This window comes from Schistocerca cancellata, chromosome 2 (genome assembly GCF_023864275.1).
Source record: "Schistocerca cancellata isolate TAMUIC-IGC-003103 chromosome 2, iqSchCanc2.1, whole genome shotgun sequence".
Taxonomy (NCBI): domain Eukaryota; kingdom Metazoa; phylum Arthropoda; class Insecta; order Orthoptera; family Acrididae; genus Schistocerca; species Schistocerca cancellata.
Window position 1 is genome coordinate 659,741,730 of NC_064627.1, and position 288,358 is coordinate 660,030,087.

Here is a 288,358-nt window from a genome sequence, read left to right on the forward strand (position 1 = left end):
TTTTAAACCTAATATACTTCCTACACCGTGAAGCCTGATTTGATGGATTAGAAATTTAATCGATGCAGTATTTAATTGTCACCAGTAACAGAAAAAAGCTGTTGTGTGTAGTGTTTTAATAAGTTCAAAAAAGTTAAAAATATCCCAAGAATTGGAGGTTTCTGTGATAATCTGGTCTAGGCAGATGTGTAAAGTTGTTACAAATGCCAAGATGTTCTACTTAGGTGTGAATAAACCGATAAAATAATTTACAGCTCTCCATTAATTAGTTTCAACCATAGTCTCTATTTCCCTGGTGTAACAAAGGTAGGGCGGGTAGTCGGCTGTAAAACATTTGGCATTCGCTTTAAGTAATTAGAAGCTACGTAGAAAACATCATCTCGATACCCAGCCAGTTATTAAAAGACTGCGTTTCGTACACTCCGGCGATATGGATACAAGTTTTGTTCCAGAATATTATTCAAAGAGCCCGTGACACAAAACGAAACCTTCCCACACGCACAGCGTAGTGAGATGGGTCGGCATGGAAGCGCGGCAGAACGGCAGAGCGGTGGTATCGTGTTTGCAATCGCCCATGAGCACGTCGTGAATGAAGTTGCCCGATTTGTTGGTGGATCAGTGAGGCCTGTTCACAATCTCTTCGCAGTCATACAACGTAGCATAAAAAGACCCTAACCAGCAGAGACGGGAGACGAGTGTCAAGCCTTGTCGATGACAGTTTCAGAGTCGACAAAAATTATTGCTACTGTCAGTGAATGCAGGTTCGTCACAAGTCGAACAACGTGAAGGTAACCTGTTTGCAAGGGCCATTTGGAGTCGAGTACCTCGCGAAAGGCCTTTGCTCACAGCAGCACGTATACCGGGTAATTATAATTAAAGTTACGGTATCCAGTGTGGGCTGCACCTGTCGTATGGCAGCTAAAGTTGGTAGAAACGCAAATGCGTTAACGCGGAAACGATTTACACTGAAAAAATTAGTTCCAACGTTGGCCACTAGGAGCAAATCTGGCGCTGTACACTCTTTTTGTGGCGGTAATACATCCACTCTGCCATTTGACAAGCAATAGTGTGCATAAATAGTATGGCTTCCTAGAAAGGAGACCGTGCGCTGTTAGTGACACTGTTTTGTGTGAATGGCAGCAATTACACTGCTGCATTGAGAGAGACTGCGACTGAAACGTCTGGGGACAGAATGGTTTGAAGGAGATGATAATGCAATTCGGAAACAAAGGTGAGCTTGGTCTTGCATCTGGAACAGTTAGGCGCCCGGGTACTGCCAGTGCTCGCGCAGTGTCACAAGAATTGTCCATCCCATGGTCGACAGTACCGAAAGCTTTGCAGTCTATATTAGTACTGGTATTCGTACAGCATCCAGACGGTGCAGCAGCTGAAACCTCATGATCCGCAGCACCATTCTGAATTTTCTCTTCGGTTTCTGGCAAGTTGGTGAAATGTGGCAATACGCTATATAATGGCGAGGCACAGTTTACACTACAGGGTGCTGTGAATATACAGAACTGCCGACTTCGGGGCACTGTTAAACCGCGTGTAGTTCACAAAGATCCATTCCACTCGACCCAAGCACGTTTATCCTCTGTGAAGAGAATACACACAGAAGGCCTGTCTGGTGCACCGTACGTTATCAAGACCTCTTTGAACAGTAGGTGACTTCCACTTTGGAAGAGCACGACTGTGCGGAAACCACTGTGTTCGTGGAGGACGGGCAGCACCTCATGTCGCTCGCCCGGTGAAAGATCTGGTTTTAATGCGACCATCCATGAACGCGTTATCTCCAGAAGTTTTCCAGACGCATGGCCTGCATGAACACCTGATCTGAATCTATGTGACTTTTGGCTCTGGGGATATCTACGAGTATAAGAACGCGTTTACCAGAGACAAGTTCGGTCTCTACCTGGTCTGAAGGCCAGTATTCAGGAACTCGCTCAGATTCAACCGGAACTGCTGAGCGCAACTATTGATCACGTCGTTTTACAGATGCAGCATCTCGTTGACGTCTTTGTTTCTTACAGAAAACAAATTGTGAAAGCGCCAGTTAATAATAAAATAAACGTTATGCACTTCTCGCTTGTTTGCCCTTTCATGCCCACGTCCTTTTCCTAATTCGTTACATATGGAAACATTTCTAAACGTCTTTCTCCCGTTCACAGGCCCAGATTTGCAGCTGGTGGTCAAAATTGGGTCTAATTATTTTTTTTTCAGCGTAAGTGGATTCTGCATTAACGCATTAGAATATCTATCAAGTTTCTCTACCATACGATAATTACAGCCCACAGTCAATGCTCTGAGTAGCTGCACTTTAATTATAACCACTTGGTAGGTGCTGAGTTTAGCAGTTCGCCAGCGAGAGCGCTGCAGCCGGGTAGCGTAATCAGTCTGTCACCATGACGTTGAGGCTTCCGCGCTATACCCACAGTGCGCTATGCACTCTAAGACAATTAAAAAATTTACATCGAAGTAATTATCCGAATAGGACGGAAATCGGTAGTGCGACGTTCATGTACAGGCAAAAACGATTAATTTTTAGAAAAAGTGAATGATTTATTCAAAAGCAAGAGCTTCACAAACTGAGCAAGTCAATAACATGTTGATCCATCTCTGGCCCTTGTGCAAGCAGTTTCTCTGCTTGGCATTAATTGATTGAGTTGTTGGGTGTCCTCTTGAGGGATGTAGTGCCAAAACTGGCACGTTAGACTGTCAAAACGTCGAGTTGGTAGGAAAGCCTTTGCCATAACGCTCCAAACGTTCTCAACTGTGGAGAAATCTGGCAACCTCAGTGGCTAAAGTATGATTTGGCAGGTACGAAGACAAGCAGTAGTAACTGTCGCTGTGTGCCCAAATGTAAGCCCAGAGTGACTTGCCATGAACGGCAGGGAAATGAAGCACAGAATATCGTCGACGTACCGCTGTGTTGTTAGAGTGTCACGAATGACAACCAAAGGAGTCCTGCTATGAAATGAAGTGGCACTCCTGATTATGGGGCCGAGTGGGGGGGGGGGGGGGGGGGCACTGTCATGTTGGTATCCTACCACTGTCCAGGGCGGCTTCAAACACGTCTTTGCTGGTCATCGGGGCTCAAATCGAAGCTGGACATCACTGAAGACAGTTCCACTCCAGTCAGTGATATTCAAGGACCGGACAACCAGTCAATATGTGCCTGGAGATGCTGCGGACAGTAGCGGAATACCATCCTGACCGTCGCCCACCATATGGCCCGACAACCAGGAGAGAGGGTCTGGGGTGTCATTAAATTCGTGATGAATGGGTGTTGTGTGATGTCCTTAGGTTAGTTAGGTTTAAGTAGTTCTAAGTTCTAGGGGACTGATGACAATAGATGTTAAGTCCCATAGTGCTCAGAGCCATTTGAACCATTTTTTGTCATTAAATCACATATCAGGACTCCTTTGGTTGTCAGCCGCGGCACCCTTACGGCCCAGCGGGACGCCGACGATGTTCTGCGGACCTTTTGTTTCCCTTCATGGAAAGCCTTCCTCTGCTTACATTTCAGCGAGATAACGCCAGTCCGCAGACGGCGTGCTTGCCATACCCTACCTTGGCCAGTAAACCGTCGGATCTCTCCCCAATTAGAGCACTATGGGCAGGGCCCTCGGGATTTCGACAGTCTAACACGGCAGTTGGACAGAATTGGGCATGGTATCCCTCAGGAAGACATCCAACAACTCTATCAATCAACTCCAAGCCGAATACCTGTTGCATGAGGGCCAGAGGTGGACCAATGCGTTACTGACTTCTTCAATTTCTGAAGTTCTTTCTCTTGATTAAATCATCCAGTTTTTTCTGAAACTGTAATTATTTGTTTGTCTAGACATGTACGTCACATCTAACGACTTCTGTAATTCAGACAATTTCTTCGTGGTCCGTCGGTTCTTTCTTTTCTTTTTTTTTTTCTTAGGCTTTTTGTTGTGGAACGGGAGACATTTACTTCAGCCTTCGCTGGCTCACCTGAGCATGACTGGCACGCGTCCAGTAGAAATATCGTGGAGTGTAGCTGAAGAAATTTCTTAGAAAATACAATTCGCCACGAGAATTTTGAAATTCATAGCTTTACGGGATCTAATCCTGAATGAGTGCCCTATGTTGTACATTCGTACCCGAGGAAACTTGTGGACTCTCCTTTACAAACTCAGACCCTTACTAGGCCAGATGCTTCATGTCTCATGTGGTTGACTCATTTTATATCCAATGTGCTTACCTGTGAATTCTTGCACTGGAATGAGATTTTCGCTGATATGAAACTTCCTGGCAAATTAAAACTGTGGGCCCGACCAAGACGCGAACTCGGGACCTTTGCCTTTCGCGGGCAAGTGCTCTACCATCTGAGCTACCGAAGCGCGACTCTCGCCGGGTCCTCACAGCTTTACTTCTGCCAGTATCTCGTCTCCGACCTTCCAAACTTTACAGAAGCTCTCCTGCGAACCTTGCACTCCTGAAAGAAAGGATACTGCGGAGACATGGTTTAGCCACAGCCTGGGGGATGTTTCCAGAATGAGATTTTCACTCTGCAGCGGATTGTGCGCTGATATGAAACTGTGAGGCTGTGAGGAGCGGCCGTGAGTCGTGCTTCGGTAGCTCAGATGGTAGAGCACTTGCCCACAAAAGGCAAAGGTCCCGAGTTCGTGTCTCGTTCGGGCACAGAGTTTTAATCTGCCAGGAAGTTTCAATTCTTGCACTGTTGTACGTCAGCAAAGAAAGAAACGTGAGCTCTTTTCATGCTCCTGTGAACGGGGGGAACCATGTATTTAGATGCCCTGAACCCCTGGGTTGCAATTTCACTGAACAATTGTCTTATAGGAAGGCGTAAACGCTGGCCTTTTGACAAAGCAGCGCAGCAGAGGAGGCGTCTTGCAGGCGCGGTGCACTGCGCTCTGTCCCCGCGCGCCGTCGTTATCGTCGTCGTCGTGGCGACCTCGCAGCGAGTCCAGTCTGTGTAATTTACTCGCCGGCCGGCCGGAGAGGCATCCTTGGCCGCAGAACCCAAGGCCGCCACACCGCCAAGGCCGGCGTGCCGCGCTCACTTCCTTCTCGCCGATCAAAGTCCCACACGCACCCGTTTCCTTCACTTGCCGTTGTTCTCAGCGTGCCGTAGAAACGATCCACTTGCTAGTTCCCCCTCGATACGTGTCCCTGATCGTTTTATTCCTCCTTAGGTTTCTATTACAACAGAGCTGTAAATAATAATTTATCGACATATAACGAGTGCATTCAATGACTTCTGCTTTATTTACCGGAGTCAGAAGCCGTACAAAACCCTACAGAACAACAACTCTAAAATATTATAGGATACTGCTAAAACAACAATTTACATTGTTTTGAGATTACACTGTAGGAAATATTGTAAGCAGCCACAAGTTTTTTTGAAATGATTTTGTTACACAGATTTTAGTCTTGATTTCTTTGCACGATTTACATTAGTGTCCTAAAATATAAAAAAGTTATATTGCATAGTTTACAAAAGGTTTTACATTTACACCCCTAAAACATAACAAAGTTTCTGTGTTTACGTAGTTTTACACTTATATTCGGCCGGCTGCGGTGCCCATGCGGTGCTAGGCGCTGTAGTCCGGAACCGCGCGACTGCTACGGTCGCAGGTTCGAATCCTGCCTCGGCCATGGATGTGTGTGATGTCCTTAGGTTAGTTAGGTTTAAGTAGTTCTAAGTTCTAGGGGACTGATGACCTCAGAAGTTAAGTCCCATAGTGCTCAGAGCCATTTGAACCATTTTTTGAACTTATATTCGCTCTATACGTTGCACTTACTTCCTGAAAAGCCCTTCTTTGCATATTATAAGAGAGAGGTTTGATTTCCTCTTACAATCCACACTGATCAATGAAGTGAACTTAGTACAAGATAGCGGATAGATATGTTTACATCGACTGCTGATTTGATGTGCCAAAGAACGAGTATGTGCACCTATATGGCACACTTCTGGAGTTACTTCAAAAATATTTCTTCGTAGTACACGTAATGTTATACAGTTAGACATTTAATTATTTATATTTGAAATATTTTGGTAATGGCCAGTGAAGAATTTTCTCTCTGTCAATTAATTACTACTTTTATCACTTCAAATTATAGAAGCTGTATGAAATATTGAAGGTATATTTGGCTTTTAAACTCTAGTTGATCATTCACTCACCCTTATTGTGAATGTCGTTGTATATTTCTAATTGCTCTAACAAATTCATCTGCTCTCCTAGTTAGGCAAAATGTAATGCCTCTAAGTTTTCTACGTTGCTTGTCTCTGTATTTCTGTGTGTTGACTTACTTAGGTTGTTAAGCCTGAGAGCATCCATGTGTTTACGATATCATACGTTGAAACTCCTACCAGTTTGGCCAGTGTAAAATATGGGTCTCACAGAACAATTTAGTTTATAAATGCTAGACCTATGGTGTAGTTCACTTTTTAAATTTAAACTGTGAACCATTTTGTTTTTCATTTTATTGTTTGTGGAAAAACTAATTTTGATATTTTTGGCACGGAATAAATTTGCAATGTGATATCATACTTTATCAATGAATGGTACGCATATTTCCTGAGTTTTAAGAAGAAATTTGTGCTAAAGTTCTGTTTGGTTTCGACTTAGAGCTATCTTTGTTACTGTATTTGTTTTCAATTCTATTGCGAAGTTTATTGATAGTGTCAGAACAGTAACCATTATTGTGGGCTATTAGTTTGATTGTTTTTCGTTCTTGTAGTTTATCTTCAGTGTCCAAAGGAATTTTTTCCACTCAGTTGAACATTGTCCTATAATATGCCACTTTGTGCTGCTCGGAGTGACATGATGAGCTGTTGATTGTGACATCTGTTGTAGATTTTCTAAAGTGTAATTTACGAAAACAGCCGCGGTATTCTCTAATCAAAATGGATAAAATATCAATTTACGTAATTTACAATTTATGTTGTCTACATTACTGACCAAAAGAGGCAAAAACTGTATGATCTTCACCCACAACTGGACAGTAGCAGTTGCACCGCCTTCAACCTCGGCAGCTCTTCATCACTGCACGACTCAGGGCATCATGGACAGCGGCACAGGTCTTTATTCCTCCTTTGGAATATTCCCATTTATCAAGTTTGTCCCTGGCGTTACCAACATCTGATCTTAGCCTGTTCGATGATGTCCAGGTGTAAACTCCCTGCAGTAGACACTCAACAGGTTTCATCCACATTTGAAGTTGGTTGCATCCAGCTGCCTGCAGTTGTTGACTGGCAGTGCTTGGAGCCATAGTTAGTGCTGACGTTGAAATGAGGAATCCTCACCTGGATTTCAACCTACATCTCTTGGAGGTTGATGGCTGCGGAGAGCGTGCTCAATCTTATTCCTTCCAAACCATGCAACTACTTTACAGCGTATGTTATGTGGTGCAATACCTACCGAGCAATAAACCTTGCCAACAGGTGTCGCTTTCAGACATCTATTGATCACTCGTGCAGTTTCATTCAGTGCGACGTCCACTTGCTTTGCATGGGCGCAGCTATACCGCACGTGGCACACATACTACCTTGCAGAGAAACAGAGACCAAGGTGGAGGTTCTGATAACTTGAGGTTGGGCTCCCCAGTTACTGCCAGTGAGTTTCCGAATCATGTTATTTCAGGCTGAGACTATCTGCATGGTACTGAGAGAGTGTTTGCGATATACAGATTGTTTATAAATGAATATCGGGATTTTAACGCTTTATAATATTTATTACATTAAACTTACTGCTATAAATGATATATCAAATGAAAGAGCAACTCAAACAGTTGTGTTTGGCACCAGTGCGCATGCGCAGCGCGCAATGTTTCCGCCGCAATCCGCTAGACAGCGGTAGTAGCGAAGACGGCGACTAGTGAACAGAAAGCGTTTTGTGTTTTGCAGTTTGCAAAGACCGAATCTGTAGTTGATTTGCAACGTGCGCTCCGGCTGAAGTTCGGTTGTGATCCTCCAAGTGATAATAACATTCGTAGATGGTATCATCAGTTTCAAGATACCGGCTTCCTTTGTAAAGGGAAGAGCACAGGAAGACCAAGAGTTAGTAAAGAGACTGTTGAGCGAGTGAGAGAGTCGTTCACTCGTACCCCAAAGAAATCAGTCCAGAAGGCTAGTCGTGAATTACAAGTTCCCATGTCGATTGTTTGGAAAGTTTTAAGAAAAGACGATTTTCCAGCAAGATGGTGTTCCACCTCACTGGCATAGCGAAGAACACGATTGGTTGAACTTTACTGTACCCAAGCGCTGGATAGGCCACAAGGGGCCCAATGATGGGGCTTGCTTTGCATGGTCTCCACGTTCACCCGACCTAACACCATGCGAATTTTTCCTTTGGGGATTCATCAAGGATCGTGTGTAGATGCCTCCGCTACCAGAAACCGGATTGAAGCAGCTGTTGCTACAATCACTGAAGACACACTTATCAACATTTGGGAAGAACTCGCTATAGACTTGATGTGTGCCGTGTGACAAATGGTGCTCACATTGAACATTCGTAAGGTTCTTGGTAAAAATGTTTGAGTTGCTCTTTCATTTGACATATCACTTACAACTGTAAGTTTAATATAATAAATATTATAAAGCGTTAAAACCTCGATATCCATTTACAAACACCCTGTATTCAAGACCCATCTGAAGTGATGTCAAGGTATGTAGGCGCAACTTGGTTCTCTCCCTATGAACTTTTAGTTTTCTATTTGCCTGTCTCTTTCTGAGGTGCAACGCAGATACCTGCGTTTTCTGATGTTGGGTTTCAAATGGTTTTCACAATAACACTCAGTGAAAGTTCTCACTGTTGTTGGGAGAAAAATGTTCACCTTTCTCAAACTTCTCTGCTAAGGTCGATATAGTAAAATCTTCCGCATATGTGAAGCTTTTGCACACATGGAGCCTTGCTTGCTCATTGGTACATAAATTAAAGAGTGCAGGGGACAAAACGCTTCCTTGAGGCAAGCCATGCTTTTGGTTTCTTCAACGACCTCATGTTCTATAAATCTCAACAAAGAACCTCTGATTGTGAAATAAAGCGCCAGTTATTTCGATGAAGACATGTTCGTCTGTCATACCGTAGAGCTTTAGGAGCATTATACAATGTCGAACAATATCATTGGCTGAAGCTTTACCAATGCATACCTTAGTAATGCCACCACATCCAAATCCATTATCTATGTACTGGATTAAGTGTGCTATTCTGTTCCAGATGTGAAGCCTGCCTTTTCAGATATTAATAGATTGTCAGAGGTCAAACGAAGTGAAACAGCTCGATAACTTTTGGAGTCGCATGGTTGTTTCCCAGGTTTTAACATGGCAGATTCTTTGGTTTTTCTCAACACTTTAAGGATTTGCTTCTGTCGTAAACAGTTATAAAAGAATTCGGCACTCCTTTTCATTGTTACTTGTCCACATAATTTTATTTGCTCCATCTTTGTACCATGAAGGCCAGCTGCATTATGGTTCTTACATTGTCGAATGACTTCTTGCAATTCTTCTTCACTAAATTCGAAAGAGATTTTTTTAGTTTCCAGCTAAGCTTGTCTCTGTATTCTGCTGAAATACAGATTGCGCTGAATAACAGCGATGACTTACATCTATTCAATGAACATTTCGTTAAACTGCAATCGGTTTTCAGCAGTTTTTGCATGTGATCTCACAAGTTCTCGCGGCACGATTAATGCGGTGTCCTTTTGGGTGATCAGCCGAGTTACTGATTCCATTTATATTCACAATATTTCGACGTCTAACCTATCTTCATTTTCAGATGCTGCGAGCTGTGTTGTTATGTGTGCTCACTGCCTGGACTCCAACCAGATTGCGCAATATTTTTGGTGTCGCGCCACTATTTATAGCCGAGTTCGACTCCCAGCGCCAGTTGTTTTTCGGAGCTCGCAATGTTATTTCGAGAAACGCACATTCTCTAAGTGTTTACCAGCTCTGCTCCAAGCAGATCATAACGGATCGAGAGCCGGACCGCTAGCCGTGTTTAGATTTAAACCCCCCTCCCGATTTGTTAGGTGTTTCGATCGTTTTTATTTTGATGGACGTCTTACTTATGCTTTCCCAGAAGCTTGGCGTTTGCACCAAGATGCTGATGGTCTCGCCGTATTTCATTTCATGATTATTCCACGCACGATTATGTGTCAGTTACTCCGCAGATGATAAACTGATTGAAAGAATGTATGATGAGATAAAAGAAATTACTCAGATGGTTAACGGAGACGAAAATTTAATTGTAGTGGAAGACTGAAACTCGGTAGTCGGAAAATAGAGAGAAGAAAGAAAAATAGTAGAACATTGACTGGGGCCGGCCGCTGTGGGCGAGCGGTTTTAGGCCCTTCAGTCCGGAACCGCGTGACTGCTACGGTCACAGGTTTGAATCCTGCTTCGGACCTGGATATGTTTGATGTCCTTAGGTTAGTTAGGCTTAAGTAGTTCTAAGTTCTAGGGGACTGATGACCTCAGATGCTAAGTCCCATAATGCTCAGAGTCATTTCAACCGTTGACTGGGAGACACGAATGAAGGGGGAACTCGCCTGATAGAATTTTTCATAAATTATAGTTTAATCATTACTAACAAATGGTTTAAGAACTACGAATGAATATTGTATTCGTGAAAGAGACCTGTCGGTGGTGGAAGGTGTTATATAAGGTAACACAGAAATTTCTAAATCCTATATAAATCGCAATACATTTTCGGGGTCAAATATGGATCTCTAACCATAATTTTTTGCTTATGTATTGCAGATTCAAGCTCTAGAATCTGCAGAAAGACAATAAATTAAGTAGACAGGATCTGGATAAAATAAAAGAACTATATGTTGTTGAGAGAATCGAAGAGAGCATTAGGCACCGATTGTAACAGTGGAAAAACATACAACAGGAAACCGGGAGCATTGAGAGACGAAATGGTAAAGGCAGCAGACTATAAAATACAGAAAAAGATAAGACCCAGTAGAAATCCTTGTATAACACACAACAGGCTGAATTTAAATAACGAAAGGGAAAAAATATAAAAATGCTGCAAATAACGCAGGCGAAAGGGAATACAGACGTCTAAAACTTCAGATGTTCAGATGTGTGTGAAATCTTATGGGACTTAACTGCTAAGGTCATCAGTCCCTAAGCATACACACTACTTAACCTAAATTATCCGAAGGACAAACACATACACCCATGCCCGAGGGAGGACTCGAACCTCCGCCGGGACCAGCCGCACAGTCCATGACTGCAGCGCCTGAGACCGCTCGGCTAATCCCGCGCGGCGTCCAAAAGTGAGAGAAAAGATAAATAGCTGTATCAGTATCAAGATCTCAGACGGCAAGCCAGTACTAAACAAAGAAGGGACAACTGAAAGGTGGAAGGAATAATAAAAGGGCTACTGTACAAGGGAAATGAACTTGAAGACCGTATTATAGAAAGGAAAGAGGAAATAGATGAAAATGAAATAGGAGATATGATACTGCGAGAAGAATGTGACAAACCATTGAAAGACCTAATTCAAAATAACACACCTCCGTAATTACTGAAATCCTTAGTAGAGTCAGCCATGAGAAAACTATTCTAACTGGAGTGCAAGTTACTCATATATGAGAGAGGTGAAATATCCTCATACTTAAAAATAATGCAGTAATTCCAGTTCGAAAGAAGGCAGATGGCGACAGTTGAGTATATTATCGAACAATCAGTTTAATAAGTTGTGGTCTCAAAATACTGACACGAATTATTTGCAGAAGGGAAGAACAAATCGCAAGAAGCCGAATCTGGGAAGCTCAACTTGAGTTCCAGAGAAATGTAGAAACATGTGAGACCATACCGATCGTACGACTTACCTTAGAAGAAAGGTTGAAGAACGGCAAAGCTATGGTTATAGCGTTTGTTGATTAAGAGAAACCTTCGACAGTGTTACTGGAGTACACTTTTTGAAATTCTGAAAGTGGCAGGGACAAAGTACAAGGAGCGTAAGGTTATCCACATCCTGTACAGAAACCAGTCTAAGGACATGCGAGGAAAGCCATAGTTGAGAAGGAAGTGAGACAGGTTTGTGGGCTGTTCCCCATGTTTCTCAATCTGTACGTTGACCAAGCAAGAACCGAAACAAAGGTGAAAGTTCAAAATGGAATTAAATATCCGGGAGAAGAAATAAAAATGTTGAGTTGATAATTTTCAGTTTAGGTCTGCTACATACAATTGAATGAAACGAATTTTATTGTGACATATACGTTTCTCCTTATTTTGAAAGGAACCAGCAGTGGTATAGTCTGTAGGTGCTGGTGCTGTTCTTGTTCTTGTTTCGTTTTTAGCGCTGTTCTTCTGCTTTCTATCATTTGAATTGTCATGATCACGAATGAAAGAAAAGAGAAGACCAGCTCTAAAACTAGCACATGAACAAGAAAACATGTAGGTAGCGTGTGGAAAACTTGTCACTGACGACACCTTTCTAAATATAGGCGAAACGCGGATGGAATTATAAATTCGTTTTATCCAGTTGTATACAGACGAAACTAACGCAAGTATTATCAATCTAATGTTACACGCAATTGAGGATGGAAATACAACAGTTCAAAACTTTGATGTTGGCCGATAATATTGTAATTATCTCAGGTACAGCAAAGTACTTCGATGAGCAATTGAACGGAATGCATAGCGTCTTGAAACACGCAATCAACAAAGTAAAATACAGGTAATGGCATATAATCAAATTAACTCAGGCGATACTGAGAGAATTTGATTAGGTAATGTGAGACAAAAAATAGTACATGTGTTTTGCTGTTTGGACAGAAAAAAATGACGACGGTCGAAGCAGAAAGGATATAAAACATAGATTGAAAATAGCACGAAAAGCTTTTTTGAGAAAGAGAAATTTGTTCAACATCGAGTATAAATGTATTTGTTAAGAACTCTTTTCTGAAAGTATTTGACTGGAGTGCAGCTTTCTACGGAAAGACTTATGGATGGTGAAAGGTCTCTGTTGGATTCCTTTCATGTTTAATTTCTTAAATCTGTTGCCATTTATGGAATAAATTCCTCTTCTAAATGTACTGTGGCGTTTCTGACTATCTGGGAGGAGACTGAGCAGTGGAACGTGTTACTTTTACACATAAACAAGAACGATCTGTCACACTACTACACTTTAAAGCACAGTTTATATGTAATTCTTATATGTAATTCATGTCATACAGTCTCATATGGAACCTACATCCGCTTTCTTTTATATACTGTATATGATAAGATACTGTCATCCCCCTTCCCTTTTGTGTGAGAGGATGAATGAGCATATGTATTTCTAGTTGCATGCTTGAGGGTAGCAGACAAGGCTGTCTGCTAGAGAACAGTAGGACCAACGTCGGAACAGGTAGCTACGCTTCCTAAAAGCAAAGAGGTTTCTATCCTTAGTATGGTCCTGTCCGTCCGTTGTCATGTTGGTATAGGAAGCTGCCCCTCTGGCCACTTCCGTTGGTCTTTGTGAGCCACCCTCAGGAAGCACACTCGGCAGTAGGGCAGTTGCAGTGTGGCCGTGGCGAGCGTCTGAAGTGGTAAGATCTCCGGCTAAGCGCGTGTCTGTTAAGTCCGTAGGACAATGGATTTCTTAAGTTCAGCCTAACTGAAAATTTAATCACCTTTATTTCGGGTTTAGGTCTAAAATATCCGATGTTATCTTAAATTGCAGCGCAGTGTAATTATCGTGTGAAGTTCAGATTATTTTCCGGTAGTTGCTTTGTTACTACTTTGTGAGTAAAGTGGAACCACGTGTTGATCAGTAACTCTAACTAAGTTCATCAATCTTAAATCCGAATGTGCGTGAGATTATAACGTCTCGTCTTGAGAATATTTTTTTAATATAGCAACTTTTCTTTATGCTTTTCTTTATGTTCAACCCACGTGGGGTGTACTTTGCGAGACCAGTACCACGTGCTTATATAACTGTTTGACCCATCAGGTTAATAGTAAGACGTTAGTAACCAGTTCAAGGTTTTTCTTTTGTCAATTGCTTTTCGATCTAATTTATTTTAATTATCAAAATTATTGTGGAGTTGTACGCTTTGTGTAAACCAAGTTGACCACGTGAAGCATGTGGTGTAATCATCAAAGTAGCCCTCAGCTATTCTTTTTGCGAAGACTTCACAAAGAGTTAATATGAATTTAGTATACCAGTGTGTGGTAATTACATGACGGACAGGATTGTGGTATGAACGTAATTTCTTTGGGTAAAAACTGAATCTGTTGGTTGTGGTTAATTTCTTCTTGCTTATGTTTCAATATTCTTCGTGTGTTATTTTATGAATGCAGTGTGGTATGCAGTCTCCCAATCTTGGCTCCATATTTTATGTGTTCCGTAAGATTACAATCTCACATTTTTTCAATCGTAAATAAGGCACCAGCTCAGTTATAACTCACGTATAATATGCTGAAATTTCAATGAACAATCTTAAAATAAATTTCCAAATATAAACTGATTTCTTTCTTTTTATTTAAATTCTCCTTTTATATATATATATTACCGGTTTTGTATGACTATTAAAAGATTATCATTAATGTTAGTCGGCTTGGTAAACCTAGACTAAATATCTGATGAAACAGTTGCCCAGTAATCCACGGTTAACGTCCCCAGACAGATCACAGTTTTAAACCGCTTTTATTGACCATCAGTACGCTATCAGCATACCAAATTAAAGTTACAACATTACAATGGTACATGGTTCAGATAAGAAGAGAATGGGAGCATTTAAAGAATGGTGCTACAGAAGAATGATGAAGATTAGTTGGATAGATCGAATAACTAATTAGGGGGTACTAAATCTGATGAGAGAAATTAATATCTATAACACAGTTTGACTAATAGAACGAATTGGTTGATAAGATACATTATGAGTAGAGCTGCGCTCGTTTGGTAGTTTTGGTAAACTGCATAAATGACGTAGTAAATGACAGGATTACCGGTAGTACTGGTAACACTGGTAGGGAAAGAAACATGTTTAAGAGAGAGTGGGAGCCGATGACATTTTTTCTTGGTTGTTTGTTTTGCATGTAATTAGAATCGTACGGCATTCAGTGTTAGTCCGTTGTATATTTTATATCCTTACAGAATATAAATTGTGTTTTATAAGTAATAAAAGTTATTTGATCGCGTAACTTCTGCGCTTTTATGTAACCAACGTAATTACTTTTGATGTAAGTACACTCACACACACACACACACACACACACACACACACACACAGATATATGTATATATACTTGTTGTTATGTTGTACTCAATATAATGTTCTACAAGGTGATGAAGGCCAAGAGTTTCCCGTTATTCTTGATAAATGAAGTTGTTTATGAATAACAGAAACATCTTACATACAAATTCGATGAAGTATTGAAGCGATGTTTGATATATTTTTGTCCTGCCGTTTTTTAAATTTTACCTTTTTGTTCAGGAAATTCCGTTTTCTAGCGCTATATGATAAACCTGAACTGTTTTCTTTATTTTTACTTCAACATACCTCTGTTTTACATTACAAATCAACAATTTTCGAATAATAACCAATTAAACATCGACATTTTCAATTTTGCTGTAAATACTGTTGATCAGATTGGAATCAATATGATCGCTTGTGCGCAGCGATCGCTGAATACAGACAATGAAGGAAAGAGCAGCAATCGATCGCGAAATCCGTCGTTTGATAGAGATCTAGATTACAACTGGTACATACTCATCTTCAGTGCATATAACAACAAGTGACACTGCCGAGAGTGTCACGTAATAAACAATATTCGTTGATGTAGAGCATACAGGAGTGTATTAGACTCCTATACGCTCTACAGCAATGAATATTGTTTATTACGTGACACGAACGAGCAGTGAAGTACAAGGGTTCAAAATAATTATGGGGATCCAGGTCCGACTATTATGGAAACAAATGTTCTTTTTAATGTCAGACTATGCAACAGTTGAAATCTAGATCTCCTCTACTAAAACGACGGATTTCGCGATCGATTGCTGCTCTTTTCTCCATTGTCTATAAATATTGCTTACTTTTAAATAACAGACAGGAGGATAAAAATGTAGAACAGAAATGTTCAGTAGGTTACCCAGCGTTTTATATATCCTCATTGAGTTTGTTCACGGTTCACCACTTCCAGTTTTTACGGGAATCTAACAAGTTACTGATCGCATACTTAAGGAAGCGATCGTTATGACGTAACACTCCAAAGGTATGCAACACACCTAACGTACAGGTAACACGGGTTCGACCTTAACTGACCGAAGATACTAGGAAAACTACGATAGTCTACGCTTACTTATGACAGTTTACGGTAGTTTTACAACTGTAATCCAGAGGCATCAAGAAATTCTCGTCCTGGTACTGGAGGGAAGCGTGGAGGATAAAACTGGTGGAAGACGACCAAGGTCTGAACATATAAGAGCGTTCAAATGTATCTACGTTGCAATAGTTAACGCAGAGATGAAGCGACTTGCGCAGGGTAGGCTAGTGTGCAGAGCTGCATCAAACCAGTCTTCGGGCTGAAGACCACAGCAACAACAAAAAGTACTTCCGAGTCTCCGGGTGGCTTACGAGATGGAATTTAAAAAATGTACAATTATGTTCTCATCAAACATTTATTTATACACCGGTATTAATTTTGTCTCCTTAAAAGAACGACCTATGGGATGCGATACATTTATGTCAGCGGTTTTCGCAAACTTCCAGGCATTTCTGGATTGTAATTTAAGCTCCTTCAGCGATTATTCCTCCATATTTTTTTCAGTTTTCGGAATAGAAATAAGTGCACAATAGTGTTACATATGGCTAAAGATTCACGAACGTCTGCCCACTTAACTGAAAGATAGAACGTCTGACTAACATGCACCGGGTCCGGGTTCGAATCCCGGACAGGTCGGAGATTTTCTTCGCTCGGGGACTGGTGTTGTGTTGTCCTCATTCTCATTTCATCATCATCGACACGCAAGTCGCCCAATGTGCCATCAGCTGTAAAAACTTCCCCAGGTGGGTACACCCAGCCATCAAAGTCATACGTTCATTTCATTTCGTTCACGAACGAGCAGTGAAGTACAAGGGTTCAAAATAATTATGGGGATCCAGGTCCGACTATTATGGAAACAAATTTTCTTTTTAATGTCAGAACATATTCAACATAATTGCGATATGACGTTTGTATACACTTACGTTATACTACGCACTCGACAAACCAATCAACATGAAAAGTAGACAGGTAACATCGCAGTGTAACTAGTATGACCGTAAAGGACCCCAACCGAAGTGGCGCAGTGGTTAGCAAAGTGGACTCGCGTTCGGGGAGGAAGACGGTTCAAATCCCCGTCCGGCCATCCTCATTTAGGTTTTCCTTGACTTCCGCAAATCGCTTAAGGCAAATGTCTGACTGGTCCGTTTGCAAAGGGCAAGGACGATTTCCCTCCACACTCTTCTGTAATCCGAGCCTGCGCTCCGTCTCTAATGGCCTCAATGTCGACGGCACGTTAAACTGTGATTTTCCTTCCTTCCTACCGTAAAAGGCGCCACGAACGAGCGCTAGGGGAAAGTGGAGTAAGACCGAGTACCTTGTTTCCGACGTTCTATTTATGTCCTCTGGTGGACAGAGACAGATTGTTGTTGTTGTTGTGGTCTTCAGTCCTGAGACTGGTTTGATGCAGCTCTCCATGCTACTCTATCCTGTGCAAGCTTCTTCATCTCCCAGTATCTACTGCAACCTACATCCTTCTGAATCTGCTTAGTGTATTCATCTCTTGGTCTCCCTCTACGATTTTTACCCTCCACACTGCCCTCCAATGCTAAATTTGTGATCCCTTGATGCCTCAAAACATGTCCTACCAACCGATCCCTTCTTCTAGTCAAGTTGTGCCACAAACTTCTCTTCTCCCCAATCCTATTCAATACCTCCACATTAGTTACGTGATCTACCCACCTTATCTTCAGCATTCTTCTGTAGCACCACATTTCGAAAGCTTCTATTCTCTTCTTGTCCAAACCAGTTATCGTCCATGTTTCACTTCCATACATGGCTACACTCCATACAAATACTTTCAGAAACGACTTCCTGACACTTAAATCTATACTCGATGTTAACAAATTCCTCTTCTTGAGAAACGCTTTCCTTGCCATTGCCAGTCTACATTTTATATCCTCTCTCGACCATCATCGGTTATTTTACTCCCTAAATAGCAAAACTCCTTTACTACTTCAAGTGTCTCATTTCCTAATCTAATTCCCTCAGCATCACCCGACTTAATTTGACTACATTCCATTATCCTCGTTTTGCTTTTGTTGATGTTCATCTTATATCCTCCTTTCATGACACTGTCCATTCCGTTCAACTGCTCTTCCAAGTCCTTTGCACCGAGCGAGGTGGCGCAGTGGTTAGACACTGGACTCGCATTCGGGAGGACGACGGTTCAATCCCGCGTCCGGCCATCCTGATTTGGGTTTTCCGTGATTTCCCTAAATCGCTCCAGGCAAATGCCGGGATGGTTCCTTTCAAAAGGGCACGGCCGACTTCCTTCCCCGTCCTTCCCTAATCCGATGAGACCGATGACCTCGCTGTGGTCTCCTTCCCCAAAACAACCAACCAACCAACCAAGTCCTTTGCTGTCTCTGACAGAATTACAATGTCATCGGCAAACCTCAAAGTTTTTACTTCTTCTCCATGAATTTTAATACCTACTCCGAATTTTTCTTTTGTTTCCTTTACTGCTTGCTCAATATACAGATTGAATAACATCGGGGAGAGGCTACAACCCTGTCTTACTCCTTTCCCAACCACTGCTTCCCTTTCATGCCCCTCTTATAACTGCCATCTGGTTTCTGTACAAACTGTAAATAGCCTTTCGCTCCCTGTATTTTACCCCTGCCACCTTGAGAATTTGAAAGAGAGTATTCCAGTTAACATTGTCAAAAGCTTTCTCTAAGCCTACAAATGCTAGAAACGTAGTTTTGCCTTTTCGTAATCTTTCTTCTAAGATAAGTCGTAAGGTCAGTATTGCCTCAAGTGTTCCAACATTTCTACGGAATCCAAACTGATCTTCCCCGAGGTCGGCTTCTACCAGTTTTTCCATTCGTCTGTAAAGAATTCGCGTTAATATTTTGCAGCTGTGACTTATTAAACTGATAGTTCGGTAATTTTCACATCTGTCAACACCTGCTTTCTTTGGGATTGCAATTATTATATTCTTCTTGAAGTCTGAGGGTATTTTGCCTGTCTCATACATCGTGCTCACCAGATGGTAGAGTTTTGTCATGACTGGCTCTCCCGAGGCCATCAGTAGTTCAAATGGAATGTTGTCTACTCCCGGGGCCTTGTTTCGACTCAGGTCTTTCAGTGCTCTGTCAAACTCTTCACGCAGTATCTTATCTCCCATTTCGTCTTCATCTACATCCTCTTCCATTTCCATAATATTGTCCTCAAGTACATCGCCCTTGTATAAACCCTCTATATACTCCTTCCACCTTTCTGCCTTCCCTTCTTTGCTTAGAACTGGGTTGCCATCTGCGCTCTTGATATTCATACAAGTGGTTCTCTTCTCTCCAAAGGTCTCTTTAATTTTCCTGTAGGCAGTATCTATCTTACCCCTAGTGAGACAAGCCTCTACATCCTTACATTTGTCCTCTAGCCATCCCTGCTTAGCCATTTTGCACTTCCTGTCGATATCATTTTTGAGACGTTTGTATTCCTTTTTGCCTGCTTCATTTGCTGCATTTTTATATTTTCTCCTTTCATCAATTAAATTCAATATTTCTTCTGTTACCCAAGGATTTCTATTAGCCCTCGTCTTTTTACCTACTTGATCCTCTGCTGCCTTTACTACTTCATCCCTCAGAGCTACCCATTCTTCTTCTACTGTATTTCTTTCCCCCATTCCTGTCAATTGTTCCCTTATGCTCTCCCTGAAATTCTCTACAACCTCTGGTTCTTTCAGTTTATCCAGGTCCCATCTCCTTAAATTCCCACCTTTTTGCAGTTTCTTCAGTTTCAATCTGCAGTTCATAACCAATAGATTGTGGTCAGAATCCACATCTGCCCCAGGAAATGTCTTACAATTTAAAACCTGGTTCCTAAATCTCTGTCTTACCATTATATAATCTATCTGATACCTTTTAGTATCTCCAGGATTCTTCCAGGTATGCAACCTTCTTTTCTTATTCTTGAACCAAGTGTTGGCTATGATTAAGTTATGCTCTGTGCAAAATTCTACAAGGCGGCTTCCTCTTTCATTCCTTCCCCCCAATCCATATTCACCTACTATGTTTCCTTCTCTCCCTTTTCCTACTGACGAATTCCAGTCACCCATGACTATTAAATTTTCGTCTCCCTTCACTACCTGAATAATTTCTTTTATCTCGTCATACATTTCATCTATTTCTTCATCATCTGCAGAGGTAGTTGGCATATAAACTTGTACTACTGTAGTAGGCATGGGCTTTGTGTCTATCTTGGCCACAATAATGCGTTCACTATGCTGTTTGTAGTAGCTAACCCGCACTCCTATTTTTTTATTCATTATTAAACCTACTCCTGCATTACCCCTATTTGATTTTGTATTTATAACCCTGTAATCACCTGACCAAAAGTCTTGTTCCTCCTGCCACCGAACTTCACTAATTCCCACTATATCTAACTTTAACCTATCCATTTCCCTTTTTAAATTTTCTAACCTACCTGCCCGATTAAGGGATCTGACATTCCACGCTCCGATCCGTAGAACGGCAGTTTTCTTTCTCCTGATAACGACGTCCTCCTGAGTAGTCCCCGCCCGGAGATCCGAATGGGGGACTATTTTACCTCCGGAATATTTTACTCAAGAGGACGCCATCATCATTTAATCATACAGAAGAGCTGCATGTCCTCGGGAAAAATTACGGCTGTAGTTTCCCCTTGCTTTCAGCCGTAGAGACAGATTACACTCAAGTAATCAGGAAGGAGGAGCGACCATGTTGGAGTGTCGTTTCTTTGCAGCTGACCACGTCTGTCAAGGTAAGTTTGTTTTCGGTGTAAACTGACAAATGTTTTTTTTCTTTTTAAATTTAAATTATTTCATAGTCATTATAATTATAGAAATTCTGTTTAGTCATCAAGTATTTACATGCTAGTAAACATTTGGTATTTGGGTCAACAATAGCGTGCCTTTACTTCGTTTTTATAATCTCTGTACACGGGGTAAGACAGGGCACGTTGAGTGGAAGCACTGGGGTACTTGAAAGCTGCAGTAACCTTCAACGTTCCATAAAGCATCTTACAGGATTAAAAAAGCCTAGGACAAATGAAGTAACTTCTAAGGAAGCGGCAGTTAAAGAGCTATTAGGGTCATGCCCACTTGTGTTTTCAGAACAACGAGAAAAACAAGCAAAAGAATTACTCCATCATATATTAATGCTTCTTGGTTGTTGGTCATACGACCTGCAACCAAAAATAATTTAAAGCATAAATTCAACGATGAAACACAGTTGGCTGGAACGCCCCGGTTGGATTCAATTGCGTAAAGTGTGTTTGTTGAACCGACGAAAGCTGCAGTGGAGCAGATGACGAGGACTGTTACTTTACAGGCGAATTTTGTGAGTAATATTGTTTATTAAATTCTACTTCAATTATAATTTCTGCTACTTTTCCACTGAAGATGTTGGTCTTCTGTATTCCCATAAACTTAATGCATGCACAGTTCTTACCCCAGTAGTGGGGTAAAACCGGGTGATTTGACTTTTTCTATAAAAGATCCTCTCATTCAAAAAGTACAGAAGCTACGTTTTTTCAGGAAAATACACAGGGTGTCCCAGCTATCTTGTCCACCCAAAATATCTCTGGAACAATAACAGCTATTGGAAAACGACTTTCACCGGTATCAATGTAGGGCTGGGGCCCATGAATGTACATATTTGGAAACATTCTAAAACGAAAGCATATGTGTCTTTTAACACAAACTTATGTTTTTTTAAATGGACCTCGTATATTTTTCAGCAATCCATAGCATGACAAAGCACATACACAATGGCGTTGATTGCATCGCAATATTCCCATTACATCCCGAGATATTGAGACGCGAAGTTGACGCTTGAAACACCCGACATGCACTGCTAGCCACGTCCTGAGGCTCAGGCGTGAACCCCATGCTGCCCGTAATCGCGATGTGATTGACAAGTAAGTGTCCCTCTTGATAAGTATGGAGGTGTGATTACACATGTCAATCACATCGCGATTACGGGCAGCACGGGGTTCACGCCTGAGCCTCAGGACGTGCGCTAGCAGCGCATGTCGGGTGTTTCAAGCGTCAACTTCGCGTCTCAATATCTCGGGATGTAATGGGAATATTGCAATGCAATCAACGCCATTGTGTATGTGCTTTGTCATACTATGGATTGCTGAAGAAAAAATATAGGAGGTCCATTTAAAAAAACATAAGTTTGTGTTAAAAAACACATATGCTTTCGTTTTAGAATGTTTCCAAATATGTACATTCATGGGCCCCAGCCCTACATTGATACCGGTGAAAGTCGTTTTCCAAAAGCTGTTATTGTTCCAGAGATATTTTGGGTGGACAAGATAGCTGGGACACCCTGTACAGTACCCAATTAAACAATGATTACTTTTAGTCAATCTGGCAATCTCTTTGTTAAATAGGTTAGCTCCAAAGATTGTTGGAATATTAGGTACCCATCTCACCCCACTTTCCCTTATATTGGTAGCAGTTTCGGCAACAATGTCTCGCACAATTGCGCGCTCTCATCGACCCCACCCACATACGAGCGATTTACCAAGAAAATGAAATCAGTATTTCGTACCCCACTGTGCATGAAGTGCTGCTATGGAAAGTGAATTTGTGTGTTTAGCTGCGGCGGTAGCTGTTACGAGTAAGTCGACTAATACTCGTGAAAGAGTAATGTGGACTAAACGATGGCTTTTAAAGGTAAAAAAGTTATCTCGTACCAATTTGCTGAAAGAATAGGGTTTTCCTAGAATTACTGGCCTAATTACATGCGTATGACTGAAGAAACTTATCTGGAATAACTGAAAAAAGTTGTACCGGAGGCACAAAAAAGCGACACATAAATGAGGCAACCAGCATTAGGTCACGGGCGCCTCACTGCAACTCTAACGTTCTTAGCAACTGGAAGATGTTATGAAGACCTCAAATGTTTGACAGCGATACTGCCACAGTCCTTAGATAAGGTCATTTCAGAAACATGTGAAGCCTTTCACAAAATTTTGAAGAGTTGTTGTAAGGTAAGAGACAGGAAAGTAAATTTCAAATTAATATTTTTATTTTAAAAATCTATAGTTTGAAAGCGGTAATGATAACCTGCGAGTGTACATTAGTCATAGACCACAGCTTACAAGCCACATTTCATCAAATATATCTGGCGAATCTTTTCTCTTGTTACAGTAATAGCTCAAAGGCTTTCTTCGCTGCAGCCTCACTCTTAGTTGTAAATTGTCTAACTCTTCCGTGGACTGGAACTGCATCGCTGTATTCTTCTACCTCCTGCGCCTAGGCCTCTGTTCATCCATGCTTTCTAGTCACGTTTCCTGAAATTTGTAATAACGACACAGTATATTTTTTGTTGCAGTTCCGTCTACAGAAGAAGACTGGAAGGAAATCGCAAAGGATTTTGAGATGAGATGGAACTGTCCCAACAATCTGGGACAAATTGACGAAAAACCCAAGACAATTTTCCTCCACCTGGTGCGGGAATTTATTTTTGTAACTACAAACAGTTTCTTAGTCATATGGTCTTTGCCACTGCTAATGCCAATAATGAACTCATTTACTTTCCAGATGTTACAAATAGGCGTGTGTCTGACGTTTGCCTAATAAATTCAGAGTTCCACGGTGTAAAGATATCACTTTGTTCCCATGGTGATAATGGGTGTTTTTTTTCGCATTTCCACCACTCTGAATGTAGAAACGATAGTTAATTTTTTTGAAGAATTACGAAAAGAATAAACTTGGACCCATAAATATACCAGGGTTGGAACTAAAATAGTGGCAACTATTTATTCACAATCGATACAAAAGAGTTACATGTTTGCACCTGTTACTGCCCTTCAATGTAGTCACCCGCGTTGTGTAGAACCCGTTGCCAGTGATGTGGAAGACGTAGTATACCGTTATCAGAGCCTGTTCTGTTGATAGTGGGAATGGAGCGGTCTACTGCCTGTCGAGTCTCAGAAACAGTTCTGAAGCGAGTGCCACGAAGTGGTTCCTTCATCTTCGGAATCAAATCAAAGTCACTAGGACTTAAGTCCGGGGAGTATGGTGGATGGTACAGTACTCCCCAGTCCCATCGACCGAACAGAGCAGCCACAGCTTGGCGCTGTATGCGCCCGCACATTGTCGTGCAAAATTATGCATGTGCACAAAGTGTCGCCGCTTCTTTCGCTGCAAAGCGAACAGTAGTACTGTGCATTGACGGTCTGCCGTGGAGGAACTAATGCGTTAGGTTAACACCCTCACAGTCGTGCACGAGAATCACCATAACTTTCATCATACTAGGGCTCTGACGCAGTTTCGACTTTTGCGGCGACCCATAATGACCCCATTCGTTGGATTGGTGTTTCAGTTTTGGCTCTTACGATGTGACCCATGTCTCATCCAGTGTTACGATACGGCGTAAGAAAGCATCTCCTTCGCGCTCATAGTGCTCCAAGTGCGTCTGAGCAGCGTCGTAACGCATCCATTTCTGCATTTCCGTCAAGTCATGCGAAACCCATCGTGATGTAATTTCTCGCATTCCCAGGCATTCCTTCAGGATGCGAAGCACAGTCGTATGCGCTAATCCGGTTTTGTGGGCGAGCTCACGAATTGTGTGGTGTCGATCACTGTCCACTAATGCGGCAACAGCATGCACTCCTTCTTCAGAGACGCTAGGACGATCTGCCCGATACATGTGTGCCACAGTTTGCCGACCGTCGTTGCAGGCTTTTACCCAACGTGCCATTGTTCTGTACAGCAATACCAATTCCCCGCACGCCTCTTGAAGACCTTGATGACACTTGCGTGCTGTACGACCTCTGGCACATTCAATATTGATCCAACTCCGTTGTTCCTGTTTCGAAAACATAGTGACAGTGTTACGTTAGACCGCTCGCTCACAAGTGACTGCGTTTCCCTCGATTGTACGCACGCTGGTGACGTGGGACAGGCGAGTCCATTTGCTCGGAGGGAAGTTACGTATATCAACAACGTGTGCTATCAGAGACAATAGTAGATTCCATTGCATAGTGTCTCCACAGCAGTGTTGCCACTATTTAAGTTCCACCCCTCGTATAAAAAGTTACATTTGGCGTACATTATTTGTGGCATCTACCAAGAGAGGGTCTGTACCATAGATACTGCCAGGAAATAAATGGCTCACGAAAGCTGTTATTGTTATAATAATTGTAAAGAATTAAAAGAAGCACTTTTGTCTGTAGAAAAATGCTCTACATGAATTTTTCATGGGCAGATGTGGACTCTGACCACAATCTATTGGTTATGACCTGTAGATTAAAACTGAAGAAACTGCAAAAAGGTGGGAATTTAAGGAGATGGGACCTGGATAAACTGACTAAACCACAGGTTGTACAGAGTTTCAGGGAGAGCATAAGGGAACAATTGACAGGAATGGGGGAAAGAAATACAGTAGAAGAAGAGTGGGTAGCTTTGAGGGATGAAGTAGTGAAGGCAGCGGAGGATCAAGTAGGTAAAAAGACGAGGGCTAGTAGAAATCCTTGGGTAACAGAAGAAATATTGAATTTAATTGATGAAAGGAGAAAATATAAAAATGCAGTAAATGAAGCAGGCAAAAAAGAATACAAACGTCTCAAAAATGAGATCGACAGGAAGTGCAAAATGGCTAAGCAGGGATGGCTAGAGGACAAATGTAAGGATGTAGAGGCTTATCTCACTAGGGGTAAGATAGATACTGCCTACAGGAAAATTAAAGAGACCTTTGGAGATAAGAGAACCACTTGTATGAACATCAAGAGCTCAGATGGAAACCCAGTTCTAAGCAAAGAAGGGAAAGCAGAAAGGTGGAAGGAGTATATAGAGGGTCTATACAAGGGCGATGCACTTGAGGACAATATTATGGAAATGGAAGAGGATGTAGATGAAGATGAAATGGGAGATACGATACTGCGTGAAGAGTTTGACAGAGCACTGAAAGACCTGAGTCGAAACAAGGCCCCCGGAGTAGACAACATTCCATTGGAACTACTGACGGCCTTGGGAGAGCCAGTCCTGACAAAACTCTTCCATCTGGTGAGCAAGATGTATGAAACAGGCGAAATACCCTCAGACTTCAAGAAGAATATAATAATTCCAATCCCAAAGAAAGCAGGTGTTGACAGATGTGAAAATTACCGGACAATCAGCTTAATAAGCCACAGCTGCAAAGTACTAACACGAATTCTTTACAGACGAATGGAGAAACTAGTAGAAGCCGACCTCGGGGAAGATCAGTTTGGATTCCGTAGAAATACTGGAACACGTGAGGCAATACTGACCTTACGACTAATCTTAGAAGAAAGATTAAGGAAAGGCAAACCTACGTTTCTAGCATTTGTAGACTTAGAGAAAGCTTTTGACAATGTTGACTGGAATACTCTATTTCAAATTCTAAAGCTGGCAGGGGTAAAATACAGGGAACGAAAGGCTATATACAATTTGTACAGAAACCAGATGGCAGTTATAAGAGTCGAGGGGCATGAAAGGGAAGCAGTGGTTGGGAAGGGAGTAAGACAGGGTTGTAGCCTCTCCCCAATGTTATTCAATCTGTATATTGAGCAAGCAGTAAAGGAAACAAAAGAAAAATTTGGAGTAGGTATTAAAATCCATGGAGAAGAAATAAAAACTTTGAGGTTCGCCGATGACATTGTAATTCTGTCAGAGACAGCAAAGGACTTGGAAGAGCAGTTGAACGGAATGGATGGTGTCTTGAAGGGAGGATATAAGATGAACATCAACAAAAGCAAAACGAGGATAATGGAATGTAGTCGAATTAAGTCGGGTGATGCTGAGGGAATTAGATTAGAAAATGAGACACTTAAAGTAGTAAAGGAGTTTTGCTATTTGGGGAGCAAAATAACTGATGATGGTCGAAGTAGAGAGGATATTAAATGTCGACTGGCAATGGCAAGGAAAGCGTTTCTGAAGAAGAGAAATTTGTTAACATCGAGTATAGATTTAAGTGTCAGGAAGTCATTTCTGAAAGTATTTGTATGGAGTGTAGCCATGTATGGAAGTGAAACATGGACAGTAAATAGTTTGGAGAAGAAGAGAATAGAAGCTTTCGAAATGTGGTGCTACAGAAGAATGCTGAAGATTAGATGGGTAGATCACGTAACTAATGAGGAAGTATTGAATAGGATTGGGGAGAAGAGAAGTTTGTGGCACAACTTGACCAGAAGAAGGGATCGGTTGGTAGGACATGTTCTGAGGCATCAAGGGATCACCAATTTAGTATTGGAGGGCAGCGTGGAGGGTAAAAATCGTAGGGGGAGACCAAGAGATGAATACACTAAGCAGATTCAGAAGGATGTAGGTTGCAGTAGGTACTGGGAGATGAAGAAGCTTGCACAGGATAGAGTAGCATGGAGAGCTGCATCAAACCAGTCTCAGGACTGAAGACCACAACAACAACAACATGAAGTCGGAGTCAGCCACTGGATTTTGGTGACCTACAACATTGTATTTGTTTATATTAATCGGCTGGAAGATAATGAAACCAGAGCGATCCTGGAACTCCTGTCCGGCCGGACATTGGGACTCCATCCTTTCACCATCCTTCACACCTACAATTTCCGCTTCACTCAGATTTTATAAAGCCCTCTAAATCGCAGAACACCATGCCCTCCACCTCATCTTCCATATCTGCCTTCCGTCCCTCACGCAGATCCTCTACAACATCATCCCCTCATATCTTCTTTTCCTCGTACACATCCACACCCAGTACATCGTCCACCAACTCGAGCCCACTACCTCCTGGTGTCTTCTATCCTCTCTATCCACAGTCCGTTGCCGCCGCGCCTTTACCGTTGTGTCCCACCCTCTCTCCACCTCCACACCCTACACCTCCATTTCCAACGCAACTTCCAGCACCTATCCCTCCTCGATGATGAGCTTTGCCCTGATCTCTACCCCTCCTACCAATTCTAACCCCACCTTCTCCCTCCTACTCCTCAGGGCTCCCTCTCCCTTCCTCCCCCGTCCCCCTTCCATGTCTCTGGGCTCCCTGCTTACTTGCCTTCCATCTCTCACCTCACTGTCTCCTGCTTCTTGGTGCGCCCGCTGACCCCCTTTTTTCTTTTCCTCCCACCCCTCCAGTCTCCCTTCCCCACTGCACCTTCCTCTCTCATCTTTTTCCCTCCTCTCAGGTCTCCCCTCCCTCGGCGGGTCTCTCCCGGCAGTTTTTATTCTTTGTGTGTGCTCGATGGCTTACAGAGTAGTGTCTCTCGTTCTGTGTGTTTTTAATACTGTGGGCGACTTTTAACTTATGTGCGTGACTCAAGTGTATTTTAAGTGCCCCACAAATCGCCAACTGTGTTTTTTAACTCTATGTCGACTTTTTTAACTGTCCCCCAATGAACATTCCCATGTTGGTGTACATTTTAACTTTTATTGTCTCCATTTACTATGTTATTTATATCTCTCTTTCTTCCGTCCTGCCCATATGGGGCAAGGGAATGAAATCACAATAAAGAAAGAAAATGGTGTGTATTAATTTTCAAGGCAGATGTCGTGTTTTAATATTGTGTGAGATTTCTGATACGTAGAAGGCGATGTGTGAAGAGCAAAAGAGCTGTTTTTGTTCGACTAGCTGAAAACCGGCGGCACCAAGCGAGCTAGTTCTGATTTTTTTAAATTTTTTTGTTAGTAACCTTAGTTTGGAAACATTAAAGAAGTAGAGGGATAACTAGATCTTTTTTTTTACTCAAAACGAATGTAAAAATTTTGCAAGTAAAGATTCAGTGATCCTGCAGAACTTATTTCGTATTTGTGTGAGAAGAAGTTATATCTCTTCCCAGTTTTTGCAGTTTTAAAATCAACACACTTACATGAAAGCAGCAATAATATACAAATAATAATAGGTGAAGCAATTACAATAACGTCAGATGTGTATCGGTTTTTAATACAATTTCAGGTTTCTATGTTGTTTTAATAATAAAATTATTCCTGTCGTGCAATCGTCTACGCATCAGTATCTCTGAAGCACAGATGTTGCTCGGACAGCTGGCTTCATATTAAAGAATATTGTGACTATTCGACGCTAAATAAGGTTCTTTTGCAGTTAAAAAATTATCATCTTGCCACCTAACTAATATAATTTGTAGTTGGTGATCTGTTCTAAGGAATGTTGAGCAACAAATACGAAAACGCAGTGTGATAAGCATGTCTCGTAATAAATATCATACTGATGTAAGATGTCGTGGTCTCCTGACCTTCATTGCTTGCATATTCCGCCCTCACAATCATATTTCGCACATCAAGATGCTTCATTCGAACCCAAATTCGATAAGATAAAGTCAATGTTGTATGAATTCATGTAAACGATATGCAAATAACTAGTAAATCGCAAGTGCGCACCGAGATTGAAACACTCGAGGCTGGCGTACACACATACATTCAAGACACGACGGTGGCAGGGGCTTTTAGTTCGGGAGAGCAAACCACATGCCAAGGGGCTGGTCCCTTCACAGGACGAGCCAACCTATCTACGTCGGCCGGCGACCGCCCGTAGAAGAGATAGCGTTTGCCTGAGAAAAGGCAGAACGACCCCATGTTCGGCTTAAAAGCAAATACCGCTACATTGTGTGGGAGCGTCCAGCCTACGCATTCTTTACATACATAGCACGCAGTTTCAGAGGGTTTCACAGGGAGACAGCAATCGCCAAACGCCAATGCTACAGATTTCCAGATTATTCGCCTTAAACGAAACGTCATTCTCCCGTTTTAGAAGAGCAGTGCTGATTGGCAGACGATATTCGTGACGCCTTGAGCTGAATGAATAATGGAAGAGACTGAAAGATACACAACTTCACGTCTGGCATGGAGAGGGGCCGTTCCATTGCCGCTCTTGGGGCGAGAACACGTAACGAGAGCGTGTGTGCTCGTACGTGTACTCAAAGAATGAGGAACAAGTCTATCCTCAGTAGTTCACTGGGAGAGCACCTCTGTCAAGAGCGAATTGGAGTGCGACTCTATAATGAGTCCTTGCGATTAAGTCTTGTTCACTGTGTTGGCCGCCACACTTATTGTGCGCTATGAACGGACAGAGTTATAGTTAAACGCCTGCGAGCGAATTTTTGAGTGGCATAGCGGTAGACTGGTTATCTGACCGGTGTACCACGCCAGTAGTTAGACTAGGGGCGAATAGGAGACCTTGACTTCATAAAGGCGTAGGGAGAGTTTGATTGTCGAAGGTCAATCCAGATAGAACGAGAGTTACCTTATTTGTCAGCAGCGAGCGGCGCAGACAGCAGTCATCGCAGCTTATGGTATTGTGCGCTACAGCTCTTGCGAACCCCACATTTCCTCCACAACAGTACACTTCACTGCATTTCACATGCGACAGCCTCGACCGTACCTAGCAACATTCTAACAGATAATTATTCAAGTTGAGTAGGCGCGGCTCTCAGCCATTCTGCCAAGTCAATAACAATCTTAAACTTTCTATAGAAATTTCATTAGCTAATCTTATCCTTAAGAGGTAACTTCACATTCCGAAAAGAACCCGGAAATAACTTGTCCAGTTCCTAACTAAAAGTGCATTTGTGACTACTCAGAATTTTTGCAAAATAAATAATAATTTTCGTTAGTTTCATGTTTTTCTTACACTAACTAGCACTTCTCCAGTGCCCAAGTATCCCACTAGTCACGTAAGAAATTTTGTGAATTTTTCTGTCATTTCCTTACAGCAGACGACTCCAGAAGATATTTATTGCTGAAAGTTTTTCGGGCATTTCTCTTTAGAACGTTAGGAGCGTCTGTCTGACTTCTGTAGTAGTGTGGGGGTGGAAATTGCATCTTGCAGGAGCCACAGGGTAAAGGGTACATCTCAGATTAATCCGTTGCGCAGAATGACAGAATGGCGCCCACACGCTCACGCTGAATCCCAAGTCAAAGAAAGTTCTAACGAGAGCGCGTTGCAGTCAGCGAACTTCGTATTAAAAGTAACAATAAATATCCGACTGCGCGTGGCCGGTTAGCCGTTCGCTTTAAACCACCCGCTTCTGGGACGGGGATCTCCGCCCGGTGGTTTAACTAAGCCGTGCACGGCTCGTATTAATTGTTTGTCATCTTCTATTACGGTAGTGCCGCCTCGTTTTCTTATTCCATTTACTGGGGTCACTAACTTCCTGCCTTACTTGCCCGTGAGTGGCAGCAGCAGCGCATATCTACATCTACATCTGCATCCATACTCCGCAAGCCACCTGACGGTGTGTGGCGGAGGGTACCTTGAGTACCTCTATCTGTTCTCCCTTCTATTCCAGTCTCGTATTGTTCATGGAAAGAAGGATTGTCGGTATGCCTCTGTGTGGGCTCTAATCTCTCTGATTTTATCCTCATGGTCTCTTCGCGAGATATACGTAGGAGGGAGCAATATACTGCTTGACTCCTCGGTGAAGGTATGTTCTCGAAACTTTGACAAAATCCCGTACCGAGCTACTGAGCGTCTCTCCTGCAGAGTCTTCCACTGGAGTTTATCTATCATCTCCGTAACGCTTTCGCGATTTCTAAATGATCCTGTAACGAAGCGCGCTGCTCTCCGTTGGATCTTCTCTACCTCTTCTATCAACCCTATCTGGTACGGATCCCACACTGCTGAGCAGTATTCAAGCAGTGGACGAACAAGCGTACTGTAACCTACTTCCTTTGTTTTCGTATTGCATTTCCTTAGGATTCTTCCAATGAATCTCAGTCTGGCATCTGCTTTACCAACGATCAACTTTATATGATCATTCCATTTTAAATCACTCCTAATGCGTACTCCCAGATAATTTACGGAATTAACTGCTTCCAGTTGCTGACCTGCTATATTGTAGCTAAATGATAAGGGATCTATCTTTCTATGTATTCGCAGCACATTACACTTGTCTACATTGAGATTCAGTTGCCATTCCCTGCAACATGCGTCAATTCGCTGCAGATCCTCCTGCATTTCAGTACAATTTTCCAATGTTACAACCTCTCGATATACCACAGCATCATCCACAAAAAGCCTCAGTGAAATTCCGATGTCATCCACAAAGCCATTTATGTATATTGTGACTAGCAACGGTCCTACGACACTCCCCTGTGGCACACCTGAAATCACTCTTACTTCAGAAGACTTCTCTCCATTGATAAGCGGACTGTTGTACCATCTTTGGAGTGACCGATAGTATTTCCGGGTCGTCGTGTGTTGGGTAGTCAGTGAGTGGGAGACGCACTAGCAGTGCAATCACGACGGAGCAGCAGTTACGGATTGATCAGCAGTCCAGTCGGTCGGTTGACGTGGAACAGCAAGCAGGCCCCCGTCGCATGGAGCCGGGCTGGAGCCGCTGGCGGCGTGCACGCGCGGTTGGAATGTGAGGTGCTGCTTGTGAGTGCTATGAAGTTCATCGCCCACCAATCTTGGACGTGAAAGTTGATTCTTCACTTAACTTACTATCGAGCCTCAACCGTTTACAGTTCTTCGTTTGATCCTGGTTGTCGCTTTTGGGACATTGCCGCGACCAACAACGTGTATGTATTTAAGTCGGCTATGATTCCAGCCATCTTCCTGTGAAATTTAACTCAGTTTATTCCCTGTTATGGAAGTTCACCAGCGGTATCTTCTGCCTTGCGGCCATTAACGTTCCGTGTACCTGCCCTAGTCATTGACGTAATTTTAGGCAGTGTATTTTCCTCGTCATGTTGTTGCTGTCCAGCACGGCATGTAGTTCAACAGCTGAGGTGTTGTTGGTCGCTGTGGGCGCCAATATTAAGTGTGCCGTGTATTGAAATCTTGCGGTCGTTTTGCTGGTTGCGTGGAGCAGAACTGTTTTGGTTGATTGGTCGGTCGGCTGTGTGTCGGTTGGGTTGCCTCCAGATTAAGAGGTCGTTGGACACGCTGCCTATCTCGCCTAAATGGGTGTTAGTGTTACAATCCCAGGCCAACCCTTGGAAACTTCTGAACTCCGTTCCTTGTGTGTTATGTAGTAATTTTGCTGCTTGGATTTTAGCTATTTGGCTGATGTGTGGCTTTCAGCCGGGTATCAGTATCTCTTAAATTAATGTTCTTGCCTTGCCCTTAAGGCATGAGATTGTTATATTTTTATATGGGGTCTTCAGCCGAATTTTACTGGAGACGTCTTAAGATAAGGCCTCCTGCCTTTTAGATTGAAACTCTTTCTGGTCCTTAAGCCGTTAAACATATTTTGTTGATATGTGGCCTTCAGCCGAGTATTAATATCTCTTAAATTAATGTCCTTGTCTTTCCCTAAGGTATGAAATTGTTATTCTTTATTTTATATGAAATGTTTTAAGATACGGCCTTCCGCCCTGTAAAATTGAAACGCTTCTTTCTAGGGCTTAAGCCGTTACATCATTTGTTGGAGAGCAGCCTTCAGCCGAATTTTAATATCTCTTAAATTAGTCTTCTTCTCTTGCCCTTAAGGCATAAGATTGTTATGCTTTTGAATGGGATCTTCACCCCAATTTGCATGAAATGTTTTAAGATAAGGTCTTCTGCCTTTTGATTGAAACTTCTCTTATTGCTTAATATGCGAACTCCCGCCTAGTTCCATTAAAATTAAACTGCTAAGGCATTCAGCCGATTAGATTGAAGATATAGAAAATATTCTTGGGTGAACCTCCAGGAGAACCTTGTATTTCAATTTTGCATAAGCCTTGTGCCTTGGATTTTGGATGTGGCCTTCTGCCGATCTAAATTTAATCAAAGGAGGTGAGAGGTTCCTGGGCTAGTAGTGTATTTAACACTAAATTCTTCCAGAATCTTCATATGGAAATGATGCTCTAAGCCCCCCCCCCCCTCCCCATTTTCTAACTCCGACTTTTGCCGTTGCACATGGATTAAGAAGAAACACGAACTGTAATCGACCCTGCAAGTGGAGTAGAAAAAAGTTTGGCACCTGCAATAATTTAATTTGATAGAAATTTATTAGATAAAGGAAAGTTTCATTAACATAGTGAGAAATGAAAGGGTTGCTCTACCGATTAACAGAATGAAAGTTCTGTCCAAAATAACAATTTTATTTATTATGACTAAACTCAAAATAGTAAACAAAACACATGAAACATTTACAATACATCAAAATTGGATACTCAAATAAATGCTGTGAAGGTGAGGTTGTCCATAAACTAGATTGTGACATTTATGATTAAGTGATATGTGAAGCCAATTCCTTGCAACTCAAATCTTAAGAGAAACACCCAGCCAACCCAACATTAATTGCTGCTACAGTAGTGAGAACTTAGGCAACGAACATCCAAGACAGAACCACGTAAGAAAAGATGGGAACAGGCGCGCTCTGCTGAGCTCTGATTATCACAGAGCAAATACCCTAATCTGCCAGTGCTGCGGCCATACATTACCAAGCTGTCTTCTTAACTGCAAGGACACGATATGGCGTACCGGAAGCGATGGCTGGTTGCTTCGATGTCCCGTCGTGGTGATGATAATGTCGCGAGTATAGCCCGAAACAAATTGTCCTGGTCTGGTTGCTCCAGACTAAAGACTTCCTATCAATACAAATGCGCCTCTGAGGGAGATGAAGAAGGCTCGCCACACAATCACTGATGGTACAGTGATTATTTTAACAAGCAAAGTCACACAGTAACTCCGATACAGTCAACTTTGGCCAAAACTGCTCAAGATGGACAACATAGGCAGCTTGTACACAGAACGCTCAATTGCCAACTGTACTCGGAAATTTACGTTGAAGTCAAAACTTCAGCAACTTCGTCAAACAGTTACAATTAAATGAAAGTATATTAGACAGCCAACCGAAGGCAGACTGTCCAGAGCAGCAAGAGCTCCATCTTGTAACCTACCCCGACCGAAAGGCGAGAGCCGACTCCCTCAAGAGCACCCGTACAAACCGAACACTGAACACTCCCGGCCCCACGACGGTGGCTGTGGTTAAACGTTCCAATCAGCAACTCGAAAACAGGCCGAAAATTCGCCTCGATTGCCGAAGCACTACCATTCCACCAATGGAGATTGTTGGCGCCAGTTTCTGCGCCGATTTTGCTACGTCATGGAGCTATGCCCTGAGCAAGCCAATCACAGTTACGATGGGAATTCGCCCACCATGACTGCCTGGGAACACAAGTCATTCCCACGCCTCGCTGGTATCCCGCCAGAAAGTGTTTTCACTAAGTTTCTGCGAAGTAACGGAAACTCTTGCCCAGCCGCTCCATCAGGCCCATTTGGGCGTGTCGCTCCTGCTCTTATGACAATGTCGGCGTCAGGAAAGCATCCACTCGACTCCCTCACACCCGTCGGCTTAACCCTTTCAAGCTCAGCAGAACCCGCCTGTCACCGGACCACCCGGGTGACGAGAGACGCTGCGTAGGAAGTCCGCGTGTGAAGGAATAGCAACTTTTCACCACATGCAATTAGAGAGGAAAATCGAATTACTCAGAGTAAGATAGAAATATGAGAGGGGGCTCATGCCACCTCTCAGAGGTTGATTAAAGTTTTGGGTGCTTTGCATCTTTGTTCTAATATTTTGTGTTCATAAATAAAGTTGGTATGTTGAGTGCAACTGACAGGAACTCATTTTGGCCCCTTTCCACAACTTAATCCGCTTTGTCCTGCTAGCCCAGGCATTTCATTAACAACAGGAACTAATTTACCAGCCAGCCTGGATGTAGGTATAAGCGGTTTTTCACACCTCACAAGATGAGGTATACCCTCGTCCCACCTCAGAGACATGCTACACAAACGGTTAGAAAATTATCTGACGACTTTACTTTAGATACAGACAGAAGAGGCCACTGAAACGTTCTGGGGTGTGAACAGGAGACTGGTGGCCTTAGATGTTCAGCTTTGAAAGAAGTAATCAGTGGCAGCATTATCCGACTATGATTCCATAATCCCACAGGTTGTGCTAGACACCGCTATATTACAGCTATGTAGTGCTAAAATTATTAATAGATCATGCAACATATTTAACATTTTTTGTTGCAACTATTTTATGTTGCCAGAAATAACAATAGAATACGTTATATGATAAAAGCAAACTTGTGACTGTCGCATCGGAACTACCTTCACTGTCTGTGGTCAAGGGATACCAACTTTCTTAAGTGTTTGTTGTAGACGCTTCAAATGGTTCACATGGCTCTGAGCACTATGAGACTTAATATCAGAGGTCATCAGTCCCCTAGACGTAGAACTACTTAAACCTAACTAACCTAAGGACATCACACACATCCATTCCCGAGGGAGGATTCGAACCTGCGATCGTAGCAGCAGCGCGGTTCCGAACTGAAGCGCCTAGAACCACTCGGCCACAGAGGCCGCCGTTCGAGACGCTGCTTCTCATTAAGTGGAAGAATGATTACAAGATTTAGAGTGCTTAAGATTCAAATCATTGTAAATCTAGAGAATATCTTGTTAGATGTAATCGTTTGCTTTACGCTTCATGGTATTTTAAGGCGAAACTATCTAGAAAAGTTGTGACAGTGGCCGAATGCATTTCACCTTAAAACCCAACATTTCGTTCCCATCTCGGGAGGACATTTTCAAGAGGAGATCGTAGCTTCTTCGAATATCCGATCCTCGCTCGCTACTGACTGCAGGGAAATGCATCTGCGCAACGGCGTGACGTCACATTTTTTGAATAAGCGAGCTCAATTGGCCGTTGTCGACTGCCGTAGTCCGCTGTTGCTATCACCCCATGGTGGAAGACTGGTACACATCTTCAACACCGGAATCGCAGATGTCATTCAGTTTCACATTATCCTCCTCCCTACTGAAATTCCTGGAGTTATTCGTTCGCCGAAGTGAAAAGAGCGTTAAGACCACCGCGAAGAAATCTCAGCGATGCCCCTTGTAGTATGTCCCCAGGTTCCTCTTGTCAAATGTACTAACCGTTCCATTCCCTCCTGTTTTAATCACTTCACTGAAACTCCACATTTGCACTTCGATGATGAATAAGGCAAGAACATACGAAAATGCTGCACCTTCTATTTAGGGGAGTATGACTCAGTAAATACTGTATCTGTTAATGTGCATTGTTTCGAGCAAATGTTTAGCTATTTGCCAAATAATACCTGTTTATCGGTCTTGTGAATCTGCTCGTCATAATTGTCTGATACATTTTTTATTCAGCGTCTTGTGATATAGTCTTTATATTTGTTGAGTTTCAACCATCGACTGTACACAGATACAGAGTTTTACACCACTTTAATGGTTGATAGAAAAGAGGCATATCCGTATTTTAAAATCATTTTATTCGGTTTTAGCTTTTCGAGCTATGTTACATCCCTTGATGGGATACTTTTCTCAGGAAAGTTCGTGGTGCCAGGAACTGATGTGACCACCTGTGTTCGTTATATCAGTGATGTTCAACTGATTGATCATATTTCACCATCGTATACACAGCTATCCTGGCTGCGTGAAGACAAGTGCAGAGATTTCCATACCTTCTGTCTTGTCTACTGTCTTACCAACGAACCCTGTCCCTCATGCCTCTCCTCGCCCTCAACACTCTTACCTGAACATCGTGGCAGAAACGTCCGTTCCCATCAGAGCAAAATTCTTTCTGTCCCACTCCATCGTTCAGCCATTTCTTCGAAGTCCTTCTCAGCAGCAGGAACCCGGCTCTTGAATAACATCCCCCATTATATTACAGAACTGGATAACATTTCCATCTTCACAAGACAGTTAATGACAAAAGACAAGGGATACCTCCTAATGTCGTGTCGGACCTTATTTTGGCCGGCGTAGTGCAGCAACTCGACGTGTCATGGACCCAGCAAATCGTTGGAAGTCTCCTGCAGAGATATTGAGCTATACTGCCCCTATAGCCGTTCATAATTGCGAAAGTCTTGCAGGTGCAGGTTATTGTGTGGGAACTGACCTTTCGATTATGTCCCATACATGTTCAATGGGATTTATTTTTGGCGTTCTGGGTGTCAAATCATTCGCTCAAAATGTCCAGAATGTTCTCCAAACGAATCGCGAGCAACTATGGTCCGATTACATGGCGCGTTGACATCCATAGGAATTAAGTCCATGAATGGTTGCAGATGGTCTCCTGATAAAAGAACATGAACATTTCCCGTCAGTGATCGGTTCAGTTGGACCAGAGGCCCCAGTCTATTACATGTAAATACTGTCCTCACAATTATGGAGCCACCACCAGCTTGCACAATGCCTTATTGATAACTTGGGTTCCCGAGCGAGGTGGCACAGTGGTTAGCACACTGGACTCGCATTCGGGTGGACGACGGTTCAATCCCGCGTCCGGCCTTCCTGATTTAGGTTTTCCGTGATTTCCCTAAAATCGCTCCAGGCAAATTCTGGGATGGTTCCTTTGTAAGGGCACGGCCGACTTCCTTCCCAGTCTTCCCTAATCCGATGAGACCGATGACCTCGCTGTTTGGTCTCTTCCCCCAAAACAACCCAACCCAACAACTTGGGTCCATGGGGCCTGCACGACCCTCAGACCATACCAACAGATCTTTCCAACTGAAATCGGAACTTCTCTGACCAGGCCACGGGTTTCCATTCGCCTAGGGTCATGAACCTAGGAGAGGCGCTGCAGGTGATGTCGTGCTGATACCAAAGGGACTCGCGTCGGTCGTCTGCTGCCACAGCAAATTAATGCCAAATTTCGATGCACTGTCCTAACGGATACAACCGTCGTCCCACAATGATTTCTACGGCTATTTCACGCAGTGTTGCTTGTCCGTTAACACTGACAAGTCTATGGAAATGCCGCTGCTCTCGGTCGTTAAGTGAAGGTCGGCCACTGTATTGTCCTTAGTGAAAAGTAATGCCTGAAATCTGATATTCTGTGGATCTCGGGATACTGAATTGATTTCCGAAAATGAATGTCCCAGGCGTCTAGTTCCAACTAACATTCCGCATTCAACGTCTGTTAATTCTTGTCGTGCGGCCATAAACATTTGGGAAACCTTTTCACATGAATCACTTGAATATAAATGACAGCTTCGCCATTGCTGTGACCTGTTACACATTGTGTACGCTATACTACCGCCATCTACATCCACATGGACACGCTGCAAATCACATTTAAGTGCCTGGCAGAGGGTTCATCGAACCACCTTCACAATTCTCTATTATTCCAATCTCGTATTGCTGATCGGAATTTCGTGAGGAGATTCCGTCGCAAGGAAAATGCCTTTCTTTTAATGATGTCCAGACCAAATCCTATATCATTTCTGTGATACTCTCTCCCATATTTCGCGATAATACAAAACGTGCTGCCTTTCTTTGAACTTTTTCGATGTACTCCGTCAGTACTATCTGGTAAGTATCCCACACCGCGCAACAGTATTCTAAAAGTGGACGGACAAGCGTAGTGTAGGCAGTCTCCTTAGTAGGTCTGCTACATTTTCTAAGTGTCCTGCAAATAAAACGCGGTCTTTGGTTAGTCTTCGCCACAGCATTTTCTGCGTGTTTCTCCCAATTTAAGTTGTTCGTAATTGTAATACCTAGGTATTTAGTTGAATTTACGGCTTTTAGATTAGACTGATTTATCGTGTAACCTAAGTTCAACGAGTTCCTTCTAGCAGTCATGTGGATGACCTCACACTTTCCGTTATTTACGGTCAACTCCCACTTTTCGCTACAATTCAGATATTTTTTCTAAATCGTTTTGCAGTTTTTTTTGATCTTCTGATGACTTTATTACTCGATAAACGACAGCATCATCTGCAAACAACCGAAGACGGCTGCTCGGATTGCCTCCCAAATCGTTTATATAGATAGAAACAGCAAAGGGCCTATAACGCTACCTTGGATAACGCCAGAAATCACTTCTGTTTTACCCGATGACTTTCCGTCAATTACTAAGAACTCTGACCTCTCTGCCAGGAAATCAGAAACCCAGTCACATAACTGAGACGATATTCCATAAGCACGCAATTTCACTACGAGCCGCTTGTGGTGATACAGTGTCAAAAGCCTTCCGGCAATCCAGAAATACGGAATTTATCTGAAATCCCTTGTCAATAGCACTCCGAACTTCATGTGAATAAAGAGCTAGTTGTGTTTCACAAGAACAATGTTTTCTAAACCCGTGTTGACTGTGTATCAATAGACCGTTTTCTTCGAGGTAATTCATAATGTTCGAACACAATATATGTTCCAAAAGCCTGCTGCATATCGACTTTAACGATATGGGCCTGTAATTTAGTGGATTACTCCTACTACCTTTCTTGAATATTGGTGTGACCTGTGCAACTTTCCAGTCTTTGGGCACGGATCTTTCGTCGAGCTAACGGTTGTGTATGATTGTTAAGTATGGAGCTAATGCATCAGCATACTCCGAAAGGAACCTAATTGGTATACAGTCTGGACCAGAAGACTTGCTTTTATTAAGTGATTTAAGTTTGCTTCACTACTCCGAGGATATTTACTTCTACGTTACTCATGTTGGCAGCTGTGCTCGATTCGAATTCTGAAACATTTACTTGGTCTTCTTTTGTGAAGGGATTTCGGAAGGCTGTGTTTAGTAACTCTGCTTTGGCAGCACTGTCTTCGATAGTATCTCCATTGCTATCACGCAAAGAAGGCATTGATTGTTTCTTGCCGCCAACATACTTCACATACGACTAGAATCTATTTGGAAACTTTTGTTGTGGAAACTGTTATAAGCATCTCGCATCGAAGTCCGCGCTAAATTTCGAGCTTCTGTAACAGATCGCCAATCTTGGGGATTTTGCGTCTGTTTAAATCTGTATATGTGCATATCGCTATCCCATTACTTTTATTACCTCAGTGTATTTGTCGCACCCTTGTTCATCATTATTTCCAAACAGATATTCCTCATTTCCCAATATTCTTAGCTGGTGCAGATTCCTTAAATTTCCTTTCCCTCTCTGTATAAGGAAACGTCTACCTTGCCTCTAAAGTGTTTTCATATCTGCCACTATAATTTTTGTTATTATTGTCGTTATTATTATTATTATTATTATTACTGTTATGACTATTGGTGGCAGAAACTGCAGTAGTGCAAGTAATCCCAGTACTAACTTTATTATTTCACAAGCAGTATTAGTTACTCACATTGCCACTCCACACACTCAGACCATTTTAATAATATCTGCCATACTAAAACTGTTGTTTCTTAGGTAACTATGAAAAAAGGTACTGATAGTATGAAACCATAGTCCCATGCAAGAGAGAGTCTGATGACCCTAATCACATCAGGTTAAATAAATAAATAAATAAATAAAAATAAAAAAGGGGTTTATCCAATTTACAATTGCGATTGTTCCCACCATAGGGATCTTGTTTGTATTGTAAAGATGAAATATTTTATTTTGTATTGTTATTTTCTAGCTGTATTAGAAAACGACGGCTTCACCTACGGGGAGAAAACATCGATCTACGTTTCGTGAAATGCTAAGTGTGAACATAGAACAACTACAGCAGCAACAAACTATAAGACAATGTATCGACATAATACAATGCTTTCCTGACCGTTATGTGATTTCTATTTTTTTTTTCTTTTTCTGATAATTTTGGATACGGCAGCTCATTCCACATGGTTTCGTTGCTTTTCAAAATACGAACGTGGAGATTGTAGAGAGTCGTTTGTAGGATGGGGACGACCGAATTGCGACCATTCCAGAAGTTTACGAACGAAAAAGCCCTTTCATTTTGATACAGAAACGTCTAGATCGATGTCAGACTAAATGATTGATAACAGAAACAGAGCTTACAGAAGATTCCATAATGACTGACAAGGACACGTAACACAGAGTGCTGGTGATAATTTTTTTTAAACTCACGCAGTAAGATACACGATTCTGCTGCAAATCAATTAATGAGCACAAATGAGTCACAAATCAGTATTCACTGAGAATACAAAGTTGCTATCCAAATGATAAGACGAAATTACGGGTTGCTCAACGTTCAGCCAGAGACCAAGGGCATAGTCTTCGTCGATGGCAGCGCCCGTAGACTTCGGACTTCAGTCGGTAGTGTCTCACAGATGTTATTGAGAGGTTCGTCCCATTGAGTTGTTATCGGTCTTCCGTCTGCAGCGCCTTCAGAGCGTTAACCTATGACGTCCAATGTTGTCGGGAACCGCTGGAGCCCCATCACTCACTCACTCACGCCGCTGGCTGATCCAAATAGAGGTCGCACGTGGCCGCTGTCACACGGCGCGCCCCGCGGCTTTCCTCACCCCGGCACGCGCGCCTGCGCACTGCCAGCTGCCCACTGACCTGGCGGCGCGGCGCAGCCTCTCTGACGCGCTCGGGTCGTTCCTAAATTCCGTTTACTCCTAAGAATAGCCGCTTGACACCAATAGTGATATATCTTCGAACATCAACAGCGTGACTTATTCTGCTACAGATGGCTTACTTGTTGCATCACACTATCTGTAACTGCGCAACGAAATCTTCTCTCAGCAAAAAATCCTTACTTGTCATACAACATTGACTTCTACTGGCTCGCTTCATCCCAAAAAGAAAGCACTCCAGGGTGCCTGACGTCTGCTTCGCCGACGTGGACAGATGATCGTATGAGCAGCTGCCACGTAACTGCACAGACCGCTCCAGATGGAAAATCGCCACGTTTATACTGCCTGACGATTTGCCATGCTTTTGATTTAGCACATGAGAGATCAAAGTGAGTGTAAATAAAGCACGAAAAAATGACTAATCAAATCCATAAAGAAATGCTAAACGAAAATAGAGGTAGGTCAGAACTGAGCAGCTCAACATGTGGCATGAGTTGTACCTACAACAGAAACTGACGAAACAGCAAACAAAGGGGTTTACGTATAAGTAAAACCATTTCGGTTGATGGTTTCGTTGTAGGGAATGTCCGACAATCTGATGGAAGGAAACTATCCTTTCTTTCTTTCGCTTACGCCATAGTCCCGCAGCGATCGCAGGGTCGGCGTGGTTACAACGGATTTGGCAATGTTAGTGTTAGGGATGGCGGGATGCCCTTCCTGCCGCCAACCCGCACACCACAGGACGGAATCAGTGTACCCCAACTGTCTGCGTCGAGTGTAAATCGTTAAAGAGTGCGGACGTGTTTCAAATGTCTGCGACGCGTGTAACTGAGGCGGAACTTGGGGACCAGCCCGGTATTCACCTAGCGAGATGTGGGAAACCGCCTAAAAACCACATCCAGGCTGGCCGGCACACCGGCCCTCGTCGTTAATCCGCCGGGCGGATTCGATCCGGGGCCGGCGCGCCTACCCGAGTCCAGGAAGCAGCGCGTTACCGCTCTCGGCTAACCTGGCGGGACGGAAGGAAACTGTCCTTGTTGCCTTTCAAAATTGCACTATCACGAAGACGAAGTACAGAAAACGTCAAATTGCCACAGAATGTGCTGCATTCGATATGTACATGATTAGGATTTCAGAGTAACCGCGCAAAGTAAGTACGAGTAATTCGATCTACATTCTGTATAAAAGCAAAGATTTCGCAGCGAACACCTCGTTCAGAAATTGCATTGGAATGTAGGTATTTGTGAATCCATGTTGCGCTTCGTATAAGAAGCACGTGTCTACCAACACATACGATTGTCCAAAGATGACAGTGCCACGCCAATGAGAGACACTCCAGAAACACGCCTCCCCTCTCAGTAGACCAGCGTCCTCATGTTGAGGTTAATATAGCAACGAGTACGCAAGAGTTCAGCCCCAGTTGGTGACCTTAGCTTCAACAACCAACCACCTCAGCTAGGACAGTGTTCATGGATTTTCAGGTGGACATAAGCTTTTGTCAAAAGTTTCTGGTTGTATGCCTCAAATGATTATGTGATAGTCAATGGCAGTTGTAAATTATCCAGTACTCCTGTGGCAAAGAAGTGTGTCAAAGTTAATTAAATCTTTTATTCGTTTATGTAATAAAGTGAACCAATATTTCGTGAGTTCTAGTCTGATTGACCTTCTCCCAGAGCAATCAAAGAATCCTCAGTTACGGCCAGACGAAAGTAATTTCGTTCGGCATAACACACATGTGTAAGAATTCGCGAACGGCAGTATCGAGGTCTATCCAGGCTGTTGTTTGTCGTTATCGCGATCCCATGAGTGTTATGAAAATATGGAGCACCATACTCAACGCTCTAAATCTAAAGGCCTCACACGACCAGCTGCCCAAAGAACAGACATGGAGTTCACTAGGCCACACACTATCATACGGAAGTAGTTTGAAAAGTTCTCAGAATGGAAAAAAAAGAAACGAGTTAAACTTTTTTTATTTTTCAGTGTAGTTTCCCCGTATGCGAATCCACTTGGTCCAGCGATGTTCCAGTGCATTGATGACATTTCGAAAATTGAATTCCCTCAGGCATGCAGAACACCCATCGAGCCGTGCTGCGGCTCGCGTTGGAGCTGTTGGTAGGTTTCCGTCCTCTGTTGGAGGCCAGACCATATCGTTTAGTTGACCCGGTTCGGTTGTTTGTCTTCTTCTCGTGTTCACTGGTGTCACTTGATTTGGCAAGCATTGCCTGTCCGCTAGTGGCAGCAGCGGCGGTTATCGATATGTAGTAACTGTGGCCCTGTGTTTGGGGCGACGTTGTTGTTCATCCGGGTTGTGTCAGTGTGCAGTTCAGTAGGGGGACTCAGGAGAATCCAGGTCCGCGCAGTGTCAAGCCTGGCCTTTTTTGCGTACATTTTGCTGTAGTTGGTCCAGGATGTTCGCTTAGTACTGTCCCGTGGTTGTTTGACCAGTAGGAAGATAATCTATCAGCATAATCTCTTTCGCATCCCGGAAAATTGAAGCCATTACTTTTCCGACCTGTCGTACTGCCTTTGCCTTTTTTGATGGTGGTGAATCAACATGTTTCCATTGCTTTGAGCATAGTTTCATGAGTGGCCACAAGCCGGTGCAAAAAAATCTTGTTGGATTGACTGAAAAAGTGTAAAACATTGTTCGCACATCATTCCGATGCGTTACTGATACTGCGTTAAGAGTCGTGGCGTCATCTAGCAGACAATTTCCTCATTCCCAGTTCCACTGTTAAAATGTGATATACCCATTTACATGACGTTCTTACAGCCTCAGAAATTTCTCGCACTTTCAGTGGGTGATCCTCTATAACCATTTTGTGTACTTCTACAGTATTTTGTAGAGTAGCGCCACATCCTGGCCAACCACTAAGAGGATGACCATCTAAAATGTCCCGACCCACTTTAAACTTGATTTTTATTGTCATACTGAACGATGTTAGCTCCATTTTTTCCACTCTGAAAATGACGTTCGATTAAAAAAAAAAACATTTTACTGGCGCTAACTTCGAAATTTGCGGAAAGGCAAACTGTGAATGATCGGTTGATAACGTAATACACGGTTCGTAGCAGCTAAACATATCTGTTTGTCCTTTCTCTCTCGTACCGCCAGAGGAAACAGTGGGTACATTGAATTCTGTATAATGATCACTTTCTGAAGATTTAGAGCAGGATGTTGTAGCATAAGACCACATAATTAAAAGGGGATACTGGTCTTAACCTGTTGTGTTTTTCACCGATATATTCTGCCCGAAAGTGTCCAAAGGTCACTTCCATTTGAAGACATCCGTAGGTCCAGTTACATTCCCAGTAGTTGAGTATCGCTTTGGAATAATCCTACCTGCTGAAGTGGTATTCTACGACACAGGCTTGCTTCCCATGCATTACAGTGAAGTCGTGGAAAATTTACTTTGCTGTTTCGCGTCCGAAATACACTCTAAGACAAAAAAGAAACGACGTACCTGGATGGAGTTATCCGAATGGGACGGAAAACGGCAGATATGATGTACGTGTACAAACAAGCAAACGATTACAGTTACAGAAAAACTGGGTGAAATAGGTTTACAAATTGAGCAAGTCAGTAACGCGTTGGTCCACCTCTGCCCCTCATACAAGCAGTTATCCGTCTTGGCATTGACTGACAGCGTTGTTGTATGTCCTTCTCAGGGATAGGGTGCCAAGTTCTGTCCAACTGGCGCGTCAGATCGTCAAAATCCCGAGATAGTTGAAGGGCCCTCCCCTTAATGCTCGAAACGTTCGCCTGGTTTGGCAAGCTTGAAGACCAGTAGAAACTCTCTCCGTGTGCAGGCGGGCATTATCTTCCTGAAATTTAAGCTCAGGACGGCATGCCATGAAAATCAAAGAAACGGGGAGTAAAATACCATTTATGATAACCCCAGGGGTCCTATTATGAAAAGCAATGGCACCCCAGATCATCATTCCTGGTTGTCAGTCCGTATGGCGGGAGACAGCCAAGTTGACATCTTACCACTGTCCGGGGTGTTCCACACGCGTCTTCGCTGGCCATCGGGCCTTTGTTTGAAGTGAGACTCGTCACTGAAGACAATTCTACTCCAGTCAGTGAATTCCAATCCGATGACGTGCCTGGTGACGCCCCAGACGATGGTAAGATACCAACCTGACTGTCACCCACCGACAACCACGATTGATGATCTGGGCTGCCATTTCTTTTCACAGCAGAATCCCTTTGACTGTCGTCCGCGGCAACGTTGCAGCTCAGTGGAACGTCTCCCCAGTTCAGAACGTTTGGAGCATCGTGGGCAGAGATCTCCACCGGCGCGGAATTTTGACGATCTAGCGCGCCAATTGGACAAAATTTGATGCGATATACCTCAGGAGGACACCAACAACTCTATTGATAAAAGCCAGATCGAATAACTGCTTGCATAAGGGCCAAAGGTGGACCAACGCGTTATTGACCTTCTAAATTTGTGAAGCTCGTTCTCTTGAATGCATCACTCAACTTTTCTGAAATTGTAATAATTTGTTTGTCTCTATTCATACATCACATCTACCGATGTCCCTCCCATTCGGAGAATTTCTTCGTGGTGCGTCGTTTTTTATTTTTTCGTAGAATGCATTATTTTTTTAAAGAAAAAGTCTTCTTTCAGTCTCTCTCTCTCTCTCTCTCTCTCTCTCACACACACACACACACACACACACACACACACACACACAAACAAATTTCTGTTGATCTGCCCATTTAACAACAAGCGCTTGTTACATATTCCACACAAACAAAATTGCAGCAACCAGGAAATATAAAAAATGTCGTGGTCAACTACTTCCTTTGTATTTTGGGATTATAACACACACTAAAAAGAAAAGAAGTCAGAGATTAGAGTTTAGTGTCCCGTCGACGGTGACGTATCTAGAATCGGAGAACAAGCTCGCATTGGGGAATGATATCGCACATATTATTTTCGAAGCTATATCATTGGCTTTTGTCTTAGAAAATTTTGGAAAATTACGGACAACCAGGCTGCAATTTGAACCAAATTCGTCCCGAAAGTAACTTAAGTTTTAACCAGTTGCTACCTCGCTCTTTACAGGCGGAAAATCAAATATATGTAACATAGGCGATAGAATAGTACACATAAACACACAAGTTACAATAAGCGAGAAATCAAATAGGAATTTGATAAAAGTATTGTGACCATCATTGGCTTGGCAGGCAACAGGGCAAAAAAATACAGTCAGGCATACTATACGATATTAGTTCTGTCAGTCACCCGTGTGACATACGTTATGAAATCGAAGATTTTTGCAGGGACCAGAGAATCACTGAATAAGAATGCCGCAACTATTGAAAAGTCCAACGCACATACCCCGCCAAGATGCAGCAGCGCGATGGATAATGATACTTAATCACTAACGATGTTGAACTGACATCTTCTGCATCATCCTTCATGGTTAATGCTCCACAACTGGATTCCCAAATAAGCTGGATGACTGGACTTGCAATATGGTAGCTAGAATGGCAGTTCAAGTGGGAGCACAGCTTCTGTTTGTCCCTTTCTCAGCTGCTAAAGTGGAGGAAGCAACACCACCAAGGACCCGAATAACGAGAATGCCAAATCTGCCGACCACATCAGAGGCCACCAATAACAAGGTTGCAGGACTTCCCGATCTGTCTCCGACATATCTAGTGTCTGCCGCTTGGAATCATAGGTTCCTTCCACTTTAGATTCATTTGAACACAAGAGGGCTGTAGCAGAGTGAAGTGGTTCAGCGGTTTACACTCAGGAGGCGTCCAGGGTTCGTCTCATCGTTTGGCCACAGATTTGCTTTCTGAAGATAGTTTCTTACAATTGATATTTCTGCGACCGATTTACTTCCTCAAGATTATCCAATTAGGGCTCTGCTGACCTCATACAATCCGAACCATGCAATAACTTGACTTTTAACTATAAAGTATTTCCAGAGGTACATCTTCAAATGCACCTATATAATTGTTCCGCAATTCACACTTAAGTGTCACCCAGAGGGTTCATTGAACCTCTCTCTGAGCCTATTTCTGTATCGTTCCACTCTCTAACAGCACATGGGAAAAATGAACACCTAAATATTTCTGTGTAAGTTCCGATTTCTCTTATTTTATCACTATGGTCGTTTCTCCATACGTAGATGGTATTCAACAAAATATCTGTGCATTCGGAGGGGAAATTTGGTGACTGTAATTTCATGAAAAAATGACGCTCCTAAGAAAAACGCTTTCTTTTAACGATTGACAACTCACGTCACATATCGTATTCGTGACATTCTCTCCCCTACTTTATGATAATACAAAAGGAGCTGACCTTCTTTGAACTTTTTCGCTGTGCTTCGGCAGTCCTATCTGCTAAGATCCAATAAAGTGCAACAGAAGATGGCGGACAAGCGTAGCGTAGGTAGTCTGTTTAATAGATTTGTGTCATCTTTTAAGTTTTCTGTCAATAAAACACAACCTTTTTTCATCCTCTCCACAACATTTTCTGTGTGATGTTTCGAATTTAACTTGTTCATAATAGTAATCTTATGTACACTGAGATGACAAAAATCATGCCCCATAGCTGCGTGGTCAGCGCGACAGAATGTCAGTCCTAAGGACCCGTGTTCGATTCCCGGCTGGGTCTGAGATTTTCTCCGCTCAGGGACTGGCTCTTGTGTTGTCCTAATCATCATCATTTCATCCCCATCGACGAGCAAGTCGCCGACGTGGCGTCAAATCGAAAGACTTGCACCCGGCGAACGGTCTACCCGACGGGAGGCCCTAGTCACACGACATTTATTTACCTCCCAGTATCGTCTCCGACATCCTTTTGCCCAGCGTAGAGAAGCACCTCGATGTGGCATGGACTCAATATATCGTTGGAAGTCCCCTGCGGAAATAATGAGCCTTGTTACCTCTATAGCCGTCTATAATTGCAAAAGCATTGCTGGTGCAGGATAATGTGTGCGAACTGACCTTTCGATTATGTCCCATTAATGTTTGATGGGATTCATGTTGGGCGATCTGGGTGGCCAAATAATTCTCTCGAATTGTCCAGAATGTTCTTCAAACCAATCACGAACGATTGTGTCCCCATGACACGACATCGTTGTTTGGGAACATGAAGTCCATGAATGGCTGCAAGTCGTCTCCAAGTAGCCATACATAACCATTTCCAGTCAACGATCGGTTCATTTGGACCAGAGGATCCGTCCATTCCCTGTAGGCACAGCACACACCATATGGAGCCCCACCAGCTTCGTGGGGTCTGCGCCACACTCGAATCTTACCATCAGCTCTTCCAAACTGAAATCGGGACTCATCTAACGAGGCCACGGCTATTCGGTCGTCTTGAGTCCAACCGATATGATCATGAGGCCAGGAGAGTCGCTGCAGGTCATCTGCTGTCATAACCCATCAACGTAAAATTTCGCCGCACTGTCAGAACAGATACATCTACAGTGATTTGTGAGGTTATTTCACGCAGCGTTGGTCTATTAGCCCTGACAGGTCTAAGCAAACGCCGCTGTTCTCGGTAGTTAAGTAAAGGCCGTCGGCTTCTGAGTTGTCCGTGATGAGAGGGAATGCCTGAAATTTAGTATTTTCGGCATATTCTTGACACTGGATATCGGAATATTAAATTCTGTACGATTTCTGAAATGGAATGTCTCATGCGTCTAGCTCCTACTACTATTCCGCTTTCAAAGTCTCGGAAACAAATGACATCTCCGCCAATGCACTGCCATTTTATACCTTATGTTCGCGGTTCTGCCGCCATCTGTATAGCTGCACATCGCTGTCCAACGACTTTTGTCACCTCAGTGTATATAACTGAATCAACAAAATGGTTCAAATAGCTCTGAGCACTATGGGACCTAACTTCTGAGGTCATCAGTCCCATAGAACTTAGAACTACTTAAACCTAACTAATCTAAGGATATCACACACATCCATGCCCGAGGCAGGATTCGAACCTGCGACCGTAGCGGTCGCGCGGTTGCAGGCTGTAGCGCCTAGAACCGCTCGGCCACCCCGACCGGCCTGAATCAACAGCTTTTAAATTTTTGTAGTTTACCATGTAATCAAAGTTTAACGGAATTTTTTAGTTCTTATGTAGAGAATGTCACATTTAAGGTTTCAACTACCATTTTTTCACCGTACAAATATCTTGTCTAAATCATACTGTAGTTCGTTTTGATCTTCTGATCATTTTACTGAACGATCTGCAAATAATCTAAGAAAGCTATTAAGATTGTACCCTAAATCGTTTGTACAGATTAAGAACAGAAGAGGCCGCATAACGGTACCTTGGGCAACGCCAGGTTTAACTTTGGTTTCACTAGACGACTTCCCGTCCATTACAGACTGACAGGATATCACAGCTGAGGCACTACTTCATAGGCACACAATTTTATTAGGAACTGTTTGTGAAGAACGCCGTCAAAAGTCTTCTGGAAATCTGGAATGCATTTGTGATCCTCTCTCGATACCTCTGGTTACTTCCGAGATCACTGAAGTCTACTTCTTGTGAATAAAGAGTCAGTTGTGTTTCACAAGAACGATATTTTCTTAATCTTCGCTGGTTGTGAGTAGCTAGATCTTTCCTTCGGGATATTTCATAAATGTCGGAACACAGCATATTTTCGAAAAACCTATTTCGAAACGATGTCAGTGACATCCTGATTCCTAGAAATAAACTAGCATCGAATTCAAAATCTATAGACTTTCAGTATGACATTCGCTCCGTAAGCCATCATGAAACCTAAGCCACGTTAAATAAACGAATCAGTGAACACGAAGGGTACACAAAGCTGGTTTCTTGTTTATGCTATCGTCTTATGTCTTTCTGTTGAGCGAGTCGATGAAGACGAAAACAGGTTCAAGTAATGGATGTGAGCCGCAGATCGATTAGTGTGCTGATCTTGTAACTATCAGTTCTACAAACCGTGTTAACGAGCAGTAAGTGCTGCGATAATGTGTTGCACCTCACAGCGGCAAGCTTGCAAAACATGTTTAGCCAACCACGCGCACACCTCGTGTGCCATGTCCCCCTTCGCCCCTCCCCCTACCTCTTACCGTTTCATGTCATGGCCCCGCCACAACGAAACCCACGAGCGATGTAATGTCCCCAACTCGTTAAGTAATTGTCCTTGTGACTGTTTTACCACGAAGAAACATTCTAGGAAATCTGTAACTACCTGACAGCCAATGAAATACCGCAATCAATACATTTTATGATAAAATTGCAACCCAGAAAGTTCCTTGCGTGATGTAGAGGAATTTATGTGTAGATTAACTGATTCCATGAAACTTCTTTACCTTTATGACAACACGATACCTACCAGAAACGCACTACTTCGCATGGCACTAAAAGCATAATATCTCCTAGTCAAATTAGACACAGTATGAACTGGTTGCATTTTAACTGTCGTTCTCAAGCCACTGTGGAGTAAACGTAACTAACATGGCAATGGCACATCAAAATGATTAGGTAGACCGACTAAAAGAAAAATATATGTTTTCTCTCGTAAGCGAGTACATAAATCAGTATATGAATAATATTCAGTGGAGAAGTCACAGTAGCACAAGTGGCTTTCTAATTGAGGGGCCGAGAGTCCAAGTGGTACAAGTGCTTGTTGATGCAAACTGAGTAAGGACTGCCAAAGTTAAACGGCTATTTATAAATTATGTGGGCTTCTAAGAAAGATAAGGTATTTTTTCTAATGATCAGTTAGTGCATGTGTAGCTGTAGATATGATCCGAGATTACAGTAATTCCATAATATTTCTTATAATATGTTAAAAAAGTTATAATACTTACCTACTACAACTTATTAGGATAAAACAGGTACAAGTGCAAAAACATTTTCTTTGCTATGCTTTATTCTGAAGGTATTTTTGGTACAACAATCATGACACTCATAGTTCAATGCATGTTCGTTATAAAACAAGAATACTTGCGTAGTTAGCGAAAAAGTAATATGACAAGCTGAACAGATAGATAAATAGCAAATAAAATAAACATACCGAAACGAAAATATATTGGTGTGGTTCCAACACATACGAGAGATTATTCATTGTCACTTTCTCTAATCCTATCCTAGTGCCTTAATATAGAAACAGAATCGTTTCCTCCTGCGGTATCGCTTGAAAATATCCTTCCTGGTGCAACACTCGTCATGCTGTGCCATTGTGTTGCGCCTTTTTCAGCTTTCTTTGTCCCCTTCTTTGACCACGTCTTTTTCATCCTCGAATCCCTCTTCTTACACCCATGGTAACTGTTGTCAGGTAATGGGATACGTTGTTATAGAAATGATACAGATTTTTCCACGTCTCAAACTATATTTCATACTCGCTTTGATGCAAAGGCTGGAGAAAAGGTGGCATTGACGGACGACCAGTATTGTACCTCCTGAAATCTGCTTCAAGAAACTCATGATCATGTTTTAGTGACTACCTGAACTGCATTGTTAGAGGATTTTCTTTGCTGATTCTGGTACTAATAACATTCCTCCATTGTACTTTGTTTCCTTGAGTGTCTTTAGCAACTTTATCCTTCGCTATTGCATCCGTGGCCTTAACTGAATGAAAGTTTTCTGTTTAGTTTCTGTTACGGAAAACTTTAAGCTGACCTCCTTCACTGCTTCCATCCTTTCTTTGGGAACAAATACGTATTTCAAGGTTTCTTTACGTATTCCATGTACGCATGGTGAGGGTCAAGGAACTTGTGATCTATTTTGTCAATATACTGATTTTTCATCAAGATGTACATTCACTATTCAAAACAGTATCTGCATTACTATGAGTAATCTTAAAAGCATACCCATTAGGTGATTGCACTATTTCCAAAAAAATGTACACGAGTACATGAAGGTTCATTAAAGAGAACAGAAATTCTCTTTTTGTCCGCCATATCACTTGTACTAGTTGTATTCTAAATGTAATCCAGGCATTGGCTTAGAGCGTAAACTTCATCATCACTGTGTATAGAGCTGAGCAGGAAATCGCTTGTATTTCTTTTACTCTGAAGAGATCCGCACATTAGCTTAACACATGTACGCTTAGGTAATTTTCTTGTTAAATGTCACGTGTACCACTTTTACTCTCAGCCCCTCAGTTCTGTTGATAATTTATCAGATTGCTACTAGAATAGTTTGGTTTCGACGTCCGATAATAAGAATGATATTTCGAATACTTAATGTCCCTTACAACGACAGGAGAATAACGTCGTACCGCAGTTGGTATTCAAATCACCACTTCGAGTCCCCATAAAATTGAGCTGTTTCACAGACGTGAGGCATTCATTTGTTGACACATCGCGAGTCGTACATTCTTAGGCGATGGAGAACCCTCAGAGATATGAAACGAGACAAAATATGCATTATACAGCGAACTGACTCTGTACTATACGTTAAAACCTAACAGCAATCCAAGATAAGTGGCAAAGGACATTACGAGCCTCTGGTGCCTACTTACGAACGGCTGAAAATTAGAATATTACTTATCCGTCATACATCACTTCCAGAAAACTGTTGTTTCTCCACGCTAAAATTCAACAGCTATTCATTTACCACTACACACTTAATAATTATGCAAATATAGTGACTAACAATAACAATTAATTGTACTACACTTGTAAAGGCAGCCAACTTAAAATGAGAATAGTAACGTATAATGCTAACAGGGATTTGAAAACCTGGAATCTCAATGTCCCACTAATTTAAACAATATATTTGGCAGTTTCTTGGTCTATCAACTCACCCATTCTAATTCAAAGACGTACATAAATGGAATATACAAAGACTGTTCACATACATGACTAGTTTTGACACACATGTTCTTAAGTGTACATGAATTTCTTGAAACGATCTCAGTGGGCGAAATTGGCTACTTCTCGTGCGTCATTAAATTTTAAATATTGGCAAAAAGTCTATAGTCCCGGCGAAACCACGAGTTTAAACCTTAAACAAGTTCCATTAATTTACTGAAAGAAAGGTTAATAAAATATGCTTCGAATTTAGTCTCGATTTCATTGCTATTCCCTCAGTCATGTCTGATGTGTGTGATCGACTCGTTAAAAATGTGTATTACCATAATAAAGTACAAAACTCTACACTCTAAATAGTTTAGCTAAATTCGTATCAGAGATCTAGTATTGTGCTCATGTTTAGTACAGTTCATTTGAAATTATTTATTTACCATGAGTAATATTAAAGAGTAAATGAGCTACATACGAATAATAATCAGCAAAAATGGGTTTTTGAGAGATTAAAGAGTCTAAATGTGAATCAGTTATAGTTCTGCTGTTTTCTTGCCTCTCAGTGACCGAATCGTTACTTTTCATTAACATAGATGTCTCGTCAACAGACGTATAGCTTTGAATGCCACGTCAATGTTTTTTTTTTTTTTTTTTTGATCAAATGCAGGCGTGGGTTATCTGCTGAACCTTGTGGTACACCACCTTTTAACGTGATGCTTCCAAGTGATATACCATTGAATCAAAACAATTTAGTTTCTTAATTGCAATGTCACAATCTGTACACTCAAAAGCCTTGGCAGTCTCACTCAAAATTAAAAGATTGTCTCTTAACTCAGTCAAAAATTCATTTGCTTCTGTTGCAGCAGAATCTTTTTAAATACCATACTGAGAGATTTTTAATAAATTACTGTCAATAGAAAGAACGAAAAACATTTTCACTGTCGTTGTCCCCAGAATATATGCTGATTTTCACATGAGAAGCCAACATACTGCAGAAGAAAACTGTGTTTCTAAAAACTTGGGAATAGAAGTTGCTGAAAAGTTTACAGGAGTTCCGAACAGTACTGGACGACAAACAGCGAAAATGACAACGTAGAACAGAAAAAAATTTGTTTTAGTGTCTTTCAGGCACAGACCTCTTAAGACCCACATGTGACAACACAATAATTACTAGTAGTAGTAGCAGTAGTAGTTGAGTCGTAGACAGATAACAAACAATAGCGTGTAAGCTACAGTAATATGGCTGGAAAATAAATATATGTTGGATTTCGTGGAACGTGGTCTCTTTATCTTCGTTTCTGCTCGCTGCCTCACTCCTCTGCTAAGTTTAGTAGCTCGCTCAAAATTGAGTTATGGCATTTGGGCTTAAACAACTGGTATCACGCTACTTGTAAGTCTCTAGTCTGTGACAAATTAGTTATCCTTCCACCTGTCTCGACGGACAACGTCGATGTTGAGGCTATTAGAAACCAAATACTAATTCTGTAGCAACTCAAGAAAAAGTCAATGAAACGATACAAACAAATAAATGAATAAACCGGACGGCCAGATTTCAGTTTGAAGTCCACTAAGAACGTGTGCCTCAACCATTGCAGATTATCCCCAACGACCGCTATCCTCTTTTATCAGGAAGAAAAAAAATTTAAAAGTTTTTTATGACGTCTGAATACTGCAAACCAACAATAGTGGTCTAACCCTCACAGATGTAAGACAAAAATACAGATCTATCCTTATCAATCGCATGTCCAAAAGTACGGCAAACAGGAACCCATAGTATAAAGACCTTAATTAACAGCCAGTAAACATGGAGTTGCCAGTCGACACAACGATATTAAGCGCCTCAAAACATATTAAGTCACATTTTTTCGATTTCAACTATAAACACAGGAATCGCAGCCCGCAGCATATCTTAAACACACAAACAGATCTATGATTTTTTAACGAAGAACAATAAGAAAATCAGCAAGACGAAAGCTACCCATAAACAAACTGTAATATTATCTGGAAGAATTTACACGTCAATGTTCTACCGTCGAATGTTAATACGATGTTTTACATTCTCGTTAGCGACAAAATAGCAACCAACGAAAAACTGTACAACATACACCTCAGCACTACGTTCGTATATGATCTCGCTGACACGTTAACTCACAGGTTTACGTGTGGAACCGCATCTGTGATCTCGTCTTATATCGAAAGGAAACTCGCAATTATAGAACGCACAAACCCAAACTGTATTGACATAATGGTTACGATAAGGCCGCATATGCTTCGATACCGACGATCCCAAAACAGCGCAGCAGTTTGGATGATGGGACACACGACAGCTTACGTAATTCACAGCAGATCAGCCATTTTCAACGATTATTACTCATACATACAATTAGAATGAGGTTCCATAAGAACTATGCACAATTATTTCGTAACTGGCTAAACGCCGGCTAAGAGGAAGAGGACGAAGAAAAAGAAGAGAAAAAAAGAAGAAAGAATGAAAAAAGGAGGCTACAAGAATGGTTGGTTAAGAATGAAGGGTTCCAAAGTGCCGAGATTTCATTCCCATCACGTAAGAAACTCTAGAGAAATCGCGAGTAAAATTTGTATTATATTTCTGAATGTTAATTTTTGTTGCAGTTACCTATGTAGTGTAATACGTATAGTTACGCATACTAATATAATAAATACGAAAGCAGCTGTCTGTTTCACGACTAAACCGATGAACCGATTTCGATGAAATTTGGCATGTAGATAGCAAGAACTCTGAGGAAGAACATAGGCTGCTTTAGAAAGTATGTAGTACAAGATATTTATTCATCTGAAGAATCTTAAGCCAATTCGAGAAAACTATTTACTCTTTGCAAAATCCTTTTTACTCTTTGACTTATCAAATTAATCAGTTTCTTAAAAATGCTTTTATTGGTTTGATACGTTCTACCTAGTGCAATTCAACATAATCAAAACATTGCTAATACAATCCCCGTCGTGTTTAATCGATACTGTCTCTTTTTCTTGTGCCATTGTCCTGCATCTGAACAGCATCGGCACAATTATTAATGGATGTAGTTACTTCCTCTTACTTGCTCTCCCGGCCCCAAAAACCGCAGTTGCTTTTTGGCCTCGTGAAGTAGCCTCTTCTAGAGTATCCTGTCTTCGGTATCTTCTTTCCTTGCTCCCAGAATCTGTAGATCCTTGACAACCTAGTCTCTCCATCTCATTTTCGGCGTCTTCGTCCTTCCGGTTTATTCCCTGAGACTTCTCTCAGTAAAGATCCCTGCTCTCTTCTGTAGACATGGCTGGCCCATCTCAGTCTTCGTGTCTTGGCTTCCGCAACTATATCTGGGTCATTGTATAGCTCCCTGAACTTCCTGTTCTTTCTTCTTTGCCATTCTTATCCCTCATAGATTGGTCCAAATATCTTACATGGGATTTTATTTTCAAAACTTTTCGTCTTTCTTTCCGTGTATTTATCTATTCTCCATGTTTCAGCCCCATATAATAATACTGGTCTGATTATGGTTTTATATATTCTTATTTTGGTTCCTCTTGAAAAAATTTTTAGATGATAGTAGTTTGTTTGTAACGCCCACCCGTCACTTACCTGGTTTTGATGTGTGTTCACCCCAGGTAATTGACTAACAGATCAACAGAGAGTGCAAAACTGCCGCAATGTCGGATAACGCAAAGAAAGTAATAAGGCCCTGTGACTCCTGATTGAACTGCGGTGGCAGTGTTGACATTAATTGATTCAGAATTGATCCCTTTTAATTAAAAAGGGGTGCACATTGATGTTATATTCAGCTATTGAACACCAGATGCAAATGTTGAACATAAAATTAATTAAGAAAGTGACTTGGGTTTCAACTACTCGATTGAAAACAGATGCAGTCGATTAGCACAGATTTATTTTAACTCACGACCTTCAATCATCACATTACATGAGTCTCCTAACAGGCAGTGGTAATAAATTGCGTCTGCGTGGAGTAAAGCGCGATAAATCAAAAGTAATTCCTATCAACTGACCCAGGCGTAATGCGAAGTGCGAGAAGAATTCTACAATACACGGCACATGAAACCCTCGTGAAAACTTTGCCGACGTGATCCAACAAATTAATCAGTGGCCGGAGCGAGCGCAATATCACCGAATTCAGCATGGCGGGGCGACGTCGTTATGCGGACGTCGGCCGACCTCGTGGTGCTGCAAGGCTGCGCTCGTCTATTCACTTCCAGCTATCTTGCTCAGTGCATAGCTGAACGAAAACTTTCTATCTCCAAGCTCAATCGTTCCTAAACTGCAGAGTTGCTCACTCTCTCTCAGATAAGCTGAGTAAAGAACGCCACGTCCGCACTCTAGGCAAGCTGGGAACGGAAGACCTCTACCGAGACTTCTCACAGTCTGCTCTTCGCCTCGGTTTCCCCTCCATCAAAATCACTTACGCCAATTGCAGTGCAAGTCGCATTAATTATACGTCGCTTCCCAGTGCCGACCAATGCCCGTTCTGGGAAGTGAACAAATTCCCACAAAATTTCCCTTCCTCTGAACTTCTGCTATTTAGCTCCTCCCAGGCCACCCATCAAGGTTAGCATCTGCACAAAACACCAATTTTTCCGGAATTCTGACTCCCAGGAGAGTACTTCAAATTCCTCAGTCCTATGTTCCCATCGGAGGCTGGCGTATTTCATTTTGTCGCTCTTCACCTGATTTACTTCAGACTCTGCGGGCCGTGAATTCAGCGTGAAGTTGCTATAGTCACGAACACGCATATTTTGGCCTCTGTTGACCGCTCCACCGTACCTTTGTGCGGCTTTCTCGCATGTTTCACTGAAAACGGGACGACGGACATTTATCAACAGGTGTACAAGTTCTCCGTCTGCTTCCCGGTACACCAGCATGGGGTCAACCACCCCCTCACTGTCACTCATCTTAAGGCAGCTGGAGGCCGCGCCCTGACCGCTTTCTCAGAGCTTGAGCCCCCCTAAGCTGCCTATTGTCGCTTCCCTTTGCCGCTCCCCAGCCGGCCACGATCAATTCTGAATACTTCCCTGGGATAAACTAGCCTCCAGTAAATCGACGCATTTCCACAAAGTTTTCATGTCGTGTGAATTACTTTAAAACCATCACCCGACATTACTTATTCCAATAAGTCCATACTATACCCTCTGCAAGATGCATTGTGCCTTGTCAGTCATTTTTGTTCAGCCCTACTGTTCGTTCAACGTGAGTTAGGTGATCTTTAATGACTTCATGTAAGGGGCATAGTTCTTGCCATCTTACATGTTGAGTAATTATGATGCTCTGGATGCAGCTTTGATCCGAGCCTCTAGCTCTTGCTTCTTGAGATATTTAAACTCATTTACTTCTTTAAACACGTGGTTATCGATCCGCAGAGTTTTCTGTCATTTTTTTCTGTAATTTCTTTCTATCTTCATGAATTTTCTTTTCTCATCATTTCCTTCTATTCCAGCTTCGTTTTGGTTTTGAAAGAGTCTTTTTGCCACAATTTTAAGGACATCCAGATTTTCAGCGATTAGTGCTATTCCTGTTTTAATTCCGTCTTCTGCTTCAGTTCCTGCGTGCAGAGCTCCCTGTATTACAATGTTGAACAAGAGGGGTTACGTTACATTTCCTTGGCTGACTCCTGTTTTTATGTCAGACGCCTTGGAAAATTCTCCATTCATTTTCGTTACCCCTTTCGAGCCTTTCAGTATCACTTTTACAAAATTTATAATCTTCTTCGGGATTCCAAGTCTCTGCATTTTCTCACACAACTTATCTCTGGATATATTGTCATAGGCTTTCTTTAAATCAAAAAAATAGTATTGCCACTGTTTTGTTATACTCCAAATATTTGGATGACTTCTTTGAGTATGAATATCTGGTAAGTAACTGAACGATTCTTCATAAATCCCGCTTGTTTCTCATTTGTTATCTCTTTTAAATATGGTTCTACCTTTGTCTAGAGGATCTTGGAAAACACTTGATAGGCGGTGCTAATTAATGAGATGCCTGTGTAGTTCCTGCATTGTTGTTTGTCGCCCTTTCTATGAATTGTCGTAGCACGATTAATTTAAGGGATGGTCGGATGTCCTTCCAATCGCCACCCAGTTATTCCCCTGGACGGAATGTGTGTACCCCAACTACAGGGTTATTACAAATGATTGAAGCGATTTCACAGCTCTACAATAACTTTATTATTTGAGATATTTTCACAATGCTTTGCACACACATACAAAAACTCAAAAAGTTTTTTTAGGCATTCACAAATGTTCGATATGTGCCCCTTTAGTGATTCGGCAGACATCAAGCCGATAATCAAGTTCCTCTCACACTCGGTGCAGCATGTCCCCATCAATGAGTTCGAAAGCATTGTTGATGCGATCTCGCAGTTCTGGCACGTTTCTTGGTAGAGGAGGTTTAAACACTGAATCTTTCACATTACTATGCGTGAAACTTGCCCGCACACGTTCAATCGTTTCTTCGCTCACTGCAGGCCGACCCGTTGATTTCCCCTTACAGAGACATCCAGAAGCTTTAAACTGCGCATACCATCGCCGAATGGAGTTAGCAGTTGGTGGATCTTTGTTGAACTTCGTCCTGAAGTGTCGTTACACTGTTATAACTGACTGATGTGAGTGCATTTCAAGCACGACATACGCTTTCTCGGCTCCTCTCGCCATTTTGTCTCACTGCGCTCTCGAGCGCTCTGGCGGCAGAAACCTGAAGTGTGGCTTCAGTCGAACAAAACTTTATGAGTTTTTCTACGTATCTGTAGTGTGTCGTGACCATATGTCAATGAATGGAGCTACAGTGAATTTATGAAATCGCTTCAATCATTTGTAATAGCCCTGTATTTGCGAGTAGTGTGATTCATGTAAAACTCTGCGAAAGCGTTTCTAAATATTAGCGAATCGTGCCTCATATGGTGTTTTGTTCGCTATTATGAGTGATATTTAGTTCGATGCTATTATGATGAACAACTTGTGAGGGATACAATGTAACAACTGTGATCTTTCCATTTGTATAACATGACGCTATTTCTCTTTTGTCCTCTTCAAATAAGAAAGTGGCAGTCACTATTTGTATTTTACAGCACTGGTGAACATTGGAACAATTACGTTGTCACTCACAGCGCTTCTATAACTTTCGAAAAAACTTCGTTGAAATCTGACTTCATGGGGACGTATCAAAAGCATAGTGTATGAACTGTGTCCTGCAACAAGACATTAAATAAGACACCAATTTTAGAAAACGTGACCTCGTATGCAGTCAACTCTAGAGATGTCTGCCTCCGGGAGCTGAGTGTTGCCAGCACAGTAGCTCAGCGTGTTCGGTCAGAGGGTTAGCTGCCCTCTGCAATAAAAAAAACTGAGTTAACCGATGAACAACGAACTGAAACGGGTGTCTTGCGACGTCCGCCCCGAGCAGATACAACGAACAAAAACGAACAAAATGAGATCAATTAAAAAAAAAAAGTGGTCAACGCGACAGAATGTTAATCCTAAGGGCCCGGGTTCGATTCCCGGCTGTGTCGGAGATTTTCTCCGCTCAGGGACTGGGTGTTGTGTTGTCCTAATCATCATAATTTCATCCCCATCGACGCGCAAGTCGTCGAAGTGGCGTCAAATCGCCCTTGCACCCGGCAAACGGTCTACCCGATGGGAGGCCCTAGTCACGCGACATTATTACAACTCTAGAGATATTCCGGGAAACCAAACAAACTGCAGAGCTACTTCGGGGAACCCAAAGTGCACAAAGACAGAGCACGAGAGCGCCTCTAACCAGGTGAAAGGTATTTTGAAAACTTTTTTTACAGTGCACAAAAAACAGGAGAATGGGTACCCTTCTGGTAAGTTCTTGACAAAAATACTATTTTCACCGTAATTATCGCAGTCTTATTACTTTCAAAGTGTCAGAAATTACAGGTACTCGTTAAGTGAAAATAGGCTTTCAAGGGACCGATGACCTCAGCAGTTTGGTCTCTTAGGAATTCACACACACACACAGGACTTCCAAAGAACATTTATTTCACATCACAACATTTTAAAATGTATTTTAAGTATACCTATCTTCATAAAAAAAAAAAAAACAGTCTGTTTCCATCGTAAGCATTGTTCAGCCCATCAGCACAAGGAAGAACATTTCCATATCGTCGAAGTGGTGGAAATAAGAAAAAACTGTCCAGAGGTACAACACTTATTTTTAGAACGCTATCCTAGCATACTAATTTTGATTAATCTTATTTTAAATGTGGAAGTTTGGCACGTTTAATATTGTTCCCTATAGATTCCAGGCAATGTGACGCTCACCGTTCAATTCTTAGTTAAAGGTTTTCCAAAAAGCGCCTCCCACTGTCATATCTCCCCTGCTTCCTGCCTCCCCCCTGCTCCATCTTCCCTTGACAACAACCTCGCCTACCCAACTGCTCCCGCCTCAAAAAAAAAAAAAAATTTTTCTGGCAGAGTAGTACGTTTAGCCTAAAAGACTGCAGTCCTCCCCAGCGATTTGCAGAGGATGGGTGCAGAGGTGGAGAAATTCGCCAGGGAGCAAAGTGCCTCGCGCCGCTGCTTCGGGTACGCTACGCCTGCGCGCGCGACCTGACAGCGATTTGCCTCGTTTTCGGCTCGAGGTTGCCTTGGAAGACAGCCAGCCGATGGCTGATGGCTGACGCGTTCTGGGAGACAACTTGAGGCCACGCAACGCGCTGGCGGCGACATTGCCGCACGCGTGCTCGCCGAGGTTACAACACGCGCACACGACGCCGCCTCACATTAGAAAAGATCTGTAGCGGCCAATACACAGGCGCAGCTCACCTCTGTAATGTTAAAAGCAAATGCACTCTCTGTTATCCCATATGTCTAGAAATGTTTGAAAATGTCTTGCTAAAATTAGTTTCACAGTTAATGACTTTATATTCGTGTACATCTGCACCAATAATGGAAGATTAAATTAAGATAATTTTAGCTTGAAGTGATTGTATCTTGAATGGTTGATGCAATCTGTTATAAAAATCTCTGGATCTAGGTGACTAACACTGCTAGATCCTTGGCGTTCGAACCGAAAGTAGCCAGTTCATATACTGGTTGTGGAAGACATTATCGGCACCAGTAGCTGGCCAAAATGGAAAACACATTTGGTGATGTATGGCTCATGATAAATGGAATGTACGCCGCCGGCCGAGGTGGCCGAGTGGTTCTAGGCGCTACAGTCTGGAACCGCGCGACCGCTACGGTCACAGGTTCGAATCCTGCCTCGGACATGGATGTGTGTGATGTCCTTAGGTAAGTTAGGTTTAAGTAGTTCTAAGTTCTAGAGGACTGATGACCTCAGATGTTAAGTCCCATAGTGCTCAGAGCCATTTGAACCATTTGAATGCACGCCAATATATTGGATTTATTCATGAAACTGTCCACATTGTTTGTAGGACCTGACATCGTCGGCGGAAGGAACTACTGCGACCTGTATTATTTGTTAAAATTTTTAATAGTCTTGATCGTATAAAAAAATTAAATTGCAATGTGCTACTTATCGGCTTCGGTTGGTAACAACTATCTTTAGATTCTCCTTACTAAAGAATCTGTACCTGTTTACAATTTTGGCCACAATACTATCCAAATTAAATGTAACCCAGATCATGCTAACTAAACTTTCAGTACCAAAATATGCTCAATAACCATGTGTTCGGTGTGGAGGGGCAGTGGGGTGAGTGGACTGCTGTAGCTTGTTGTGGGGTTGTGAACCACTGAGGGCTACGGCGGGGACGAAGCCTCTCCCTCGTTTCTAGGTCCCCGGTACAATACACACACACACAACCAAGTAAGATAATTTGCCATAACACCATAGTTACTGAGTCTAGCTTAGCTCATATTTACTAAGAAATCTATATTTAAGTACAGTGTTGCCCACGTCATTGTTACTACCGCAACTGTAGCACGCCGGCCTGTGTGGCCGAGCGGGTCTAAGCGCTACAGTTCGGAACCGCGCGACCGCTACGGTCGCGGGTTCGAATCCTGCCTCGGGCATGGATGTGTGTCATGTCCTTAGGTTAGTTAGGTTTAAGTAGTTCTAAGTTCTAGAGGACTGATGACCTCAGCAGTTAAGTCCCGTAGTGCTCAGAGCCATTTGAACCATTTTGAACTGTAGCACGCCGGAAGTAAAAAGTTTGTGAAACCATGGCTGTTACCGTTTAAAAGCGTCAGAAGACTGACAAGATGTTCCACATTGTCCCATCGAGTGAGGACATGTGTTGTACTGGTGATTCACTGGATCGGAGCATTGTATTCTGGACCTCCTCCCCTCCCAACTATTGCCTTCCTCTCCTTTCCCTGGAGTTATTCGATAGGATTAAGTTTCGTACTATCAACAAGTTTCATTCTTCTCCTTCCTACCACTTTCATAACTTTCCGTGACGATAGAAAAAAAACGATGGCCCACTAATTTCCAGTGTCGTTATCAAGCATGACAATGATGCGTGCAACACAGGTTATGGCAGGCGACATTCAGGGCCAGCTTGCAAAGTCTGTAAATAGTGTGTAGCAGATTCTTCAGCGCTCTATGAAACTGTATATCTCGCAAGTACACAATAGGCTGTGACACTCTCATCAGCGTTAGAGAAGTGCAGAAAATATAGGTTTGTGTACCTACAGACGAAGCTGCAAACATGTTGGGGAACTAGAAGGGAAAATGAAAAAGTTTCCAGTACTCGGTCCGGCTGATCTGCAGCTTGAAGTATTTGATCTCTAATCCGACAAGGAATATAAAGACACTCTAAATTTCCCTTAGAATCGATTTCTTCGTTTACACAAGTCACCAAGTGTCTCCCCACCCTATTACCTGCGACGATGGAGGGGATACAGTACTCACTGCCCGGATTCTGACGATCTAACGCGCCAATTGGACAGACGCTTTCTATCTTGGGTAAATCACCCATTTTTCTGAAATTGTAATCATTTATTTGTCTGTACGTTTACATCACATGTACCGATTTTCGTCCCATTGAGGTAATTCCTTTGTGAGTGTGTAATGCCAACAGTGACGCTCGTATCACATTTCCCCCTCACGAGCGTCACTGTTTGCAATACAAACTCCAAGACAAACAAAATAGTTGCCATTATCTCTGTCGATTTTGTTCTGTTAAGGGCGAATTGTTGTGTTCTGTATACAAGGTAGTCTTGAATCCAGTTACAGATCTTGGCCGATTTCAGCAATTTCGTATTTTGTTCACCAAACGACAATGCTAGACAGCACCAAACGACTCCGGAACACTGCATCAACCTGGCTCCCGATGTCTTCTGCGGTGCTTTGGATATCACGGTGAGCTGATTTTTCCTTAACTCTGTTCGCGATGTCAAATTAAGCACCTTTCAGCCGTCTAGTTCCCAAAATTATTTCATTCGGCTACCAGTTTCTGCGATTTACTACGACATCTTCAGGCTCCTGACCGACGTGAAGGAAGATTCCACCTCGGTTCTAGTCAAACCAGGGGCCATCAATACTGCTATTAGTATATTTCTCCTTGCTCTAGCGATCACTTCAACCATCATCTGCCCACTAACAGCAAGCAGTGATCTACTAATGCCAGTATTGCTGGCGGGACCTGAATATGTCGTAGTAAATCGCCGAAAGTGGTAGCCAAATAAAATAAGTTTGGAAACTAGACGGTTGAAAGGTTTTCAGTTTGACATCATGTATCGAACAGCCGAGTCGCGCAACCATCTCTGAAAAGATGGACATACAAAGACTTTGTCTGTGAGGTCCGCTTTGATTTGTAAAGGTGATTTTCGTTTTCCAAAGATGTCATAATATGCGAACATAGAACATGTTCCACAATTGTACAACAGACTGAGTCCTGGTTCGCAGATCATCGTATGTTGTGGACAGTAGGTAATGTTCCTCGTATTGGATCGTTACTGAAGCACCGTGGAATTTAATGCTTCCACATCTGTGTACTCACGCATCAGCAGAGCGGTGCTTTGAACATGTAACGTGTTGCCACCAGGGCAATGATTATCTGAGGAGGCTCGCGTCTCGTAAGTGAAGCTACTCAACTGACAAGCGACCAGTGGAGATTTATCCGTGTAGCGACAGTTCCAGTCACTCACGTTACTTGCTCTTCTCCCTCAGGCTTCCTTGCACTCGGTACTGTTCGGTTCTGTCTCGGGTTATTTTTTTCCGGCAGTGTTTGTTGTACGTTAACAGTTATACACAGATGTGAGAATAGATTTACTGCCGAAGAGTTCGGCAATATGCATCTCGTGTGTGGTTTCACTGGGTGCAATGAACGAACGTCACAACGAAACTATGCAGAACTGTTCCCTCAGCGACGGCAACCGCATCACAATACTTTTCCATCTATTACCTATAGAACAAAAGTATCTGGACACCCCCATGGAATGAGGAATTAACCATTAAATGTCATAAGAGAACAACCCGCCAATATAAAAGGAAGTGGGGAGTATTGCGTTGTCAGCAGAGTAGTAACAGCAGACGGTTCGGTCAGGAAAGCTCAGTGGACTACGTCATAGGAAGTCTCCTGACAAGTCCATCATGGACATTTCTAACCCTATAAAGCAGCCCGAGTCAACTGATGGTACTGTGATCGTTCATTCGCGAGTTCCAGAGTTCAGTAGCCCACTTCCACAATGATTGTGCGTACGTTGTTAAAAAGAACGTGCTGCAGTGGTCGAGTATCTCCTCATAAGCCACACATTTCTGTAGCTAATGCTAAGCGACGTTTGTGATGACGTGAAGAGCGATGAGATGAGTGATGAATAACGCTGTATCCTTGCGTAATCCTATGGAAGGGTTTGGGTTTGGCAAACGCCAACACTATGTCCACAAACAACCTTCAGTAATATTTCTCGTGGTTAGCATTACTACAAAAAGTAGTCCGATACACGGGTATACATGTATTTAACAAGCAGCCAGAGCTTACTAAATGCCTCATTGGTAATTTGCTGGAATATAAGAGGAAATCAATAAATTTTTGTTACGCAACTCCTTCCATTCCATTAAGTATCATCACATAAACTCTTCTACATCTACGTCTACATTTATACTCCGCAAGCCACCCAACGGTGTGTGGCGGAGGGCACTTTACGTGCTACTGTCATTACCTCCCTTTCCTCTTCCAGTCGCGTATGGTTCGCGGGAAGAACGACTGCCGGAAAGCCTCCGTCCGCGCTCGAATCTGTCTAATTTTACATTCGTATAACTAGGGGGAAGCAATATATACGATACCTCATCCAGAAACGCACCCTCTCGAAACCTGGACAGCAAGCTACACCGAAATACAGAGTGCCTCTCCTGCAGAGTCTGCCACTTGAGTTTGCTAAACATCTCCGTAACGCTATCACGCTTACCAAATAACCCTGTGACGAAACGCGCCGCTCTTCTTTGGATCTTCTCTATCTCCTCTAAAAAATGGTTCAAATGGCTCTGAGCACTATGGGACTCAACTGCTGAGGTCATTAGTCCCCTAGAAGTTAGAACTAGTTAAACCTAACTAACCTAAGGACATCATAAACATCCATGCCCGAGGCAGGATTCGAACCTGCGACCGTAGCGGTCTCGCGGTTCCAGACTGCAGCGCCAGAACCGCGCGGCCACTTCGGCTGGCTCTATCTCCTCTGTCAACTCGACCTGGTACGGATCCCACACTGATGAGCAATACTCAAGAATAGGTCGAACGAGTGTTTTGTAAGCCACCTCCTTTGTTGATGGACTACATTTTCTAAGGACTCTCCCAATGAATCTCAACCTGGCACCCGCCTTACCAACAATTAATTTTATATGATCATTCCACTTCAAATCGTTCCGTACGCATACTCCCAGATATTTTACAGAAGTAACTGCTACCAGTGTTTGTTCTGATATCATATAATCATACAATACAGGATCCTTCTTTCTATGTATTCGCAATACATTACATTTGTCTATGTTAATGGTCAGTTGCCACTCCCTGTACCTGCAGATCTTCCTGCATTTCGCTGCAATTTTGTAATGCTGCAACTTCTCTTTATACTACAGCATCATCCGCGAAAACTTCATGGAACTTCCGACACTCTTCATATTAATAATTTTATGACTAACTTTAACGCTAAAGTACAATAATTTCTATTAATGTTAGGACACGACCTTGCTGCAGTGGTAACACCGGTTCCCGTCAGATCGCAGAAGCTAAGTGCTGTCGGGCGTGGCTACCACTAGGACGGGTCACCGTCCGGATCTACCGAGTGTTGTTTGCGAGCAGTGTGCGCTCAGCCCTTGTGAGGCTCACTGAGGAGCTACTTGACTGGGAAGTAGAGGCACCAGTCACGAAAACTGACAACGGACGGTAGAACGGTGTGCTGACCACATGCCCTCCGTATCCGCACCCGTAACGCCTGACGACTGAGGGTGACACGGCGGCCGTCCGGTACTATTGCGCCCCCAGGGCCTGTTCAGACAGTCTTTCTGTTTTTAACGTTAAGACACTGTATTGCACTTAAATAAAATGTAAATCTTTGATTTCTTCCTACAACCCAGATACACCAACCCATGGGTCAAATGGAATACTGCTGCTGTAATGTGCATTTTACGAACACCAGCTGTCCCTGCGGGAGAAGAACTGCCAACAAGTCAGACACTGCACGCGATACCTCATCGACACCGATCGTGCTCATGTGGACATTGTATCATCCATCACTCGTTCCATTGTTACGTTCCACGTACTATGTCCTAAGTCACTCCCTGAAATGAATTACATCCCCTCGAGCAATGAAAACTGAAGTATTTAACCACTGTAATTATTTTTAAATAATCTTAAGCATTTGTAACTATTATGTAAGTTCTTTTCTTTTAGTTTTACATACTTCTATACACAACATTCTTGCATTGATACACTCCTGGAAATTGAAATAAGAACACCGTGAATTCATTGTCCCAGGAAGGGGAAACTTTATTGACACATTCCTGGGGTCAGATACATCACATGATCACACTGACAGAACCACAGGCACATAGACACAGGCAACAGAGCATGCACAATGTCGGCACTAATACAGTGTATATCCACCTTTCGCAGCAATGCAGGCTGCTATTCTCCCATGGAGACGATCGTAGAGATGATGGATGTAGTCCTGTGGAACGGCTTGCCATGCCATTTCCACCTGGCGCCTCAGTTGGACCAGCGTTCGTGCTGGACGTGCAGACCGCGTGAGACGACGCTTCATCCAGTCCCAAACATGCTCAATGGGGGACAGATCCGGAGATCTTGCTGGCCAGGGTAGTTGACTTACACCTTCTAGAGCACGTTGGGTGGCACGGGATACATGCGGACGTGCATTGTCCTGTTGGAACAGCAAGTTCCCTTGCCGGTCTAGGAATGGTAGAACGATGGGTTCGATGACGGTTTGGATGTACCGTGCACTATTCAGTGTCCCCTCGACGATCACCAGTGGTGTACGGCCAGTGTAGGAGATCGCTCCCCACACCATGATGCCGGGTGTTGGCCCTGTGTGCCTCGGTCGTATGCAGTCCTGATTGTGGCGCTCACCTGCACGGCGCCAAACACGCATACGACCATCATTGGCACCAAGGCAGAAGCGACTCTCATCGCTGAAGACGACACGTCTCCATTCGTCCCTCCATTCACGCCTGTCGCGACACCACTGGAGGCGGGCTGCACGATGTTGGGGCGTGAGCGGAAGACGGCCTAACGGTGTGCGGGACCGTAGCCCAGCTTCATGGAGACGGTTGCGAATGGTCCTCGCCGATACCCCAGGAGCAACAGTGTCCCTAATTTGCTGGGAAGTGGCGGTGCGGTCCCCTACGGCACTGCGTAGGATCCTACGGTCTTGGCGTGCATCCGTGCGTCGCTGCGGTCCGGTCCCAGGTCGACGGGCACGTGCACCTTCCGCCGACCACTGGCGACAACATCGATGTACTGTGGAGACCTCACGCCCCACGTGTTGAGCAATTCGGCGGTACGTCCACCCGGCCTCCCGCATGCCCACTATACGCCCTCGCTCAAAGTCCGTCAACTGCACATACGGTTCACGTCCACGCTGTCGCGGCATGCTACCAGTGTTAAAGACTGCGATGGAGCTCCGTATGCCACGGCAAACTGGCTGACACTGACGGCGGCGGTGCACAAATGCTGCGCAGCTAGCGCCATTCGACGGCCAACACCGCGGTTCCTGGTGTGTCCGCTGAGCCGTGTGTGTGATCATTGCTTGTACAGCCCTCTCGCAGTGTCCGGAGCAAGTATGGTGGGTCTGACACACCGGTGTCAATGTGTTCTTTTTTCCATTTCCAGGAGTGTATTACGGCCGGCATACAAGTAAAAGCTAGACGATACGCTAGAGCTTGCAAAGATTGTCTATAAAATTTGTGAAACAAACATTCGAATTTCTAAGATTTATCCATATTCAAAAGACTGAAGTAGTTGACCATAGCCGCTATGGTCGCAGGTTCGAATCCTGCCTCGGGCATGGATGTGTGTGATGTCCTTAGGTTAGTTACGTTTAATTAGTTCTAAGTTCTAGGCGACTGATGACCTCCGAACCTAAGTCGCATAGTGCTCAGAGCCATTTGAACCATTTTTGAGTTCACCATATAGTGAAAATCCATAATATGCAAAACTGTATTTCGTCGCAGTAGCTTTCACTGTAGGATCTCATAAGCACATGATATAAAGTTTGTAAATAACAACATTTATCAGAGATTCGACAGGTCGTCTATTGCATAGAATATTAAGACGATTCAAGACAAATCAGTCACACTGGGTTCGCGATGATTTGTGTGTAATGTCTCTTGCAGCGGTCTCTCCGCGATATTTTCAGAAATTTTATAAATTATATGACTCAGTACATATCTCGAAATATCTCTTCTTATCTTACCGATTCCTAAACTTCAATATACGATGATTATCAATGCAAAGTAGTTTCAAGCCCTATTATTCCTTGGAGCGTGCATTTACTCCATGGAATAGCTTCTCTGCTATCTATGTTTCCTCTTATGAAAAGAATGATTCAGATCTTGCCGATTAGCCGTGAAAGAACGAAGATGTATATGTATGTATTGTTGAGCTAGTCGCCATCTTGATGAGATTCTGTATGAGAAGGAATTTAATACATGAACTAAACTAAAGTAAGTGTGTTCGCGTATTATTTAACGGATTATTATTGACAGTGTCTGCTTACTACGCTGTGTTGCACGGGATCAGCGGGGAACGTCTGATTTACACTGGACGAACCTGCCGTTTTGTACGCGCAAGATAACCAGTTTATTACTTTCAATAAATGGGGTAACACGGTCTTACCAGTAGATCTCCGGTCTTCCCCTTGTGATCACCGAAAGTTAATAATTATTACAAATGTTTTCAGGAGAGCGACTGACAATTTTCGTCGCACCGAGACTTCGAAATTGCTTCACTGCCTTATGGAATTTAAGTTAAGCTCAATTTAATCAGGATAGAACAGTATTGAACTGTGTGAATGTGAAAAGCCTGCTTTGTGAATGAAAATTCCCTTAATATACGCATGTTTTTTACTATCCTGATCAGTGAAGCTAAATCACGGTGTGAGAGAGGTTTTTAAATTTCAGATCCCACAAAAAAATATTAAATTTGGCTTCACTGTGACAGGACACATTTTTGAGCATTACTTAAGCATTGTGTGAATTTTATGTTGTATGTGCACGAGAGAAAAGAAGACGAGGCCTGTTCCAGAAGTCACAATTTCACCACAACCTACGAGAACGTCGTTCAGGTCAGACAATATACAATTAAATTTTTGTAGATAGAAATTTTAATACTTGAGTAGTGACAGACATTTTCAATATAAATTTGATATGTGTAGTTAGAATAACTATTTAAATGTCTATCGGTGGACTTTGAATATTTTTTGAATCAGATTGATTGAGTGACTGTTAGCAACTTTAGATAGGAAGTGTTTATTATAAGTGAATATTATGCAAAGTTTAGGTCAGTGACATTATTAACTCAGATGCGAGTGACTTTATATATTTATTGTTCTGTGTATTAATGGTTCTTACTAGGGTGGCTTATAAAATGGCAATGCAACAGCAGAGCGAATCACAACAGCCCTCAGCTGTTTCTGAGGTTAGTGAAACATTAGACGCTAGCTTAACTGAAGTAGTGCCTAGCGGCAGCATTAATCAGGCCCCACAACAAAGCTTAAGTGTTTCGATGTCATCTGAGCAGGACGAAATAAACCCATCGACTGTAATCATGCAGCAGTTAACACTGTTAGCCAAAAATGTAACAGACTTAACTAAAGCGCAAATAGAGACTAAAAGGGAAATGAATGAACAATTAGCAGCCAATCAAGTGAAAGTTGAACAATTAGCAGCCAATCAAGTGAAAGTCCAGGAGCAATTACTAGCTAATCAAACAAAGTTGAATGAGTAATTAGAAGCTAATCAAGCGAAATTAAATAATAAATTAGTAGAGAGTTTTCAGAAACTTGATGATAAATTAAACTGCGGAAGAATTGAAAATTCAGAATGAAAAGACAGAATTAAAATTAGCTGCTCAAATTGAGCAAGTCACTCAACAGTGTAATGAAAATGCGACGAAGCTACGCCTAGAGCTAACCGAGTATGTTGCTATTGAGCTTGATACTATTAAAGAGCTGGTCGAGTCAATCCCACAGATAGTTCAAGCACAAGAACAGATGCAATGTTCTATGGCGGTAATTCCGGTATTAGTTGAAGTTAGAGATGAATTAAAGCAACAAGTAAATGAGATGTCAGCAGATACGCAGGATTTGAGACAATCACAAGACAAGATTCCGAAGGACATCCAAAATTTGGATAAATCCATAAATAACATAAAGGAGAGACAAGACGAGGTTGATCATAAGGTAAACATTCTCGCGGGAAAATTCTCCCAGTTAAGTTTGGAAAGGCAAAGCATTTGTTCAGACAATATTGAACAAATGGTCAGAACATCTAAACAATCTATGACCGAGAGTTCTGCAGAAAATTTATGTAATGAAAATTTATGTAATAAAGGTTTGCGAGAAGCCAGAGAACAACTAGGCGAAGAACTTGCACAATGGAAATAAAACATTGAGAGATCCTTAACTCTATCTCGAGAAGATTTGCGTTATTTATGTAATAAATGTTTGCGAGAAGTCAGAGAACAACTAGGCGAAGAACTTACACAATGGAAAGAAAACATTGAGAGATCTTTAACTCTATCTCGAGAAGATTTGCGTTCCACGCAAGGAAATGAACCCATAACCAGATCTATCAATGAAGCTACATCATTTAACCGAACAAGTACAGAAAGGGACATTAACAACTAGGCGAAGAGCTTACACAATGGAATGAAAACATTGAGAGATCTTTAACTCTATCTCGAGAAGATTTGCGTTCCACGCAAGGAAATGAACCCATAACAAGATTTATCAATGAAGCTACATTATTTAACCGATCAAGTACAGAAAGGGACATTAATGCACACGTTCGTTTTTGCAATCAACATCAATCACAACACTACGAGGGTAGTCATAATGACTGTAATTGTAAAAGCAATACTGAGGAGAAAATGCTGAAACAACGTCAATTCCAGATCTGCAACCCAGACAAGAAAAATGTTAATCCCGTAGTGTTCATAAGAAGTTTTAGGGGAGTATTGCCAAAAAATTGGAGTGACTAGCAAAAGGTTAGTTTCGTGACCGGTTATATTCAGGGGTCAGGAGCTATATGGGCATCTGATATGATATCAACTTGGGACACATATGAAGATTTTGAACGAGCATTTTTATCCAAATACTGGTCCGAAGGAGTACAAGAACGTTTAAGGCAGGAGGTATTATACCCGGAACCTTTTTCCTTTTCACGTGGGTCTTTAAAGAAATACTGTGAGAAATGTATAAACAAATCGCGGTATTGGGATAAGCCTATGCCTCTACAAGGCGTGATTGGCATACTAAAATCTCGACTTCCGGCCAGCATCAGAAATAGAATGCTGTATATTAATGAGCATGACCATGACTCATGACTACGCTCGACACTATAGATATGATCGAGGAAGATGAACATCGGCCAAGACAACCGGTTATGCAGAGGAGAGCGGTTGAGGCGCCAAACGCAAACCGGAACGAAAACGGATTTAATAATTATTATACTAGGAATAGTCAGAGATTCAACGGAAATTGAAATTTCAATAACAGTGCTGCGAGGGGCAGGTTCAGAGACAATCGAATAGGCCGCAGATACAACCCAATGTTTGGAAATGCAAGATATTTTCAGAACCAGCAGTTTTCAAACAATAATAATGCATACAGAAATTCTGACCCTCGATTTGAAGCAAATAACACAACCAGTCATCAACAACAACAACCAATCATAACAGAAGTAGTAGATGATTCAAGAGGAAATAATAATCGACATTTAAACTGAAGAGGGCTGCTTTATGCTCCGTAAAGTCGGCCGGGGAATACAAAAAGGGAAAACCTGTTTTAAACGAAATTAATTCTGTGGCAATGTTGAGATATAATGAAGGCGAATTAATGACAGATGAATTGACGAGAGACTTAGAGGTCTGTGTAGTCGAAGATAAAAGGGTTCCTGTGTCTGAGATCATCACAGAAGTGGGAGGAATTTTAACCAATGTTGTATTGGACACAGCTTCATCTATAGACGTAGTATCATGAACTTTGTTTCGCAGAATTAGTAAAATTAAGAAAATCCCTGCCCTACCAGCACAAAATTGCCGAGTTATAGGTGCAGTGGGAGCAAAATCCCTGAACGTCAAGATACAAACGCTTATAGAGATAGAATTGGGAAATGTAGCTAAACAATGCACGTTCCTTGTAGTGGAAAAGTTGTTAGTAGATTATATTCTGGGCATTGGAACTTTGCAAGCCTGCAATTGCAAGTTGGACTCGGTAGAAGGAAAGGTGAATTTTAAAATCGAAGATCAATTTGTTACACTGATCTTACTGAGAAAGGAGGCAGTGTATGAGCGATATTTCCGTGGTGCTGCTGTGCAGTTGATTTGTGCTGAAAATAATAATATGTACCGACTACCGATCAAGTCAATTCAAGTAGAGGATTTCAGACCAACAGTCGAACAGAAGATTGCTGAGTCAGATTGCCTAACGGATAGTCAGAGGGAACAATTATTCAATATATTAACAGAATATGAGTCAGTTTTCGATGAAAAACCAGGAATTATTAGAGGATATGTTTGTACATTACAGATTAAGCCCCATAAGACATTTTGCCGCACACACTAACCCATTCCCTGGCGATTAAAACAACCAGTTCAGGAAGAGATACAAATAATGTTAAACTGGAATCTTATTGAACCGTCGAACAGCCCATATTGTTCTCCGTTGCTTGTTGTACCAAAGCCAGGAGGAAAAGTTCGATTGGTATTAGATGCAAGGTATTAGATGCATGATTAACAAAATTATAGTACCTGTACGCACACATCCGGAGAATATCGATGAGTTAATACAGAAATTTCAAGATGTATCCTATTTAACCAGTATTGATTTGAGAAGTTCGTTCTGCCAAGTCCAGTTAGACAAGGACCCTAGAAAATATACTGCTTTTGTATATGAAGAGAGAAGCTATCAGTTCAAGATCGTTCCGTTTGGTCTCAATATCAGCTCTGGAGTTTTTATTTCTGCGTTGGACTATGCCCTTCGGCCAGAATTATGTAGTCGAATAACAATTTTTGTGGACGATTTATTAATGACTCTAAAACTTGGGAGGAACATGTACAACTTATTATGAGGAATTTTGCTGTGTTCAAACAAACTGGTATAACTGCAAATCTAAAAAATCCCATTTTAAGGCATTCTTCCAACAGAAGCGAAGATTAGTGCGATTAAAAATTTTCCAACTCCAAGAAACAGAAGACAACTGAAAGGCTTTGTAGGCTTGGCTTCATTTTTCCGTCGATTTATTAAAACTCAAGCAATGATCTCTGAAGCACTAAACCGGCTCCTGAGGAAAGATGTACCATGGCAATGGTCTAATGACTGTGAAAAGGCTTTTTCTGAAATTAAGGATCAACTGATAAATGCTCCGTTATTATACCACCCTGATATGAATGTCGGATTCTGTTTAGCCACTGATTCATCATATGTGGGATTAGTATCTTGTTTATTTCAAATTAGGTATATCGATGGTGTAAAACCTTTTGTCCAATTGCATTTGCTAGCAGAGTTTTATCCGCCAGTGAAAGAGCATGTACCACTACGGAATTGGAAGCTTTAGCAGTTATTTGGTCTTTGAAAAGGTTTAATTATTATGTATATGGCTCAAGGATAACCGTCTATTGTGACCACCAATCACTAGCCTTTTTACAAACTTATAAGTTGCTGCATCCTCGCTTGTCAAGGTGGACGCTGGCGCTGCAAGAATATCAGTTTCAAATTATTCATGAAGCCGGAAAAGAAAATATTATAGCTGACGCGTTGTCAAGATCTCTAGAAGGAATAACACCTGAAATGGGTGTAAATAATAAGGCAGAATTTCCAGTGCTTCCTCTTCAAGAAAATAATTACAAGTTATATTATATTCATTTATGTAAGACAATGGCTCAGCTTCAGAAGAAGGATCGGCGATGGAATGCTACAATACGACAATTGAATCAACAAAACCTACGGTCAATTTGGAATACTATCGGCTTGTGAATAATATTTAATTTTTTAAATCTGGGAAGACTGAGAATCCAAAGTGGTGTGTATGCATACCCGAAGAATATGAAGAACGATTAATTTGGTTTACACATTTGACCTGGGGTCATGTTGGTGTTGTAAAGTGTGCTAATAAGATTAGATATTATTGTTACTTCCCAAATATAAGGCGAAAAGTGCACAAAGTCATACAGAAATGTGTTCTCTGTCAAAAGGCTAAGCCGGACAACAAGGGAAATAAAATTGCGCTTCACTCAATAATACCTGAAGCACCAAGATCACTTATATCATGTGGTATTTGTGGACCACTTGCTAGAGCCAGAGGTGGTGTTAAGTACATTATTGGATTCTGTGATGTGTTTACAAAATATGTTAAATTATATCCCATAAAATCAGCAACTGCAAGAGCTGCCGCAGTAAAGTTTTCAAATGACTAAATTCCTCATGCAGGGTCTCCAAAATCTATAATCTCTGACAATGCGAAGATATTTACTGGATATTTATAGAGAAAATTAGCATCACAACTAGGAATAAAACAGATATTTACATCTTGCTATCATCCACAAGAGAATTTAATTGAACGGGTCTTCCAAGAACTAAACAGATTCATGAGAACGTACTGTTATGATAAACAAACTACCTGGATAAACTATTTGACCGAGTTTGAGCAGATTTATAATAATTTACCACATAGTTCTACAAACTTTACCCCGAATGAACTGATGTTCAGAAATAACGAAAGAAACTTTTGGGTAGATAACTTGCCTAAACTCGAGGACACCAAAACGTCATGGGAAGAAAAAATTCGCAATGCTCTCATTAATATTACGGAGAAAGCAAGACAGCGAAAGGAAATCCATGATAGAAACATCAAACGGATTCAGACTTTCAATATCGCACAGAAAATTCTTTTAAGAAGACACATCAAGTCATCAAGGTTGAAGAAGACCATCAGAAAATGGAATCTAATTTATGCAGGTCCATATATAATAGTTGGTATACCGAATCCTGGTGCGTATTTATTAGCATATCCGGATTCTGGAAGAATAAAAGGATTATTTCCCCATGCAGACCTAAAGAGGTACTTTTAAGGAAAGTGTGTCAAATTAAATGAAAAGTCTGTATGAAGTATTTGGGTGTTGAAAAAAAATTGAAGTGCGAAGGGCAGTATGCCTCAGCTACTGTGATAGGTTGAATGACAGCATGCCAAGCATCTGTGATAGTTTAATGAACAGTAAGCTATTGCTTCTGTGATAGTATAGGAATATTTAGAAAAGTAAGTGGAACTGTAGCTATGGCTGCTGTGAAGACTTACGGGTTATCTGTCTACGCGATGATCACCAAAGAAGCTTGTGCATGTGAAATAATATACATTCAGGAGTATTAATCTCCAGTGATAATAAGTTTACTGAAACTATATGATCGAATACGGCGCTTGCGTGTGAAGTTAGTGTTTGTAAACAGACAGTTCACAGAAGAACAAATGAACCGTGTTAGGAAATTAGAATCGATTGCAACTGTCCACAGACATAAAGACTCGCAGTTTTTTTTTTTTTTTTTTTTTTTTTGGCGCGAGCTAAATTCTATTCAAGAGAATTTAATTAACTAGCTTAGTGTGCGTTTATAAAATTAGAGTTAATAAGAAAGTTCTTCATTGAATTTATAATAATGTGTCATTTTCCAGTTGGATTTGCTTATTGTTATATTGCATTCATATATTTTCATGAGAAAATGCGGCAATCGGATGGAGTATAAAAGAGAAAAAATTGATGGTCAATCACTACTAACAAAGATTAATTTCAGCTGGAGAGGTCATGCAGCAAGACTTAATTAAACGTTCTCTTTCAGCAAAATTTCATTGTAATCATGTATGAATAAGATATAATTTTTTTTTAAATTGTCTCAAATAATAAAGTTTTTAATATTCTGACATGCTATCCATCTACATTCGTACTTCAAACCAAGTTAGGAAAGATTCAGATCTACTTCCACCTGGAAAAGCCAACGAAACACAAAAAAAAAATTAAAACCAGGATTAGAACCTTTCGGCTTACTCAAGAAGATGAATGAAATTATCCATGTTTTCAAAATTGTTTTCCGATCTGGAGTTGTGATATTGTGCAACTACAGTATCGATTAAGACACCTATGTGTGGAAAGTATAAGACGAATGGATTTTTCCATCCCTCAGATGGAAGATTGGATGGATCAGGTCCATATTTGAGTTCAAAATAAATCTGGAGAAATTCGACTAATTGGATGGATCAGGTCCATATTTGAGTTCAAAATGAATCTGGAGAAATTCGACTAACCCTTCTCTTCCAATATCTTTAATAGTTTACCATTCCTTAGACGAATTTCGATTGTTTCATGCCACAATCCTGAGTACCTGTTCCTGAGGTTCCTTCTGGTCTCTCAAATCCGTTACGTCCCCTGTCTGGTACGCCAATGCGACGCCTGTCCTCTGTGCCGTGTCACATGTTCCTGTTCGATCAATTTCACCGCAGTTCAGAAGATCGTAAAAATTTGCATGTGTAAAGATTTTTTTTTGGCTATGAGGCAGATTTTATCTTTCCTATGAATTCTAGAATATATCTCAAATTTCTAAATATTCTGTCTTTCCTATCATCTGTGATACCTAGTTGGGGTCTAAGCCTCCAGGTTTTCTGGGGTTTTCCTGTGAAGACCAGTTCCTGAATAGGTAGACCTGATTAACAACTATATAAGTCCACCTTCCCTGGTTGTGTACGTGGGATGCGGGTATGCCCCAGTGCACATGAGAGCAACAACTAGGTATCTAGGTAACGAAGATCGGTGTTATCTATAGCAAATCTCTTTCAAGTCTTGGAATCAAAAAAATCTTACTAACTTCTTAAAATTTATAGGAACGTATGTTCCACAAATTCTAATGAGTTAGCTAAGCCAATAGCTAGCTCGCAAAGTGGATACATATCAACTTTGTTCGCTGTGAGGGGCGATGTAATGTCTCTTGCATCGGTCTCTCCGCGATATTTTCAGAAATTTTATAAATTATGTAACCCAGTACATATCTCGAAATATCTCTTCTTATCTTACCGATTCCTAAACTTCAATATACACTCCTGGAAATTGAAATAAGAACACCGTGAATTCATTGTCCCAGGAAGGGGAAACTTTATTGACACATTCCTGGGGTCAGATACATCACATGATCACACTGACAGAACCACAGGCACATAGACACAGGCAACAGAGCATGCACAATGTCGGCACTAATACAGTGTATATCCACCTTTCGCAGCAATGCAGGCTGCTATTCTCCCATGGAGACGATCGTAGAGATGCTGGATGTAGTCCTGTGGAACGGCTTGCCATGCCATTTCCACCTGGCGCCTCAGTTGGACCAGCGTTCGTGCTGGACGTGCAGACCGCGTGAGACGACGCTTCATCCAGTCCCAAACATGCTCAATGGGGGACAGATCCGGAGATCTTGCTGGCCAGGGTAGTTGACTTACACCTTCTAGAGCACGTTGGGTGGCACGGGATACATGCGGACGTGCATTGTCCTGTTGGAACAGCAAGTTCCCTTGCCGGTCTAGGAATGGTAGAACGATGGGTTCGATGACGGTTTGGATGTACCGTGCACTATTCAGTGTCCCCTCGACGATCACCAGTGGTGTACGGCCAGTGTAGGAGATCGCTCCCCACACCATGATGCCGGGTGTTGGCCCTGTGAGCCTCGGTCGTATGCAGTCCTGATTGTGGCGCTCACCTGCACGGCGCCAAACACGCATACGACCATCATTGGCACCAAGGCAGAAGCGACTCTCATCGCTGAAGACGACACGTCTCCATTCGTCCCTCCATTCACGCCTGTCGCGACACCACTGGAGGCGGGCTGCACGATGTTGGGGCGTGAGCGGAAGACGGCCTAACGGTGTGCGGGACCGTAGCCCAGCTTCATGGAGACGGTTGTGAATGGTCCTCGCCGATACCCCAGGAGCAACAGTGTCCCTAATTTGCTGGGAAGTGGCGGTGCGGTCCCCTACGGCACTGCGTAGGATCCTACGGTCTAGGCGTGCATCCGTGCGTCGCTGCGGTCCGGTCCCAGGTCGACGGGCACGTGCACCTTCCGCCGACCACTGGCGACAACATCGATGTACTGTGGAGACCTCACGCCCCACGTGTTGAGCAATTCGGCGGTACGTCCACCCGGCCTCCCGCATGTCCACTATACGCCCTCGCTCAAAGTCCGTCAACTGCACATACGGTTCACGTCCACGCTGTCGCGGCATGCTACCAGTGTTAAAGACTGCGATGGAGCTCCGTATGCCACGGCAAACTGGCTGACACTGACGGCGGCGGTGCACAAATGCTGCGCAGCTAGCGCCATTCGACGGCCAACTCCGCGGTTCCTGGTGTGTCCGCTGTGCCGTGCGTATGATCATTGCTTGTACAGCCCTCTCGCAGTGTCCGGAGCAAGTATGGTGGGTCTGACACACCGGTGTCAATGTGTTCTTTTTTCCATTTCCAGGAGTGTATGATGATTATCAATGCAAAGTAGTTTCAAGCCCTATTATTCCTTGGAGCGTGCATTTACTCCATGGAATAGCTTCTCTGCTATCTACGTTTTCTCTTATAAAATGAATGATTCAGATCTTGCCGATTAGTCGTGAAAGAACGAAGATGTATATGTATGTATTGTTGAGCTAGTCGCCATCTTGATGAGATTCTGTATGAGAAGGAATTTAATACATGAACTAAACTAAAGTAAGTGTGTTCGCGTATTATTTAACTGATTTTTATTGACAGTGTCTGCTTACTACGCTGTGTTGCACGGGATCAGCGGGGAACGTCTGATTTACACTGGACGAACCTGCCGTTTTGTACGCGCAAGATATCCAGTTTATTACTTTCAATAAATGGGGTAACACGGTCTTACCAGCAGATCTCCGGTCTTCCCCTTGTGATCACCGAAAGTTAATAATTATTACAAATGTTTTCAGGAGAGCGACTGACAATTTTCGTCGCACCGAGACTTCGAAATTGCTTCGCTGCCGTATGGAATTTAAGTTAAGCTCAATTTAATCAGGATAGAACAGTATTGAACTGTGTGAATGTGATAAGCCTGCTTTGTGAATGAAAATTCCCTTAATATACGCATGTTTTTTACTATCCTGATCAGTGAAGCTAAATCTGGCCGGTGTGAGAGAAGTTTTCAAATTTCAGGTCCCACAAAAAAAAATATTAAATGTGGCTTACGCATATCCCGTGTTCGTCGCGCTGGATTAAGTGAACTTTATTTTACAGAATGTTGTTGTTATGAACTGATGGAACTTACCATGCTAATCTGTCCTAAACAGTTCATCTCTGCATAACTACTGCAAATTACATCCTTCTGAAACTGGATATTACAATCAAGCCTTGGTCACCCTTTACAGTTTTTACCTCCCCCTTCACCGTCCCCCCAATACACAAACGCTTTCCTCTATTACACCAAATTAACTATTATATAGTACCTCAGGAAATGTGCTATGAAGTTATCCCTTCGTTCAGTCACGTTGTTCAACTTTCTTTTAACCCAACTCTCACCAGTTATCCGATACAGCTAACTAATCTTTAGCATTCTTTTGTAGCATCATATTCCAAAAGACTCTATACTCTCCTTATCTGTACTTCTTATTCATCCAAATTTCACTTTCATGTAAGGGTGCGCTCTAGATAAATACCTTCACAAAAGACTTCCCAACACATAAGGGTGCGCTCTAGCTAATTACCTTCACAAAAGACTTCCTAAAACTTAAATTTAAATTCGATGTTAACAGATTCTCTTTTCAGGAAAGATTTTCTTGCTATCGATAGTTTGAATTTCGTGTCTCTTTACTCCAGGCGTCGTCAGATTTCTGCCCAAACAGCAAAACTCCCTTATTATTTTCAGCGTATCATTTTCTAACCAAATTCCTTCAACACCACCTAACTTAATTCGACTACACTCCTTTCTGCTAGATTTACTTTTGCATTTGTTCAGCTTATACTCTCGTTAGAAGACACTATCCATGCCTTTCAGCTGATTTGTCATGTCCATTGCCATCATTGACAGAAGCACATCATCAGCAAACTTTATTTCTTTTCCCTAAACTTTCATTCCCTGTCCAAAGTTATGCTTAGCTTCAGTTACTGCTAGCTCAACAACGGACAACATGGAAGATAGAGTACTGCCCTCACCCACTTCTCAGCTATTGCATCCCTTTGACATTTGCATAAGAAAGAAAAAGTGGAAACAAAGAGAGAAGATGGGTGGGTATTCATGACTTCCAGCCGCACAGGGCATTGTCGCAATGCAGTGGCGAAAGTTGATAAATTGTGGCGGACCGTGACTCGAACCCTGATTTACTACTTTCCATGTTCGGTTGTTTTTAAACGCTTCGGGCATCTGGGCACAGTCCCTGACGGACTCAAATTTACAACTTATCGCACGCTGCAATGCAGTGTCCCTCGTCCATTAACCCCCCCCCCCCACTCGCTAATTACTGATTTCCGTATAAGCTCCAACGATATTCGTGCATCCGCACTGAAACAAACGCTAAGGAGCGATCGCACTTTTGCAGATAGACACTGAAGAGCCGAAACATTATGGGCACCTACTTAGTGGGTTATTTGTCCGTCTTTGGAACGAAACACATAGATGATTCTGTGTATCAGGGATTCGACAGTTTGTTGATAGGTTTGTGGTGGTATGTGGCATTGGATGTATACGCACAGGTCATTTGATTCGCATAAATAACGGGCAGCTGATTTGCGAATGCGATGATGGTGCCCAATAGCGACCCGGTGGGCTCTATAGGATTTACGTCAGGCGAATTTAGTCACCGACACATCAACGTGAGATCACTATAGTGGTTGTCAGAGCACTGTGGCACGGTTCTGGCTCTGAGACGCGAACAATTATACTGATCAAGATGATATCGCCGTTGGGGAAAACATCGAGCATGAACGGTTGCAGGAGGTTTGCAGCTGTCAGTGTGTCTTCGATTACTACCACAAGACCCATGCAAGCGCAGGAGAATGCCTCCCACAGCAAAATACTGCTCCCATCATCCTGCGCCCGTGGCGCACTGCACGTTACGAGGTGCCGTTCACCTCGATGAGAGCGTTTGTGGAGACGACCAGAGACCTGGTGTAGTAAAAACGTGATTCACGCGAAGAGCCGACACATTTCCGTTGATCACGGTCGTATGCCGATGGTCCCGCGCCCACTGCAGTCGTAACTGACATTGTCGTTGGGTCAACATGTGAACACCTAGGGGTGGTCTGCTGCGGAGTTCCGTGTTCAACAATGTATGATGAACGGTGCGCTCCGAAATACTTGCACGTGCACTAGCATTATGCTTCTTCGGCAGAGATGCCACAGGTAACCATCTATTCTTCCTTACGGAGCATACAAGCCTCCGAAACCCACGTCCTGTGAAGAGTCATTTATGTCCAACCATTATCGTCTAGTAGTAGTTCCACTGTCCTACCTGTTTCCGTAGATGCTCACGACAGTAGCACGTGAACATTCGACCAGTTTCGCCGTTTCCGAGTCACTCGTTCACAGGCTCTGCGTAATAATAATCTGCCATTTGTCAAAGTCACTTATCTCAATGAATTTCCCCGTTTGCAGCACATGTGTTCGCTAGGGTGATCACCCGTCCATCTCCGCTCCGCTTACATACTTTGGTTATCGCGCCTAAGTGCCCGCCAACGCCACCAGGCGGCATCCAACGTCGCGGTGGGCAGTGCTGTGTTCTGTCGGACTAGGACGCTGCGTAAGCTGGAAATTTGAGTATGTCACGGATTGTGTTCGGATGGCCGAAGTGCCGGCACGGTAGCTCAGCGTGCTCGGTCAGAAGGTTGGCAGCCCTCTGTAATAAAAAAACTGAGTTAATCGATCAACAACGAACTTAAACGGATGTCTTACGACGTCCGCCCCGAGCAGATGCAACGAAAAAAAAAAGAAAAGAAAAGAAAAGTGGTTCAGACAACCGCTCATGAGAAGCGGTAAAACCGCCTTCGAGTCCCAGTACGACACAAGTTTTCAGTTTTCGTCATTGCAATGCCACAATGCCCTGTACGGTTGGAAGTCATGATTTCACTCCGATCCTTTCTCTTTGTTTCCACATTCTGTATTTCATATAAATGTATTCACCAGCCGCTTAATCAAGAGTGGTGTCTGTACCGTCGTACATGTCCAACAGATCGGACGACATCCAAATATATACATCCCTTTGATATCTTTTGGCTCGTATAACTACAGACTGGTTTCTATGCAAGTTGTAGATAGCCTTAGTTTCTCCGTATTTTATCCCAAAGAACTCCAAAATTTCGCATTCTGTTCCAGTTAAAGCTGCCAAAGCTTTTTGCTAAATCTGCAAATGCTATCAATGTCGATTTGTACCTCCTTAATCTGTCTTCTAAAGTAAATCGTAAGGTCACTATTGCCTCGCGTCTTCCTACATTTATCCGAAACCTAAACTGATGTTTTCCAAGTCATACTCTACCAGTTGTTTCATTCTTATGTATGTATTTCGTGTTCACATCTTGAAACCGTATTCGGTAACACAGCTGTCAGTACTTGCCTTCTTTGTGAACGAAATTATTACATGATTCTCGTTACCTATGAGATACATCCCAAATTTTGAGACAACAAAAGGGTGAAAATTGTGCACAAGAGAAATTCCAAAATAGGTTCTACTGTCTGGATATTTGCAGTTCAACTCAAAGAAATCAAGAGAGCAAGTATGCGATAGTTTAAATAAAAATATGGATCTCACCATCCGAAACGCAAAAGCTACTCCTGAGCTATAGAAACACTACGAGCGGAATAACCGGAATAAATTAATAGAGAGTATTTCAACTACTGCAGTCTGAGAGGAAGCGTCTACTATTGCAATGATCAGGGTAATAACGAACTGAAATATACTATATCAATAATAAACAGTGGCCCCACCGATGCATAATTCAGAGAAAAATTTAAACTCAGTAATACCACAGCACGTGGTGAAAATTTTTAAGTACTGCACCTAACCGCGGAAGAATAAGTGTAGAACCGATCAGCTAACTACTTCCAAAGGCAAGCGAATTAGGAAGACACAGGCATGTGTAACTATTTATCGCGATACAGTGAGATAGAGGGAAATGTTAATGCGGTTTACAAACCGAATGCGACAGCAGAGAATTTTTTTCTCTGTTTTCCACCGATACGTATTTTCTTACTTGCGAAGACTTGCTTTACGACTGTGCTAGATCAGAGTTATAAAATTATAGGAATCAACAGCCATCGCAGTGGGAAAACATTCCACGCTGCCTCGAGGACGGCAGTATCACATCAACGGGATGAAATCTTCTGCCCTATGCCTGTGACTTTGAACTGTTGGTTCGTAGGCCGCGATTCAGATTTCTCGAGGGCACACAATATCGTTCTTTGACAAAAGATGACCGCCGATCCAGGAAGTGTATGATGCTTCGATCCCATTGATCCTCAAAGTTCGTGGCCGTCGCTTTTGGGATATTAAGCAAGTATTCTGGGTCTAAGATCTGGTTCAAAATGGTTCAAATGGCTCTGAGCACTATGGGACTCAACTGCTGTGGTCATAAGTCCCCTAGAACTTAGAACTACTTAAACCTAACTAACCTAAGGACAGCACACAACACCCAGCCATCACGAGGCAGAGAAAATCCCTGACCCCGCCGGGAATCGAACCCGGGAACCCGGGCGTGGGAAGCGAGAACGCTACCGCACGACCACGAGATGCGGGCTCTAAGATCTGGGTCGTTGATGGGGAGGCGGGAAGAAAGGGGGGGGGGAGCATTAACACACAAATGTTCCGTATAGTTTGGAGTGATGGAGGAAACTAAGCACGAATTCTTACAAAATAAGACAACTATCGCCAGTCGTCAAATATACCAATACTAACATCTGCACTATATGTAGCAGGTACCTTAAATGTGAGAATGTAGCTCGTAAGAGATATCTACTATTATGCCGCCAGGCACGTACAACGATACAGGAAGCTTTTATAATTCACTGTCATCTGCAATTTTCTGCCACAAGGGGGATAACGACATGCAGCGAAATCGTTTAGAGATTTCACTGAAAATGGCTTGCTACCAGTCAGTAACCATGACATATTGTGACACTCTCCCAAACTGATATTGAGCTGACGCCCGTGTGCCTGGGCCGGAGGTGCGATCGGTTTGCGAAGAGCTTTTTCACTGGGAGGGAAAGGGGGGGGGGGGCAGTTCCACTTTCCCACTGTGTCCCTCTGGATACACCCTTCATGTTGCGCGCTGTGGCTCCTTCACACAAACGGAACTTAAAAAACTCTATGTACTTCCTGGACACAATGGAAAGTCATTATAATTAATGTAGCCTGCAAAGTTTATGAGTGCTCACCAAGCAACTAATTCTCTTCCCAGTTACCATTACCTTCATTCTTAGTGTCCATGGAAGGCCGTGAAAACACTGAGCCCAGTGGCGCTGTGAGTAAGACGCTAGACTCATTTCATGTTCATAATCATGCGGCTCGTTTGAAATAAGAACTAAATGTTAACTATATGTTTAGATTCCCCCCCCCCCCTTGAACCATGGACCTTGCCGTTGGTGGGGAGGCTTGTGTGCCTCAACGATACAGATAGCCGTACCGTAAGTGCAACCACAACGGAGGGGTATCTGTTGAGAGGCCAGACAAACGTGTGGTTCCTGAAGAGGGGTAGCAGCCTTTTCAGTAGTTGCAGGGGCAACAGTCTGGATGATTGACTGATCTGGCCTTGTAACAATAACCATAACGGCCTTGCTGTGCTTGTACTGCGAACAGCTGAATGCAAGGGGAAACTACAGCCATAATTTTTCTCGAGGGCATACAGCTTTACTGTATGGTTAAATGATGATGGCGTCCTCTCGGGTAAAATATTCCGGAGGTAAAGTAGTCCCCCATTCGGACCTCCGGGCGGGGACTACTCAGGAGGACGATGTTATCAGGAGAAAGAAAACTGGCGTTCTACGGGTCGGAGCGTGGAATGTCAGATCCATTAATCGGGCAGGTAGGTTAGAAAATTTAAAAAGGGAAATGGATAGGTTAAAGTTAGATATAGTGGGAATTAGTGAAGTTCGGTGGCAGGAGGAACAAGACTTTTGGTCAGGTGAATACAGGGTTATAAATACAAAATCAAATACGGGGAACGCGGGAGTAGGCTTAATAATGAATAAAAAAGTAGGAATGCGGGTAAGCTACTACAAACAGCATAGTGAACACATTATTGTGGCCAAGATAGATACGAAGCCCACGCCTACGACTGTAGTACAAGTTTATATGCCGACTAGCTCCGTGGATGATGAAGAGATTGATGAAATGTATGATGAGATAAAAGAAATTATTCAGATAGTGAAGGGAGACGAAAATTTAATAGTAATAGGTATCTGTAATTCGAGAGTAGGAAACGGGAGAGAAGGAAACATAGTAGGTGAATATGGAATGGGGGTAAGAAATGAAAGAGGAAGCCGCCTGGTAGAATTTTGCACAGGGCATAATTTAATCATAGCTAACGCTTGGTTCAAGAATCATGAAAGAAGAATTTATACATGGAAGAAGCCTGGAGATACTGAAAGATTTCAGATAAATTATATAATGGTAAAACAGACATTTAGGAACCAGGTTTTAAATTGTAAGACATTTCCAGGGACAGATATGGACTCTGACCACAATCTATTGGTTATGAACTGAAGATTAAAACTGAAGAAACTGCAAAAAGTTGGGAATTTAAGGAGATGGGACCTGGATAAACTGACTAAACCGGAGGTTTGAACGCGACTTATCTTAGAAAATAGATTAAGGAAAGGCAAACCTACGTTTTTAACATTTGTAGACTTAGAGAAAGCTTTTGACAATGTTGACTGGAATACTATCTTTCAAATTCTGAAGGTGGTAGGGGTCAAATACAGGGAGCGAAAGGCTATTTACAATTTGTACAGAAACCACATGGCAGTTATAAGATTCGAGGGGCATGAAAGGGAAGCAGTGGTTGGGAAGGGAGTGCGACAGGGTTGTAACCTATCCCCGATGTTATTCAATCTGTACACTGAGTAACCAGTAAAGGAAACAAAAGAAAAATTCGGAGTAGGAATTAAAATCCATCGAGAAGAAATTAAAACTTTGATGTTCGCCGATGACATTGTAGTTCTGTCAGAGACAGCAAAGGATCTGGAAGAGCAGCTGAACGGAATGGACAGTGTCTTGAAAGGACAATATAAGATGAACATCAACAAAAGCAAAACGAAGATAATGGAATGTAGTCGAATTAAATCGGGTGATGCTGAGGGTATTAGATTAGAAAATGATACGCTTAAAGTAGTAAATCAGTTTAGCTATTTGGGGAGCAAAATCATTGATGATGGTCGAAGTAGAAAGGATATAAAATGTAGACTGGCAATGGCAAGGAAAGGGTTTCTGAAGAAGAGAAATTTGTTAACATCGAGCATAGATTTAAGTGTCAGGAAGTCTTTTCTGAAAGTATTTGTATGGAGTGTAGCTATGTATGGAAGTGGAACATGGACGATAAATCGTTTAGACAAAAAGAGAATAGAAGATTTCGAAATGTGGTGCTACAGAAGAATGCTGAAGATTGGATGGGTAAATCACATAACTAATGAGGAGGTATTGAGAGAATTGGGGAGAAGAGAAATTTGTGGCACAACTTGACTAGAAGAAGGGATCGGTTGGTAAGACATGTTCTGAGACATCGAGGGATCACCAATTTAGTATTGGAGGGCCGCGTGGAGGGTAAAAATCGTAGAGGGATACCAAGAGATGAATACACTAAACAGATTCAGAAGGATGTAGGTTGCAGTAGGTACTGGGAGATAAAGAAGCTTGCACAGGATAGAGTAGAATGGAGAGCGGCATCAAACCAGTCTCTGGACTGAAGACCACAACAACATGTTTACCTTCTCATGTAATAAAAGTAATTTATTTGGTGCAGTCTAAAAGAAAGTTGCAAAGGACTGGATATTTCGTTTAATGAGTCTTTACATTTAGCTACAAAAATATATCTCTATGTTGTAACGCTGTATCCATATTGGTAACTATTAACTCAAAAAATCGGGTAGTCGCTGCCTTTTTACGGAAAATGCGAATTTTTTAGTGCCATCAGTTTCGCATGTTTGTGTAGCAACCAGTGGAAGCAAAAAGCAGAGCAAGTGCTCTTTCCGAATGGTTTGAACACGTCTGGAATATGCAAACGCTGTCGTCTGTCCGAAGATTGGTTTGAACACCACTTACTAGGAATGATTCTGTTGAAACCACGGGAAAAATGTAACGTCTTCATATAGTATGCCGCGCCACCGCTACGGTCGCAGGTTCGAATCCTGCCTTGGGCATGGATGTGTGTGATGTCCTTAGGTTAGTGAGGTTTAAGTAGTTCTAAGTTCTAGGGGACTGATGACCTCATCTGTTAAGTCCCATAGTGCTCAGAGCCATTTGAACCATATAGTATGCATAAAGTGCCTTTGTTTTAACTTGGAAAGAATAAATATTTCGAAAAATACTCATCGTATGAACAACATGCTCCAGATGAATATTTAATATTTTCGTAGGGGAAATCTGCTAAAACTGGTCACCCAGTGCGCCCTGTGTTACAGGAAGTGGTTTGGAGAAGTAGTGTACATGTGTTCGCACTTTCCAGTGCTTTAGGTGTTAAGAGTATCTTACTCTAAACTTCATGACTGTCTTTCACACGCATGCTCAGTGACCGTATTGAAGGTTAACTGACTTATGCCAACACAGCTTCATATTAATGTAGCAAAACGGATGTTTGTAATCTTGCTTTTCAAAGTCAAAGCGAATTGTCTCGAACATGTAATAGAACGTTTCTTCTTTCATCTCATATACTAGTAAAATTTGTCTGCTTATTGCGATAACTGAAGGCAGAGTGTACATCACTCGCCACTTTCCTTTCGAGACAGATATAACTCATTCACATGCATTCGACGTCTTTTTAATAGCAAAAGCCGCAATGCAGCACTCGTCTTCAAGCACAAACGCGTCGTGGAATCCATTCCACTCACGGAGGTTAAAACCTGACCTAGTTCGTAAACAGAATAGATTCTAACCTAATCCAACCTCCTTGATCCCGCCAAAAACTGACGTAGAGGACGTATTGTGACAAAGCTGTCGGCCTGTGTTATCGAACGACCTTTGGTGGTGACGACTGGTGACTGATGTCGGTGCCGCAGTGAACGCAGCCTACTCGGAATTCCGAATCCTGTATACTAACCAATTTAGTAGAACAGTGCATCGAGTTATGAACTACCGATTCGTCAGTGGCGCATAAAAAATCTCCAGAAAAACCAAGAAAACTCGCTGAAAAGTCTTTCTCTAACTACAGATTGTTAGAATTCTCGACTCGTATGTCGGAGTACAAGCAATGATGACTGTGCTTATGGACACGGAACATGCGGCACGCAGCGGTAATACGTTCTCGAAACTATCTCTGGAGATGGTGCTTACAAGTGATCCAGAGTGCACCAGTGGAGGCCGAGCGCCTCGTCCTAAATTAGCCACGGGCTGCCAGCTGACGTAACTCGTCATCTGCGCGCTGTTTTGCAATACGCGGCAGGGAGCTGAGAGTGGCACATCAGGCCGCGTTTTACGGGCTGATTATTCTCCTGCGCTGCCTTCCGGCGGCTGGGCTCGGTTGTGTACAGAGAAAGCTCCAGCACTCGTACGAGTAGATACACAGTCCGATTAGCGTCTGCAGGCTAAAGAACGCTAAAGCTGGCTGTCAACAGCGGATCCGTGGGCGAGGAGGTTTACCTGTGACCGCAAACAACTTCCGTAAGTGGACGTGTACCGTTCAGAGTCGCTGTTCTCCCTGTTGTCTCCTCACCCAGTATTTTTCGCTTCCTTAATGTACGTCACAGTTCAATAATGCTAACTTATGGATGTTGATCGTAAGTACTTCCAGGCAAATATCGTTGATAACAATCTGAGGAATACTCTATTTGTGAGCAGAACACGCTAGATAGTATACAGGAAGCGATATTGCATATACAAAACACTTCTACAAACATTGCTATTCAAGTTGCACGTCGGAGTGACTTCAGAGTACTCTGACACAATACGAATTGAACAAGATTAACGAGCGAATAAAATGCCCCTCTCAATAATGTTATCACCAGAAAATATCGCTCATTTATCCCGTACGTTTACTTTTTGATTCGACTGTCTCTTTTTCCCAAACATGGGAAACGGAAAATTTCTCGGCTTGTCAATGACAGGTCAAAAATGGACGTACAGATTTTCATCTGAAGATGCCCCACGAAGGTGAAACGTATTGTTAATAAACGAATAAGTTGCAACTAAGGCTGTTTTTAGTTGAAACATCATACACATGGTTGCTGTAACAGACGGCCTAATGGAGTGGATGAAATTTTTGAAGTGGATTTCTGGAAGGTCTGGAAAATACGTATCAACAACTGCCATAATTCTCTTCATTGCACTTAAAATTTTTTACTGCCATATACTTTACAGAATTTTCTATTGCGACCCAAGCCTCTCCTCGCGTAATTTTTCATCCAGTTGGTCAACATTTCTAGCAGTTGATACTGATATCGCCTCTTCGGTACCCGGGACGCAACCATCGCTTCTATCACCGTTTCGGTTCTTTTTCCGCAATGCCAAATTAGTGCATAAAATCAGTTGTAATGGAAGAACTGGAGGGGATTTCGGCCTTATGAAAGACGCCATTTTATAGTTTTGTTTGCACCCGACACGTTTCAGCACTTTTGTGCCATCTTCATTGGGTTTCCTTGTTAATTTCTTAATGAGAAAATTGTTGTTACATTTTAACCTATTGTGTGGGTTATATGAACTAGTGGTGCAACACTATTTACATTAGTAAACAGAGTAGTTATCAAGTGTCAAATATTTTACATTATCATCCTGAATAGTAGCCACTTGGCTGTTCTGGTAAATAATTTATTTAAAGACCGGTTTCGTAGCCGAGAAGCCTCATCATCAGGTTAGATATGGTGAATCATGACATTAAATTTCCACCGAACATTCCTTGTCTATGAATGGGTGATGCAATTAACACACCATCAGGTAAGGCGAAAGCATGGGCCCATGACTCATCAAGCGTGGCATTGACCCGGAAAGGACGACAGTAGGCCGAACATGACCGATTAACCATTAGATATAGGGGCACAAGCCATTTATACAGCAGTATGGACAAGCAGGTGGGAACTTGCCCAGCTATGAACGGACGGTTATTATTCAAGACGTACAGTTATGGGTTGTGCCTTTAATTTCTGGAAGAGCAGCATTCGAAAGACACAGTTCGCCAATAACACAAATAATTCTCTTAATGTGACGTGGAATGAGAAATTCTAGACACGGCGATTCATGGCTCTGAGCACTATGGGACTCAACATCTTAGGTCATAAGTCCCCTAGAACTTAGAACTAGTTAAACCTAACTAACCTAAGGACATCACACACACCCATGCCCGAGGCAGGATTCGAACCTGCGACCGTAGCAGTCCCGCGGTTCCGGTCTGCAGCGCCAGAACCGCTAGACCACCGCGGCCGGCCCGGCGATTCATTCTGTGGTAGTTTACGAAGCGTGTCTGTAATGGGAAAGGCTATTTCGCTATGCAGCACTACTTGTAACTGTCGGTTTCTGCCTTCTCATGTAATCAATAACAAATCATAATTTCCAAAAGAGATTGCAGTGAATGTTGCTGATTACCACAGATCCAGTGTGAAAAAGACTAGGATAGGATAAAATGATGTTATTCACCATTGCCTTGGTTCCTGAAGGCAAGAGGCTGCACGCTTTTTTGCTGCCTACAGACATGTTCTCAACTGCTTGTCAGTATCAAAAGTGAAAGTACCTAATAGTGATTTAACCTTTGAAAACCCATGACGTTAAAAGTTATTTACAATTGAGTAGGCCCTATCTAAACAGCATCATATTTGAAGGAAGAATATTGAATTCTGAACCACTCTCGGTTATTTTTCCGAGTATTGTCGTGTGAAATGTGCGATATCTATGGAAGCTGATTTGTCAACATCCTCAGTCAGTTCTGATAAGGCTCCTTTACGGCACACTTCTCCATTATCTTTATAGTTAAATGTACATACTGGTATAAGTTTGTGTGTTTTCTTAGTCATTAACCTTGCAAATAAACATATCAGCTGCGGTCTATGAACAGCATAGTGCTGCAAAGCCCTTCGACTAAAAGGCTGACAGTATCTTCTGAAAGGAAAAACTTCCAGCCATTCAGCCATTCAAAATCAATTTCTAGATTTCACTCAGACTGCAGTACCTGCAAGTATACACAAGACCATACTTCGTCTTCGTCCAATGAGTCTTAGTGGTGTTCAACTCCTTCCCCCTCCCCCCCTCCCACCTCCCTCCTCCCCCCCCCCCCCCCCCCCCCGCTCCACCACGTCAAAAAATGAGAGTAACAGCTTTATAACAAAATTAAACATAAATTCCTCAGTTAAGCAAACGCCCTGTCGAAGCACCTTACCGTCCATGTACAAATCCTGTCGTAAAAAGACGCCTTTGAAAGTTCCTAGCAGATTAAAACTGTGTGGTGGACCGGGACTCGAAAATGGGACCTTTGCGATTCACAGTCCATGATTCACACTCCCACTTTTTACTGTGGCGACTGAGCTATCGAAGCACGACTCAAGACCCCCCCCCCACTCAGAGCTTTACTTTCGCCAGTACCTCATATCCTGCCTTCCAAATTTTACAATTCGTCGATTCGTCGTCGTCGTCGATTCATAAATTTCACAATTCTCCTGCACATCTTGCGTGAATAGCACACCTAGAGAAAAGAATATTGCAGAGACATAACATGCAGGGGAACATCTATGAAGTTCGGAAGAAGGGAGATGACTAACAGGTGGAACTGCAGTTGCGAGGACTATTCGTGAGCGGTACTTGGGTTGCTCAGCCGGTAGAGTGCTCGCTCGCGAAAGGCAAACGTCTCAGGTTTGAGTCCCACTCCGGCACTCAGTCTTAATCTGCCAGGAAGTTTCATATCGGAGTGAAAACTCATTCTGGAGGCACCTTCTTCACGCACGTACTTACACACACACACACACACACAGAGAGAGAGAGAGAGAGGTCTTCCGAAGTAAGAGTGATTTCATGTGTGCCGCAGGGGAGTGTCGTAGGACCGTTGCTATTCACAATATACATAAATGACCTTGTGGATGACATCGGAAGTTCACTGAGGCTTTTTGTGGATGATGCTGTGGTATATCGAGAGGTTCTAACAATGGAAAATTGTACTGAAATGCAGGAGGATCTGCAACGAATTGACGCATGGTGTAGGGAATGGCCATTGAATCTCAATGTAGACAAGTGTAATGTGCTGCGAATACATAGAAAGAAAGATCCCTCATTATTTAGCTACAATATAGCAGGTCAGCAACTGGAAGCAGTTAATTCCATAAATTATCTGGGAGAACGCATTAGGAGTGATTTAAAATGGAATTATCATATAAAGTTGATCGTCGGTAAAGCAGATGCCAGACTGAGATTCATTGGAAGAATCCTAAGGAAATGCAATCCGAAAACAAAGGAAGTAGGTTACAATACGCTTGTTCGCCTACTACTTGAATACTGCTCAGTAGAGTGGGATCCGTACCAGATAGGGTTGATAGAAAAGATAGGAAGATCCAGCGGAGAGCAGAGCGCTTCGTTACAGGATCATTTAGTAATCGCGAAAGCGATACGGAGATGATAGATAAAGTCCATTGGAAGACTCTGCAGGAGAGACGCTCAGTAGCTAGGTACGGGCTTTTGTTGAAGTTACGAGAGCATACTTTCACCGAGGAGTCAAGCAGTGTATTGCTCCCTCCTACGTATATCTCGCGAAGAGACCATGAGGATAAAATCAGAGAGATTAAAGCCCACACAGAGGCATACCGACAATCCTTCTTTCCACGAACAATACGAGACTGGAATAGAAGAGAGAACCGATAGAGGTACTCAAGGTACCCTCCGCCACACACCGTCAGGTGGCTTGCGGAGTATGGAGGTAGATGTAGATGAGATGTAGAGAGAGAGAGAGAGAGAGAGAGAGAGAGAGAGACAGTATCTGTTTCGATTTACTTCTAGCAACACTCCGATTTTTGGGAAAGACAAATACTGTAGTTCTCTGGCGTCTGCATAATTCCCTCCAAGTCGCGCACAACATGTTTACTTCTCCAGATGCTGATCCTTCGGTTATCTTTGTTAACCTTCGCCGCGCGGGATTAGCCGAGCGGTCTTGGGCGCTGCAGTCATGGACTGTGTGGCTGGTCCTGGCGGAGGTTCGAGTCCTCCCTCGGGCATGGGTGTGTGTGGGTTTGTCCTTAGGATAAGTTAGGTTAAGTAGTGTGTAAGCTTACGGACTGATGACCTTAGCAGTTAAGCATAAGCATAGCATAAGATTTCACACACATTTGAACATTTTTTTGCTAACCTTCAGACACCGGTGTAATTCCCATAAAGTCAACAATTCTAGTGCGAGAAAATGTCAACAACACGTTCATGAGATAAACAAGCAATAAAGGAAAGAAGGAAGATTAGTGTTTAACGTCTCGTCGATAACGAGGTCGTTAGAGACTGAGCACAAACTTAGGTTAAGAAGTATCTCAGGAAATCAGCCGTGCCCTTTCACAGGAATCATCCCGACATTTGCCTCGAGCGTTTTTGGCAAAATCAAGAAAAATCTAAATCTCGATGGCCGCACAGGGTTTTGATCCGTAGTTCTCCCGAATGCAATGTGCTACCCAATGCGCCACCACGGTTGATGCTGTTCTTTTAATTTCTAAGCATTCTGAATTTTTATTCTAGGCGGTATCATACGTTGTCAGTTAAGGTGCTATCTAATCAAATGGTTCAAATGGCTCTGAGCACTATGGGACTTAAGATCTATGGTCATCAGTCCCCTAGAACTTAGAACTACTTAAACCTAACTAACCTAAGGACAGCACACAATACCCAGCCATCACGAGACAGAGAAAATCCCTGACCCCGCCGGGAATCGAACCCGGGAACCCGGGCGTGGGAAGCGAGAACGCTACCGCACGACCACGAGATGCGGGCTGCTATCTAATCACTTTTACTTATTGCCCGTAGATACTTTTTATAGACTTATGCCTAGATTAGTGAAGTTTTACAGACACTAGAGCCTTCTGTTGACATACCGCCCTACTGGCGCGGGAAACATGGTTTTCCTCTGCTCTATAGCTTTAGTGTGGCCGTCTATTACAGCGTTTACTCAAATGCTCTTCAGGTGCCCGTGTGACTCTACGTTGTGCTGCAACCGGCAGCTTTGACTATTTCAAGGTTATTTCTCCTCTCGCACAGGCCGTGAACGGCCAAAGGTACCGACCGGCCGCCGTGTCATCCTCATCCCACAGGCGTCACTGGATGCGGATATGGAGGGGGCATGTGGTCAGCACACCGGTCTCCCGGCCGTATGTCAGTTTCCGGAACCGGAGCCGCTACTCAGTCAAGTAGCTCCTCAGTTTGCCTCTCAAGGGCTGAATGTATCAAGGTGATTTCCCTTATTTGCCTATGGACCCCTCTACCATTTTATTTTTTCCTCCATAAATTTGTCTCTGTTTCTTCTCCTTTTAAGTTTATACAGTTGGATTTGTTCCAGTGTTTCTTGTTCGACGGTTATTCCTTTAGATGGTTGTTACCAACGCTCTGGCCAACCGCCCTAGCAGCCGCTGATATGCGTTGCTTTGATAGCGTTTCGTGAGTGCTAATATGTTGTTTTTTTTTAATTTAGCGCATCTTAGAACCATTCTCCTTAATTTATAATTTTATATAATTGAACTGATGAATGTTAAAGGGCAGTAGCCACGTTTATTCGATTTCAATTTGATCGCATTTTCGGATTCGACATGGGCAGCCGCATCGCTTTATGCTGACAGGACCGCTGTCCGCCGCTTTCTGGAGGCGTAGAGACAGCTGACAAGTTTGCGAAGTTAGCAAGTTAAAATGGCAGCAGTCCGCACAACGGCTCCTTTAACATGCGACGGTGCAGTCGCCTGGCAGCATGCAACTCCTAAAGGTCGTTGCATGTTTGTGCAGACTTCCTTTGTCTCTGGCTGTCTCCTCCCCCCTCTACCACCGTGACGTTCCGTTCGATCGAGTCTGTCGCCAAGGAAGTACTAATGTTCGCACTCGTCGTGTTTCACATTGTGTAACATGAGTGATTCAGCAACAGGTGATAGTGATTCATTATGCAGCCCTCCTCGTGGACGAAAACAAACAGGCCCAAGTGCTCATTCCAGGAAAAAAATAAAGTCAGCCACAAAAATGACCTAGTACCAGCGAAAAAAGTCGGACATCCTTGCACGTAAGTAATTACGCAGTCAGAAAAATGTCGTTCGCCGACCTCGGTGGCCACGCGGTTCTAGGCGCTGCAGTCCGGAACCGCGCGACTGCTACGGTCGCAGGTTCGAATCCTGCCTCGGGCATGGATGTGTGTGATGTTCTTAGGTTAGTTAGGTTTAAGTAGTTCTGAGTTCTAGGGGACTGATGACCTCAAATGTTAAGTCCCATAGCGCTCAGAGCCATGTGAACCATTTTTTGAAAAATGTCGTTCATTCTCATGCTGCACAATGTCGACAGTGATTTGGATCGTGCTTTCATTATTCAGGTCCAAGAAAAGTTGTTTTGAACGACCTAAAGTGGATGAACGAAAGAGCATTTTCAAAGCTTTTCACACAAACATTGCAACCAAGAACGAACAAGATATATATCTTCAACATCTCAAGGATCCACAGCCGATCGCACGACGTCGAAGCAGGAAAGGTGAACCAGCTTTCGGACAGACTCATCAGTGGAAGTGGAGAGCTGTTTAAGGAAATTCCCTACCGATGGCCCACTCGAGACGGCCAACCATATGAGTACAATGATTAAATAACGATGCTGTTTCTTGAACGTTTTTGGTTTATCTTGAGGTGTCTCTCAAACTTTCAATCGTCATTTCACATAATAAACGTTCCACTTCACTTGAACAATGTTGGTTTGTCATAAAACATTTGTTTTTCCACAATTCATCGGAAAAACCAATGAAAATTGCCTTGATTTCTTCCTGGCATGTTAAAAGGGCAGCAGTGCTCGAGCTTTAAAAACGTCTCTGCAATAGAGAACTTGAATTAAAGTCACGTTTTCTCATCAAGTACCTCTTTGAACGCTGGTTTCACAGTACGTACCGCCCAATTGAACAATTCGTCAATATTTTCGGAATGAGACAGTTTTGGTGGTTTTACTGAAAGTTGGCTTCAATGGACTACAGCCCCTTTAACATTCACCGATTCAGTTACATCCTCACTTTTCCTTTTCTTTTAGATAAATCTGAGGAAGCCTTAACCAATCGAAACGCGTTTTTTTATGAAAACCGGTTGGTGTACCAATCAGCCTGTCATGAAATGGAATAAGCTCTATACCTGAACAATGTAAGTAATTGAATTGCCCTCTGTGTTTATTGATTGGATAGCCACTGAATTGCTATTTATTTATTTAATGGGATAATAATAATTATTAAAAGGTGGCAATTTTATTTAAGCACTGTTTTTACTCTTTCGATTGTTGCGAGTCAGCGATAGTGCAATGCTGCTCGCTTTGGAGAATACACATTTTATAAGAATTATTTGGTCCAGGAAACACTTTTGCGATCACGGTTGCAATTTAGATGGTATTCGCGTAATTGTACTGATTAAAGTTTATCGTTTCCGAAAGACGCAGTTTCGATTAAAGCTGTGTGCACTTTTGCGCGTATAATGAAAACATTCATAACACGTCGCGTAACAAAAAGAAACATGCGAATCACAACCGTGATCAAACGAAGAAAATATATGATAACATAAATGTTCTTCGCTGTTATTCAGGACAGGCTCAGATTAGACCTTGCAATTTTTAGTTATAGGAAATCACAAGACGTTAGATATTTGTTTTGAATAACTTGTATTTACCTTCTTTCTCTCTCCTTTTTACAGCCTTTATACCTTCACATCGATTAAGGAACTTTTCTTTCTCTACCGACCAGTACGAGAACAAAATTCAGACTCAACAAAATGTCTTACATCGAATTATTACATGCTTAACCCTTAACAATCATATATAGTTTCGTAGTACAAACAATGCTAATTTATTCCGTGCACTAGAAAGTCTTTGATACACTGAGCACAAAAATGAAAATAATAAAATTATAATTACATTTTTAATATCATGAATACTTCTTTAAATCATGAAAATAAGGTTTGACATCGTCGTAATATTAATTTTCATCGTTGTAGCACTACATAATGTTAGCACAGATCATAGATGTAGAATTCTGCAACAGGGTCTTCCTGATGAATATAATTTCCTTAACCAAGGGGTTTCCTGGTATTTAAGATAAGGAACTGATGTGATGGTAATGTAGATAATAAATAAATGTAGTAACGTGGTTTAAGTGTTTTGGGTGTTGTTCCTTTTTTTATGTTATCCTAGCTGAGTACCGGCAGTTGCCTGAGTATGTATTTATTCCAGTAATCTATTAGTCCATCTTCTCCTTTCTCTTCTCTTTGGCCGGCCGGGGTGGCCGAGCGGTTCTAGGCGCTACAGTCTGGAATCGTGCGACCCTACGGTCGCAGGTTCGCATCCTGCCTCAGGCATGGATGTGTGTGATGTCCTTAGGTTAGTTAGGGTGAAGTAGTTCAAAGTTCTAGGGGACTGATGACCTCAGAAGTTAAGTCCCATAGTGCTCAGAGCCATTTGAACCTTCTCTTTGTCCATCTCGTCCTTCACATCCTCTCTGTCTACTATCTCCACTCCCTCTCTCTGTGCACCTCCTCCAAGCCTACTCGCACCCCACTCACTGTCTGTACATCTCCTCCTCTCCCTCTCTCCATCCATGTCCCTCTCCCCCTCTCTTTGCACATCTCCTCGTCTTCCCTAGCTGTGTCTCTCTCCTCCTCCCCCTATCTGTGTCCATCTCTTTGTTCTCTCTCGCTATCTGTCCATCTTCTCCTCGCCGTCTCTCTCTCCGCGTCATCATGCTCACCTTAACAGGAGGTTGGTGGTTCTTACCAGTTCGTAACAAATACGTGTACCAAATTTGGTTGAAATCGTTCCAGGGGTTTAAAATTAGCTTTCTATCTGGGGTTTGCCCGCGTAGACACACGTCAAATATATTCCAGATATATGTAACTAATTTCACACTTATCTGTTCACGTATTTCACTAGCAAATTTCGCCGTACAGTTTCATTTTCACGCAGCTCAGCGTTTATGACGTCGTATCTCCTGAATTATGTGCTGTACAACGGTATAATTTTGCAGGTACACCCAGTAGTATAAGTGGCTACTGTCTGCGAAATGTGTTGCTAATAGAGTTAGTATTAAAGAAGTCGTAAATTAAAATGTCATGCATGACGCCGTAGTTTTCAAGCATCTCAGTATTTGACGTCGTATCTCCTGAAATAAGTATCATGCAGTAATATAGTTTTGTAGGTACATTAATCGGCATATGCGACAGTGTCTGACAAAAATGTTTCGAATAGAGTTAGTAGCAACAAAGTAAAAAAATTTAAAAGTCTCGGCTGATGTGGCAGTTTTCCACGCATCTCAGTGTTTACACGACACATCTCATGATCTATGTGTTGTACAATGATATATTTTTCTAGGTGCATTCAGTGATATATGCGAATACAGTTAGTAGTAAATAAGTAATAAACTGAAACGTGTTTCTGCGTGCTCGCGGGAGCCCTACACATATTAGGCAGGTGCACCAGTTTCTTAGGCCCTTAAATGTACACACACATTTTGTACACATCATTCTGTGGGGGTCTCAGCGAGAAAAAGTTTCAGAAGATTTTGAAATTATGTGTAAAGTTTGTCGCAAGTCACTAAGTCCTCTCATTCTCAAATACTGGATGAGTAAAGTACGGTGTAAGGAGTATACTGGGGCACCCTTGTATGTGGAACCAGAACAAGATAAAACTATTAATAAATTAAAAGGAAACTAGTATACTATAAACGATGAATGTCTCTGATAGGCTCGTTAATGCGGATCGCTGACTGTGCGCGACTGCAGAGCCAAAGATACTGCGAGTGTTGGAATAAGAGAGCGCTTGGCGCACAGTTGTAGCTGACTGTGAGGGAAAGACGATGGAATAGGCAGTCTTTTGGGTGTGCTGTGTGAAGCCACCAATAGTTAGATTAATGTAGGTATGTCAATATTGTTGAAAATTATGATTTGTGTTTTTGCCAGCGCGTTAGTATAGATGAGTTGCTGATAATTTGTAATAGTTGAGTAACCCCAAAATGTACGTAAACTGTTTTCATAAAAAAAGGCTAGTTAGATATTTCATTTTTGTAATGCTTTTAAGGTTTGTTAACAGAGCTATGTGCAATTTGATAATTGGCATTTATGTTGGATTAATGAAGTTAGGTAATAATTGCTGTTTAAATCTCATTGTTTGTGAATCAGTTGTGAGTAAGGTAACTTCAATTGTCAGATATGTTTTTGAAAAGACAAACTTAACTTGTACTATAATTTTGCTAAATAAACTGAGTGCTAGTAATTCACCATAGTCAACATCGCCTCCCAGTCCAGGTCATATATTTTTCAAAGAATTTGGATTTTCTCAAATGTTGTAGTTTATCAGCCAAATGAATTTCATGTGCATTTCAAGTATTACGGCCAGCATTGCACACTGCTGAGCCTATAGTTAGCATATTTATATTTTTGTGAGAGACCAGAATATATCGCGTTCCGCCGTTGCTGTTCTAGACATAGACGATTTAATTTGTTTGTTTTGTGTACAGGGACCAAAGTTATTAGTTTTGAACATGGCCTTAGAATTCAGTGCTTAAGAGGCTGAATATATTTTGCAGTGACCGTACTTCTTTATTGGTATTGGGAGTTGTATTGCCCAGTCAATTCGTGTAAAGTTTTGGTAACAATAACATACAGATACGATTCTGACAGGTGACACGTACGTAAGCGGCCCGTCTGATCACCTGCATCCATACATGTCCATTGGTCATTCCGACGGACTTGGCCAATCCTAGTAGGACAATGCGACACTCCACACGTCCAGAATTGCTACAGAGTGGCTCCAGGAACACTCTTCTGAGTTTAAACACTTCCGCTGGTCACCAAACTCCCCAGATACGAACATTAGTGAGCATACCTGGGATGCTTTGCAACGTGCTTGAGCCGTTTTACAGCTCGCATTGGTAGGTTGGCATCATGTAATAGGGATAGTGGCGCCTCGTTTTCTTCTTGTGTTTACTGGCGCCACTATGCTTGCTATCATTGTCTGCCCGCGAGTGGCAGCAGCAGCGGTTATCGATACCTAGTACCGTGGTACTATCTTTGGAAGGAAATGAAGTGTTTTCCGGGTTGGAGTGTGTTGGGTAGTTCGGTTGGGACGGAGCAGCAGTGAGGTCCGGTAGCACAAGAACATGCCGGGACCGGTGGCGGCACGCAGGCACTGCCGGATCAAGGGGCTGTTGTGGTGAGGGCCACAACCTCGTTGTCCACAGGACCCAGGCCGTTTGAGTTGAGTGATCATTAACCCAGTAGTGAAACCTCCACTATTTTGAGATCACACCGTTTCTTCACACGTTGCTGCTCGCAGGGTCGCTAAGACGAAGAGCAACGAGTGGAGTGTTTGAAGTTGGCAAAATTAGTTAGCTGTCCTCCGCTTCTTGTTATTAATCATTGAATTCCTTGTGTTTATTGGTGAAGTTCAACCAGCGGTATTTTTCTGCCTGGTGGCCGCTAAGGCCCCAGTTACCTGCCCTGGAAGCTAGCGTATTTTCGCGGCACTGTACCTTTCCTCGCCTTGCCGCTGCTGTCCAGTAAGGCGTGTAGTTAGACAGCCTCCTCGATTGTGGTTCGGATATGTTGTTTCTGTTGGAGTGCTTTGGTCGCAGTGGTTCCTTCTACTTCTGGATGTTCTAAACGCCGGATTCTGAAGACGCAGTACTGTCCGCCGGTTCCGCCTTCTCTGGGTTATTCCATCATTGTATTGGTTATCAGACCTTCGGTAGATTTTGCAAGAGTGTTGGTCTGCATAAACTGTCACTAGTTTGAGTTGCCATCCAATTAAGTGAATACAATTCTTGGCTGCCTGTCTCATCGGTTACGAGTTGAGCTACTTTCCAGGGCGACCCTTGGAGCACACTGTCTGAGGCCCACTTCTTTCTCGGTTTGATCAGATTGTATTGACTGTTTAAAAAAAATTAATTTTGAGTTATTACTATTGGGGCCTTCAGCCGACAGATAATTTTAATTTCTGGTCAATAAGACCTTCAGCCATGAATGCAATTGGTCTTAAGAATTTTTAATTAGATATTGTCAATTGGTCTTAAGAATTTTTAATTAGATATTGTCTCTTAATAGTGAAATTTTGATTACTGTCTTTTTTTAAAAATACTTTAGTATCTCTTGGAGAAGTTTAACTGTTCTTATGATTTTGCTATCCAGGCATTCAGCCGTCAAATTGTCTTGGGTTATTACTATTGGGGCCTTCAGCCGACAAATAATTTGAATTTCTGGTTAGTAAGGCCTTCAGCTGTGAGTGCAACATGCTTAAAATATTTTTATTAGATATTGTATCTTAACAGTCAAATTTGATAATTGTTCCCTATTGTCAGCATTATTTGCTGATCAGAAGACATCTCCACCCCCTCGTACTCTTATGGATATATGGGAAACCCTGCAGGATCCGTGGTGTCAATTCCCTCCAGCACTACTTCAGATATTAGTCGACTGTATGCCACGTTTGTTGCAGCACTTCTGCGTTCTCGCGGGGGGCCCTACACATATTAGGCAGATGTACCAGTTTCTTAGGCTCTTCAATGTACACACACACAAACACAAATACATGCACACATACGTATAGATTCACTGAAAATACATAACCAACTTTAAAAAGCTTGAAGCTAATTACAGTTGTATAGAAATACGACACGCCTTAGATTCCTGGTGGCGGTTGTAGATATTGTAAGCAATAGTAATTAAATGCGTAAACAAACTCTTGAACTTTCTTGTTCTCCGAAATGATTGTTTTATCAGGGCTAGAGGTGGTGTTTCAAATTAGTCACGCCTCCTGGGCGTCAGTAATATTTTGTCGGCCGTGCGTATTTGCGCATTGCCATGTACCAATCTGCTCTCGCTTGTCTCTTTCTCCATATTGCAGTTTCCACAAATGTATCTGTGTCAGTACCAAACACTTTGCTATAAACCCTAACGAAACTCGCAGGGTATACATGCAGGTCTAGAAGCCTCGACATACACACCGCGACGGCCGAATCAGAGCGACGCAGGGGACGTCCATGACGTCGCAGAGATTGTGCCTCGACGTGGATTCTCCTCGTTCGCAGCAGATGACGTTCGTTGCATCAGTCATGCGTTGCCTCACTCACTGGGGCGGCAGAGATGTTTCGCAAGGACAGACGGTCGATGGCTGATCGCTGCGTGACGGAGTGGCCTATCTCACGAGGCCTCCCGTGTGCTTACTCTGCAATTTCGCTCTCGTTTCACGCCTTCCTCCTCGCGTGACTCTGTTATCATGGTCACTTACCGAGAAACAATTAGCTTCTCTCCATTTTACTTGTTAAACACAATCAGACGAAAATGTAACTTACTCGATAGCATGACTCGTGTTAATAAGACATTCTTATTATCTAACCCTTCGTAAGGAAAAGTAGAGAACAGATACTTGCCCTCTGTTGCTAGTTGTGTTCCTTCTCGCACTGTACACATCTACAGGCTAGATAATAATTCTGCTAACGGACATAAAGCTAGTACGGAAATATTTGCTGAATGATTTCAGGAGCCAATGGTTTCTAATGGTTCGTTCTACATCTGCCTCTACAGCTACATCTACATGGATACTCTGCAAATCACACTTGAGTGCCTGGCAGAGAGTTCATCGAACCACCTTCACAATAACTCTCCGTTATTCCAATCTCGAATAGCGCACGAAAACAAGGAACACGTGTATCTTTTAGTGCGAGCTCTGATTTCCCTTATTTTATTATGATGCTAGTTTCTCCCTAAGTAAATCGGAGTCACCAAAATATTTCGGGATTCGGAGGAGAAAGTTGGTGCCTTCCGTTTCGTGAGAAGATTACGCCGCAACGGAAAACGCCTTTGTTTTAATTATGTCCACTTCAAATCCTGTATCGTGTCAGTGACACTCTCTCCCATATTTCGCGATAATACAAAACTTGCCGCTCTTCTTTGAACTTTCTCAATGTACTCCGTTAATACTATTTAGTAAGGATACCAGACCGCGCAGCCGTACTCCAAAAGAGGAAGGACAAGATAGTGTATGCGGTCTCTTCTGTAGATCTGTTACTTTTCTAAGTATCCTGCCAATAAAACTTAGTCTTTGGTTTGGCTTCCTCACAACATTTTCTATGTGATCCTTCCAATTTATGTTGTTCGTAATTGTTATTTCTAGGTATTTAGTTCAATTTATAGGCTTTAGATTTGATAGATTTATCGTGTAACCGAAGTTTAACGGACTCCTTTTAGCACTCATGTGGATGATCTCACACTTTTCATTATTTAGGATCAATTGCCAATTTTCACACCATTCAGATATCTTTTCTAAATCGTTTTGCAATTTGTTTTGATCTTCTGATCAGTTTACTAGTCGATAAACAATAGCATCGTCTGCAAACAACCTAAGATGGCTGCCCAGATTGTCAGCTAAATCGTTTATGTAGATAAGGAACAGCAGAGGGCCTGTAAGACTACCTTGGGGAACGCTAGAAATAGTTTGTGACTTTCCGTTAATTACAACGAACTGTGACCTCCCTGACAGGAAATCACGAATCCAGTCACATAACGGAGACGATAGTCCATAAAGCACGCGATTTCACTACAAGCCGCTTGTGTGGTACAGTCTCAAAAGCCTTCTCGAAATCTAGAAATACGGAATCAATTTGAAATCCCGTGTCAACATCACTTAACATCTGTCACCAGGAAACATGGTTTTGAAGTGAAACGTGTAAAGTTTTTTGGAATGTCAGAGATAAATTATTTTATGAAGAGTGCGCGTAAAGCCCCGCGTGGGGTAAAAACCCGCACCGGCTTCTTGCATTGACTGCCATCGATTCAGAATTCGACCAGCCGATGCTAGGTATGTCGTATTGTATCTTATTGTCGCACGGAGGTTCGTCCCTGCAGTCCGCTAATGAGATGAGCGGCAGTTCGCTAAAGAGATGAGAAAATCAGGTAAGTCTGTTTCTTACTACTTACATGTAACTTTTCTGGTGTTTTACTTGAACATTGTATAATGCAGGGCTTGAAAATAAGAATTATTGAATTACTCGTTGATGCTACTGCATATGAGCCTCACTTCCGCATGGAAATAATTGTTCCATTTGGTTCCTAAAATCAAGAATGGTGCATTTGTCAGAAAATGGTGAAATGTCGCAAATCCACGTAGGTTGGTGCAGCACCAACAATGTGGCGACAATTTCTCAACGATAATCGGCGCAAAATATGATATTCAACACACACGGCGTGAGAGTATCTCGCCTGAAGACATGTTTCTGCTGTCTAAAATAAAGACTTAGGGGAAACTTTCTGACAATGCTTTGAAATCTGGTGCACTTGTCATCCAATAAAAAAACAAATGGAAGAAGAATGCGTGGGAAAAGATAACCTTGCTACCGAGAAGGAAAGGCGTGCCAAAGAAAAAAATGGGTGTACTACAGAAACGAATCGAAATAAGTTAGATTTCATTACATTAATGCCAAAAAAAGAAAGAAAACTGATCAAACAGCCAGTTGATTATTGTTCAGAGTCGGATTCAGACTTCTCAAATTGTGACAGTAGTTCCGATATAGATATTGACTTACTATTTGCCGAAGAAATATCCGAAGAAAAAGTACAAGAGCCTAGATTTCAAAAAAGAATCAGGGGTCCTAACGAAGAACTCTATTTACCAGGTACCTAGACAGCTCAGCCTTAGTAATGGAACATTTACAGGTCACCCTCCTAAACCTCCTTTCGTGGAGAAGAAATTGTTATTCTTGTACAAGTATTTTTAAGCATTATGTTCAGATTTACAAGACATTTCAGTTCAATATTGTGTTGGGTAACATGACTACAATACGACAGTGTTACAATGGTTTATTAAATATTTTTATGCAGTCAGCCATGTTTATCCATGATTATCTCAAATGGGGTGAAGACCAGCACTGTGGGGCTTTATCCAAATTTGTGGGGTAATTCCTGCAGTTTTTATTTTAACTAAATTGTAAATTGCTCTGAAATTCATAATCAGGCAGAGCTGGAATTTGAATGTGTTATACGAAACAACCCAACCTATGACTTCAATTTGAAGCAGCGGAAAAATCTACCCCTCATTGACCAAAATATGAGAAAAACTGAAAATTGCGGGGATTTAGCTCCACCTACCCTTTTATTACGTTATGACGACTGTAATATGTACACAGCAAAAGACAACCAAAAGATACTAAAATACCATGAGTGATGTACCAAAGGTACTCAAAAACAGACGATTTTATTGCAGTGCTGTTCAGTATCTATTCTGTTACTTTACTGAATTGCTTCTTTAAAGTTCCTGGTCCAAATGCTGAGTAGCCGCGCAGTGCAGCAGCGGATCATGATCTATTGCGACCGCTTCATCGTCACCAGAGAAACTGCGTACAAACTCGCTGGCTGCCACTGTTCTAGTAACGAGCACCATGCAGCTGGTGTCTTCAATTTATTTGAGGAGAAGTTCATCAGTGTCACGTCTGGTGACGAAGCTGCCATTGGAACAAAAGCAAAGACACCATCCGTCATTGTCTACCTTAGAGTGCTAAGGTCACTCGACAGTAGCCCGCCATATCCATACGAACATACACGTACAACTACACGAAAACGTGGACGAACAAGCTAAATAAACATTCTATAAACGTCTTCATTCGGTTTGTCGCGAAGTACGTAATGCCCAGCCATTAAAATCTTTTACAATACTAACCCATATATTCACTACGAGTAATCGGCTTGACGTACCACTATACAGGGTGCTACAAAAAGGTACGGCCTAACTTTCAGGAAACATTCCTCACACACAAATAAAGAAAAGATGTTATGTGGACATGTGTCCGGAAACGCTTAATTTCCATGTTAGAGGTCATTTTAGTTTCGTCAGTACGTACTGTATTTCCTCGATTCACCGCCAGTTGGCCCAATTGAAGGAAGATAATGTTGCAATTGTGCAATCACGTCATCAACACAGATTTGGGCAGGCATTGTTGGTGATGTCTTGATTGGGCCCCATGTTCTTCCACCTACGCTCAATGGAGCACGTTATCATGATTTCATACGGGATACTCTACCTGTGCTGCTAGAACATGTGCCTTTACAAGTACAACACAACATGTGGTTCATGCACGATGGAGCTGCTGCACATTTCAGTCGAAGTGTTCGTACGCTTCTCAACAACAGATTCGGTGACCGATGGATTGGTAGAGGCGGACCAATTCCATGGCCTCCACGTTCTCCTGACCTCAACCTTCTTGACTTTCATTTATGGGGGCATTTGGAAGCTCTTGTCTACGCAACCCCGGTACCAAATGTAGAGACTCTTCGTGCTCGTATTGTGGACGGCTGCATCAGCGCATCAGGGATTCTATGCGACGGAGGGTGGATGCATGTATCCTCGCTAACGGAGGACATTTTGAACATTTCCTGCAACAAAGTGTTTGAAGTCACGCTGGTACGTTCTGTTCTGTTGCTGTGTGTTTCCATTCCATGATTAATGTGATTTGAAGAGAAGTAATAAAATGAGCTCTAACATGGAAAGTAAGCACTTCCGGACACATGTCCAAATAACATATTTCCTTTCTTTGTGTGTGAGGAATGTTTCCTGAAAGTTTGGCCGTACCTTTTTGTAACAGCCTGTATATGAGTTTATCGCCTACCCAAACATGGCGATGAATACGCAATCTTGTGATCCGTCTGTGTATAAAAAGAAACAATGGAAACTTGAAAAATCCGCTGGCCGCATCGAGACAATCGTCTGTGAACGATACGATTGCAATAAATGTCTTGTTTCTTGGTCTATATTTGGCTAGCGCACTGAGGAACAGGTTAACGTGGCCCATCTTGGACGATACTGCAGTTGCAGCATCCAGGAAGGCCAAGGACGACTTCACGAGGAGTCCAACCACGCGTCAGCGTGCTGCCATCCCTTCTAGGCGACATACTCGACAGTTGGAGAGAAGCCATCTGAGATCGGAGTCACAGTTTTCAAGACTTCCCACTGCGCTGGTGTAAGTGATCACGGGAGTGTGGATACTAAGAGGTTTCACTGGATCGTAGCATCGTTTGTAACAGTGGAAACGTTGCTGCCCTATGCCCAGAGCACAATGGGTGTTGACTGGGATAACATCAGGTTGGATCCAGTAACAGAAACAACCATCTAAAGTTTGGATGGACCCAAGGGAACGATCTATTGATACGTAATCAGCATGGTTTCAGAAAACATCATTCTTGTGCAACGCAGCTAGCTCTTTATTCGCACGAAGTAATGGCCGCTATCGACAGGGGATCTCAAGTGGATTCCGTATTTCTAGATTTCCGGAAAGCTTTTGACACTGTTCCTCACAAGCGACATCTAATCAAGCTGCGGGCATATGGGGTATCGTCTCAGTTGTGCGACTGGATTCGTGATTTCCTGTCAGGAAGGTCGGCAAATCATCAAGTAAAACTGTAGTGATATCAGGTGTTCCCCAGGGAAGCGTCCCGGGACCTCTGCTGTTCCTGATCTATATAAATGACCTGGGTGACAATCTGAGCAATTCTCTTAGGTTGTTCGCAGATGATGTTGTAATTTACCGTCTAGTAAGGTCATCCGAAGACCAGTATCAGTTGCAAAGCGATTTAGAAAAGATTGCTGTATGGTGTGGCAGGTGGCAGTTGACGCTAAATAACGAAAAGTGTGAGGTGATCCACATGAGTTCCAAAAGAAATCCGTTGGAATTCGATTACTCGATAAATAGTACAATTCTCAACGCTGTCAATTCAACTAAGTACCTGGGTGTTAAAATTACGAACAACTTCAGTTGGAAAGACCACATAGATAATATTGTGGGGATGGCGAGCCAAAGGTTGCGTTTCATTGGCAGGACACTCAGAAGATGCAACAAGTCCACTACAGATTCAGCTTACACTACACTCGTTCGTCCTCTTTTAGAATATTACTGCGCGGTGTGGGATCCTTGCCAGGTGGGATTGGCGGAGGACATAGGAAGGGTGCAAAAAAGGGCAGCTCGTTTTGTATTATTACGTAATAGGGGAGAGAGTGTGGCAGATATGATACGCGAGTTGGGATGGAAGTCATTAAAGGAAAGACGTTTTTCGTCGCGGCGAGATCTATTTACGAAATTTCAGTCACCAACTTTCTCTTCCGAATGCGAAAATATTTTGTTGAGCCCAACCTACATAGGTAGGAATGATCATCAAAATAAAATAAAAGAAATCAGAGCTCGAACAGAAAGGTGTAGGTGTTCGTTTTTCCCGTGCGCTGTTCGGGAGTGGAATGGTAGGGAGATAGTATGATTGTGGTTCGATGAACCCTCTGCCAAGCACTTAAATGTGAATTGCAGAGTAATCATGTAGATGTAGAAGTAAATGAACATAAACAGAACATAATCTGTAGTATACCATGCTCATCTTCAGATGACTAATATTTTCAGTTACATAGATGTCTTGATTAAAAACACGTCGTCTGCTCCTGCACTGCACAAGAATATTTGAATATTTAGTACCACTTTATAAGTTGTTTCATTAATAAAAACATGTTAAGGACATAATGTGAAATAGTCGTATTCATTTCAACAAGTTCCAGGAGATGGCGCTGGCCGGGGTGGCCGAGCGGTTCTAGACGCGACAGTCTGGAACCGCACGACCGCTACGGTCGCAGGTTCGAATCCTGCCTCGGGCATGGATGTGTGTGATGTCCTTGGGTTAGTTAAGTTTAAGTAGTTCTAAGTTTAGGGGACTGATGACCTCAGAAGTTAAGTCCAATAGTGCTCAGAGCCACTTGAACCAGGAGATGGCGATTTGTTTTGTTGTACTCCATATTGTTTTCATTGCCGATGTATACGATGCTGAATTGCAAATAGCATACATATTGCAAACAAATCACTGTAGGACACTTCGTAATATTCTTAATGTCAGTGATGAGCGTCACATATGTGCTACACACTTAGTATTTTTGTTTACAGTGCAAAGATTTAAGCAAAGATATCATTCTGTTCCCATTCAACAAGGATGTAAACAGAACGAAGATGATATGTGGGCTGTGCATGTGCATGTATTTGCTTCTGTTTATGCCTCAATCTTTCTTACCTTAGTCTCTTGATCCCTACGAGAGGAATACGGTGGTGACAGCAAAGTAGTCGCACAGTTCTTCATTCCTGTAAATTTACATAGCAGGGCTTCGAGAGAACTACGTCGTCAATGATTCCACTTTCGTATGGACTATACAGGCCTGTTACCAATTCTGTCAGCCCTTCTATGAATGCGATCTACTTCTGCTGTCACGGCATCTCGATTTAATGTAGCAGCCTTCCTTCCCTAAACTAGATAGACGCGACGCACGTACCTTTCCAAAACAGCCAAATTTTTCATTTAGCTTCAGAACTACTGATTTTTGGGTTCGTAGTATTTCATGTGGCTTAATCCAGATGGCGTGACAGCAGAAGTAGAGCGCATTCATAGAAGCGCTCATAGAATTAATAACAGGCCTGTACAGCCCATACGAAAGTGGAGTCATTGGTGACGTAGTTCTCTCAAAGCTCTGATGAGAAATGAAGAATGTGAGCACATTCTGCATTCGAATTTTAATGAACGAAAGCAGTATTAAAGGCGGACAAAAACATCTCTGTCGCTCACAGATCTCGTTCTATTACCGACATAAGTTAACGGTCGCTGTTTGGTTAAACACTGGCATATTCTCTGGACACCGTCACCCTTGCTCCAGTGTATGTCGTTTATTTACTTACTGTACTGAGTATTGTACCAAGCGCACGACAACAATGATAACGGCAAGTTGGCTGTGTTGACTGTGACGTATATTGTATCTAGTTTGTTTGGCGCGCTGCGCGTTTCCTTGACTCTGCGTGTAAAACGGAAGAGTGAACTTTAATTTGAATGGATTGTTTTTTGGAGAGGAAAAGATGTGTTTTATACCAGGCTCCTTACAGAATTTTCGTGTTTAATGGGGCGCTATGATTGGTTTTCGTTATGCCTAAATGATTTATTAAACGCTAAGGCGTCATTTCACATACGGAATTACTATGAATGCTACGAAACAGTATTACTTGTGCAGACAATCCTTAACTCTCAGCCGGCCGCGGTGGTCTAGCGGTTCTAGGCACTCAGTCCGGAACAGCGCGACTGCTACGGTCGCAGGTTCGAATCCTGTCTCGGGCATGTGTGTGTGATGTCCTTAGGTTAGTTAGGTTTAAGTAGTTCTAAGTTCTAGGGGACTGATGAGCACAGATGTTAAGTCCTGTAGTGCTCAGAGCCATTTGAACCTTAACTCTCAAGATGACTTTTTTGCAATGTGCACTACGAGGTAGGGTTTGTGGGGCCACTATGTTTATACTGTTTTTGAAGGCGCAAATCATCTGTAATTTTCAATTTATGTTAGTTTACCTGTATTTTTAAAGTTATTTAAATGTTGTTTAAATTGCAACTAAATTTTTACGTAAAGCTAAATTCCAGAGTTTAAATTTGCACATAAAAATTGCACTTGACAGGTACAAAAAAAGAGTGTCTGCGAAACTGACTTCCTTTGTTGGGATAAACGTTTTTCTTTATCAGCACTCTGGACACAGTTGATTTTAACTAACACTTCAGCATTTTATTGAAGAAACAGAAAGGTCACTACCGCAACTGTCCTAAAGCTCTTCCTCTGAACGAGCCTCTTGTTCGCTAGCAGAACAGGGATGACTGGATATTGTAAAATCATCAACTTTTTCGTTAATTTCTTGATCTACACAACTGACATCTTCCTCCAACCATCGACTAACAATTTCATCAAAGTTAGGATCGTTAAATGGCTCTGAGCGCTATGGGACTCAACTTCTGAGGTCATTAGTCCCCTAGAACTTAGAACTAGTCAAACCTAACTAACCTAAGGACAGCACACACATCCATGCCCGAGGCAGGATTCGAACCTACAGACTGCAGACTGCAGACTGCAGCGCCTAGAACCGCACGGCCACTTCGGGGATCGTTAAGGCTCACACATTTCCGCAAACACATTTTCACTTTACTGAAGAAAACAAATAGGTAGTTTATGAGGTGCGGTCTAGGAGAACTCAACACCTGCCACTAACACGTATCAGCAACGAACAAAGAAGGCCATAATGCAAACAAGAACAAAACACTGTATGTTGGGCGATTTCAAGAGGGTAGGTAGGGTGTAAAAGCTGTCAGCCAGAACTGATCTTGGAGAACCAGTTTGAAAATTGTCGTGCCGTCTGAACAACACACCTAGTTAGCTAAGGGATAAACAGAAATGTTGTTCAAACACGAGACGTTTACTAACTTTACCCCGACTTATGGAATATTTAAGAGTTGTACGCTTGCACGGATAGACAGTTAGACTCCAAGAAAAGTGATGGCCGGTAGGAGCCTGCATGCGGTCCAATTCCGTCGATTTAGGACTTCCTCTCAATCGACTGCCAGTGATCATTACGCTGGAGAGCAAACCGTTCTGCACTAAAGCGGATTCCGAGAATTTCAGTCCTAGAAGGCGAGAGACTTCACGAGCTGCAGGAAGGTGGAGCAGGGGAGAATTTTCGCCGTGTAGCAAATATTCCAGCTCTCCAAGATTTCGACAGGTGGTTTGAAATTCTCAAGTAGATCTATTCATTGAGCAATCCGAAGCTAAGAATGATCTCTTGCCACAATTTTTATGCCTAAGGTCTTCATTGTTTTTACTAAGTAAAAACTGTTTATCTCATTTCACAGAACAGATCCGAGAGTGATTCAGATTAAATTTTCAAGCTCAATAAAGTTAGTCTGACATTCGTTAGGGCTAGCTAACTTGAAAGTAGTAGCCTCAGAATATTTTCCAATAGTGAACCCTAATTTTACAGCGAAAATTTCTTCCGGAGTCGTTGGTAGATTAGAACTGTTTTGCGAGTTATGGCAGTTGGGTGGGAAAGGGCAGAGTGAAAGCGCCGGGCACGCAACGGCATTTGGAACGGTCCTCGGGAGCAACGGCAGTGGCCGCTTGCGACACCTGTTGACGTACCACAAGCCGGCTATATTTACCACTCGCAGTGGGAACCTCTGGCGAAACCTGTTCTTGTGACCCCAACTGATACACATCACTGTCATGACTGACCGTTCTTTTTGCACACTGGAATAAACAAAGCGCTAACTAAATGTAAAAATAACGTCACAAGTATCAACTGCAGACTGCAACATCTTCTGATCATACATCGAAGGGCTTTCACGATCGATTGACTCAATTGCTGACGGTCGTGGTCCACGAAACGTTTTTACCCTGGCGTTTCGTCCAGTGTTGCGCTGGGCATCTTCAGAGTCGCTCCTGGCTCTTCTGCAAAATGCCGATAGTCTGCAAAACTAAAAGGGGCCAGCAGCACTTCTGCAGATGACGAACGCAGCTTTGGACTTTATGTCAGGAACAAAAGCATTTCATGGACCCGGACGATTAACCAACTGTAACGTCGTTTCAGCGAAGGAGAGGAAGGTAGGAAGAGTAGAATTTCACATAGAGAAGGAGCACAAGCTCGTACAGGGGAAGGAAGTGGACGTATCCCTTTCTAATGAAACATTTCGGCATTTGCCTTAAGCGTTGTAGGGAAACCGCGGAAAACTTGAATATAGATTTGTGGGTACCCATACCCGCGGGTGAAGGGGGGGGGGGGGCGGGGAGCGCCAACATAGCTCTCATTGAAAGGAAGTGTGTTTCTCTTTCAAGGAAATGTATGTGGTGTGTTTTTAAGGTAAGTACCATTTTGAAATAAAAATAATACAAGAAGACTTGTCTTAGTAATTTTATTTTTACTTGTAAGACTATACTTTAATCTACTTTTCTACATAATGCTCACCAATATTAAGGCACTTATCGAGCCATACAACCAGCTATTGGGTACCGTCCTTGTAAAAAAAAAAAACCTTACGCCTGATTAGGTAACAACTGCATAAAGCATACTTCATTAAACTTGAGGAAACCAGTCACATAACGTCGAAATCGTTCAGCGTATATTCCCTCCCATTTTTTCATCAGCTTACGCGCACCAGACCATCAGTAACGACTGAAGCTCGCCCATTTCGTTCCTCATCATGCACATTCATAAGGCCATCTTTAAAAGGTCTCACCCATTTCTGTACCATCCCATCGCCCATAATACTTTTCCGTACACTTTACTCGTGACGATGAGTTTCGGACGCTTTCACACTTCTAGCACCAAGAAAGCGAATCACAGAGCGTATTTTACAGTCTGCGAGATTCTCATTCAATCGCGGAGGAGGGATTTCAAATACCCACAAAAAAACGTAAACACGCGAATGTTGGTGGGAGTTATGTAGAAAAGTAGATTAAAGTACAGGCTTTCATGTAAAAATAAAATTGCCAAGAAAAGTCTACTTGTTTTATATTATTTCAAAACAGTATTTACTTCAAATGGCTCTGAGCACTATGGGACTTAACGACTGAGGTCATCAGTCCCCTAGAACTTAGAACTAACTAACCTAAGGACATCACACACATCAATGCCCGAGGCAGGACTCGAACCTGCGACCGCACCGGTCGCGCGGTTCCAGATGTAGCGCCTAGAACCGCTCAGCCACTCCGGCCGGCGATATTTACTTCAGGAAACACTCCTCGTACCTTACTTATTTTGCCACGTTTAACAGAGCTCTCCCTGTTCTGTCTAAAGGAGGCCTCCGGATATCGCTGTCGTCGTTCGCTTTGTGCCGATTCTGGTCTCTTCGCCCAGGTTTCCAGTTCGATAAAATACACATACACACACACACTCGTCTTGCTATTCGAATGGATTTCGAGGCAAAGACGTTTCGGACAAAAAAATATCGACTTAGTACGTGAATACGTATGTGTTTCGTCAATGACTCGTTGGACCTGTACTGAAAAGTTCAAGCAAATGATCTGAATGGGACGTTCCAGATGAAATAAGTAATAATAGTCAAATTCTCTCAATGAGAGTAGCAGCAAAAAGTCTAACTGTTACGTAAACGCGTTGAGTGCCCTCCACGTGACATCTTGACAACCTCTTTAAAGTCAGGCCAGGTAGAAAATGAGACCGCCACGGCTGCACGCAACGCGTGTGTAACGTAAGTGTTGTGCGCTGACATCTACTGGCGAAGTAGTTAACTCGAAGAGCTCGCATTTTATCTCGCAAGTGCGGTAAATTTGTGCTGGTCCTGGAGCTCAGTGGAATCCAGTGCCAGAAGATAAAACTAAAAGTTTCACTTACGAAAGTATGAGCACTTCCCGTTAATATTATCATCGAATATCTAGAAATGTGTTTTTGTACATTTAAAGGAGAATAAAGCTCTGGTTTATAGGCTACATAAGCAAACAGCTTCATTGCCTCAAATGGAAACATTTAGCCGGCCGGTGTGGCCGAGCGGTTCTAGGCGCTACAGTCTGGAACCGCGCGACCGCTGCTGTCGCAGGTTCGAATCCTGCTTCGGGCATGGATGTGTGTGATGTCCTTAGGTTAGTTAGGTTTAAGTAGTTCTAAGTTCTAGGGGTCTGATGACCTCAGCAGTTAAGTCCCATAGTGCTCAGAGCCATTTGAACCATTTTGGAAGCATTAGCTCACAATAACGGTTTAAAAAGAGTACGATTCAAAAATGGCTCTGAGCACTATGGGACTTAACTTCTGAGGTCATCAGTCCCCTAGAACTTAGAACTACTTAAACCTAACTAACCTAAGGACATCACAAACATCTGTGCCCGAGGCAGGAATCGAACCTGCGACCGTAGCGGTCTTCCGGTTCCAGACTGTAGCGCCTAGAACCGCTCGGCCACCCCGGCCGGCAAAAAGAGTACGGTTTGACTGATCTTCAAAATAATATTGGCTGTGACAGGTGTTGCAGCCACCAAATAAACTTTTGAGAAAAAATATGGACCTTCAACTTGATGTTATAATCCTGAATTAATAGAGGGTTAAAGAGCAGGACAGTCCAACGTGGTGCCATGGTTCCCTGTGATATGTTCACCTGACGCCATTCTAAACAAATTTCTATTCTGACGATATCTAATATTAGGGGGAGTTGGAACGCCCTATCCCGACAATGTTAAAATTTAGTGACTTGACTTCCCTGTATTTCAGGAACCACTGTAGCCATTGACATGAAACTTTTACAGGACATTAAACTGTATCTTCTGATTCTATTGAACTACAATAATTGCATTTCAGCCACTGCTTTCGGAAATACAATTCTTTAATTACACGGTTAAAATTTTGTGTACTTTTTTGTACGTTATCCTAAATAATATTATAATACATAACTTAACATTATGTTCTTCTTTTAGTTCAGTAGACTCAGCATATGTATGTTATTACTCCCTGAAAATTTGAATACTCTACTCGAAGTTGTTTCTGAGATTTAGGGAAAAATGCAACAGAAAATGTAAATTTTCAGGAATGGCTTCTAAAGTTTCAAAAGACTGTAACTCATTTAATATATGCTTAATGTTTTCTTTTTAGTCACTCAGACGCACCCGGCACCATACTGTGTATCATTCTCTTGATCTTTCTCCAAGTTTTTTCTTCTTTTCTTCTTTCTGGACTCCTTAGTGGCCAACTGTGCTGCATACTCTGCTTTATCAATGCGAACCTTATTCATCCGTTCAAGTTCTCTGATGCAGTTTGCTCCAGGATTAATTCCCATATGCTGTAGCACTTTCACCCTTCCAATGTTTCCATCATTAAAAGCAATAACAGCATCACTGACCTTCCACTTTAGCGTCTTCATTCCAACAAAAACATTTTTTGATAAGCAAGTCCATACAAGATTATTGAACGACTCATTGGATTTTGAGTCTGAACATGCAGACACGTCTTCAGTAATTTAGGATTCGTCAGGTCTCTGTAAATGGGTTTGGTGATATCCATGACTGCTGCTGGGATGGAATGTTTATGGGTGTATAAACTGTTTGAGTACTGGGCATTGCGGTACACCATGAATTAGGTCCAGGAGGGCAAAGGTGGTGTTCTGGTCTTTCATCAGTTGACAGTCTGTGGAAGAAGGTAGCCCATACTGCCTGCTTCATTTTCAACAAATTCTACGTATTGTTTCTAATGGCCATCCCACAATACTGCTGTAGTTCATCAATCATTTTATCTGTCAGTCTGCCTCTTATGGTTTTACGATCAGAAAGTTTCTTGACTCTCAAACTTTGTTTCAACTTCCTCAACCTGGTACCATCCTCTTCTGGACATGACCAACACATTCCAGTTTAGTAATAGTCTTCTCACCATAAGGCTGAGCGTCTACTACACTGTTATATGCTTTTGAGTCTCCATCACCTAAGAACTTACCGTAACACACTCCCCTTTCGTTCACAGATCGACTAAAAATTTCAATAGCTGCAGATACCTTCATACCACCACTTCTTCCTTCATAATTTCTATCACACATATGCCCTTCTTCATTCCCAGATTTACACTTATAACAATGTTTGGTTAAAATGTGGAAATCTATTACCTTTCCAGTATCCACACTGGTCACCATAGCAACAGAATTCTTAGAACTGTAGCCGTGCTTCTGCCAAGTGCCATCAAAAGCTACTGGTATGTCAGTCATACGATCATTTATTTCAACAGCTTCGTTTGCAACACCCTTTGTTGACTCATATACAACAGATTCCACAGCAGCTCCAATAAATCCTGCATACTTGTCGATTTTACAAGGTGGGTGTGGCATATTCATCACAGCACACATTGTTTCTGGTGCAGTCTGTCCTTTGCCAATAGCTCTCAATCCATAAAACCACCTAACATTTACTTCAAAATAATTATCCTTAAACTCATCAGAATTCCAAAATGAATGAGTATATTTACAACTCTCACAATTAATGATAAGTTACCTGGCTAGTCCATTTGATACCTCACTGTCTTCATGTAAACTATCTGGCCCTCCTCATATTTTACAACACACACGTTCACCTAACACCCTTGTCAGCATGTGTAGATCTATCAGAATATAACCTAACCCATCATTTACATCACTCTCGTTTTGAAGAAAACTGTGTATTACAACGTTTGATTTTAATCTTCGAAGCACTAATGGGTGTTTCCCTAGATACTGATGCGTTTGCCTGTATTTCATTGTCTGTAACTTCACACACCACTTGTTGAACACAATGTTTCCCTTTATTCGAAAATCTATCACCACGAAACACCCGTTTCTTAAAACCAACTCGTTTTGGCGTCATACTTCACTTTTTGAGAGATTTACCAATCTATTCATCACTTTTCCTTGGAGAAACGTTAGCACTTCGACATACAACGCGTGTTTATGCTATGAAACGATGCAGTACGATTTTTGACAGTGCTACCAATACAAACACCTAATTTAACCTTTATAACACAGCAATCCACAGCCTTCTACATAAACAATTACCGATTTTATTAGATCTTGAAGTAATGCACGTAAAAATTTTAACATTTTCAACCAGCGTAAATTATATTTAGAAAAACAAAATAAAATGCTTCCCAAGTGAGTTTATTATATATATATCGTTATATTCGGAAATTTGCAAATTTTATAATGAGATAAAAATTCGAAAATGTGAAAAAAAATTTTTTCGTTCTAACTTCCCTTAAATCAAATTTCAGAACGAGACTGGTTCTTCTACACTCAAAGGTGCATTCATTATTTCCATGAACAAATATTAGGCCTCAGTTGGTGGGCCTTGGAGACAGAGTCATTCTAATCCCAACACAGCTTTGAAACAAACAATAAGTTCGTTGTTTTTGAATATTGTTGTTCGTACCGATAGCTTCTTCATGTGCAATGTGTTAGGCACTACACAGTATGATTTGAAAGCTTGTGAGTGTAGGTTCAGTTACGTGTCTTGTGTTTATCGATTATTCTAAATACAATACGGCTAAAAGACAAAGATCTTACTTTCCAGGTTTAACATTGATTGGGAGGAGCAATATTGTTGATCGAATTCAGAGGAAAAACAATGTGTTTATTGTGTAACAATAGTGTGTCTTTATCAAGAAAAGTAACGGTAGAACGTAATTTTCCGACAACTCACACTAACTCTAATAGTAGCTTTCCCATTTATTCTGGATTACGAAAACATAAAGTCAGAGACTTAAAATCTAAATGTATTTTACAGCAAAATATGTTTACAAAGCCAGCTCAATAAAACAGTACCGTGAGAATGGCCTTGTAACAAAGTCTGTTACGTTTTTGCGCAAAGGAAAAAATCGTTTCAGTAATGAAAAAGTAGTTAAAGAAGCAATGACCGATGCTCACAAATATAAGTTTGCAATTATGTCTTCTATAGTAGGACTTCGGTTGTATCAACAAACTGTTTTTAGACGTGATGAACAGACTTGAAAGAAATTAGAACCTAATTTCTACCAGGGCCTGCAATCGCGTGAATATTATCATCTTCTGCACTTCACCGACTGTTCAGAAATGTTTTAAAAAAATCTGACCCTGACCATGGTGAAAGGGTGACATAATTCTACACGCAGACGTAACGTGGCTTTTTGGGAGGGAAACTCTGGAACGATTCTGCAGTCTGTTGGATGAGGTAAGAGATTTTCTGAAATCATCTTCTGGGCAATATTGTCAAGTATATGACTAGACATCATGGCTCCTTCATTTAGGTGTTTTGGTGGATATTACCTCAAAATTAACGTGAGTTTCTAGTGAACAACAGCAACGTTTGCGCTATGATAAGTACAGTAAATGCATTTCAGAGGAAACTAAAATTATGGCTTCCACATAAACGTCGGTGAATGTGATTATCTGTCCCAGCTAGCACTCAAACTTATTTCAAGGTGGATATTGAGTTTACGTTCAGTTGAAAATTCAAGATTGAAAAATCAACCTGTTACACAGCTTGTTTCAAGGTGGGTATTGAGTTTAGGTTCAGTTGAAAATTCAAGATTGAAAAATCAACCTGTTACACAGTTTACATCAAGCTGTAAAAATTCAGCTTGAATTAAAATAATTTTCCCAAGCTTGAAATAAACTGTAATTTCCCTGGAAGGCTGTACAGCAGATGCGCGCGCAGCATAGCTTCCATAGACGTCCACGGGAAGCGCCACAAGCGTGTATAAGCCGTGACGTAAGGGTGTTGTCGTGTGTGACGTCATGACAGCGCGGAGTTTGGTTTGAGTGTGGCTGTCTCCAGTTCTGTTTTATCTTATTTTATTTACTTTTCTGAGCCTTGCTATGTTTACGGCCATTTTACCTTTGCGACGCGCGTTAATGGTTGTGGTTTGTTGACAAGTTTGTTTTATACTAGAAAACAGTTCGGTACGTTAATGTTACAAATGTTAAACATTACGTAACGTAAAGTTACGTTTACGGCCATTTTACCTTTGTGACGCGCGTTAATGGTTGTGGTTCGTTGACAAGTTTGTTTTATACTAGAAAACAGTTCGGTACGTTAATGTTACAAATGTTAAATATTACGTAACGTAATTAATTAGGTTCAATAAATTCAGATTAATATTTATATAGCTTAAAACAAGCTGTAAATACCAGGCTGTATTCCACGTGTGTAGATACAGCTGGAGCCAAGCTTGATAAGTCAAGCTTGAAATATAGCTTGAACTCTGCCAACTTTGATGTTTATTTCAAGCTAGAATCCAGCTAACAGGCTTGAATATTCCAGCTTTGATCAAGCTTATATACTTGAACTTTACAGCTGGAAACAAGTTTGAAACCGGCTTACTGCGCTATCTGGGGTCTGTCGCCAGTCATCTTGAAATCCTAGTCACAGTACCGAGTAATAGGTTAGCCAGTTTTCAACACTTGAACCAAGGATTATGCTTATCAGTTATCCATTCGTTTCTGTTGACGTTACCGAACTTCGAGGTAGAATATATAAGATCTTGGGTACTTGTAACCTTCAAGGACAGAAACAGAAATTTTGAGTCTTCAAGAAGATATGTCTCTGAAATCATGTTTTGCAACTTTAATCAATTTCTGGTGGACGGGAGTAAATACCCCATGCTCATTATGTCATTTTATAAAAACTAATTCTCCTTTTGGTTCGACATATCTTTGCGGCGTCATATATATATATATATATATATATATATATATATATATATATATATATATATATATATATATATATATATATAAACTGCACTCAGCCCAGAACTGCGAAGGATAGAAACATGAAATGGGAGAGGGTGTTCATCTCATACTGTAGGTGTAGTTTAAGAAGGGGATGAAATAGGGGACGTAAGCTGTTTTGAAATTATGTCGATATTAAGACAATTTTGAAGTTAGAAGCACGAAAACTGGTATTTAGTTTCTCGACCAGAAATTATAAAATACGTGTTTCGGCATTTCTGAAAATTCAACCATCAATGGTGTAAAACAGTGAGTGAAAGTTTTTGGAACTAAATCATTATTAAATAACACACTAAATCATTTTAAAGGTACCTCTGTGGTAACTGGTGCTTGACTTCTTGGTTGGAAATAAAAAAAAAATACATGTTTCAGTAGTTTTGGAAATTCAGCCCGCTAAGAGAGTGAAATACGGCATTTTTAAGAAAATATTTCGACACATTAAAAAATGCTGAATAGTGAAAACAGGTATTTCACCTCTCGGTTACATGTACAGAAATACATGTTTCCATGAAAATATCACCACAAGAACACAAAAGGCATGATTAACAATAACTTTGGAATCCAGTTAGCATAATTGCTTTTTTGTCAGAAGACCATGCTTCTGTGGCATTAATTAGCGTGAAAAGTTTAGAAAGTGTTGCAATTTGTGAACAATATAGAAGATCGATTAAAGAGAAACGAGAGAAAAAAATGTGCACAGCCTACAGTCTACACGAGCGAAGCAGTTGGCGCTAAGATAGTTAAGCATAAATACCGGTCCAGCATGACGGACTCACATTTACATGACGCATTGAGATCAACTTGTTCCAGCAACACGCTAGATTTTTCTGAACTGCAGCGAAACTGCAATGCCAAATTTACATTAGTTATGTAAGGTTAAATATTATTATTAATTATCATTCTTTGAAAAACTACAGCATTAGATTTTTGTAGTAGTATTCGTAGTAGCAGCTGTAAAATAATACTAAAATAATGACTGTGATGGCAGAGGCGCTGCACCACCTTAGGCGTGACTTAAATGTGCCCTAGCGCATAAGAAAGTAGGACACTAATAGTCCAGACGATCAGTTGCTGGGGCCAAAGAAATGATGAACGGAGCACCACTTCAGATGGCCGTGGGAGGAGGATAGTTTGCCGCAGCCTCCGTCAAACAACCATTGCGGCCTCCTGAACGGATTATTTACGGAAAGCTTCGAGAAGGTTTGGGCAACAACTGGTCCAACGAATCTGTCTGTCCCAACACTCTGAATTTCATATGTTGCCTACATACAACAGAAGTAATGTAAACAGTGTGTCTGCACTGCGCTAGTGCAGGTGCAACTGCTGCACATTACCCCACAGTACGTGACAGTCGTTCAACATCAGAGTGCCTCAACCGAATAGGGTACTTTCCGCGACAACTTTACTTTTCTAAAAGTGACGAAATGTGAAGCTTCACCGGAAAGTGGACGGTTTAGAGTTGTTTCGGAACCGGAACGAATGATCTATGCAACAACGGTGAATAAGATAGATAACAACAGTATTGTGTGGAATGATATCTTTATTGGGAAAGAAATTCAGTTCAGTTTCTGGAATGGGACCAATGTCGAACGTTAACTTGATTTCGACGAGTGAAATAACACATATTACATTTGTATTTAATATATCGAAGAAAGGTAGCCTAGGAAACCGTGGCGAGCGAAAGGATGGGTCACAAGAGGAGGCCTTATAATAAAACCATGAAAAAGGACTAGTGGATAAACTACCAAGCAGACTTGAAGGGTCTGTGGTAATAGTTTGTATGCATGGATAAAAGCCAAATTGCACTGAGGTTTGGATTCGTCGCTTCAGTGTACGTCCTCTGTAACTGTCTGGTCAAATCAGTTCAAAGGTCGGAGGAAATAGAGGGCATAGCACTTCCAGTGGGAACATCGTACGTAGTAAAAACACTGCAGTGAGTAAATCTAGCTTCAGCTTTGGGAGAAACTTTATCATAGTGGTACAAAGAAGGGTAAAGGAACTTCTCATGTCACTGTAAACAAATGATAAGACGAAATGTAAGTGCGAAAGCGAATCACACAGGTGACCCGTCTGGCGCAGCAACGAAAGACTCTGGCCAGAGAATTGAGCCTAGCGATACCAACGAATTTTCCAAAACGCACGTTACCAAGGTGATACTTTATGCCCATTTAAAAAATTTTAAAAAGCAAAATTCTTTAATTGTTGTTGAGTTATATCAACAATGTAGCAAGCAACTTCTTAAAAAGGTACTGATGTGAAAGGAGGGTCCAGAAGCTGGAAAAATCTTTTACCACACTCCTAGCAATACCGCTGCATTTAAAATGACTTGTACTACCGAAGAGGTATCTTATGACCACCACGATGTTCGTTGTTATTGACTTTTGCTCTCAACACACTTTTTAAAGAGATACTGACATGTAAGGAAGTCCACGAGCATCGAAATTTTGAATATAACATTCGTTGGGGATAGTGAGATCTGTTACCGAGACCTAATTTTTGTGTTTTACTTTAACTGAAGAATTTAAAACATGGAATCTGGTAGAAGAATTCATGAAACACAATGAACATGTTTTTCAAAATTTTAAAATACAGGGTGAGTCAAAAGTCCTTGGACACCTTCATAAGTTGGAAGATTAAAGGGAAAATTGAAATGTGATGATGGGAACATAGGTTTGATATGCGGCCGCAACTTTTGGAGTGAATGTCATTCATGGCCGCCATCTAGAAATCCACCATTTTGGATTGAAGTCTTTTTTTTTTTTTTTGATGGGAAGGGGGTGTATGACACATCAAATAACACTCGCTTGGGTTCTGGAATTTAGTGGTGTAATTTGTTTTTGTCAATCTTGTACAGTGTAGAGGTTATTAATGTTCAAAGTTTGCAAATTACCTTGATACCGACTGATACAACACATGTTCTACGTGTCGTCCATCCCGTGCAGTGCACAACTGTAGTCGCCGCAACCACTCTGACTGCACACGGAGGAGAGTGTCTCCTGCAATTTAGTCACAGGAGTGTTGTATGCGTTCCTCCAGGTGTCTCAAATCACTGATGCTCTCAGCATACACTATCTGCTTAAGATGTCCCCATAGATAAAAATCAAGGGGCTTTAAGTCAGGGGATTTGGGCGGCCACTCCACTGGACCACTGCGACCAATCGACTTCCCTGGCAGTTGTTCCTCCAGCCATTCACGGACACCAATGCCATAGTATGGAGGGGCTCCATCGTGCTGAAAATAAGATGGGAAAATGCTGTCAGCGTTCAGTCTGGAAGGGAACACAAGGTCCTGCAGCAGCATCAGATACTGTGGTGCAGTTAAGGTGTAAATGAAAAATGGGACAATGATGCGGGTGTCCCATATGCCACACCACACCATCACCTTTGCTGGACTATGTTCTCGAATTTGGGCAACACAGTTCGGATTTGCGTCACTCCAGTATCGACAATCATGTCGATTAACCTCCCTGTTCAAAGTGAAATACGCCTCGTCGCTGAACAGTATGCACTTGGCAAACGAAGGATCCGGTTCGTGTTGTTCAGTAGCCCACAGACAGAACTCCAACCGGCGATCATGGTTATCCTCGTTAAGTCGATGTTGCATCTGCAGCTTGTAAGGATGCCACTTATTGGTGTGCAAGATCCGGACAACGGAGGTTTGGCTTATTCTACATGCTAGGGCCACACGACGAGTACTTCTTTTAGGACTTTTCATAAACGACGCAACAACCGCAGTTGCCGTTTCCTCATTGGTGTCAGTCCTTGGTCACCCACTACGTGCCCTATCGTGAACAGAGCCCGTCTCCCGGAATTTGGTGATCACGTGAGCCACCGTCCTGAGAGACACGGGTTTTCTGTTTAGGTAGCGTCTGTTGTAGTCAGCTGCGATTGTTCGGTAGTTGCGTTCCCCTGATTTGAGGATGAATTCGATCTTCTGTTCACGTGTCAGACCCATTTTAGATCATCTGAAACAAAGAGAGACATGAGTCGGTATCAAGGTAACTTTGAACATTAATAACTTCTAAACTGTACAGGATAGACAAAAACAAGTTACACCACTCAATTCCAGAGCTCAAGCGAGTGTTATTTGATATGTCATACACCCCCCTCCCATTAAAAAAAAAGACTTAAATCCAAAATGGTGGATTTAAAGATGGCGACCATGAATGACATTCACTCCAAAAGTTGCGCCCACACATCAAACCTATGTCCCCATCATCACATTTCAATTTTCCCTTTAATCTTCCAACTCACGAAGGTGTCCAAGGAATTTTGACTCGCCCTGTATAGAGTAACTGACCAGATTGGGTGCGGGCCGTAAGGTACCCTTCCCCATTCCCCCCTCCACTCCCCCTTGGTACAGCGAGGGTTAAGCACAGGGCTGGTTTAAGGCCTAAGGGACACAAGCCGCCCCACTTAGGGCGCCGAGTCACCACAACTATGTAATTTCCATGCAGAACGTATCGCAATTGGTAGCGGCCGCTTGATAATCCATAGAAAAACCTGTTTGCTTTGCAGCAGCGGTACTGACGGCGTGCAAATACGCTTATTTCGTTCAACCAGTATTTGGCAATGACAGCGCTTTGCGGCTTCCATCACACATTACACATCATTTCAGATCCATACCAATTTTTTTTCTCGGTGTCACACCCCATAAAAAGATGGAAGATAAAAGTTTGTCGCTGTTTATGCAGGCAGATTTCGGCATCATGCATGACGCTTTAATTTATCACTTCTTTACTACCGATTCTATTCACAACACAGTCTGCAGACAGTGTTTACATATACCACTGAATGTACCTGCAAAATTACACTATGTGATCAAAAGTATCCGGACACCTGGCTGAAAATGACTTACAAGTTCGTGGCGCCCTCCATCAGTAATGCTGGAATTCAGTATGGTGTTGGACCACCCTTACCCTTGATGACAGCTTCCACTCTCACAGGCATACGTTCAATCAGGTGCTGGAAGGGTTCTAGACCGCATCTTTCGACACAATCGAGCACCTGTTCATAACGCACGGCCTGTGGGGGAGTGGTTACACGACAATAACATCCCTGTAATGGACAGGCCTGCACAGAGTCCTTACCTGAATCCTATAGAACACCTTTGGGATGTTTTGGAACGCGGACTTCGTGCCAGGCCTCACCAACCGACATCGATACCTCTCCTCAGTGCAGCACTCCGATGTTCAGGAGTGTGGAAATCTCGCGTACAAACTTGTGACACAAGTGACACCCTATCACCTCACCACGTCCGAAGTCCGTGAGTTCCGCGGGGCGCCCCATTCTTCTCTCTCACGATGTCTAATTACTACTGAGGTCGTTGATATGACAGTAGGCGGCAGCACAATGCACCTAATATGAAAAGCGTATGTTTTTCGGGGTGTCCGGATACTTTTGATGACATAGTGTATGTCATTTACGACACAAAGTTCAAGAGATACAACGTCATAGAAATTCAGATGCACGGAAAACTAGCTTTTGCTTAAAATGGAGCGCAAATTACCCAGCTTATTTTCGCCCATTATTCATAAAAAGACCACTTTGCGACTACCAACAAATTTTAAGCATAATTTACAACCTTTCCTAAGCTTTTTCCCACTTACATGCGTAAAGAAAAATATTTAACTCATTTGCAAAGTAATAAGGCGTTTGAAGCTGTTTTATACATGGGAGTTCGATTCTTTAAAGAAGCAAGCGTTTACTGGTAAATAACTCATTGGGCAAGATGTAAATACCGCACCCAAATCAGCAATTATGTAGCGAATGCAGGCGGTTTTTTCTTTCAGCGTCAGTTGACTTGTACACATTTGGAGTAATGCGTTTGCTGTGGGTAGGTGTCTTCACATTTTGGAATTTAGAGATAAATGTTCGTCTCTTACAAGTATCTTGAGAGGTGAACGTAGATTTTTGGCTGTCGAGCAAGGTTCGCGACACATGTAGATAGGGGATTTCCCAGTTTGACGCCTTATAGAGGTTGACTTGCTAACTGGCGCAACGGGAAAGCTGATCAGAACGGGATTTAGATCTGTTAGTTCTGAGGGATGATCTTTGCAGTATGGAGAGGTTAAAACTTTGAGTCTGTTGAGAGGTGCAGAATAACCATACGTGTCCATTTCGGATTCTTATGACTGATTTATGTCGTCGTGAAAGTGTATGACGTCGTGAAAATATATGCGTCGTGAAAGGTATAACTTTGGCCGGCCAGGGGGACCGTGCGGGTCTAGGCGCTTCAGTCTGGAACCGCGCGACCGCTACGGTCGCAGTTCGAATCCTGTCTCGGGTATGGATGTGTGTAATGTCCTTAGGTTAGTTAGGTTTAAGTATTTCTAAGTTCTAGGGGACTGATGACCTCAGAAGTTAAGTCCCAAAGTGTTCAGAGCCATTTGAACCATTTAGGTATAACTTTGAATACCTTGTTTTTCTAGGAATGTTGTCCCTTTTATTAGAGTATTTAGGAAATCTGTACGAGGTTGACAAATAATTGTATTCCTCCTGTGATAATACTCTATGCTAATTGGTCAGCTATCTTGTTGTCTACGATTCTGGAATGCCCTTTGATCTTGGTGAAGTTACACTATCTTGTATTGTTCGATGTATTGGTAGATTAGTTCATGTACATCGAAGAGGTAATAATTTTCCATTCCCAGGATTTATGTCACAGCTTTTCGAGGGCGCTCTGTGAATCTGTTAATATCAGAATATCGTTGAACTTACACAAAGCGCATCTGAGTGCCTTTGTTAGCGCTATAACCTCAAACGTAACGTCGTGAGGGGACGTCCGTTAATTACGTGAGCGCAAAATGATGGAGAGGGGTCCTGCAAAAACTCACCAAATCTCATTTAAAGGGGTGATTGGGGACAATGAAAATCTCACGCCAACATTTTACTTCAGAGACTATACATTATACACTCCTGGAAATGGAAAAAAGAACACATTGACACCGGTGTGTCAGACCCACCATACTTGCTCCGGACACTGCGAGAGGGCTGTACAAGCAATGATCACACGCACGGCACAGCGGACACACCAGGAACCGCGGTGTTGGCCGTCGAATGGCGCTAGCTGCGCAGCATTTGTGCACCGCCGCCGTCAGTGTCGGCCAGTTTGCCGTGGCATACGGAGCTCCATCGCAGTCTTTAACACTGGTAGCATGCCGCGACAGCGTGGACGTGAACCGTATGTGCAGTTGACGGACTTTGAGCGAGGGCGTATAGTGGGCATGCGGGAGGCCGGGTGGACGTACCGCCGAATTGCTCAACACGTGGGGCGTGAGGTCTCCACAGTACATCGATGTTGTCGCCAGTGGTCGGTGGAAGGTGCACGTGCCCGTCGACCTGGGACCGGACCGCAGCGACGCACGGATGCACGCCAAGACCGTAGGATCCTACGCAGTGCCATAGGGGACCGCACCGCCACTTCCCAGCAAATTAGGGACACTGTTGCTCCTGGGGTATCAGCGAGGACCATTCGCAACCGTCTCCATGAAGCTGGGCTACGGTCCCGCACACCGTTAGGCCGTCTTCCGCTCAGGCCCCAACATCGTGCAGCCCGCCTCCAGTGGTGTCGCGACAGGCGTGAATGGAGGGACGAATGGAGACGTGTCGTCTTCAGCGATGAGAGTCGCTTCTGCCTTGGTGCCAATGATGGTCGTATGCGTGTTTGGCGCCGTGCAGGTGAGCGCCACAATCAGGACTGCATACGACCGAGGCACACAGGGCCAACACCCGGCATCATGGTGTGGGGAGCGATCTCCTACACTGGCCGTACACCACTGGTGATCGTCGAGGGGACACTGAATAGTGCACGGTACATCCAAACCGTCATCGAACCCATCGTTCTACCATTCCTAGACCGGCAAGGGAACTTGCTGTTCCAACAGGACAATGCACGTCCGCATGTATCCCGTGCCACCCAACGTGCTCTAGAAGGTGTACGTCAACTACCCTGGCCAGCAAGATCTCCGGATCTGTCCCCCATTGACCATGTTTGGGACTGGATGAAGCGTCGTCTCACGCGGTCTGCATGTCCAGCACGAACGCTGGTCCAACTGAGGCGCCAGGTGGAAATGGCATGGCAAGCCGTTCCACAGGACTACATCCAGCATCTCTACGATAGTCTCCATGGGAGAATAGCAGCCTGCATTGCTGCGAAAGGTGGATATACACTGTACTAGTGTCGACATTGTGCATGCTCTGTTGCCTGTGTCTATGTGCCTGTGGTTCTGTCAGTGTGATCATGTGATGTATCTGACCCCAGGAATGTGTCAATAAAGTATCCCCTTCCTGGGACAATGAATTCACGGTGTTCTTATTTCAATTTCCAGGAGTGTAATAAAGGATAAAATTTTCTTTCATATTAATCCCGAGCATAGACCATATTAAAGAGCCTAGCAGTCTAAATGGCCTCTCTGAACCGAACTGAATGCCTTACACGAGTGCATGCCCGGGATTCCACGATTTGAAACAAGTGGTGCGCCAGTGTCAGATTTCAATCGGGGAGTTCCCTGCAGTGCCAGCCGGCGAGTCCGTCGTGATGTTCTGCAACGCATATAAAGAAAATGTTTTTGTGTTCAAGATAAAACTGTATTAAACGTGAACTGTGCCTATGTTAAACACTATGCCGACAAGTCGAAACACAGAATCGAGCAAGAAGTTAATCGTTTGTGGAAGGAAGGTGAAGTTCACCGACAAGAATTGAATTCTGTTAGTGATCCGTCAAGAGGTTGAGAAGGGCCAAAGGAGAGCGGCAAGATTCGTGACTGGTACATTTACCCATCGCGAAAGCTTTACAAATCTCATTGAAAGTTTCAAGTGGGACACACTTGCAGATAGACGACGCGCTAAACGGAAGGGGCTATTCACTAAATTCCGAAATCCGATCTTCGCCGAGGATGTAGAGCATATATTATTACACCCAGCTTTCAAATCGCGCAGTGATCACCATTCAAAGATAATGGAAATCAGAGCTCGTACTGAGGCGTTCATACAGTCGTTCTTCCCTCCGCGAGTGGAACAGGGGAAGGGGGGGACATGCCTTTGGCGCGAATTGTGCCCTCCGCCAAACAACGCTTGGTGGCTAGCGGAGTTTATATGTAGATGTAGATATGTACATGAAGAGACTGAAAAGCTACGTTGTCGTACGCTTCAAAGGAAGGCACAAACAATGCTGTCTTTCGTCTGTACAGTAAGTAAACATTCAATGATATTTAATGTATACAATATATCACTAAAATGCCAATGTTGTAGGGATCCATCTAAACGCTTAATACTATTCTAAATCTCACAAAATTATGGTCGTCTCGTAACGCTGTTCCTTTCAGTGGGAAGCGTGTACAAGGCTCTGGTTTCCATGGTGGGACACAGGTATGTAAATTCTGTTTCTTCAGTTGGCTTAGACCCGTCAGTGTATATCGGGATCGATGTCGACACTCCGTCAATAAAGCCGAATGAAATTTAGTTACTCAGTGGTGGAAGTGCTTGGTATAGTATATATGGTTTGCAGTAGAGGGTTACATACACCAGTCTGAGCATCGAAGGAGCTGCTTGATTCATAACTTTAACTGGAGGCTAACAGAGGTATTTCTTTGTGCCGCAGTACGCCGGTGACTAATAATTCCGTTGAACATCCGAACTCTCTAAAGGAGCAGATATGCTCATACAGCTGCTCTGCGAAGTATAAATTCATGAACTAAAAGAGGTCTACGAATTTTTGTAGTTTATATTAGTAGAACATTTGCTTGGGTGCAATTCGTAGAGCCCAAACAAATTCTAATGGCACAGCACTGTGGGTGTCACTTTTGTTGAGAAGATACTTCGAGCATTGCCATACAAAATAATCCAGTTCCGTATGAAGCTGCGGTACAGCAAGAAAAATATCGACGCTTTAGCTCCCCGCGATTTTATGTATTAGGCTCCTACTGAAGGACGTTTCACCTGAAAAGTAGATCAGAACTTACATATTATTCAATCACTCAGTAACGGGAAACTGAAACAGATAGCCACTATTCCACTCCTAAAAAGGAAAATCTCCACGTGAGGCATAGTCGTGTTTTCGTCAGTTCAAAATGGTTCAAATGGCTCTGAGCACTATGGGACTGCTGAGGTCATCAGTCCCCTAGAACTTAGAACTACTTAAACCTAACTAACCTAAGGAGATCACACACATCCATGCCCGATCCAGGATTCGAACCTGCGACCGTAGCGGTCGCACGGTTCCTGACTGTAGCGCCTAGAACCGCTCGGCCACCACAGCCGGCTCGTCAGTTCAAGTAGACATCTCGCGGCACCGAGAACATGAACACACTGGATGACCAGAGAATTTCACTAGATTCGTTGTCAACAGTCGAGTATCAAGTGCTATCGTTGTTGTTGTTTTGGTGTTCAGTCCTATGACTGGTTTGATGCAGCTCTCCATTTTTCTCTGTTATGTGGAAGTCTTTCCATCTCCGAATAACTACTGTAACCTACATTCTTCTAAATCTGCTTACTGTATTCATCTCTTGGTCTCCCTCTACGATTTTTACCCTCTACTCTTCCCTCCGATACTAAATTGGTGATCCTCGATGTCTCAGGGTGTGTCCTGTCAACTGATCCTTTCTTCTGGTCAGGTTGTGTCACAAATTGCTTTTCTCCCCAATTCTATTCAGTACCTCGTCATTAGTTACGTGAACTATCCAGCCAATTTCCAGCGTTCTTCTGTAGCAAAACATTACAAAAGCTTCTATTCTCTTCTTGTCTAAACTGTTTTATCTTTCATATTTCACTTCCATACATGGCTACACTCCATGCAAATACTTTCAGAAAAGACTTCTTAACCCTTAAATCTAAATTCAGTGTAAACAAATTTCTCTGCATTGTGAGTCTACATTTTGTATCCTCTCTACATCGATCACCAGTTATTTTGTTGACCATATAAAAATACTCATCTACTGGTCTGAATGTCTCATTTCTTAATTTAATCCCTTCAGCATCACCTGATTTAATTCCACTACATTCCATTATCTTTGTTTTGCTTTTGTAGATGTTCATTTATTCCCACATTTCAAGGCACTGTCCATTCCATTCCATTCAACTGATCTTGCAAGTCCTTTTCTCTCTCTGACAGATTTACCATGTCATCGGGAAACCTTAAAGTTTTTATTTCTTATCCCTAAATTTTAATTCCTTTTCCATATTTTCCTTTGGTTTCCTTTACTGTCTGCTCAATATACAATTGAATAACATGGGGAGTAGGCTACAACCCTGTCTCACACCCTTCCAATCACTGCTTCCTTTTTATGACCCTCGGCTCTATAACTGCTGCCTGGTTACTGTACAAGATGTAAATAGACTTTCGCTTCCAGTATTTTACCGTTGCTACCTTCAGAGCTTCAACGAGAAAATTCAAGTAGACGTTGTCAAGAGCTTTCTCTAAGTCTACAAATGCTATAAACGTAGATTTGCATTTCCTTAAACCATCTTCTAAGTTAAGTCGTAGGGTCAGTATTGCTTCGCGTGGGCCCACAGTTCTCCGGAATCCAAACTGATCTTCCCTGAGGTCAGCTTCTACAAGTTTTTCCATCCCTCTGTAAGGAATTCGTCTCAGTATTTTGCAACCATGACTTATTAAACTGCTAGTTCGATAACATTCACACCTACTTTCTTTGGGATGTGAATTACTACATTTTTCTTGAAGTATTTCCCCTGTCTCTTACATCTTGCACACCAGATAGAAGAGTTTTTTTTGTTCATGGCTGGCTCTCCCAAGACTGTCAGTAGATCTGAAGGAATGTCGTCTACGCTCGGGACCATGTTGCGACTTATGTCTTTCAGTGCTCTGTTAAATTCTTCTCGCAGTATCAAATCTCCCACCCCTCTTCATCTATGCTATCTTCCGTTTCTGTAATATTTCCGGCAAGTTTATCTCCGTTCTATTGACTCTCTGTATATCGCTTCCACTTTTCAACTTTCCCTTCTTTGCTTAGGACTGGTTTTCGATCTGAGCTCTTCATGTTCATATATCTGCCTCTGTTTTCTCCAAAGACCTCTTTAATTTTCCTGTAGGCAGTCTCTGTCTTTCCCCTGGTGAAACAGGCTTCTAAATCCTACCATATGTCATCCATCTATTCCTGCTTAGCCATTTTGCACTCCATGCAATCTCATTTTTTAAAACTTTTGTATTCCCTTTCGCTTACTTCATCTGCTGCATTTTTATATTTTCTACTTTCATCAGCTAAATGCAATATCTCCTGTGTTATCTAAGGGTTTTACTGCGCCTTGTGTTTTTACTTACTTGATCCTCTATGCCTACACTATTTTATCTGTTAAAGCTACCCATTCGTCTTCTACTATATTCCTTTCCCCTATTCTATTTAGTCGCTGTCCGATGCTACCTTTGAAACTCCGAACAATCTCTGTTTCTTTAAATTTATCCACATCTCATCTTCTTAATTTCCTACCTTTTTGCAAGTTCTTTAAGTTTTAATGTACAGTGTTCAGAGTCCACATGTGCATGTGGAAGAGTCTTACGATTTAAAATCTGGTTCCGAAATCTCTGTCTTATCATTACATAATCAATTTGAAACAACAACCTTTCATAATTCTGAAACTACGTGTTAGCGATTATGAAATTATGTTATGTGTAAAGTTCTACCAGATGACTTCGATGATTAAATTATGTTCTGTGTAAAATTCCACCAGATGACTTCGTCTTTCATTCCTTTCCCCACATTCCAAATTCGCGTACGATTTTTCCTTCCCTTCCTTTTCCTGCTATCGAATTCCAGTCTCCCATCAAAATTAAACTTTCGTCTCCGTCAACTATCTGAATAATTTCTTTTATCTCCTCATACATGTCTTAAATCTATTCATCGTCTGCGGAGCTAGTTGGTATATGAACTGTAACACCCCACCCGTCACTTAGCTGGTTTTGGCGTGTGTTCACCCCAACGAATTGACTAACAGATCAACAGAGAGTGCAAAAACTGCCGCAATATCGGATAACGCAAAAAAGTAATATGGCCCTGTGACTCCTGATTGAACTGCGGTGGCAGTGTTGACATTAATTTATTCAGAATTGATCACTTTTAATTAAAAAGGGGTGCACATTGATGTTATATTCAGCTATTGAACACCAGATGCAAATGCTGAACGTAAAATTAATTAAGAAAGTGACTTGGGATTTCAACTACTTGATTGAAAACAGATGCAGTCGATTAGCAAAAATTTATTTTAACTCCCGACCTTCAATCATCACATTACAAGACGCTCCTATCAGGCAGTGGTAACAAATTGCGTTTGCGTGAGTAAAGCGCGATAACTCAAAAAGTACATCTACATCTACATGACTACTCTACAATTCACATTTAAGTGCTTCGTAGAGGGTTCATCGAACCACAATCATACTATCTCTCTACCATTCCACTCCCGAACAGCGCGCGGGAAAAACGAACACCTAAACCTTTCTGTTCGAGCTCTGATTTCTCTTATTTTATTTTGATGATCATTCCTACCTATGTAGGTTGGGCTCAACAAAATATTTTCGCATTCGGAAGAGAAAGTTGGTGACTGAAATTTCGTAAATAGATCTCGCCGCGACGAAAAACGTCTTTCCTTTAATGACTTCCATCCCAACTCGCGTATCATATCTGCCACACTCTCTCCCCCCTATTACGTGATAATACAAAACGAGCTGCCTTTTTTTGCACCCTTTCGATGTCCTCCGTCAATCCCACCTGGTAAGGATCCCACACCGTGCAGCAATATTCTAACAGAGGACGAACGAGTGTAGTGTAAGCTGTCTCTTTAGTGGACTTGTTGCATCTTCTAAGTGTCCTGCCAATGAAACGCAACCTTTGGCTCGCCTTCCCCACAATATTATATATGTGGTCTTTCCAACTGAAGTTGTTCGTAATTCAAACACCCAGGTACTTAGTTGAATTCCTATCGACTGACCCAGGTGTAATGCGAAGTGCGAGAATTCTACAATACACGGCCCATGAAACCCTCGTGGAAACTTTGCTGACGTGATCCAATAAATTAATCAGTGGCCGGAGACGGTGCGATATCACCGAATACAGCGTGGCAGAGTGGTGTCATTGTGCGGACGTCGGGCGACCTTGTGGTGCTGCAAGGCTGCGCTCGTCTATTCACTCCTAGCTATCTTGCTCAGTATATAGCTAAACCAAAACTTCCTATCTCCAACCTCAATCGTTCCATTTGCTAAGTCCTAAACTGCAGAGATGTTCACTCTTTCTCAGGCAAGCTGAGTAAAGAACGCCACGTCCGCACTCTAGGCAAGCTGGGAACGGAAGACCTCTACGGAGACTTCTCACAGTCTGCTCTTCGCCTCGGTTTCCCCTCCAGAAAAATCACTTACGCCAATTGCAGTGCAAGTCGCGTTAATTATGTGTCGCCTCACAGCGCTGACCAATGCCTGCTCTGGGAAGTGAACAAATTGCCACAAAATTTCCCTTCTTCTCAACTTCTGCCTTATAGCTCCTCCCAGGCCACCCATCTAGGTTAGCGTCTGCACAAACACCAAGTTTTCCGGAATTCTGACTCCCAGGAGAGTACTTCAAATTCCTGGGTCCTACGTTCCCATTGGAGGCCAGCGTATTTCATGCTGTCGCTCTTCACCTGATTTATGTCGGGCTCTGCGGACCGTGAATTCACCGTGAAGTTGCTATAGTCACAAACACGCATATTTTAACCTCTGTTGACCGCTCCACCGTAGCTTTGCGCGGCTTCCTCGCATGTTTCACAGAAAACGGGACGACGGACATTTATCAACAGGCATAAAGTTCTCTGTCTGTTTCCCGGTACATCAGCATGGGGTCGGGGTCAACCACCCATGCTGTCACTCATCTTAAGCTGGCTGGAGGCCGTGCTGCATTACCGCTTTCTCAGAGCTTGAGCCACCCTAAGCTGCCTATTGTCGCTTCCCTTTGTCGTTCCCCATCCGGCCACGGTCAATTCTAAATACTTCCCTGGGGTAAACTAGCGTCCAATAAATCGACTCGTTTCCACAAAGTTTTCATGTCATGTGAATTACTTTAAAACCATCACCCGACATTAATTATTCCACTACGTCCATACTATACCCTCTACAAGATGCATTGTGCCTTGTCAGTCATTTTGTTCAGCCCTACTGTTCGCTCATTGTGAGTTAGGTGATCTTTAATGACTTCATGTAAGGGGCATAGTTCTTGCCATCTTACATAGCCCCTCTCTTCAAATCAATTTTTTAGTACAGGTGATGACTCCTATGGTGTTACCACCTGTGGTACAAAATTAATATCTCCATAACTGGTACTTTTAATCCGCTCGCGTGAGTAGTTACGGGCGATTGATTACCACTGCCTCCTCTCTGATGCAAACGCCCACTCATTCCTAGGGTACCTGCCTTCAGTGACTGGATTTACTGTTAAAGATGTGGTCATTGTTTAGTCTAATTTTACTTTAATCTCTGCCGATTCCTGAGACAATTATTGGTCAGAGCACTCAAAAGAAAACTACAATTATATTACAAGGACACACGTCGCAAAGGGCAAATACACATGATTAAGCACCTCTGTGCTTGTCATTTGAATGGCAAGACCCACAATTATAACTTTAGGTCCATTCACTCTCAGTTATCTATCCCTACTCGACTTAAATTACTAAAAACATACATGAACAATATTCGTGTAACATTTTGTGAAGTTGATAGTAGTTGCTCTCATTAAATTATATGTGAATCCCCCTTTGACATTTTATAAATACAGGTTTTTTTTGTGTCTGTCTCTGGACGTTTATATTGTGCATGGTGTAAGTGTCATCTTTACACAATTGAACAAGGTCTGGCCCAGTCCAGTGTCTGGATTGTGTACACACATGTACTTATATATATATATATATATATACATATACATATATATATATATATACATATACATATATATATATATATATATATATATATATATATATATATATATAAGCAAAATGACAAGAATCATTACGTATTGAGCAACCACTGTTGTGTATTTGTAACAAGGTATAAGTATGAAATCTTATTCTAACACAAACAGACGTGGCATGACAAATATATGACGTTTTAACAAATGGCAATTTATAAAATCATAACCTTCTTATAACATAATTCATAAACAGAACAAATGAGTACGTTCGTTGAAGCGCATGTTATTCATTTGAATCCACACTGACACACACACACACACGGCACAAGTTTCTTGCAGGAACGGAAGTGACATTAGTTCTGACTAGCAAGTTGAGGGATGGCTAACGGCTGAGAAGAGAGCAACGTCGATTACGGAGATGGCGCCACAGGCGCCAGCATCTTCTTAAGCCAGGATGGCTCTCACCTAAGAGCTCGTTGTTGACATCTAGTCCGACAGGCACAAGACCCCATCGGAGCATCTATGATCGGTGACCTCTCGCGGTTCAGCCACAGGTCATTGCTCCTTCTATAGACGTTTTAGGTCAAGGGAGGGACCGTGATGAGACGAGAGCCTATTTTTTAGCTCAGGTCCTCAAATTTGGTGTCATTAGGTACAAAAGGTCAGCTGGGCTGACGCTCCACCTGACGTGGCGAGCAACAAATATAGAAACCTTCTTGGACCTCTTCATTGCTGCCCCCGATCCACACCGTGTACAGAGACCAGGACCGACCTCTTTGTTGTACACAGAGGTGCTGGATCTCACCTCTCCTTGACTGCTGAGTTGACCAGCGGCCCCGTCGATTCAGGGCGTGGCCTGCATGCCATCATCATCGTCAGCTATGTGTTCCACTCATTGCTGTCGTCCGGTATCAACAAGTATTTCTGGCGTATCAATGCTGCTGTTCGCTTTGTAGATGATTACACCCAGTTCATTTTAACATACACTGGGTGCGCTAATCCACGCAACTGCGCATAGCTGTCCACCTCTTATGTATTCAGGGGCATACGAGATGCGTCGGTGCGTCCTCGTAACGACCTACGGGACTGGCCATTAGAGATGGGCAAACTGAAACACGTAAATGTTTCGAATAGAGATGGGCAAACTGAAACACGTAAATGTTTCGAAACAAATGAAACAGTACAATATAATGTTTCGATACGGTGTTTCGAAACAGTGAAACAGTTTGTGTTTTGTAATTTAATAAACCTACACATTTTATCATCTTGAATGTCTACTGTATAAGTATGTCCATATAAACACAAATGAGGTGCGAGAGCGCTAATCATATCGCAGAAAGTATGAAACTATCACTAAGGCGTCTTGGCAGTGGCCGTGGTGGCCAAGCGGTTAAAGGCGCTACAGTCCGGAACCGCGCGATCGCTACGGTCGCAGGTTCGAATCCTGCCTCGGGCATGGATGTGTGTGATGTCCTTAGGTTAGTTAGGTTTAAGTAGTTCTAAGTTCCAGGGGACTGATGAGCTTAGAAGTTAAATCCCATAGTGCTCAGAGCCATTTGAACCATCGTCTTGGTCGTATTTCCTGCAGCAAATGCGCTGCTTTTGTTTCATGTGACTTTCATACTTTTCAACTGGCTGAGGAAAGCCTTCGCTGAAGACAGAAGAACCACCACGAACGGAACTGGAGGTGGGAGCAAACTGCAGAAACAACAGATATGCTACTGGAATTCCCACATTCCATTAGTATGGCTAATATACCCATCCTGCTAATTTCCATGCACACAAAGGGAATCATTGTCGATAATAGACACAGTGATTATAGACTCACAAATAACGCCAAATAATTTGAATAAATAACAAAATATAACAGAAAAAATTTTTTGTGTTTCAAGGTGTTTCGAACCGTTACTATAAATTTACGATGCTTCCCGTTCACCATTACACTATCAGTGATATGTCAAACAGATTGCTTGCAATTATACCTACATCAAATTTATGTACATGTCTAATAACTGTCACTCTACGCCTTTTTTTATTTAAAATGTTGTAGTCTTACTTGCGTTTCTTAATATGATTACTGTACATGAACAGAGAAGCGTATGTTATAAAAAAAAGTGTAATTTAACTGAATGATTTTCACATATTTATTATTTTGAATGTGAATAGTATGCGTTGTTTTATTGTTTGGTTAGTGTTTATAAAGCAGATGTAACGCCATTTCGGAGTAGGACAGTCAGCTAGAAACTAAGCTTTATTTTCGGATATCTTAAGCTTCATGCTATTGCTTGTCTAAAGATTTCGACACTCTTGAAAGTGTTTCATGAAGTGGTATGTTGTGTTTCAGTACCTGTGCCGAGCCCGAATCTCGTCCGACACAGAGCGGAATGAACCATCACTGTTTCGATACAATTACTCCGTTCCAGGCGCAGGTGGACTGAAACAGTCTTATTTTGAAACAACGATACAGTTTCTGTGTCTGGCTCGAGATCCGAGACAGGGGCGGAATGAAACACCACTGTTTCGAAACAGTGAACCATAGCCGTTCCGAAACACTGAAACAGTTCCAAGTATCGATACACTGTATCGAAACATAGAAACAGTGGCCAAATCTACTGGCCACCTTAAGTATATTCTACAATGACGGAGATACAATTACGGGGAACTTTTCTGTAATTTACAGAGTTCCAAATCTACCTTTTTCTAGGGGTTCGCTCAGAAATACTTGTTTTCCATTCTTTAGTCATATGTTTTTTACAAAATAATCTAGTGCACTTCACCTTTTTAACATCGAGAGGCGAGATATCATTATTAATAATAAAAATACAAAATATAGGCACATATAAACGAGACATTCTACCACTAAGATCAGTATATACATAAACAAACAAGACACTTTAACAAAATCCTTATTCTAAGCCTATATTTACTACGTCCATGTAAAAAGTCTGCAGTTCATCATTCCACAAATGCCTTTACATGTGCTATCGGATGCACTCCCAGCGATTTTCCTGTTTTTATGGATTCTATTTCCAATGCGGTGGCATGCGCTATTCTCCGCACTCGCACAGGCCCACTATACGCGGCGAAGAATTTGTGGCACAACTTCCTTTGCTTGTTTGACAGTCGGTGTGTCTTAATGAGTACCTTTTCCCCAACCACAAATTGTCGTACTCGCGCTCCTTTATCCGCTCGTGCTTTGCGCTTCTCGCCTGCACGTCGGATATTTTGTAGGGCTTTCTCCACGACGGTCCCATGTCGCTGCCGTGTTCTTGGAGGAAACTCCACTAACTGACGGAGCCTGTCCGGCGGATCCCGGTTCTTTAGTACCGTGATTGGAGCTAACAGAGTGGTGCTGTGGGGTATCTCATTAATTACTTCCTGGAAATCTTTGATGAAGATGTCCCATGTGGCGTGCTTCTTACTGCAGTACAATCTGCAAAGGTTTCATAAATCCTTCATTGTTCTTTCAGAGGGATTAGAACTGGGGCGGAAGCGGGATATGAAAACTGGTTTAATTCCATGACTTTCAAGTGTTCTCTTCCATACCTCCGACCTGTACTGTGGCCCATTGTCTGACAAAATATACTCTACTGGCCCTACCTGTGCCAGGAAATCTCTACGTAGCGCCCTGCTCACCGTTGTCCCGGTTGCCCTTTTCAATGGTGTCAGGATGACATACTTAGACGTTAATTCTAAGACCACCATGATGTATCTATAACCCCTTTGTGTGGTTGGTAACGGACCCATCAAGTCCGTCGCCGCTGTTTGTCTTAATTTCTCCGGAATAATGGGGTACAGAGGCGGCTGCACGGCTACAGTACTTGTTTTCGCCTTCTGACACTTCTTACATGCCGCGAGAACCTTGCGTATTCGTCGCTCTATGTTCTTGAAGTGACAGACGCTTTTTAGTTTCAAGAAGCACTTCCTGAGTCCGAAGTGAGCATAACTGAGATGTGTATACCAGATGAGTTTGTTTATTACTTCCTCTGGCACACACACGACCCACAACGTCTCACCTGGATTTCTTCTGTAAAACAGGACCCCCTTTCTTGACAGATAATGCTGCCTAAGCCTGGCTTGCGTTCTATCTTTCCACTTTTCTTTTATTCCTCTCAGCACAGGATCTTTTTCTTTTTCTCGCCCAATATCACGCATTGTCACTGTGATATAATTTTCAAATGCCACTTTTCGTAGATAGAACAAGGAGAAATGTTCTTGTTCTAGTTCTTCAGCCTGATAATCGCTTATCCCCAGAGGGGAACGGGATAGCGCATCCGCTATTACATTTGTGGATCCCGGTACGCAGACTATTGTGAAATTAAATTCCTGGAGGACAGCAACCCATCTCGCAAGCCTCCCATGCGTTAATTTGGCCGTAAGTAGGAACTCCAGAGCTCTATGATCGGTATAGACATGTGTCTTACGTCCGAATAAAAAGTACTTGAACTTCTGGAACCCCCACACTATCGCGAGGGCCTTCAGGGTCGCTTGCGCCCCGTCTCTAATGACCTCGTTGTCGACGGGACGTTAAATACTAAATCTCCTCCTCCTCCTCCTCCTCGGTTACTGAGCAGTTCCTTTCGCTTTTACTCAGCACCCGACTCCCGAACGCGATCGTTTTGTGTATCTTTACTCCATCTTCTTCATATTCTTGGAAGACCTAGCCCAGTTTTCGCGCTATCCGTGGCCATACAGAAGTCATGCGCCAGATCAGGATGTGACAGAATCGGAGCCTTTACCAGAGCTGATTTTTAGCATACTGAATTCGCTTTCTGCATCATTGTCCCATACCCACGCCGCATTCTTTTCGGTTAATTGACACAGTCGTGGTGTCGCCAATGCCTCTATATATATGAATTTTTTGTAAAAATTCACGACACTGAGAAAGCTTCTCAGCTGTTTCCTTGTGGTAGGCGTTGCAAATTCTGCGATTGCCCTCATCTGCTCTGGGTCTGGCGTAATTCCTTCCCCTGAGATGACATGACCCAAGAAATGTACTTGTCTTCCTGCAAAACAGGACTTTTTTATATTTACCGTCACCCCATGTTTTCTTAATTTGGAGATCACTTCTCCTAGAAGATTGTTGTGAGATTACCATGTCTTTTCCGCAATGAGGATATCATCAACGTAACATGTTATTCTCTCCCTTAACCCCTCATCCAAAATTGTTCCTAATCCTCTTATAAATGCTGCAGACGAAATATTCAGGCCAAAGGGGAGTCTCTTAAATTGATGGCATCTACCAAATGCGATGAACGCCGTGTATCTTCTACATTCTGGATCCAACTCGATTTGCCAGAAGCTGGATTTCAAATCCAGAGAGGAAAACACCGAAACTCCATGGAATTTCTGCAGCAACTCATCGAGCCTCTCGGGTCTGTCGGTTTCCGGAACTATGATCGTATTGATCTGCGGGAATCTAACACAAGTCGAATTTCCCCGTTCCTTTTGTCTACAATCCTGAGGGGGCTGTTGTATGCATCCGCTGGAGTTCAATAAAAACACGATCTCGGTACGACCACAGAATCGGGTACGGCGCTACTCGAAACGGTTTTTGCCTCTTTAAGTCAAATTTATATTGATAGCCCTTTATGGAGCCCGTCTGGGGGAGAAAAACTTCAATATTCCTTCTTAGCACATTGTCTAACCCTTCTTTGTCTGCGTCTCTTATGACCTTTATGCCCTGCAATTTCTCGCTTATTTCCTTATGTATTTCTACTAACTGTGCTTCTTTCGAAGTACTATCTCTATTGTCCTGTCCGCCGTCGGCTTCACCTGTTGACTCCTCCTGGTTTGGAAACTGTAGTCTGAGACAGCTCTTTTGTACCTGCCCTGGGATTGCCTGTTCATCGAAAAGAAGATAGATTTTGTCACCCTCTCCTAATGTGACTTCTCCTCGACCCAAATCGATTATGACTTTTCGTTGATAGGCAATCCATACCAATGATAATATCGGTGGACAGTTTAGGAATGACAAAAAGATTAGCCGTCAACTGATGTCACTGACATTCGAATTCTAAACGTGTCTGTTGAGATATTTCTATACTCTTTCCAAGTAATGCACCCCTGACCTTCGTCTTTTGTGTGGCAAGAGTCGGTGGGTTCAGCACATTCTTACATGTCTTAAATACCTCTTCTGAGATCGCTGAAAGCTGCCTCCCACTATCAATTATAGCGGCCACCGTTAAGTCACCTATTTTGATTTTGACTACTGGGTATATTTCTTTATTTTTTTGCCCTTCCTTTTCTTCGAGGAGTAACTCGGTGACATCCTCGTATTCGATAATGTTTATGTTACTGACTAGTTCCGAGGTTACGGATGTTTTGCAACTCCTGTCCGCGCTCTGGTCTAGTCATTCGTAATCCTGCCCGTTAAGGTGGGATGGACCAGGCTTCGGAGGGCGCACTTCGACCTCTTCCTGGTTGTTATTTTGGTAACCATTATTCCTGTTCCTTCCCGATTGCTGATTACCGCCCCAAGTCCTTTGTAATTTATTATGTTGCACCGGAGAGTGTCGCTCATCTTCCGTGTACCTTCTTTTCGAGTTGCCATTACTCTTATCTTGATTATGGCCGTTGTAGTTCGGCACTGGCCTACTATCCCACTGAGGTCCATTATTGCGTCGGTTGTTATTTTGTTCACGCTGTCGGCGTTTCACCCGCGCCTGTTCCTCTTGAAATGCGAATTCCAGTTCGCGCAAAATGCCCTTAAATACCTCAGTATCGCTACCACAACGACCGGCAAGTGATTGTTGATACGAGATGGGAAGTTTCATGTAGCACAATCTGATGATTTCCGCTCCGCTACATGGGTTGTCTAGGTACTGGTTCCTTTTTGTCATATTTTCAAAAAATTTGACCGGACTCCGGTACCCTGCCCCTTCCATATCTCTGGACATCATAATTTCTTGTTTGATCCTTTCTTGGGTTTCTTTAGACCAATACATCTACATCTACATCTATACTCCGCGAGCCACCTTACGGTGTGTGGCGGAGGGTACTTATTGTACCACTATCTGATCCCCCCTTCCCTGTTCCATTCACGAATTGTGCGTGGGAAGAACGACTGCTTGTAAGTCTCCGTATTTGCTCTAATTTCTCGGATCTTTTCGTTGTGATCATTACGCGAGATATATGTGGGCGGTAGTAATATGTTGCCCATCTCTTCCCGGAATGTGCTCTCTCGTAATTTCGATAATAAACCTCTCCGTATTGCGTAACGCCTTTCTTGAAGTGTCCGCCACTGGAGCTTGTTCAGCATCTCCGTAACGCTCTCGCGCTGACTAAATGTCCCCATGACGAATCGCGCTGCTTTTCGCTGGATCATGTCTATCTCTTCTATTAATCCAACCTGGTAAGGGTCCCATACTGATGAGCAATACTCAAGAATCGGACGAACAAGCGTTTTGTAAGCTACTTCTTTCGTCGATGAGTCACATTTTCTTAGAATTCTTCCTATGAATCTCAACCTGGCGCCTGCTTTTCCCACTATTTGTTTTATGTGATCATTCCACTTCAGATCGCTCCGGATAGTAACTCCTAAGTATTTTACGGTCGTTACCGCTTCCAATGATTTACCACCTATGGCATAATCGTACTGGAATGGATTTCTGCCCAACAAGGCATTTTTGAATTCTTCGAACGAGACGCTCGTCTTCGCTACATTTCTCATGTACTCAGCGGTCGCGCCCTCCATATGGGAGCACACAAAATCCAGCTGGTACATCAATGGCCAGTGTGGGGGCAAAGATAACTCGAATTGCCCCATAAAAGTTTTTGGATGCAAGCTATTACCTTCGTCCTTGTAGTGATGGAACTCTCGGACTGATACAAAATGCTAGTAGTCAAACCGGTCATCATTCCAGTTATCATTTCGACCGTTCTTACGATTCGTATGAACATCGGGACGTGGACTAATTCGTTCCGACACGCTATCGTCATCTCTCCCCCTCTGTATTTTCGACAGTTGTTCGGTACATTTAATCAGCCGACAGCAATTGTGCTCACTGGACTGTTGCGCGCTGTCCGTGTTTACCTCGGTCGTTGCCTCACAGCTGTGAATGAAGGCGTGGCTCCCGTTGCTTATAGTGTCAACTTTGTCACACCGTGAAGCGGTTATCTGTGTTCCGGTAAGTGACGGTTCAGTCGACGCAGTAATTACACCCTTCTCCTTTCCTGATGTCTCTGTAATGACACGTTTTACCTCGTCCTCTAAATTTCTTTTTAATATCGCCACCTCCTCTTTCAACATCTCGTTAGGCCCTATGTCCGGTTGCTCTTGTTGCTTTTCTTCAACAAGTTTTATCCCGAGTTTCTCTCGCTATTTTCCTTGCACCTTCCGCAATTAATTTGGCTTCAATTGCCGTTCGTTTGATGATGGCAATCTCTTTCTCTATTTTGACGCCGAGATTCTTTACCTCCTCTTTTACTTCCCTATGAACGTCTGTGAGCCTATAGTTCAGCTCCGAATTCGCTTTTTAATTTCGGCATTAAGGTTGTCTTTCAGCTCCGAATTCGCCTTTTTAATTTCGGCATTAAGGTTGGCGCTCTGCTCTTTCAGTTCCGTATTCACCTTTTTAATTTCGGCATTAAGGTTGGCGCTCTGCTCTAAGTTCACCGTTTGCATCTGTTGCAACAGGTCCGTAATGTTTTCGAGAGTAGCCGCATTTTGATCCTTGTCCTTTTGTGGTTGAAAATGCGACTCTTCTCCTCTGTTCTGAGGAACCCTTCGATATATAGACAAGTACCGTCTCCGCGCCCCCGTCGGATGACTTGTGAATGAGTCGTTTGATAATCGTCGGACACCGTTTTGTTCCAACACACTCTGGCTTCTTAGGCTGGATCTTCCATACTTATGGATTAATCCTGTACTCCCTGCGTCCCCCGAGCAGTCAGTATCACTTCCTGAATCAACGTCCTTGCTATTCAGCGGACTAAACCAGTCATGAGACGCAGTTTCAGGAACTTGCAACTCGAGTTCATCACGCTCATCGGTAGAGCTTTCCCTGCGATCACACATGTTCTCCCGAGTAACAGTCTGTTTATATTCTGCCGTTGTCTTGGCTTTTCCCCTCGTTATCATTTGCACTTTTATGTTACACGAAAATTCAAAACGCAGGTACCCCTTACACTCAATAATTAGATAACACAAAACATATATCAAGACACAAATTGATACACTGGGTGTGAGCAATGACCCGACAAACAGTTGATAAAGAATTCCCCCAAAAAGGCTAGTACCAATGATTGTGTACTGTGTGCTCAGCATCGGCTGATTACAGCACTGCACATCACAAGTACTCCAACAACTCACAAATACAATGCAGAGGCACCTATAAATGTCACTTTGAAAGAACAGCACATGAAGAAGATAATGTAACTTATTGTAACTAATACTACCCGTTTATCAATTAAAAATGGCTAAGCAATGGATCACGTGGAAAAATTTCCTTTTTCAAGACTACTTCCTAGCAAATCCCGAAGTATCGTATCCTGGCACGGTCGCCATCTGCAAAACCCTACCCGTCTTTTAGCTGGTTTTGGCGTGTGTTCACCCCAACGAATTGACTAACAGATCAACAGAGAGTGCAAAAACTGCCGCAATATTGGATAACGCAAAAAAGTAATATGGCCCTGTGACTCCTGATTGAACTGTGGTGGCAGTGTTGACATTAATTTATTCAGAATTGATCACTTTTAATTAAAATGGGGTGCACATTGATGTTATATTCAGCTATTGAACATCAGATGCAAATGTTGAACCTAAAATTAATTAAGAAAGTGACTTGGGATTTCAACTACTTGATTGAAAACAGATGCAGTCGATTAGCACAAATTTATTTTAACTCCCGACCTTCAATCATCACATTACAAGGTGCTCCTATCAGGCAGTGGTAATAAATTGCGTTTTCATGGAGTAAAGCACGATAACTCAAAAGTAATGCCTATCGATTGACCCAGGCGTAATGCAAAGTGTGAGAAGAATTCTACAATACACGGCCCATGAAACCCTTGTGGAAACTTTGCTGACGTGATCCAATAAATTAATCAGTGGCCGGAGACGATGCAATATCACAGAATACAGTGTGGCAGAGCGGTGTCATTGTGCGGACGTCGGGCGACCTTGTGGTGCTGCAAGGCTGCGCTCGTCTATTCGCTCCTAGCTATCTTGCTCAGTATATAGCTAAACCAAAACTTCCTATCTCCAAGCTCAATCGTTCCATTTGCTAAGTCCTAAACTGCAGAGATGCTCACTCTTTCTCAGGCAAGCTGAGTAAAGAACGCCACGTCCGCACTCTAGGCAAGCTGGGAATGGAAGACCCCTACAGAGACTTCTCCTAGTCCGCTCTTCGTCTCGGTTTCCCCTCCAGAAAAATCACTTACGCCAATTGCAGCGCAAGTCGCGTTAATTATGTGTCGCTTCCCAGCGCCGACCAATGCCTGCTCTGGGAAGTGAACAAATTGCCACAAAATTTCCCTTCTTCTCAACTTCTGCCTTATAGCTCTTCCCAGGCCACCCATCAAGGTTAGCGTCTGCACAAACAGCAAGTTTTCCGGAATTCTGACTCCCAGGAGAGTACTTCAAATTCCTAGGTCCTACGTTCCCATCGGAGGCCGGCGTATTTCATGCTGTCGCTCTGCACCTGATTTACTTCAGGCTCTGCGGACCGTGAATTCACCGTGAAGTTGCTATAATAACAAACACGCATATTTTGACCTCTGTTGACCGCTCCACCGTAGCTTTGCGCGGCTTTCTCGCATGTTTCACAGAAAACGGGACGACGGACATTTATCAACAGGCATAAAGTTCTCCGTCTGTTTCCCGGTACATCAGCATGGGGTCGGGGTCAACCACCCATGCTGTCACTCATCTTAAGCTGGCTGGAGGCCGTGCCGCGTTACCACTTTCTCAGAGCTTGAGCTGCCCTAAGCTGCCTATTGTCGCTTCCCTTTGCCGTTCCCCATCCGGCCACGGTCAATTCTAAATACTTCCCTGGGGTAAACAAGCGTCCAATAAATCGACTCGTTTCCACAAAGTTTTCATGTCATGTGAATTACTTTAAAACCATCACCCGACATTAATTATTCCACTACGTCCATACTATACCCTCTACAAGATGCATTGTGCCTTGTCAGTCATTTTGTTGAGCCCTACTGTTCGCTCATTGTGAGTTAGGGGATCTTTAATGACTTCATGTAAGGGGCATAGTTCTTGCCATCTTACAGAACTTGTACTACTGTGGTAGTGTAGGCTGCCTGTGTATATTGGCTTCGATAATACGTCCACTATACTGTTCATAGAATCTTATCGGCTTTTCTATGTTCTCATTCATTATTCAACCCAATCTTGTATTACACCTATCTGACTTTTTATTTATAGCCTGTAGTCTCCTGACCAGAAGTCCTGTTTTCATACCGCTGAACTTTGCTAATTCCCATTACGTCTAACCTTAACCTATCCATTTCCCTTTTAAAATTTTGTAATCTAACTGCCCGATTAAGGGATATAACGATACACACTCCAATAAGTAGAACGCCAGTGTTTTTTTTATTCTAATGATGACATCCTCATGAGTAGTACCCCCAAGAGCTCCGAATGGGGGACTGTTTTACCTGTGGAATATTTTACCCAAGAGGTTGCCATTATCATTTAACCATGAAGAACAGCTGCATCCTCTAAGCTGAAGTGTACCCTCGTTATGTTATGTTATGTTAACTGGGGACCTAGAAACGACGAAGAGGCTCTGTCCCCACCGCAGCCGCAGTGGTCCGCAACCCTCCACCGCCCCAAAAATGGTTCAAATGGCTCTGAGCACTATGCGACTTACCTTCTGAGGTCATCAGTCGCCTAGAACTTATAACTAATTAAACCTAACTAACCTAAGGACATCACACACATCCATGCCCGAGGTAAGATTCGAACCTGCGACTGTAGCGGTCGCTCGGTTCCAGACTGTAGCGCCTAGAACCGCACGGCCACTCCGCCACCCCACACCGAACCCAGGGTTATTGTGCGGTTCGGCCCCCAGTGGACCCCCCCAAGGGAACGTCTCACACCAGACTAGTGTAACCCCTATGTTTGCGTGGTAGAGTAATGGTGGTGTACGCATACGTGGAGAACTTGTTTGCGCAGCAATCGCCGACATAGTGTAGCTGAGGCGGAATAAGGGGAACCACCCCGCATTTTCCGAGGCAGATGGAAAACCGCCTGTTACAAGGCCAGATCAGTCTTCCAGACTGTTACCACTGCTACTACTGAAAAGGTGCCCCTCTGCAGAAACCATACGTTTGTCTGGACTCTCAACAGATACCATTTTGATGTGGTTGGACCTATGGTACGGCTGTCTGTATGGCTGAGGCACACAAGACAGCTGAGCAATGGCGAGATGCATGGTTAACAGTGGGCAAGAGCAGGGGGGGGGGGCAATAGGAAATAACTCCGCGAAAACTAGACTTACATATCGTATGCATGTATACGATACATCATTAATAGTCCATCTTGAAAGCAGTGAATTGCGACGGAGCCTGATACCATACAACCTCGTGACAGCTCTATGTTCTCTCCACTGATGTTATGTGGAAGGGCTTTAGTGGCTGTGGGTCTCTCGTCAGTTCCATTCTGTATCTAGATCTACATTCTAGAAACCAATTTAAGGTGTGTGGTGGAGGGTACTTTGTACCGGGTGATCAAAAAGTCAGTATTAATTTGAAAACTGAATAAATCACTGAATAATGTAGATAGAGAGGTAAAAATTGACACACATGCTTGGAATGACATGAGGTTTTATTAGAACAAAAAAAAACACCCTATATTGCTAGACTCGTGGAAGATCTCTTGCGCGCGTCGTTTGGTGATGTTTGTGTGCTCAGCCGCCACTTTCGTCATGCTTGGCCTCCCTGGTCCCCAGACCTCAGTCCGTGCGATTATTGGCTTTGGGGTTACCTGAAGTCGCAAGTGTATCGTGATCGACCGACATCTCTAGGAATGCTGAAAGACAACATCTGACGCCAATACCTCACCATAACTCCGGACATGCTTTACAGTGCTGTTCACAACATTTTTCCTCGACTACTGCTATTGTTCAGGAATGATGGTGGACATATTGAGTATTTCCTGTAAAGAACATCATCTTTGCTTTGTCTTACTTTGTTATGCTAATTATTGCTATTCTGATCAGACGAAGCGCCATCTGTCGGACATTTTTTGAACGTTTGTAGTTTTTTGGTTCTAATAAAACCCCATGTCATTCCAAGCATGTGTGTCAATTTTTACCTCTATCTACATTATTCCGTGATTTACTCAGTTTTCAAATTTATACTGACTTTTTGATCACCCGGTATACCACGGTCACTGGAGGACTCTAATTGTCGCCCCGCTGTCTTGCACTTCGTGGTAGGAAATTAGGCTACTGAGGTTGGGCCGAGCGAGTGACAAACAAACGGTGCGCGCGAAAAATTTAAAACGTTGTTATGTTTCGGTCATAGCTGCGTGGTATCAAGATTATGACCTAAATTTTCGCACGGGATTTAATGCTTGGGCTGGCAAGTTTGTTTTTTCTCCTTAAAATGTGAGGACAAGTTGGTAATGTTTCCTCGTCCCTCCACGAGGTCAAGTCGGTGATGTTTCCCTGTCAGAAATACGTTGCATGTCGCGAATTGTGTGTGCAGGTGGACGCGCAAAGCCACCAGAACGACGCAGCGCGTCACAGGGGAAGCACGCGTCCCGCGCCCACGGCGTGTACTTTGGCCCGCCCTGTTTACCGCCGCCGCGCGCCGCCCAGAGAAAATAGGCTGGCCGGCTATTCCGGGCCGCTGGCTGCGCCGCACGCCGCCAGATGCCACCCGCCGGCGAGGAGCCGACAGAGTGGGGCACCGCTGCCGGCCGGCTGTCACTCAAGTTCCGGCACACCGGCTCAACCTGCCCTCCACTGGCTGCGGCATTTTACGATTATTTCAGTAACGACAGATCAAATTACATAATTCAGATTTATTTTTAAAAAGGCCCTGATTTGACAGGACACCTGACCCTCCCTCCCTAAGCTAACGGCGCCAGATTACGAGAGCTGTTCGGGAAGTAAGGTCCGATCGGTCGCGAAATGAAAATCAAAAATGTTTTATTTATAACACTCGGCTACAGCTGCCAGCTACATCTCTACGTCGGTTTGCAGCTCGTTGTCTGTGCCAAAATGTCGTCTTCATGGCCAACGGTTCATTTCAGAAGAGATAAAAATCAAGGGGAGCCTACTACAGGTTGTATCGTGGGTGATCAGTTCTCATCGAAAACGTTGCAGGAGCATCTTCATTGCCCCAGCAGGGTGCGGCCGAGAATTGGCATGAGGAAGGAAACACATATCAGTTATGTTATGTGGACTCCATGATATCAGGCGACATCAGTGGTTCGTAATTGTAATTCCTAGGTATTTAGCTGAATTAATGGCCTTCAAATAGGTCTGATTTATCGTGTAACCGAAGGTCAATGGATTTCTTATCGATGCATATGTAAGTAGGACGAGTCTGTAGCAATGAGGAACGCTTCCAAACAACTGTATTGACCACTCGGTGGGATTGGGAACATGGTGTCATAGCTCTGCCAACTGTCTACAAGGCGTAAGGCCAGCGCCAAACGAAGCTTTCCCTTGCAACACGAGGTAGTAGAAGAGATAGTACAGACAGTTACTTTGGTGTTTCTTGTTGGGAAAATTAGGAATACTACACATCATACATGGCATGGAGAAGGACGAAGATGTTGCGATGTACCTCCAAACTACAAATAGGTAGTCCGAAGGATATCCGTGTCTCTCAGTATGCATTCATGTCTAGCACCCAAACATATGTGGCGATCCTATTAAATATACAGGTATTTATCCATTGGAGAAGATGGTTCGTGATCAAAGTCGCTTCCACAGACCGGTGTAAAGTTTCATCACCTATACTGTAGGATGGCGATATCCAACAGACTATCAATTACACGAGAGGGTTCCTATATTGCTCCTTCATAAGCAATTTAATACAATGGGTTATTTCGGTTGTAACACACCCAAATAATTTACACTCCCATACACTTTGTTTTTTCTACCCCAAGTCAGAAGCCCGGTCAGCTGCTGCTAAACCAACATTAACACGCTTAGATCCTCAGACTCTCACAGAAAACTGAACGTCGTGTGGCATAAACTATACAGTTACTACAACACAGGCTGGTAGAAATAAAACACAGACACGATGTTTCTCACTGACAAAAATATGGAAGACATCGCAACATATGGAAAATGGAAGAGTTAGCAGTACTGCAGAGTGCTTCCAACAACTATTCGGAGGTGATTTCCTGTACAGTTAATATATCATCTTCCCATTGACACGGTAGTGGATGTCTCAGTGCTCCGTTTCGAAAAGCATTGTTCGTTCATTTTGTAGTCATGTACATGATTACTGTTCCGGTGTTCACCTTCGCTGGAAGGTGCTGTTCACAACATGCGTGAGGTGTCACAAATAAAAAGAGGCACTGTTGTCTTATTAACCTCTACATTTAATCCCATGTTCCATTGCAACCTGGTTAGAACAGAGTGAGCTGAGGTAATGCTATAGGAGCATGTTTTGACCACTCAGTGGAAGTGGAAACATCTCGTACCTCTGCCACCCATGTACGATGTGTAAGGTCAGCGTCAAATGACGCCTGCTCTTGCAACATGACGACAGTACAAACATTTACGGTGGTGTTTTCTTGCTGGGAAAATTAAGAAAACTCAACACTGAAGCAGATCTGCATCCCTCAGGATCTATTCATCTTCATCACCCAAAGATTCTATCATCATTATTCTGTAGCATCCAGCAGAGAAAAATTACGAACTATAAAAGCTCTGTTAATTTCATCTGATAGATTTTTACCACGTCTCTCTCTTCCGATATATCGAAAACGAATACCGTCTACATGCCAGCATCGAGCATATGCAGCGATCCTATTAAATATACTGGTATTTATCCCTTGGAGCAGGTGGCCAGTGATCGGCCTCGCTTGCACAGATGATGTAAAGTTTCATCGCCTGTACTGTAGGAGAACCTTCTCCCACATGTTATCAGTCGCAGGAGAGGGACCCTGATTCGTTGTTTGATACAACGCTTTTTCTACTGTAAGACACTTTGTACACTGCCATACATTTTTTTTTCCACCACGACTTCTACGTCTGTGTCAGATTCTAAACTGACATCAACACGTTTGGTTATCGGTGTACAGTAGATATGAAACGGTTGTGATGATATAACAGATGGTTTTTATGCACAATGGAGCTCCAGGTGGACGGAGTTCATTGCGGTTTACGTAAATCAGCTGTGCTATCAATTCTAAATTTATTGTTCTAGTGTCTGGGGTCATTACCTAGAAGTTATTGGTAAGAGAGAACATAAACACATGCACTCCTAAGGCTACAATGTTCTGCACTTAAAAGACGCTATAATGTTAGATCGTTGGGTTTCCGACCTATTAGTCGTATGGAATGCAACACTGTTACTATCCCAATGTAAGAAATATATTTCCAGCACATGACATACATTCTCCTAGCAGGTTTCTCTACGATAAACTATGGTGATAAACTGTAATATGAGAAACTACTTTCTTGAAACATCGATTCCTTGTGATCCACGTACAATATAGCTTTCCAGAGGTGTATAGTTCTCCCCTGTTCACATCTGATGACGGTTCAGAAATTATTCTATGTTCGCATCAGTCCTATATAAAATGATCTTTAGTAACGATGAATTCCTGTTACAAGGAAAGAGACAAGTGCATAGCAGCGTTGTTTGACATGTGATATTACACGTCATGCCACCACTAACTCCGTAAACAGGACGTGGTTCAAATGGCTCTGAGCACTATGCGACATAACTTCTGAGGTCATCAGTCGCCTAGAACTAACTAACCTAAGGACATCACACACATCCATGCCTGAGGGTAAACAGGACATCTGTCAAGCAGCTGTTTACGTGGGGATTGAGTACCTCACAAACACCTGTTGCTAATTTAAAATCGCCGTAGTTATGAAACTGAAGACTCGATTTTACGCCCAAGATGCGGCAGGGGGATGGAGCGCCTCGCATAAATCTTCGTTCATCTAGAGGAACGTGTCGAAACAGGACAGAAGTCCTCGGATGACCGACAGATTTGCTGTTAGCGATCGCAAGTAGACAGTGCTGTAAGTCATACACAGAACACGCAGTTGTATGCGATTCGAACACAGGTTATGTCACACAACTGATGAATCCTGAGAAATCAATGGTAAAAATGGTCAAATGACTTACAGTGATATGTCCCTCTCTCTCGAGAATGCATCATCAGTCTACCATTAAATCCTACCTCGTTATAACTCCAATTCACCCTATCACTCCATCCACTCTCTGTCATCCTTTAACCCATATGCAAGTAAGTTTAGAGGCGGATGGTTCTCTTTCTTCCAGGAAAGCATCAAAGATAGCAGTCAACTCACGCGTGTCACTATTATCTCAATAGACATACAGTAGAATGATGACTCGATGAAAAATAAAAGATTGTATCCCCAGTTCACGCTCGTTCCATGTTCCAAAACTGCTAGTAAATGTAGTGCAGCTGCCAACACCTAGCGCAAATGCACTATTTTTCTGGTTGGGCGGCGTAGTACAGCACTGTACTCGAATGCAACCACTCTCCTCCAAACTCGTATTCTGTAGTTGCAGGTCGTTTGCTCTTTTTTTACCTATGTCTGTACCTGTACATGTGTCGCAGAAGGCTCCCATGACGTGCTGTTCCCACTGGTGGTTTCAACGTCGAACACAGAACACATCTCCGTATCTAATACGTGACTGGTCCACCTTTCAGCCCAATCACAAATTTGACGTGTTGTGTAACCGAACCCCAACATCGCGCTGGATATAACGCTCGGCGGATCCACACTCGAACGCTAACTCGGGTCTACAGTGTGACCCGGGAGCCATCCAGTACAATAGGTCCTAGATGGCTCCTAAGAGAAGAAAGAAAAAAAAATCATAGGGCGTGATATCTGAGAATTATGCTCTGAGAAGGACATAATACACATTTCGTAGAACGTGGATACTGTGGATACTCATGTTTAACTTCCGATCGCTTCATCGCTTTGTATATGATGATCGCGAAGTCATTAAGACGGTCCGCAGTTGACTGCAGGGCTCGCACATTACCGCCGTCGCGTCGGGCGCTTCCGCAAGGCCGCCTGCAGCCCCCTCCCAGCAGGTAGCAGGTTGCCAGCCCGGCGGCATGACGACGGCCGCCTCGCGCTTCGGGGGACACGCCTACCCGACGTCTCCTGACCAGCAGCGGGCCTTTTGACATGAAACGCACCGCACTACGCGAGTTCTTAACTCTCAGGCGGCCTAACGACACAACTGCGACACATGTGCCGCACTGCCACATGTCTGGCGGTTGACTGGGTTAGCGTCCTCCCCAACACCTCTGTCCTAAGGAAAACTCAGACTATTCATGTGTCTCAGGTTGAACAAAGAGTGTTTTTCTAAAGCTAGCAGCTGCTTCCAATTTTTCCATTCACTTGTTGGCAACAGATGATGTTTTCGGAAGGAGCCTCTACTTCTTTCACAGATTTTTTTTTATCTCCCGCAGCAACTGCCTGCACCAGCCAGAAAAAGAACCCAAAGTTAGCATCTCCTGCCACAGCTCAGTCCTAAGGGAAACATCGAGATATATTTTGAGGGTTGCAACTGCCATTGGGCATATCAGGCTATCCATCTGTCTCAGAATGAACGAAGCTATGTGGCCCGACAAGAAAAATAGTGCATTTGCGCTAGGTGTTGGCAGCTGAACTACATTTACAAGCAATTTTGGAAATCGGAACGAGCGTACTGGGAATACAATCTTTTATTTTTCGTCGAGCCATCATTCTACCGTATGTTTATTGAGGTAATAGTGACACGCGTGAGTTGACTGCTATCTTTTATGCTTTCCTGAAAAAAGAGAACCATCTGCCTCCAACTTTACTTGCATATGGGTTAAAGGATGACAGAGAGTGGATGGAGTGATAGGGTGAATTGGAGTTATAACGAGGTAGGATTTAATGGTAGACTGATGATGCATTCTAGAGAGAGAGGGACATGTCGCTGTAGGTCATTTGACCATTTTTACCACTGATTTCTCAGAATGCGTCAGTTGTGTGACATAACCTGTGTTCGAATCACATACAACTGCGTGTTCTGTGTATGACTTACAGCACTGTCTTCTTGCGATCGCTAACAGCAAATCTCTCGGTCATCAGAGGACTTCCGTCCTCTTTCGACACATTCCTCTAGATGAACCAAGATTTATGCGAGGCACTCCATCCCCCTGCCGCATCTTTGGCATAAAATCGAGTCTTCAGTTTTATAGCTACGGTGATTCTAAGTTAGCGACAGGTGTTTGTGAGGTGCTACAATCCCCATGTATACATCTGCTTGACAGATGTCCTGTTTACGGAGTTAGTGGTGGCATGACGTGTAATTTCTCATGTCAAACACCGCTGCTATTCGTTTGTCTCTTTCCTTGTAACAGGCATTCTTCGTTACTAAAGATCATTTTATATAGGACTGATGCGAACATAGTATAATTTCTGAAACACTATCAGATGTGAACGGGGGGGAGGGGGGAGGGGGGGAGCTACACACCTCTGGAAAGGTATACTGTACGTGTATCACAAGGAATCGATGTTTTGAGGAAGTAATTTTTCATATTACAGTTTATCACGATAGATTAACGTAGAGAAACCTGCTAGGAGAACGTATGCCATGCGCTGGAAATATATTTCTTAGGTTGGGATAGTAACAGTGTTGCATTCCATATCACTAACAGGTCCGAAACCGCAAGGATCTAACATTATAGCAAGTTTTATATGCAGAACACTGTAGCCTTAGGAGTGCATGTGTTTATGTTCTCCATTACCAATAACTTCTAGGTAATGACCGCAGACACTATAACAATACTTCAGAATTGGTGGCGCAGTTGATGTACGCAACAAAATCCGTCAGCCTGAAGCTCCATCATGCATAAAAACCACCCGTTTCTTGTTCTTAACCCTCTGTTATATCATCACAACTGTTTCACCTCTAAGGGGTGCTAACCTCCTCGATATTCACGCATCTGGAGAATCTTGTACTCTTGGAGGGATGCAGGACACCAGTTACATCCTCAGTTCGCAATGTTCCTACACGAAACGTGGAATGTAGCCGTCTACTTCTCGTCAGCTGCATGGAGCGTTGGCCGAAGACAATGCGGTCTCTATCCTAATAATACGATAATGCCTTGTGACTCCCATCCACACAGGGAAAGATCGTAACTTACACAGTATGATCGAAGTGCTAGAGATATATAGGTCGCTGTCTGGCACACTTTGGAGTATATGTTCGAGGTATTAACAATGAATGAGCATACTGCACAGTCATCTACTTTCATATGGTACTCCCAAAGTAGTGAAGGGGCTGTTTAGCGATGATACAGTACTTGGTAAGCATGATGCCGCATCAGTGGTCGATGTTAAAATTACGATAATATTGCTAAAATTGATCGCACTATCAACTATGATGCTTATTATTACAGTATATCAACGGTGTCTTCTGCATCCCAACAGTCCAGGTACGCTGTTGATTACCACATAATGTGGTTTACAATGTGCGATATCTAGTTTCCTGGGGTAATCAATGGACCAAACGTGTTGATGTCACTTTAGAATCTGACACAGACGTCGAAGTCGTGGTGGAAAAAAATGTATGGCAGTGTACAAAGCGTCTTACATCAGAAAAGCGGTGTATTAAACAATGAAACAGGGTCCCTCACCTGCGACTTATAACATGTGGGAGAAGGTTCTCGTATAGTACAGGCGGTGAAACTTTACATCAATCTGTGCAAGCGACATCCATCACTGGCCACCTGCTCCAAGGGATAAATACCTGTATATTTAATAGGATCGCTGCATATGCTCGATGCTGGCATGTAGACGGTATTCATTTTCGAAATATCAGAAGAGAGAGATGCGGTAAAAATGTATCAGATGAAATTAACAGAGCTTTTGTAGTTCGTAAATTTTCTCTGCTGGATGGTACAGAATAACGATGATAGGATGTTTGGGTGATGGGTGTGAATAGATCCTGAGGGATGCAGATCTGCTTCAGTGTTGAGTCTTCCTAATTTTCCCAGCAAGAAACACCACCGTAATTGTTTGTACTGTCATCGTGTTGCAGGAGCAGGCCTCATTTGACGCTGACCTTACACATCTTACGTGGGTGGCAGGGCTACGGCATGTTCCCACTTCCACCGAGTCAAAACGTGCTCCTATAGCATTACCTCAGCTCACTCTGTTCTAACCGGGTTGCAGTGGAACATGGGATTAAATGTAGAGGTTAATAAGACAACAGTGCCTCTTTTTATTTGTGGCACCTCACACATGTTGTGAACAGCACCTCCCAGCGAAGGTCAACATTGGAACAGTAATCATGTACATGACTACAAAATGAACGAACAATGCTTTTCGAAACGGAGCATTGAGACATCCACTGCCCTGTCAATGGGAAGATGATATTAACTGTACAGGGGATCATCTCCGAATAGTTGTTGGAAGCGCTCTGCAATACTACAAACTCTTCCACTTTCCATGTGTTGCGATGTCTTCCACATTTTTGTCAATGAGACACATCATGTCTGTGTTTTATTTCTACCAGCCTGTGTTGTACTGTACGGTATAGTTTATCCCATACGACGTTCAGTTTTCTACGAGAGCCAGAGGATCGAAGCGTGTTAATGTTGGTTTCGCAGCAGCTGACACAGTCTCAAAGTGATTGTAGAAAAAACGAAGTATATGGCAGTGTACCATGATTGGATGTGTTACAACTGAAAAAAAACCAATGTATTAAACTGCTTATGAAGGAGCAATACAGGAACCCTTTCGTGTGATTGATAGTCTGCTGGATATCGTCATCCTACAGTATAGGTGATGAAACTTTACGCCAGTCTGTGGAAGCAACTTTGATCACGAATCACCTGCTCCAATGCTTAAATACCTGTATATTTAATAGGATCGTCACATTGGGTTATGGACTTGAATGCACCCTGAGAGACACAGATCTCCTTCGGAGTACATGTATGTAGTTTGAAGATGTGTCACAAAATCTTTGTCCTTCCTCGGTCCCATGTATAATGTGTAGTCTTCCTAATTTTCCCAACAAGAAACACCACCGTAACTGCTTGTACTATCTCTTCTACTACCTCGTGTTGCAGGGGAAAGCTTCGTTTGGCGCTGGCCTTGCGCACTGCACACGGTTGGTGGAGCTATGTGACCATGTTCCTATTTCGAGAAAGTGGTCAAAATGCTCCTGTCGCATTAACTTAGCTCGTCCTGTTTCCCCATAGGATGCAGAAGGTCTTATATATGGCGCTCTCCAACTTCCGTACCGGTTAGACTGAAATTGGGACGATCACCTGGACTAAGCTGCAGGGGTGGGTGGGGGGGAGGGAGGAGCAGAGACTTAGGAGGAGTTATAAGATGCAGAGGGACTATCTAAAACCAGCGCTGCAGTTGTTGGTGTATGGGATCCTTAACAGATACGTTCGAAAATAGAGGGTGACTCGTTTCGAGACATGAGAGTGGCAGGTATATGATTCACCAGTGGCTGTAACCATTAAAAGACGTCTCTGCAAGATACGAGTTGCGTATGTGGTATAATGGATTGACTTGATTCCAAATCGCAGGCAGCATTTCTACCTGGAAGCAAAACACTATCAGTGACTCGTGTGTGTGCCCGTAGACCCCACTTTTTACGCAGGGTGGCGGTAACATGATTCTTGATAAACATTTCTTGTTTTTCGTTTTGGCGATATCTTTTAACGAAATTTCAATCTCCCACCTACACAGGGCGAGACAGGCTCTCACGATTTGTTTCGTAAACGCTAGTATGATACAGCATCGCACTTGTAAAAGGATCCCTGTCGTAGCATACAAGACAGCTACGTTCTCTTGAATTATAGCTTCTTGTTGTTAAACGTAAAATGAATGTGTTTTTTTCCGACATGTGTGCCAATGCGGTAAAAGATTGTTGAAATGTTTGTAACACACACATGCATGACAGTTTATTTACAGACACTGAACGCGAGAGACACTAATTTGTTCAACAAACTGGAAGAATTTGCTTGATATAGTTTTTTTAGTTAAATTCTCTCTTTTTCTTTACTCCGATGACTGTTTCTAGATAACTAGGACATTCTACGGTGGTTGGTAGTTCCCACACCAAAACAGTCGAAATTTTTTTCTGCTGATTTTACGCAGGGTGGGTATGTCTCCGCTAATCATTTGTGATCGGTGGCGTTACACTTCCTTGGACGCCACAAAATAATGAGATGGGACTGCAGTCGAACGTAAAAACGATACCGATTTTGCTCATAAAATTAAAGAAAATGGACTTTGGCTATTTTCGTGGAAGGAAGACATTTATTGTCGTCGTGAATGTTTTTTTCTCTTTTTTTAATAGTTGTTTTATTGTAGGAGTCAAGTTGATGTGAAACAGTCCAGCGCAGAATGGCGGGCGACTTCCCTATGAGGCCTTGGCTTTCCCTTGGTCGGGATAGCGATCATTTATCATGCTTCTGAGTCATACCAGCGACGCGCATTTTACTAAAGGCACTGCCGGAGGGGCAGTCTGTTTAGCAAACAGTCGACTTTGAAACAGCCATCTGGAGCGTCCTCCGGATGGGCGGTGTTTCCCTTTTGTGTTGTCTAGGACCGTCGTCTGAGGGCATGCCGCGTATCGCAAATGGCGCAAAGGGAGCGGCAGCGGGGCAGCGCGTCTTCGGTGCGTGGGGCTCTCTCGCTGTATTTTTGACGAAAAAGTTCCACTCGAGGCGGCCGTCCTTTTATCTCCTATTGTTTAGTTGCATCGCCTTAAGGCGGCGGCCAGATGGTGGCAGCAAAGGGCGGCCAAAGGTCTGCCCGCGTCGCGAGGCGGTCGGCTGAGCGAATGCCGGACATTTGCCATGCCGGACATTTGCCACACTTGCCCCTTCGTCAGGTAGCGATCCCCCAGGTAAGGGACGCCCTTCCTTTTACCACCCCGGTCTCAGATGAAACAGTTGCTGAACATTTCAAAGAAAACTCGAGTCTCATCGCAAATAGGTACCCTACTCATACAATTATAGTTGGTAGTGACTTCAATCTACCTTCCGTATGTTGATAAAAATACATTTTCAGACCCTACTATAGACAGAAAACAACTTCCATCATTGTTCTAAATGCTTTTTATAAAATTATTTTGAACAATTAGTTCACAAGGCCATCCAAATTGTAAATGGTTACGAAAACACAGTTGACCTCTTAGCCACAAATAATCCTGAGCATCACGACGGGTACAGGAGTTAGTGAACACACAGTCGTAGCGAGGCTGAATTCCGTAACAAAGAAATTCACTAAAACTAAACGCGAAATACATATATATTTATAAAAGCAACTAAAAATTCTGTTGACGTCTTTCTAAGAGACAGTCTCCAATCCTTCCAAACTATGTAAGTGAAGACCACATGTGGCTTAAGTTCAAAGAAATAGTATCAACAGCACTCGAGAGATTCATACCAAATAAAGTAATAAGAGACGGAACTGATCCCCCATGGTACACAAAACACGACAGAAAGCTGCTGCAGGAGCACCGAAAAAGGCACGTATAATTCAGACGACTGCAAAATCTCCAAGATTGACGAAGTTTTACTGTGGCTCGCAAACTGGTGCGGATTTCAATGCGAGATGCGTTTAATAGTCTCCACAACGGAACTCTCTCTAAAAATGTGGCGAAAAATCCATCGAGATTCTGGTCCTATGTTAAGAAAACCAGCGGAAAGGCTCAGTAAGTACCTTTTGCGGGTCGGGCGGCTATTGAGGAGGAGGAGTAGGAGCAGGAGGAGGGGGACACAAGGGACCCAACCCTTCGGAGCAGGTAAAATCGTGGCAAATGTCCGGCGTGGCAAATGTCCGCACACCGGCCGTGCAGCTGGCCGTTTGAAGAAGCGTGTGTCTCCCGGTAGGTGGATGGAGGGAGGGAGGAAGGGGGCCTCGATTTTCGGCAGTTCGTGGACGCCTATCGAGGAGAGTGCACATTCAACTACCGCCTCCTCTGCAGTCTTTTAGGTCGACGATTTTCCCCAGTACATATGCTGCATTATGACCCATTCATTACGAGTGCTGGTTTTTCCACAACAACTTCGAAGTGCAATGAGAGCTGTGACACATTTTTTCCCATCAGTTGTGGTAGCGTGTATTGGCTTCGATTACCTGGGCTGCAGGATGGTTTCTGAGCAGGCATCTGTAGCGTAATCTGACGTCTAAAAGCAATAGATTCTGTATGCTTACAGGTAACATACTTTTTAAACTCCTCTCTGTCCAACACCAGTATCTCGTCAGTTGAACATATTTCCCACCAAAAAGAATGAAGATAGTACCTTACAACCCAGACTTTTTCCCGCCAGCTTGTAGGAGTAGTGTAGAGTTTGAGTGTGTCTGTCGCTAGCTTCGAGTGGTATTGCGAATTTTTTTTCCAGCAGGATAACACCAGCTGTATAGTATCGTCAGTTTTTGCGATGTATTGCGCATTTATGCCGTCCTTGTGTAGCGCTATGCATATAGTTGTGTAATTAGGCCTGAGCTTTGTGATTAATTACTTAATTAGGATCGACATTTGCGTCACTTTGTAGTGGTACTGTGAAATTTTTCCCCAATAGTATAACACTAGTTTTTGCGCTGTATTGCGCTTTTATGCCGTCCTTGTAAGCGCTATGCATATAGTTGTGTAATTAGGACCGATCTTTGTGATTAATTACGTAATTAGGATCGATATTTGCGTCAGTTTGCTGACAAAAATAAATAAAGTACACTAACATAACCCTCCTCTCCCGCATCTAGACAGTTAGGGGGTGCACTTGGGCTTTCCATCCGGAGAATCATGGTTCGAATCCCGTAAAGGGGACGGACATTTTTAATTTCCCATCAATTACAAGCTCCTCTGGTGGTTTAATTGTGTTAGAGGGGTACACTTGGGCCTTCCACCCATTAGCACCAGGGTTCGAGTCTCGAAGTATCTGGTGGGACGGAAATCGGTAAATGTGACGTTCTTGTCCAGGAAAACAAATGATTGCAATTTCGGAGAAAATGGATGGTTTATTCAAGAGAAAGACCTTCACAAATTGGGCAAGTCAGGAACGCGTTGGTCCACCTCAGGCCCCTATGCAAGTAGTTATTCAGCTTCTCTTTGATAGAGTTGTTGGGTGTCCTACTGGGGGATATCGCGCCAAATTCCGTTCAGTTGGATCGTCACATTCCCGAGATTATTGAAGGTCACTGCTTATAATGCTCCAAATCTTCTCAAGTGGGGAAAGACCCGGCGACATCGCTGGTAAAGGTAGGGTTTGCCGTGTGCGGGCGGGCCCATGATGGAAAAAAAAAACGGGGTGTAGAAGATCGTCGGAGGGCCGTTGTGCTGTAAGGTAGCCGCAGATGACAACCAAAGCGGGTCCTGCTACGAAAAGAAAGGGCATCCCAGACCATCACTCCTGGTTGTTGGGCTGTATGGCGGGCGACAGTCTGGGGCGTCTCCAGACATGTCTTCGACCAGGGATCTCATTGACCTGGGTAGAATTATCTTCAGTGATGAATCCCGCTTCGAACAGAGCCCTAATGACCAGCGAACACGTGTGTGGAGACGCCCTGGACATCGTTGGCCCGGCCGGTGTGGCCGAGCGGTTCTATGCGCTTCAGTCCGGAACCGCGCGACCGCTACGACCGCAGGTTCGAATCCTGCCTCGGGCATGGATGTGTGTGATGTCCTTAGGTTAGTTAGGTTTAAGTAGTTCTAAGTTCTAGGGGACTCACGACCTCAGATGGTAAGTCCCATAGTGCTCAGAGCCATTTGACATCGGTGAGACGCCAACCTGATTTTGGCCACCATATGGCTGGAAGGCGTGAGTGGTGGTCCGGGGGCCATTTCATTTCATAGCTCGACCCCTCTAGTTGTCATCCGCGGCACCCTTACAGCCCAGCGGTACGTCGACGATGTTCTGCGCCCCGTTTTGTTTCCCTTCATGGCAAGCTATCTCGACCTTACAGTTCAGCAAGATAACGCCCGCCCTCACACTGCGAGAGTTTCTACCGCTTGTCTTCGTCCTTGCCAAATCCCACCTTGGTCAGCAAGGTCGCCGTACCTCTCGTGAATTGAGAACGTTTGGAGGATTATGGACATGGCCCTCCAACCAGATCGGGATTTTGAATATCTAATGCACCTGTTGGACAGAATTGGGCACTGTATCCCTGAGGAGGACATCCAATAAATTTATCAATCAATCCCAAAATGGTTCAAATGGCTCTGAGCACTATGGGACTTAACTTCTGAGGTCATCAGTCCCCTAGGACTTAGAACTACTTAAACCTAAGGACATCACACACATCCATGCCCGAGGCAGGATTCGAACCTGCGACCGTAGCGGTCGCACGGTTCCAGACTGTAGCGCCTAGAAGCGCTCGGCCACTCTGGCCGGCAATCAATGCCAAGTTGAATAACTTTTTGCGTAAGAGCCGGTGTTGCACCAACACATTATTGAATTCCTCAATTCATGAAACTCTTTCCTTGAATAAATCACCCAATTGAAATTGTAATAGTTTGTTTGTACATTAAATCTACCGATTTCTTTTTTTCTTCATTAGAGCGTATGTATTTCCACGTAACACTTTACGTCCGATGTTAGATAAGGCCTTCCTACAGACTTCTCTGTGGCTTACAATCTTAAGTTGTAGACAACTTTCTTACACCTGCATGTTTTCTAATATCATATACCAAACTCCCAGCCTTTTCATATCTCTTAGAATCCATAAAAAAACTCCCTTCGCTAACTACGATGCTGGCATCACATACAACTTTATTTTCATTACAGTCGTAATTATGTCTTTCTCTCTAGTCTGTTCCGTGACCAAGCACCGAAGTACAAGTGATGTGCCACAAAGAAACAGACTGGCGGACTTACTCCGCGATAGTTGACATACTTCGCGATTTTTTTATTTCCAGGTTTTGGCGACCCTCTCCTTAGGAAATCTCAATGGTTGTAGCTACATGCCAGAAATATACAAATGTGCCACAAATCTTCATATATTTTTAATCACTTTATACAGTGCTTCCGCCATTGTATTTCCTATCTACGTGAAGCTGAATTAGAGCCAGTACCAATCTGTGTTATAAAAGTCTAAGAGTGGTGCAATGATTTTGCCTCTATACAGGGTCAATCACCTAAAACTCGCATCGTAAATACTGAGGAAATGGAAAGTGCTACTGCATTGATTGATTGTACCCCGGTTCTTGGAAGAATATTTTACACTTTAAGAATGAAACACACACAACACTCGTGTAATACTCTACAATATTTATTATTTGTTACACTAACCTGTTTTCCGCTGTTACGGCTAAATAAGTATTGGTGCTGTGAAATTTTGTTGGGTCAAAGATTTTAAACTAGCATCCATAGAGTATCCCCATTTCCAGAGATGAAAAATGTTAATGTTAGAATTAGGAATAAAACAAGAGGGATTATTTCAGTGTAAATGCGATGTAAGATTGTTTAACTAAGATAAAATATATTAAACATTAACTAATGAACTATAGACAAATTACAACAGTTGTACTTAGAAGAAAATAATTGAACAATACAATTCGGTGACATATTCCAGAGATGTGGCTGAACAAAATAATCTTGTCTTTAGTAGGTCATAAATTACATTGTTTGATGCTATTTGTTTGTTTGCATTTAATTCCATTTGGAAGTTGTCTTCACTCATGGGGATGTATATCAGATGAGGTATCATTGACTGAAAGACAACATGTTTATGGGTAACTGGCTGTTGAGAACTGTGATGGTAGGTTTCCTATAACACTTCATGACAATTCTGAAACACAGTTTTTGGAAAATAATCCACCCTCGTCCACAGTTGGGTAGTGCTGTAGGTATGTTGATGATGTCTTGTGGTTGTGGACAGACACTACTAGACAAATTCAACAATTCCTCAAGCAATTAAGTTCTAAACACAGTAGTATAAAATTCACAACGGAGTTTGGCGGTAACTGCATAAATCATTCAGCTCTAACTATAGACATTAGTAACCATACTTTCAAGTTTTATAGGAAACCATCACAGATACGGTAATACCGGCCAATTCTCAACACTTAGTGACTCATAAACATGCTGCCTTTCATTCAATGATACATTGCCTAATATCCATCCCCATGAATGAAGACAAATTTCAAATGAAATTAAATGCAATCAGACAAATAACATGAAACAATGGCTATCCTCCCACGTGTGTGCACTCCATAATGCACATATAGCAGAAATAACAGGCATACCCTGTTCTTTACCCTGTCCTTGACCCACCTCTTCATAGACGCAATAAACGGTGCACAATTCCATACTTAGGAAAAGTCTCACTGGATGTAGCCAGAAAGGTTAAATCCAGGAACGTAAAAACATCATTTTATGCGCACAGCGCTGTTGAACACATTTGTTCAATGGTAATGACAACACTCCAGCTTTGGAAAAGAGTAGAATATATAAAATTTTTGTATTTGTGGCAAATTCTGTGTGGTAGGTCAGTCCAGCAAGGCAATATGTGTCCTCCTGAAGGAAACAACAAAAGTTGGAAACTTAGAAAAGATACTTTACTTTTGCACACCACCTGCTTAAAGAAGCTGAAACATGAAGTATTAAAGATGTCTATAACGTAAGGAAGATGAACTACCTAGAAATAATAGAAATTAATAAACATATGTCCATCAACAAGCTTAGTACTAAATGCCCAGAAACAGTTGCCTTACTCGTCGTTTTTAGCTGCAGATATTACTCCGTATCCCATCAAGACCCTGTTGTAAATTGTCCCTCTTACTCACTGGCTCCATTTCCTTTATTTCAGCTACTATAATTTCTCTCATTGTGTTAAAAAATTACTTTGTATTATCACAGCCGCTTCACTCACTTGTTTAACATCACTATTATATCTTATGTGTTTGTAATTTACGGCCCTGGAAAGTTAAGATTATTTTGCCCAGCCACATCTTCGGAATATGTCACCGATGTGTATTGGTCAATTACTTTCTTTTATGTGCAGCTCTTGTAATTTGTCCATAGTTCAATTGTTAATGTGTCACATATTTTATCTTACTTAAATAATCCTATGTCGCATTTACTCTGCAATCCCTCTTGTTTTATTCCTAATACTAACGTTAACATTTTTCATCTGTGGAAACAGAAATCCTTGTAGTTGGACTAATTTAAAATATATGATCCATCAAAATTTCACTGCACCACGTACTTATCTTCGTACCTGACGACAGCGTAACAGCTGAAAATCTGTTCATGCAACAAAAAATAAAAATTTTAAAATATTATATCACTGTTGTTTCACTGATAATGAAAGTGCTATTTATGTGTGCTTTCCACAAAATGGATTGATAGTCAGGGACTCGTTTCGTTAGCCAATAAAAATATTGTAATAAAACTTAGAAAGTGTATGTTTTGTGCAAACATATACGTTTTTTACATAGAACAATGCCTGTTGACATTAACAAACTATAATTAGGCTAAATTACAAAGTCATTGGTGTTTGTTGCAGGATTTTAGTGCGAGTCGTTTACGAGATGCCATATTGTGGAAACTTTCCACACCGACGCTTGTTTGTGCTATTCGACCGGCATAGTTCCTGCGTACGATATGGAATGTAAACGTGTGGTGTGGGATAGTGAACCGTCAGCTCATAGGCCTGTGTGTCATAGACGAAACACTGAACACACATAAGTATCGCAGCCTCCAAACAAACCATCGTATGCGGATGTAGAAGATGTTCCACCACAGACTAGGAGGTTCCTTTGGAACCAATATGATGGGTGTCCAGCGTATAGAGCACGTCTTCACGAATTGTTTCCAAATCTTTTAATTGGACACAAGGGACCTGTACCTTGGCCGGCCAATTCCCAGGATTTGACGCCTGCACACTTTTTCTACGGGGAAAGCTGAAACAGGCGTCTACAAGGACATACCAACTACAGCCGATGATATGCAACGATGTATTACTGCAGCCTGCTTGGATATCTCCGTTGCTTGGACATCTCCACTGAAATTCTATACTCCGTTCATCATAAAAATAAACCTCCCGTACACTGGTGCTGTTACGCTCTTGGAAGTAGGTCCTACTTACGTGTGAGGTATATTATTACTAAGTTACGTTAAATGAAACTTTAAGGTATTCAAATGTATTAACAGTCATCAACATATTTCTTAATCTCTAATTAGCCCTGTAGCTTTTGTTTCAAAAATCGTGTACAGTCACAGTCTCTGCACTGCTGTGCTCTGATTGTCGCGCTGTTAATGCGCAGTGTGAAAACGGTTGAGGTTGCTTACTATTCCGCAGTGAAACACGCGTGTGGAACACGGTTAAAAGGTGCGGAGAAATAGGTTGTTCTGAATGTTTTTCATAAATTCACAGAGAAAACAGGCTTTGAAGTTTTTCGATGGAGTGTATTCCATACAGTTGAGACATCAATTCAAATTATATGTATAGCGGTATGGGTAACGTAATGGATTGATAATTTACTTTTGCAATATCTACATCTCGTAATTGTAACATTCGTTATCCTTTTTTTATGAATAATGCACGTCTTGTTGTTTCTAATTACATATTGTGAGCGAAATTGCTGTTTTCATTTCAAATATAAATCCTTAATTGTCGATATTTTTTGAAAAACTATTAATAAAGGTTGCTTAAATTAAGAAAAAAACATAACCGTTTAATTTTTGAAGGCAAATATCCTTTATTTGGACTATGTCCATTGTTTTATACCACAAATGTAGATAAGTGTCGTAGAAACATGGAAAACAATCATTTTCACGACGTAGAGCGCACATATAAACACTGCATTTTCACTTTTGCCACTGTAGCATTACAATATGAACCCAACAGTGACCTGGAGCCAAGTTAAGGAATTTGGTCCGAGAACTAATAAAACTGTTAAGCTGCCAGACATACTGGAACTAGCGCACGCAGCTTTATCACATGTCACTGTCGAACACTGGCGGGATATGAAACAGCACCTCATAAAAGAAGAGGTGGAAATGTGGCGCCTGAGTGGCTTTGTGGATTCTGTTGTTGATCGACTCGTTATCAACGCTGCAGACGACACTTCCAGATCTGAAACGTATTTCTCAGATTCGGATAAGGAAGGAGCTAAGAGACCACCTGACGACTGACTGTAAGTAACACCTTCATTGGTCTCAGTATTCAACAGTAGGGTGAAATCCTTGCAGTACTTTTTTGTATCACACACAGCTCGCTTAGAGTCCACCTCTGGTAGCTGAGTGGTCAGGGCTATGGAATGTCATACCTAATGGCCCAGGTTCGACTCCCGGCTGGGTCGGAGATTTTCTCCACTCAGGGACTGGGTGTTGTGTTGTCCATTTCATCCCCATCGACACGCAAGTCGCCGAAGTGGTGTCAACTCGAAAGACTTGCACCATACGAACGGTCTACCGACGGGAAACCGTAGCCACACGGCATTTCCATTTTAGCTCGCTCAGAAAAATTACCCTGTGTTTAAGTTAGGAGTTTTCGTCACTCTTGTTTGTAATTAGAATACTATGTAAGGTGGGAGCGAGAGCATTTTATGCTTTCCGTTGATCACCTAAGAGGCGTGCGGTAGCGCTGAAGTTTTGCCAAATATTATTTCATTCTTTTTAAAAATTAAATTACATTAGAAACTATATTGTTTCTTTGCTAGACTCTTTTTACATCTTAACTGCAAAAGTTTAAAAAATGGTTCAAATGGCTCTAAGCACTATGGGACTTAATATCTGAGGTCATCAGTCTCCTAGTCGTAGAACTACTTAAACCTAAGGTCATCACACACATTCGTGCCCGAGGCAGGATTCGAACCTGCGACCGTAGCAGCAGCGCGGTTCCGGACTGAAGCGCCTAGAACAGATCGGCCACAACGGGCGGGTGCAACTGCCCCCACCAGTGCAGGTTAGTTGGGCCGCTGGCTGACAAGTGGTGTCAAAGTTTAAAGCGCCGGTAAAGCTGCTGTCCCACGTTATCGTGCGGTCTATGTGCATGAAACACAGCATAAAACGTATATATATGATCGTACTTGACTGTACTGGTCACAGCTTGGCTTCCACTCCACGTGAAACGAAATCCAGTGAGTTTAAAGCAAACGCAGAACAATACATGCCGTAATTTTTACATCAGGTTTATTCTTTTGATGAACAGAGTATAGCATATGTGCAGCAATCGTTCCATACCAGGCTGGAAGTGTGTATTGGCGCTGCCGATGGTCATTTTGAACTCAAAATGTGTCGGTCAGTTGTCTCGCTACTGTCCAGAGTGTATGCATTTGTGTTGTTCTTTAGTGTGTGCTACCACAGGTATTGTACAAGTGTCGACATGGGAACTTTTCAAAATACGACGTCTCGCACTAGAGCCCTGCAACAAACACCACCGACTTTCTAATTTACACTACTTTTTGTTCGTTGATGTCGGTAGGCACTGTTGAGTTTAAAAAAGTTTCCGTTTGCACAAAAAAATCATTTTTTAAGTATTATTACAATTTGTTTACGGGCGAAAAATACGAGATCCTGACTACAGTGCATTCCGTGAAAACCGCACATCAATAGTACATTCTATTTCTGCAATATTTGAGGTGCAAGTTTTATGTGATTCACCCTGTATAATCCAAGCATGTTCTGAACTTTTTAACAATATAGATTCATAACATCAGTTTGCAGCCGACGTGCGCGGATATTCTAGAAGATGCTCAGAGAAGGAGTCCCCGATTCCAAAATTAAGTATCTGGAAGATTGATAGATGGGTGCAACATAAGGTTAGCTTATTGTGAAAGCTATAGGAATTGTTAACAGAAATTAACCAGAAGATTCGAAATAGTTGGAAAAGCTGCTAACAGACTGCGCTGTACGCTGTGCAGCTTTAACAGAATCAATGTGCATAATTAACCTCGTCCTCTGCAAGAAGTCTTTGCAAGTACATCACAGTCTTTTCGAAATGTTCACAACTCGCAGTAAGAAGGTGGCGCAAAAGAGCACAGAAATTTGCCATCACATCCTGTAGTGTGTCAACTGAAATGGGCTCAGACGCAACACAGATCGCCGAGTCAAGCTCTTCCAGCGTGGTAGGATGGTTCCAGAAGACAGTTTCTTTAAATACGCCTCACAAAAAGTAGGCAAAAGGAGTCACATCGGGCGAACGTGGAGGCCAATTTATCCCTGCGCCAGTAAATTCGCGGTAATCCAACGCAGTTACTCTATTCCCGAAATACTCATCAAGAAGCGAAAACCCGTTTGGTTCGATGTCGTCAGGTCCTGTCCTGCATGAACCAATCAGTGCCCGATCGATCCTCCGGCGCTAGTTGTGTGGAAACAAACTGTTTCGAAATTACAACTTAGCGTTCATTAGTGATTATTTCTCCCATGAAAAAACTTAGAAATAAGATAACCCAAATAAGAACCTAAATCAACAACAGTAATTATTTGTAACTTTAAATAAACTGCCAATAATGCGTCTGCTGCGTACCGCAGCCCAAACCGTAACTTTGGGAGGGTACATTGGTTTCGCTTCACACAACTGGGATTTTAGAAACTCCAAAACCACCAGTTATGTTTGTTACTACTCCACTGAGGTGGAAGCTTGCTTCATCTGTAAACCAGAGGCAGTCAACATCAAATGCTTCGTTCTCAGTCATTGTGAAAATCTGGTTCGCAAAGTCGGCCCTCTGTGGTACAGCTCATACAGGTATGGTCTCGTGGCTTTGGATTTTGAACGGAAACATGCGTAGACTTTGTCTCAGTATTTTTGTTCCGGAACGCTTCAGTCGAGTCCCTGCTGCAATTCTTTGGGCGGATTTCCTTAGATTTTGGTGAATAAGTCCACAAACCGTGCCGACACTTTTAGGAGTAACTGCAGTTTGCCTAGGGTCAATATTCCCCGCTAAATCATCACCAACGCTGCCTGTCCACTGGAATTCGGCGAAGAACTTGCTAGTGGTGTTCGCATCTGGTCCTTCTGGAACATTAAATCGTGTTTGAAAAGTGCACCTTGTTGCCATAGGACTATGTACTAACCTGTGATATTTCAGTACCACTTTCTTCAATGGAATAGATGATTTCGACCTCTTCCTTCGGTACACTAATAATCTCATTTCACATTTCAACGGTGGAACTGATCGCTCTGAGCTGCGATGCGCTTTTTGTAGACACTATGTATTGCGATTACTGTGCCATCTGTTAGCAGTTTTTCGAAATATTGCATAAATTCTGCATAAAGTACTTACAACTTGCGTAATAAACACACCGTTTATTGCATTCATCTATCGATCTTAGTTTGTTGTGAGATAATTAATTTTGAAATCATAGAGTCCTTTGCTGGATACCCTGCGAGATGTCCGTTATATTACCGCATGTCGTCGACTGCCCTCTGTTAACAGGCCGGCTTCTAAATACACAGGTTGTTTCTGTGGCAGCAGCACCAAGTTAACGAGAAATTCTGAATGTTTTTTAAACCTATTAGTACACTGAAAATATCCCCAGATCGGGCGGCCGTTGCCCTCTGAGCAAGCTTTCTTCTTTTCAACATCGCCAGTGCAACACGGTGTAGCCGCGTGGGCTTGGGCACCTTGTTACGGTTCGCGCGGCTCTCCCCGTCGGAGGTTTGAGTCCACCCTCGGGCATGGGTGTGTGTGTTGTCCTTAGCGTAAGTTTTTTAAGTTAGATTAAGTAGGGCGTAAGCTTAGGGACCGATGACCCCATCAGTTTGGTCTTACCACAAAAAAATAAAAAACATCGTCAGTGAAATGTCCCGTGTGGCTGGCTGGAGCAATTAAACCGAAACGGTGTTGAATTTATATGCATGCGCTGCTGGAATCCCCCTATCACCAATCTTCAGATACTCGCATATTGTTGACAATGTCTTCGTTGTTGCGTTTTCATAGTATATTATCCCAATAGCCGAAGAAAAGTGATGAACTCGAAAAGTTATCTTCCCACCCACGTTTCTCTCCTCCATAAATTACGTGGCATTGGAAAACAGTGATTTTAGTCAACTTACGGCGTACCACTTTACAAACCTCCACGAAAATAGATCAGAGAGAAAAACAGGAAGAAAGGGACGTTTGTTCGACCTGGACGTTGTCAGAGATGACACACCAGCTCTGTTGGACAAGGATCGAACGCACTCTTAATGTGGCCTTGTTAAAGTCATCACTTCTCTTCATTAGCCTGAGGTGATTTGTGAAAAGCACTGAAAATACAGACAAGGGTTACCGAACTGATACATGAACTCCATTCCTGCAGAATGTAAAGTCATTGGGTTCAGTAAAAATGCATCACCTTTCTTCATTGTGATATTTGACCCGATTAAGAGAGATCATGGCCAGACTGTGAGGGCGGTAGTTGACACGTCATGCGTCCTGTGCCATGGCCAGTTGCGAGGACTAAATTTAGCAATGTGTGGCGCTGGCGTATGTACCGCAGAGCGCTGCTCTGATAAATTGCGTCTGCAAACACCTCTGAAAAACAAGTACCTCGTGCGTCATCGAAGCTGTGCCTCAGAGCCAGCCACGGGCCGACTTTGCAAACAAACAGGGCGTTAGCAAAATTACTGGCGCCGGATCAACATCTTTGTTGTGAGCCGTCCAACAGTAAGCAATGACATGCACAACACGGTGCCCGGTGCCTGTTTATTAAAAAGCGCCTTGATATTCTCATCGTGTAGATGGACAAAATTGTTTATTTTACACTTTATCATGCACTTCTGAACGACTATACCGAACAGCTGGTAGTTTGGCAAGCACTGAGGCAAAATTACCCATGCGATATTGCAATCTAACGTCAAAATACGTTTCAAAGATAACGTTCGCTGCTGTTCTTAGTTTATTCTCCGGTACACTACTCCAAACTGCCTATACAAATGGTTTCAGGAAGCAATGTCACTATTGTGGTAGCTGACACGTTTCTTCACAAACTAATTTACTTTTTATAGCGCTTCTGTGCTAACAAAGTAATCTCGTGTGAGTTGTTTAAAGTTTTCTTTCAAGTAATTCTTTAACTTTTGAATCGCGTTCACTCTGGAGTATCAAAGATGACTTTTACACGGAGTTCCTGCTTAACTCTAAATGAGTAACATCTTTTGCAATATTATATACAAATAGTTTAGATTTTTTGACGGCAATAGTTAAAGTCTTTGTAAGCCGAAAAGCGGTTAACTAAATAAATTAATCCTGTTGAACATAAACAGTACTTTTTCATTTCTAATACTGTCAGATTTTCGTGTGAAAGAGATCCAGCATTAGCCTCTTCACTGCAGGTTCTGAGAGGGGAAAAGAAGATAGAAACATGAGCTCAACTGTACTGGACAGGACACTGAGATTAGACGTCCGCTAGCGATGATTTTTGATCAGTTTGGAGCACTTGCCCGTTTCGTGTTTCTGTCATTCCCCTTCCATTAACTTCATTATTGATTCATGACATCAAAAAATGAACATACCTTTCATAGCCGTACATTATCGCAATCCGAACTAACACAGTTATACTGCTCATCATGGCTCATCATATTCAGTTTGGTGATACAGAGCAGCAAATCAAGTGTACTGGGTACTCGGCCTGAGGGATTCTAACTTTACTTTCAGTTTTACGATAAGCTACTAGATACCTATAGTTAAGTTCCGATTTAGAATAGTTTTACCGTCGCACACCAATTTTTTGGACCTCTATCGCATTTTTTTATAGCTATTGCAGTTGTTTTTATGACAGTGCACTTCATATTAAGACTTCCTCTTCGACAGTAAGTTTATTTTCCTGGGTCGTTATATGCTGACATGACAAATACAGTAGTTAGTCACTCCTAGTAGACATGTGTCTGTTGTCTCAGAAGGTCAATCGACAATCTGACATCAGAGGGAGTCTGTAAGGCACAACATAATGGTACATTGTAACCTCCCCACAAAATTTTTTAAAAGACAATTATTTAATATAAATGGAGCCAAGTGAAACCTTCCCACAAAAATGTTGACCGGACAATAATTTGAATGTTAACAAGAATACAACCTAACGTAATCTCCCAGCAGATAAATTCACTGACAATGACAATTAAACAGAAATTCGCAATCTGACTTTGGTGTATGCTTCCGCAAAAATAATGAAAAACAATTCAGTGATAATGAAACCTCAGTGATAATGATAATTCAATTAAACCGAAATATCGGTCTTTGGCCCTGTGCAAATCAGAATTAAATTCTTACCTCGTTGTAACTGCTAGTCAAATTTCTGCTCTTATTCTTGCGCACAGCTTGGAGGAACTGCATTGCAAATATAATTTTTATATATATATATTTTTTGTTACTTTAAGGGAAATTTTTTTTTTAAGGAAATGCAACGGAAATATTATTAAAAAAGAGAATTGTTTATTAAAAATGCTTAGCTTGAAATCAAATTATTATTGGGGCACTTGTTGGAAATTAATTACAATAAATAAACTTTACATTATCTGATGATTACCTTAATTAGCAATGTACCTCATTCAGCATCTTGACCAGTGTTGCCCACAGACTGCTCTGCATGACGACTACTAGCGTACTCCACGACGACTACCACTGAACTGCTCTCAACGATAACTAACAGAGTACAGCCCTCAACTAGACAGAGCTACAGACTCGCAACGACTGACTGACAGACTGAGAACCGCTCGCAACACTCGCGCGGTCAAGCGCATACTCTCTGGTCACAGATGCTACAATGCCTCGCCATCGCTGCTATGTTACATACGTGTTTCATAACCCTCCACTGGGGGGGCAAAAATTTGGCAGCGATGGTGAGTCATTTGGACTTGCCAAGCGCGGCAAAATTTTTCTTTAATTAACAAACTTCTACAACTTACAGAATATTTAGATGTAGTACATGAATTACATGTTGTGCACACGCACTAAGTACAAAATATATCAGACAAAGACAAAATGTGAGTACAAAACATAGTAGCAAATCAGAAAAATGTATATACAAATTATTTGACAGATAACAAAGTGCACAGGCACAGACAAAATTCTTTAGCATTTTCAGAACAAATAAACAGACTGGCAAAATATTATGTTGAGAAGTGACATGAGTGCACATGCACTGCAGTTGAGAACATATCAGTAAATGATGAAATGTATATACAATTAGTAACAAATGACATAAGTGCATACGCATTGAAGTATTGGAATATACAGAATAGTACAAATCATATTGAAAAATGAGAAAAGTGCACAGGCACTGGAGTTCAGTAGAAAACATATTAACACACAACATAAGTGCACATGCACTGTAGTTCAGAACATATCATTAAAATAAAATACTAAAAAATTGTATATACAATATAAAAGACAAGAGTGCACATACTGTACTTGAGAACAAATCGAAAAAATGTCTTAGGTATTTTTGCAATAAATAAACATAATGGCAAAAATCATATCGACAAGTGACATAACTGTACTCGCACTGGAGTTCAGCGAATCAAAAAAAATGTATAGTCATGAACATAAATAATGTTAGCAAAAAAATTATTTTCACTATGTGACAAGAATTAGGATAGGAAAGGTAAGGATTGCATCATGGTTGTAGCACTTTAGATTGCACACAGCTGTTCTGAAAGTCCATATCTTTCCACAGAAGTACAACACCAAGTGACACAATTTGCAGTTCCTTTCCCATCAGAATTCATCAGTGTAGCCAAGACACTGAACTCTCGTAGTAATATTTCATGTTCTCATTTTGGCAGTACATCAGGTACACCAAACAGTGGGACCATAATAATGTCTTCATCGCTCATGGTGGTGGACAGCATGTCGTGTCAACACCACGCTTTTACAAGGCACACCAACGTAGAAGTAGTGCAAACCCAAAGGTAGTGCTCCATGATCACTAGGATAGACAGGACAAATGGACATTGCAGTAATTCAGGGTAGTTAGCTCATGAGGTGAAGGACATTAAGTCACATAATATTGACAATTACAGTTTTCATTTGGGGCATTCATAGCCCAGTGTTGAACATTTCTGTACCATGAATGTAGTATTACAGAAAATGTTCATTAATTGTTTTACATAGAATCAGTAACCTTCTTTTCCTAGTTACAAAGCATTATTAAATAATCGCATTCTTTTCCAGTTTCAAAGTATGGCATAGTTAACTAATTATTTGTCATTTCAATAGTATTAATTATTAGCCTTTTCCTAATTACAAAGCATTATTAAACAGTCACATTCTTTTCCAGTTACAAAGTACAGCATAGTTAATTAATCATTTGTCATTTCAATATAGTAAGAATAATTAGCCTTTTCCTAATTACAAAACATTATGAAACAATCATATTCTTTTCCTGTTACAAAGTATCAACATTGAAAACAAGAGCTAATTAATGGCATAATTAATAACCTAATTCATTGATTGTCATTAATTATTGGCACTCAGTGGCCATCAAGTATTGAATAGAATAAAACATTGTTCATCATTCAGTATTATTCAGATCATTAAGAAGTAATAACAATCCATTGAGTCACATTCAGATCATTATGAAGTCATTATTAAAAAATCAGCTAATTACAGTCATAGCATTAATAATCATACACATTATAAGTAGTCTCATTACAATAAACAGTGGCAGTTATTAGCCAGTTACAAAGCATTATTTTATACATATATATATTTTTTTTTATCTTTACGAAGTCATTACTGAAGTGACATACTATTCAGAGTTGATCAGTATTATTCAGAACTTTCTCAAACTGGTATCACTATTTGGGACTGGTAATACATTTTTTTGTTAGCAATGCATTGCGTTTGGTAATTATAAGAGAAAGCAAGAAGAGAAAAAAAAGAAAAAAATTGGTTCTAGGTTGTCACTGTAAATGAAGAAAAAAAAAAAATGAGTAACGTCATTCGTCATGAGTCAGCTGTAGCAAGGTTATGAAACAAGGCAGTATATGTGATCACATTTATAAATAATATACACAAATGGGTAAAAAATGTAAGTGCTAGTACAGGTATAATAAGTAATAGGTTTAGTATGTATCATGAAAAACTTCTCCTGGAAAAAATACAAATTATTGACCTGAAAGAAGAAACGCACACTATGCTGAAAAGTAGTGAACTTCAAATTAACAAGTAGTGAAATGTGTATAGAATGTGTTCCATAGCTGTCCTTTCCAAAACTTTCCGTCATCCTACTATGCAATATAACACCTGCTGTCAAAACAAACTGCAACAAATACTTAAATAACTACGTAGCATAAATACATAACTTCAACATTATCCTCATCTATAAAGAAAAAACTTCATTATTCATAACAGCATTATCCATATTATCATAACTTCTTTATTATCATCACCTGTAAAGAAAAACTTCATTATTCATAGTAGCATATTCTTCATCATTATTCATCATCACTCATTATCATCTGCAAAAAAAATATCACTTCATTATTCATTATACAACTATTCCTTATCTCTAGCATATTTTATCACTAAAACTAAGATGTGTAGTTCTGTCTGACAGCCTGCATCAATCACCTTGTATTCTGAAAGAAAAAATTAGTTAAGACTGCTATTCTACGATGAGTATAGTATATTCTTGTTAATGCTTGTTAATCCTGATCCATTTACTCTTTCTCATAAAGTTATTGCATCTTCTTTCGATCATTCCGTAGGTGAAGTTCCCATTTCTGTTTAATTTATTTTCTTTACACGTTATTTCTTTCTGAAAATGATGAACAGAGATTAATGTCTTGCATTTAAATCATATACCCACTAAATAATTACTGATTAACGGTAACAGAATCAAGCATACAGCATAACGTGACAGAAAACGTAATATGTCAAAAGCATAGACAGTGTTCAAAGGCAAAAAAATGTACACGGAATATCACAATGCAGCAGCAAAAAAAAAATGTAAAAGTCACGATGTTGAGATGTCATAAGCCCAAAAAATGTCAAAGTCGACTGGTGTGTGTTATATCTTAACTATTTCACAGTGCATATAGACAAAACTGGAATACAATCGTACATAAAAAAAAAATGGAAAATGTGCACGGTCTGATGTGTAACGACAAGAAAAGCGACCTGCTAACCTTATCTTGCCGAGCACTTGCCAAGAAAAATACGACAGTCATCAGTAGGTAATCATATAAATATAATTGCATAAATGGTCATAAAATGTGTAAATTCATCTGGAAAAATATGCACGGTCTTATGTGTAACGACAAGAAGAGCGACCTGCTAACCTTACCTTGCCGGGCACTTGCCAAGAAAAAATACGATAATCATCAGTAAGTATTCATGAGAGTATAATTGCATACGTGATCATAAAATTAGCAAATGGCATTATAGCTTGTTAAATCATAAAGTGATTTCATTCAATAAACGGTTTAATGTTTGAGATATGGTGGTTGCCTTTCGATTTTCTGGTTCTCAAAGTTTCGACGTGTACAACATTGGGGTGAGGGATGCTGCGAATCCGATATGGACCTGCGTATAGAAGTTCAAATTTACTGCACTTACCTTTTAATTTGCTGGATAAATAGTGTGTACGTACTAATATTTTCTGTCCAACGTGAAAGTCGCGGCGTGTACAAACCTGTTTTTGCTGTCTTCTCCGGCGCTCTGCGGCACGTTTGATGTTGTTCAGCGCAATGTCAATTATTTCGTGGTGTCGTAAGCGACGAGATGTGGGAAAATTTACAAATTCTTTAATTTTGTTTGGTGGTTCAACGTTTTCAGTATAACAGACGGAGATAGCATAGTGGATTCATTTGGAATGGAATTAATTACATCTTGGAATGAGAGTATGTGTGTATCCCAATCAATATGTCTTTTGTGGCAGTATATTCGGCACAGCTTACCAATTTCTTTCATTAATCTTTCACAGGGGTTCGAAGAAGCGTGGTACTTGGATATATAGATCGGAGAAATGTTTCTGGCTCGTAACATGCGTGTCCATATGCTACTACGAAATTGAGATCCATTGTCAGAAATTACTTTCATCACATGCCCTACATGAAATAGAAAATGCTTTACAAATGCTTTCGAAACAGTTTTAGCAGTAGCTTTGCGTAACGGAGTGAAAGTAACAAATTTTGAAGTGAGCTCAACAGCGACAAAGATGTAGCAAAAACCTCTGTTAGTTCTCGGAATCGGACCAAAAATATCTACTGCGGCCATGTGTCTTAATTTAACAGGTACAATGGGATATAAAGGAGGAATATGTGAAGTGGTGTCTGATTTAGCTTTCTGGCAAATTTTACAAGACGCTAAAACTCGTCGTATACGTTTCTCCATGTTGTTAAAATAACAGTTCTGTCTCAGTATAAGAAAACATTTTCGTGCTCCGTAATGTGCGTAACTTAAATGAGTGTACCAAATTAATTTGTTAACCAGTTCGTCAGGGATGCATAATAACCAATTGTTGCTGTCAGGATGAGAACGGCGAAACAGAATGTCATTGCGTACAGTGTAATGGTTTCTAATCGTAACATTATTCTTATCTTGCCAAAGCCGTTTAATTTCTTTCCACACGTTGTCTTTACTTTGCTCTTTTGCTATGTCCTGTAATGACGACGAAATAAAATTTTCAAATGCAACTTGTTGGATGTACATTACGCTGAAATTTGCTTTACAGAAGTTGGTTGCGATGTCTTGCTGATTGTTGCAAAGAGAACGGGATAATGCGTCTGCTACAACATTTTGTGTGCCGGGAATGTGAACAATTGTGAAATTAAATTCCTGCAAGTAAAGTTTCCATCTGCTTAACCTGTCGTGAGTGAATTTAGCTGAAAGTAAAAATTGTATCGCTCTGTGGTCTGTGTAAACTGTAGTGTGTCTTCCATAAAGAAAGTGCCGAAATCTCGTAAAAGCCCAAACAACACATAATGTTTCAAGTTCAGTAACGGAATAATTTCGTTCAGCAGGTGATAGAATGCGGCTTGCAAATGCGATGTTTTTAATTACTGTAGAACCATCTTCTTCAATTTCCTGAAAAATATGTACGCCTAAAGCTGTGTTGGAACTGTCGGTGGCAATGGAAAAATTTCTAGTAAGGTCTGGGTGCGATAAAAGTGGAGCATTCAACAAAGCGTATTTCAAATAACATTTTCGTGGACAAGATTCTGCGTGTCAAAAGTATTGCTTGCGTTACTGGAATATGCAATCTGTACTGTATTTAATCAAATTCTATCTGACGTGTTATTGAATGTATGCTGAAAATTGTGCTAATTAATTTTACGTATGTCGTGATAGTCATTTCCATATGTCGCATTGCTATACGGATTGAAATATTATGTTTTCTGTACGTAGTTATTTCATTGCTGCCGTGCGTTACTATTTGTTGTAGCTGGGACTATACGTGCACGCGGCGAAATATTAAAGCTTGGTTGACCTTGTAGACTGCATTGTTGGTTAGGTATGCAAAGCGGTTGACTTTCATGCTGTTGTGGTGAAAAATGTCTATTGTTACCAAAATATGTTTACTGTTGCTGATAATTTTACACGTACTGATGATTAAAATTTTGTCAGTTATTAAAATTACGCTGGTAGTTGTGGAGTGCCTAATAAAATTGTCACTTTCGGTATAACTTGTCAAATCCGGTTTTCTTTACATATTCTTAATTCTAAATAGAGCAATAGTTAAAGAGCGGTTTTGATAGATATAAAGGATAGTAGAAGAGAAGGCAGCAGTGCAGAAAACTAAAGATGAAACAGCACTACTACAGCTCGGGGCCCTATGCTCGCTACGGCACATATTCATTAAAGTGTAATGAATCCCCTGAGGTCAATTACGCACTACAAATAAATTTTAGCTTTTGCATTACAGGCAATGCCGGTAAAAATTCAGAAACAAATTGCTGTATACATGCTAATTCAAGTTTCTGCATTATACGGAATGCTGATGAAAATACAATAGCAAATTGTCGCATCAGGTTCAAAGCTAGTTTCTCCATTACAGGTAATAGCGGTGAATGTACAAAGATAAATTGTCGTATACAGTGCAAAGCGTGTACCTGTACGCTGTCATTATTAAATTCCTTACATTTTCTTACAAATGCAAACTGCTTATTATCAACATTCTCGTCACTGAATTTGAGAACACGTTCGGGTTTGTGTGAGAATTTGTTTGTCTGTGTCATTTCGTACTTCAAGTTGCGTAGCTTTTCAGATTTTAATTCGCGTAGTCTCTGTAAATTGTTCACATTATACACGCTGCGTGACTCTGACAAATGCTCGCAACGTGGCGGGTTCTGTGACGTATTGGTGACTGAAATAATTGTTAATTCTGTTGCTTTAATATTTTCGCCAATTTGGTTGATCTGTCGTGCTAATTTCTCGTCAACTTCCATATTCGGAGTGTGTGAAACTTCCACTGACTCTAAATTAACTTCGTCGCGAATCTGTACTGCGTTTTTAGGGCACTGTTCGGTGACTGCATTAATTTTGTGTATCTGTGTTGCGTTTGCTGAACATTGTTCAGTGACTGCGTTAATTTCATGTATCTGTGTTTCGTTCGCTGAACATTGTTCAGTGACTGCATTAATCTTGTCTTTATGTGATTCTGTTGTGTCTACACGTGTGCTACTCACTTCTTGTGCAACAGTGCCAACTTCTTCATTACTGTTTTTAGCACAAGCCTTAGTATCCACACGTAATTGTTCTTTACTGTCCTGACATTGAACGGTAACAGCTGTGATCTCTTCCCTAACTTGTTTGTTCTGTTCATTAACATTATCGTGTTTTTCTTTCGGCTGTATAATACTTTCAGAAAATTGTTTGTTCCGTTCTCTAAATTGTTTGTTTTCTTCTTCCAGTCGTTTGTTCTGCTCATCAAGTTTTTCATTAAGTTGTTTAAACTGTTCACTAAGTTGTTTGAAACTTTGTACCAAAAATGCCATAAATTGACCCCTAGTAACATTACCTACTCCATTATCTGTGCTGTTTGATTGTGTACCTGCAATTGTCGTGTTAAATGAATCCGTCGAATTTTCAGTACACTGACCATTTTCGTTCGAAAAATTTGTCTGTACGTTATCGGGTGTGTTAAGCTCGGCAGCGCTCATTACAATAGTGCGCCCCGCGTCATCAATTGTCGTCAAATCAACAGAAGACACAATTGAGTTCGTTCGTTCATCATTAAGATAAAAGTCATCATTAGTGGTTGTAATGCACTGATTGTTAGTGAACGCAGGATTGTCATCATTACACTGCGTGTCACATGTCCTATCGGTAAAGTCGTTTGTGCCGGTAATTTCGTTCGTAATACCTCGCGATACACTATTCACAGTCTTTCGCGGCATTTTTACAATATTCACAAATATTCACAAAACAATAAGCACAAATGCAAAAGCAACACACAAATACAACAGAGCAACGAATTGCCGTTGACCTGTAGAAAGAAAGTCACAAGTTAATAAAAGCGTTGCGCCAAATCCTAATTATATCTAAGCAAATAAGAGCAGATATCTGACTGTTTTTCAAAAGATTCTCAACGAAATACGATCCTGGCAGGGTCGCCAAGTGTAACCTCCCCACAAAATTTTTTAAAAGACAATATTATATAGAAATGCTAATGGACATTGCGCTAAGTGTAACCTCCCCAGAAAAATTTCGTAAGACAATTATTTAATATAAATGGAGCCAAGTGAAACCTTCCCACAAAAATGTTGACCGGACAATAATTTGAATGTTAACAAGAATACAACCTAACGTAATCTCCCAGCAGATAAATTCACTGACAATGACAATTAAACAGAAATTCGCAATCTGACTTTGGTGTATGCTTCCGCAAAAATAATGAAAAACAATTCAGTGATAATGAAACCTCAGTGATAATGATAATTCAATTAAACCGAAATATCGGTCTTTGGCCCTGTGCAAATCAGAATTAAATTCTTACCTCGTTGTAACTGCTAGTCAAATTTCTGCTCTTATTCTTGCGCACAGCTTGGAGGAACTGCATTGCAAATATAATTTTTATATATATATATTTTTTGTTACTTTAAGGGAAATTTTTTTTTTAAGGAAATGCAACGGAAATATTATTAAAAAAGAGAATTGTTTATTAAAAATGCTTAGCTTGAAATCAAATTATTATTGGGGCACTTGTTGGAAATTAATTACAATAAATAAACTTTACATTATCTGATGATTACCTTAATTAGCAATGTACCTCATTCAGCATCTTGACCAGTGTTGCCCACAGACTGCTCTGCATGACGACTACTAGCGTACTCCACGACGACTACCACTGAACTGCTCTCAACGATAACTAACAGAGTACAGCCCTCAACTAGACAGAGCTACAGACTCGCAACGACTGACTGACAGACTGAGAACCGCTCGCAACACTCGCGCGGTCAAGCGCATACTCTCTGGTCACAGATGCTACAATGCCTCGCCATCGCTGCTATGTTACATACGTGTTTCAACATCAACAGTGTGCCAAATCACATACGTACTGATGCATCAAAAAACGCCCATAGACGTTACAGTGGAAAGAGAAAACAAGACAGTGTTGGCGGATTACAGATGACCAAAAAATAAACTACGGAAATGAGTCGTTTATACTGAGTTGTTGATGTGAATATCTAGAAGATACACGAAATCAATGAATAAGAAAAATATTTCTTTAACATGGTCCCAGATGAAGTAAAGAATGAGTTAAAGTTAAATAAAAAGAAATTTGGACAAAGCAAGTGCTTAGAAAAGTTATAAAACCATAATTTAAGAACATAACTAAATCAGGAAACATGTTCCACAACAACAAGTAGTTAATAAGACACATGGTTATCTCCACCCGCCACATATTTCTTTATAGCAACATGGCATCTCTCTGTGAGATAGGTATGATATTCGTAGCTGTGGCCGCCAGTATTTTATTCTGCTAGAAGCTCGCCTTGATGCAGCTTGATGCACGTGTTGTACGAGGTGCATTCAAGTTCTAAGGCCTCCGATTTTTTTTCTCCGGACTGGAAAGAGATAGAAACATGCGCATTGTTTTAAAATGAGGCCGCGTTCATTGTCAATACGTCCCAGAGATGGCTGCACCGTACGGCAGATGGAATTTTACCGCCAGCGGCGAGAATGAGAACTGTTTTAAATACTTAAAAAGGCGACGTTTTCCTTACTTGAACAGCATGCAATCATTCGTTTTCTGAATTTGCGTGGTGTGAAACCAATTGAAATTCATCGACATTTGAAGGAGACATGTGGTGATGGAGTTATGGATGTGTCGAAAGTGCGTTCGTGGGTGCGACAGTTTAATGAAGGCAGAACATCGTGTGACAACAAACCGAAACAACCTCGGGCTTGCACAAGCCGGTCTGACGACATGATCGAGAAAGTGGAGAGAATTGTTTTGGGGGATCGCCGAATGACTGTCGAACAGATCGCCTCCAGAGTTGGCATTCCTGTGGGTTCTGTGCATACAATCCTGCATGACGACCTGAAAATGCGAAAAGTGTCATCCAGGTGGGTGCCACGAATGCTGACGGACGACCACACGGCTGCCCGTGTGGCATGTTGCCAAGCAATGTTGACGTGCAACGACAGCATGAATGGGACTTTCTTTTCGTCGGTTGTGACAATGGATGAGACGTGGATGCCATTTTCCAATCCAGAAACAAAGCGCCAGTCAACTCAATGGAAGCACACAGATTCACCGCCACCAAAAATATTTCGGGTAACCGCCAGTGCTGAAAAAATGATGGTGTCCATGTTCTGGGACAGCGAGGGCGTATTCCTTACCCATAGCGTTCCAAAGGGCACGACGGTAACAGGTGCATCCTACGAAAATGTTTTGTAGAACAAATTCCTTCCTGCACTGCAACAAAAACGTCCGGGAAGGGCTGCGCGTGTGCTGTTTCACCAAGACAACGCACCCGCACATCGAGCTAACGTTACGCAACAGTTTCTTCGTGATAACAACTTTGAAGTGATTCCTCATGCTACCTACTCACCTGACCTGGCTCCTAGTGACTTTTGGCTTTTTCCAACAATGAAAGACACTCTCCGTGGCCGCACATTCACGAGCCGTGCTGCTATTGCCTCAGCGAATTTCCAGTGGTAAAAACAGACTCCTAAAGAAGCCTTCGCCGCTGCCCTGGAATCATGGCGTCAGCGTTGTGAAAAATGTGTACGTCTGCAGGGCGATTATGTCGAGTAGTAACGCCAGTTTCATCGATTTCGGGTGAGTAGTTAATTAGAAAAAAAATTGGAGGCCTTAGAACTTGAATGCACCTCGTAGTATAAGGCAGAAAAGTAGAGTGAGGTACAAGTGACAGATGGTAATGTATGTACCAGTCCCGTTGGAGAGTTCGCCAATTGTACTGAACTTGCTTCTGTTTGGTTCAAGTGCTAGACGCCAAAACGCCTAACTTCTCTTATTATTTATTTATGTACTTTTCATTGTATTTAACCCAGTTTTTAGTATGACAACCTCTTTTGGTTACGCTATGAGTCTATCGTTTTTGTTTATTAAATTTTACTAGTTTTGAGAAACATAAGAGCAACACGAGACTGTAACCGAAATGCTTCGGACACCTTCGGGTCGCTTTGGCGCGCCTGGGAGACAAAGTACTTCGGCTGCGCGAGTCACTCTCTTTCGGGCGTTCTGGAGGGTCAGACACGTATCTCAGCATCGTGCGTTACTTAGATGTGAATATGTAACACTCACTCTGTCTAATGCGTACCGGAGAGCCGGACATGGGTATCATATTTCGGAAGTTGGATGGAAAAGTTACCAAACCATTAAGAAAGCTATGTCGAGTGTTGTAAAAGACAGTGTAAATGTGTGAATATTTGAATAATAACCAAACAAGATACATTAATGAGAAGTGTCTCATACCATCATGGTCAGTATAACAGATCTTGCCCTCTGTAGATACAGACTAACCAGGGCAAGTGGCATCCCACAAAAAGCACTATCACAGATTCGAACTGACAGCGTAGCACCTCCGCCGAAGAAGATCCCACGACCGAGGAGCTGTCTTCTTCGCTGAAATGAAAATGTCGTGTGACTAGGGCCTCCCGTCGGCTAGACCGTTCGCCGGGTGCAAGTCTTTCGATTTGGCGCCACTTCGGTGACTTGCGCGTCGATGGGGATGAAATGAGTATGATTGGGTCAACAGAACATCCAGTCCCTGAGCGGAGCAAATCTCTGACCCAGTTGGGAATCGAACCCGGGCCCTTAGGATTGACATTCTGTCGCGCTGACCACATTTTTTTTATTTTTTTATTTTATCATTGTGTTTGGTCGTTGCGGACGTCACAATGGCATCCGTTCAAGATCGTTTATTGATCCTTCCACTCAGTTTTTTTTTTATTACAGAGGCCAACCGGCTCTCTGACCGAACACGCTGAGCTACCGTGCCGGCTACCACTCAGCTACCGGGGACGGACTCTTCTGCGCTGGGGACACAACTTTAGAAGACGACAGGCTGGTGGAAAGAACGGTCAGAGACTCTTATTCAATCTCTCCAGATCTCTCCAGCTTCTAGATCAGACTTCCAAACGGACACATAACTTATATAGGCCAAGAGCTCAGTTACTAGTCGATCCGATTTCTGACTGATGCAGAGGTACGCGGAAGTCTGTGAATACTTGCGGCGGTTGATGGGTACAATTCGCCTCTCATTAAATCCTCGAAATTCTAAAGATACTAGGCATAAAATACAAGAAACAACAGGATATCTGCTACTTGTACAGAAACCAGACTGCATTTATAAGAGCAGAAGACGAAAGGGAGGCAGTACTGAGAAGGGAATGAGACAGGCTTTTAGCCTAATACCCACGTTGTTCAGTTTGTACAAAGAGCACGCAGTAAAAGAAACCAAAGAGAAATTTGGTAAATTCTAAATTAAAAGAGGTTACTAACTGAACATAAATGAAACAAAGCTGGTGGACTGTAGTCGAATTAACTCAGGTAGTGCTGAGGAAATTACATTACGAAATTGAGACACTGAAAATAGTTGATGAGTTCTGCTGTTTGGGCAACAAAATAACTGACCATGGCAGTAGGAAAGAGGACTTAAAATTCAGAATGACTCTCGCAAGAAAAGCTTTTAAAAAAAAAGTGAAATATATCAGCATTTAATACAAGCTGTTTCACAATTCCTGTTACAGGCTTGAAGGGGTTGTAGGGAGTGAGGGGGGGGGACAGTAAATAAAGTTTTGGTAATGAACCCATGTCCGGCTATGCACCGTTTAGATATGAAATTAGTTTGAAGATCGAATTACAGTACTTTTAAATCTCCTCAGTCCACACTACGCAAACAAGCTCAGAAGAGGGCGCCGTTGCCAGTCCTTGTTGTAATTATAAACTGCTTGATGACTGCTAAGGAACAACTGACACTTACCAAGGAACAACTGGCAGTTTCTACGGGACGATCGACAATTGCTATGGAACACCCGACCAAAGATAGTAAAAGGAAATATAGAGGGCGGGACGTGTTAACTGTAGCGAAGCCTGTATGTATTCGACAGTTGATTCTGTACGATGTTTGACGAAGCTTGTGGAATCGATTAGTGGCATTCCGTGGTACGGCAACATGTCTGCAAGACATCATTTGAGTGCTTACGATCGTGGACGAACAATTGGGCAGCTCGAAGCAGGTCAGGGTGTCACTTCTGTGACCACAGTAATGGATGTGTACAAGTGTCATCTCGCGGTTTAAAAAAAGCCACTGAAGATGGAAATGCTGTACGAAAGCATGCCAGTGGTCGCAGACGCACCACCACACCGTAAAAAGATCGATAAGTAGCCCTAGTGGCGAATAGAAGCAGACATCTCACTCCTAGGCGTATCGCTGCCGACTTTGTAACTTGACGCCGTGCCTCTGCCAGAACCGTTTCACAGCAATTAAATCCGGCTGACCTGTGTGCTCCGAAGCCTGAAAAATGCATCCACTTCAACCACGCCATCTTCGAGAAAGATGTGTATGGAGCGTGTTGGTTGGGGCCAACAACAGTGGTCCAAACTGATGTTCTCCGACGAACTCCGCTTCACTGTGGCAAGCAATTCTGGCCAATAGTTGGTGTGGAGAGAGAAGGGAACACGTTGCATACCCCAAAATGTCCACGAGCGTTATCGGTATGGTCTAGGCTTTATGGCGTGGGCAAACATTGTGCGCAATGGCGGTTGGCCGCTGCATATCTTTTCGCGAAATACCATTATAGCACAGCAGTATTGCAAGGAGATTATTGTGGATCACGTCCGTCTGTTTAGCGGTGCGGCAGGTCCTAACTTTCTTTTTTGTGGACGACAGTGCCCACCCGCACAGGACCACAGAGGTGTCGGACAGAGGTGAAGATACAGAACATATCAAATGGCCTGCATACTCCCTGTACCTAAACCCTGTAAAGCATGCCTGGGATGCTCTTTGCAGACGTCTTTGTCAACGAACATCCGTTCCCAGAACCGTGCAAGAACTGAAAACAGCCTCGAGAGAGGAGTGGGACAATATCCCCACTCCTAAATAGTTTGGTAACCAGAATGAATCACAGGTGCAAAATATGCATTAGTGTCCGAGGAGAGCATATTCGTCACTGGGAGTCCGATATCGACCTTTATGTTGGGAGCCTGACCTGTGTCAAACATGAACATTACTTGTCTTCTTCTTCATCACTCACTCACTTATGTCTGTTATCCTTCTTTCCCGTGTGATGAAACTGTACCATTTTTCGTTATTAATATACCACTCCACCTCTATTACGTATGTACTGTGTTTAATGTCGCCCATCATTGTCTGGGCTTATTCATATCCAACAATGCCTCTGTTCCTTCGAAATCGTCAATTAGTGTAACATCAAATACTATTTTCGTCCGACTGCAACAACAACTGCAGGGTTACTAAACACAGCCTTACGAAATGCCATCACAAAAGAAGACGAAGTAAATATTCCAGAATTCGAATCGAGAACAGCTGCCAACATGGGTAACGTAGAACGTAGAAATAAATATCATCGGAGTAGTGAAGCAACTTAAATCACTTAACAAAAACAAGTCTTCTGATCCAGACTGTATACCAATTAGGTTCCTTTCGGAGTATGCTGATGCATTAGCTCCATACTTAACAATCATATACAACCGTTCGCTCGACGAAAGATCCGTATCCAAAGACTGGAAAGTTGCACAGGTCACACCAATATTCAAGAAAGGTAGTAGGAGTAATCCGCTAAATTACAGGCCCATATCGTTAACGTCGATATGCAGCAGGATTTTGGAACATATATTGTGTTCGAACATTATGAATTACCTCGAAGAGAACTGTCTATTGACACACAGTCAACATGGGTTTAGAAAACATCGTTCCTGTGAAACACAATTAGCCCTTTATTCATACGAAGTGTTGAGTGCTACTGACAAGGGATTTCAGATCGATTCCGTATTTCTGGATTTCCGGAAGGCTTTTGACAAGATACCACACAAGCGGCACGTAGTGAAATTGCGTGCTTATGGAATATCGTCTCAGTTACGTGACTGGGTTTGTGATTTCCTGTCAGAGAGGTCATAGTTTGTTGTAATAGTAACTGACGGAAAGTCATCGAGTAAAACAGAAGTGATTTCTGGCGTTCCCCAAGGTAGTGTTATAGGCTCTTAGCTGTTTCTGATCTATATAAACGATTTGAAAGACAATCTGAGCAGCCGACTTCGGCTGTTTGCAGATGACGTTGTCGTTTATCGACTAATAAAGTCATCAGACGATCAAAACAAACTGCAAAACGATTTAGAAAAGGTATCTGGTACGAAAAGTGGCAGTTGACCCTAAACAGCGAAAAGTGTGATGTCATTAACATGGGTGCTAAAAGGAACTCGTTAAACTTCGGTTACACGATAAATCAGTCTAATCTAAAAGCCATAAATTCAACTAAATATCTAGGTGTTACAATTACGAACAACTTAAATTGGAAGGTACACACAGAAAATGTTGTGAGGAAGGCTAACCAAAGACTGCGTTTTATTGGCAGGACGCTTAGAAAATGTAACAGACCTACTAAGGACACTGCCTACACTACGCTTGTCCGTCCTCTTTTAGAATACTGCTGCGCGGTGTGGGATCCTTACCAGGTAGAACTGGCGGAGTACATCGAAATATGGGAAAGAGTGTCACAGAAATGATACAGGATTTGGGCTGAACACCATTAAAAGAAAGGCGTTTTTCGTTGCGACAGAATCTTCTTACGAAATTTCAATCACCAACTTTCTCCTCCGAATACGAAAATATTTTTTTGGCACCGATCTACATAGGGAGGAACGATCACCACGATAAAATAAGAGAAATCAGCGCTCGTAAGGAAAGATATAGGTGTTCATTCTTTCCGCACGCTATATGAGATTGGAATAATAGAGAATTGTGAAGGTTTCAGTGAACCCTCTGCCAGGCACTTAAAATGCGATTTGCAGAGTATCCATGTAGACGTAGATGTAGATGTAGAACTGGGAGAAACTGGTACATCCGCAACATGGATCTGGTCCACGGACGCGCCGCACTCTCGGCTTTGAAGAGGACGTCCTTCGTCACGCAGCAGAGAACCCGACGTCGAGGGCTGGAAACACTGCCCAAACCATGAATTCCTGTAGAGCACTCGGCACAACGCTCATTGTCTCCGCTGTGTGCGTTCCGTGAAGCACGAGAATTGGATTATATCCTATCTCCAAATTTATTTTACGCCCAAACGGTCCATTTATGATCATGGTTCCTTATCAAAACTTTACGTACTAAGTCCCCTTCAGAACGTCTAGCAATCTGCAATAGGAATTCTGATACACACTGTATAAATTTATGGGTTATGAAATCTTTTCTGAAAACATTAGTCTTACGTGGAAATGCGACATGGATGATAAACAGTACAGATAAGAAGAGAATTTCATGTTACAGAAGAATTCTGACATTAGATGAGTAGATCGGATAACTAATGAAATACTTAGTCGAATCGGGGAGAAAAGGCTTTATACCTCAACTTGACTAAAAGAATGGACCGTTTTGTGCAACACATACTGAGGCATCAAGGAATAAAGCATGTACACTACTGGCCATTAAAATTACTACACCAAGAAGAAATGCAGATGATAAACGAGTATTCATTGGACAAAAATATTATACTAGAACTGACATGCGATTACATTTTCACGCAATTTGGGTGCATAGATCCCGAGAAATCAGTACGCAGAACAACCACCTTTGGCCGTAATAACGGACTTGATACGCCTGCGCATTGAGTCAAACAGAGCTTGGATGGTCTGCACAGGTACAGCTGCCCATGCAGCTTCAACACGATGCCACAGTTCATCAAGAGTAGTGACTGGCGTATTGTGACGAGTCAGTTGCTCGGCCACCATTGACCAGACGTTTTCAATTGGTGAGAGATCTGGAGAATGTGCTGGCCAGGGCAGCAGTCGAACATTTTCTGTATCCAGAAGGGCCCGTACAGGACCTGCAACATGCGGTCGTGCATTATCCTGCTGAAATGTAGGGTTATGCAGGGATCGAATGAAGGGTAGAGCCACGGGTCATAACACATCTGGAATGTAACGTCCACTATTCAAAGTGCCGTCAACGCGAAAAAGAGGTGACCGAGACGTGTAACCAACGGCACCCCATACCATCACGCCGGGTGATACGCCAGTATGGCGATGACGAATACACGCTTCCAATGTGCGTTCACTGCGATGTCGCCAAACACGGATGCGACCATCATGTTGCTGTAAACAGAACCTGGAGTCATCCGAAAAAATGACGTTTTGCTATTCGTGCACCTAGGTTCGACGTTGAGTACACCATCGCAGGCGCTCCTGTCTGTGATGAAGCGTCAAGGGTAACCGCAGCCATGTTCTCCGAGATGATAATCCATGCTGCTGCAAACGTCGTCGAACTCTTCGTGCAGATGGTTGTTGTCTTGCAAACGTCACCATCTGTTGACTCAGGGATCGAGACGAGGCTGCACGATCCGTTACAACCATGCGGATAAGATGCCTGTCATCTCGACTGCTAGTGATACGAGGCCGTTGGGATCCAGCATTACCCTCCTGAACCCACCGATTCCATATTCTGCTAACATTCATTGGATCTCGACCAACGCGAGCAGCAATGTCGCGATACGATAAACCGCAATCGCGATAGGCGATCAAAGTTGGAAACGTGATGGTACGCGTTTCTCCTCCTTAGACGAGGCACCACAAGAACGTTTCACCAGGCAACGCCGGTCAACTGCTGTTTGTGTATGAGAAATCGGTTGGAAACTTTCCTCATGTCAGCACGTTGTAGTTGTCGCCACCGGCGCCAACCTTGTGTGAATGCTCTGAAAAGCTAATCATTTGCATATCACAGCATCTTCTTCCTGTCGGTTAAATTTCACGTCTGTAGCACGTCATCTTCGTGGTGTAGCAATTTTAATGGCCAGTAGTGTATATATTATTTCTGAACTCAACTACCCTTTTTCTCAACACATGCTAATCGTACAGGGATGGACGAGGTATCGTTAGAAAGGCTTTTTAACATGCTTCTGACGTTGCGTACTGATGTTACTCCAAAACTTTGTATTTGTGAAAATTTTTAACATAAAAGAGACTTTTAACTATCATAGGCAAGAGACAAGGGAAGCCCAGCTTCATACCTATATTTTACGAAGCTAACTTATTAATCACGGTTAAGAGACTCCGTTTTTATATTATCTTATTACAGATACTATTTCATTTGTTTTAAAGTACCTATTAACTGGATAATTTGTATAAAGCATTGTCATAGATAATAACCGTTACCACTGTGGTAGACCATTATCTCTGCCCATCGTACAGTTTGACTTTTCTGAACGAATATACTTTCCGAAACGACAAACTGCAACACAGTTGTCCCTGACGCATATTTAACTTTCTAAAAAAAAAAATCGATACAACCTATCTTAAAAGATTCGACGGAAAGTTTTGTGGCTTATCAGGGAAACTTGATATTTTTGAACAAAACTGCTATAAAGCACATTTATGTTAAATTGTGTATTTTTGTACAATATTTTTTGGAAACTATTTTTTTCTGAATAAGATAAATTGTTCAAAGAAATATTGTCAACTTGAAATCTGGTTCCTGATGACGGCATTAGAGTAATTGAAATGAAATGTGAAAGAGGTCTCAAACGGAATGGAAAGTTGGGAAGGCTAAAAGGTGGAATGATTTGGCGCGCTGCAGCTAAGTAAAACAAAGAAGATTCAAGTTGCGAGGTGCCGGGGCTAGCAGTGTATTTAACACTAAATTCTTCTAGAATCTACGTATGTAAATGATGCTCTAAGCCCCCCCTATTCTAACTCCGACTTTTGCTGTTGCACAAGGATTAAAAAAATACGCGAACTGACTCTAATCAACCCTGCCAGTGGAGTAGAAGAGAGTTTGGCACCTGCAATAATTTAATTTGATAAATAAGTTAAATAAACGAAGGTTTCATTAACATAGTGAGGAATGATAGGGTTGCTCTACCGATTATCAGAATGAAAGCTCTGTCCAAAATAACAACATGATTTATTAAGACTAAACACAAAATAATAAACAAAAACACATGAAACATTTACAATACATCAAATTGGCTCAAATTGGATACTCACACAAACGCTGTGAATGTGAAGTTGTCCATAAACTAGATTGTGAGGATTATGACGAAGTGGTATGTGCAGCCAATTCCTTGCAACTCAAATCTTAGAGATAACACATAGCCAACCCAACATTAATTGCTGCTACCCAAGACAGAACAAAGTTAGAAAAAGACGAACAGGCGCGCTCTGCTGAGCACTGATTATCACCTAGGAAAATCTCTGTCTGCCGGTGCTGCGGACATAGCTTACCAAACTGTCTTCTTAACTGCCAGAACACGATCTGGCGTACCGGAGGCGATGGCTGGTTGCTTCGAGGTCCTCGACCAAAAGGCGAGAGCCGACTACCTAGAGCACCTGTACAGGCCGAACACACAACATTCCCGCCCCCACGACAGTGGCCGTGGTTAAACGTTCCAATCAGCGACTCGAAAACCGGCGGAAAATTCCCCTCTATTGCCGGAGCACTACCATTCCACCAATGGAGATTCTTGGCGCCAATTTCTGCGCTGATTTTGTTACGTCACGGAGCTATGCCCTGAGCAAGCCAATCACAGTTACTATTTTGCAGAAAGCGCGGGAATTTTCCCGCCACAACTGGCTGGCTACACAAGTCATTCCCACGCCTCGCTGGTAGCCCGCCAGAAAGTGTTTTCGCTAAGTGTCTGCGAAGTAACGGAACCTCTAGCCCAGCCGCTACTTCAGACCCCTCCGGGCGTGTCTTTTGACAATGTCGGCGTCTGCAAAGCATTCACTCGACTTCCTCACACCCGTCGGCTTAACGCTTTCCAGATCAGCCGAGCCCGCCTGTCACCGGACCACCCAGGTGACGAGAGACGCTGCGTGGGAAGTCCGCGTGTGAAGGAATAGCGACTTTTCACTGCATGCAATTAGAGAGAAAAATCGTAAGATAGAAACATGAGAGGGGGCTCATGCCACCTCTCATAGCCCCTACGACATTTTAGATTGTAATTGGTGAGCAGTTGGCTCACTTAGGAGCAAGGTAGTGAGTCAATCGCCCAAGAACAATCTCGCAAACTGGCTGCACATGCCACACTCTATAAAGAAAATCACTGCAACTGAAAAATGCAGCTCATAGAGGGAGGATTATTTATGATGTAGCCAACTTCACCTTCTTAATATGGAATACTAATACTCACATCACACATCCATACCCAGGGAGCCCCTTCCAAACACCGATTCACACAGACATCACTCTCTAAATATGGCCCGGGCATGTGAGCCAAATATGAAGCAATTTATTCTTTACAATCAGAGTTGGAGTGCTCCGCAATTAAATGCCCAAGATGTTACAACAATTTTAATCATTAAACTAACCTGAACTCAGAGATGAATATACTAAGCAGATTCAGAAGGATGTAGGTTGCAGTAGATACTGGGAGATGAAGAAGCTTGCACAGGATAGAGTAGCATGGAGAGCTGCATCAAACCAGTCTCAGGACTGAAGACCACAACAACAACAACCTGAACTCACTCACACATGATACTATTTAAGTTAACAATCTCTTTGTGTGCTTTCAGAATCTAATTACAACCTCCGATTTATTCTGTCTCCCTGCAGCAAGAATAACCTTTACAAAATGTTCCCTGAACTGATGGTCCATTCACAATGACAGTGGTGGTATCTGCTTCAGTTTATGGGGACTTCAGGCACACTGTTTGCATACACACAACAATAAATACAAAATACAAAAAAAACATGGTGTGGAGAACAATACAGTAATTTGTAATAAGAATTACAGTGTAAAACACAAACACATACAAGGTATAACATACATTACAAAAACAACACTAGAGAAAGAAATTTAAGAAAAAAAAACAAGGTTCATGGGGCATCAAGTTGTGCATGCACATTGCACAAAGTTCACGACTGTGCTGAGAATGAGGCACTAGATCACATTGTTAGAAATATTCGAAACACTTCACAAATTCCACGGTACTGACATCACATAGGGCTAAACGTCTGGTGTTGTTGCTACGTTGTTGCAACGGCAATAGGGTGTGCTGGAGCATCTGCAGTACTCTGTTGAGATTGCACCAAGACCTACGCACATGATCACGGCAGTACGGTAGGAAGACACAGTGATAAGGCTCTCCTCACGTCGATTAATTGTCTCTGAGGTCTACTTGTTGGGATACATCACTAGTCTAGGTCTCTTCTCTCGCTGCACATTACTTCCCAATATTGCAGTTTGACGAAGGATGATGGCACGTGGAGTGACTCCACAAGTGCGACGATTGCTAAAACTGCTCTCTAATAGAGAGGAGAAGTTAGAAATGAGACCATACATTTGTTAGTGTGGCACGATACTGCTTTGTGTATGCAGATCGGCCAATGCTAGTCAGTTGTAAAAACCCAAACAGGTGAGTATATAGCGTCCCTTTCTGTCCTGAGGCACATGAGATGCAGGTTCTGACACCATATGTGATCTTCTTCGTGTACTCATGACAACGTGGTCTGCCGCAGGGAATCCCTCCAAACGGCTGCCGCGTCCGGAGAGCTAGCAGGCTGTCGCGTGTGGGTCGCGTGTCAGTGTCAACGGCCAGCCTCACTTTCGCTTGTGGCCCGGCGAGGATCCCGCCTAATCCCTCAGGTATACGGCCCGGTGACTGTCAGCTTGCAGGACCGGATGCTCGCCTTCTGGCAGGTAGCCGAAGACCTCTTGTTTTTGCGCTGGCTGGCCTCTGCATTGCCACAATACCCGTCATCTGCACAGTTCTGACAAAAATCTTATGCCTAACTTTTTCCCATGCCCTTCTGTATTATAATAAATTTACATAATGACACATTGATGGTCTATCATTTCAGACACTCTTATTTTACTTTTATAGTTATTAATCTATGGCTATCATTATAACAAAATCTTGGTGTATCAAATTTAGACATGGAAATAATTTATCTTGATATTTGTGTAGAGACCAGTCTCACTACTGTACATGGTGTGTGACGCTACACTGGATGAACAGCTAAATGTGCGGGCCTGCACTAATATTACTATTAATTATATAGATCGACAGTAGACATGCTCAAGAATTAACTACCATTTGCCAACGATCTACATTCTATGTCTTTTAATTAAATTATGTTGTTATGCAGGTCTAAGTTTAACTGTGCTATAAAGAACATGCAACTATGCTACTTTCGCTCGCCCGTTGTCCCTCGTTTACCTTATACAATACTCTTACATAATTCCTGTTACGTTGAGATGTCTCGCTGCTCGCCGCTATTGCCGACAGTGATGTGCGCGCCGTACGACATGACCTCCGAGTTTTCATTACGCCTCACTGAAACTCCAGAGACTGGGTTAGCCATGGCTATACACGACAATAAATTTATAGTTGCAACTTCCTTCTCTATGTGATGAGGTTTCCGCGATCAAAGCACACCTTTCCAGAAGCAATGTAATATGACCAAGCCAGGACTGGTTCCTGTTGAGGATTCAGTCGCCCAACACACGCCAGCTACACAGTATGTCACGAATATCCAAGTATAAGTCCCTGGTTATTCATCTGTGACAGTCACGAGCAGCACGCTAAATCCCCAACCAGCACATTGGCATGTTAGGCTTTATGCCCGCATTTCTCTCGTCTAGGGCACCATTGGAGTCAAACGCTCACAGGTTCACCCGGACTTGCAAGACAACGATGCTGGCGCAGCTCTGCGAAAAACTATACTGCCTATATTCATCCTCGAAATCACGCAATATACCACAATCTTGCAGTGCACTGACGCGTGCCTGCAAGCATTGGTATGAACGTTTCACGAACTGGTTGTGGCCGCTATGGAGCGTATCACGACTTCTCAGAACGCTTCTAAGAGCACATTCTTGTATGCGCCCGTTTGTGCGACGTCTCGTCACTCATCTTTATCCCTTAACATGGACACCAGATAGGAAAGGACAAAAACATTGCTCATGGAAAGGCAGTGCCTCTTATCGCAACGACAGAGGAGATCCCGAACATAGACAAAAAAAATTAACAGCAGTAAATTCTTATGCGAGAAAACGCAGCGTGTTATTACTTTAACAGTCTTAATCTGTTAATGCAACGATTATTGTTCCCCGAAGAAAGGTTCATATCTTTGCCTATTCTACTACGTACACCACTTACACTACTACTATAGCAAGGTTCATGTATTTGCCTATTCTACTATGTACACGACTTAAACTACTATTATTCCACGAACTTCTTTGTGTGAGAGAAGTGGTGGAGTCCTATGGACTAGCGCCAATCGCTTCTTAGACTCCCCCTCTTCTGACGTGCATTAGGATTTGGAGGTCTAATTTCAATCTCCTGGTTCTCCTGTTGTCCTTGATTTCGCTCTCTCCAATTACGGTCGCTTTGCCGTACGTCATTCCTCCTGTTCCAGATTCCTTGTCTAGATTGACCCTGTTCACTGACGTTCTCGTTTCTGTGTCTCTGGTTTCCATCACCTTGACTAGCGTAACCTTGATTTCCGTAACCATGGTTTACTAACTGACCAGTGCGATTATGCGATCTGTTGTCGTCTTCCCTTGCTGGCTCGTGGTATCTGTTATTTTGCGCCTTCTTCCTGTCCTTTGCGTCTTGTTTATCGAACACTACTTCGAGTTCGCGCAATAGACTCTTGAATGCTTCTATGTCAGATCCACACTTCCCGACAAGTGTCTGTTGATACCTAACTGGCAATTTGGAAAAGCAAAATTTAATAATTTCTCCGTTGCTATATGGACTATCTAAAAACTGATTCTTCTTGAGTAAATCATTAAAAAAATTGGTTGCGCTCCTATGCCCGGACACTTCCAGTTCAGGACAAAATATTATTTCCTCTTTAATCCTGTCTTGCCTTTCTTTTGACCAGTAGGTCCGCAGGAATGCACCAACAAATTCCTGATAAGTCCGACACGTCGCTGCCACACCCCGCATCTTTTCCGCGGCTTGGCCTTCGATGTGTCCACACATGAATTCTAATTTTGCCTGAGTTGGCCATGACGACGGTAATGAATTTGTAAACTGCATCACCCAGCTTTTCGGATGCATCGACCCTCCATTATCTTTGAACTTCTGGAATTTTAGTATCGACAGGAAGTGATTGTGATCAAAATCCTGTCCGATCCTCGCACTTCTGTTGTCACTCGTTTCCGATACTTGCACGTCTGCTGAGTGTCTTGATCTATCTTGCTGATAACTGTGATTTGCTACCTCTGTATCACAGTGGACGTGGCATTCAGCATTCACTCTTCTAAGTGGGCTGCAATTATTGGAGCTATTACTCTCTGTTTCTGCGTGTGCATTGTTAGTTCCGCACTCTGTCACTGGGCTAGAGCACGGCGAGCTTTTCCTCGGAGACACAATTCCGTGAACTCCATCATTGGTATCCAAACGCGCAGTGCTCGTGTGCCCGTTTCGCTCTAGTTTTGCTATCCGACTCTCTACTTCTTTCATTCGTTTCGTGATGTTCGTAACCACAATATTACCTTGAGTCTTTAAGACCGCTAGGGATTTTGAGTGTGCTTGTGTCGCACGTCGCAAGCGCCCTGCGAGTTGAGAAGTTGCTTTTGCGATTTTCATTGCCCCTGTTGCTGCCGTTTTGGCTAGGCCTGCTACTTTTTGTGCTACCATTGACATTTGTTTTGCTTCTCCACATTCTTTCTTTATTGTTAATAATTCCCCACGAATTTCCCCTATATGCGAAATTAGTGCCTCAGTGTCCTTCTTACGCTGTTCGTCAGCTTCTTCTTTCTCCTTCTTACGTTGTTTCTCAGCTTCTTCCTTCTCCTTCTTACGCTGTTTGTCAGCCTCTTCTTTCTCCTTCTTACGTTGTTTCTCAGCTTCTTCCTTCACCTTCTTACGCCGTTTGTCAGCTTCTTCTTTCATTGATCGTAGGAAGCTCAGTATTGGGTTTAAGTCATCTTTTTGATCCTCTTCAATCATGGGCGATGTAACTCTGGACACCTGGGCGCTAGAGCTTTGACGTGGCCGAGCTGGCTCCTGTCTGCTCTCGTTCGTTTGATTATAAATTTCTGCTACCGTCTCGACCTGTGTGCCTATCTCTGTTTCATCCTCTACCTCACTATCATAATCACGGCCGCGACGCTGCTCTATGATCGCGTCCAAATCACCCTCCTCATCAATGAGTCTTTCGTCCTGACCTGCTAAAAATGTGCCCATCTCATCTCCGAACCTATCCCCGTCAGTAAACTGCCCCTTATCCATTATGCTATCCTCTTTTGTTTTAGCTTCGCTCGATAATAGTCGTGCCTTACTTCTCGTTATCATTCATGAAAAACAAATTAATCTAAAATGCTCAATAAAATTAATCTACTCCATATATTTTTACACATAGACATAAAATTTCAACAACGCCTCTCCAACGCTGTAATTATACGCACGATTTGTTGTGGTACAGAAACCGCACACAAAACCGACAAAGCGTGATGTGATACGGACACACCATCAAAGGAACACAAAAACAATGAACACAAGAATATATACACTGAAAACAAAAACTGTAATCATGCACCGCTACTTAAAACTAAACGCGGAACTACCAGAAAAAAACTTGGGTATTAATCAATAAGAAAAATTAAGCAAAAAAATTCTGAATGTCCCTACTACTAATAATACTGCCGGCCGCGGTGGTCTAGCGGTTCTGGCGCTGCAGTCCGGAACCGCGGGACTGCTACGGTCGCAGGTTCGAATCCTGCCTCGGGCATGGATGTGTGTGATGTCCTTAGGTTAGTTAGGTTTAAGTAGTTCTAAGTTCTAGGGGACTTATGACCTAAGATGTTGAGTCCCAAGTGCTCAGAGCCATTTGAACCATTTTTTACTAATAATACTAGCTTATCAGCGATTCACAGGAAAGATCCGAGGCTAAGGGTCGCCATTTTATGCGAGGTGCCAGGGCTAGCGGTGTATTTAACACTAAATTCTTCTAGAATCTACATATGTAAATGATGCTCTAAGCCCCCCCTATTCTAACTCCGACTTTTGCTGTTGCACAAGGATTAAAAAAATACGCGAACTGACTCTAATCAACCCTGCCAGTGGAGTAGAAGAGAGTTTGGCACCTGCAATAATTTAATTTGATAAATAAGTTAAATAAACGAAGGTTTCATTAACATAGTGAGGAATGATAGGGTTGCTCTACCGATTATCAGAATGAAAGTTCTGTCCAAAATAACAATATGATTTATTAAGACTAAACACAAAATAATAAACAAAAACACATGAAACATTTACAATACATCAAATTGGCTCAAATTGGATACTCACACAAACGCTGTGAATGTGAAGTTGTCCCTAAACTAGATTGTGAGGATTATGACGAAGTGGTATGTGCAGCCAATTCCTTGCAACTCAAATCTTAGAGAAAACACATAGCCAACCCAACATTAATTGCTGCTACCGAAGACAGAACAAAGTTAGAAAAAGACGAACAGGCGCGCTCTGCTGAGCTCTGATTATCACGTAGGAAAATCTCTGTCTGCCGGTGCTGCGGACATACCTTACCAAACTGTCTTCTTAACTGCCAGAACACGATCTGGCGTACCGGAGGCGATGGCTGGTTGCTTCGAGGTCCTCGACCAAAAGGCGAGAGCCGACTACCTAGAGCACCCGTACAGGCCGAACACACAACATTCCCGCCCCCACGACAGTGGCCGTGGTTAAACGTTCCAATCAGCAACTCGAAAACCGGCGGAAAATTCCCCTCTATTGCCGGAGCACTACCATTCCACCAATGGAGATTCTTGGCGTCAATTTCTGCGCTGATTTTGTTACGCCACGGAGCTATGCCCTGAGCAAGCCAATCACAGTTACTATTTTGCAGAAAGCGCGGGAATTTTCCCGCCACAACTGGCTGGGTACACAAGTCATTCCCACGCCTCGCTGGTAGCCCGCCAGAAAGTGTTTTCGCTAAGTGTCTGCGAAGTAACGGAACCTCTAGCCCAGCCGCTACTTCAGACCCCTCCGGGCGTGTCTTTTGGCAATGTCGGCGTCTGCAAAGCATTCACTCGACTTCCTCACACCCTTCGGCTTAACGCTTTCCAGATCAGCCGAGCCCGCCTGTCACTGGACCACCCGGGTGACGAGAGACGCTGCGTGGGAAGTCCGCCTGTGAAGGAATAGCGACTTTTCACTGCATGCAATTAGAGAGAAAAATCGTAAGATAGAAATATGAGAGGGGGCTCATGCCACCTCTCAAAGTTAGTCTGCAGGTAGCAATTGAAACGTTTCTGTGGAGTCGTTTCATAGACACTCGTCTCACTGGATTCTGTGCATCCTTTTCTGTCCACCACCTGACTGCAGTTTAGTTTATTAACCCTCCCAGAAAGACTGAGCAATCAAACTAAGGCTTATTAAATGATATTATGTTTGACTTTTTGTGTTCCATAGGGAATCATGACCTGTATTCATTACGTTTTTCCCTTCACCGTACCCTATGTGTGTGTGAATGTGACTGAATGAGTGTTTTTGCGTGTGGTTTCGGGTTTCTTTTGTGGGTGACGCTGAGTTGGTAGTCGTCTGCTAGGAGTAGGTGACGTTTGCTTCTCGTTCGGAGGGCAGCACAGGATGACCAACTTAGGATCCAAGTACCTGGAGAGAGAGGTTTACCCCTTTTAGTCTGAGGTTGGTTTGTCTGTCAGGTTGGTGGCGGAAGCCTACCCTCTGGCAGCTTCTGTTGCACCGGTAGTTAGGTGAAGCTCGGTGGAGAAAGAACACAATGCAGCTAGCGTTTGGTGAGCACAGTTCGTAGCTCCTAGAGAGGGTTCCTGCTGATATGAAGTAGGTCGAATTAGAACTTCCCTATGTTAAATTCATGGCATATTTAAGTACTTCAGCTTAACTGAAGCGTGTGTGGTTATGTATTTTCGGAATGTGGCATAATTATTTTGATAAAAATCGGCGATGATGGTGGTTGAAATTAAAAGTGTGGAAGTTGCTTTGTTCCTTTCGGACAGTCGTGGGTATGTAGATGGAAAGTTTGAATTATTGTGTGCCACTTCCATTTTTTGTGTTTTTTCTTTTTAATTTCGCGATTCTATAATTTCTTTGCGAATTATTTAGTTAAACTTTTTTATTCAGGTAACAGTCATGTGTATTCATAGGATGTGCATCAAATTCAGTAATGAAATAAATGTGCTACGTAAAAGATAAACTCTGCGTCCTTTAGCTTTGTCATTGATGCCAGTTTCCAAATTAATTTTCTATTCCCTGATTCTTTTAAAGTTAATCTGCTTGCTTGTGATGAACAAAGATGGGAGGAAAAATAAATGTAATTAAACAAGCTCATTTATATACGACATACAATGCTGTTAATCTTGTTAGTTTGTTTAAAAAATTGGATTCTTATAATTAAATTCTTAATTTAATTAAACTGATAATTTCCAGTTCGGTCTTTTCTTAATTGTTAAGAAGGGCTTGGGCTGGTGGCGACCCTGTAATTTTTAAATTTATAATTGTCCTTGTGAGGTGGCTTAACCAGAAATTGTGCACAAGGGTTACATCTCCATTATTCTTGGTATGTAACATATGTTGAGCCTTGGCTAGGATCCGTTTACAGTTCTTCACACATACTTTACACAGTGATAGAGGAAACGTCTTTATCTCCGCCTGAGAATGGCTTACGTATCAGTCATTGGCAGGAAGAATTTATTAAAGCCAAGAACATCAAGAGACATGGCTGCTAATGCTTGGGTCTTGTAGTATCTACACTGAAATTTCACACCCATCGCCTACAGCAAAAGGTTAAGAACTTTATTTAGAACAGCTTGAACCAGTAAGTCTGTGTTTGTTTTTTTTATAAATGATAATTTGTTGCTATCATACACTGGTTCAAAGAACTTCATTTTCCTAAGACATATACCTTTCCTAGTAAAAATGATTCCGAGTATCCTAAAATTATAAAGAACTATAATTTTGCATACTTAATCTCGTAAAATATTTTGAAAGTTTTTTTTTATAAAATCTGTTAATGTTGTTTGTGGCGCATTAAATTTGAAGTTTTCTGGAAGTTATAGTTTTGCTGAACTCCGCGTGTTAGTTATAAAATGAAAGATCTGCTTAATAAACACAGAAATCGGAAAGAAAATTGTTTGTTTAAAAACAATAGATCTTGCTATTTTTATAAATAACTTGGGCGGTAGTATACCACGATCATATAAAGACAAGTAATATTACAGTAAAAGATACTACACTGTTGTATAAAAGATTTAACAGCTTAAGTCCAGTCTGCAATTAAAATAGAACTTAATCAGTTAGATTTGTCTTTTTATTCGAACAGTGATTAGTGAACATTTCATAAGAGCTTCAGAGTTAATACATAAATGAAAGAATAATAATTTCAAAGCATATCTTAATATTGTGTTAGTATCACAACACAGTAATGTTGCTTAACTAACACAGAACAGTAACTGGTTCTTCAAATCTCAATTACAGGCTTCTTTCACTTCCAACTTTTCTCTACCTACACTTGAGTGATATCATCTGCACAAAGAATAGAGAACTTGTCAGCGTATGTGGGTGCTGTAGTATAATACCTCTGGAGTTGACAAAGTAAGAATTAAAGTTAGCTGTTGTGCTGTACGTGAGAAACAATGTCTCCTTCCGGAAGTACAGTAAGATACATATGCAAAATATCAAGTCGCGATTACACTTTAGAATAACCCAATGAAGATAATTCCGAGGATAATCAGGCTGGCGACCGTTCATAGTCTTGACCACTTAATAGGTCTCGAACCAAAAGGTTGCTGGTTCGATCCCTCATTACCTGTGATATGTCTCCGTACTGGAATCTCTCCAAGATATGAAATAATAGTCTGATACTTGCATCCGTGATTCATACACTTCAAGGTCAAAGAGATGTTTGAAATTCCTGTAAATGGGGAACGTTAACGTATGGAATGTAAGATTTAGAATCTAATTTGGGAGTAACTTTTATTGTGTGACAGGACTTTTAATCTCAAACAAGGTTTTTTTCCGTGTGGTAGTACTAGTAATACTGTAAAAGAATTGATTGTATAAAAATCTACAAGAAGTTTTTCGCGTTTCAAACTAACTCTTAACATCTGCTTTCTTTCCAATGCCCGTCGTGATTGATGGGATAAAAGGCAATGGAGATAGTTCGATGAAGTAATTCTCTTACTGCTGTCATTACTGTTACGTTAACTGCTGATTGCAGTATTTCTATAATTTTTTGTCAGTAGGGCCTGCAGCATGAACATCGTCGAAATACGACATTTTACAAGTATTCAATTCCAGTACCTGCAGCATAATATATATTTGCTTGGATTTAGATATACCTGCACAACAAGGTTTCCTGTATTGGCTTACAATGCCATTTTCAGGTGCATCTGTGGGTGTTGTGACTAATGAATATGATTTATGTTTGATTTGAAATCAAGAACGTCCTTTTTATACACACATCAATAAAAGTTTTGCATCACCCTGGTTCCCAGAACTCCTGAGGGTAGAGGTAGACTGTGGATATTGTATCACACGCACAGCCCCTTTGACTGTTCAGAGATGTCACTGAACACGCCCAAAGATGTAATGCATGAGCAGCGCCTATTAGACGGATGGGGTCCGACAGCCGATCAGTTCCAGTCATTCCACCAGGATGGAGGTACAAGGCTCGTGTTGTCTGCAGTTCAGCCATGCCTAGACGATCAATACCGCGGTTCGATCGCGTCCGCATTGTTACTTTGTGCCAGGAAGGACTCTCAACAAGGGAAGTGTCCAGGCGTCTCTGAATCAGCCAAAGCGATGTTGTTCGTACATGGAGGGGATACAGAGAGACAGGTACCTTCGATAACATGCATCGTTCAGGCCGCCCAAGGGCTACTACTCCAGTGAATGACCGCTACCTATGGATTATGGCTTGATGGAACCTTGACAGCAGCGCCACCCTCTTGAATAATGCTTTTAGTGCAGCCACAGGAAGTCGTGTTACGACTCAAATTGTGCGCAATAGACTGCATGATGTGCAACTTCACTGCCGACGTCAATGGCGAGGTCCATCTTTGCAACCACAACACCATGCAGTACAGTACAGATGGGCCCAACAACAGGCCAAATGGACCGCTCAGGTTTGGCATCACGTTCTCTCCACAGATGAGTGTCGCATACGCCTTCAACCAGACAATCGTCAGAGACGTGTTTGGAGGCAAGCCGGTCAAGCTGAACGCCTTAGATACATTGTCCAGCGAGTGCAGCAAGGTGGAGGTTCCCTTCTGTTTTGGGGTGGCATTATGTGGGGCCGACGTACGCCGCTGGTGGTCGTGGAACGGGCTGTAACGGCTGTACGATACGTGAATGGCATCCTCCGAGCGATAGTGCAACAATATCGGCAGCATATTGGCGAGGCATTCGTCTTTGTGGACGACAATTCGTGCCCCCCAACGTGCATATCTTGTGAATGACTTCCTTCAGTATAACGACGTTGCTCGACTAGAGTGGCCAGCATGTTCTCCAGATATGAACCCTATCGAACACACCTGGGATGGATCGAAAAGAGCTGTTTATGGACGACATGACCCACCAACCATCTGAGGGGTCTACGCCGAATCGCCGTTGGGGAGTGGGACAATCTGGACCAACAGTGCCTTGATGAACTTGTGGACAGTATGCCACAACGAATGCAGGCATGCATCAATGCAAGAGGACGTGCTACTGGGTATTACTGGGTATTAGAGGTACCGGTGTGTACAGCAATCTGGACCACCAACTCTGAAGGTCTCGCGCCGTGTGGTGGTACAACATGCAATGTGTGGTTTTCATGACCAATAAATAGTGCGCAAATTATATATATATATATATATATATATATATACCCCGTGAACCATGCCTCAGCGATACAGGTAGCCGTACCGTAGGTGCAACCACAACGGAGGGGTATATGTTGAGAGGCCAGACGAACGTATGGTTCCTGAAGAGGGGCAGCAGCTTTTTCAGTAGTTGCAGCGGCAACAGTCTGGATGATTGACTGATCTGGCCTTGTAACGCTAACCAAAACGACCTTGCTGTTGTGGTACTGCGAACGGCTGAAACCAAGGGGTAACTACAGCCGTAATTTTTCCCGAGGGCATGCAGCTTTACTGTATGATTAAATGATGATGACATCCTCTTGGGTAAAATATTCCAAAGCTAAAATAGTCCCCGGATCTCCGGGTAGGGGCAACTCAAGAGGACGTCATTAACAGGAGAAAGAAAACTGGCGTTCTAGGGATCGGAGCGTGGAATGTCAGATCCCTTAATCGGGCAGGTAGGTTAGAAAATTTAAAAAGGGAAATGGATAGGTTAAAGTTAGATATAGTGGGAATTAGTGAAGTTCGGTGGCAGGAGGAACAAGACTTGTGGTCATGTGAATACAGGGTTATAAATACAAAATCAAATAGGGGTAATGCAGGAGTAGCTTTAATAATGAATAAAAAAATAGGAGTGTGGGTGAGCTACTAGAAACAGCATAGTGAACGCATTATTGTGGCCACGATAGTCACGAAGCCCACGCCTGCGACAGTAGTACATGTTTACACGCCAACTAGCTCTGCAGATGATGAAGAAATTGAGAAAGTATGATGAGATAAAAAAACTATTCAGGTAGTGAAGGGAGACGAAAATTTATTAGTCATGGGTGACTGGAATTTGAGTGTAGGAAAAAGGAGAGAAGGCAACATAGTAGCTGAATATGGATTGGGGCTAAGAAATGAAAGAGGAAGCCACCTGGCAGAATTTTGCACAGAGCATAACTTAATCATAGCTAACACTTGGTTCAAGAATCATGAAAGAAGGTTGTATACATGGAAGAATCCTGGAGATACTAGAAGGTATCAGATAGATTATATAACGGTAAGACAGAGATTTAGGAACCAGGTTTTAAATTGTAAGACATTTCGAGGGGCAGATGAGGACTCTGACCACAATCTATTGGTTATGAACTGTAGATTAAAACTGAAGAAACTGCAAGAAGGTGGGAATTTAAGGAGATGTGACCTGGATAAACTGACTAAACCAGAGGTTGTACAGAGTTTCAGGGAGACCATAAGGGAACAATTGATAGGAATGGGGGAAAGAAGTACAGTAGAAGAAGAATGGGTAGCTCTGAGGTATGAAGTAGTGAAGGTAGCAGAGGATCATCATCATTATCATTTAAGACTGATTATGCCTTTCAGCGTTCAGTCTGAAGCATAGCCCCCTTATACAGTTCCTCCATGATCCCCTATTCAGTGCTAACATTGGTGCCTCTTCTGATGTTAAACCTATTACTTCAAAATCATTCTTAACCGAATCCAGGTACATTCTCCTTGGTCTGCCCCGACTGCTCCTACCCTCTACTGCTGAACCCATGAGTCTCTTGGGTAACCTTGCTTCTCCCATGCGTGTAACATGACCCCAACATCTAAGCCTGTTCGCCCTGACTGCTACATCTATAGAGTTCATTCCCAGTTTTTCTTTGTTTTCCTCATTGTGGACACCCTCCTGCCATTGTTCCCACCTACTAGTACCTGCAATCATCCTAGCTACTTTCATATCCGTAACCTCAACGTTGTTGATACCACGCCCGGGTTCCTGGGTTCGATTCCCGGCGGAGTCAGGGATTTTCTCTGCCTCGTGATGGCTGGGTGTTGTGTGCTGTCCTTAGGTTAGTTAGGTTTAAGTAGTTCTAAGTTCTAGGGGACTGATGACCATAGATGTTATTAAGTCCCATAGTGCTCAGAGCCATTTGAACCATTTTTGAAACTTGTTGATAAGGTAACCTGAATCCACCCAGCTTTCGCTCCCATACAACAAAGTTGGTCGAAAGATTGAACGGTGCACAGATAACTTAGTCTTGGTACTGACTTCCTTCTTGCAGAAGAGAGTAGATCGTAGCTGAGCGCTCACTGCATTAGCTTTGCTACACCTCGCTTCCAGTTCTTTCACTATGTTGCCATCCTGTGAGAATATGCATCCTAAGTACTTGAAACCGTCCACCTGTTCTAACTTTGTTCCTCCTATTTGGCACTCATTCCGTTTATATTTCTTTCCCACTGACATAACTTTCGTTTTGGAGATGCTAATCTTCATATCATAGTCCTTACATTTCTGATCTAGCTCTGAAATATTACTTTGTAAACTTTCAATCGAATCTGCCATCACAACTAGGTCATCCGCATATGCAAGACTGCTTATTTTGTGTTCAAATATCTTAATCTCACCCAGCCAGTCTATTGTTTTCAACATACGATCCATAAATAATGTGAACAACAGTGGAGACAGGTTGCAGCCTCGTCTTACCCCTGAAACTACTCTGAACCATGAACTCAATTTACCGTCAACTCTAACTGCTGCCTGACTATCCATGTAAAGACCTTTACTTGCTTGCAAAAGTTTGCCTCCTATTCCATAATCTCGTAGAACAGACAATAACTTCCTCCTAGGAACCCGGTCATATGCCTTTTCTAGATCTATAAAGCACAGATACAATTCCCTGTTCCACTCATAACACTTCATTATTTGCCGTAAGCTAAAGATCTGGTCCTGACAACCTCTAAGAGGCCTAAACCCACACTGATTTTCATCCAATTGGTCCTCAACTAATACTCGCACTTTCCTTTCAACAATACCTGAGAAGATTTTACCCACAACGCTGATTAAAGAGATACCTCTGTAGTTGTTACAATCTTTTCTGTTTCCATGTTTAAAGATTGGTGTAATTACTGCTTTTGTCCAGTCTGATGGAACTTGTCCCGACTCCCAGGCCAATTCAGTTCTCCTGTGTAGCCATTTAAGACCTGACATTCCACTGTATTTGATGAGTTCCGACTTAATTTCATCCACCCCAGCTGCTTTATTGCACTGCAATCTATTGACCATTTTCTCCACTTCCTCAAATGTGATCCTATTTCCATCATCTTTCCTATCCCATTCTACCTCGAAATCTGAAACATTCCTGATTGTATTTTCACCTACATTGAGCAACTCTTCAAAATATTCCCTCCATCTGCCCAAGGCATCCACAGGATTCACCAGCAGTTTTCCTGAGCTGTCCAAAATACTTGTCATTTCCTTCTTACCTCCCTTTCGAAGACTGCTAATTACACTCCAGAATGGTTTTCCAGCAGCTTGACCCATAGTCTCCAACCTGTTTCCAAAGTCTTCCCAAGATTTCTTCTTGGATGCTGCAATTATCTGTTTGGCTTTCTTTCTTTCTTCAACATACCTTTCTCTGTCTACCTGAGTTCTAGTATGTAGCCATTTTTGATACGCCTTCTTTTTCCTTTTACAGGCTGCCTTGACTGTGTCATTCCACCAAGCTGTTTGCTTCATCCTACTTTTACACACTACTGTTCCAAGACATTCTGTAGCCACTTCTAGTACTGCGTCCCTGTACCTTGTATATTCCTTTTCCAATGACTGTAATTAACTACATTCAACTAACTGGTACCTTTCTGAGATCATTCTTATGTACTTGTGCCTGATTTCCGTATCCTGAAGTTTCTCCACTCTTATCCTCCTACATATGGACCTGACCTCCTGCACTTTCGGCCTCACAATCCCAATTTCACTGCCGATTAAATAATGATCAGTGTCATCAAAGAATCCCCTGAATACACGTGTGTCCCTCACAGCCTTCCTGAATTCCTGATCTGTTATTATATAGTCAATGACAGATCTGGTTCCCCTGCCTTCCCAAGTATACCGGTGAATGTTCTTATGTTTAAAAAAGGAGCTTGTGATTACTAAGCCCATACTGGCACAGAAATCCAAGAGTTGTTTCCCGTTCCTGTTGGTCTCCATATCCTCTCCAAATTTACCCATAACCTTTTCATACCCTTCTGTTCGATTTCCAATCCTGGTGTTAAAATCACCCATGAGCAGAACACTGTCCTTGTCCTTTACTCTAACAACTACATCACTGAGTGCCTCATAAAAACTATCTATCTTATGTTGATCTGTCCCTTCACAATGCGAATATACTGACACAATCCTAATTTTCTTGCTAGACACTGTCAAATCTATCCACATCAGTCGTTCGTTTACATACCTTATTGCAACTACGCTGGGTTGCATTTCTTTCCTGATGTAAAGCCCTACACCCCGTTGTGCTATTCCTGCTTTGACTCCTGACAGGTAGACCTTGTATTCTCCCACTTCCTCTTCTTTCTCACCCCTTACCCGAATGTCACTAACAGTTATCTTACTTGCAGCCTCTGCCAGCTCTACCTTCTTCCCAGAGTAGCCCCCATTGATATTAATAGCTCCCCATCTCATTACCATTTGTTTGTCAAGTCGTATTTTAGGAGTCCCTGGTTTGTCAGTTAGAGATGGGACTCCGTCACCTCCAAAGGTCCGAGGCATTTTGTTCTGATTGTTGCCAGCATCATATTTAAAGTACCAGGGAAGCAGGTTGCTAGCCTTACTTGCCCCGAGTCCCATTGGGTTTTACCCCTAACGGCTGAGGGACTAACCGGTGGATTTGGTAATCTTTGCCGTATGAGCACAAAGGTGACCATGACTCAGAATATGTCCGAGATGCCCAGCCTTATTCCAAAGTAACTGGTATCCCGACTGTCGGGACCACTTACTTGGCCACTCATACGTTTCCCGTGGTCCATGAACTAGGACATGGCTACAGGAACCCACACCATGAACCCACAAACCCTGGGTTATTGTTTAAAATGTTTTCACACTTTTCTTTATGTATTCTCGGGAATACCTGCGGCAATGAGGAGTTTACTAGAATAATTTTACTCATTAACTGAATAGGTTCATTCAACGCCAAACCTTGAGTTGCAAGCTTTGTAATACTTGCAGGTATGTGAGATAAATGAGTGCTAATCACAGCAATGTTTTTTTTAATACTGGAATCATTAAAAGCTTCCTTGCAATGGCAAACTGCCGAAGCCTCTGCACTATCGATGTCGTTTTCTACCCCTCCGCCAGCCGCAGTGGCCGAGCGGTTCTATGGCCTTCAGTCTGGTGCTGCGCGACCGCTACGGTCGCAGGTTCGAATCCTGCTTCGGGGATGGATGTGTGTGATGTCCTTAGGTTAGTTAGGTTTAAGTAGTTCCAAGTTCTAGCGGACTGATGACCTCAGATGTTAAGTCCCATAGTGCTCAGAACCATTTGGGCCATTTTACTACCCCTCCCATGGCCTCGAAATGTTCATTGTAAAACAACACAGCTTCGACCCTCGTACCCTGACGAGTTACCACTGGTTCGGGAGGTAAAGACAAATTCGATAGTTTTTCTTTGTAGGTCTTAATGCGAGCAGGAGCCTTAATAAAAAATTTCTTTGTAGATGAAATCAGTTTATTCACATTCACAAACGTGGAACGCACTTCTTCAGCAAGACACGTCACATGAATCAAATTGGGATAAAATACTCGGAGGGCGTTCCCTGCTTTGATCATATACGGAGCAGCTTTTATTTAAATAAAAATAAATAAAAACCAATTCATCTGCAGAAGATTGTGGCAATATTTTTCTAATACCCTCATTCACAAATCTGGAGATCATAGAATGATTTGCTTTTCCAGGTTCTTTGCTGGCCACTAAATAGGAATTAGAATGCTCTACTCTTAAAGCACCAACAATTAAATTTGCAATGTAACGGCCACAACTGTCTGTAGTTTCGTCAACTAAAATCCAGATAATGCTATCCTTGAGTTCATTGCGTATATTATCCAGAACATTTACGTAAATTGTCGTTATGTAATTTTTACACAATGTTGATCCATCTGGTATATTTTGATTTAAGCAATATTTGCGCAGGAAGCCTTTGAGAATAGAGTTTGTAAGTTTGTGAAGAGGAATATTGCTTGCAATGAATGCTTCACATAGAACCATGTTAAACCGACTTTTTAGGTTACCTTTCGACAAATCCCAGCTGCTGCATCTTGCTGTTGTCGGAACTTGTCGTGGTTCTTTCTTCTGCATTCCTGCGATGTGAGGACTTGTGTTGACATGCTTGTCTATTTGAAACTTTTGTTGCACGAAAAGTTTTTCTCGCAGACTCGACAATATAAAACAATTCCGTCATATGTAAATGTTCCAGGATGGTCAGTTATCCACGAAATGAAGTTTCTTTTTTCGGGCGGCATGGCGCACAACACGTTACACACTACACGTAGTAAACAGATTCAACCGTGTACAAGTAAATAGAAAGCAAACTGAAATAACTGACGTGCGACTAAAAGCTTGCGTAGTTTAATTTAATTGTTGCCGACACGTACTGTATGACAGTGGAGGGGATTAACCGCGGGAGCGGGTGCAGGAACATTCAGTATGCCTATTCCTGTTCCTCTTCTGTGATGATGTCGCTAGAAAGTGGCGTCTCAATTAGCGATTGCACGCAGTTCTAGGTCGCGGTCAATCTATGAGGCATCAAAACGAGACCGAGCCCGCCCTCAAAATTTTTTTAAATATTGTGAACGTGGAGCGAAAATATGCATCGTCACTAGTTTTTAGTTAAAGTATGCAATACCCGGTGAAAAGGATCCAAATATGCAAATGCATATGTAACATGCAAATGCATATAATCCGGCCTCTGTCCATTATAAAAGCCTAATCAGCATGACGAAAATTAGACTTTAAAAAATTTCGACGTTTGGAAACAGTTTATTTATTATCCGTAGATGAACGCGCTGCTAACTATTAGACAGACTCAATAGGTAAGATCCTAGTAACGAACAACAATAATGCAATTATTTCAACTCAGTTTGTGAGAGAAAAGTGCGTTGTTAGTAATGAGTGCTGACTCACATTTACTATATCACATTATGTTCATGTTTTACAAATATATTGTAGTTAAAAGACAGTGTATTCTTTCTCAGGTACTGAACTTCACAAAAACGTTTATAAGAAGAGTGGTACAACTCTTGATTTATGCTTCTTTACCTTTCACTATGAGTAAACTGCTGAGAGAAAAAGTGGTACTCCAATATTTAGGGACTACAAAAAGGAATTAAACTACAAATAACAAAAATGTCTGTAGTAAAGTAATTATAACATTTTATTTGTACATTGCATCAAATGAATCGCGAATTACTGTAAATCATGAATTTACATTAAACGAAACGCAAAACCTTTCATTTCTCAGTATTGGGAAAAGTTGGTTTATACCACTTTGGCTCTCAGCGTCTCGTATTTGACATCAATAATGGTTTTTATGGGGATCAGATACGTTCAGAAATATCTACAAATGAAAATTTTATAATTTAAGTTGGAAAATTAACTAAAATCTGGACAAAATTTATTTTGTTGTTGTTGTTGTGGTCTTCAGTCCTGAGACTGTTTAGATGCAGCTCTCCATGCTACTCTATCCTGTGCAAGCTGCTTCATCTCCCAGTACGTACTGCAGCCTACCTCCTTCTCGATCTGCTTAGTGTATTCATCTCTTGGTCTCCCTCTACAATTTTTACCCTCCACGCTGCCCTCCAATACTAAACTGGTGATCCCCTGATGCCTCAGAACATGTCAAACCAACCGATCCCTTCTTCTAGTCAAGTTGTCCCACAAACTCCTCTTCTCCCAAATCCTATTCAGTACCTCCTCATTAGTTATGTGATCTACCCATCTAATCTTCAGGATTCTTCTGTAGCACCACATTTCGAGAGCTTCTATTCTCTTCTTGTCTAAACTATTTATCGTCCATGTTTCACTTCCACACATAGCTACACTCCGTACAAATACTTTCAGAAATGGCTTCCTGACACTTAATCTATACTCGATGTTAACAAATTTCTCTTCTTCAGAAGCGATTCCTTGCCATTGCCATCCTACATTTTAAATCCTCTCTACTTCGACCGACATCAGTTTTTTGCTCCCCGAATAGCAAAACTCCTTTACTACATTAAGTGTTCATTTCCTAATCTAATTCCCTCAGCATCAACCGAGTTAACTCGACTACATTCCACTATCCTCGTTTTGTTTTTGTTGATGTTCATCTTATATCCTCCTTAAGACACTGCCCATTCCGTTCAACTGCTCTTCCAAGTCCTTTGCTGTCTCTAATAGAATTACAATGTCATTTGAAAACATTACAATGTCATCGGCGAACCTCAAAGTTTTTATTTCTTCTCCATGGATTTTAATAACTACTCCGAATTTTTCTTTTGTTTCCTTTACTGCTTGCTCAATATACAGATTGAATAACATCGGGGAGAATCTACAACCCTGTCTCACTCCCTTCCCAACCACTGCATCCCTTTCATGTCCTTCGACTCTTATAACTGCCATCTGGTTTTTGTACAAATTGTAAATAGCCTTTCGTTCCCTGTGTTTTACCCCTGCCACCTTTAGAATTTGAAAGAGAGTACCCTAGTCAACATTGTCAAAAGCTTTCTCTAAGTCTACAAATGCTAGAAACGTAGGTTCGCCTTTTCTTAATCTAGATTCTAAGATACGCCGTAGGGTCAGTATTGCCTCTCGTGTTCTAATATTTCTACGGAATCCAAACTGATCTTCCCCGAGGTCGGCTTCTACCAGTTTTTCCATTCGTCTGTAAAGAATTCGCGTTAGTATTTTGCAGCCGTGACTTATTAAACTAATGGTTCGGTAATTTTCACATCTCTCAACACCTGCTTTCTTTGGGATTGCAATTATTATATTCTTCTTGAAGTCTGAGGGTATTTCGCCTGTCTCATACATTTTGCTAACCAGATGGTAGAGTTTGTCAGGACAGGCTCTCCCTAGGCTGTCAGTAGTTCTAATGGAATGTTGTCTACTCCCGGGGCCTTGTTTCGACTCAGGTGTTTCACTGCTCTGTCAAACTCTTCACGCAATATCATATCGCCCATTGCATCTTCATCTACATCCTCTTCCATTTCCATAATATTGCCCTCAAGTACATCGCCCTTGTACAGACTCTCTATACATTCCTTCCACCTTTCTGCTTTCCCTTCTTTGCTTAGAACTGGGTTTCCATGTGAGCTCTTGATATTCATACAAGTGGCTCTCTCTTCTCCAAAGGCTTCTTTAATTTTCCTGTAGGCAGTATCTATCTTACCCCTAGTGAGATACGCCTCTACATCCTTACATTTGTCCTCTAGCCACCCCTGCTTAGCCATTTTTCACTTCCTGTCGATCTCATTTTTGAGACGTTTGTCTTCCTTTTTGCCTGCTTCATTTACTGCATTTTTATATTTTCTCCTTTCATCAATTAAATTCAATATTTCATCCGGTACTCAAGGATTTCTACTAGCCCTCTTCTTTTTACCTTCTTGATCCTCTTCTGCCTTCACCAGCCGGCCGCGGTGGTCTCGCGGTTCTAGGCGCGCAGTCCGGAACCGCGCGACTGCTACGGTCGCAGGTTCGAATCCTGCCTCGGGCATGGATGTGTGTGATGTCCTTAGGTTAGTTAGGTTTAAGTAGTTCTAAGTTCTAGGGGACTGATGACCACAGCTGTTAAGTCCCATAGTGCTCAGAGCCATTTGAACCATTTGAACCATTCTGCCTTCACTACTTCATCCCTCAAAGCTACCCATTCTTCTTCTGCTGTATTTCTTTCCCCCGTTCTTGTCAATTGTTCCCTTATGCTCTCCCTGAAACTCTGTACAACCTCTGTTTTAGTCAGTTTATCCAGGTCCCAACTCCTTAAATTCCCACCTTTTTGCAGTTTCTTCAGTTTTAATCTACTGTTCATAACCAATAGATTGTGGTCAGAGTCCACATCTGCCCCTGGAAATGTCTTACAATTTAAAACCTAGTTCCTAAATCTCTGTCTTACCATTATATAATCTATCTGACACCTTCGAGTACCTCCAGGCCTCTTCTATGTATACAACCTTCTTTCATTATTCTTGAACCAAGTGTTAGCTATGATAAAGTTGTGCTCTGTGCAAAATTCTACCAGGCGGCTTCCTCTTTCATTTCTTAGCCCCAATCCATATTCAGCTACTATGTTTCCTTCTCTCCCTTTTCCTACTACCGAATTCCAGTCACCCATGACTATTAAATTTTCGTCTCCCTTCACTACCTGAATAATTTCTTTTATCTCATCATATATTTCTTCAATTTCTTCGTCATCTGCAGAGCTAGTTGGCATATAAACTTGTACTACTGTAGTAGGCGTGGGCTTCGTGTCTATCTTGGCCACAATAATGCGTTCACTATGCTGTTTGTAGTAGCTTACCCGCACTCCTATTTTTTTTATTCATTATTAAACGTATTCCTTCATTACCCCTATTTGATTTTGTATTTATAACTCTGTATTCACCTGACCAAAAGTATTGTTCCTCCTGCCACCGAACTTCGCTAATTCCCACTATATCTAACTTTAACCTATCCATTTCCCTCTTTAAATTTTCTAACCTATCTGCCCGATTAAGGGACCTGACATTCCGCTCTCCGATCCGTAGAACGGCAGTTTTCATTCTCCTGATAACGACGTCCTCTTGAGTAGTCCCCGCCCAGAGATCCGAATGGGGGACTATTTTACCTGCGGAATATTTTACCCAAGAGGACGCCATCATCATTTAACCATACAGTAAAGCTGCATGCCCTTGGGGAAAATTACGGCTGTAGTTTCCCCTTGCTTTCAGACGTTCGCAGCACCAGCACAGCAAGGCCGTTTTGGTTAGTGTTACAAGACCGGATCAGTCAATCATCCAGACTGTTGCCCCTGCAACTACTGAAAAGGCTGCTGCCCCTCTTCAGGAACCACACGTTTGTCTGGCCTCTCAACAGGTACCCATCCGTTGTGGTTGCACCTACGGTACGGCTATCTGTATCGCTGAGGTACGCAAGTCTCCCCACAAACGGCAAGGTCTATGGTTCATGGGGGGGACAAAATTTATATGGAATCGAAATTTCAGTTCACATGCGAAAGCTTCAAGGAGGCTAGATTCATTATACTTATAGAAAATTGAAATTAAGGTGTAAACAAAAGTTTTAACAACTGAAGGAGTGTTCAAGTAATATCACACAGTTTTCGTCTTGACGTTTTCCTATCTTCAAAGAGTGTTGTCAGTGAATGCAACAAGCGTCGATCGTCAACAAACTTTCGTGTATGTCAGAATAATCCCCATATCACGTCACAGCGAGATACAGGGCATTCGCTTATGCTGTTGTACTGATCAGCCAGACCATTATGACCACCGACCTGCTACCGACACAGACCCGTCCAGGCGATAGCAGCGACACCTGGCCGGGAATGACTGGTAGTCCCACGCACGGTGCATGTAGTATCAGTAAGCGTTCTATCCGTGTTTAGAACGGGGGAAGGCGCGCGTTCGATCTGAGGTTGACCGGGGGCAGATTATGAGGGCCCGGAGGCTCGGCATGAGAATTAGCAGCACGACTTGTCGTGTGTTCGAGGAGTGCTGTGGTGAGTGTGTTCAACACTTGGTGAAACCACGTCCAGACGTCGTGGGGTTGGGCGGCCATTCTCATTACAGACGTAAGGAGTCGTAGGCTGACTGGTAAAACAGGACATGTGGCGAACTGTGGTGGAACTGAACAGAGTACAAGAGTGAATACACAGTGCACTGAACACTCCTAACAATGGGGCTCCGCAGACGACGACCCACGCATGTGCCAGTGTTAACACCACGACATCGGTAACTACTACTGAAACGGGCACGTGACCATCGGCACTGGATGTTGGCAGAGTATTGATGGTCTCGTGATGACTGGGTGTTGTGTGATGTCCTTAGGTTAGTTAGGTTTAAGTAGTTCTAAGTTCTAGGGGACTGATGACCATAGCTGTTAAGTCCCATAGTGCTCAGAGCCATTGATGGTCTGATGAACCCCTATACCTTCGTCATCGTGTCGACGGGAGGGCGCGATCCGTCGTCTTCCAGGAGAACCGCTCCTTGACACTTGTACCGCGGGACGGAAACAAGCGAGCGGCGGCTCCATCATACTCTGGAGAACTTTGAGGTGGGCGTCCATGGGTCCAGCGGAGCTCCTGCAAGGCAGCATGAGGGCCAAGGAGTATCGTATACTGGTGCTCCCCTTCATGACGATCATGTTTCCCGATGACAGTGACATTTTTCAACAACATAGTGCACAGTGTCACAAGCCAGAAGTGGGTGGTGTGGTTCGAGAAACACAGTGACGAGTTCCAATTGATGTGCTTGGCCCCAGTTCCCCAGATCTGAATCCGATCGAACAAATCAGTGATGTGACTGAATGTGGCATTAAGGCTAATCGCCCTCCTCCCCGGAGTTTACGGGAATAAGGTGACCTGTGTGTGTGTGTCTGTGTGTGTGTGTGTGTTCAGATATGGTGCCAATGGCCTTCAGCGACCTACCAAGGCCTCACTGCTTCTATGCCACGACGCCTCGCCACTTTTTTGTCCGTGTCAGAGGTGGACATATTATCTGTTAGGCAGGTGGTAAAATTGGAAATTTGTGGTAAGTTCCTGTGAGACCAAGCTGCTGAGGTCATCGATCCCTAGACTTACACACTATTTTACCTGGCTTAGACTAACTTAACGTTAAGGACAACACACACACCCGTGTCCGAGGGAGGACTCGAACCTCCGCTCCGACGGGGGGAGCCCAGCGAACTGTGACAAGGCGCCCTAGACCGAGCGGCTACCCCGCGCAGCATAGGCAGGTGGTCATAATGTTCTGGCTGATCAGTGTAGAATAGCAGGAGAACGAGTCGCCTGTCTTCATATCAGAGGAACCTATTCGGGGTTCACCTGAAGTAATTTAGGGAATTCACAGAAAACTAAAACCAAGGTAGTTGGGCAGATATTTGAATCCAAATCCTGTCGAATAATATGTCCAGTGGTCCAGATACACCTCGTCGTTTCCAGTTCCGCGATCAGCGCCCCACGCTACGTACGTCTGATGAGACTCTGTCGTCTGTCCGGGATTAAATAGGCTGGTCTCCTGCTAGTAAGAAATACAGAGTTCCGTCAATAAGAAGTCTTCCGACAAATTGCAATTCACGATGGAGTAATCCGTAAATGTGTGTCTTAATGACATACCGAGTGTAAGGAGCACTCCGAAAGCAAAAAAGAAAAATGTAGAATGTAGCTTATCACCATTATTTAAAACGTCGCGAACCTAATGAATTAAGGGAGGGACATTTAATACCAAAGTCATGCAGATTCGATACACAAGCTTAAGTGTCACCCGTTCGCTGCAACTTTTCGACAGAAAAACTTAAAAAATTGTGCGCGATGTCGATGGAGAAGACGAAAACAAAGTGGCGCATGGTCGTCTCAAGGGGTTGAGGGAGGGGACAACCGTGCCATCTTGCATAAATATAGAAATGTGAGAATAATTTGGAAACACAAATTATTCATAAAATCAAGGGTCTTGTTGAAAATTATCACGGTACAGAAACAGTGCGCTCCGATTTACGAAAAAAACGTGGATCCCACAAAAAATTGGAATTATTTATTGCCGAGCACATTGATAGACAGTGGTTCTATGCGCATATAAAATAATAAGTGCGTATATAATCATATTATATTCTTTTACTCCTGTTCAAAAAGGTGTTTTATTCGTCACCCATAGAACAGCACTGGTTGTTGTCTCGTTCCCATAACGGTATCGTGAAATAGGTGACAGCGGGATCGCGCCAATGTTCGCGAATTAAAAAAGGGACTTAAAGTTTTAAGTATTTGATTGCTGTTTAGTTACTTAACGGTATTTGTACCAATCTTCCACAGACTTCCACAAGTCTGTTTCTAACATAGAGCAATTATAAACACAATAATACATTCACTATGGAATTGTTCGTTTTCAACACTACGATTACGAAGATATTTCGAAATATGGCCTCTCTGTTTCTCTTTTTATAGGTTTATGGATAACAATTTCAAATGCTGGTATTTGACGCACATTTTCTATTTACATTATTGTAAAAAAGTTTATAAAAAGTTATGAAGTAGGTTGTGCACTGAAATGCCTAAGACGGTTTTTATAGTTCATATTTCTCTGCAACAAAATGCAGATCTTGAATTACACATAATCCATTCAAAATGATAAGTTTGTTTGACATTAGCATTAAAACTTCGAATGATTCATAAAAAGCTGGAATTATGTTTGAAATGTTGAATAATTTGCAACTAAGTAAAATCATCAGCAAAATATGGATATTTGCTTTTAGAGGTTTCAGGTAATGAATAATGAGTCTTAGGGATGTTTCGACTAGAGTTTACGGGGCAAATATTTTTGGGAGTTGGCAGCCGTGCACAGTAGATAAGCCGTGCTCAGTTGGCAGTTTCATTACATAGCAAGAATGGTCGCTTGCCTTGTTTGTTAACAGCTAAGTAGCGAGTTAAGTGTTTCATATAGTGGTCGAACTGTGGATTGTGGAGCCAACATAGGTCTGTATGTGGTGCACTTACTAGAAACATATTTGATTTGCCAGACACAATTTACTTTCGTCTATTAACTTCGAACAATAATAATGTAGGCAAAGTCAGTTCTATCACCGGCCGTATCGTTCCTTTTGGAGGCTGTTCAGTAAAGACAATAACGATTGTGTTAAAAGTTGATCATTGTACATTCAGCTGGCAGAGGTAAGTTATTAGTTTGGTGTGAAAACGCTTTCTCACTGTGACGCGATGCGTTTTCATTAGGCTATAAGTTATTGCGAATTTTACAAACTGTTGGAATGTCTGAGGCAGCCAGTACAGGAAAAGACGAACGGAAAGAGAATATGTAGACAAAACATTGAAATTTTCGTTAGGAAAAATTTTCCATCTTAAAGATTTTGATCAGAATGATGTAAGCACAAATGCAGATGTAGACGTAAATCAGAGCAAGCCTTCGGTAGATGGAGGACATGAGGGGCCAGAGCTATGATAACGGTTTTAACATGAAAGGCAAGAACATAAAAAATGCAAAAGAGGATTTTAGATATAAATCCTAAGGCAGATTATGTTCCCTGCAGTAGTCATTCCTTAAATCTAGTTGTAATGATGCTGCAAAAGCATAAGAGTACGCAGTTCCATTATTTTGTTTGGTGAGAAAAATTTATGATTTCTTTTCTGCGTCTACGCGACGTTGGGCAGTCCTGAATTATCGTATATCTACCCTAACGTTGAAGCCACTGATTACGACAAGATGGCAAAGTAGGATCGATGCAATCGCTGCTGTCAACTATAACATAGGGATCTACGATGCCGTAGTTGAAATAAGCGAAAACGAAAATACCGACAGAATGATTGCACATGAGTCTTGTAGTTTGGCAAACCTTATTCGTGATTTTCGTTCCTTTGTTCACTGGTAATACGGTATGATGTATGACTCCATATCAATGTTGTCAGCAAACACCTACAAAATATTACCGCAAATATATCGAAAGCTGTTGACTTACTCGAAAAAATAACAAAGCATTTCACAAAGTGCAGGGAGAACACCAAATTCCAAGATTATGTGCTTCACGCTAAGGAACTGGCAACCCAACTCGATACAGAAAACCCAGACGTAGGCGGTGCAACGTACATATGAAAGCGAAGGAAGAAGAAACAGTTTCAGTATGAGGGAGAAGATGAGAAAATTGAAGATCCAGAATTGCAGTACAAAGTAGATTTTTATTTTAAAGTACTGGATGTTATAATATGCGCTCGGAGTGAGGATTTCAACAACTCAGAAGTCGCAGTGAGCTCTTTGATTGTTTGTGTGACATTAGTAAAATTAAGGACATGTCACCCGACGTTCTAAGTGAAAGGTGTTCCAAGCTGTGCGAGTTTTAGTCACAGAAGGCTAAGGACATCAGTCTTGTCGATTTTAAAGATGAACTTAAAGTAGTGTCAACGTTGGTGAAGCCAGAAGTTCGTTGGTGCCAAAGCAAGAAAAATGCCATGTAAGCCAAGTCTTTCACACATATTTTTCATTAATTTTTGGTTTAATTGATTTATGTTTGTCACACTTTGCGTAGTGTGGATTTATTGTAGGCTATGCGTACATTTGTTTTGTCTAATGGCGAAGTACGTGACAAATTGGTATCGATATTGACAATAACAGCAGTAGATTATACCTAATATAAATATTTATCTTTCCGTGTCCCGGCCATTGTTCAATGCGCAGTGAATAGACGTGCCTTTGTTTATTTGCCTTAATTATGTGCTGCGACGAATATGTGCCGCATGTGAAGAGAAACGTCTGTACAAAGTGCCTTCAAGAACCTGCGATTTACACAACAGTTAATCAGTAAAACGCTCATCCTCTGATCAAGTAACTTAAAAAATTGAACAGATTTTAGTTGTATGCTCTGCCGGTGACGTAAATTAATCTTCGTTGACGTATTAGTTATGGCTTAAAATGTGTTGCACCGCAAACGCATCACATGCTGCTGCTTTGATCTTATATACATATTCACAGCAAACTGACGAATGAGTGTGATATGTGAAAGTGGGGAGGAGGGGGGAAGCGGCGCTTGAAATTTTCGCACGGGGTGGCTAAATCCCTGGAACCGGCCCTGAGTATGCATTAATCACAGACCTGTTCCACTCATGCGAGAATTTTACAGAGATAACTAGTCGCTAAAGACAGATGTAAGTTTCCTTGGGAAGAATTTTTTATGAAATTTGAAAATTTTGGTTTCAACGTCAAATGCAAGAATTTAAAAGTAACGGTGCCGCTCGCATATGCTCCTCGCAAAGAAACCACACTTGCGATTTGACCAGTGATCTGTCAATGTAATTTACGGTACGTACAAATACATATAAGGAATCGTTCCTTCCGTTCGTAATAAACAAAACGAAAGGGAAGTTGTTTTATGGTACAGCGAAAAATACTCAAGCTGTCCGCTTCAGGACATTTGAAAATTACTGGTGGTACAAAATTCATCAGCATAAGATATTACTTAGATGCATTTTAGATGTAATTATTTGAAAACTCACATTAACATTGATAAAACAGCATTCAAAAACTATTATTCCAAGTTAATGTTGAATTACTTCAGCACGGAATTGCTTATACTCATCGTTAGGTGAACATATCTCAACGTTTCCGTAGTGTAGTGGTTATCACGTGCGCTTCACACGCGCAAGGTCCCCGGTTCGATCCCGGGCGGAAACATGATTTTTTTTTCCTTTTAATTGAATCATGTATTTACTGCAATACATACCATTTACAAAACTTTTACATACGTCACTCGTTTTATTGAGCACTCGGAATGCAAATAATTGTTCGGGTAATGTCCTAATTACAGTAGCGGTATTTACAAATTGCTATGGGAAAATAATCAAAAACCCCACCTGGATTTTTTTTTCCTTTTAATTGATTCATGTATTGATTGCAATACATACCATTTACAAAACTTTTACATACGTCACTCGTTTTATTGACCACTCAGAATGCAAATAATTGTTCGGGTATTGGCCTAATTACAGTAGCGATATTTACAAATGGCTATGGGAAAATAATCAAAAACCCTACCTGATCAATAAAAATATACTAATCATTATTGCACTATCTTGCCATCATCATCTTGTGTTACGAGGTGTGTAATTTAAGCAGCACTAAGCCTTTTCCTTGCGTTTAAAGGAATTTTAGACTGTGTGATTCTTTGTTGTTCTAGTCATTCCCTCTCTTTGAGAGCTTCCTCTAATTACGAACAACAGTTAACTCTTTTGTTATTTCGACATTGCATTCGAGCGCTGCGGTTAAGATGAATAATTCGCTCTCGTAAAGCGTCAATACAGATCGTCACTGTGGCGAGTAAGAAGCAGTCCCCACGGTTGGAGCGCAGACTACTAGGTTGGTAACGCCACATGGTGTTGAAAGTATGCCAGTGGGATGGGAAGACAGTGCAAGTCGTGAGAGCAAAACTGAAGGCCTGGCGAGCACTGGCGACTTGTTTGTAGCAAGAGTGAAACGCGGTGGCTGGATACTAGCGTGCACACCTGCTGTCAAACTGTAGCGGCGATCTAAAAGACGCGACTTGCCCTATTTCACTTGCGACGCGATAGTAGCAGATGTTGAATGAATCACAGGCAATGGCATGGGCTCGCTCTCGCATTCTGTTGCAGACAGACAACGTCTGTATGGCAGCATCATGTCTGATGGCCAGAGTTGCGATATGGATGACATTGCAAGTTGCGTTTTCTATTCAGGAAGACTAATTGTAGAAGCGGAAAAGAGGCCAGCTGTCTACAATAAGAAATTTAAGAAAAAATACAGTGATCACAATTTGAAAGAGAAACTATGAGGAGAAGTGTGCTGCTGCAGCATCACTTGGAACTGGATTGAACTGCTTGAGCCAGGAAAGTTTCATAGTTCACTATTTGAATTCATTCGCCATTGCCACAATTTAAATTTTGTCATATGGTCAAGGTACTGATGCTAGTGGAGTCACAAAGTAATTTGCAAAATAATACCTTATTTGCATGTCACACGTATCAGCTCTTATTCCTATAGGCTCACAGCTTTGCTGAAGGCATCCCTGTGACTCGTCCTTGATCGGCCACCGTGATTTCTTCTTGCGAAATTATGTAGAATACAACACGCTTTTATGATAATGTCTGAAAAACGGACATCCACATCGATAGAGCGATGAAATATGTACCACTTGTTACCCTAAATCCCAAAAGTACATTCCACCATTATACGAGAACCACAAAGACATTAATTAAGAACACGCCGTTTCATTGTCAGGTTTCTCTTAGAATAAGGCAGTGAAATGTGTTTATATAGTACAAATGCTACATCTCCTGCAAAATTTAAAAGGCCGGAGTTATCCTCCTTACTCGCCGTGAAGGAATTATTGAGGACTTGGAACGTTTGACTGATTTGCTTTCAGTCTTCGACAGGTGTTAGATTTCTTGCAATACATTAGTATACTCACTGGTGCCTTGTGAGTCCACGTCTGTGAGGTGAAATAGTACTCAGCGCCCACTGCACCCTGTCGAAAAAAATTAATGTAATTAAAAGCTCTTAGCCACTGATAGCAGTTTTTTTCAGTCATACATGTCTTCCGTCCACAGCATCAGTGCAAGTTGGAAAGTCAGTTCTGTCTACAAACTGTTTGGCAATCAGTAATCATCCAGTCGTCTTGAGTTTTTCTGCCCTATCAAGAACCTGTAGACATTTACACAACTGCTAATAACGAGGTCAAAAATTTTCCTTTAATGCTTGTCCCCATGCCGTGGGACAAAAACATTACGCGAAAGTAGAAGTACTGAACGTGATGAAGGATACCAGATATTATCAGATTTCACCAATTTTTCCGTGGCTGTCGAACATGCGTCATAGCAGCACCACTCAAGCAACTTATTCTCCAACTTCATTTCTTCAGCCGTATTCGTCAAATGTCCTAAATGAAACATAACCTCCACAAACTGCGCCCCTGTGCTGATAACGACAACAAGAATTCAGAAACTTGGTTTTGCCGTTTTCACAGGAAACAGGTTCGCGAATTTTGACTTATAGTAGCGGTGTTCTTGATGTATCTGATCAGTGACGTAAAAGGGCAATAAAAGTATGCTTACCTCAATGCCACTGCTAAGCGCTCCACAGGTGGTACATATTTCCGCCAGACTTTCTCCATGCCATGTCTTATTTTGTTATTTCGGGTCCTATTGATTGAAGCACTGAGTCCAAGCTATTCAAGGACTGAAGGAATTTATTCGGGTGCTTTCGCAACTCTTCGTGTAATTTGTAAAACTGGTCTTTCAACAGTCTTTGACTTAACAACTGGATGTAGCCAGTAACGGTATTTGTGCTGTTGTCTTGCTCTTCGTCAGAGTAAACTCGCCACCAAACAAACTGTTTCTGTGAAATCCTTGGCGCCACTGAGAGTACTCGCGATTTTCCTGTAACAGTGTGCTCTCCTTAATGTACCCAGCGACAAGGGTTGTTCAGTCGCGTCAACTGAAAGATCGCCTGTGCTCGCCCAGCCTAACTTGGTAATTGTAAACGATGGGGATTCACCAAATTTCAGTCTTGAAACTAACGCATTTCTTATATTAAATATATATGCTTACACTAAATAAGCCAATTTTGACATAATAACTTAAAGGGCGTCCTAAGGTAATTAAAACTTTGCTATCATAATTGCAGTTAACAGTTTATATTAAGAAACAAAAATGATAATTAATATTCTGCCGACGATGTATGACTCATCCCGGAGTCACACGAAGTACACTAGAGCTTCCCGTTGTGTGCCAAACTATTCAGTCAGTGTTTGTATGCATTCCAGATCTGATCTCTTGTGCCGCCAGTGCTATTGATTTTAAGAAATTTTTTATATTGATTGTATCGAATTAATTGATTAATTGAGTGTGAACTATTTTACGGTGTACGTTAATAAATGCGCCGTAAATACTATTTAAAGTAGAATAGAAATCTGCAAATCCAACTGTAGCTGCATAGTTGGACTATCCACACCTCTGAACAGTTCTAGTACATTACGAGAACTGCTACAACCTACATCTGTGAGAACTTTTCACAGAACAGATGGTGGGAAGTTCTGCATGTCGATTTACTGAGGTAATCCAGGGAAGGATTATCTTAAAACTCGTAGTGCCGGTGAATAAGAGTGAGCAGTCATACTGTAAGTCGCCTGTACCACCTTCTACTAAAGAATTGTGGCTCGACTGAGAAGTATTTATGGAGGTTAAGCACTACAGTGGGGCCTCGCATCTTCCTAGGTCTTCCAATACTCCGTTTCACTGGCTTGTAGCTTTGCTATTCTGCTATTACACATTCTATTTAAATGTCCCTTCCACTTCCTTGCGTCATCTTTGTTTCCCATTCAGCCCTTCTTTCGCAGTTTCTTATTTTTCAATCTTATAGCCTTGTGTTTCTATTCTAGTTTTTTCTTTCGGGCTGCATTGAACGTTATCTGAACCATGCGTGTGGCTATGTCGATTCCTGTGCTTGAGGAAATTCTTTGCCTAGCGTTGCTTAGCTGCAGCTTTCTTGGCGCCCCGTGTGGTGGCGCCTGGGACGGCTCTGCAAGCTCACCTCAAACGTGATGCCTGTGGTTTGGCTTGTTGTGATGGAGCCCCACCTGGTGTAGCGGCTTGCACCTCGGGATGCACTTCCGCATCCAGAGGAGTTGCAACTTCATCCTGCCTGTGCAGTGGCGGGCCATACTCTGGAGTTGAACTTGCGGCGTGTTCGTGCTGCTTTGGGTGGTGGACTTGGTCACGTACACTGTCTGTGATTATCTTCTGCCTGATACAGGAACGACAGTGAACAACTTTTTGTTGGCTTTAAGTCACGAACAGCACTGTGTAGTCATTCTGAATGTCGTTGGTTATTTTGGCATTAGGCCGATGCCTTTGTGTGGCTCACTGGCGATAAGAATCTTTCTAAAACAAGTAGGCCTACTTATTCAGTTTCATGAGGGGTATGTGTTTTCTGGATTTAACTTCAGTGTCTATTATTGTGTCCTGTATTTAAGTGCCTTATTATACGAGGCGAGCTTTTTTAAGTAAGTACCGCTTTGAAATTAAAAAAAGACGTGCTAAGATATCTCAATAATTTTATTTTCACATGAAAGCCTGTACCGTAATCTACTTTTCTAGATAATTTCCGTCAATATTGAGGCACTTGTCCTAACGTTGTACCAGTTTTTGAATACCCTCCTCACAGAAGTCTGCCGCCTGACTTGTTAACCATTGCATCACCACTGTTTTGACTTCATCGTCTTGAAGACGCTGACCGCCCAGGTGTTTCTTCAAGTGCAGGAACAGATGGTAGTCACTGGGCGCAATATCGGGGCTGAACGGAGGATGATCTAGAGTTTCGCATCGAAAAGATGTGATGAGATCTTTGGTCTGATTTGCCACATGCGAACGGGCATTGTCTTGCAGCAAAACGATGCCCTTGCTCCACTTCCATGGACTGTTACTTTGATTCTGGTGTGACGTAGGCCACCCATATTTCATCGCTCGTAACAATTTGGCTTAAGAAATCATCACCGTCGTTGTGGTAGCGCTCAAGGAAAGTCAATGCACTGTCTAAACGTTTGGTTTTGTGCACATCCGTCAACATTTTCGGTACCCAACGTGCACACAATTTTCGGTAATTCAAGTGCTCGGTCACAATGCCATACAAAAAACTACGACAAACATTAGGACAGTCATCCCGCAAGGAGGAAATCGTAAAGCGTCTATTTTCTCTCACCTTATTGTCCACTTTCCGCACCAAACTTTCATTAACGACCGAAGGACACCCACTCCGTTGTTCATCATGCACATTTGTGCGGCCATCTTTAAATGCTCTCACCCACTTTCTTACCATTCCATCACTCATAATGTTTTCTCCGCAAACTGCCAGATCGCACGATGAATATGGATCGCTTTTAAAAAAGCCTTTAGCACAAAGAAATCTTATAACAGCCTGTACTTCGCAGTCAGCGGGACTCACGATTATCGGAGGCATCTTAAACTCTCAGTACACAACGTAAACAAGGAAGAATCAGACTGTAATGGCGTCAGTGCGTAGATTAAGATCACGCTTTCATGTAAAAATAAAATTATTGAGATATCTTGGCTCGTCTTTTTTTTTTAATTTCAAAACGGTACTTATTTAAAAAAACACGCCTCGCACACACATCAGAAAAATGTTTTGGATCACCCGGTACCTAGAACTCCCGAAGATAGACGTTGACTGTGGATGTTGTATCACAGTCACAATCCCTTTGACTGTTCAGAGATGTCACTAAACCCGCCCAAAGATGTAAACAACCATGCATGACCGTCGCCTAGTAGACGGATGGGGCCCGACAGCCGATCAGTTCCAGTCATTCCACCAGGAGGAAGGCGCACGGCTCGTGTCGTCTGTAGTTCAATAATGCCTAAACGGTCAATACCGCGGTTCGGTCGCGTCCGCATTGTTACTTTGTGCCACTAAGGGCTCTCAACAAGGGAAGTGTCCAGGCGTCTCGAAGTGGACCAAAGCGATGTTGTTTTGACACGGAGGAGATACAGAGAGAGAGAAACTGTCAATGACATGCCTCGCTCAGGCCACTCAAGGGTTACAACTGCAGTGGATGACCGCTACCTACGGATTATGGCTTGGCGGAACCCAGACAGCAGCGCCACCATGTTGAATAATGCTTTTCGTGCAGTCATTGGTGCATGATGTGCATCTTCACTCCCAACGTCCATGGCGAGGTCCATATTTGCAACCACAACACCAAACAGAGCGGTACAGATGGGCCCAACAACATGCCGAATGGACCACTCAGGATTGGCATCACGTTCTCTTCACTGATGAGTGCCGCATATGCCTTCAACCAGACAATCGTCGGAGACGTGTTTGGAGGCAACCCGGTCAGGCTGAACGCCTTAGACACACTGTCCAGCGAGTGCAGCAAGGTGGAGGTTCCCTGCTGTTTTGGAGTGGCATTGTGTGGGGCCGACGTACGCCACTGGTGATCATGGAAGGCGCCATAATGACTGTACAATACATGAATGTCATCTTCCGACCGATAGTGCAACTCTATCGGCAAAATATTGGCGAAGCATTCGTCTTCAAGGACGACAATTCGCGCCCCCATCGTGCACATCTTGCGAATGACTTCCCTCAGGATAACGACATTGCTCGACTAGAGTCGCCAGCATGTTCTCCAGATATGAACCCTCTCGAACATGCCTGGGATAGATTGAAATGGACTGTTTATGGACGACGTGACCCACTAACCACTCTGAGGGATCTACGCTGAATCGCCGTTGAGGAGTGGGACAGTCTGCCTTGATGAACTTGTGGACAGTTTGCGACGACGAATGCAGGTATGCATCAATGCAAGACGACGTCCTTGGACCACCACCTCTGAAGGTATCGCTGTATGGTGGTACAACACGCAATGTGTGGTTTTCATGAGCAATAAAAAGTGCGGAAATGATGTTTGTGTTGATCTCTATTCCAATTTTCTGAACAGGTTCTGGAACTCTCGGTACCGAGGTGATGCAAAACTTTTTTTGATGTGTGTATTTATTTTCGTATTTGATACTAGCTGGCCAAAGGGCTCAATTGTTTGTCGTCATGTTTATGTGGTTATTGAGGTTCTGCATACTGACTGTCATTAACTAGCTGTGTAAATTTAATTTGTACTCTGAGTGATTGTAGTAGAAATGTCGAGCAACTGTCTGAGAAGTCGGCAGAAATCTAGCCATTACTGCATTTGCCTAATTTGTATCTTTAAGACCATTCGTTTGTTTGGGATTTCGTTGCTTATGAAAGTGCTCGGTGAACCACTCTGTCAGTCTCACTGACGAGTATGGTTTAAATTTTCTGTTTTTACGATTACGCATAATAATCAAATAGGAATTCCTTTTGATGCTTCACAGCCGTGTATGTAAAGTTAAAAAGCAAAATTCCATTTCACAAACTTGTACATTATTTTCAATTCACTGCCTACTATGAATATCCTTATTAAATCATTTAATTCTCTTTGGCTGCTTAACAGACATGTATGCAAAGTTATATTTTCATTTATTTACGTGTTTATGTATTTATTTGTTTACTTTTTTTCTGTGTGACTGAAATTCATTCATCCAAAAGCGTGCTTGAATTTCGTTCATCCAAAAGCCTGTTTCACAGATGTGTGCAATATTCTAAATTTTCTGGTTTCAGTGAATTTGCACATTAGTGAAACAGCAGTTCCTTTTGGTCGCTTCACAACCGTGTATGTAGAGCTTTAAAATTTTAATTCTAATTTTCTCGTCTCGTGATTGAAATTTATTGGTGCAAATGTCTGCTTTGCAGACGGCTACATTATTTCCGATTTCTGCATTCTCTTATTGTGCAAACTAGTAAGATAACAATTCCTTCTGCTTGCTTTTCAGTGTGTAGGCTTTTTTTATACGTACTGATGCTACTGTCGGTTTTCTGTTCCGTCCACTTCACAATTGCGTATATATTATTTCCTGTGTCAGCTATTTGCCATGTGCACTACAGAATCTGAGTAAATTTTGATAAATTTTTGAGTGTTTCTCAGAATCTAACAGTTTGTTTTGAAACTCGGCGTCTGTGACGAACAAATATCACTTGCTTTTGTAATTAAAAAATCACACTCTGGGGTAAACAATAAATAATTTTACTACAAACAGTATCTCATTTTCGATTGGCATTATACTATTCCCAGATCCTGTTCTTCCCAATTCAGTATTTGTTTAGTCTTATCTATTTATCGTTGTTACAGTTATAACCCATATCACAACCTAATAAAAAAGAAAGATATGTTCACCTGGCTTATTATCAGTACTAATTTTTAATCTGTGTGGCTATTTTCTTGTGACTGTCATTACGTCGGTTTTGAAATCATTAGACTGTAGTAAGATCAGATCTGATTCAATTTATGAATAGCGAATTGAACCTGTTTTCTGTGTCACCCACAACGAATATAACATCAAAAATAAGCATATGTGACGACCCTTTGTTACCACCTTCTTTTTCTTTGGGTTACCAATTACAAAAATCACTAAATTGTCCCTCAGCAATACGAAGACCAGCATGTCGAAGTTCTCATGTGACCATAACGTAGGCTGCGTCAAAACAGAGATTTACTTAAGTTCCAGTGCAGTCGTCCTGTTTCATAGCATCCTAACTTGGATTATAATACAGTTATCGTCCAGCAAAGGCTGCAGATGATCAGGTGCTCTGCGAATTATGAAGTGCTCTGCTTCAGCTTTACATACGTTGAATATTTGGAAACAGTTCTGATTGTTAAACTATATCAACGGTAGTAACGCTATCGGCAGTCCAGTTGCTGCTTAATATGGTGATTACATTCACTTACACTATGATAGTTCTAATATTAAACATTTTTACATGCACAGTTTAGTAGGTGGCCACATTTTGAGAAGTGTAGCATCGTGCACGGACTCGACTGACTAACGTATCCGGGATGTGAGTGGCCTGTAGAGTGAAGACGGATGCCTCCCATTACGGTAGGAGATTGAACTGCAACCCCTGGTAGCAGAAGAGCAACGACACACAGCCAATGTAACACGTAGAGGCCACTCATTACAGCTAAGCTAAGAAGCATATGAACGGGTGAGGTACTGCACGAAAGTTCCAAGCAGCACAAAGCAACGCAAGTCAGAAATAGGGATCATAGGTCACATGCACAAATCAGTCAGATGTGCTTCAGACAATACAGGAGAGCTGTGCAATTAAATACAAGAACAGTAGGTGTAATGTAGATACAGCAGCCCCTTAGTACTTTCACATTGAAGGGAGAGAGAAGAACATTGATGATTTACACTCAGTGGCACTTGGAAAACTTACCTTTACATCTCTGGCTGAACACAGAAATCAAATAATTAACTTGTAACTCGTATAGATAAGAGGATTAGAGCTGATGAAAATGCACAGTGGGCTGATAATATAGTGGAATCACCTTTCTTTTCCAGAAACAGACCGACTGCTTACGGTCCACCTCACAGTATTACAGTACTTTAATGAGGGTAGCTTTCACTGTCGATTTAGAACTGGAAGATGAAGAGCTTAGAGCAACAATTTGTTTATCGATAGGACTAATGAAAATACGACGCATATCAGAATGAGTGAATAATATGTATTGCCGAAAGTTATACCACTGAAAACTTTTGTAATAACGTGAGATTCGCAACATCTACCAGAATTTTCTATTAATGGTATGCATTTTGAAGCACGGCCATACATTTCTTTTGCCTGAGAAGTAGCATTTTATTTTACTATTGGCCGTATAATGTATTTATTGTTGACAACAGTGAACTTTTATTTTATTTGACACCACAGTAAGAACAGTGCCATGTAGGCTATGGTGAATAAATGTGTGTTACCTGAAGATGATCTAAATCTATAACAAATAAAGAATTATTTGTTCAACATTCTTCGCAGTATTGAAATATGAATTTTTCAGCTTTTTGAATGTTCTGTTAAGAATGTCTGTAATTATCTGTGCGGAACGGAAACGGCACCCATTATGTTAGTAACCCATGGATTGCATTATGCCCAGCCCACTGTTATCTAATAACTACGACAGCACATCAGTTAGGAACTGTAGAAAATTGTGAATATCTGGAGTATCATCAATAAAACCGGCTCCATTGACGCGATTGTTGAAAAGCTGACACCCCACGATGGCAGATTACCTCCCTCAGCCAGTGTTAATTTTCCATTGATCAGAAGTGGATATTGTGAAGGTTAATGTGTGCATGTTTTGTAGATGATGATTCATCTGTAAACAAAATCTTGCACAGAAATGCCAAGTTACTTAGCAGCTTTCGTAGACATCATTTGTAGAATTCTAGCCGACCACAAAACACATTGATAAAGAGGATGTTTATGGAGCAAAATGTGGAAAGAATGAAATGTGTTGGAATATAGTGTGTGATAGATGAACCATCTGCTCTTTTTGTCAATCCAAGGTCGATTGTAAGCATTCAGTCAGTATCTAATCAGTTGCTTCAGATGGTAGTCTCTTCGTTCATCATAATGTAAGCTTTTACATTATAAAAGCTGGATCTGCTGTAACGAAACACCCACTTTTCACTACAACATAAAATTTCTTGAAATTACCAGTCATTTCTCACATCAGTCAGCACACTCATTCCACTGCATTTTATTGCTGCACGTTGCGGATGGAAACATGGTCCTGGAACCAGCTGCAGACGTCAGTCCCACTACTGACACCACTTGTAATGGCCGGGAGTGGGAAGCCTCCACGGTAGGTTGTGGGACTGAGTCAAAAAATGGTTCAAATGGCTCTGAGCACTACGCGACTTAACTTCAGGTCATCAGTCGCCTAGAACTTAGAACTAATTAAACCTAACTAACCTAAGGACATCACACACATCCATGCCCGAGGCAGGATTCGAACCTGCGACCGAAGCGGTCGCTCGGCTCCAGACTGCAGCGCCCAGAACCGCACGGCCACTCCGGCCGGCTGACTGAGTCTTTAGCGTCAAACAATCCAGGTAGTATTCCGCCTTGAGCGGATCGGGGTAGCAGTGGAGTAGTGTGCAGTTGCTTAGTAGTTGTCCAGCGCGTCAAATTGAAAACGTCATAGGTATAATGTTCGTTTATCACTCGATAAGCTGCATCAGTCGTGATAATGCTCGGAGAGGTCAGCGTCCCCATGATGTAACTTGTACGTTAGCTGTGAGGAGGCGCGACTGTTGCGTGCGGCATTCCGCAAGGACGCTCACCCCACCAGTGGGCGCCAAGAAGTTTGTCGACTCTGCAGACTAAAGCTGTCCTTAACACGGGACGAGGCAGCTAACATTGACGTGATCGCGGCCGTGACATCCGATCTCACGGGACACAGCGCCGTCGGCGCAAGGGACGAGCTGGTTAGTGTGATCTGCGCTCTCCAGTGGCAGTTGTCGGCTTTGTTTGGCTCGCAAACCACGCAGTTTCTTTGCGAAAATGGACGCGCTTAAAATAGCTGCGTAAACTCTGTTGCGACTTTCGAAGACAAGCGGAGAAAATCGCGACGAAGATTTAGGATCAGTCGATGGCTTGAACACCGAATTGCTAGTACAGCTGTACAGCGAAAGTACCGAATTACGTAGGGATCCAAAGGAAACGGTGATGGACCTTAGGTACTGAAGAGACTGGAACAGCACATTACGTCCACATGCTAACACCTTTTTATTAGTCTTTTTCACTGACGCACATGTACATTACCTTGAGGGGTGAGGTACACGTACACACGTGGTTTCCGTTTCCAATTACGGAGTGGAATAGAGTGTGTCCCGACATGTCAGGCCAATAGATGTTCAGTGTGGTGGCCATGATTTGCTGCACACAATTGCGATCTCTGGCGTAATGAATGTCGTACACGCCGCAGTACATCTGGTGTAATGTCGCCGCAGGCTGCCACAATACGTTGTTGTTTCATATCCTCTGGGGTTGTAGGCACATCACGGTACACATTCTCCTTTAACGTACCCCACAGAAAGAAGTCCAGAGGTGTAAGATCAGGAGAACGGGCTGGCCAATTTATGCGTCCTCCACGTCCTATGAAACGCCCGTCGAACATCCTGTCAAGGGTCAGCCTAGTGTTAATTGCGGAATGTGCAGGTGCACCATCATGCTGATACCACATACGTCGACGCGTTTCCAGTGGGACATTTTCGAGCAACGTTGGCAGATCATTCTGTAGAAACGCGATGTATGTTGCAGCTGTTTGGGCCCCTGCAATGAAGTGTGGACCAATGAGGTGGTCGCCAATGATTCCGCACCATACATTTACAGTCCACGGTCGCTGTCGCTCTGCCTGTCTGACCCAGCGAGGATTGTCCACGGACCAGTAATGCATGTTCCGTAGATTCACTACCCCGTGGTTTGTGAAACCCGCTTCATCGGTAAACAGGTAGAACTGCAACGCTTTCTCTGTTAATGCCCATTGACAGAATTGCACTCGATGATTAAAGTCATCACCATGTAATTGCTGATGTAGCGACACATGAAACGGGTGAAAGCGGTGACGATGCAGTATGCGCATGACACTACTTTGACTCAGTCCACCGGCTCTCGCAATGTCCCGTGTACTCATGTGTGGGTTCATGGCAACAGCAGCTTACACACCAACTGCACCCGCTTCTCCTGTGACGGGCCTGTTACGGACACGTTTGCGTGCTACGACAATACCTGTTGCATATAGTTGGCGGTAGATGTTTTGCAATGTGCGGCACGTTGGATGCTCTCTGTTCGGGTACCGGTCTGCATACACCTTGCAGGCTTCAGCTGCATTTCTTCGACACTCGCCATAGATGAGTATCATCTCCGCCTTTTCAGAGATCGAATACACCATGGTCGCAGTTCCTACATCACTACACTATCACAGACGCCTGGTAACACGGTGTACTACAGTTGGTCTGCGTGCGGAGACGAATGCAGAATAACAATAGCAGCAAGCGCTACATGCGGACACTGCGACAGCTAGACCAAACCACAACAGTGCACTACAGCCACACTCGTAAACACGGTCGTCATCGTAAACATGTCCTTGCAGATGCTGCTCGCCGACCGTGACCCGTGTTTGTTACAACACGCAACTGAACGTCGTAGGTTTCAAGCGTCAACTTTAGGTTACAATATCTGCGGATGTAATTAACATTTTACAATGCAACAAACGGCACTGATTACGTATTTGTTTATATGTTCAGATATGCTAACAAAACTAACGTGGTTCCATTTAAAAAAACGTAGGTTTGTGTTAAAAATCATACTTCCGTGCATTTTTGTATGGTTTGTATTAAACAGTTACACTAGCCCCTCTCCTCACGTTCGGTCTGTGGAATCGGTTCGTCAGTATTTGATGTGGTTTACGAAATATGTACAACAACCAAGAGGGAATAATAAGAGTGGACGATCAAGAACGAAGTGCTCGTATTAAGAAGGGTGTAAGACAAGGCTTTAGCCTTTCGCCCCTAGTCTTCAATCTGTACATCGAGGAAGCAATGATGGAAATAAAAGAAAGGTTCAGGAGTGGAATTAAAATAGAAGGTGAAGGGATATCAATGATACGATTCGCTGATGACACTGCTATCCTGAGTGAAAGTGAAGAAGAATTAAATGATCTGCTGAACGGAATAACCAGTCTAATGAGTACACAGTATGGTTTGAGAGTAAATCGGAGAAAGACGAAGGTAATGAGAAGTAGTAGAAATGAGAACAGCGAGAAACTTAACATCAGGATTGATGGTCACGAAGTCAATGAAGTTAAGGAATTCTGCTACCTAGGCAGTAAAATAACCAATGACGGACGGAGCAAGGAGGACATCAAAAGCAGACTCGCTATGGCAAACAAGGCATTTATGGCCAAGAGAAGTCTACTAATATCAAATACCGGCCTTAATTTGAGGAAGAAATTTCTGAGGATGTACGTCTGGAGTACAGCATTGTATGGTAGTGAAACATGGACTGTGGGAAAACCGGAACAGAAGAGAATCGAAGCATTTGAGATGTGGTGCTATAGACGAATGTTGAAAATTAGGTGGACTGATAAGGTAAGGAATGAGGAGGTTCTACGCAGAATCGGTGAGGAAAGGAATATGTGGAAAACACTGATAAGGAGAAGGGACAGGATGATAGGACATCTGCTAAGACATGAGGGAATGACTTCCATGGTACTAGAGGGAGCTGTAGAGGAAGACAGAGATTGGAATACGTCAAGCAAATAATTGAGGACGTAGGTTGCAAGTGCTACTGAGATGAAGAGGTTAGCACAGGAAAGGAATTCGTGGCGGGCCGCATCAAACCAGTCAGTAGACTGATGACCAAAAAAAGAAATATATCCAGCGGTAACGTTAGGTGAATCAACCTTGCATATATTCTTTACTGTCGTTTCTTGTTAACAATATCGGCTTATTCCCAAGAGTTAGCAGTTTTCACTCAGTTAACACTAGGCAGAAATCCAGTTTGCATTTGAATCGCACTTCCTTAAATCTTGTGCAGTATACTGCTGCGTCCATTTTCAGTAGCTACCACAAGAATTCAAAACTCTTACCAGTAACCCATACGCTTTCAAATCGAAACTGAAGTGTATCCTCATGGGTCCTTCCATTCTGCTGAGGAGTTCATTGAAAAATTAAGCAGATTTCTATGTTATAGTGTTGATTGCGTTTATTTAAACCAACAACCTACATTCCTTCGTAACTGACTATGCAAATGTAGACGAGATGTGGCTCAAATTCAAAGATATAGTAGCAACAGCTATTGAGAGATTCATACCTCATAAATTGGTAAGAGATGGAACTGATCCCCCATGGTACACAAATCAGGTCCGAACGCTGTTGCAGAGGCAACGGAAAAAGCATGCGAAGTTCAGAAGAACGCGAAATCCCGAAGATTGGCTAAAATTTACAGACGCGCGAAATTTGGCACGGACTTCAATGCGAGATGTCTTTAATAGGTTCCACAACGAAACATTGTCTCGAAATTTGGTAGAAAATCCGAAGAAATTCTGGTCGTATGTAAAGTACACAAGCGGCAAGACGCAGTCAATACCTTCGCTGCGCAGTGCCGATGGTACTGTTACCGACGACTGTGCCGCTAAAGCGGAGTTATTGAACGCAGTTTTCCGAAATTGCTTCACCAGGGAAGACGAATGGAATATTCCAGAATTTGAAACAGGAACAGCTGCTGGCATGAGTTTCTTAGCAGTAGATACCTTAGGGGTTGCGAAGCAACTCAAATCGCTTGATACGGGCAAGTCTTCAGGTCCAGATTGTATACCGATTAGGTTCCTTTCAGATTACGCTGATACAATAGCCCCCCACTTAGCAATCATATACAACCGCTCGCTCACCGATAGATCTGTACCTATAGATTGGAAAATTGCGCAGGTCGCACCAGTGTTTAAGAAGGGTAGTAGGAGTAATCCATCGAACTACAGACCTATATCATTGACGTCGGTTTGCAGTAGGGTTTTGGAGCATATACTGTATTCGAACATTATGAATCACCTCGAAGGGAACGATCTATTGATACGTAATCAGCATGGTTTCAGAAAACGTCGTTCTTGTGCAACGCAGCTAGCTCTTTATTCGCACGAAGTAATGGCCGCTATCGACAGGGGATATCAGGTTGATTCCGTATTTCTGGATTTTCGGAAAGCTTTTGACATCGTTCCTCACAAGCGACTTCTAATCAAGCTGCGGGCCTATGGGGTATCGTCTCAGTTGTGCGACTGGATTCGTGATTTTCTGTCAGGAAGGTCGCAGTTCGTAGTAATAGACGGCAAATCATCGAGTAAAACTGAAGTGATATCAGGTGTTCCCCAGTGAAGCGTCCTGGGACCTCTGCTGTTCCTGATCTATATAAATGACCTGGGCGACAATCTGAGCAGTTCTCTTTGGTTGTTCGCAGATGATGCTGTAATTTACCGTTTAGTAAGGTCAACCGAAGACCAGTACCAGTTGCAAAGCGATTTAGAAAAGATTGCTGTATGGTGTGGCAGGTGGCAGTTGACGCTAAATAACGAAAAGTGTGAGGTGATCCACATGAGTTCCAAAAGAAATCCGTTGGAATTCGGTTACTTGATAAATAGTACAATTCTCAAGGCTGTCAATTCAACTAAGTACCTGGGTGTTAAAATTACGAACAACTTCAGTTGGAAAGACCACATAGATAATATTGTGGGGAAGGCGAGCCAAAGGTTGCGTTTCATTGGCAAGACACTTAGAAGATGCAACAAAACAGAAGTCAAGCAGAACCACACGTCAAGTATATCCCTACCGAAAACGTCATGCCAGAAGGAGAAGCGCCTCGTGCGCTAGCACTTCACTTCCAGTCGAGGATTCTCCCTCATTCAAATGTGCAGGTAAGTCCACTAAAGAGACAGCTTACGCTACACTCGTTCGCCCTCTGTTAGAATATTGCTGCGCGGTGTGGGATCCTTACCAGGTGGGATTGACGGAGGACATCGAAAGGGTGCAAAAAAGGGTAGCTCGTTTTGTATTATCACGTAATAGGGGAGAGAGTGTGGCAGATATGATACGCGAGTTGGAGTGGAAGTCATTAAAGCAAAGACGTTTTTCGTCGCGGCGAGATCTATTTACGAAATTTCAGTCACCAACTTTCTCTTCCGAATGCGAAAATATTTTGTTAAGCCCAACCTACATAGGTAGGAATGATCATCAAAATAAAATAAGAGAAATCAGAGCTCGAACAGAAAGGTTTAGGTGTTCGTTTTTCCCGCGCGCTATTCGGGAGTGGAATGGTAGAGAGATAGTATGATTGTGGTTCGATGAACCCTCTGCCAGCACTTAAATGTGAATTGCAGAGTAGTCATGTAGATGTAGTTTGACTTTTCTAGATTCATAAACATTTTGTTTTATCTGTTATTACTTTCATATTGTAATTTCATGTACTGACACGTACCGTGACCTTGGAGATTTGCTCCTCAATTTGGTGCTACGGAACTAGAAGTGAAAATAAATAAAATAAATACAAACTTGAGCCAGTACATAAACCCAGAGGTAGATATATATATTTCGCAAAAAGTTTCGTAATAGCTGAAAGATCTAGTGCGTAACTTGTGTTACCTTCTGACATAGACTGGCAGTCACATTAAGACTTCTGGCCATTGCCGAAACATTTGCTACAAGAACTGCAGCATATACATTATTAAGAAGAAAAAACATCGTTTTTCATAATACTTCTATTACATAATGAGAGAACCCATAATCTTTTAAAAAACAAAATGTGGGAAAAATATTTGGCGGGTTGTGGACACGAACCTCCTTTTCACAGTTCACAACTCTACCAACTGCGCTATAAGTTCAACACAGCAGCAGAACTTCAGTATATGACATACAACGTCTAAAGGCTGTAAATATAACTGACGTTATTTGATATTTAATACGGAATTTGTACCAAAAAGACACGCTTTTTCTAGATCATTATACCATACCATCAGAACGGTATACTTTCTTAACACAAAAGTTATACAGGGAGGGGCAAAATAAATAAATAAATAAATAAAAAAGCCAGGAGAACAGAATTCCAGGGTGCAAAGAATCACAGCAGAGAAAAGGAAATACAGTACTAACTGACTGTAGCATTTGCTGAAAGTGACCACCATTCATCTCTAAGCACTTCTGGGCCCTGCATTGTTGAAGGCAGATCGAAGCTGGGCTGCCGGAGTTGCTGCAGTGTCATCCAGAATGTTCTGCTGCAGTTCTTGAAGACTATGAGGGTTGCTGCGATCCACTTTAGACTTGAGGGCTGCCCACACAAAGTGGGTGGCAAGGTAGGGCCGCGACTAGGCTACGTCTGCTAGCAACTCTGTCAGGCTCGCTTTCGGGAGGACGACGGTTCAATCCCGCGTCCGGCCATCCTGATTTAGGTTTTCCGTGATTTCCCTAAATCACTCCAGGCAAATTGCCGGGATGGTTCCTCTGAAAGGGCACGGCCGACTTCCTTCCCAATCCTTCCCTAATCCGATGAGACCGATGACCACGCTGTCTGGTCTCCTTCCCCAAACCAACCAACCAACTCTGTCAGGCGTGAAAACTGTGCAAATGTGCTCCAATGTGTGCAGTGGGCAACGGAGCGGGCGTACACATGATGTGCGCCTCACGGGGAGTGGTTATATGCATATATTCACAACCAATCCTGTCCACTCATCCGGTACCACTTTTATTTGACCCGCCATATGTCACTAAAACCATCAACTAGAGGAAGCCATTACCTACCGATCTGCAGTTTCCTGCTGTTTTAATATAACAAATCGTAGCTACACTGAAGAGCCAAAAAAACTGCTACACCTGCCTAATATCGTGTAGCCCCCGCAAGCTCGCAGAGGTGCCGCAACACGACGTGGCATAAACGCGACTAATGTCTGAAGTAGTGCTGGAAGGAACTGACACCATGAATCCTGCAGGGTTGTCCATAAATCCGTAAGAGTACGAGGGGGTGGAGATCTCTTCTGAGCAGCACGTTGCAAGGCATCGCAGATATGCTCAATAATGTTCATGTCTGAGGGGTTTGGTGGCCAGCGGAAGTGTTTAAACTCAGAAGAGTGTTCCTGGAGCCTCTCTGTAGCAATTCTGGACGTATGGGGTGTCGCATTGCCCTGCTGGTATTGCCTAAGGCGCCGCTGCTACGGTCGCAGGTTCGAATCCTGCCTCGGGCATGGATGTGTGTGACTGATGACCTCAGAAGTTAAGTCCCATAGTGCTCAGAGCCATTTTTTTTTATTGCCGAAGTCCGCAGGAATGCACAAAAGACATGAATGGATTCTTGATGTTCACTGTACACTCGTGAAATATTCGTACGGGAAAATCGCCACTTCATCGCTACCTCGGACAGAAGTGCATCCCATCCGCTAATTGTTGCAGATTTCAATGTTGGGCCATCAACAAGTGTTAGCGTGCAAACCATTCAAAGAAACATCATCGATATGTTATATATTAAGACAAGCGAAGTACCGTCTGACTTCAATAAGAACGCAGTAAACCAATTCCAAAGACAGCAGATGCTGACAGGCGTGAATATTACCGGACTATTAGTTTAACAAGTCATGGCCCCAAATACTAAGACGAATTATTCACAGAAGAATGGAAAACCTGTTGGAAACCGACCTCGCTGAAGATCAGTTTGGGCTCCAGAGAAACGTGGGTAGACGACAGGCAATACTGACCGTACATCTTATCTTAGAAGATGCTCTACATTGCAAAAGGGCAAATCTACATTTCTAGCATTTGCAGATTTAGAGGAAGCTTTTCGACAACATTTTGACAGGAAACCAATATTTCAAATACTGAAAGTATGAGGTATAAGATGCAGTGAGCAATGGGTTAATTACAACTCGTTCAAAAATTTGGTTAAAAAATCGTGGTCTAGGGGTAGCGACTTTCACTGGTTACCGTAAGCTGAAATTTTGAATAAAAACCATCAGTAATGGCGGCTTAAGACTTGCATCGTAAGGGAGCCAACAGCCTTGTCAAAAGAAGAAGCAGCATTGATCAACGGCCTGAAGAAGAAGAAGAAATTGGAAAAGCGTCGTTATATCGATCTCTCCATCCGCAAAAGATTCCGGACCAGTCCCCCCTTTCGAATCACGGGAAGGGTACTGCCAATGGGAAAGTCATCAAAAAATGATTAAACAAAAGGATAACATTCTACCAGGCGGACTGTAGGATGCCAGAAATCTTAATGTGGTTGGGAAGCTAGAAAATCAGAAAAGGGAAATGCAAACGCTCTGTTTAGATATAGTGGGGTTAGTGAAATGAAATGGCAAGAAGAGAAGGATATCTGATTCGATAATTAGATGGTAATACCAGTAGCGGTGTAATGAGAGTAGGTTTCGCCAGGAACAGGAAGATAGGGTCGAAGGTGACGGATTTCTAAATTAAGTATTAGACTGTAAGGCGTACCCAGGAGCAGATGGACTCAGATCACAATTTAGTAACGATTAAGAGCAGATTGCAATTTAAGAGGGTAGTTCAGAAGATTCAGTGTTCAAAGAAGTAGGATACTGTAGTATTAAGGAACGAAAAGGCGTGTCGGAAGTTCCCTAGTGGTATAGACACTACGATAATGAATACCACAATAGTCAGTTCAGATGAAGAGGAATGGATATCTCTAAAGAAAAGACAATCATAGAAGTTGGAAAGACAAAATATACAGGGTGAGGCAGTTAAGACAGGCCACCCCAAATATATCTAGGAATGAAGAAATACATCGAGGTGCGGTTTTCGTCAAGTTATAGCGGACAGTAAGATGAATTTCCTGACGTTTGCAAGTAATTTTTATTGTTTATAGTCGCCGAAATACAACACCGACTCTGTTTTTTTCTCATGGAACTGTATATTTTTTCAGGGGCACTTGAACTAAGCTTCTACGAGAACTTCGGCGACATAAAACATGTGGCACTTGACAGAATAGTATCGAGATGACAGCGCCGTATACCACTGTCCCGCTATCAGGAGAACAGATTCCACAAACGTCAGCCCTATTGTACCAAATGTACACAGACACGAGCCTGTGCGCTTGAAGCCCTTCAGTCTGTGTTCTGCTATTGTAGCAATATGATAAGTTGCTCATAAAGTGCCGGACGGTGTGGCCGAGCGGTTCTAGGCGCTACAGCCTGGAACCGCGCGACAACTACGGTCGCAGGTTCGAATCCTGCCTCGGGCATGGATGTGTGTGATGTCCTTAGGTTAGTTAGCTTTAAGTAGTTCTAAGTTCTAGGGGACTGATGACCTCAGAAGTTAAGTCCCATAGTGTTCAGAGCCATTTGAACCATTTTTTTGCTCATAAAGCTGTCGAGACAGAGGGCTCAACCAAACGAGTGGTCTGCGAACGCTAAATTCCATCACGTTTCATCCTCTTCACATTTCGCTGGATCTAAAGCTATTCGGCAATGACTTCCAAAACTGGTTACAGTTCTTCGAATGTTATCTACGAAAAATGCAGATGACGCGGCATATTTATGCAAAATTCTGTTTAAGGAAGAAGCATCGTTTACAAACCATGGGCAAGTCAGTCTTCGCAAATGCACTAACCATAAGTCGAAAATCCTCGCTGACTTCAAGAAGTCGATAAAAATATCGCTTTCGTGCGTGTTTTCCAAGACGCATCGGTCTCTTGATGGGGAAAAAATACCAAGTACCTCTAGTTCCTAACATAGGAAATGCTGCTGCCGTAATTATTGGAAGACATCCCACTTGACACAAGGCAATCAGTGTGCTACCATCGAGACGGATGTCCTTCCCATTCCTCACATGTAATGACAGGCCCTCTTAAGAGAACATTTAGAGAGCAGTGGAACAGTCCGCACACTCACCATGCTTAACACTGCCGTACTTTTATCTGTGGCTAAAATTAAAATAAGAGATTTGTTAGGAGACACCATCGACTCCCGAAGACATGAAATGCCTTGAAACACCTTCATGTGTTGCTGTTAACTATAAATGAAATTCAACGTGCACTATAGTTTCTTCGGAGTCACTTTGTAGAGTGTAACAATGTACAAGGTCAACATTTTGAGAACTTAGTATGGCATCCGTAATAATAAACATAGGAACCGTACCTGAGTTATGTGCGTGCTTACACTATCTTTAGACTCATTAGTCCCGATCACATCGTAGAAGTACAACTTGGTCACTATTGTGTTCATTGCTTTGTGTTCTAGTTAACAATGAATGACCCTAAATAACATTTTTGAAACCATTGCGAACTTTTTATAGATGATAACCATATATGGACTTAAGCAGGACAATTATACACACTACTTTGCAGCTTCTTGTTATTTTATTACAAAAAAAGTCATATACATTACACACATTCATCATATTTGCTGTAGATCTGAAAATAAGTCAAAAAACACACTTAGTATCAAAACTTTCAACAACTGTAATTAAAAAAGAAACACAAAATACTTGAACAAAATTATCATAGCAAAATTTTTAAAAATACTTTTGCTTTTCCTGATGTTACCACGTGGAATGTTATCAAGAAAACATTACTATCCCTAATTCAATTTTATTTTTTGTGGAATGTGTTCAGAAATTGGTGTCGGTAGTGAAGCAGAGGAACCTTTGCACCACTCACACCATACAAAGGTAAGGTCTCTACAGGCTCCTTCCTGGTATTTAACCTGATCTGAACATTGCAGTCATGCTTGGTAACCATACTAAAAAAAATTACGCCGCTTCCAGTGACATAAAAAAAGTTGGCACTGAGTCCCGAGGTATAACGTATGATACTCAAAAGTTTAAAGCTTATAAATCCATTATACAATTAACTTATAATCAGCTATCTACTGAGGAATTTCTGTACAGCTTTTGTAAGTTATTAAACCATGTGAAAACGTATGAGTTAGCGAGCATTTCGCTCTTTTTTAAGTATATGGCCGAAAGAGACAGCCTTCAGGAATTGTGAAACGAACCCTGTCGTCCAGTACCGTGTGCCACAAAGAGCGCAGATTCGCCACGAGATGTGGAAATTCACAGGTTTCTATTGTGCTGAATGAGGCCTAGGCACTGTAGTGTGTGAGTGAGACAAGATGAGAACCTGCGTCATAGGGAAATCCCGTGGAAGTCGTTTGTGGCCAGGAAGATATAACTGTTAATATGGCGGACCTAAGATCGGCCATAATGGGAAACATTTATGAAAACTATTTAATTCTGTAGTAATTCAGGGAATAAAGCCACAGTAATTTTAATCTACAGTCCTTCATAAATTTTCATGGTAATCCCAATAAAACTTGAATATTGTTCATATCTATAATAGTGAAATTAACAAGTTTTGTAACAAGGAACTGAATGCTAAAATCTGAATGCTTTGGTCGATCTTAACGGTCGACAACATTTCATATAGAAGCGCATCATTAAAATGACAAATGTTAGAAACATCAACTCTGTAACTTTATTTGTTCAAAAGATGTAATAAATTTAAATTATCAGTATTTTCAGTTAAGCATCAGATCATCATTTCCTCCACACAAGACACATTGAACGATAAGAGCTTAACACCTTATTGAATCATTAGGTACTAGAATATTTGTTGTAAAGTTTAGTGCATAATAATTACTTTTGTTCTTTATTTATTTATCAGAAAGCACATTGGTGCAAGGCTACTGGCCGTGACATTCAAAGTTAACAAGGAAATTGTATTGGTTTTATGTAAAAGAATTTAACGTTTATTGTGTAACGGATATTATTGTTAGTTTATTTAGAGCGTGAAAGTGGCCAAGCTTTGATTATTTAAATATGTTAAAACGTAAGATAATGTAGAATAAGCAGTAGCCAATTACATGGTCAGCTTCAGGAAATTGAACTGCCCTAGACAGTTGAGCGACGATGTTCGGCACGCCGGGGACGCAGCCAGAGACGGGCAGAGGGACACCAAAGGGACAGTTCGGATTGAGACGCGAAAGCGGACGGTCGGTCTTAGGCAGCTAAGAAGTGAAACGACTTGGAAAATTTCGCGTTGTGTGGTATCGCAGGACTTACTCTGTAAGCGGTGAGCAGCCGCGCGCCTGGTGTGAACTCTTAACTTTTCGCGTAGCTAACGAGGTGGAGTATTGGACTTGTAATTCGTGATGAGATTGTGAATGGTCGAACTGTGTCAAATGGATATGCGCTCGCTCGAGTGCTATAGTAATTCTAAATACGACCACTTTCGTTATTAGTTTGCTTTCCGAATAAACATTATCCTAACCAAATCGTAACTGTGTGGCCTACATGATTCATGGGTCGTTGCTTTAGCTCCCGATATTATTATTACTGTTATCATGTGTTATATTAACTTTGTAAATCGCAAACTTGCCATAAGCCAGACAATTTAACCAAAGGGTCATAAGTGTCTAATTTAGGGCGTGTAATGCGACACATACTGTTCAATCCCTAGACGAGTTTGAGCCAAGACATTTCAACGAAGAGGAACCGCATGTGAGCCCGAACATCTTTGGGATATTACCTCGCAGTAACCATACTAAAAAAAAAAAAAAAATCCCGAGGTATTGTATGATACCCAAAAGTTTATAGCTTATAAATCCATTATCTATCTATCTATATCCGAATCCCGCTCCAGCTACTGCCGGGTCTGGGTGCTGACGAGTCCTCTCCATTTGGCTCGGTCCTCCCACCACTTTTCTTCCTCCACTTGCTGCCAGGTCACACCTCTCCTTTCAACAGATATTCTCACTCCCATTTTCCACCGTGTTCTTGGGCGCCCTCTAGGTCGTTTCCCATCCATCTTTAGTTCTTCCATAATTTTGGGGAGTCTCTGCCCATGCATCCTCTTAACATGCACATACCATCTTAATCTCTTTCTTTCAATTTCTTCTCTCATACTTTCTTGTTTGAGGTCCTTTCTAATCTCTACATTCCTTACTCTGTCCATTCTTGTTTTTCCCTTTACTGCTCTGAGAAATTTCATTTCACCTGCTTGCAGTCTGCTCCAGTCCCTTTCTTTCATTGTCCATGTTTCTCCACCATAGGTGACAATAGGGAAGTAATAATTCTTATACATCAGGAGTTTTGCTCTTTCTGGAACTTCATTATTCCAAATCAGATGTTTTATTGTTTGGTAGAAATTGCCTCCCTTCTGTAACCTCCTATTAATTTCGTTAGTTATTCTTCCATCCCTAGATATTTCACTCCCTAAATAAGTGAAACTTTCTACCACTTTGAGGGGTTCTCAAAGTTCCATTATACAATTAATTTATAATCACCTATCTACTAAGGAATTTCTGTGCAGCTTTAGCAAGTTATTAAACCACGTGAAAACACTTGTAACTGAAAAAGATACGTCTTTACCTTTATTTCTCCGAGACAGGCTGTGCAGTTGCAGAATCCGAAGTTTTGCAGTCAGTGCCGACACCTCGTGGTGCTTGGCAGAAGAATGAACAAGCGACTGCGCAAGTGCGATTTGTAACGTACATGATGCCACACGGCAGAGGAGGTTAAGCTGCGCGCGCCGAAGAAAAAAAAAATAAAACGTGGAGGTATCATATATGATACCTCGGGACTGAAGAGGATAATAGGGCAGATGTATATGGATTCTCTCCTCCTGACGGCGGGTCAGTGGTCTGCGCCTTTGTGTCGCTGTTATCTTGATACTATTTGATCAAGTCCTACACATTTTATATCGTTGAAGTTCACTTATAAGCGTATTTCAAGTGCCACAGGAAAAATATATTGTTCCGGGAGAACTCTGTGCAGTATTTCGGTGACTATGAACGAAAAAAAATTACTTGCAAAAGTCAGGAAATTTTCCATATTGTCCTTTATAACTAGGCAAAAACCACACCTCGGTTTATTTATTCAGTCTGGATGTATTTCGGATGGCCTCTGTTTGTTGCCTGACCCTGTATGGGTACAAGGAAGGTAATTGCTGAGAAACCTTGGGTAAAAGGAGAAATTCTTCAGTTAATCAATGAAAGAAGGAAGTACAAAAGTCCAGGAAAGGAAAGCAATGCAACAGCATAAGTCAGATAGAATTGAAATGAATACGAAGTTCTGTGAAGCCAGGCGAAGTGGATGCGCAGAAGAATACGAAGGAAACTAAAAAGAAAAGATCGTCGGAATGACTGATTCTGCACATAGAAAAATCAAAGCAACCTTGTATGAAACTAATAGGGAAAGCGTCAACAATCAGAATGAAAGAGGAGTTCCATTGCTAAACGCAAAGGAGACAGCAGATATGTGGAAAGAGTATGTAGAATAGTAGGCAGGTTCAAATGGCTATAGGTTGCAGCGCTTATTCAGAGAAGAGCAGACTTCTACAGAATAGACGAGCCCGAAGAGCTGCATAAAAGCAGTCTTTGGACTGAAGACCACGATAATAAACAACGTACAATAGATGTGAAAATATTGTAACTACAATTTTAAGATAAGAAGACGTAATGGTCACCGCTACAGAGTCTATGACCTATAGATTTAATGGTTGCTGTATAGAAGGAAACATTTTGGTGAACGTCTGCACGCCGCCTGGATCTGCGCTGGTACAGTTAAGAGGGACATTTTTCGTGAAGAAGTTATGAGAGTAATCGGATCTGAAAAAGCATTGTGCTAGCTGGTGATGTTAGCTGTGTGGTGAAGCTACAGGGCCAAGTTCCCAGATAAAATTACTGACCAGAAGTTGAACAACGTTTTTGACCTGCAGGCTACACACGACAGAGTGGTACATCTTCTCTTGTATCCTACAGGCCACAGCAGGGTAGATAGAATTTATGTTTTGGAGTCTTGAGTAACAAATGTGAAAGAAACGGCTCCGCGTCCCCTGTGCTTAATGTACGAAGTCTGTTCAAAAAATCCGCAACATTCGTAATTTCGTGCCAATGGTGTGTTGGAGCGAAATGCCGTTGGCACCCCTGCACACGCCTGTGTTTAATGTGTAACGGCCCGAAGTTTCATCGTTGTATGTCTTTTACTTACTGTTCAGTGCTGTATTGCGTAGAACGTCGTCTCGCACAGTTCGTGAATTTCGAGGTGGCAGAGTTAGAGGAGCGACGCATCTCCATTAAATTTTGCGTGAAGCTCAAGAAAACCATTACAGAGACACACCAAATGATGTAGAAAGCCTACGGCGACGAGTGTTTAAGTCGTAATCGGTGCTACGAATGGTTCACATGGTTTAAAAATGGCCGGACAGAAGTTAACGATGATCCTCGTTCAGGATGCCCTTCCACGTCTACCGACGTCGCTCATGTCAGGAACTTCTGGGAAATTGTGCGTGCCAACCGAAGACAGACTGTCCGAGAGACTGCTGAAGAACGTAACATTTCAGTTGGGTCGCGTCACGAAATCCTGACACAGCATCTTCGAACGCGTCGTGTTGCCTCCAAGTTGGTCCCACGGCTCATGAGTCAAGAACAGAAAGACCTTCGCCTCGCAATCAGTTAAGAGCTTTTGGATTGCGCAAATAAGAACGAGATGTTGCTTAAGAGAATCGTAACTGGTAACAAGACGTGGGTCTATAGTTATGATTTTGAGACCAAGGCTCAATCTTCGCAATGTTTCAGGAAAGGTTCTCCAAGAGCAAAAAAAAGCTCGTCAGGTCAGGTCAAATGACAAAGCCATGCTGATAGTTTTTTTGACTTTGAAGATTAGTTCATCATGAATTCGTGCCACAAGGACAGACTGTTAATCTGTGGTACTATAGGGACGTGTTGTGACACCTGCAAGAAAATATGAGAAGCAAACGTCCTGAAATATGGTGGGGCAATTCATGGCTCTTGCATCACGATCTGCTGGTGCGTGACTGTTGCACAAAAAGCGAAATCGCTGTGTTGCCTCATCCTCCATACACTCCAGACCTGGCCCCTGCTGACATTTTTTTATTTCCAAAGTTTAAAACCCCGTTGAAAGGACGAAGATTTACAACGACAGACGAGAAAAAAGAAAATTCGCAGACGGCGCTTCACGCAATCCAGCAAGAGACGTACCAAAACTGCTTCCGCAAGTGGAAACTGCGTTGGAAGTGGTGTATCAGCTGTGGAAGAGAGTGTTTCGAAGGAGACCATGCGCAAAAAGTAAAAGGTAAAGGCAGAAAAATTTTGTGGACGAAGTTCCTGAATTTTTTGAACAGACCTCGTATCAGGGGAGCTACCACAGCACATTGGTTGTTGCGTAAAGGACTTTTTGCTAAGGAGGACGCGGCATGTTATCTTGGATGGAGACTCGCCGTCAGATGTAGAAGTAACTTCACGTGTACCCCAGGGAAGTGTGTTGGGACCCTTGCTATTCATGTTATACAATAATGACCTTGCAGGCAATATTAATAGTAACCTCGGGCTGTCAGCAGCTATCTACAATGAAGTACTGTCTGAAAGAAGCTGCTTAAATATTTAGTCAGAGTTTGATACGATTTCAAAGTGGTGCAAAGATTGGCAATTTGCTTTAAAAGTTCAGAAATGTCAAATGTGCGCTTCACATAACGAAAAAACGTAGTGTCTATGACCATATTATCACTGAGTATGGTAACTGTTGGAAGCGGCCAACTCTACAAATACCTGGATGTAACACTTTGTAGGGATATGAAATGAAGTGATCACACACGTTCATTCGTGGGTGATGCAGGTGGTAGACTTTGGTTTATTGGTAGAATATTGGGGAAGTGCAATCAGTCTACAAAGGAGATTGGTTACAGATCGCTCGTGCGTCCGATTCTAGAATATTGTTCAAGCGTGTGGGACTAACAGGGAATATTGGACGTGTGCAGAGAAGAGAAGCGCGAATCGTCACAGGTTTGTTTGGTCCATGGGAAAGTATCACAGAGACACTGAAGGAAATGAACTGGCATACTCTTGAAGACAGGCGTAAATCTTAGGGAGAAAGTCTGTTAACAAAGTTTCAAGAATTGGCTTTAAATGATGACGCTAGGAATGTACTACAACACTTTACGTATCGCTCACATTGAGCTCATGAGGAAAAAATTAGAATAATTTATTACAGCACGCACAGAGGCATTCAATCATTCTTCCCGCTCTCCAACATCAATGGAACGGGAAGAAGCCCTAATAACTGTTAACAATGGGACGTACTCCCTGCCGTGTGGTTTGCAGAGTATAGATGTAGATGAATATGTAAAATAATAACGTGAGCCCTGTGGGGCTGAGTAGATAGACATTACATGTATTGCTCCTGTCGGACGCACTTTTCCTAAATCGACAATTGCTCTGAAATATGATTGGTGGATTTTACAGCAAAATTTTCCACTTCGTTCACAAAGAGAACAATGGAGGTGATGGAAGAAACACTTAACAGGATGTATTTGTAACCGTTTATCGGCCTCAGCCACAGTTACTTTGCGCGAACACTACTCACAAATTACGCCTGGCATCTCGCTAAGTTCAAGCATTTCTTCCAGCGAACATGAGAGCGAAGATTAAAAGTGATTCCGCAAAGTAAAAAAATTAATTTATAAGCAATATTGTTCAAATAATCCCTTTAATGACTAAAACACACTCTTTAAAATTTTGAAGATAGTCGGTATGAAAAAGTTATTTTTCGTTATTCTATATTCTATCTGTTAGGTATAGTGACACTTTTACCTCTCAAAATAGTGTTCTAAATACAGAGTTGTTATTCCGCAAAGGGAAGAAGTCCTTAAAACAATTGTTCTTGTGGTCACGCTGAGTATAGCGAGAACGCGTGGTTACTACTAGAAAAGATCAACGGTTTTGTTACAAGAAATTACCACGTCCAGGCGCCAAATTAAAGGTATTTCACGACTACGCAAGAAGCATTTTACGTACGACACTGTTAAGTTCATCTTCATACAAAGGCGGAAAAAAAACGCAGTAAATAGGACACGAGTGATTATTTTCCCATCCCCTGCATATTTCATTCAGCAGCGTCGTTTTTCATCAATCATCTAATCAGCTGATAGTAACGATAGTAACAAACCTCATCCACGGCAGCATTCTTAATCATTTTCGCAAGTTTACATGCATTTAACATAACCAACGGTGTCGCTTGCGGCCGGCATGCATCTCTCGATACTGCGCGGTGCTGCCATCTATCGGATGAACGTTCGACTAGTGCAACTAATGGCCTACGGTGAGACACTTTCAATCCTGGCAAAGTGGCAATGCTCGCCCTCTGGTGGACACAAGCCGCATACCACAAAACCTTTATAACATGCACAAATTGTTATATTTGTGGTATAAACAAGAATTAGTAACCATAGCAACAAAATAATAACAAGAACTATGACAATTATATATCTTATATGTGGCAACATCTGCCTGGCTAGCTCAGTCGGTAGAGCATGAGACTCTTAATCTCAGGGTCGTGGGTTCGAGCCCCACGCTGGGCGCACATTTTTATCATGCGAATACATTCCATGAAGACTGAGATGCATTTATATACAATACTGGAGGCCGTTGCTCCCCGTGCGGCGCCGTGGCTTAGTTGGTTAAAGCGCCTGTCTAGTAAACAGGAGATCGAGGGTTCGAATCCCTCCGGTGCCTTGCCGAGAAAATATTTTGTCTTTCGCTAAACCATCTCCACGGTTGACCATGGAAAGAACGTTAACACTTTACTACGTGCTTCCAACGTGTAAGTCGCAGCAGCTTCCGCACACAGTTGCACCTCGAAAACAGCACGCGTCTAACAAGCACTCAGTAGAAAGTTCACATAATTACAACGTGCATGCTAAGTACCGTCAGGCCTACGTTGGAACTCTCTAAATATGTTTTTGTATGCGTTCTTCTTTGAGCCTTTTGTAATATTTATAAGAATTTCTGTCAGAGGAATGAAACAGCCGCTCTGCTTAGTCGTAGACTTTTAGACGAGAGCTAGCGCATACTTGTGACAATTCATTTGAAGGGGTCGGGGAGAGATAGTCATAAGCCACATTCAACTAGTTTTGAGATACAGCGACTTTAAAGTTTCATGGAAGTATAAAAATGTTGAAGACAAAATAGACACTTCCTTTTTGCTTTTCATTATTCTTTAATACACTGCAAACCTTGTGTAAAATACACGATCTTCTTTCTGTTACATTATATTAATTTTAGAGACATTTTAATTATGATGTGGTCGAAAATGGCTTATGACTGTGTCTCCCTGAAAATAATTTAGAACACAAAATACGTTTTTAGGGTTTTGTTTTGAAAATTATAAAACAACTAGTAATTTTTAACAATTTTTACACTTTCAAATACACACATACACAACATATAAGTCAGTCTAACACTTTATTTCACATTGTAAATGTGAAATCAAGGAAGTTCTTCTAGGTCATCATCATTCACATTATTTCCAGCCCATGACCGAAAAAGCTTTGATATGCTTCAGGTATGTATGCCATAAGAGACAGTATGTCATCGATCTTTTCTGATTAACTTGAAGTGGCTTTCTATATTTTATTGGCAGCTGAAATAGATCTTGGTCAGCCGGTCTTCCTTTCCTCTTGCTACGTAGATTTGCTGACATGAAGGTTCCTGTATCTGACTATAGCAGTGCTTCACACTTAGCATGAAGGGATCTCTATACTCAAACTTAAATTGAGTCACTTCACTAAAATGAAAGGGATCTGAATAGAGTGGGTATTGAGGTTAATGACTTCGCCCAAGATTCTGAAGTCTTGTTTATGCATTTTCGTCACAATGAAATTTTTTGGATCAACAGATTTGACTACTTCTGCCCATTCATCTGCCATGTATACTACTGGAGGTCTGTTTCTCGCATAAATTTCAATGCGACCAAAATAACGATCGCAAGGAAGTCTAATATGACCTACAATGGGGAAATAATACTGCACAGATTCAAATCTTTTGGTGGCAATGAGAGTCATTTCTAAGGCAATAAGAGACCAATTCTTTGCCTGGCCCTTACAGTTATCTGTGATTATGTGGAGATTTTTGGCTTGAGTATTAGTTATCTCCAAATATTTTAATAAGCAGCTCCCAATTTCACCTGAACCCCTTCCACCGTCTTTCTCACTCCACAGAAACATGTATCCCTTATTTGATCCACAATTGTGGATACAATAGTTATATGTCCATATTTTTCTCTTGTAGAATGCTGTTCCAAATGTTAGGTTTGGCATGGGAAACGTTTCTTGCATGTCCACTACTATTACATGGTGCTCTTTCACATTCTCTTTAGCCAGAGAAATTACAGACACGATCATATTTTGCTCGCTTTCAGCCTTTCTTAGATGCAACCCATGTTGTTTTTTTCCTTTGTTTAAGTTCTTCTGCACATAATTCTGGATTACTCGTTGCTGTTAGAAAGTCTTCACATGTTGAACAGGTGTCGACTTTCGGCAGTTTGAAGTCTATGTTAAATTCGGACTAAAAACTGCCCAGAATTTGCTTTGTGATATAGTAGGGGCACCCTTTCCCTTGCAGTATTCAGAGTATTTGTTCCGACGTAAGGATGCAGTTGTGAGATCACATCCAAAATATACTTTGTTGGGATCCTGCTGCCTGCCATAGTGACTGTTGTATTTTGGTATAGCATTGAGGTAGTCTCTGACACCTTGCACAGCTTCGTCTTGAAATTTATGTGGATGACTGCCATGTTTGCCTGAAACAAAAGAGCACATGAGTCAAAACATTACTTCGTGTTATTATTATACTTCAACATCATTTTATTTGGTTAAAATGGATGCTTTATAGTAAAATGTAATACACAAACCTCTTCCATCTTCTTTTGAAACTGAGCGACCCAACTTCATTTGCTGTTGCAAATTCCTCACTCTTCTTGTGTGGTTCTGTAAGCCATGAATGCTGAGGAAAGCTTGCTTGCAGATCATGACTTCCATTCCATTTACTTTCACGTTGTATGAAAATGTCACAGCTCTAGATGAAATTTGCTTTGTAGTCTTTTTTTGATATCTGTGAAATAAAGAAATGTGAAGCAGAACAAGGTAAAGTAAATTTGTGACAATTGGGCCATTCATGTTTTAAAAAAAGTGAAACGGACCTTTGCTTTTTTTGGTACCATTCTCATACAACACATTAGGAAAATATTCTGAGCATTAAAGTTTCCTATGTCCCAAAACTAGTGGAAAATATTTTCTTCTTCTCCGAGTAGTTTCGTATAGCACGTATTTGAACAACTATGAGGACTTCCCGAAGATGCTGCCTGAACAGTCTTGTTGGTTTTAGAAGACACATACTGCTGACCCGCGTTACGTCGACGTTTGGTCTTAATTTTTTTCCACTGATCAATATTACGCTTTCTTTTTCTTGAAGAGCTTGGTTTCTGGGGTGATACTTCATTTTCTCTGCTTATTTCGAGCTGTAATATGAATAGAAAAATTGTCACAGAACTTCCATGAGATATAGTCACAAGCCACACAAATCATAATATGCTGCTGAAATGGCATTGATAATAAAAATATTCTTACAAGTTCGTAGCTATGACAACTATATTATTACTGCAATCAGTAGTCATTCAAATTAGGCTCTAAAGGTTTCTCATTAGCACAAAAGACAACGATCAACTGTGAGAGAAATAGTATGAGAAACAAAGTCACAAGCCACTGAACAATGATTGCTGTACCAGTAAACAATATTTTTGTATACTTACCGAAACATCTTCTGAGCTAGTACTGTTGCTTGACGGGCACCAAGACTCGTCACCAACGCTGTCAAAATGATCAGAATCCTCACTTACACTACTGTCACTGCCGTATATGCCTAGAATGTGCGAAGCACCTTCAGATGTATGTGAGCATTCAGCCATTTTGATGTAGCCTGTGACTATGTATCTTCTGAAAAAGACACCAGGTGGCAGAGTATAGAACTATACTACGCTATCACCTACAGCCTGTTGGAGAAAGACGGAACTTCTTCAATCCAAGATGAGGAGGGTATCGTTAACAATGGTGTGAATACCTCAATTTCGACAAAAGTGTGGCGTATTGCTATATCTCTCCAACCCCTTCATTTGTTAAACTATACTTGAATGTCAACCTTCAAGTATAGTTTAACAAATGATCTGTCACAAGTATGTGCTAAACTCATTCAAGTATAATTTAACAAATGAATTGTCATAAGTATGTGCTAAACTCTGGTCTAGGCGGTTTAATTCCTCTGACAGAAATTCTTATAAATATTACGAAAGGCTCAAAGAAGAACAAATACAAAGACATAAATTTGATTCTTTGTAATATTTAACAGCTAATGATGTGTTCATTACTTTTGAACTAAAATGCAACCAAAAAACGATTACTATTTACGCTACGTTTGCGGATATTGCAGCAGGAACAGCTACAGTGGCTTCCTAATGTTATTCTAAATGCACTACTGAACTGTTTCATTCTTGATAGAACGATGACTATATGGAAACTAGTGTGGTGAACGAAAAAATTGACCAGGTGCAAGCAGCACTCGGGCCAAAATTAATTACGGACGAGTATATAGACAGTTCATTAAATCTGAGAGTCGATGATCTAAACGATTTTTGCTGTTATTGTCACTGATACTAGCAATATATTTGTCCCACCGATTTCAATATTTTCGGGAATGGTTTAATTTTAGTTTGAAGTCGGACAACAAATGTTAAAAGAAATATTTTGTGGGATATAATTATAAAGGAAAGATTTTCCGATTTTTTTGTCCATTACATGCTCTGTGAAACCTTTCTTCTTGCTAGATTTAATGATTGTACGTCCAGGGGGAAGTACCCTACGGATTTTAATGAGTGAGTTTGCGAGTATCAAAATATGTGGCATAAATGGCCGTATCTTTTGATTGCATTGACTTCAGATAACATTTTTGCACCACCAAAAGACTAAAGACCATAGTTACGCGACTTAAATATCAGCTTGATACGTCTACCCGATCCTGAAGAAAAGGGGGCTCTAAAACACGGACGGACAAACAGATAGTCGCATAATTATTTTTTCCGTGTGATATTGTTACAAATGAACAAATTCATATTTTTCCTTTTACTTGTACTCTGAAACCTTTCTTCTTGCCGAATTTCATTATTTTAGACCAACGGGAAGTATGCTATAAGTTTAGATGAGCGACTTTGTGAGTGTTAAAATGTATGATATAAATGGCCGTATTTTTTTATTCCATTGACGTAGAAGCTAACGTTTATTGTACTGCAAAGGGACCATAGACCTTGCTGTGTGACATAAATTTCAACTCGTTACGTCTACCCATTCCTCAGAAAAAGGAGTCTTAACAGAATGGACGGGCGGACAAACAGACAGTCCTATAAGAGAGGCTGAAAAAATTATCTTCGCGTGATATATTTTTTGTCGTGTGATATACTTCCAAATTAACAATTTTCTGATTTTTTTCTCTTTACCTAGACAGTGAAACCGTGCTTCTTACCAAATTTCATGATTCTAAATGAACGAGAAGTACAGTCGAGGTTTCGGTGAGTGAGTTTGCGTGTATCAAAATATGTGTCACGATTGGCCGTGTCTTTTGATTGCATTGACTTAGATCATTTACTTTTTTGCATGGCCAAGGGACCGGAGACCTTAATATGTGGCGTAAATTTCAATTTGATTCGTCTACCGATTCCTGAGAAAAATGGTTTTGAACAGTCGGACAGACAGGCAAATGGACCATAAAGTGATCCAACAAGCATTCCGTTTTCCCTGTTGAGGTATGGAAACATAAAAAAGTGTTGCTGTCTTCCGAGACCTGCCCTCAGCACGTAACAAACATTGGAGAGAAGAACTCTAAATGACGAAGATAATTTCCTTGCTGGGCAATACTGTACACGGAGTAATTCGCCTGTTCCTAATGTACTCTGACCATTCCACAAACTGAACAGTGGCCTGGCACAAAATCAGTTCTCTCCTCCACACGGTTCAACCTACATAAACACAACCTATCAGAAACCGTGTCTCACAAATTTATTTGCGCCGAAGACGGACGTCGGTCTTTTGACTCAGCGGAGCAATACCTCAGACGTACAAGTAATGACAGAGAACCTGCTTGTACTGCATACATAATTCTTGAGATGGAAGCTCAAGCCAAACACACCGAGTACAGAAGTTACAGCATTCCATTTGAGAAACGAACATGCAAACTGCTGACAGCATAACAGTTTCGACCATCTAGTCATTATCAAAGCTCGTAAATATTGCTTGGCCCATGGCTGCTTCAAAACACGCAAGATATCAACATTTTGTTGAGGCTTCTACTAAAGGACCACTGTAGTCACTAAACAATTTCATAGCCACTGTCTGTAATAAACTTTATAGTGAATGACATTATATAGTATTCAAAGACAATGCATCACAGTTCAATAGCACTCCAAAGTGTCTTTGGACAGGTCATTTACTTACTGATAACATCGTGGGGAATATGGATGCTAATGTGAAAAGTGGCAATGATATTGTTGGAAAGAGTCACTGGAAATTGGTGAGGTACCGATGCAAAAACTTGGAGAACAATATTGGCGTTTGTTGACAGCAAGCTCATGCTTGAATAAGGAGCAGAATGCAGAAGCGAAGACGGGTTATACCGATCAAGGTATAGTGAATTGTTAATTCAAATAAATGTTAAAGTTTGACAAGCCGGGACACTATCTCAAACAGGATAAGTCGAGGTAAGCAATTTGAATTTCTGCTTCTCCCGAATTGCTTACCATTGCCATTGCCATAAGCTTAACACGTTAATGTCTAAATAAATTTCTAGATGAAAGATAAAAATCCAAAATTGCTGTCTTTAGAGATACCCTAAACACTGAGGAGCATGCAGCAGTTGTCAGAAGCATTGGTAGCTTCATGAATAATCAGCATCTACCGACTCCGGCATTAAGAAAACAGTTAACGTTCCAGTTATTAGCACAGCGAATTCCCGACACTCGGCATTAAGGGCTTAATCATTGCACCGAATCGTTGCGTAAAATTGTATCTGATCGCAGTGCTTATTTCTCATCATTTTATCGTTCAAAATATGTCGTGGGTATGGTGGTATTAATAAATGAAAGACTCAAGAAGCGCTAGTAAGAACTGGGTTTACCTCCACAACCTGTAACTACCGCAGCTAGAAGATTAGATTGCGAAGACGCTGACAGTGTGACAAGACGGCAGATTACAAGAACTACAGACCAGGTTAGACAGTGACTCATCCAGAATTTGTTAAGTAACTCATGTCTACTTCTAGCGTAATTATAACCAAATCTCCTCTGCCGCCGTTAAGTGGTATCTGAACCATTCGTGTTACGAGTATTGTCCTATGTATTTTGTGTCAATTCGACATACTGGAAGCTCCGATAGCCGTAGCGATTCAAAAGGCAACGAGAAACAGTCCCAGTCTCGCTCTGCTTGACGATAACATGTGACAGAAACCAGTGACTGCTCCTAAGCAGAGCGACCAATAAAAATGTGTGGCGATCTGGAGCATGCGGATGTGAAGCGTGTACATATTCACCACAGAGAAACGAGGAATTCGACGGGCATTTTTGGAATGTGTTCTGTCTGCACAGGAAACGAGCGCCCCCAGTTTGTTTGTTCGAAGCCGTAGGACAATAACATATAAAAAAAGTTCGAATGTGTGTGAATTCTTAAGGGACCAAACTGCTGAGGTCATCGGTCCCTGGCTTACGCACTACTTAAATTAACTTATGCTAGTAACAACACACACACTCATGCCCAAGGGAGGATTCGAACCTCCGGCGGGAGCGGTCGTGCAATAATGTATATCCACGCGAAAGTCCTGTACAGTCTGTTATCACGTGGTTTCTTATGCTGTCACGTTACGTTAACGACACAAAGTGCTTTTGAATGGGGGAAAAATCGAAATTATGTGATTACTGTGTTAGTCTATAGTCTTTCCTGATTACTTAGATATTTACTTTATTGGGTGTAGATTGAAAAGTGACTGCTATATACTAAATGTTAGAATCATTGTCATGTATGCTACCATGATCGCATTATTTACATTATAGAAAACCATTAGTATTTGCAAAAAACTGGGAAATTTTTTCTTCCAACGATTCTGTTTGGGGTACATCGTATACGCTGTTTCCAGCATCTGTAAATGATCATTTTTGCTCCTCTATATTTTCGCTTTGGTGAAGTGTTTTGCTTATGTCCTGCTGACAGTTTGTTGCCTTAGTGCTACAGAGTTTTGTGAGTCTAGATATTAAATAGAGTGCAATTAATACTAACAGTGACAAACATCGGGAAATTGGATGAAAGAAAATTTAAGAGTAACTAGTTTACAAACAAAACAGTATGTACTATTTAGAAGTACCATGTATCACTTCTTCAAGGATGAATCAATTTTTTATGTTAAAAGTGATACTGTTTGTAGCAGTGGGATGGAGCCAATCTTGGGACTCTTTTGATATGAAATTGATATGCTAAGTAATTAAATTGATAAATTAAACCACCTCTCCACCTTCCCTTATCCTATTGTTCCGCTAAGTGGTTGCCTTCCCCCACACTCCTCTCCCTCCCCCTCCTCCCCTACCGCTCTGGGAAAAATTCAATTCTGAGCCAGTTACCCCCTCCTGGAAATTTCCCCAACTCTCCGCTGCCCTCCCCCATTTCCATCTTCCTTTTGCATGTGGAAATTGGAGAGATAAAGGCTTAGTCAGTGCTGAGTTGCTATAGAGGAAGAGTCTCAGACATTAAAAATTCAAATCAGTGTCAATAATATACTGTTCAATTCAGTTTGGATGTTCTTTATTTAATCAGCTTGTGGCAGACAGGGCACCTGCCCTCCCCTCTCCCACTTCCCTCCTACCTTCCGCCAGCTGGTAATTGGTGGAAAAAATGCTCACAAGGCAAATCGTACCCTCCCTCTCATTCAGGAGTAAGATTTCTCGGTGGATAGCCTGTCGAAAACTGAACACAGATCAAGCATGAAAACAGAAAGAAGGTGTACTGACCTGTGAAGAAAAGAACCAAAATAGAAACAGTGAATGGTCCAACTCAAGATGTGCAATCGAGCAAATATGAAGAACCATAGCGCCAAGTTTATGTGGTCACGGTCTTTGACTGAGAAGGAGGATCTGCATTCAAATCTCTCTCGTGCTTCATTTTTTACTCACAAACTTATGAACTGTCCATCCGGTTTTTGATGTATGTGTTTGCTGTATTCAGATTTATATCTGTGTCATGGTGTGACGTCTGTCTGCAACAGCGAGGTGTAAGGAAGGGACCTCCAGATGTATGTACCTCCTATTTGCTCTACACATGTACCACATGTTATGAGTCTTACGTTGGAAGTTTTGACTCTTGAAATCCTTATAACATAGTTCACACTCGTTTATTTGTTGTTTTCGTTTCTGTGAGAGGTCCATGTGGCATCTCGCCTGCCTTCACTATTCATGACATTTACTTGTGACGGTAATATATTCTTACCACATGACTCATATTCTATAACCAATGTATAGTATGACAGTTGCCAAGATACAGAGGAACAGACACATTAATCAGCGGATGGACACTGTATAATTTTGTGAAAAAAAATGGACATGAGGGAGATTTGAACACGATCTACGTATTTATAGTGCGATACTGTGATCACACAACCACAGCGTGTGCTTCTACCTGTACACTCGTGGCTGTATACGTTGAATTTGAACAGTTCGCTGTTTCTATTTTGCTCCTTTTTTCACAGTTCAGCAGCAAATCTTCCTGTTTTCAAGCTTGATCTGCGTACAGTTGTTGAGGGGCTATCCACTGAGCCATCCTACCACTAAATCTGAGGGGGGTGCGACGTGGTTTCGGCGTAGCTGCTGGACTGGGAGGATCTCGTGGCACGAAGTGGGCAGTAGATTCAAGCGATATATTGTTTATTTATTTAAACATTAATCAAACTACCCCCCATGAACCATGGACCTTGCCGTTGCTGGGGAGGCTTGCGTGCCTCAACGATACAGATAGCCGTACCGTAGGTGCAACCACAACGGAGGGGTATCTGTTGAGAGGCCAAACGTGTGATTCCTGAAGACGGGCAGCAGCCTTTTCAGCAGTTGCAGGGGCAACAGTCTGGATGATTGACTGATCTGGCCTTGTAACATTAACCAAAACGGCCTTGCTGTTGTGGTACTGCGAACGGCTGAAAGCAAGGGGAAACTACAGCCGTAATTTTTCCCGAGGGCATGCAGCTTTACTGTATGGTTAAATGATGATGGCGTCCTCTTGGGTAAAATATTCCGGAGGTAAAATAATCCCCCATTCGGATCTCCGGGCGGGGACTACTCAAGAGGACATCGTCATCAGGAGAAAGAAAACTGACATTCTACGGATCGGAGCGTGGAATGTCAGAACCCTTAATCGGGCAGCTAGGTTAGAAAATTTAAAAAGGGAAATGGATAGGTTAAAGATAGATATAGTGGGAATTAGTGAAGTTCGGTGGCAGAAGGAACAAGACTCATGGTCAGGTGAATACAGAGTTATAAATACAAAATCAAATAGGGGTAATGCAGGAGTAAGTTTAATAATGAATAAAAAATAGGAGTGCGGGTAAGCTACTACAAACATCATACTGAACGTATTATAGTGGCCAAGATAGACACGAAGCCCATGCCTGCTACAGTAGTACAAGTTTATATGCCAACTAGCTCTGCAGATGATGAAGAAATTGATGAAATGTAGGATGAGATGAAAGAAATTATTCAGGTAGTGAAGGGAGACGAAAATTTAATAGTCATGGGTGACTGGAATTCGAGAGTAGGAAAAGGGAGAGAAGGAAACCTAGTAGGTGAATATGGATTGGGGCTAAGAAATGAAAGAGGAAGCCGTCTGGTAGAATTTTGCACAGAGCATAACTTAATCATAGCTAACACTTGGTTCAAGAATCATTAAAGAAGGTTGTATACATGGAAGAATCCTGGAGATACTAAAAGGTATCAGATAGATTATATAATGCTAAGAAAGAGATTTAGGAACCAGGTTTTAAATTGTAGGACATTTCCAGGGGCAGATGTGGACTCTGACCACAAGCTATTGGTTATGAATTGTAGATTAAAACTGAAGAAATTGCAAAAAGGTGGGAATTTAAGGAGATGGGACCTGGATAAACTGACTAAACCAGAGGTAGTACTGAGTTTCAGGGAGAGCATAAAGGAACAATTGACAGGAATGGGGGAAAGAAATACAGTAGAAGACGAATGGGTAGCTCTGAGGGATGAAGTAGTGAAGGCAGCAGAGGATCAAGTAGGTAAAAAGACGAGGGCTAGTAGAAATCCGTGGGTAACAGAAGAAATATTGAATTTAATTGATGAAAGGAGAAAATATAAAAATGTAGTAAATGTAGAAGGGAAAAAGGAATACACACGTCTCAAAAATGAGATCGACAGGAAGTGCAAAATGGCTAAGCAGGCATGGCTAGAGGACAAATGTAAGGATGTGGAGGCTTATCTCACTAGGGGTAAGATAGATACAGCCTACAGGAAAATTAAAGAGACCTTTGGAGAAAAGAGAGCCACTTGTATGAATATCAAGAGCTCGGATGGAAACCCAGTTCTAAGCAAAGAGGGGAAAGCAGAAAGGTGGAAGGAGTATATAAAGCGTTTATACAAGGGCGATGTACTTGCGGACAATATTATGTAAATGGAAGAGGATGTAGATGAAGATGAAATGGGAGATACGATACTGCGTGCAGAGTTTGACAGAGCACTGAAAGACCTGAGTCGAAACAAGGCCCCGGGAGTAGACAACATTCCATTACAACTACTGACAGCCTTGGGAGAGCCAGTCCTGACAGAACTCTTCCATCTGGTGAGCAAGATGTACGAGACAGGCGAAATACCCTCAGACTTCAAGAAGAATATAATAATTCCAATCCCAAAGAAAGCAGGTGTTGACAGATGTGAAAATTACCGAACTATCAGTTTAATAAGTCACAGCTGCAAAATACTAACACGAATTATTTACAGACGAATGGAAAAACTGATAGAAGCCGACCTCGGGAAGATCAGTTTGGATTCCGTAGAAATTTTGGAACACGTGAGGCAATACTGACCTTAAGACTTATCTTAGAAGAAAGATTAAGGAAAGGCAAACCTACGTTTATAGCATTTGTAGACTTAGAGAAAGCTTTTGACAATGTTGACTGGAATATTCTCTTTCAAATTCTAAAGGTGGCAGGGGTAAAATACAGGGAGCGAAAGGCTATTTACAATTTGTACAGAAACCAGGTGGCAGTTATAAGACTTGAAGGGCATGAAAGGGAAGCAGTGGTTGGGAAGGGAGTGAGACAGGGTTGTAGCCTCTCCCCGATGTTATTCAATCTGTATATTGAGCAAGCAGTAAAGGAAACAAAAGAAAAAATTGGAGTAGTTATTAAAATCCAGGGAGAAGAAATAAAAACTTTGAGGTTCGCCATTGACACTGTAATTCTGTCAGAGACAGCAAAGGACTTGGAAGAACAGTTGAATGGAATGGACAGTGTCTTGAAAGGAGGATATAAGATGAACATCAACAAAAGCAAAACAAGGATAATGGAATGTAGTCGAATTAAGTCGGGTGATGCTGAGGGAATTAGATTAGGAAATGAGACACTTAAAGTAGTAAAGGAGTTTTGCTATTTGGGGAGCAAAATAACTGATGATGGTCGATGTAGAGAGGATATAAAATGTAGACTGGCAATGGCAAGGAAAGCGTTTCTGAAGAAGAGAAATTTGTTAACATCGAGTATAGATTTAAGTGTCAGGAAGTCGTTTCTGAAAGTATTTGTATGGAGTTTAGCCATGTATGGAAGTGAAACATGGACGATCAACAGTTTGGACAAGAAGAGAATAGAAGCTTTCGAAATGTGGTGCTACAGAAGAATGCTGAAGATTAGGTGGGTAGATCACGTAGCTAATGAGGAGGTATTCAGTAGGATTGGGGAGAAGAGAAGTTTGTGGCACAACTTGACTAGAAGAAGGGATCGGCTGGTAGGACATGTCCTGAGGCATCAAGGGATCACAAATTTAGCATTGGAGGGCAGCGTGGAGGGTAAAAATCGTAGAGGGAGACCAAGAGATGAATACACTAAGCGGATTCAGAAGGATGTAGGTTGCAGTAGGTACTGGGAGATGAAGGAGCTTGCACAGGATAGATTAGCTTGGAGAGCTGCATCAAACCAGTCTTAGGACTGAAGACCACAACAGCAACAACAATTAAACTAATTATTCAATTCGTGGCAAATTCTGGACTGTGGTTCTCTTAATGTGTGCGGGAAAAATAGCCCACTCTTATGACGTCACAAATGCGATATCAGAAATTATCAAATTAATTGTTTAACACTCATCACTACCTTACGGTGATTCTTTTTCGTCTTAAAACCTATTTTCAACATTTGAAAATCACATGCAAACATTTTGCAAATCAAGTAATTAAATTTCGACCACAAATAGATCGTATCGCTAAATACAGGGTGGTCCATTGATTGTGACTAATCCAAATATCTCACGAAACAAGCGTCAAGCGAAAAAAGTACAAAGATCGAAATTTGTCTAGCTTGAAGGGGGAAGACAGATGGCGCTACGGTGGCCCTTTAGATGGCGTTGCCAGAGGGCAAACTGATGTCAACTGCGTTTTTTTTTTAAATAGGAACCCCCATTTTTATTACATATTCGTGTAGTACGTAAAGAAATATGAATGTTTTAGTTGGACCACTTTTTTCGCTTTGTGATAGATGGCGCTGTAATAGTCACAAACATATGGCTCTCCATTTTAGACGAACAATTGGTAACAGGTAGGTTTTTTAAATTAAAATACAGAACGTAGGTACATTTGAACATTTTATTTCGGTTGTTCCAATGTGATACACGTATCTTTGTGAACTTATCATTCCTGAGAACGCATGCTGTTTCAGCGTGATTATCTGTAAATACCACATTAATGCAGTAAATTCTCAAAATTATGTCCGTCAACCTCAATGCATTTGGCAGTAAGTGTAACGACATTCCTCCCAACAGCTACTAGTTCGCCTTCCGTAATGTTCGCACATGCATTGACAATGCGCTGACGCATGTTGTCAGGCGTTGTCGGTGAATCACGATAGCAAATATCCGACAAGTTTCCCCACAGAAAGAAATCCGGGGACGTCAGATCCTGTGAACGTGCGGGCCATGGTATGGTGCTTCGACGACCAATCCACCTGTCATGAAATATGCTATTCAATACCGCTTCAACCGCACGCGAGCTATGTGCCGGACATCCGTCATGTTGGAAGTGCATCGCTACTCTGTCATGCAGTGAAACAATCGGTAGAACATTACGTAGGAAATTAGCATACATTGCACCATTTAGATCGCCATCGATAAAATAGGGGCCAATTATCCTTCCTCCCTTAATGCCGCACCATACATTAACCCGCCAAGGTCACTGATGTTCCACTTGTCGCAGCCGTCGTTGATTTTACGTTGCCCAATAGTGCGTATTATGCCGGTTTACGTTACCGCTCTTGGTGAATGACGCTTCGTCGCTAAATAGAACGCGTGCAAAAAATCTGCCATTGTCCCATAATTTCTCTTGTGCCCAGTGGCAGAACTGTACACGACGTTCAAAGTCGTCGCCATGCAATTCCTGGTGCATAGAAATGTGGTACGGGTGCAATCGATGTTGATGTAGCATTCTCAACACCGACGGTTTTGAGATTCCCGATTCTCGCGCAATTTGTCTGCTACTGATGTGCGGATTAGCCGCGACAGCAGCTAAAACACCTACTTGGGCATCATCATTTGTTCCATGTCGTGGTTGACGTTTCACATGTGGCTGAACGCTTCCTGTTTCCTTAAATAACGTAATTATCCGGCGAACGGTCCGGAACGTTGGATGATGTCGTCCAGGATACCGAGCAGCATACATAGCACACGCCCGTTGGGTTTTTTGATCACAATAGCCATACATCAACACCATATATGCCTTTTCCGCAATTGGTAAACGGTCCATTTTAACACGGGTAATGTGTCACGAAGCAAAACCGTCCGCACTGGCGGAATGTTACGTGATACCACGTACTTATCCGGCTGTGGCTATTACAGCGCCATCTATTACAAACCGAAAAAAGTGGTCCAACTACAACATTCATATTTCTTTACGTACTACACGAATATGTAATAAAAATGGGGTTTCCTATTTTAAAAAACGCAGTTGATATCCGTTTGACCTATGGCAGCGCTATCTAGCGGGCCAGCCATAGCGCCATCTGCTTTCCCCCTTCAAGCTAGACGAGTTTCGTTCTTTGTAGTTTTTTCGTTTGATGCTTATTTCGTGAGATATTTGGCCCGGTCACTATCAATGGACCACCCTGTATATCCAAGGTTTTGTATACACAGACGTTTGAGAACATAAGCATCATCCTCCACCACAACGTTTTCGCCTTACGCTGAAAAAAACTTTGCACACACTCGCGATCGGGAAGCGCGGGCCGTCGTCTACTGACTGCCGGGAAGTCGCGGCCGCACCAACTGGGAGAGGACTACCGGGACTAGGGAGCCGGCCATGCCGGCGCTTGCGCACATCTCTCCAGTAGCAGACGCTCAGATGTAACAGAGACTGACACCGTGACCGTCAAGCAATCAAACGACCAATTTACATGGGGGAATAATCGTCCAGCACAAACACTCGCCGTATTGAATCTTCTCACATAACACACACGTCCGCTTCTGTCGCCGCCCGACCAGCGTACTGGTTACTTCGCTGTCCACCCACCCTGAGGGCGCAGCCGCCGGACTAGTCCCCATAGCTGCAAGCAACATCCGACAGGTCGGGTAGTTCATCGTGCCCACCGGATACGCGGGGCTGAGCTGTGGCTTCCGGTCGCCGACACTCTTGACCACCTCTGCCACTGGCTGCGCCACACTAGGAGACAAGCAGGCACGTTTTGGACTTAGGTTTCTAACCACAGTTCCACCCTCGACATAGACGCTCACCAGTTTAAAAAATTCGTTTTACCCTATCCGGAACAGGGATGTTGTTTTCTCCGTACGCCTCGAATTTCTCACGCGAAATGTATATTATTCATTTTTAAACGAATTGTTGTCGAAGACAGAAGAAACTGGAACATACACGCCGTTTCACGTTGCTAAAGTATCGTTACTTGTTGTAAAAATCATGTACGATAGAATTGTATAGGCTGTATTTTCTCTTAAAATCCTCTCATCAGGTAAAAAGGAGTCTGTTTCGTATCAGTTTCATATCTGTTACGTCCTGCATCACAGGACTAGAATATTAATCTCATTTTTGGCTCATGACGGAGTACTAAGAGCATCTGTCACAGCCGGCCGGTGTGGGCGAGCGGTTCTAGGCGCTCCCGTCTGGAACCGCGCGACCGCTACGGGCATGGGCATGGATGTGTGTGATTCCTTAGGTTAGTTAGGTTTAAGTAGTTCTAAGTTTAGGGGACTGATGACCTCAGATGTTAAGTCCCATAGTGCTCAGAGCCATTTGAACCATTTTTACACCTGACACAAGATGCCTTACTTCCGAACTCTCTTAGAGCAGCCAAATGCCTCGTCACCTATGAAGTCTCTTGAGGTAGCAGCACAGAGAAGTTGTAAATATCACGTTAATTCTACGTTTCACTTCATAAATTCGGTAATACAGCTGACTTTTTTTATTACGATGGTCATATCTCCCGTTGTAGCTGGGAGATCGAAATTCCGTTAAAAGATCTCGACGAGACGAAATAACGCCGCGTTACCACTCTCAACTCGCGAATCATATGCATGATACTCTCGCCCTCGCTTCCACCCACCCGGCAGCACGTCATTGATAGCAGATTGATAGACTAATTAATAAAATTGCTCATGAGATTCCCTTTGCATGGTGAGTAATTTTTTTCCTGCAGTCTGATTACACTCTCCTGGTAACCATTACAGACGCTTCTGTGACGTCTATAGGAGCCTCCCGCAGGCTGGGTAGTCACTTCCTCTGATAACAAAATGAGTGGTAACTGTCGTCAAATAGCTGAAGACATCCCACGATCGATCGGTCTGTCGGTTGCCTTGTCATGCTGGTGGAAGTACGTTACTTAGAATTCCGGTATACTGCCCCTGAACTAATTCCTCTGAGACCTGTCAGTGACACTGGACTCGCATTCGGGAGGACGACGGTTCAATCCCGCGTCCGGCCATCCTGATTTAGGTTTTCCGTGATTTCCCTAAATCGCTCCAGGCAAATGCTGGGATGGTTCCTTTCAAAGGGCACGGCCGACTTCCTTCCTCGTCCTTCCCTAATCCGATGAGACCGATGACCTCGCTGTCTGGTCTCCTTCCCCAAAACAACCCAACCCAACCTGTCAGTCTGTGGAAGCAGTAGGATGCTTCACTCTCCTCTCCACCCCCGTGACGCTTCTGCCCCCGTTCCCGATGCCACCACCTGTAGGGAAGAGATGTTCTTTTCGAGGAACACTATTGAGAATCGTCGGTTGAAGTTGACTGCAGAAGGACTCTACTGCCGCCAACATACGTTTCGCGTAAGGAACACAAAGATAAGATCCGAGAAATTAGCGCTCATGTGGATACATAGAGTATCCTTTTATCCCTCGCTCTATTTGTGAGTGGATAAGGAAAGGAAATGACCAGTAGTCGTACAAATAGGCTCCGTCACGCGTATAGATTTAGATGTAACTTTAGTTTACCTATGAAGATGTCAGTCCATCCATTTACAGGCACCCGAAACTCAAGGAAGAATGTTGTCTCTGATTTATCGACAAAAGACGAAACTTCTGCTGCTGATTGTCTCCGAGTAAAATGCTTCGTATTAGCCCGTAATTAGGTTGTAATCTGACTGTCCACAATACTTAGAAGGAACGGTACAGAGCTCAGCTCTCAACTCCCCGTTCGTCAGAGTATCGCTTACATAATTAACGAAGTAATCATTATGTTTCTGCGTTCCATGCATTAATAAATTACCAAGGCACATGAATTATAGTGAAATAAATGTAAAAACAGCCGAATTTCACTGATTCAATGGGGTAAGCACAACTTATTTATGAAGAAATACTTTCGAATATGTGCATAATTGCCGGCCGGAGTGGCCGTGCGGTTCTAGGCGCTACAGTCTGGAGCCGAGCGACCGCTACGCTCGCAGGTTCGAATCCTGCCTCGGGCATGGATGTGTGTGATGTCCTTTGGTTAGTTAAGTTTAATTAGTTCTAAGTTCTAGGCGACTGATGACCTCAGAAGTTAAGTCGCATAGTGCTCAGAGCCATTTTGTGCGTAATTGCAGCATACTTCGTTGACAGCAAGAGAATATTGAGAGGCACCCACATGCCTTGCTCATACTGCGGCATCAAGCAGTCAGGCCTGCAAGATGAGTGGTCTGCCAAGCGAGTGGATTCATTCTTATTTATCGAGTAACATGAACTCTCGTACTCACAATTAAGTTACAAATTATCCTCCTGTATGAATAATACGCAACGGAAACACGCATCTGACTATCAGTAATTTACAGAACTCTGACTGTACACTACGCACTGGCAATACCACATTTTCTTTTTGTCTTTTATTTAACGGCTTTTGTCAACACGTGGCCACCGCACTGAATATGAATGGCGCACACATTATAAATTCGGGACATTATGACAACATACAATTCGAAGGAAAAGTCCACCAATCTTTTTCTTTTCACTATCTTATTTATTCCGATAAATTCTCTAACCTAAACACACAAATTCTATAACCTACAACAAGAACACATGAGAAATTCCGCCCAGTGGGCATGGCTTTACATTGGTGAATCTCTATATTACGGTCTCGTAATTATTTAACGCTACAGTGCACTTTCTGGATAGGATGGTGGATCTTTTATTATGTCTCACACTTCGGCTCTCACAATCATCATCACGAAACTTTCCTCCAGACCGAGCGGTACAGAAGGAACAAGCATAACCCACTAATCTTTTGAAACTACCTTGCTACTCTCCCATGCAAACCACACATACCCAAATTACATGACATACACCACACTACGACATGAAATGCTACACAGAGAATGGTCACAACATTATCACTTCCAGCTTTCCCACTTCAATTAATATTTATCCCAGTTTCACACGACACAGCCCCACTTCGTAATTCTACTTTCCTACTGTGAACTCTGGAGATATATGCACGTATTCCTGTGCAATGCAAGCCAAGTGGCGTTGCTGGATAGACGGCCGACTCACCTTGATTCTCTCTCAGAGTTTAAATCTAGCGTCACACGGAATCATATCACGCAAAGTAATATTAAGAACACATTCATCACACACGCGAGTCCTCAACTGATACAATGGACGAGTACTTCTCTTTATCCTTTGTCTCATACACAGATTGAGACTCACACAGTACTCACCACGTGGAAGTACTCGTCTCTAATTTCAAGTCCTGCACACGCCATTACTTAAATATTTCAGCTTATGGTACACACGCTAGTAATTCAGCTTAACTTAAGCACACGGAAGTATTTCAACTTATTGCTACACGTGGTTTCATTGTGACCGTTGGTCACTTCCGAAGATTACTACAATCCCATTAATATTACCTGCCTGACATTTAATTCTCCCCACAAAAGTTCCTGAAACAGAGATATTAATATTTCAAACTACTCTTAAATATTCCACATGCATACCATGTCTCCACTCTTTCGTCATTACGGAGCACAACTAAAACAGGTCTTAACAGCACAAGATCCAGCGGCAGAGTGCTGAAACATGGCCGTTCTCGAGGTCCTCTCACACCTCTGTCCAAGTGGGGGAGCACCTTACTACCCCATTGATCAGCCACATTTCAGGCGCTCAAAGCACAGGTAAATTTCATCTCTTTGGTCCCACCAAAGGTGGCCAAAGGATCGACTCTATGATGATCATATATTCACATTCACTATCTGTGGTTAGCAGACTACCATACATTCATTCATTTCAAAAGATTTCACCAAACTGGACGTAGGGATTTACTTTGTGGGAGTGCACATGTGATCAATTAAATAAATAAATTGTCATTCTTTCCCACACTGGTATCCGGCTTCGCTGTATTAATTGAAATTGAGTTATTTTACAAAAAAAATGTGTTTTTCTGACAAAAATAATGAAGTATGTTGTACCTATTTTCAATGTCGGGCGGTACTGTACCCTTTCAATATAAATACCTATTTCGCGCATGAGAAGCATATATTTCTATTGTCTGTTCTTATTATGATAGCCACTTTCCTTGACACGTAAATAATTTTTTTAGGGTCTACCCTTCATTCGACTTCCTGATAAACGAATATTTTTGTAAATGTAATTAATTTTGCTTAAAAAGCCAATATCTTCAAGATTCTTAGCGTTTATGGCTCAGATGTGGTAGCAGTTGTGGAAATAGTATCTTGCCTGTTTCTAAACAGTTTTATTGCTTTTTTACGTATTATTATAACGTCTGTGCGGTTTAACCTCCAGCAAAAGGCGTCGTAGCTTATTTGGTGCGTTAAGTAATGTAGGTACTACTTTCGATACAGGTTTCTATGTTCCACATTCACTGATTTGACTGGAAGTACAGCGAACAAAACTTCGCGTCCTTGGGTAGATATATTACGTTTTCCTACAAAAAGTAAGTCTTCTGGTGTTTATAGAAATTTTTTTATAAAAGAAATAACATTCTTCAGTAAGTATACATACTTTACAAGAGAATAGTAATCCTGTCCTGCAATCTATCATTTCATACCTCCAAAGGATCTTAGGAAACTAAAGATCGACAAATGTGGTGACATTTTTTAGTTGTTGTCAATTTTTATGGCACACAGCTTTAATCTGCCAGAAAGTTTCATATCAGCGCACACTCCGCTGCAGAGTGAAACTCTCATTCTGGAAACATCCCCCAGGCTGTGCCTAAGCCATGTCTCCAAAATATCCTTTCTTTCAGGAGTGCTAGTTCTGCAAGGTTCGCAGGAGAGCTTCTGTAAAGTTTGGAAGGTAGGAGACGAGGTACTGGCAGAACTAAAGCTGTGAGGACGGGGCATGAGTCGTGCTTGGGTAGCTCAATTGGTAGAGCACTTGCCCGCGAAAGGCAAAGGTCCCGAGTTCGAGTCTCGGTCCGGCACACAGTTTTAATCTGCCAGATAGTTTCATATCAGCGCACACTCCGCTGTAGAGTGAAAATCCCATTCTTAAGATTAAGGTTATGCCTCCTTTTCGCCCTAGTGCAGTGCAACGACGTTCTACTAAACAATTTGTCTCATTACGAACTGTTGTATCTAACTTCCAGTCAGACACAGGTGCCTCCGTAACTATGCTTAATTGTGCCACGTACAAACAGTTAGGCTCACCATGCCTTTCTAAATTTAGTAAACACCTCACTGCTTACAACGAACAAAAAATTCCAGTGCTTGCACAGTACAGCCACTTACAAATCTCACACCAGCACAGTGAACGTTCGTGTTGAAATCAAGAGACAGTGAGAACATATTCGGATTAGATGCTTTTGATTTGTTTGGCCTTAGCATACAAGGCAATATACTTTCAGTATCGGCTTTTGCACCAAAAGACAATGTCGCTAGCTTGCATAAAGAATTTTCTTAATTATTTTGAGAAGGAATGGAAAAAGCTAATAACTTTGTTGCGCATGTTACATTGAAAGACAATGCACAGCCTAAGTTTTTTCGGGTCCACCCCGTTCCAGTTGCTTTAAGCGACAAAGTAGGCAGCGAATTGAATTGCAAGATAATTGTGTAATTGCTCCCATTCAAGCTGGTCAATGGGCAAGTCCTCTCGTTTTGTTGCCTAAGCCTTCTGGTTGCATTCGCATTTGTGTTGGCTTCAAGACTACAGTCAACCCACAGACAGTAGTTGACACTTATCCGTTACGTCGCCTTGAGGAACTCATGGACAGGCTTGGTGCCGGACGTTACTTTTCTAAGATAGATTTGCGTGATGCCTACTTCCAAATTCCATTGGATGAAGAAAGTGTTTGCTGTTAATACACACTAAGGCCTCTTCAAGTATTTGCGTTTGCCCTTCGGCAGTTCTTCCGCACCCTCCATTTTTCAGCGGTACCTGGAACAGGTGACTGCGAAAGTGCCATTTTGTTCAAACTAGCTTGACGATATTGTCGTCTCAGGTCGTACACCAGAGGAACACATTGCCAACTGACGTACTCTTTTTCGAGTGTTGTCAGACGCAGGACTCAAGTGTTGTCTCGAAAAGTGTGCCCTTTTTCAAACTGAACTACAGTACTTAGGTCATGTGACAAACAGTAAAGGTGAGCACCTCCTCCAATCTCTTTTGCTTGCAATCCGTCACCTGCAAGATGACGTACTACATTCGGTTCATACAGAATGCCGCTCACATCGCGGCTCCATTGCATCGCTTGCGTCGCAAAAATGTACCTTTTATGTGGACCAAAGACTGTCAAGAAGCATTTGAGAAACTCAAAAATGCCTTTGTTAGTGGCAGGTGTTTAATGCATTTTGACCATGCCAAGCTGGTAGTTTTGCAGGAAGACACTTCTTCCTACGGAATCGGCGCTGTGCTTTCGCACAGAATTAGTGCACAAAACAGACCTATTGCTTTTGCCACAGAGTTGTTAACTCCAACTCAGTGCAATTATTCTCAAATAGAAAAAGAGGCTCTCGCTATTGTGTATGGTATCCCAAATTCTGTCACTATTTGTATGGTCGCAAATTCTATTTAGCGACAGATCACAAGCCTTTACAGTCCTTGATTCATCCGTCAAAGCCGATTGCTCAAAAATTGCAACGATGGGCTCTGTTGTCTTCGCAGTATCAATGTGAAATTGTGTGAAGACCTCCATCTACATCTACATCTACATCCATACTCCGCAAGCCACCTGACGATGTGTGGCGGAGGGTACCTTCAGTACCTCTATCGGTTCTCCCTTCTATTCCAGTCTCGTCTTGTTCGTGGAAAGAAGGATTGTCGGTATGCCTCTGTGTGGGCTCTAATCTCTCTGATTTTATCCTCATGGTCTCTTCGCGAGATATAGGTAGGAGGGAGCAATATACTGCTTGACTCTTCGGTGAAGGTATGTTCTCGAAACTTTGACAAAAGCCCGTACCGAGCGTCTCTCCTGCAGAGTCTTCCACTGGAGTTTGTCTAACATCTCCGTAACGCTTTCGCGATTACTAAATGATCCTGTAATGATGCGCGCTGCTCTCCGTTGGATCTTCTCTATGTCTTGTATCAACCCTATCTGGTACGGATCCCACACTGCTGAGCAGTATTCAAGCAGTGGGCGAACAAGCGTACTGTAACCTACTTCCTTTGTTTTCGGATTGCATTTACTTAGGATTCTTCCAATGAATCTCAGTCTGGCATCTGCTTTACCGACGATCAACATTATATGATCATTCCATTTTAAATCACTCCTAATGCGTACTCCCAGATAATTTATGGTATTAACTGCTTCCAGTTGCTGACCTGCTATTTTGTAGCTAAATGATAAAGGATCTTTTTTTCTATGTATTCGCAGCACATTACACTTGTCTACATTGAGATTCAGTTGCCATTCCCTGCACCATGCGTCAATTCGCTGCAGATCCTCCTGCATTTCAGTACAATTTTCCATTGTTACAACCTATCGATACACCACAGCATCATCTGCAAAAAGCCTCAGTGAACTTCCGATGTCATCCACCAGGTCATTTATGTATATTGTGAATAGCAACGGTCCTATGATACTCCCCTGCGGCACACCTGAAATCACTCTTACTTCGGAAGACTTCTCTCCATTGAGAATAACATGCTGCGTCCTGTTATCTAGGAACTCCTCAATCCAATCACACAATTGGTCTGATAGTCCATATGCTCTTACTTTGTTCATTAAACGACTGTGGGGAACTGTATCGAACGCCTTGCGGAAGTCAAGAAACACGGCATCTACCTGTGAACCCGTGTCTATGGCCCTCTGAGTCTCGTGGACGAATAGCGCGAGCTGGTTTTCACACGACCGTCTTTTTCGAAACCCATGCTGATTCCTACAGAGTAGATTTCTAGTCTCCAGAAAAGTCATTATACTCGAACACAATACGTGTTCCAAAATTCTACAACTGATCGACGTTAGAGATATAGGTCTATAGTTCTGCACATCTGTTCGACGTCCCTTCTTGAAAACGGGGATGACCTGTGCCCTTGTCCAATCCTTTGGAACGCTACGCTCTTCTAGAGACCTACGGTACACCGCTGCAAGAAGGGGGGCAAGTTCCTTCGCGTACTCTGTGTAAAATTGAACTGGTATCCCATCAGGTCCAGAGGCCTTTCCTCTTTAGAGCGATTTTAATTGTTTCTCTATCCAACTGTCGTCTATTTCGATATCTACCATTTTGTTATCTGTGCGACAATCTAGAGAAGGAACTACAGTGCAATCTTCCTCCGTGAAACAACTTTGGAAAAAGACATTTAGTATTTCGGCCTTTAGTCTGTCATCCTCTGTTTCAGTACCATTTTGGTTACAGAGTGTCTGGACATTTTGTTTTGATCCACCTACCGCTTTGACATAAGACCAAAATTTCTTAGGATTTTCTGCCAAGTCAGTACATAGAACTTTACTTTCGAATTCATTGAACGCCTCTCGCATAGCCCTCCTCACACTACATTTCGCTTCGCGTAATTTTTGTTTGTCTGCAAGGCTTTGGCTATGTTTATGTTTGCTGTGAAGTTCCCTTTGCTTCCGCAGCAGTTTTCTAACTCGGTTGTTGTACCACGGTGGCTCTTTTCCATCTCTTACGATCTTGCTTGGCACATACTCATCTAACGCATAATGTACGACGGTTTTGAACTTTGTCCACTGATCCTCAACACTATCTGTACTTGAGACAAAACTTTTGCGTTGAGCCAACAGGTACTCTGAAATCTGCTTTTTGTCACTTTTTCTAAACAGAAAAATCTTCCTACCCTTTTTAATATTCCTATTTGCGGCTGAAATCATCGATGCCGTAACCGCTTTATGATCGCTGATTCCCTGTTCTGCGTTAACTTTTTCAAATAGTTCGGGTCTGTTTGTCACCAGAAGAATGTCTAATATGTTATCGCCACGTGTCGGTTCTCTGTTTAACTGCTCAAGGTAGTTTTCAGATAAAGCACTTAAAAAAATTTCACTAGATTCTTTGTCCCTGCCACCCGTTATGAACGTTTGAGTCTCCCAGTCTATATCCGGCAAATTAAAATCTCCACCCAGAACTATAACATGGTGGGGAAATCTACTCGAAATATTCTCCAAATTATCCTTCAGGTGCTCAGCCACAACAGCTGCTGAGCCAGGGGGCCTATAGAGACATCCAATTACCATGTCTGAGCCTGCTTTAACCGTGACCTTCACCCAAATCATTTCACATTTCGGATCTCCGTCAATTTCCTTCGATACTATTGCACTTCTTATCGCTATAAACACGCCTCCCCCTTCACTGTTCAGCCTGTCTCTGCGGTATACATTCCAATCTGAGTTTAGGATTTCATTACTGTTTACGTCTGGTTTCAGCCAACTTTCTGTCCGTAGTACTATATGGGCGTTGTGGCCGTTTATTAATGAGAGCAGTTCTGGGACCTTTCTATAGACGCTCCTGCAGTTTACTATTAGCACATTAATATTGTTATTCCCTGTTGCATTTTGCCTACTCCTACCTTGCCGCGTCTCAGGAGGCGTCTTGTCGGGCCTAGGGAGGGAATCTCTAACCTAAAAAACCCCCATGTGCACTCCACACGTACTCCGCTACCCTTGTAGCAGCTTCCGGCGTGTAGTGCACGCCTGACCTATTCAGGGGGACCCTACATTTCTCCACCCGATAGCGGAGGTCGAGAAATTTGCACCCCAGATCTCCACAGAATCGTCTGAGCCTCTGGTTTAAGCCTTCCACTCGGCTCCAAACCAGAGGACCGCGATCGGTTCTGGGAACGATACTACAAATAGTTAGCTCTGATTCCACCCCGCGAGCGAGGCTTTCCGCCTTCACCAATTCCGCCAACCGCCTGTACGAACTGAGGATGACCTCTGAACCCAGACAGCAGGAGTCATTGGTGCCGACATGAGCAACAATTTGCAGTCGGGTGCACCCAGTGCTCTCTATCGCCGCCGGTAGGGCCTCCTCCACATCTCGGAGGCAAAGCATGCAATGCAGGCACCCTATCTCGCCTTCCGATAGGCCCAGACTCTGATTTTGATGCATCTACCGCATCTCGTTGCGAGATCGATGCTCAGGACTCTGAACTGCTGGAATCTTTTCCCTTGCACCAAAGAAAACTTGCGCAGGCCACGGAAGCGGACCCTGATCTCAAGATTTTGTTGCATTACATTCGCACATCTGGCTTTGTTCATTGAACAGTATCCAGAACTCAGTTGTGCTCCAATATTTTGCAAGTCGGCATAACCTTCCAGTTCAAAGGGTGTGATTCTAGTTCAGAACTGCAGTGGACAATCGCGTGTGCTTATTCCCAAAGAGTTGCAAAAGGATGTGTTGCAATTGCTCCACCAACGTCATTGGGGAATTGTTCGCACTAAACAGTTTAACAAGTTTCTATTTGCGGTGCCCATGCCTTCTACCACATCACATAGCACCATTCAAGCGTTGTCCTCCATATTTTGCATAGAAGGTTTACCAGAAGTACTTACATCGGACAACAGACCATCGTTCACTTCACGTGATTTTGAACAGTTTTGTGAATGCAATTGCATTCGTCATCTAACAAGTGCTCTGTTTCACTCCCAGTCCAGTGAAGAAGCAGAACGCTTCGTGCACACGTTTAAACAACAGATGGCCAAGCTTCGCACCACCCACACAGGGAACAGGTGCTGCAATTCTTTCTCGCCTCCTATCGCTCCCACTCACGAGACGGACCATCATTGTTGGAACTTCTGCATGGCCGAACCATCGGACCCTGCTACACTTGCTACACCCGCCGCAGCATCTGACTCCACAAATCGTCCGCAAATATCGCTGTGCGCCGCGCGATCTTGTTATTTTCAGAGTTTATGGCAACCATGGGCGCTAGGAAAGAGGCCTGATCCGAGAATGCATTGGCTCTTTTATGTATTTGATTGCAGGCCCCAATGGTTTGCAGCGCCGCAACCAGAACCAAATTCGTGCGTGTCATTTGCCCCATGATTCTGCTGCTTTTCTTCCTCTATATTCACATACTTACGGGACCCCACGGCCTTCGCAGCCGCCTGCTGGTGCCACCAGGGCACCCCAAGAGGAGCGGATGGACGATGCGCCATCGCCCCGCCGTCCCCACTCGCTGACCCAATGGACCAGGACCCGCCATCGCTATCGCCGTCGCCGTCGCTCTCATCGCCTTAGGACGCGCCGCCAGACCTGGACGCGTGCTCTGGCAGCAGTTTTCTGGAGGATATTCCTGTTGCCTCACAAGCCAGATGGTGGGGTATGGTCGGAAGTACGCTGTCCTCCAAAGTCACGGCTCCCGGCTCATATCTACGTCCAGCGTCTTGCCTGCCTTCTCATTGTCGTTCGCATCCTCCGTAGGTGACAACGGTGCGGCATTTCGGGGGGAACGGGGAATATGCTGGCGTAAGCTGTCACCAGCACACTGTTTGGAAAGATTTAGCGCGAAGATCGATAGTAGGTGCTGGATCAAGCACGCCTATCACGAGAGCGGCCAGAGACAGACTCACAAGCAACACGCCACCAACGCCCTCTCGACCGCAAGTATTTAGGCCCTTGTCGCTGACTGGAGATGTCTCAGACTCAGTCACTGATGCACCAACTCGCACTCCAGTTTGGCGTCTGTCATTCATCACATAGCGGGACTTGTACTTCACCAGCAGTGAGGCTAACATGGACTATTACGGAAGAGCTTGTACCACAACACATGGACTCTTTTAAAGATAAGTAGCTTCCTGTTCATGTAAATAAAGAACCTTGTTAATACATGTGTGCAGTTGTGTTGTAAAAAGAGGATACCAGCCACCAGACAATGTCCTCTCCCTTGATTCCTATGGTACACGAATCTACAGTGTTGACGAGGACACTACACAAACACCTATGGATGTCCACAGAACTTCATCCAAAAGGAGGCAAGATTCAAAAAAATACCTTTTCTTGTATACCTTTGTTGACTTTAAGAAACTGTCATTCCCCAAAATGTAAATTTGAAAGGTACACAAATTTACTGTACCTTAAATGTCTGAAGGTTATCCGATCAACATTTTTTGAAGGTTCATTAGGGTTGTATCTTAAAACATGAGCGGCCCAGAATTCGGCTTGTGATCTATGCTCTGATTTGCGAGACACGCCCTTGCTTGTGAGCCATAATGCTCAGCCTCGTTTTGCACTTCCCCCACTGCCATGCCACACTGTCTGAACAGGAGGAGAGAAAATAGGCGGCAACTGCAACAGCATCGTATTCATATAGCAGTGCAGTCACAGTGCATCTACTTGGTTTCATATTTTATATTTTTTAACAACTTAGATCACAATGAAAGAACTTTTGAGTATTGTTTAACTATTTTTGGACCATTGGAGAGACAATTTTTATCTGGTACAGATTGTCGGCGTATGAACAGATGTGGACAATTTCACAGATTTTCGCACTCATATTCCCACATAATCGTGACTTATTTAATTTCATGATAGAAAAAAATGTCTTTCACACACATATGTTGATCGAAATATTGTAGCACTTTTGCAGTCTCATTACTGAGACGTGGAAACTCCACCTGAGGAAAGCAATGTAAATGTCCTGGACAGTAACATCGTAAAATGATTTGTCTTTAAAATGGGAATTATTTAGCAGATCAGTCAGATACACCTACACATGCACAGGGGCGCTTTCGACCAAAATTACAAACGGTCTCGATAATAGATTTAAGATTGATAGTGTCCTCAAAAAGTGTAAAAAACTATCCTTTCAATTCTTTCAAGACAGCAATGAATTCTTCAGATCGTTCGATTACTGTAACGTGAGCTTAGGGAACCTAACTGTGTTTATCAGAATCTGTTCCTTTTACAATGTGATTTTCTTTTTAAATGCATCCTCATCAAATCAGAAATAAGTGTCTTGCTGTGCGCACAGTGCAGTCAAGTCCACTTAAAATGCGAGGCCTGCAATCCACTCCGGATGTTCCAATTTTCTTTCCTGCGATTGTTTTTCATTATGAAAATAAACAACAGCGTGTTTTAAGTCGAAACATCGTTCCAGGTATGTCCCTTGCTTAACCAACGTACTTTTGCACTAATATATAAAGCTTCCATACCCTCCATTCATTTTCATCGGAAAGTGTTCCAACTGACAGTGTAATAATGCGTACAACTTCAGAAATTTTGCAGTTTGTATCACCAGTTTCTTCATACAAATTTAGCTCAAAGTGCTTCTTGATTAACAGAATAATGAATACCATCTGTCGATCGTTGTAATTTTTTGCTCTTTCTGTTGAATCTGCTAGTGTGGCAGTCAGCACAGACACAAACAAGGAGGGAGAGAAGTTGCGATGGCTGGTGACAAGAATCCAAATCATCTTGACAAAACACTTGAAGATTAATATAATTCTATATTTCTAAAAAGAAAATAAATACGACTTAACTTGAGGTGCTGCTTGTCCCTCCTATAAGCATTTACTGTTCACTATCACTACTTGCAGAACGCAGGGTAAGTAACGCCTTCGTATTAGTACTGGTGCTCTCGAAAACTGCGACCAAACTGAGTCGACCAGCGATGGGCGGCTGGTTAAATCGGCGTTGACAGGGGGCGCTGAACTCTGTCTACCTGAAGGTTTGGCGCTGCCCGTTCTTTCCATTGGCTTTCGGGTCAGCGCCTTCTTGATGTCGTTTCGTGGCTCTGCGCTAGTCACTGAGCAATCGATGCTTTAGGAAGCAAACGTTAAAAACCTGCGAAGATACCAGCGAGGATCCCCCCCACTCTACCTCCCTGCGACGCTCACCCCGCACTCAGCTCGCCCACGATGGGTCCTCACCCCACCCCCATACCTCGCTCACGAACGGGACCTCACCCCACCCCCTATAGTTCCCTCACAACGGAAGACCGGAAACAGTACCTGCATTTGCGGTTTGGAGCCCGGGTGGTGTTGCTGCTTTGTGCGTCGCTTTGTGAGTGCGGACAGCGCGTGATATTTTCGTGTGTGTTAAAATCATTGTGAGTGCGGAGTGCGCGTGGTGTTGCTGCAGTAGCTGTTTTTGTTAGTGCGGAGTGCACGTGCTATTTTGGCTTTGTGTGTCGCTTTGTGAGTGCGGAGAGCGCGTGATATTTTCGTGTGCCTTAAAATTATTGTTTTTTTTATTATTATTGTGATTACAGAATAGCGTTTGTGTTACTAAAATGAGTGCTTTCAAATGCGAAGTGTGTGGGCATGTGTGTAATTACAGAAAGAATCTCAGTCAGCATGTTTGCAAAAACCATCAGCAAGAGCTGCCTGTTGCCACTACAACTACTGTAGCTTCTTATCAGTGCTATGTGTGTGACAAAATTTTTTCTCTTAAAAATAATTTGTATCGCCACCAAAGAAATATTCAAGGTTTGCAGGAAGGGGGGTTGTTCTTCAAGTGTACATTGTGCCCATTTCAAAGTAGTTCAAAACAGGGTTGGATAGATCATTTACAAACTGCTCATCAAATTCAACTTAGTTCCGAAGATCTGCAGTTCTCAAATGAAGACGAGTTTTTGCAGTGGAAAGAAGACACTGAACGCACGACACATTCAAAGTTTATTAAAATGCATGGGTCTACTAGTTCCACACATTATTATGTCTGCCATCGGTCAGGTAACTTTATCTCCAAAGGTAAAGGCACAAGACATCTTAAATTGATAGGCATCAACAAAATGAATGGAAAGTGCCCTGCAGAGATGAAAGTAACTGTACACGAAGGTGGAACATACCAAGTACATTTTGTACCGACCCACATTGGTCACAAACAAGATTTAACGCACCTGCCCCTGAGTCAAAAAGACCGGGAAACCATAGCAACAGATATTGCAATGGGACTTCCGTATGACAAAGTTCTAGATAATGTACGGACAAGTTTGCAGGATTCTGACTTGCAGAGAATCCATTTGACTACCAAGCAAGACTTTGCAGCAAGCTATAACCTCTCCTCCAAGTCGGTCAGACATAAAAATGGTGCAATCAGTGTCGAAGCTTAGGTAAAAGAAATGAACGAAAGTGAGAATCCGTCTGTGTTATTCTATAAACCACAAGACTCGACTAGTGAACATCAAGAACTGAGGAGTGAGGATTTTGTATTAGTGATAATGAACAGAGCACAACGCGAAATGTTATCAAAATATGGAGAAGACTGTATCTGTATTGATGGAACCAATGGGCTTAACGGGTATGATTTCGAAGTGACCACTCTCTTAGTATTGGATGATCTCAGGCAAGGATTCCCATGTGCATTTCTAATTTCGAACAGGAAGGACGCCGATGTTTTAAGTATATTTTTGCAGTACATAAAATCACAGGTTGGATCAATTTTCCCCAATGTATTCATGTCTGATTTGGCAGAGTCATACAGTATTGCATGGAACAGGACAATGGGTGCTCCTAAAATGAGACTCTATTGTACCTGGCATGTGGACAGAGCATGGAAAACTAATATCAAGCAGAAAATTTCAGATCTGGATAAAAGAAATGAGGTGTATCGGCTCATTAAATCAGTGTCAATGCTGAGAAATGTAATTATGTTTCAGGAAACACTGCAAAAAGCACTGCAGAAGCTCAGTAGTGACCCTGACACATCAGAATTTGCTTCATACTTCAAGACACACTATGAGGGAAATGTGGAGTGTTGGGCCTACTGTCACAGAATGTATGCCGGTCTCAATACCAATATGCATGTGGAGAGTATGCATAGGACGTTAAAGGAAATACATGGTAATGCAAGACAGATAAAATGACTGGACAAAGGCATATCTACACTAATGTCCCTAGTTACAGCCAAGATGTTTGACTGGCTTATACCAAATGTAAAAGGGAAGGTTACAAGCAAAGTTCAAGACATTCGTAATAAACACAAAACTAGTTTGTTAATGGACAAGGACCTCATCACTGAGGTAGATGGTGGTTGGGAAGTGCCATCCACATCATCTTCAGAGGTGTACATTGTTAAAGATAACAGAGTCAACTGTGAGTGCAAATTAAAATGTAGTGATTGCAATGTGTGCATACATAGGTATTACTGTACATGTATGGATTACAGTATTAGATTCAATATGTGTAAGCACATTCACACTGTTTGCCGAGATGACAGTGTCGGTGAAAATCCCCTGCAAAGTCCAGAGGTACTGGGTACTGATGTTGATGCCACCAGTGAGAGAGCAGCAATATTAGCTGAAGTAAGCACAAAATATGTTTCAAAAACACCAAAATCTTTGTTAGAAGGGAGACAGAAGCTTATTTCA

The 288,358-nt window shown here is 42.3% G+C and overlaps 1 protein-coding gene and 3 non-coding genes across 4 annotated transcripts in view; all 4 read left to right on the forward strand.

Annotated features, from left to right (window-relative positions):
- The first annotated feature begins 226,739 nt into the window (after positions 1-226,739).
- On the forward strand, positions 226,740-226,812 carry Trnav-cac (transfer RNA valine (anticodon CAC)). The gene has a single exon. It is a non-coding gene; the product is annotated as a tRNA-Val (tRNA).
- A 29,573-nt stretch (positions 226,813-256,385) lies between these two features.
- Positions 256,386-256,458, forward strand: Trnak-cuu (transfer RNA lysine (anticodon CUU)). Its single transcript has one exon. It is a non-coding gene; the product is annotated as a tRNA-Lys (tRNA).
- An 80-nt stretch (positions 256,459-256,538) lies between these two features.
- Positions 256,539-256,612, forward strand: Trnat-agu (transfer RNA threonine (anticodon AGU)). The gene has a single exon. It is a non-coding gene; the product is annotated as a tRNA-Thr (tRNA).
- A 29,439-nt stretch (positions 256,613-286,051) lies between these two features.
- LOC126162348 (uncharacterized) overlaps positions 286,052-288,358 on the forward strand; it is a 4,418-nt gene continuing 2,111 nt past the window's right edge. The window contains exon 1 of the mRNA XM_049918797.1: positions 286,052-288,358. This exon is cut by the window's right edge and continues 255 nt beyond it. The gene's annotated coding sequence lies outside the window, so the exon portion shown is untranslated.